The sequence below is a fragment of the Onychomys torridus genome, chromosome 4, assembly GCF_903995425.1.
Source record: "Onychomys torridus chromosome 4, mOncTor1.1, whole genome shotgun sequence".
Classification (NCBI taxonomy): Eukaryota; Metazoa; Chordata; class Mammalia; order Rodentia; family Cricetidae; genus Onychomys; species Onychomys torridus.
In genome coordinates this window covers 54,031,369-54,243,933 of record NC_050446.1, presented here as the reverse complement: position 1 = coordinate 54,243,933, position 212,565 = coordinate 54,031,369, and the positions used below count along the sequence as shown (strand labels likewise).

The 212,565-nt window shown below is 40.6% G+C and overlaps 2 protein-coding genes across 2 annotated transcripts in view; both read left to right on the top strand.

Moving 5' to 3' along the window:
• Nucleotides 1-12,117: 12,117 nt before the first annotated feature.
• Ccdc141 (coiled-coil domain containing 141) lies at nucleotides 12,118-172,328 on the top strand. The gene is given in 25 exon segments (XM_036185814.1): nucleotides 12,118-12,377; nucleotides 14,101-14,223; nucleotides 48,284-48,475; nucleotides 52,194-52,302; nucleotides 56,328-56,581; nucleotides 71,697-71,813; nucleotides 93,854-94,048; nucleotides 108,212-108,384; nucleotides 121,335-121,476; nucleotides 122,930-123,049; nucleotides 126,743-126,934; nucleotides 131,949-132,128; nucleotides 136,018-136,197; nucleotides 136,830-136,955; nucleotides 139,236-139,424; nucleotides 140,390-140,569; nucleotides 142,353-142,376; nucleotides 142,378-142,503; nucleotides 151,094-151,234; nucleotides 152,295-152,489; nucleotides 154,703-154,886; nucleotides 158,824-158,936; nucleotides 162,388-162,504; nucleotides 167,179-168,023; nucleotides 170,485-172,328. Coding segments are annotated over 25 exon segments (4,587 nt in total). The 5' UTR covers nucleotides 12,118-12,275; the 3' UTR covers nucleotides 170,753-172,328.
• A 28,628-nt stretch (nucleotides 172,329-200,956) lies between these two features.
• The window catches only part of Ttn (titin), a 269,525-nt gene continuing 257,916 nt past the window's right edge, over nucleotides 200,957-212,565 (top strand). Inside the window, 8 exon segments of the mRNA XM_036184883.1 lie at nucleotides 200,957-201,047; nucleotides 203,112-203,315; nucleotides 205,382-205,669; nucleotides 206,100-206,185; nucleotides 206,279-206,520; nucleotides 210,601-210,931; nucleotides 211,468-211,620; nucleotides 212,239-212,376. Of these exon segments, the coding sequence (XP_036040776.1) occupies nucleotides 200,957-201,047; nucleotides 203,112-203,315; nucleotides 205,382-205,669; nucleotides 206,100-206,185; nucleotides 206,279-206,520; nucleotides 210,601-210,931; nucleotides 211,468-211,620; nucleotides 212,239-212,376 (1,533 nt within the window).

Below are 212,565 nucleotides of genomic sequence, written 5' to 3'. Positions count from 1 at the left end.
AGGTGTGTCATCAGAGGTAGATAGCGCTTAGATTTCTTCTCTTCCCACAGGATTGGTGGGGGAGGGGGGGGGTTGAGCACAGGGCTTGGTGTGTTCTAGACAACTACTATGACACTGATCTCCAGCCACAGAAATCAACTTTTTTATCTACCAAAATCATGTTGCTGCCATGAATTATTGATTTCAAAAATTTGGAAATTTGCCAGTGAAGTGCCTTTGAATTATAGTTCAAGATGTAAGCAAAATACAGCATGCAGAGAATTTATATTAATAGTTATTTTCATCTTAAGTTAATTACAGTGTTCAAATCTCTAGATTTCCTATTAAAGTCTCGATATATCCATAAAGTTGTTTTAAACCCCTGAATGTTAAGAGCTCTTGCCTGTGGTCTATGTCCACAATAAAGAGAGAAAATGTGTGTAGTTCAGTATCAACCTTTGATATTTCTGTCTGCCTTATCTTCAGAGAAGTCTTAGACCTACCAGTTCTACCAGTTATCCACACACACAAACAATTGCACACATGGATGTATTAGTTACTTTTCTATTGCAGTGATAAGACACCATGACCAATGCAACTTAATGGAAGAAAGAGTTTATTTTACAGTTTCAGGAGATTAGAGTTCACAATGGCAGAGGCCCGGGTGACCAAGCATCAGCTGAGGGCTGACATCTTTAACTATAAGGGGAGACAGGCAGCACACTGGAAATGGTACCAGTACAGAAAGTAAAAACTTTCCACAACCCATCAATTCAAGGAACATCCAGTTAATATTCTGTGCATTTATTTCCTTTGTGTTTTGCATAACACATGTACATAACAGATCTGCACATAACACATATATACCACCACCCAGCTTCACCCCTGCCTTTTCACTATGATTATCTTCACACCTCACATTTCCCTTTATGAACATTTTTTCCCCCTGTGCAAGCCAATGCTAACATTTGATAATGCATAGGGACCACTATTTATGAAACTTGGTTTTATTCCCATTCCTTCTTAGCAGGGTTCTAAGCTATGCCACAGTGAACAATGGACATCACTTACCATTTTGACAGCATGTAACTAGACATTTCTTGTTCTGACTGACTGGTCCCAAATAACTGACTCAGAGGCTGAATATGAATTGTAAATCCTTGGCCAATAGCTCAAGCTTGTTGCTAGCTAACTCTTACACTTAAATTAACCCATATTTCTATTAATCTATGTGTTGCCACGTGGCTTGTGGCTTTACCTGGCCTCTAGCATGTCTTGCTTCCTGGGCAGCTCACTGGCATCCCCTCTGACTCCGCCTTCCTTCCCATCATTCTCAGTTTGGCTTTCCCACCTAACTTCCACCCCAGCAACTGGCCTGTCAGCTTTTTATTAACCAATGAGAGTAATACATATTCATAGTGTAGAAAAGGATTGTTCCTCAGCAACAGCATCTTTTAAGGGTTCTGAAGGTAGAAACACTGACTCAGAATTTTCTATATTCTTAGGCATGTGGCATGCCAGATTGCTCTCAAGCAGGTTGGGCAAGTTCATGCTCCCTTCAACAGCTAGAGCACCCAGCATGGCTTTTTTTTTTTTTTCTTCAGCACAGAAGATTGTTTCTTTTAAGCCTTTGCAAATCTTAGAGAAGAACAGTTGAGTTCACATTTTCACTGAAAATAGTGTAATGGTTAGCAGTAGCCACTAGCTATTCCTCATTGGTGAACTAACTACCCTTTTTCTATACTTCCCTTTTGGAGCCCTCGTGTTTTTATTTGTTTGAAAAATCTTTTTTATAAAAGTAATAATTCCTATTTATAACATGCATTTCCCCCAGTTTGTTTAGTCTGTGAAGGGACACTAGCCCATTTAAACATATGGCTCTGGCCAGCCTTGCCCTTCTGCCCCATTCCCTCTGCCTTGCTTTAAAAAAAAAAGTTAGGTTACACGTCTAAAGCTAGCCACCAAGGTCTATGGTCTATTTCCTTATTTGGTCGCTTCTTCCGCCTGAGACAGACTACCGAAGTCCAGCAATCAGAAGCCCCTTTTGGCTCACCAAATTAAAATTAACCCAATTAAAATTAAAATTAGTCCAATTAAATTAACCACCTCATCCTAACATGGATTTCTCCCTTTACCTTTATAAACCACCATGCCTATCTCCTCTCTATCCAGAAGCAGTTCTTTGTCCCTCTGGGATAAATACTCCTGCCCCCTCCCCCTGGTCCTTTCCCGTTCTCCCCCATCCCCTGTCTCCTTACCACTGCATCCCAGTCCATTCTAACACAGGCCTCGCCTTCTCCTGAAAATGACACCCACAGGTCATTCGCTGCTGTTTTCTGCCTGAGCCAGAAAGCAGCCGCTTTAATTTTTCTTTCCAGCTTAGTGAAGAATCTCTCTGTGAAAACAGGTGTTTGGGTGTGGTTTGTGCCTAACCTGGGATCTGGGAGGAAGCCCCACTCTTCCGGGGTCTCCTTAAGTCTGTCTTTGTGAAGTTTCCTGACAGCATTCACATGTCTTGGGACCTCTGTTCACTAACTACCTTGGATTTTTTGCATGGCGTTGATGCTTAGAAAATCCTTGAGCCTGAGTTTTGTTCCTCTCGTGTAGTTTCCACTTCTCCATCTCTTACCGCCACAAACATTTCTGGTCGATTGTATGAGGTGGTGATAGATGATAGATTTTTCTTTCCCAAATACCGTATGCTCCGAACATCACATACTGAATAGTTTATCCCTTGCATTAATTGCTGGCAGTCCCTGAAATGCTGTCGAATTTGTAAGTCCCGTGGTTTACATTCCATCTGTTGACCACTTTGTTACCCCTGTTCCCTTACCACGTGGCTCTCCAGTATGGTTTAAAGCCAACAGCAAAAAGGTAAGGTTTTGTTTGTTTGCTTGCTTGCTTGGTTTTGTTTCTGTTTTTAGTTTTTGGTAGCATTGCACAAAAATAGCACTTTATTTCTGAGAAAACAAAGCAAAACAACAACAACAAAAAACTGTTCTTATTTTGGTTATATAAGCAAAGAAGGAAATGCTCCATAGGTGAATACAGACACTGGCCAATCTGTGGGAATGGAGAATTGTGCTTAGATCCAGCTAAGAGAAAGGAGGGAGGGGAAGCCGTGGTTGTTGAGTGGATTACCCACAGTTCCCAGCACACACAAAGATCGATCTGGAGAAGGCTACAGGATGCAAAGGAACCCGCTAAAGCTGGAGGGGAAGAAATGCAGAGATGACCGAATCGTTCCGAGGAGGCGATAATGACAGCTAACCCACAGTACATTCTCAGGTGTGCAGCACATTTGCTTGTAGAGGGCAAAGTACGTGGGAATCAAACCCACAGGATCAACAATGCACAGAAAGAAAAGAACGCTTGTATCAGTGACAGAAGAAACAGAGAGCCAGGCTCTGCACAGGCACACCATAGCCACTTGTCCATTGTGGTTGGATCAGAAGAAAGAATTCTCAAGTTCGCCTAGATGTTTCTGGAAGTGACAGTATTTTTTTAAAAATTTTTTCAGTTTAATAAATTTCTTATAGCTCTGCACTTATTCAAAATAAGAGTTGCTTCAGACAATACGACACAAAATGAAACACACTTTGGGTTTCCATGATACAGAGCCTTTGGGGAAGACTCCTGCTCCTGTCTGGTTGATGGGTTAAACCTTAGGTGCCTTATAGTTGCAGACAACTATTTAATGTATCTGGGTCAACATCTTCAGTGAAGGAGAGCAACAAGAAATGTTTTCCTGGTAACTCAAGGAGGTAACTAGCTGTAAGGTGTTTAGTGGGTAGCTGGTTCATGGCCCTACATTAATATTTCCTTATGAGAAATGTTTTCTGGACATAAAATCTCTGAGAGTAGAGACCGTTGTTTTCCTTTTTAAAGTTTACTGGCATCTTAGGTCAGTGATCTATGTCACAAATACTCAGGAAGTACTGAAGTTTCGTTTTCTAAGGAAAATGGACTTTTGCATAAACTTTAAAATGCCATTACATTTTTGTTACATTTTGAGGATTGCTGATTCCACCCTGTTTAGAAGGCTTTTCCTTGAGGAATAACAAGTCTGATGTGGAAGGTTGAGAGTGGAGAAGGCCCACAGGTTTGCTTTGGTGAGTCCATTCCAACTGGGAAGCTCTGCCTCTGTCCAGGATCCTCCAATGCAGCTTTACCTTGGGACACATGAGCCAACACACCAGGCTGTAAGACAGCCCTGCTGTGAGATCAGGTGTTTTAGCTAGTGAGGGTCAGGAGTGACAGGCCTGAGGGGCAGGCAGGTGTGTCCTGATGGAAGGGACAGGAGGGGACACAATTCCACCATGCAATTTCCCATGAACTGGTTCTATCATATTCTACAAACTTGATCATCTAAATCTAGTTATGAGATGGAATTCTAAATAAAATGCATTACTGTTACTATCCTGGAATATACATTTTTCAATCAAGAGCTTTTAATTCTCTGATTTCCAAGTTTTATTTCCAAACAAAAAAATAATGGTTTGAATTCATACTTGTCAGTAATGGGCCATTGCCTAAGCTCATGATTCTCCCCTGCCTTCCCAAGGGTCAGAAGGAAAGCATTAAGACAACCATACACATAGTCCGATTTACCAGCCTGACCTGCTCAGGTCTAACGTTAGTCTGCAGACACCGATGGGGAGGGCTGTTACTTCATGACCGACTCTGCCCTTGTTTTACCTTCCTGTGATCTGCCTAGCACATCTGTCTGGGTTTGTGAGTGACTAAGGACAATAGCCAATCTACCCTCATAGACGGGACATTTGTCCAGCAGGCTCCAGGGTGATTTAAAGATGAAAGAGAGGCTGTGACAATGCTCTGAGCAGTTCTATTGTCCTTAGTGTCCTCTGCCCCCTATCTGATGGGTCCACTGAGGTCAGGGTGGAGGTCTGTGCTGCTGCTTTGGGTTTCTGTTACTTTATTCCTTTCCAATCTTTCTTTCCAGTCTCTCTCTCTCTCTCTCTCTCTCTCTCTCTCTCTTTCTTTTTTGTTTAAATAGGATCCTACTTTGTAACCCATTCTGGCCTGAAACTCACTATTGTGGAGAGTTTGTAGGCAGCCAGCGAAGATGTGGGTGGGAAAGAGAACATTCCCATGTTGTCGTCGCAGCTGGACTATCAAGAGAGACAACACCCTGCCTTGCAGCAGGGATGCCACCTGCCTTCCTGGGCCAAGGACCATCTAGGCTGAGGGGGGTGAAGTGATGGGAGAGGGGAAGAGGGAACTGAGCAAGGAAAGGGGGAAATTAAAGGAGGGGAGAGTCCTGGACCCCATAAAAGACCAGCCCATAGTCCACCAGTCATCTACTTTCCCCACGGGGAGATTTCTACCTCAGTAAATGCCCCTGTTCACTTTTTCTGAGTCTTTACTTTTTGTCCGGGGGTGTTCAACTCTTTGTTAGCCTCTGTGAAGGACGTGGACACCTGTGCAGCCAGCCCATGCCAATGATGCTCCCATTACACTGTGTAGCTCGGGGTGGCCTTGAACTAGAAGTGATCTTCAAGCCAGCCGCCTCAGAGCTGAGCTACAGGCACAGGCTGCAATGCACACCTGCTTTTGTCTCCTTATAAGATTTCATCACTGGGAGTACTCTGACACAGAAGGCTCCCACCCCCATTGTTCAACAATGGAGAGTGACCCATCCACAGACAACACCATTTTTGATCTCACAGTTTGGAGAGAATTTACTCTGAAACTGAAGTAAGAAATTTCAAGGGAAGCGACTGGGCTCCTGGCTCACTTGCTTGGTGAACTTGGATGAGCCCCATAACTTTTCTTGCTTCAGTTTTCCATCTCATGACAGCAGAAGCCTAGAGAGTGCAGGGGTGTTGAGAGGCTCTGCTGCATTAAAACTCAGCGCTGCTGCACGGATCTCCAGGGCTGTGGGAGCCAGGGTGCTGACAAAGGGGAAGAAAGCCTTTGCGCACAGTGGGTGGGGCCCTCTGCTCTCCCTGATATCTGCTCTCCCTGGGAGCTCAAACACAACTTTGGCAGGAGCAGAATCTCACCTCACACAGACTGACTTTGCTTTTGAAGTCCTGCCTTTGGTGAGGGTGGGGTTTGAGATCGGAAGCCGGTTTGCACCGGGTGGCGTTGTGTCAGGTGGGGTGCGGTGCAGATGACCTGCTACTTTTGTTTCCATTTTGGATTTCCAGCTTTCTGGGAGCTTCTCTCATCTTGTTTCCTGTTTTTCTTAAAAGCACTGCATATAAATATCTTTTTTCCTGCAGGTGTCAGTAAGTTCTTTATCCTTCCGGACAGTCTCCGCCTTTCATGTGGATTCTGGGACACCCACCCCTCTCCAGCAGTGAAGTAACAAAAGATTCCCATAGTTGGGAGTTCTGTGTGAACTGGAGCGAGGCATATTTACTGGGAATAAAGGCATGCATCTTTAAAAAAAAAAAAAAAGCAGTTGTTTTTTTAACTAGTTACATTTAAAAACAAATCTGCAGTCGTTGGAGCTGTAGAGATGGCTCAGGGGTTAAGAGCACTCCCTGCTCTTCCAGAGGACCCCAGTTGTGTTCCCAGCATCCAGGTCAGAGGACTCACAACCTTCTGTAACTCCAGCTCCTGGGAATCTGACCTTTTTTGCTGACTTCTGTAAGCATCAACACCCCCTCCTACACACACACACACACACACACACACACACACACACACACACACACACACACACGATTAAGAGATGAATTTAAAGGAAATGTATGGTAGATCTCATTAAAACAGCTTTGTCATTAAACTTAGACCAGTAACCTATCAGTGAGTCGGGAAGCCGCCTTGTATAACGGAGAAAGCCCAGGGTGATAAAAACAAGTCTCAACCATGTTTAACAGTTTACACAGACACCAGTCTTCTTCATTATGTCTTAATGTTTCTTAATAAAACCGCTTATTTTAAAACTTTTTCTATTTAACCTCTTATTTCTTTCTTGGAGTCCATGGGTAACAGCAATGCCTTTTGGGGCATCTGAGTTTCATGCCATTGGGCTTTGAATTAGGTCATTAGTCTTCCCTTGGCAAAAAGTACAGAGGTGACAGCTTACTCAGAGTGTCCCTGCTGGCATCCCCAGAATGACTGTGGCCCTTGAGACCTCCCTGGGGAGTACTTTGAGATGGAAAATCTCAGCCTCAACTGGAGTTTAACAGCTGTAAGGAAAAATAAAAGAAACACTGCTTTCCAAAACCAAGTTCAGCAATTCACCCACCAGGGCTCTTGTTTTTTATTTAAATCGCCATCTTCTGGAGACCTCCACACATTTCCTCATAGGAAGAGGAATCAGAGGGAACTCAGCTATGCTGGATGCTGAGGATGCAGAGCAGGGCAGGTGGGAAGTGACATCCCCTTAAAGGTCTAGAGCCCAAGTTTGTGCAGGGGAAGCTTTGGGGTGATTTTTGAATACTTTTTTTTTCTTCCTGGATTGATGCGTTGTAAATGTTTCTCTTGTTAGGAAAGGATTTTGCTCACATCAACAAGATCCTTAAGGTTTTTTGTTCATTTTTAACATTGCTCACTTTTGAACTTTTCTCCATTATGTTGATGCTTGAGAGACTTTTCGAGAACTGTACATGTGTATGCGTGTGATATTGGAGTTGTGAGCTGCACTGTGCACACCAATCGGGGAAATTCTTGTTCCACCTGGGTCTCCTCACCAACTGAAGCTTTCTTTAAACTTGGCCAAGCTTTATTTTGCTTTCCTTGTCACTTATAGATGGGAAAGTCATTGGATATAAAAATAGCTTGTCTTTAATTATCCTTCCTGATCTCATGTCATTCAACATATTTAGTTGTAAGGAAATGAATTAAGTTCAAATCACAGAGAGAATGAAATTGTCATTAGAAGCCCTTATCTTTTTGGATACCTCTTTCTTTTCAGTATGGCTTAGGTGTTCAAAAAGAAGCCTTCCAACACCATCTTGGGTGGCCTGTTATGCACCCGGTGGTGTGGTGGCCATCCGACCTCCCTCTTTCGTGCCTTAATCCGACAGTCTCCTTTCCATGGAGTTTCTATCGCAACAGTAAATCAAAGTAATGCATTCTTTGGATGAGAGCCCTGCGATAGTTTCCCATCTCAGAATCAAACCCAAAGCATCACTAGTGTCTTGCCAGTAGGGTTAGCACATAATTTATCATCCAAAGGGACTCTTTTGATCATGAAAGCGGCCTGCAGAGTAATTATGGAAGAACAGGTGTACACCGGGGTCATCCCAGCAAGCCAGGACCCAGTGGTTTTCACAGAGGGCCTGTGAGAACCAGCCAGCCTCTTCTCATGTTCCGGCTCCTTCTCTGTCCTCACTTAGCTCAGCAACCTATTGGAGGCTTTGAGAATAAAGGCATGCCCCAGCTGCCTAGAATATTCTTTCCCTGAGATAGCTGCATGCCTTGTTCTTTTTCTTTAAGCCAAGTCTCTACTCAGCTCTCACCTATGAGACCTTGACTGACCCTCATAAAAAACGGTACCCCCTTTCCCTGTCTACTCTTTCTTCCCCCGTCTGTGTGTTCCTTTGTAGTTCTCCTTAAATGATGTTGCTCTGTCTGTCTGTCCTCTATCTGTCCGTCCCTCCATCTGTCATCTAGCTAGTCTGTTTGCATGTTTGGCATATAATTGGTTATGTCTCCACCCCCCACCAGAGGGCAAACTCCATCTTGGATTAATCTTGTCCTGCTTTTGCTATGTGCTTAATATCTAGAATAGTGTTTGCTACTAATAGACATGTATTGGGTTCTCCATGTTGAATGAAGACATGAATGAGCACATGTATGGACGAAGTTGCCAATGAGGAGGCTATAAATGGCAGGACCATCATAGACCCATTCTGGATTATTTATATTTGGTCTATGAAATTTGTCTTGGTAAAGTCAAAAGCCAACAATAGTACCAAGCCAAACTCCTGGAAATGCATGTGGAAGAAAAAAGGGTCACTCTTTCTGTGTGGTGTGTGTGTGTGTGTGTGTGTGTGTGTGTGTGTGTGTGCAGGAAAGGAGAGTTTACACACTTTGTGTGTGTGCGCTGGAAAGAAGGGTTTGCACTCTGTGTGTGTGTGTGCAGGAAAGAAGGAGGGTTTGCACTGTGTGTGTGTGTGTGTGTGTGTGTGTGTGTGTGTGCAGGAAAGAAGGAGGGTTTGCACTGTGTGTGTGTGTGTGTGTGTGTGTGTGTGTGTGTGTGTGCAGGAAAGAAGGAGGGTTTGCACAGCACCCCCATAGATAGAGCTGAAACAACCGCACAGGAAGCTTTTCAAATGCCAGCTCCCTCTATTTCTTTAAGAGCCTGCCATTTGAAACTCTATCAAATTCAGCCATAGCTTTATGATTCCCTGTAGAGGACATTTCGCTGAAATTCAGTTTATATAAAAACAGCCATTTCCCAGAGGGGTGAACAGAGAAGGTGCAGTAACTTCTGCTAGGCCGCCTATAAACTTCAAAGGCAGGAGAATGCCTGTGAGGTTCTCCTTTGGTTTTGGCTTTTTTTGTTTGTTTGTTTGTTTTTTCTGGTGAAGATGGGAAGTATAAATAAACTGTAACTCAAAGGCTTTTACCACTTTAATATGAATAAAACCCACCTGAGTGTAGTGTAGCAATTTCTTTAGCCCAGTGTATTTCTTACTAACTATTCTCCAAATATGTGCTGGAGTTAATGGCAGGCTATTAACTAAGCATTATTCTAGATGAAAACTACAGCAAGCTTTTGCAGAAAGCAGACGTTGACGGTATGGTCTGAGAATGTGGTTTCTATGGAGAGGACTACTAAGTTTCTGCAGGGATGGGGTGGAGAGAAAGCAAAAAGGAAAAACAAAATTGATTCAAGTCTTTTGCAAGATTTTGTTTATTTGTTTTTATTTGTCTGTCTGTTTTTCCAAGATAGGGTTTCTCTGTGTAGCCCTAGCCATCCTGGAACTTGTTCTGTAGACCAAGCTGGCCTCCAACTCAGAGCTCCACCTGCCTCTGCCTCTGGAATGCTGGGATTAAAGGTGTGTGCCACCATTGCCTAGCTCTTTTGCAAGTTTTAAAGCCAAGGATTTGAGTGAAAATTAGTAATGCATGCATGCATGCAATTCAACTTAATGTTCATGTCCACCAAAGCAAGAGGACTTTTTTTTTTTCCATGTTGGACCTGGACTTGTTCCATCTAATTAAGAGAAAGGTCATCCACACACAAAGTATGTTGCTGAGTAGCTGGATTAATCTTTTAACAAAGTCCTATTTCTAATTCCCCTTGCCCTTAAACCTTGGATTTAACTAGCCTTTTGGCCGTGTCCTCTTCTTTCCAGCTCTCCCTGCTTTCTGTCTAACTGACTGCCATTTTCCAAAGTCCTGTGCTTTCCTCTGTACCCCTGACACAGTCTGTCATCCTAAGTGAAGCTTTGTGAGCGGAGCAGCTAATTTAGCCTGTGGTCCTTGGAGCCTGTGGCCCCAAATTCCCTTCCACTCTTGAGAGCCTTTATGCAACTTGTGAGCCGTGCAGTCTCCAGCCCCGGGGTTAACTTAGGGTGAAAGCATGCTGTTTGCAAGCACGTTGATGTTTGCCCTTCTGGTTCCAGCAAGATGGATAAGGACTTAAGCAATACCCACTGTGCACTTAGTTTTGGACGTGGGCATTCTGGATCTTGGTTAGAGCTGAAAGCTGGTTGCAATTGAATTGTTTTGGTTTATACAGACCAATTACATACTGGTTCAGTGGAAGAAACTCTCTTTAATATTCCAAAGTGGATTTTATTTTTTCTCCACAAGCTCCTCAGCCCTGTCATGAAAGGAAACCACTGTGAATATGTCCCACACTGTTAAGGATCTTCCATCTGCCGTCCAGAGCTTGCTCCTGCTGCTCTGTTCATGGTGTCAGCGGAAGCTTGGTCAGTCTAGGAAATGGGAGCTTGGTATGCTTCCCATTTCCTCAGAACCCCAGGCAGATGCTGACAGCAGAAGCCCAGGGTCAAGGGCATAGAGTTTACAGAGCAGCCATGGCATGCTCTCGGAACGAGCAGTGGTCCCCCGTATATGTGTGTGCACAGTCCCACACATTTCAGCTCAAGAATATTTTCATAAACCTTAGCAAAAGAAAGCAATGGCGCTTACTCAGACCTCTGAGCATCAGCCGGGTGTCTAACATGCTTTACACAGAGCTGAGGGGGTTTCCACAGGCAGAGGCTTCCTTTGGCTCTGTCCTCCATTCTGCCTTTCATCCCAGAGATCTCCAGTGGGGGCAGCAGCTTTGGAGTTAGTGTCTCTGATGTGTGTGCCTGTGACCTTTGACCTAAACGTCAGTGTTATTTTCAGCTGTTTTTTGACAGGGATCCAACAGCTGCTGCTTAATACCAGAGACAACTTCTGACACAGGCAGAGCTTCTAGCAAAAGGATTAATCTGTGGGTCTGACTCTGATTTGGAGCTGGTTGCTTTTTTTTTTTCTCCAGCTAGAAATGGGGATTAAAAAAAAAAAAAAAAAAAAGTAACAAAGTGTTCACCTTCAAACAAACAAAAATACATCTCTTGCTACAGTTATAAGTAACAACAAAGTACTGAGCTTTCTAACGGCTGTTTGCTAGCTGAGTTGAAAAATGCTGCTCAGAAAACCACCATGAAGAAATCCTGGGAAGATGTGCATTTATTGATAAAATGCTAGGTGAAATGTTTTAAAAATGTTCCTAAGAAGTTCTGAGAAAATGAGACCATTCCTTGGGCTTCATTTGGGAAAGGCCACTAAGTTCTAGAAAAACAGATTAATCTAAAAACATTCTGATCAACTTTGTGAGTGAAGCCTCTGCCCAAACAAAAAAGGTCATTTTGGGGGTAGTTTGGGTAGTTTTCTTTGTATAAAGAAGACTTTAAAAGACTGATGTCCAGGTCAGTGACTTTCTGGTTTCAAAGTCCACGGTTACAACTGTTTAGTTTCAATTGCCAAACTAATTTGGGTTGTCAGGATGTAACTTTTTTTTTTTTCCATTAGCTATCAGACATCAGCTGATAGGCAAGCTCAAAGCTGTCCCCCGAGTTTCAGATAATGGCAAAAATAACAGGCACTTACTGTTACCATACCAGGGGTGTGGCTGGCTTCTCTCTCTCTCTCTCCTCCCCCCCTCTCTCTCCTCCTCCCCCTCCCTCTCGATAAGCTCAATGGGGCTGTCTAATTTTAACTTCCTGTTCTTTCCTTTTGGCCAGATAATCAGTGTGAGCAGAGAGCGTTCCCCGAATGAGTGCCGGTAGCCCTGTGGATGCCTTCTGACATGACCAGCAGACACACATCCCTACCAAGGTTGCCCCAGGTTTAAACCCTCCTTCTAAAGTGCCATGTCCTGCAAAGAAAGTGCCCAAGTGGGTGTTTCCACCACCACCATCAGCTCTGTAGTTGTGCAAGCTGGGAACTCCAAAATCGTGATAGCCGTGATCAAGGTAAGCTCACAGCTTTCTTTTCTCTGTGTGGCTGAGGGGGTGAGGGTCAGGGGGTGGCTCTTTGTGGTGTGCTGAGAGTCCTAAAGGATAATGTACACGTTTACAGGACACAGCACAGAACAGATGATAAATAATAAGTGCTCTTAATCACTTAAATCAGTGACAGAGGACTGCTGAGTTTGAACAAGTTGCCGATTGGCTTTTTGGCTTACAAAGCTCCTACAACTTAAAACAAACTTTGCTATGTACTTTCAGTTTGGTCCTTAAAGGCAAGGCACATGTGACAGAGGTTCTGGAATGTCAGGTGAGGAGTCCGGTGGGCCAGGGCAGTGCCTGTGAGTTTTGAGTGGATGTGATGGATGGAGGCACAGGTCACAGAGGGGCACTGTCTTGATCATGATCGAGAATTAGAAACACTAAAAGCCTCTTGCAAGTACCTCCCAAAACTGGTTTCCACTGGTACGGGCGACACTAAAGACTTCTCCCACTACAGGGTGATGGAGACCCTGCCACAGACTGTGTACCAACTGGCTCTTGAGAAGAGAAAACTGCAACCACTTGGGGCTTACCTGGATGTTTTATGTCTAGCTGTTTGCAAAGATGGCCACACATCTTTGGGTTGTGGAAGACTTCCGTGATTTGTCCCCTTCAATTGAAATCGTGCAAGATCATCTGAAATATAAGCTTGCTCATTAGACGATTTGCCACCTAAAGAAGTCATGTTTAATGAATGCAAACCTAGCCAAAGGGGGGGGGGCAGGGAGCTGGCAACAAGGGCCATTTAATTTAATTGCTGCAATTTTTATAGTCGTATGAAAATTTGTAGGAGGAAAGCAGGACTTGACATTGAGCAATGGAATGCAGGGTTCTGCTCAAGGCCAAGTTCCCAGTGCTCGGAGCCTCCTGAACAAAAATCAGGACCTCAGCGTCTCCCCACCCTCTCCTCTGCAGAGGTGTGTATGGGAGTGCCCAGGCATCGGAGCTGCACCAATGAAAACTGATTGATTGGACATGATATAGTGATGCTTTGGGCAACTGGCAGGTGCCAGCAGGAGGCAAATGTATGACATAAAAAAAAATCAACATCACTTTTCCTCAAACTTAAGGTACTCTTTGAGTAGAGGAGTCACAGAGCTTAGGGAATAACCTACAGGATAGTCAGAGGTACAAAGAATATACAGACTTTAAAACTATGTGGGGAAGTCTTTTTAATCGGATTCTGTTTCTCAGAATGGCCTCTTGTGGTCCTCTCTCCAGCTCCCTTACCTCACTGCCATCTCCAAATGAAACATATTTCAGCCTCTTCAGAGAGCAAAGCCTGTATTGATGGAGAAGAAAGGTTGGGCTTTGGTCTGTAGTGAAGTTCCCATCCCCCCTTTACCTGTGTGAAGCGTCACTCATTGCCAATTGTCCAGAGTTGTTTTGTGAAGGTACAGCTGTGGAAATCTATTCAGTGTCTTAGAGATGGTGAGGAACACATCATCTAATGCACACGTTTCTCACTGGAGAGTTTAAAGAATTCAAACCCACATTCCATGAGAGAATTTGTTCTAAGAATAAATGAATGGGTTTGTATTAGACCTGTTGTGTTTCAACATGTTAGGTGGTCTCTATGAGAGGAGAGAGTGTTCTTACTATAACTGGAAATTAAAATTAAAAAGTGGGGGAAAAAAGGAGAAGGGCGAGAGAGAATAAACATTCATTTCACTCATTTTATTTTTAGTGTGGCAAGTGGGTACAGCTCCAGGTGGCTGAATCACAGCCCAATCTTCTAGAAATTGGGAGCAGTCAAGATGAAACCAAAAAACTGCTTCATGATCATGAGCTTCTCCTGGCCAAGCTTAAGGTAAGAGCCTCAGATGTGAGGCAAAGGCAACCCTACACAGGAGGAGGATGACGCCAATGCTCACCTTCTTCTGGACCCCACTGCTGTGCCTGGCTTTGGCCATTTTATGATGATGCTGAGAGTTAATGGAAAAAGTACTACTGTTGTTATGGGTCAACACCGGCATAGGAAAGAGATGAGACAAGAGCTGGACAAACAGTTCAGTTGGTAAGGTGCTTGCTTTGCAAACACAAGGCCCTAGCTAGGTTACCCCATGGGAAAATGGTCAGGAATGGTAGTCCAGGAAATGGGAGGATCCCCGAAGTTTGCTGACCAGCCATTGAGAGACATTGAGCTACCTGCCAGTGTCTCAAAAGAAGTGGATGGTACTCCTGAGGGTGACACCTGAGTAGTTTTCTGGCCTCCACAAGAACACACAGATAGACCAACGGACAGACACACAGACATGTACAATTAAATAAGAAACAAAGTATATATATATATATATATATATATATATATATATATATATATATATTTTTTTTTTTACTTGCCCTGATGCAATAGAAAATACAGAGGGACAATCTTTTCACTGTGAAGAACTAAGTGATATTTCCCCCAACTGTCTGACTCAGTGAAAACATACTCCCTACCTTTGTATTCCTTGAATTAAGTTCCCAATACACACCAGAGCCAACCTTTCTGTTGCTAATGTGACCTTCTGGTAAGAATAATTTAGAGGAATCATAAAAGCCATCTGATTTTATGCTTAGTATTAAGAGTTCTTAAAACCAATAACATGGTCAATAAAATCAGACCCAACACATTGTAGTTAGTTAAGAATATAAAATTAACACTGATTTGGGATTGCCAAGTAAGGGCAATAATTTGTGAGGTTCAGTGCAAACTGAAAATGTACAGCCCCTTGTTGAAAAAGCTAACATTGTGCTTTTCATTCTCTATGTACTATCTGGCTGCTTTGGTTGGTAGCAGACATGGGTGAGTGTGGCCCCATGCATACAGAGCATGACTCTTAACTCAGGCAGCATACTGTACTAGGAACCAACTCAATGAGAGTGAGAGAGTAGAGAGCAGATGGTGCCCCTCCCCTGGAGGTTGGACTTCACATACCACCGGGTTCCAGATCCCAGCATTTGCTTCATGATCTGTGGGATTCACTTAGGGAACACAAACTGAATAAAGAAACATCCTTAACATTTCCAAGACAATGCCAGGCAGAGTGGTGAAATCCCATGCTGTCCTCCTCTGAATGGGGCAGTAGGATGCAGCTAATTCTCTGCATCATGAGCCTCACACTCAAGCAAGTGGATGTCATCGTTATGATCTAAGAGGCTTGGTGAAGAATCTGAGTCCTGAAATAAATGGTCAGGAGGATGCTCTGTGGTGTTAAACTTAAATAACACTGGCTTCTTCATGTTTCTAGGCCTGAAACACATACTTGGTTTCTAATTCAGAGGCAGGTCTAACCTGCCTCTAATTTATAGACTGTGGGAAAAGTAATTACTTGGGTAAAACTGACTGAGAGGGTGAGGGATGGATGCTGAAGAAGGCAGCCTTTAGATTCTGATATTTACTCCCTTGTTTGACAGCTCGTGGCTCTGGTGTCTGGGATCTGAGTTGTCAATCAAGGTAGTAAGTCCTGGTCATCAGTAAGTCTTGTGTGTGTTGAGAAGAAACACCACCCAAACAAAGCACCATTATAATGTGACAGAACACTGGACCAGGAATCAAAAGACCTTTGTTTAGCTTCAGTTATGTCACAACCTAATGTAACTTGACAAACAATTCAAAGTCTTCCTGTTCAAAAAAAAAAAGCTTCAATATATTCTTAAACCTGCTGCTCTGTGAACCACAGAAACTCAATACTGCTCTCTGCCCATTCCTGAGATTGGCTTCCTCGAGGTCCATGGATCCCGGTCTCCTTCCCATGCACCTGCCAACCATTGTGGGAGTTAATCTGGTCCTAAAACCACATTCCTTTCACAGTTCCCACTAACTGGCCCTGCCTGGTATTTTCCGGCTCACTGGTGAATCACCAGTGGTGGCTCACAGCTGATTGGGCCTCTGGGGCTACTGCTTTCTTCTCTATCTTTGTGAACACGCTGGGAGGTATCCTTCCATAGGTGGAACAATGTGGCCCTCCCCAGTGTGGTGCTTTGCTTCTATATCTGAGTCCACCCTTGAGCTCAGCTGGAGAGGGGGCTTCCATTTAGCAGGCCCAATCTGCTTGCAGGACACTTAGGGCTCTAAATCCTAAATGCCTGGTTCTTGTAAGCCAGACTTCAAGATGTGGATGAGCTACTTAAGTCTTCCGGACATCAGGTTTTTTATCTGCATGATAAGGAGAGAGGAGATCAGAGATTCACATCTCCTGGATTTTATCATTATGTGCCAATGGAATCTGGAGACATTTTCAACCTCTCTGCAAATGGGTCTAAAACATAGGCTCTCAGATAAAAACACATTCTGACTTCACCTATGTTTCTGATCATAGCCTCTGGATAGGTACCTCTCATGCCCTCCCTCAGCCATCGGTCTGCTAGTAACCTAGCCAGCTCAGCCTCCAAGTAGTTTACTTATGAGGTCTGTCTTCCAAATTGTACTGGTATTTAAAATTTTATTTAATGCTTATGAAAAAGAGATGGGGTGGGGAGTTATGAAGGAGTTTGGAGTCTATTTCAGATGTGTCAACTTAAAAATAATGGTAATTGAATTTCTCACATGGATCACAATAATTTGCCACTTAGTATATACACTATCAGGATTGTCACAGTTTAACCTGTGGCAGAAAATTCTTGGTCTCAAGTTGTAACATGAGGCTTTCAAAGGAAAAGGATGTTAGTAGTTCAAGGAGCCAATCATATTTAATATTTAGCGATCATCCTAGTCCTTTCCCAGTGTATAGGACCTTACAGTAGATTCCAATTAGAGAGAAAAATATTTTGGAAGAGGTTCTTGGAGTGTGTAGGAGTCAAGAGTGAAGTACTTTCTGGTTGATTTTAATACTTACCCTCTCTAGTATAAGAGTATATATTTGAAAAATTAGAGTAATAACAGTTACCTTCATGCTTCCAAAGAGAAAATCTGAGAAGACAAATGTAATGCCGTATGGAAGTACCTGCTGCCTTTGATGAAGAAAATGGCATAATTATTATGCTAATGTTGAATATAACAGACTAATGTGAACATTTAATAGAAAAGCTATTTTGTGCCTTCCACTGAAAAGTCTCAAGCACTCATGATGAAGAATAAGGGGAGAATGTTGGGAACACGTGATTTTCCTAAGTGTTTCTAATGCTGGTGATGTCTGCGCCCCTAGGGATTTGATTTGCCTTCAGCTATGTACTTAACATCCCACTGGAGTATCCAGAGAGAAAATCATTCCCTGTTTTCAGTGGTGAAAACGATCGTGTAGAAATAGGTTTAAGTCCCAGAGGCTTCTGGATTCCCACACTGTGCTAACTTGTTTCCAATGAGAAAGAAGGCATCTGGGAAGGAGAAGAGAGGACTTAGCCCAGGTAAAGACCTTCCTGTGGCTGCCATTGACTTTGTGTCCCCAGGTGGGCGCAGGGTGGTTGAGGGCAGACGTGAAGACCGGAGGGACCTTTGGGATGCTGCTTAGGATGTTTCTAGCCTCAGGGTCTGTCTTCTAACTACATCTCTAGTGTCCAAAGGAATTGGGTATGTTAGGGGCATGTGACAAATAGCCTTCACAGAAGAATGACCCTTCAGAGGGATTACAATCCACCAACCGCTTTCCTCTTACTTGACTCTCAGAAGTCTAGTGGTTTCCTGCTGCAGATGAAATCTCTAACCAAGTGTGGCTAATATTTACCCTATTTCTGATCACTGATTTAGAAACAGACATGGTATGGATAGAACATATGAGTAGTAGAACCAAAATCCTTATATTAAAATGTGCCTTAAACAAGGGGTAGTGTGAATGACTGCAATTAAGCTGCAGCATTTGCTCAGAATGCATTTAAAAACATGTTTTATTGCATCAAAATATAAGCAACATAAAGTTTACCATCTTATCCACTTCTATGTACAATTCAGTAGCATTGATTACATACCCACCAACTGGGTAAATTTTTAAAGAAATTAATCATACAAGACAGAAACTCTGTATCTTTTAAGAGGTAATTCCCATTATTATCTCTGCTTCCAATGTAGTCTGTTTCTTCTGTCTATGTATTTGCCTGTTCTAGACAGTATATATAACTGGAATAATATATTTGAGTTTTCATGCCTGGCTTGTTTTCTTATATGATATTTGTTTGTATTTTGTGCAAGAATTTCACTTCTTTTTGAATAATGAACAACAAAGAAAGAATTATAATACAGTGTAATGGTTGCATATCCCTTATCTGAAATGCTTGGACCAGAAATATTCCAGCTTTTCAATTTTTTGGATTTTGGAATATTTGTATATGCACAACGAGATGTCTTGAGCATTGAACCCTCATATGTTTCAGATACACATTATACAAAGAGAATAAAGGTAATTTTGGTGTTTTCATTATGCCTGTATTTTGACTCTAGTCTATGGCATGAGTTCAGGTATGGAATTTTCCATCCATTGTGTTATGGCTGTGCTCAGAAGTTTTAGATTCTGGAGTAGTGTGTGTACTGGTTAGTTTTACTGTTAATTTGACACAAACTAGCGTCATCTGAGAAGACAGAACTTCCATCGGGCAAACACCTCTATCAGGCTGGCCTGTGGGCAAGTCTGTGGGTCATTTTCTTGATTAATGATTGACATGGGAGAGCCTAGCCTGTGTGCAGCGCCATTCCTGGGAAGGTGGTCCTTGGATGAGCAAGGAGCCAGTTGGTAAGCCGTGTTCCTCTGTGGCTTCCCAGTTAGTTCCTGCCTCCAGGCTCCCACCTTGATAACTTGCCATGGCTTCCCTCAACGATGGGCTGTAAACAGTAAGCTGAACCCTTTCCTCCCCAAAACTGCTCATGGTGTTTATCACAGCCACAGAAAGCAAAGTAGGACTCGTGTGTGTGTGTGTGTGTGTGTGTGTGTGTGTGTGTGTGTGTGTGTGCAGTGTGTGTATATACACATGTGCTCTGTGTGCATGTGGAAGCCAGAGGCCCACATCAGGCGTCTTCCTCCATTGCTCTCCGTGTTAGTTTTTGAATAGGGTCTGTCACTGAACCTGGAGCTCATTGATTTGGTTAGGCTGACTGGCCAAGTAGTTCAGGGACCCACTTGTGTCTGCCTCCCAGCACTGGGGTTACAAACATGGGTCACTGTGCCTAGCTTGTACATGGATCCTGGAGCTCTGAACTCTGACCATCATGCTCGTTCAGCAGGCACCTCACCAACTGAGCTCTTTCTTCAACCATAAATTTTGGAGTGCTTTTGATGTCAGACTTTTAGATGAAAGATATTCCACTTGTAAGACATTTGGTCTGGTCTCCTGTCTATGTTGAGTAGTTTCCACCCTGGCCTTTCTAAGTTGTGCTGCAGTCGATGCTGGCACACAAGTATTTGCTTGGACATCTAACTCTAGTTCTTTCTGGTCAACATGTAGCAGCATAATTGCTGGGTTGTATGGCATTTCTGTGCTTAGGTTTTGAAAAAGCACTAAGACATTTCCCCTAGTAGAAAATAATAAGTTTGAACAGTGGTTAGTTTTAAATGTCAACTTGCTACAACTTAGGATCACCTGAGCAGGGAACCTCAACTCAAAGATTGTCTCCATCAGGTTGGCATGTGGGTGTATTTGGCCTTGGTTGCCTTAATCAGTGTGGGTGTAGGAAGACCCACCCTAAATGTGAATGGCATCTCCTAGTAGCAGCCCAGATAAAAAGCCATGGAAGAAAAATATTGTTTGCTTTTTTTCTCAGTTGACTTACCTCTGATTAAATTTATTTACCCAGTGGTTGCTGTTTCTAAATCCTTAGCTAATGCTATGATCAGCTTCCCCAGGACCTGTGCAGTCCCAATATTGTGCCAAAGGCCTGGAGAGTTCCTGGAGAGCTGGTCTTCTTGTCCACTCTGGAATCTTGAAAAACTGGTTCTAACACTGGGAAAGCTTCTAGCCATCTTTCTACTTTCTGTTCTGGCAGAAGTGAGGAGCATGTGTTGCCTGGCTAGTGAGACTGGGAGAGAGGAGTCACTACCATTGGGGGAGAAGAGTTCTGGTGTGGCTGCAAGCTCTCTCCCTCTCTGCTTCTGCTGAGCGGGCCAGATAGCTCCATCTGGTAGGCAGACTGTAATTTCATTCATGACAGCTATGTTCTCAATCTAGTTCTTCTTTTAGGCAGGCACCAAGGTGGGGACCAGATTTTGGAGGTGGGGGAGGAAAGCCAGAACAGTGTGGTTTGTATGGTTCCAGAACTTCTGGCTCCTTTTTACTGTTAGTGAGAGGAAATATCTTGATCCGTACCCAAACTTAATGTCAATTTCTCAATCACTATGAAACATTAAGGGGGGATGGCACATGGACTTGTTTTTTGGTGTGCTGGTCAAGGAATGCATCTGATGAATTTTTCAGTGATCATTTTGAATGAGGTCACTGAGATAAGGTAGGGCAAAGCAGAAGTTCTGGAAGAACTCTTTAGTTTTGATATTGAGAAACTTCTCTACTAAAAAACACCAACAAAAGAAACTTCTCTACTAAAAAACACCAACAAAAGAAACTTCTCTACTAAAAAACACCAACAAAAATTCTCGAAACCATAAAACATTTAAATTTCTGTGTGTTGTCGACAGTATTTTAGTTGGCAGGTCATTTCCTTTCCTAGATATTCAGTTCTAGTGAACAGTACGTGCTACTGAGTGACTCGGGAGGCTAATTTTGAACGATATTCTTTAGAGCTAGGAAATGCCATGGATAATCTGGTAAAATGATTTTCTTATAAGTAGAAGTGAGAGGTTATCTTATCCGTTTGTGCTGTTACAACAAAATATCACAGACAGCAATTTATAAAGCACAGATGTTTGTTTTTCGCAGTTGAAGAGAGCCCAAGTTCTGTTTCCAAGATTGTGCCTTATTGCAGCACCATGCAAAGGACAAGAGTTGTGTCTTCAAGGATAGAGAGGGAAAGGCAAACAGCAGTGCACTGTCTCCCTTTCAAGCTCCCTCACTGGCATTGGCACTGATCCATGTGTACAAAAGAGACCCCATGACCCAGCCTCTTCTAAAAGGGCCCAGTTCTTAATACTGTGGCATGAGGGTTTATGCTTCTAATAGGTGAATTTAAATTTTAGGGAGCACGTTCAAGCCACAGCAAAAATGTTAATTTAGTAGATTCCAGAGAGCCCATGATTTGTTCTTATGAAGCAGAAATTGAAAATGTCCATTATTGATGAACTATTAATGTAAGCTTATTTTTAGGGGTACAAAAATTCTAGATGGAGACAATTGTGTAGTCACAGAGTTGGAAGATTCCTAAGTTGGAAGGTTCAGGAGTAAACATTGGGCTCCTTGGCAAAAGCTGAAGGACCTATGGGAAACATGAGTCACATACCATATGTATTTCTATACTTGCATGTCCTAAGAAATTACATGACACTAACTTCGTAAGAAAGAGAAACATCCTCATTTCTGCAGGGAACAGACCATGTTTGGGTTACAGAAGATACTGACATTCCTTCTAAGAGTTCTGGAAAGATCTAGCACACAGCAAGATTCTGGTAGATTAGAGACACTTTCAGATCCTCCGCCTTCCTCTGATGAAGAATGAGGTCTATGTTCCCTTTCTCCCGAGTACACAGACTTCTACCGTGCTTTGGCAAACATAGATGAAGCTGGATTGTGGTGCGGTCCCCAGCTTCAAGAGACTGGCTGCATTTGTGCTTCATGGTTTAGAACTGTGACAGACACTTAGCATATACTCCACAGGGGAGAAAGTCCAGCAGCATTAGAGGCCCAAATGGAGATGTCTCTGGGCTCCTGAGCAACAGATCTACTGATATCCCAGCTAACAAATAAGCAACTTGCCTGTCATGCAAGGGAGTTACCTTGGGAAGAGACTCTCCAGTCTCAGTTGAGACCCCACCATGCCCGTGTGGAGTCCAGAATGCCTTCCCGATCTCCTTCCATCACTTGTGGTGGTATTGTGTTCCCAACAATATTGTGCACCCTAATAAATTTATCTGGGGTCAGAGAACAGACAGCCACTAGAACAAAGCCAAAAATGGTGGCTAGGAAATGGGTCAGAGCAAGCCATAGCAGAAGTTGGGCGGTGGTGGCGCACGCCTTTAATCCCAGCACTTGGGAGGCAGAGCTAGCCAGATCTCTGAGTTCAAGGCCACTTTAGAAATAGCTAGGCATGGTGACACAGCCTTTAATCCCAGGGAGTGATGAAGAAAGTAGAAAGATATATAAGGTGCGAAAACCAGGCACCAGAGTTAGTTAAGCATTTGGCTTGTTTAGCATTCAGGCTTTGGAGCAGCACAGTTCAGCTGAGATTGATTTGGATGAGGACTCAGAAGCTGCAGTCTGAGGAAACAAGACCAGCTGAGGTACTGGCGAGGTGAGGAAACTGTGGCTTGTTCTGCTTCTCTGATCTTCCAGCGTTCACCCCAATAACTGGCTTCGGGTTTGATTTTATTAATAAGTACCATTAAGTATTCCTGCTACACTCACTGGGCAAAATAAATGACTGCTTCAGGAAACCTGAATTTGAGGTGGCTTGTGGCAGAGCAACAAAGAAGTAGGGCAGAGGGTGCGAGCAGCTGTCACATCTTCTCAGGACAATGAAGGTAGTACTCATGCATGAATATCCACAGGCAGAAGAAAATGAGAACTTTTACGGAGAAAAAATTGAGAAATAGACCTGGGTTTCTTTAAAATGGAAGCTGGTGTAAGTAACAGTGAGGGTAAATGGCACTTCTGAGGTGTGTGTGTGTGTGTGTGTGTGTGTGTGTGTGTGTGTGTGTGTGACTGTGTGACTTATTTCTTGAAGGATGGATAAATGAGCATGCATCCAAAGATAATATCTGTGATGATGCTCAGCTGTGTGGTGTATATCCCACTACAGCTTCTGGATCAGGAGGGGAAGATTTATAATTGTAACTTTATATACAGAGATATGCACAAAATACTGTAGAAGGAAGAAGGATTAATTCTGTCCAGGAAATCACATAATAGTTCATAAAGAAGGTGGTTGGCACTCCTAGGAAGTATGAGTGGCCCAGATACTGCAGACCAATTCAAAGGGCAACTCATGGAGTGAGAAAATATAGATATACATTTGTAGTGTGCATGACAGTTAAAGGTGTGTGTGTGTGCACAGGTGTACTTTGTGTGTCTATGGTGATGTGTGGGCATGTGTGTGCTTTTATGTTTATGGTATATGTGTCTAATTGTTCATTGTGTGAGTGTGGTCACACACAAGCAACAGCATGCATGTGGAGGTCAGAGGAAAATCTTGGGTGTTATTCCTTACCTTCTACCTTATTTGAGACAGACCCCTTGTCATTCATTGCTATGTATGCCAGGGTAGCTGGCTTATGTATGCCAGGGTAGCTGGCTTATGTATGCCAGGGTAGCTGGCTTATGTATGCCAGGGTAGCTGGCCTATGTATGCCAGGGTAGCTGGCCTATGAACTTCAGAGGATTTTCCTGTCTCCTATCCTTGGGTAGGATCTTGGGGCTAAGAGATATGTGCACTACCATACCTGGCTGGCTTCCACGTAGGTCCTGGGATCCCAACTCAAGTTTTTAGGCTTGTCCAACAAATATTTCACCTACTTATCCATGGCCTCAGTCACAGTGAATTTTTTGAGATCATAACCTTACAGCCTCAGACCTATAAAGTACTTACTTAGAAGACGGTCTTTTATGAAAATGTAATCTTCAACCGATGGAAGTAGAACCCATATCTCTTATTGACAGTGACAAAGAGGCTGTTGGTCCATGATTTGGAAGGCAAGATGGGATCTGACAGTTCAGGAAGTGGAAATACATTTATGACACAGAGAGCAGGGGGTAGAACATGACATACCATCTCCACTCTCCATCTTCAATACCCTTGAACATTAGATTACTTGGAGGATAGCAATGCGCCTTTCAAACTCTAACTACTAGCTGACAGATCCTTCTGTTTAGGAAAAGATATCAGTATGCATTCTACTTAATTGAAAATGAGGAAATTCTTTCTTCTGCTTGTTTAAGTTCATTACAATGTATGCCTCATTAGTGTTAGCCCAAATGCATCTTTGCCTTTAAAATGTAATAATGTATAAAGGTACAAAGCTCAAGGTTTCTTTAAAGTGACTTGGCTTTCTCATTCATATGACAAATCTATCTAGCTGTTAGTCATTAGGAGACTAAGGTGAACTTATGAGTTAGCCCTGTCTTCCAAATTACCTATACCTCCCAATCTCTGTACTCCAGCACGGTGGTATGTGGAATTCTGATCTCTTCCCCAAACCTACCTGCTCACTCCTCAGAATTCTTTGCATAAGTTCATTCTATCAGAGGATTACAAACACGTTAGTGGGAACAATGTGGAGGGTGCTTTTTCTAACTTCCTTGGACTTGGAACCAGTAAAAGGCAAGTATGTGTTCTCTCACATCCTCCTTCCCCCCTCCCTGTGACCTTTCCACTTACCAGGGAGACACAGTGGTGAGGAGAGCGTGGCCCAGTGGGAAAAGTAAAACCCTGGCTATTCAGTTGCTGCTGTATGTTTCTGCCACTAACCTAAGCTAGCAAAGTGAGACATCAAGGAAGTGACTCCATAGCTCATATCATACAGATGGTGATCTGATTGTCTCAAAAGAAAGCCAAATGCCCTGTCGGTAGATAAGAACTGAAGAACTGGATACCCCAAATTCAATGTAATAGAATGTATTTTCCCCCCGAGTCAACTCAAAATACATCCTGAGTTTTCCATAATTGAAACTAGAGGAATCTAAACTACCCAAGGCTATTGCTTACTGCTTTCTGAGTGCTTGAGTGTTTTTGGTCCAGTGGTCCCATCAGCTATTAAACTTTTATTAATGTGTTGAAAAGAAAATGCTTTGCTAGAGCATCACACTTCTTAGAGCAGAGATAAATAGGAATATATAATGTAAACTACAAGGTCAGGCCTCATTTGTAATTCAAAGTGTTGGGGAGGCATGTGTAAATTTTAGGGAGTTAAATGCTTATCTAGGAAAGAATAAATATCCTAAATTGATCTAAGCTTAAGAGACTAGAAAAATGAGAGCAAATTAAAACCAAAGCAAGCCAAAGAGAGGAAACTACAAAGAATAGTGATCAATACAATTGAAAACAGAAACACAATTGAAAAATCAACAAGCCAGAAGCCAGCTCTTGGAAAAGGTCAATTAAATTGATGAACCTCTAGCCAGACTAAGAAGGAAGAAGAGAGAAGACAAAAATGACCAATATTAGACATGAAAAGGTCGGTCTTACTGTAAATCTCGAAGCCATTAAATGTATAATGAGAAAGTGCCAAGAACATCTGTATGTACATGAATCCAGCAGCTTCAATGAAATGAACCGAGGCCTTGAAAGCATAAATTACCAAACTTAATCAAAAAGCAAAGTAGAAAGAAACAAGTGAAAGTAATTTAATAATATGCTTAATTTACTCCAATATACACAAAATATTACCATTTAGCAAGTAATCATTATAAAATTACAGTTGAAATATTGCATCAAAGTCCAGTGAGATACTGGAATTTTAACCTACCCCTTGCAAATAGTTGGTGGTTACTGTGTGTCCACTGTGGTAGATTTGGAGAATAAAGGAGTCTGCAGCTGGTGGTTTCTTCAATTGGTTTTCTAGCTCAAGGGGAACTTAATGAACGAGTCAGGGCAGGTAAGTCCTGAAAAGGAAAATAGTGACCAGATAGTTATGTCAAGGAAATGAATAAAAAAAATGGTAGATTATTTCCAATGGTCTATGTTTAGAATTACTTAAGCAGTGTTACTAAATAAGGTCATAGGAGGAATAAAAATGTTTTTCTAATGTAATACTTTTGAGAATATGTATGTGTGTGAATTTGTGCATGGGTTTGCTAACTGTTGAAAATCGATTTTGCATTAAACAGTAATTTCTTCAAAACAGCTGGAGAGATGGGTCAGTGGTTAAGCAGCACTGCTCTCTCAGAGGATGACTTGGGTTTCTAGCACTCACATCAGTGCGGCTAACTCTAGATCCAAGGGATTGAGGGATTGGATGCCTCTCTTGGCACCCACACTCACCTGCATCCCCCCATCACATCTACATACAATTAAAATTTAAAGCAAATAACAATGATAGTCTGAAGACTGTGTGTGACTACAGTTTGAAAAACCAGCAGCAGAAGGCAATGAATGATGTGAATTGTCTGCTTCCAGCTTCTGGAAGCATTACAGCACATTTCATTAATGCTTTTACATGTAATTAATTTGTTGTCTGCTGTTCATTCATGGTTCAGATATTGCTCAGTGGACTTCTCATGGTTATGTTATATAGTGATGATAACATTAGAGACTAAATGCAACTCAGATACTAAAAATAACTGAAAGAATTTCTTAAAATACATTATGCTTAATGATGGTTAACAGATCATTAAAGATTTTGTTACATGAGTGATGAGTATTTAATGCCGAGTAAGGATGCATTTGGAGTGTTTTATATTGCTTAATTCATTTGTAAATATTTCTCATCTGACTGGCTTTCATTCATATCATAGATAATGGTCTAAATTCTGAATAAAAAAAGGAGTAGTACAAATACTGCTGAAAACTGATGTGCCTAGTAAATGGCATGTTCCATTTATTTTTCTTTTCATTTAATATTTTGGGCTTGGGAAAAAAGATGAGCTGTCTGGATATTGCATGTAAAAAATAGGGTAAAGGTTGAAATATTTGGGAAGGTCTCCCAACCTGGCTGGCATTAGCACCACCAGAATGCTTGAGAAGTGGACTGGTCCTCAGATGCAGGCCCCATGCTATGTTCCTGAAGAAAAAATATGCATAGTTACTACTAGAAAGTCAAAAGAAGTAATTCTGGGTTTTCTTTTTCTTCAAAGAAAAAGTGCTTTTTGCATCACTTGAAATTTGGTCCATGGAAGAGTTTGGTGAAGTGTTTAGGAATGGAACATTTTCAATTCTCATATTCCTATCCGATGCAAGTCACTCGTTAGCATAAGCCATTCTTTCCAACAGAGGAGGTTTGGTTCAACCACAGCAAAGCAAGCAAACAGTCTTTAAAAACCTAGCTAATCTTGAAAACAGTATCTTTCCATAATTGCTAGACTATTCCCCAGATTGTCAATCCATTGTGAACCTGTGAGACATCCCATGCGTACATGGCTCATAGTTGGTGAACAGGGTATTATAGATGGGAAACATTTAGTAAAAAGCTCCTCTTTTAAAAGCTGAAGAGGTAATAATGGTTGTTTCCTGTATTCATTCGCTGTGTGCCAATCATCCTGCTCATCTTGCACTGAGTATTAAAACTTAAACCAATCTTATAAGATAGGAAATACTCCCATGTAACAGGAGCCTAAACAGGTTATACCAGACTGTTGCTACCCCAGTTTATGTAAGAGGGTATTACTAATATCTAAAATGTAGAAACTACAAGGTATTATATAAAAAACTGAATGTTACAAAGTACTGAAGGAAGGTTCCATAGGGAAGGCTCCATAGCTCAAGAGTAGAGACTGTATAATAGCATTTGGATATGGAAGGAAGTGAGATGTTAGGGTTGAGATCTCACAAGTGTTAAAAACAATGAAATGTAAAGAAATATTATATTAAATTAGGTGATCCAGACTCAGAAAAGCAAAAGTCGCATGCATCTTGCAAGTGCAGGTCATAACTTTTAATGTTTGTATGTATGTAAATAAGGTAGTGTGAGAGTAGGCATAGATTACTAAACTAGATAGGAGACCATGGAGCAGGGAAGAGGAGGTATTGAAAAGGTGGGAGAGGTCAGAAGGTCACACAGGATATTAAAAACTGAAAGGTTGTTCTAGAGGTGGGAAAGACAGAGGAGGAGGGGCGGGGTGTAAGAACAGCAGAAGAGGAAGAGCGAAAATGGGTTTTGTTTGAAAAAACAGTGAAACCGAATTCTTTGCTAATTTTATGAATATTACATGTACGAGAAAGGTAAAAATTTGGTAAATCCTCTTCTATATTTTAAAATTAAAATTTAATTTGAGTCAAAATAGCATTACAGGTTAGCGGATCAGCAACACTGATCAGCTGCAAGATCAGCAACACTGTTGAAATAAGTATAAGCAAGACATACAAAGCCTCAAAAGAGCCCTGTCAGGAGTATCAAAAGATGAGACTCTATTGGCACAGAGGAGATGTGCCAGAGCCAGAAGACAGTGGACAGTGGGCTACAGATGGGATTTAGTAGTTGTCAAACAGCGGGTAGATTTGACAAAATAGTTTCAGGGCAGTTTGCTTTGTAATTATTTACAGGGTGCACTTGAATGGAAAATTTCTAGACTTAAAGATGTAGATGGGAGCTATTAACATTGGGCTTTACACTGCAGTTCTGAGGGAGATGGCCTCATGGATCAAATTGAAGTCTTTGATAGAGTAGTTAGCATAGTATGTTTGTATAGTAGAAATGGTATTTTTGCTAGTGAATTATAGACAAGATATTTCAGTATCAGTTTATTTTACATAAAGAGCAAGAGAATGATTAAAGAGTATCCCAATCTTAAGCCTGTAGGATAAGAATAAATGATAACCCCACTGACATCATTACACCACTGCTCATTTAAAATCGGAATATCCTGTATGTGTGGTGCACTAGAGATCAGTGCTACCATTTGCTAGGTCTTGGGCATAATCAAATACAAATTGCAAGTGCTTAGTAAAAAAGATGAATGGTAGTAAGCCATTTCCTAATATCTGACTGCTCTATTCACAATAGTGAAAAAACAGAATTAGCCTAGATATCCATCAGTAGATGAATGGATAGCGAAAATGTGGTGCATATACATGATGGAATTTTATTCCACTCTAAAGAAAAATGCAACCATGGAATTTATAGAAAAAAATAGATGGAACTGGAAATTATTATATTGAGGTAACCCAGGCTCAGAAACACAAATGCTACACATTCTTTGTCATGAGTAGATTGATTCTAGTTTCTAATTTGTGTTTGTATGTGTATATGTGTGCATGGGTGCACATGTGCACATATGTATGAATGTGTATGTTGTGGAGGTCAGAGAGGGACCCCAGGGGTCATTCCCACTGTCCTCCTTATTTTGGGAGACTATTTCTCATTGGCCTAGAGCTTCTCCAAGTAGGGTAAGTCCGATGTCCCACAAGACCCAGAGATCTGCCTGTACCGCCCAAGGATTACAACCACACCACCCATATGAGGCTGTTTTATATGGGTTCTGGGGAATCAAACCCAGGTCTTCATGCTTATACAGCAACACCTTACCAGGGGAGCTATCTCCCTTGCCCCAGCTTGCAACTTTTAAAAATATGTTCTTAGTTGTGTGTGAATGAGCATGGGCAGAGGTCTCGAAACTAAGTAGACAACTGTGAGAGGGTAAAGAGAGGTATCAAGGAAGGGAACGAGAAGGCTAGTAGAACACATATGACTTGAAAGTGGAAAGGGAAATGGAGTGGGGGGAGCAGAGATTTGGTTGTATAGGGTCAGCCAGAGCGAAGTGTGTATGAGCATGCACAAGGAAATCCTCCCTCTTCCACAATAAATGTGCAAAAGGAAGACAAGGCCAGAGATGAGACTATGGAAAATCAGAGGCAAAATGTTCAGAGACAGAGAGCTAAAGGATATTCCAAGACAAAAAAAAATGAGATAACATTAGAAACAGCAGTGCACCAGAGGAATCTGGTGTTAGATTTGACAGCCAGAAAATGATTGCTCTCCTGCAACTCTCTAGAACAGTCCTCTCTTCTGCTGTTGACAATGTTCTGCTCTGAGTACCTTTTATAATTGGTCATCTCCCTACAACCCACTCCAGTATGCTTGTTGAGAGACAGACTTGCTTCATGTTGGCTTGATGGTTGGACTGTGAACACAGCTCCACCCCTGAGTCCGAGTCCCATGTTTGGATTATATGTTAAGTAAATGTTTATAGAGCAGATGGACTGAATGAGCACATATCCATTCCATAACTGGACCAAAAAAAACCACACACACACACAAAAATGAATACAGGTAAAGAAATACACTAGAGATGACTGGAGTGGTGTTCACAGACCTGTACTTCTTGAACTCACCAGTCTGAGGGTTTGAAGGATCAATTATTAATGTATAGAACATTCTAGTTCCTAAAACACATGGTGCGACTGATTAATTATTAATGCTATTAGTGTTTCTGATTTGTATCATTATTCTTCTAACTGAGCTGGAGGATGGATTTCCAAGTGAATTATTGATATCCTCATTTTCGAATGCCAAAGCGGCCTCTCTTGTGAAGTCTTTGCTGAGCTCTGGCCTGCTCTTTGCTTGTCTTTTCCCACAGTGCTCCACTGGGGCTTCTCAACACACACTTGGTATATGCAGTGCCTCTCACCCGCATGCTGGGCTCACGTAAGCTTGGGCTGTGTAAGGTGCTGCAAGCCTGGCTCCCACAGTATTTACACCCACACCACCTAGTGCACCTGAAGAATGCCACTTCCTTATCCCACATGGGGTAAGACTGGTTAAAGAAAGGTGTGCTGCAGCTGGCTATAACATTTAACATTGCTTTTAATATTGGTTTGCTCAAATTTTTATACATGTATATATTTCTCATAATACTGCAAGATTTCCTCTGGGGAGGAGACTGGCAAAACAAAGTTATTATCTGGTTACCTTTTGTCTAAATTAGTTGTATGAACTTTGAATTTACCTCATGACTTACGGATGCAGATAACTCAGTGGGCATTTTGATTGTCCTGTGTCAACTGCCTTTTAAACATTAAAATTAAGTTCCAAGGGTGAAGTATATTTAAATGTTTTTAATGTGCCATTTGTTTATCTTCAAAATAGCCATCTGAGGTGAAGTTTGTAAGAGACAGCACCTTAGTGATGGAGCCTGTTAGCTCCTCCTGCCCAGACGTGGGTCCAGTGTTATTGTAGTAGAATATAACCCTTGCGAACTTACCGGTCTCCCAGTATCTCAGCCCATGCCTGTAAGTTTTCACACCCGTTCATAACGTAGGTGTGAGGATTCCAGGAGTAGAAGGACTGAAAGCATTTAAGACCAGGGTCACATACAATGAGTGCTGAATGGTTGCAGCTATCCCTGTCTGTCTTAGACTCTTCTTCTATTCATGTGTGTGTGGTATACATAGTGTGTATGTACGTACATGTACGTCTGCATGTGTGGGGCACACATGTGTGGTACAGGTGCATATAGAGGCCTGAAGCTGATGAACAGAATCAATTGCTGTTCCACCTTGTTCAGTGAGGCCGTCTCTCAGGCAAATCCAGAGCTCACTGATACAGCTGCTCTTGCTAGCTAGCCGGCTTGCTCTAGGGATGCTCTGACTCCACTTCCAGAGGCTGGGGTTACAGATAGGTAACCATGTATAGCTGGCATTAGGAGAACTTCTGGGGATCCAAGCTGAAGTCCTCATGCCTGCTTCAGCAAATTAACCACGGAGTTATCCCCATGTCCCCATCAGTGTTTTTACATTTTTAATTCATCAATTTTTATATGTATGAGTGTTTTGCCTGCATGTATGTATGTATGTACCTTATGTGTGCCTGGTGCCCACAGATGACAAAAGAGGATGTCAGATCCTCTGGGACCGGAGTTATGAGTTACAGATGGTTGTGAGCCATCATTGGGTGCTGGAAATTGAACTCAGAGCCTTTGGAAGTGCAGTCAGTGCTATTAATGTCTGAGCTATCTCTCTAGCTCCTCCCCTATCAGCATTTGAGTCCTCATTTTACAAAAGAGAAAACTAATGCATCTCCAGACCAGTTACTAGACCAGTTCTTATGGTAAGGAAGCACTTGTCCTGGAACCCCAGCCCATTGTGGTTGCCTTTGTGGCCATATGGTGCTGAGATACAAGCCCTTCAATCACTGGCTTGACTGTAAGAACCCACCCCCTGAGGAGGTGTGTAACAGTGACATGAGTTCCTTCTCACCCGATTCAATAGGACCACTCGGTAACATCAACGTCACAGTTATGGGTCTCATATGATTTAGAAGAACCAAGTTGCCATAGCAATGGAATGGCTGTGTTCTTCTAGCAGGCTGGAGCTCATTCTGTCTGCCTACTCTGTGCTTGGTATTGCCAAGGACATGAAAGAAATGTAAGAGACACTCTTGGCTGCCTAAAGTTTATAATGTATAATGCAAAGAGGACAAAATGACCCTGTTAGGCCCAAGGAGCAATTAAGTAACTGCAATCACAACATCAAGGCTCTAGGTGATTAATTAACTCCCTGGGTGATGAATGGTGATAGTGAAGCACCATGGGCAAGTTTGGGGGGAGAAAAGAAGTTAATTTAGCTGGAATGGTTTCATGGAGACTGGTGGCATTTAAGGACAGCTTTGAAACAATGGGGTTGTCGGGGTGAGCATATAAAAGAGAAAAGTTTCTGGGAGGGAAGAAGGCGACACGCAGGTCCGAAGGGGCCTGCTTCCGCTTCGCTGTGTTTCATCCTGAGAACAGATGCTAGCTTATTGCTTATGTTTATTTAGTCTTCTGTTCGGTACAAAAACTTCCTAATGTTCTAGCTTTCATCACGTCTCAGAGAATATGTCATTCTCTTTATTGTTATTTTTGTTTTTGATCAAGCCTGAAGAGTTCAAGTTACCCAGTATAACGCACAATGGCATCCTTGATAAGTCTGCAGGGGTCTGTTGTTTCCAGTCGCACAAAAGAGCACAGAACCAGAGGGAAGGCAGAGAAAGCTAAACAAATCCAAGGGTCCAGAGCGCTCCCTCAGACAACAGAAAACACTATTAAGAATCTCAGCTATACACCTGTAGATGATTTCTCATTACATTATTTACTTCAATTCACAGAGCAGACCTGGGAGAGTCATTTATATGCAAATGCCAGGGCAGGAAAAAAAAAAATTAAGAAAATGCATTTATGGAAAGTAATGGTGGAGAGGTTCGGGGTTCATTTGAAATGTTTCTAAAATACCATCTTTTACTGCACAAAGAAATGTTTCTGAATAACAATTACGATGCAGTAAATTGAGAGGAAAAATACCTGATTTTATTTACATTTAATTACACAAGGTCTAAGCTTTGAAAGATAAAAGTTGCAGCATTGTGATTATAATTGAGTTGTTTGTAGTCCTTTAAGTAGTTCTGGTTTGAAAAATGACATATACAAAAAAAAGTCCTTATTTGTTTTTAAATTCAAATGGACTGGTACAGTCGTACAGTGTTAGAATTTTCCAGGTTTTTGTCTCCCTGTCATTGCTGTGTGGCTGACATTTTCTCCTGACGACAGAACAATCTGATATTTTACTGACTTGGCTTTGGCACAGGAATGCTTGCAAATGAAAGTGTGACCACACATTCTTAATTACCTTCAGGCTGTGGTTAGGCTTTCAGGAAGAAGCTACTGGAGGCTTCCACCCTGGGCTCTCAGAGCAGCAACCCTTTCAAACTGTAAGTGAGACAGCAAAGTCAGACCTTTGTGTCAAGTGCCACAGCGGCAAGGGTCAGTCTTATCAACAGGGTGTGGCATGACCCCGGGAAGCAGCCATGCATAAGAGGTTCTCACAACCAGAATTAAGAGATGGTATGTTATATCTCTTCCACCAGAAAAGTATTTTGAAGTCAGAAAGCTGTCTGCCTACAGCATGCATTCACTCAAAGTCAGGACAGCTTACAAATAAAGGCCTAGCCGGCAGAAAAGGAAAGACACACAAATCCTGTAAAAGGAAGTCTGTGATTTCCAGTGTTTACTCTGTTTGAATATATTTTTATCCCTGTTAATACCAGTGATAATGCTGCATGACTGACTTATGGAAGGCTGAACTGTATTAGGTACTGGGCCGTGCAACTGACAATGTGTAATCTCATTTGAACAATATTATGAGGAAAGGAATCTTAATGCTTGTTTTCTAACTGCAAAAACTTGAGGTTATCTAATGTAAAAAAGTTCGTCAATAGCAGATTTGAGGTGATGGTTGGAGGCGGCTCCTCTGTTTACCTGTTCATGTGTTCCCTGTCCAGGCCCATTCTGAGCCACACAGTCCATCATCAGAGTCATTCTTTTTTGGGTTATCAAGAAAGTGCTCTCTGTTTGCCAATGAGATGAGGAACAAGCAATCCTGTTACATTTACCCTGCTGACCTCCTTTGTTCCATGAGTTTTTAGGGAAAAAAAAATTGGTGCCCCTGGCAGCCCCAACAAGCTAGACTCAGCCACAATCCCCAATATCCAATTTAAAAAATATATATGTAACAACAAAGATCAGAGAAAGGTGGTATATTCAATGTGGCCATATTAGGAAGATGAGCAATTAAAGGGCTCTAATGACCCTCGTGTCTGTCTTCAGGGCACTGGCATAAGATTGAGGTTTGAATGGAGAGTTAGAAGCATACTAAGCAGCCTGGATGGGGGTTTGGTCCTGCCCATGCTTGACTTATCACTGTCAGCCTCTAGTGTCTTCTGAACTCTGTGGACTCCCATTCTTTGACTTTCCTTCCCAGAGCATGAGCTATCTGGGGAACTCTGAATTCTTTGGGGTCTTTTGTTTCAATAATCTGAAACAAAAGTAGAAAACAAAGTGGAAAGGAGAGGCACATGCTTCTCTTTAATATCCCTTCTGTGGCAGGGTGGGTACATCCTGACTCACAATTCCTTCGGTTCGGTTTGTACCAAAGCTGGATCCTTTTTTAAAGTGTGAGGATAGCAATGTGAATATTGAAAGAAACAAAGCCTTCAAACTAAAACCTTCTCTGCAGTAGCATGGTTGGCACTTGTCAGCATGTGGGAAGGATTTGTCGTGAGTACCAGGACTCTTCCTCACCTCCTTGAATCACACCACACATTTGCTTATTTATTCTACAACAGTTCATGCTTTTGCAGCTGCTGTCGAGAAACCCTGAAACCTTGATCTATAAGCAAACATTGCACATAGGCGGGCAGTACCCTGAATTCTTTTCCTAAAGATACTGGTGAGTCATGAAGCCTGAGAACAGATGAAGTAGATACACTTGCTGCCAAGATGGCTTTCCTGAACATTGTCTCATTTGGATACATAATAAGGAGCAATATGGTGTGGAGTCTTGCAAGCGAGGGAACTGAACCTCAGAGAAGTCAGGGGACTTTCTAGCCTCTAGTAATTGATGGAGCTGGGAATCCAACCTAGTTTGTCATTGATCTTTCCTCTATGTTGTGTCCCAGAGCTTCCTGCCCAAACTGGACACAGAGGTCTCATCCTATTTAGACAGAGTTCTTGATCCTATGGAAAGAGAGCCCTGTCCCATCAAAGCCAGCAGTAGAGACTTCTTGTTTTCCAGCATTGGAAGTCTGGCTTAGGATCTTGTATTCTGGTGTGCAGTTCCTTAAGGCCTGGGGTATAATTGACCCAGAGGGGGAACTGCACATGTGTATGACACAGAACTGATACAAAGTTCAACAATTGTATAAATTGTATAAAAGGGATGCTTTGAGATTTTAGCTTTCAAGTTTTTTTGGATGGTTGAGGAGAATGAAAATACAAACTTGCTTTTATGACCTGGAAATGTGGTGTAAGGCACTCTGGATGCTAAGTGATAGAGGAAGAAAGTTGTCATTGCCAATCAATATGAAGCTGTTTTCTCATATTGTTCCTGTTCAAATGATCCTCCCAACATTGTGAAGCAGTCAAGAGCTGTTCTGAGCCTACTTGAATTTTCATTATGATCAATATTGATTGTGGAAATGTAATTGCCTACTATAGGATATTCACTCTACTTTTGATATGAGGCAAGGTATAAATAAGATAGAATGGGAAGAGAATCCATAATGGCTTATAAGTAACTTTGCTTTCCTGTGTACTGCTAAGTGCTTTCTATAGGAAGAGTATGTAAAGTGGAATTGCTTTCAGGAGAAATAGGAATCCTCAGTGCTGACAGTCTATATGTATAACAGTAAGGACTCGACTGGTAGCCATTTAGAACAGGCGCTTCTCTCTCATCACTAATGTTCTGTATATGTGAAGAAAAGGGACATTTACTTTGTAAGACAGGAGATGCTTTGCTTGTTGGCAGTGTAGGCTATGAGCATATTTTATTGACTTCTGGAATCCTTGGCTGATTCATCAGATATTCAGAATATTTATGTAGAAATATTTGGGACATATATTAAATATTTTATTGGGGTTTGTATTAGGCATTTGGCTCAAATGGGACTTCTGTTATATAATGTTGCATTGGCTTGGTGGGCACAATTATCTTCTTGTGTATGTCTGTGTGTGGAGGGAGTGTGTATGATAGACACATGAAAGTTAGTGGGTGCATGCTCCCATGTGTGCACATGTAAAGGCCAGAGAAGGATGTTGGATGTCTTCTCTTGCACTTGGCTTTGTTGCCATGAGACAGGGTCTTTCTACAAATTAGAAGCATGCTCTTTCATAGGTTGACTGGCCAATGAGCTCTGCAGATCCACCTGCCTCCACACAGTCCCCCATGATAGATAGAGTTATAGGCACATGCAGCCTGTATATTGGTCCTGGGAATCAGAACTCAGGTTTTCATGCTTACAGAGCAAGCATGCTTACTCACTACACCATCTCCTCAACCATATTTTTGTTTTAAAGATCTCACTTTTGAGTAATAAGTAACTGAAAACACTGAAATGACCTATCTTCTCAAAATAGGAATTTCAAAACTCTGATTTTACTTTGTCTTGCGGTCTATCACTTGCGGCAGCCTTTTCTTGAAGTTGAAAGATTATACTGTCGGATGAGAAGCACAAAGTGAACAAGACAGACCTCACTTTCACTGAGCGATCCACAGAAAGCATGAGGCAGTCACTCCTGAAGTTTATATGGTGCAAGGCCACATCCAAGAAAGGAGGGTGGAAAGAGACAAAAGCATCCCCAAGAAAGAGGAATTACTCTTGGCTGATGTGGGCAGAGGGCTTCATGGAGGGGTAGAATTGACATTGAGACTGGAAGGAAAACAGGTTTGTAAAGAAACAATAAACACAGAGAATGTTCTAGTTAAAAAAGACCAGCAAAGGCAGTGGCGCCCCAATGCTACATGCAAGAGATTGACAAAAAAAATAATTAAACTTAACTACTTACTGTTCCAAGAATGTTCATTATTCTTTGCTTCCAAAGGTCCTAAACTAATTACTTTCAGCTCCCTTGGTAAAACTAAGGTGATTTCTATAAACAAAACGACAGCCTGTTTCTGTTCCAGGTAGACTGTCCTGTCAGGGTAACATATTCAGGATGCACCATATATATTTGATCTTTTAGTAAATTGCTATTCAGGGCACCATTTAATGCTCCACTGAAAAGAAAGTCTGTAATCTTTTTTTGTGTTCTGTATGGCAGCTCAGGTGGTTCAATGACCATAAAATATGCTTTATTTAAAGCTGACTGTTGCCAAGCCACACTTGAAAAGAAAGAGTGCATTTTTTTGGAGAAGCATGGAATAGCCTTGGTTTTCCATGCTTCTGCAACCTAAAGGCAAAGTAGCTCCTTTTAGCATCTCTTTAAATAACAAGCTTTATGATGTTGGCCAGAATGTCTTTTTCTCTGATCCAATTCCAAGATACTTTCCCTGAGTTTAATAGCCAGCCAAGTGGGAAAGGAAAACTTAAATTAAGCTGGCCTTGACCGAGTCCTGAGGCAACTCATTTTTCATGAGTTGCTTGTCTTAAAAGCACCATAGCTCATTGTCAACACCAAGTCTGCTTACGCTGTAAACCGGACACCCCATTTGTTCTGTGAAACAACCAGCTTAAAAAAAACATATTGCTGCTGCTGTCAATGAATCTGAGTATTTCATTTGGTGGCTACCCTGAGGCTTCTTCAACTTGAGAATGGATTTTCTGTATCTGAGAATATGTTGTGGCTCCTTTTTGAAAGTAAGGACAGAATTTGATTCTTTTTTTCCTTTAGATTTTGAGAACAGACTGGAGTAGATGTTGTCAGTTCAGGCAGTGCCTATGATATTTTGTGTGACCTTTGTGCTACTTTTGTTGACTTAAATGCAACGTCCAAGAAAGAAAGGTTATCTAGTAAAGCACAGATAAGGATTGAGTGTCTGTCTGAGCAGGCCACAGAGGAGATTCCAGAGATGATACCCAGGGTACATAACTCCCGAGGGACAGAGAAGAGGTGACCACGCAGAGAAGATATGCTTGCAAGGGAAATCATAATCAGGAAGTGGAAGTACTTGGCTGTCTCCAGTGTGCTGTGGGGTAATCTGGTTCCTTCACAGGGGGTATCACAGCCAAAAGATGCACCTAGAGTGAGTCGTGTACTTACTAAGAGAGTCAACTATTTTGATACAAATCAAGAAAGTAAGAGCCTGGAGAAGTTCAACTCGTAGGCTATTCATAGGCACCTACCTTAGTCACAGGTAATGATTCAAGAGTTCCGGACAAGTGAGATGGCTCAGCAGGGAAAGGGTTTTTAACTAAGACTAATAACCTGAGTTCAGTTCCTGGGACCCACTTGGTAGAGGAAGAGAAACTTGTCCTTTGGCTTCCATAAATACACCATGGTACACATATGTCCACTCCCACCCCACAATAAATAAATGAGTGCAATACATTTTTAAAGTTCAAAATAAACTAGATAAAACTGAATGATGGATAATTATGTTACAAGTATTTATGCCATATAGCAAATAGAATTCCAAAGAAAAGGCCATGTTTATCAATATAAAATTCTCAAAATCTTCCTTAAGATTATAACAATACATTCTTTCTTGAATTGTGGGCAAAAACCCAGGGAATACATTTTGTAGCTGTTTACCAGGGATGGTGCAGTTATTCAAGCTTCACCACATCTAGCACCTTCTGTATTTGGAAAGATGAGTATCAGGAAATTTGAAATCCCAGTCTACTTGGCATCTTCCCCTCTGTCATGAGGCTCAACCTTTCCTTCCAACTTGAGCCAGAACCCCAACTGTTTCCACTGAATAAAAGTTTACAAACATTGGAGTAAGAAGTCAGCTCATTCTTACCCAGTGATCAAAAGATATCAAGAAATTAAAGTGTCATTTCCCCCACTTGCTGAGTCTCTCTCTCATGGTTAAAAGAGTAACCCTGAGTGAGGAAGTGAGTTAGAATCAGTCAGCCCAATAGTGAGTATGAAATGGTTTTTAGACTCTAGAAGCAGATATGAAAATCAACCATCCTTTACCATTTTTACTCTGAAAAACTTAAGTATATAAAGTCTTCATCTAGACTTACTACTTATTAATATTGCTCCAAATGTTCTTTCTCTTCATCATCTCTCTAAAGTATGAGAGTATTTGTATATACTATTTTTAGAAGAGCAATGTACTATTTAAAAGTAAGTTTCAAACTACAGGAGTATAGGCATTTAAACAAGCCTAATAAGTGTGTATAAGGGTTTTAGTAGAGGTCCTTATAAAATACAGCTGGAAAGAAAGAAAGGATCAGGAAGGAATTGTAACAGATCTTGTTGGCAATAGATCTCTCAGAGGTGAGAGGCAAGCCTGGACCATGCATGAGGATCCCAGGACCTATGCATTGTGGAAGAGATGGGGACAGTGATAAAGATTCTGCATGGTTGCAGTATTGGCATGGGAGAAGGTAGTTGAGGCCATGAAAAAGAAGAGGACAAGGACCCCATAACCAGAGCATAGTAGACCAGGTGTGCCTTGGAAAAACAGGCTCCTTGGCCAGAGCATGGAAGACCAGATGTGCCATGAAAAGGCAGACCCTCCACCAGAGCATGGAAGACCAGGTGTGCCGTGGAAAGGTGGCCCCTCTTTAGCTTATCTTGTGGGTGATGAGGAAGCATTGACAAGTGTCAGGCAAGGGTGAGATCTCAGTGTGTTCTGTCACCAGAACTTTAATGATGACACCATGTAGCATGTTGAAAACAAACATCAAACAAAACAAAAAACTTACAAAGGTGGAAATTCTCGGGCAGCTAGATGTAGTTTGGAGAACGCATGGACTTTCAAATGTCCCAGTATCTTACTTATATTTGCAGTCCTATTTTCTTTCTTTTTTGTAATAGGGACACTTTTTGTTTTGTCTGTTTGCTTGCTTTTTGCATTTTCAGTTGAATAATGCCCATTGCAATTTATACTGTGCCACTTGACACTTCAAGAATTAAAGATAAGAAGACCTTTAAGAGTTCTTCTCCTTTAGAAGTCTGGGTAAAGGTTACTAAGGTTGCATAAGGAAGTTCTAATGTATACACTTTTAATTAACACCTAGTAGTTGTAGATACCCATGGGGCACAGGCAGCACTTTGTATGCACAGTGCGTAGTAATCAGATCAAAGTACCTGATGCTTCAACCACTCCACACTGTTACCATTTCCTTGTGTTAGGTTCATTCAACATCTTGTTTACTGGCTACGTAACACTGTCCCATCATTGTCAAACTTATTGAACTGCAATAGAGGACGTTAGAGGCTACTCCTCCTATCCAGCCCTATTTCCTATCTTCAGAAGAATGGGTGAGTGGATAATGCCTTCAAAACACAGCTGCATGTCAGAGTCAAATGTGGACATTAATCCAGCAGGAATTCCCACTTCTAATCCTCAACATCTGGGGCCTGGGGATCTGTCTTTTCTAGAATCCCTCTCATCGGGGGTGGGTATACCCACCCTGATTTGAGGAATATGGAACTATAGAATCAGAATAGAAAGGACTCAGCAGCAGAGATCTAGATAAAGGACTCAGAAATAGTCAATGTCTAGGGAAACAAAACCAAATGCTATGAAAATCTATTTATCATGTCAGCCTGTGCCATACAAGATGCAATGTCGAAGGTCATTTAGTGCCTTTGGGAAGCTGCAAAATGTGAGGCTCATGTGGGAGGGAGGGCTGTGTGGAGGCTTGACAAGAGAAAGGGAACTGCTTCACCCCAGTGTTAGCAAAGGAGATGGTCAATAGTGAGTGCAGTTGTGTGCTTTGGTTTGGCCAAGCAGTCTAGATATGTCGATTAGTTAAAATCCTAATACAGACAGCATATACCTCTACTTTTTACTCAGACTTCAGCAGCCCTGTTAATGTTAAGCCTTAATTTGAGGATTAGCCATTGTGTGGGAATATCTGCCTAAAGACGATAAAACATATGGCATTAGTCATCTTGTAGCACTATCACACTCAGACTTTATAGTTTATACTAAGGAAATGTAGTCCCTGGTACTCCTTCTCTGTCATGTCTCTCCACTGTGTGATAGTGACCGATAGTCTAAGTGATGACAGGTGCAGGCAATAATTGTAGTTAACCAGATCTGTATTAAACGATGAAGATAGGTACCATCATTTGAGCCTCAACCTGACATTCATTCCATGTTTGCATCCAATGTGTTTGGAAGTCAATGATTTAAAATATTCTCTCTTCTCAGTTGGCAGAAGAAGAGATGGTACAATTTCATGTCCTTAGTTCATATCTCATTAGAGGTGTCGAAGCAAGCTTCTTGTTAGATATTTAAAAATAATTGGGTCTTTTGGTGTTTTTTTTTTTTTTTTCCCTCAAGCATCTTAAAGTATAAGTCTTATGTAGACACTGTGGGTGTGTACTGTTGCTAAGGCTTTGGGTGTTTGACTTCTGGAGAAGCTCTACTCATGGCTAGTAGGATGATCATCGGCCTGTTCTAGACTCACACCATACATTCCATGGCAGGTGAACAGACCATTGCAGATAACCTCAAGAAGAAAAGACTCGGTAGCATTGGATTTTCCTGGGATTATTAAATTATGACTTTCCATTTTATTGTAATTTTTCCTGAATCAAGTATGTTTTCATCTGTGAGCCAATCAACTCATCCCATCTGTAGTTTAACCAGCAAGTTTTGTAAGTTAGGCCAATGCTATCAACTTGTCCTGTAGATGGCAAAGGTATGGGGGTAGCTCCAATTCTCTGTCATGATCTTCACATACTAGAAGGTTTGGATCTATTAACAGGGAAGAGAAGGAATATTTTGTCAAAATAAGAGATGGGGAGCAGGGATGCAGGAGAAAGAGGAAGAGGAGGGGGATGGGCAAGGAGGAGGAGAAGAGAAATAGGGCACACTTTTTATAATGGTTTCATTTTACCAGTAGTGTTTCTGTGTCTAAGGAAGGAAAAACAATCAGTCTTCAATGGAAAAGTAAATTATTGCCTTATAGGCCTTAATAATGAGGGAAAATGCGTTTCTTCAACAGTGGGAACAATGGTTGTTCTCTGGTCTTTCGATAAAGTCGTGGATATCACAGGCTTCTCATTAATAGAACAGCTAACTTTAAACCTTTGTGTGAGATGTTCCACATATAAAGCTATACTTGGCTAGTCCTTGTACCTTGCAAGTGTACTCAGCCAGCAAGTATTCAATATTTCTTAAATTAATGGATCTGTGGCTCTGAATCATAGAATTAGATGAGACTGTAGAAGCTACCCAGTCAATGTTGTGGGTAGATGCTGACATTCTCCCATGATGGTGACTTGTAGAGTGATACATTGAAACACTCTTTGGGCACTTTCATATGAAACTTTGCTTTCCATCAGTATTTTATTCAGTAATGAGATGTCACTGAAAAAAGCCTCATCATATTGATTGTTAGCTTATTTCTTCACCCTCACTCCCTTCCTCTCTCTATGTAAGATGCAAACAACAAATTCCTATCAGTGATATATTAAACAATATTATCTCCATTGAATGAGTTGCCTATGTTGAAGGAGCTTTGTGGAAATTTCCAGACAGGAAGTTGTTAGAGTAGGGAGAGAAAAGAGGGTATGGACATTATTTCAGGTCCAGGCCCAACTTTCTCCAAGGCAGTCTCCAGCTCACAGCCTAAGAGGGAGGCTTCAGGAATCGCTGTCTGGGGTAGCTGATGCCTGGGCTGACTTCTAGCATAGCTTCCTTGTTGAGGTCATAGACACGAGAGTAAGATATTACTATATTCTCTGGAAGGTAGGAAAGTATGGAGTAGTCCAGAGAGTCAGCTTCTACCATGTTAGGGAAGATACACAGACAACACAGGGTGGGGTGGTGAAGCACAGACTCCTCACTTCCTGGATGACAGACCCCTCACTTCCTGGATGACAGACCCCTCACTTCCTGGATGTCAGACCCCCTCATGTCCTGGATGACAGACCCCTCACGTCCTGGATGATTGTCACTTCAGGTGACAGAAGCTCTTTGTAGTGCAATATGTCTTTCCATTGCCCTGTCACTATTTTTGTTATTTTTACGCAGATAAATTACAAGTACAGACCTCTAGACATATCTTAGTTTTGGTTTAACCTGCTCAGCCTTTTATTCCTGAATTGTATATATTCGCCACAATTTTTCCTCATTGAATAATGTTAATTTGTTGCATTAGGATTTTCCTACATTTTTTATAATCACTAGAATTATTGTTCTAAACATGTTCATAAGAACACCTATGAATAAGATTTTATGGAATAGATTAGATCCGTTTACTTTAAAAAAGAAATAACTTTATTATTGTGAACACTCACATTTTAGAATAATCACTATTGGCTAATCATGTATGTGAGAAAAGATTGAAGACACTTTAATGTTTGAATGGACCATTTCTAAAATTCCCAAGTTAGTTTGGCAATTTAAAAACTCTCAACTCAAAGATGTTTTAGGAGCTGAGGGGTTTTTCTCTGTTTACTTAGGTAATTTTTTTTTTTTTTTTTTTACTTAGGAGGACTTTTGAATTGCTTGACAGAAAAGATAAGGTTTGGTTTCAAGAAAATTCAGAAAATCAGTATCCAGATACGTGTGAAAAATAGAAAATTCAGATGGCATCTTCATTCTGACCCAGAAATGTCATGGTTGATTAAAAAAAAAAATACTTGGCAGTGTAGCTGGAATCATAGTGACAGCAATCTGAAATGCCTGTTAATTCAACATCATACTGATGTTTCTACAGATGGACACAGGGAATTCACCTGCCAGCAAAGGGCCAGTCTTCTCTCAAAGCGGTCATTGCTATGCATTGAATGACGGGCTTTTAACCAGACTTATTAGGAAAATTACTGGCATTTAGAAGAACAAGCAAAAGATGACTGCATAAATTGATGAGGCTTTTGTGTCGGCAATAGTGATAGAGTTAGGATAACTACAGCATGCTCCCGCTGTTCACTTTCATTGGTGAGAGTAGCCCTGGACATGCATAAAAAGGAACACATACACGTCACCCTCGTCATCTCTACAGCCTTTGGCCCAAGTGGACTACATGTCCCAAATGCAACACTCTGTTCTCACATAGATCTCCTAAATTAATGGGCCAAATTTAACAATGCTGTTGGATTTGCCATGAAATCAAAATGCGATGATTTAAACTTTGCATGAAACCTTGACATTTGCTACTTTTGTACATTTTAATTTTACATAATAAGTATGTTTACTGTCCATATGAAAATGTTATAGAATTATTTTTATACATGAAATAATCGTTCATCATAGAGAATACATTTATATTTATACATATAGTGATTATTTTATTATAGAGGATTAGTGAAAAATTGAAGAACAAAATTTTTTCCCAAAATACATTTTAGTACATATTTTTTAAAAAAATTGTTGATGTTTGGGCTCACACTCACTTATGGGTATTTATTGTTGGTCCTTCAAATCATAAGTAGCTTTTTGTTACCTATAATGAGTATAGTAGTATTGACTTTGCCCCTGCAAGGATCACAGTATGTCCTCATTCCAGTGGTTTTATAAGTGATTAATAATTAATTGATTATATTAATGAGAAGGTACCCATGAATATAAAAATAATTAAATATACCATCTGGCATTTGTTGACTGTTAATGTCTGTCAGGTGCTATGCTGGGGACTCACGTGGATTACTCATTAGATCATCATAAGTTTATAAAATCAATATTACTGTTGAAGGTTGAGACATGCTGAGAAAAACTGGCTTATAAAGTGTCCAGGGTTCTAAGTGGCAAGGTCAGCTTGTGGACCTCAGTACTGGGTTATGGTGCTGGGAGTCAAACTCAAGGTTTCGTATATGCTCTACCTCTTAGCTAGGCTCCTAACCCCTAACTCTAGCTCTGAGCCATTTGTTTATAGAGTGCCTGCCCAAAAAAGAGGCCTGATATATTATGGCTTTGCATTGTGACCAAAGGAAAAATGGTCTCCATCTCTGGAGGAATAATTAAGTGTGTGTGTTTTGGTTGTTATTGTTGTTGTTGAAAAGAGAATATTTTCATACATGAAAGATATTCATGCCTCAAAATTTTCTTCATGTGGAGTTCTGTCTCCACAGCATAAGAAAATAAGTTCAATATTGAATATTAAAATAGAAATTGGAAATATGAGGGAAATATAGTATTACATGGTAAGGAAAAAGATCTTTATGCTGTTTTCCAAAATGAACAATGCACCAATCAAATTATCTCACCATTTACTTCCTGTCTGTTGTGATTCCTCAGGAAGTATGTCATTCCCCTTGGAGGTTGTGAGATGTATTATTTTTGTGAGGTGCCTGTGGTACTTCCTGGTAGGTTTACTCTGTCCTTTGCTCCAACTTTCTCAGCTTTCTTGCATCCAATTGTAAACCTCACTTTATCTTCCTAGCTCTTCTCTTTTCCCCACAGTCTCTCCCATTTCCTGAGAAGCCTTCTGATTTCCTTATCCATTCAGTTCAACTCTGTGAAGCACCCATCCTCGTACCTCCCGCCAGTGACCACAAGCCTGGAGAGAAGAATGGTTTCTTGTGATGGACCGTGTTCACCAAAGATCATTAGAGCGTCTAATATAATGCCTGTCAATGCTGTTGGTACCTCAGAACACTCATACCTTTATGATACTACTTCTACTTCATTGTTCTAAAACTGTGCTTCCTAGAATCCCTGGGAATCCATAAATGTAGTCTCAGAGAGACTGATGGGTACTTAGGAGAATTTCACTTTTTTGATGCTTATCGTAAAATCTTATAAGCTGATATATTTCAATGCTTCCACTTGCATTTGTGCTTCAGTTTCATGATGGAGCAATGGAACAGTGAATCTTGACTTGTTAGAAAGTGGTTTCTCATACTGAGGGTGCACAGCCTTCAGTCTGAGTTCCCGACGTTTCTGGATTAGAAAACGTCATTCTACAGTATGGAGGTAGGCTGCACCAGCAGGCCAGCTTGATCTTGATCATCACATGCTTTCTGTGACTCTCATGCTGTGGCCCATGATGGGGATTGTATAGCATAAAAAGTCGCTGTCCTGGGAGTTAGTAGGCACTGCAAGTGAATCAAGAGCCAACTGAAATACATTGTCATCGATTGGTGCCAATCCTCTAGAGAACAGCTTAGTGCCTGTACCAAAAGCCGTGCGATGTTGATGCCCACTGAATCTACTCACCATTAAGAATTTATCTTGTGAAAAATGAGAGCAATCCACAGAGCTATAGACAAGGAACAAGTCGTTAGATAGAGTTAAGATTAAATTAACCCAACACCATTTGCAGTAGTTAAAGATGGAAAGCAGATTTGGACTTTAACAATATGAGAATAATAAATAAATCATGGCATTACATGTGATGTGGTATTTGCTACTAAAAAAATACTTTCCTACTGATTTCTGTTAAAGGTCAGAGAGTAACAGTATTGTTTTGTTCTGTTTAAGAGTCACATGGTGGATACGTTAGGCTTTGTAGATGGTATTACCCCATGAGTTGCAATTATCCAAGCTCTGCTTTTGTGACGTGAAAACAGCCGTAGGTATGGAAATGACTGAACATGAGTAAAACTTCATGGGCACTGGACTTTCAGCTACGCATACTTTTAAAAATAATGAAATACATCTTGAAATGTTTTCTTTTAAGAATCATTCTTGGTAGTTTCCTACACGAATTCAATGTATTTTGGCCCTATTGACGTCCAGTTCCCTCCTCCAACCCTCCCCTCCCCCAGCTTCATGTCTTTATTCTTTACTATAACCCACCGAGTCCACTTAGCACTGGCAGAATGTAGCAGTCTTCTCTCAGACTCTAGGTACTAGTATAACACTGTCACGAGTCGAGGAATATCTGTATGTTACTTCTATAACCAAAAGAAACAGTTATATTTTAGCTTGTGGGCCTATCCTTTAATGGATGAGCCATCTTTCCAGCCCAGAAGAAACTGTTAACAACTGTTATATACTTGAAAGTAGTTTTAAAAGGTTAAGGCCCTAAATTCATTCAGGAGAGGCAGTTGAGGGTCAAGGAAGACCCACCACTCCACCGTCTGGACCAATGGGAAAATTTGTTTAGACAAGTGAGCCATGGGCAAAACAAGGAGAGGCGAGTGACTAGAAGGGAGAGAATTCTAGGCTGAGTCATGGATGATTATCTGTAGAGAAGAATATGGCGGAGTAAGCAGAAAGAGGCAAGAATAGAAGTAAAATCCTGTACTGAGGCCTAATTTGCCGACTGATTTTTATCCACAAATCAGTCAGAAAGATTTGCAAGTTGCTGAGTGGTAGGATCCTGCTTTTGAGTTAGAAATATCCACATGGCATTCCCACACAGAAGGGCTTGGGTGATGAAGAGCCGGAGCAGGAGCATGGCAAACAAGGGAGGAAGCCAAGGTGACAGGTGGAAGCAGAGAGAAAGGCTGTGAAGAAGTGGGCTGCGTGACTGGACTGTCTGGGTCTGGGAATTGAAGGGAGCTGGAGAGGAAGAGGCAGGAAATGAAGGTCGTCTTTTATGAAGCTTTCTGGGTAGTCAGGCGAGTGGTAGACATGATGAAGGGGGTATGAGGAGGTGCAGATATTTTGAGTTGGAGGAAGTTGCTGGATGAAGTTTTGGTGAAGATTTTTCAGAAGAATTTAAAAATTGGGGAAAAAAACAAAACTTACAGAGCATGTTTGTAGGTATACAGAAATGTTCACTTGGAAGCAGGAGGAAATACAATTTGTGTTTAGGAATTATACATTGTCTTCTAGCCCTTCCTAGATCACATACAGTTTCAGGTATCTGTGTTTAAAATGGGGTGCTTTGTTTTTACACTGGATGACACACTGACTGTACCTTTTGTTTTCCTGGACTTAGGCCTTGGAAGACCGTGTGTGGGAACTTCTACAGGAAGCAGACAGGACTGTGGAAGCGAACAAGGCTCAAAGTCAGGTGTATGATGCCATGGCCCAGACTCTGGGTGAGGCATGGGCGACCCTGGTCTCCATGCTTGAAAGAAGAAGGGAGCTCCTTGGGCTGACTTCTGAGTTTTTTGAAAGTGCTTTGGAGGTTGGTGTTTCAAGAACATTTGCTTCTCCAAATCAACACAAATAACTATAGCACACTGAAAAAGTTTGACTTTCTAAAACACAGGTTGTACGCATGTTCAAAATGGCAGAATGACTGGGAGATATGCAATACCTTTAGCATTATTTTGGAAAAAATAAAATTAATATTTGAAATATAGATCATCGGTCACTTAAATATAGATAGTTAAGTGGAACTCTCTGTCACTTTGATCTAGTTCCCTTTTTAGAAGATAGTAACGTAGTCATGGAATCTTATTACTCTTACTGTACAGTTATTAGGGAATGCTGATGTGGAGGATTTTATTGGCTAAAAGTCAGAGATTAAAATTTCTCCTGCTTACTTGAAAAATCAATTACAAAGTATTTTGTAGAATGTTTGACTTGTAAACACAGCATTTCATAGAGTATTTTCCTAAGGGATATAGTTGAATTTCTGTAGTTTTAACCTATTAAAATGAGAATAAAGAAAGAAAAAGGCCCTAGACTTCATATTGTTTACTGTTCTCGGTGGCAGTGTGAATCTGGGACCATAGGGCCTAACACAAGGTGGACTAAGGTCTCATACAATGACCAACTTTACCCAGAGCATCAAACAGTTTATACTATGAGGGTCAAGAGTCACCTGAATAAAGTATATAATCACAAGGACAAGCGGCACATGTGTTTCCATAGAGCCATATGAGTAACAGCGGAAGTAAACTCCCTTCTATCTGCTACACCTGGGAGAGCAGGAAGCCATATCCTGGGAACAATTCTGTGTTCTGAAGAAACTGAGGTCACAACACTTGTGTCTTGTTTTCTTGGCATTTTCTCACAAGCACTCAGAAATCTCCTCACACAACTCCGTTCTTGGACTGTGTTTTGACACAGATGAATAGGTACTGAATTTCTTCTGTAATTTTTATTTAGCTTATTTATTTATTTATTTTACATTTTTTGGTCTTTATGGAGGCTTTTTATTTCAAAATGTAAAACCAAAAGATATCAAAAGATGTATATTTTTTTGTAAGCCACTTATTGGAAATTTTACATTTTAACTCCTCTGGGCAGCGGCAGCATGCTCTTGCTGGTGACCAAGTGTTACTACACTGTGATAAAGCACTAGCTTCAAAAACCCTGATGTTCTTAGGGAAATTCAAGAGTTAAATCCGGAACAATGAAGGGGAGAAGATTAGTACCAGAACATAAAACTTGAGGTGGACCATCTCATACACCATGAACTCATTTAGAAGAGGAACAAAGTGATACTGTAGCTTTCAAGATTCACATGTCACAGCTTGACACCAAAGCGCTGCTCATTTATAGACCGTGTCTTGGTGTGGGGCGTTCCTTATAAGACCTCATTTCTTGGAAGAAGAAATAAGACAGCTGAAAGGCACTCACAGAAGCCAAATCACAGCCCTCACTGATTCATCCCATCTTAGTAGAGGGCTATAAAGGTCATTGGCTTTGTAACTCAGCGCTCCTGAGCACAGCAAATGATCTTTTCCTGACATTAGGCTCAATATTTGTTTCTTGGTGTGTTTTAGTGTAAATGCTAGCTAATTTTCTCTGTGATGTGGAAATTACTTCCAGATATTCTAAGGAGTAGAAGGAAATACTAAGCCAAATCAGATCAAGAAGGCACTTTTATCCATACACTTGAGTGAGCTTTTATTGGATCTAGGGAAATGACTAAATAGGTCTATATTAGCCTGCTTCCCATTCCATGAACCACTCACACTAAGTGGAATCAGGGTCCTACATAATCTTCAGACTGCTTCTTTAAGGCAAAGCAATTTTCACCAATGATAAAGATGATGAAATTAATTTTAACACTGTTTAAATTTCCTTTGCCAATTCCACTCTGTACAAACTTCAGAAAGAAGGAGAAAAGCGTAAGTTTTAGACAGAAAAAAATCCACAAGAGTTAATAAATCAAGGAATTTTTAGAACCTCTTTTGTTTACAGTTGAAACAATTTTGAGTAAGAATCTGAAATAGAGATATAAACTATACCATGGCTATAAACTGTCTGCAATGTTCTACTGGAGAACAACAAATAACCTATGGGGTTTTCCTCTTTTGAAGATTCTCTTGGAGTGATATCTTTAAAAATCAGTTCTTAGAACTGAATGAAGGAGAGATGTGAACACTTGTGTATATGTAATCCTCTGTAACTAACCATGCCAGACTTCTTTAGAGTTCTAAGAGATGTTATGATGAGTTGGTTGGTAGTTATTATAGGATAGCATCTGGCTCCTAGGCTTAACTGCCACATGAGGGTCTTCTCAGTCACTGCTGTGATTTGGGAACAATGCAGCTGAGTGACAGTGACCAGTGTCCATTCGCTTGTCCTACAAGATGGCAGAGGCCTTCTGTACTTTTCAGAGGGGACATGCTCACTAGTCGCCTCTCATCATTCCATACCACTTAGAACTGCATTTTCTACAGCTGTTGTCATAATCAAAATGTCAATGGGTTTCATTAAGTATTAGCAATCACCAAATTCAAAGACAATACTTTAGAATAAGCAAAACCGGAAGTCAAGTGCAGTTGGGGGCGGGGCTTCTTTGTCTTTCTCATGGATACTTTGCCTTTATTGTTTTATTCTAAACCAAACCCTAAGGTGAACATTTTACCATGCTCTTTACAAACTATAACCTTCACTGAACCTTGGTGCAAAACCACACCAGCTGTCTGTCACCATGGGGAAGGAAGGACACTGTAATAGAATATTTAACTAGGCTTTGCTCCCTCCTAAAATTTTTGTTCAAGATTATCCCCCTGGGAATTTTTTTCCTGACTTCACATATCTTTTCATCTCAAATTTACTTGAAGGAAAAACTTCAGAAAATGTAATTGATCGCATTGGCTATCATTGGTGTGTCATACACTCTCCCTTGAAATGAAGGAATGCTCCAGTTTTCATGTTGGCTTCGGCCAATCCCATTTTCATTCATACAAATGAGGAACAAATACTATTGACACAATAAGGTTGTATCAGATAAGGTTGCCAATTAAAGCTTAAGAAGCTAAAGCTTGCCTCTGCCCCCTCATCTCTGATCACATTCCCTCTTATAAAATTAGCAAAGTTGGCACATTTACTTTTAGACCCCATCTCTTCTCCCTTTACATGTGTGTCTGAGTATGTTTTCTTCGATGATATTAGACTGTTATTCACAGACATCTATGTTCTATGTCTAAGTTCAAACACACAGGGGAAAAAACAAGACAACATTTAATTAGATTTTCTCTAAGTTTAATTTACTTATGAGTTTATAGATGATTGGTTGACCAATCTTTGGTTGATTTTTGTCAGCAAGTTTTCTGGCTATCCTCTGAGAACGTACCTTAGAGTATTGAGAGGTACTGAGTTTTGGGCTATAGGGAGAATATAATCTGTAAAAGATAATATTGTCTGAAAAGCTTACTAGATATTTAAATATACACAAGATGGTTTATTTTAGCATACATGATATGTTTCTAGTTAGAAAAGAAATAAAAATGGAGGAGAAACCATGGCATTTTATAAATTTAGTACATGTAAATACATGCATACTATCCTAGAGTAGAACATGCTAGCACACAGATGTGTTATATTAAGTCCCCTCATATTGTGTCAGCTAGATCATTAATGCGTGAGAACGAACCATAAATATAATAAAGTATTCCAGTGGTTTTTTATCATTTTCACATCTTTCCCTGTATTTTTTTCAGTTTGCTATCAAAATAGACCAAGCTGAAGCTTTCCTGCAGAAGCCTCATGAGTTTGAGAGCGTCGAGACCTTACAGTCACTACTTCAGCTTCATGACCGCCATGCCAAAGGCAAGAAATGGTTATAGATTCTTGTGAATAACAGTATTGGGAGATTTTTCTGCTCTTATACTTTAGTTTGTTTAAAAAAAAAAAAAAGATAAAGCTTTGCTTTTGGTCACCTTCTCAAAGAAAGCATTAGCTTTAAGTAGCTCTAGAGGAAGGTAGAGGACCTGAGGGGAGTTTAGCTGTAGGTATTGTACATCATCATCCATGAGGACATAGGCTGCCTCTCTCCTGTTCAGCCCTCCATCCCCAGCATCTGCTGTATCCCTCCATCCCCAGCATAGGGTTTACCCCATTCCCAGCATCCAGTTTATCCTCCATCCCTATTGTCCAGCATCTTACAAGCTGTTCAGTACTGTGGACCCTTAAGGTACACTCACTGATTGAATTCAGTAGCGTTTCATCTAAGGGTAGATACATGCAAACCAACCTTGAAACGTCATCTGTGTAGAAGGAAAACACTTCTTCCATCATTACATTGAAAAAGAATGGGAAACTTTTTAGATAAAAGTCCAATAAAACATTACACAGAATATTTTCAGCTCTCTCAGAGTAACTAGTAGCAATGGTTGAGTTGTTAAAGTATAGTTTATATGCCAGAGAATCTTGGGACTAGCCTGACTGGTGTAGGGAAAATAATATAAATAAATGGGGGGGGGGAGTTTCCTTCTTTTTTTGTAATGTATTTTTTAATCTGAACTGGGTCTGAGTAAAATGGCTTCATAGATTTGTCACAAGTTTTGATATTGTCTGTTTTGTTTTATTTTGGTTTTTACAGATAAAGACTCACTCTATGTAGCCTTTGTCACTTTCAAATTGATTTTGATCCTCCAAAAATTTGGTTATGCTAGAAAAGTAGAACATGGATAAAGTAATAAAGTGTATTTTTAAAGACACACACGCACACACACACACTTTCTATTGCTCTCCAAAATCTCTATAAAATAGCTCTTCATTATTAATCACTTGCTACAAGTTTCCCAAAATAAAGTGATTAAGAACAGTCTTTCCTTGGGTTGGGGATTTAGCTCAGTTGTAGAGCACTTGCCTAGCAAGCGCAAGGCCCTGGGTTCAATCCTCAGCTCAAAAAAAAAAAAAAAAAGAACAGTCTTTCCCATGTAAATTTTTATGGCAGCCAACCATGTGTATAGATGTATTTTTTTCCTGATGATTTGTCCATCACACCTGTCACTACGAGATCTAAACTGTAACAGGAGATTCAGTACTAAAGCATCAGCTGGCTGGTCTGACATAGTAGTGGTTATCTAGTGGGTCCCCTGGGGCTCAGCTGAATCACTTAAAATTCCTGATAGGGGCCTGGAAGAGAAAATTGAGTCCTGTGACCATGATGGGTTTTATGATCTCAAGTCAATCTCACCCAGCCAACATGATTATCCCACAGCAACTTTACTCATGGAGTTTTACCCTGTGGAAGTGGGGACTTTCCCATAAATATTTGGAGCTTGAAGAGGAGACAGTGTTTATATTCTTCCTTCTGCTTCTGCTGGCTTCTTCAAATTTAACAGGATCAGTGACACAATAAGCCAACTGACACAGATGTACACTGCTTTTTAAAGGAAGCCTGAGGCTATACTGCTCTGGCATCCAGCTGACAATGGACTCATGCCTTCCTTTTCAGTGTAATCTTTGAGAGTCTACCAAGCCTCCCCTTGGGTTGACAAGATGGATAAAATGCTAGCTGAACACAGGGAGCATACTTTGTCATTGGTGGCATGAATCTTGGGATACTTTTAAGCCTCTCTGTGTGATACTTGAAGGATTGTAGGGGGCAGTGATCAGAAGAACTGGATCCTAATGAATAATGCCCAATGGTGGCTTCAAGAGCTTTGTTTTTATAAAATGGGAGTTATACTAATCAGCCAATTAGTGGGATGTGGTTAAGATGATATGATTTGAAGTGCATGTTAATGGATGAAATTTCTGATTGCTAGTCAAGGGCCTTGTATCTATCATCATCATTAAATTTAAGGGAATAAAATATGAGTTGGTAGTTCTAATAAAATTCTGAGTTGTTGAGCAGTTGAGTGGTACAAAAGTGAATGTCATGATGATAAAATATAGCTGGAAGCTATGATGAAACAGCCCCAATTGTCCCTTTTCTTCTTTAGTATCACCTGTGTGACCGTGTCTCATGGCTTAGGTCAGAATAGAGTGACTGGTTGAGGTTTCTGACTTCCAGAATGTTCCACCAGAGTAGAACGTCTTAGATAGCTGAAGACTAACATAGCTTCAACTGTCTACTCTCCTTTTGATCTAACCTTGGCTTGTTAGTATTTCTCCAGAAAACAGTTTCCTGATTACTTTCCAATCTTCTCTTTTGAAGTTAGTGACATGTAATAACATTTCTGAAACAGTTCCTGGTGAGGAACCCAGGGTCCTGTCTTCATATTGCACTGGGGTTAGTGGCAAGGGCCATTATTAAGCAAATAACCATACACACAGCTGTAATATTATAGCCAAGATAAGAGTTATGAATAAAAGTAATGTTGCACTATGAAAATGTTTAATAGGAGTATTTAGTTCAGTTTATTCTTTAAGTAACTGACAACTGATAGGGCTGAAATGTGAGTAGATAGAGGTTCTAGAGATGAAGAGAGCTGAAGTGAATGACATCCTTAACAGAGGAAGTAGGGGAAAATAGAGATGCAGGAGAAAGTATAGATGTGTGAAGAATTTACAGAGGTAAGATTGTGGCTTTTGGAAAAAGAAGACAGAAATTAGGTCATGTCAGATGTGATAATCTACTTTAAGGAATCTAGCCCTTAATTTTAAGGCAAGGAAGCCTTTGTTGAGAGAGAAAGGGAGAAAAAAATGGGAGGGTGATATAGAGAAGGGAAGAGGGGAATAGGTGGAGGGAGGTAGAAATAGGTAGAGGAATATGGAGAAGAGGGAGAGAAGAGAGAGAAAGTGCTGTATGTGTCTCCTGAGGAGGCGTGGACAGATGCTTGTTCATCTTAGATAGGACACTGATGATAGACTGAAGAAAACATTCCTCCATTCAGCATGGTGAAACAATAAGTCTACTGGGGTTACTTACAGCAGCATGCATGACTCAAGGGGAGCAGCATCTCCTAGGACTCCACCCCAGCATGGGTGATGAAAGTGAGTTCCTGGAGCTCTCTGCAGTTTGCAGGAAGATGTACTGAGAAGACTCTTGCTCGATAATTATTGATAGTTCACGTAATCCTGGGTGGGGAGGAGGTTATGGATCTTAAGACTTTAGAGCTTTTGGATCTTGTAAATTTAGTGAGCTTCCTGGACCTCATAAGTATTTTAGTTTCCTAAGTCTTAGGAACCTTCCTCCTCTCTTCAGGAAGGAGTGTTTCAATTTGGGGAAAATATCACATCCCACAACGTGGAGGAAATACCACATACTACAACGTGAGTTTATAAAGATCTCAGTGGGTCAATGTGAAGAACTGATGAGTGGGTTAGAGGGGATGCTATCAAGAGTGGGTTGCACAAGTCCAGGTACCAACACTTGCATCATGGGATGGAGAAAAGTAGATGGATGCAGGAAGTGGGAAGGGAGTGTAAAATAGACAAGTCACTGAAGGTGAGATAAGGGGAGGCGTGTACCACAGATGATTCCTGGTTCTATTCCTGGCTTGTGGAGGCTGGACATACTCTTAATGGTTTCTCCAACTGATGCTCAAGTGTTGATCTTCAAAGCACTGCTCTCAACTCGTACCTGTCAATACTATTTCCTCCTGGTGATTCTTCAGCTCTTAGAATTTAATTTTGTATATTATCCCTTTCGATAATATACAATACAATCACTACAGAGGTTGTTAACTGGTGATCAATTTGACAGACACATGTGCTTGATCACATGGGATTAAAAAAAAAACCCACCATACAAATCGCAAAGCATTTAAAATGTTTATACATTTAAGTTCTTTTCAATGTAGCTTATCATTAACGTGTTACACATATAAATTATATAAAGAATGAAAATACAGCTATGCAAATGCTCATTACTATATTTTTTCTTTCTAATTTTCTTCTAGAACTCTTAGAAAAATCCCTAGTCCTTTTAAACAAAAGTCAACAACTCACCGACTTCATAGAAAAATTCAAGTGTGATGGATCTAATATGAATTCTGAGCTGATTCAGGGAGCTCAGAGTAGCTGTCTGAAGATTGACAGCCTCCTTGAACTTCTACAAGACAGGAGAAGGCAGTTGGACAAATACTTGCAGAAACAGAGGCAGGAACTGGCTCAGGTTCTACAGTTGTGTTTGTGGGACCAACAAAAAAACCAGGTAACACAAATGGGCGTTGGGTGAAGTCTTGGTCTTGACCAGTTATATGGACTAGTGATGTTCTGGAACAGCATCATGATTGCCATAGTTGAATCTGTTAATGGTTAACCTAAAAGTGTTTTCTCTTAACTATAATCTGGCTTTCCCAAGCAAGCATGCATATGAAAATGAAGATTCCCATCTCCTTATAATATTAACATTATAAGCTTGAAAATTTTACGTTATTTGAAAATAACTGTGTTATATCATTGAATTTGCATTCTCCCTTTTATATCATTACTAAGGGTCTTGTTTTTCCTTTAAATTCTGAAATATGAATTATAGTTTTCTGGGGTGCTGGGAAGATGTGTGGAATTCTGCTACATTGCTACTGATTTCATTTAAAACAGTCTGTAGTGCAAAATAAGGACAGCATTCCTGGAAGAGTGGTCGGGTACCAGTGGGAAAAGGTAGAGCGTTGCCTGGTGTCTGGATGTTCTTGGTTATAGGGGTTTGGGACCTCCTGGGTTTGCAGACTCAGTAGAACTCATTATTCAGATTGTAATCATTTAAGCTAAAAGTGGGGCAGGCCCGAGTCAAATGGTTGGTATAGTTCTGCAACGTTTCTCTTTGCTCCAATCCCATTCTCAACGTATGTGTAAACTAAGGGACAGGAAACTGTATGGAGGCAGCTCTCCTGATCAGGATGCATAGGAGGGGGAATCTTTTCATGTTTCCCATTTCTCTGATGCAAACTGGAAGACAGACAAAGAGCTGGAACTGTGTGTTGGTTCTTATTGCAAGCTGAAAAAGAGAAGATTTAATGTCTAACATTTTGATTTACTTACTGAGTACCTACTATGTGCTGTGCCCTACTACAAGTGTTGCAGATACACACAAGTCAGCATCTCTTTCCTTTGTGAATTTTCTTCTGTTGTATTTCTCAGTCTTTGAACTATTGGTATTTGGTGGTAGGCAATTCTTGCTTTGGAGGAGGGTGCTTGGTACATATTAGGAAGTAGAATCTCTGATGTTTACCACCCTATTTTGAGCAGAATACCCTCAGTTAGGATTTCTAAAATGTCACTAGAATTTGTAAGATGTATCCCAGCATGCAAAATCTTTGTCTCTTGAGAACTACTAGACTGTGTGATGGGCAAGTCATAAAATAAGTGATCAGTGACAAGTGCTATTTAAAACTCCAATGAGACATGAATGTTGGCATGTGTTGCTCTATTAATCAGACACGCCTCTTGCAGGAGGTGGCAATAGATTGAAGGTGCCAGTGTAGACCCCTCCTGTCATATATTCTTCTTGTGTTCTGCTTACCTCCTCCTCCAGGCATCATCCTCTTCTGGCATCTTCTGCCTGGGCTCTGCTGGCTCCCGCCTGCTTCTGATGATGTATCTGCCTGCTCTTCTTTTCCAGGTCCCATCTTTATCCCCATCCCACTTCACATGTGTGTTACTTAAGATGCAGTCATACTGTGCAGTCATCTTTCAGTGATGATGGTGGTGTACCAAGAGGGAATTCATACCCAGATGAGAATCTACTCAAAATTATTGATTAAATGTGTGTTCCTAGGCTCTTTGTCTTCCTATCGCAAGCAGGTCTGTTATATAGTTCATGCTGTTCCATCTCGCTTTCCTCTTCCCATTCTCCATTTATTCTCTCTGGCATCCAGTTCTCTCCTAGTTCTGATTCTGGTTTCATGTTCTCAGAGTGACTGTCTCTTTAAGGGAATGTCTCACTGATCCCTTTCTTTTTAGGTTCAAATTCTGATGCTTCCAAGAACAGACTCAAAACTCTTCTTTTTCTCATGTACAGGGGGTTGTTGCTCACTCAGCTTAACACAGAGACCTGTTCTCTCCAGAGAAAAGGCTCATCTAAGAGGATTTTCCCAAGCACAGAAAAATTGTCCAAATAATGAAAACATAGCCACAGGAGGCTTTGCTTTTATATTTGTGCTGGTAACTTTGCCTTCCTGACCACAAATCTAACCAGCCACTCAAATTCCTGCAGTATAAAAAGAGATCAGAATTCAGAAAATTCTAGATAGCAATATTCTAGCTTATCTACATACTAAAGGAAAATAGAAATATCTTGACTGAGATGTTTGCTGATAGCTAGAGTCAGGTTTTATAGAAGGTTTCTGACTTGATGAATTCTAACTTAATGAAGCCTTTCCCTCCCTCCCTCCCCCTTCTTTCCCTCCCTCCTCCTTCTTTCCCTCCCTCCCCATTCTCTTCCTCCCTTGTTTGAAAGAGTGCTTTAGAAGGCTGCATTTGGAAAGATACCATTCATTTTTAGGGAAGTTTTTAGTTGGTAGGGAAATTGAGCACAAAGTAGAGATTTCCCATGCACCCCACCCTAGCAACTATATTATCAGCATCCTCTGCCCAAAGAGGACTTTAGTTCTGCTGATGTTCTTACATTAAGACATCATTATCATCCAGGGTACTATACTCACTAGGGTCCAGTCTCAGTGTTGTATATTGCATGAATGTGGACAGATGTATAATGGTGGGTCTCTGTCATTATAATTCCATGCAGAATAACTTGACTGCCCCGCAAGTCCTTTGTTCTCTGCTCGTTTATCCCTCCCTCCTCAGCCATGTACACTGATCTATTTTACTTAGTCTTGTTGGAACCATTCATTGTGTAGTTTTTCACACGAACTTACTCAGTAATAAGCAATTAAGTTTCTTCCCTATCTTTGTGTGGCTTGATAGCTCATGTCTGTCTAGGGCTGACTAATATCCCATTGTCTGCCATTACAACTGTTTACCCATCCATTCAGTTGCTAAGAAGCATTTTAGTTGCTTCCAGGTTTTATCAAGTATGAATAAACAGCCATGTGTAGGTTTTAGTGTCAAGCTAGATTTCAGTTCATTTAAATAAGTAACAAGGAGCATGTGTTGGACAGTGTGCTTAGAATATGTTTAACTGTCATCTAAGTTAGCTGTGCATCCCTCAAGCAATGAACAAAATTGCTATGTTCCACATCTCTGCCTGCAGTAGATTCTCTCTGAGTTTTGGATTCTGGCCTTTCCAGTAAGTGTACAGTAGTATTTCATTGTGGGACCTCATCTCTAAACCAAGAATAATACAAACTCAGAGAGTTGTTCTAATAACAGCATGCAATAGCATGCATGAACATATAGTATAATACCCATCCTCTTCAGAGATGATACACACACACACTGCTTTCTCCACTTGGTTAAACTAACACAAATTCCTTCCCCAGGTTTGGTGTTAGTGATGCTACACATGCTGGGACCCCCTGATGGTCCTCATTGTTGGATGCCCTATAGGCATAGTCATTATATATACAGCCATATACATTCATGGGGAAGGTGATGGAGCTTTCATTTGTACTCCCTTCCTAACAGTCCTGAAACAAACTAATATAATTATTGGATAAGAATAAACACTGCTTAAATATACCTCATTGATAAGTAAGATAGTCTTCATCTTAAATACAAAATGTAGACTTGTACTCTGAAAACAGTCCATGGTGCATTTTCTCTTGCTAATGGCAGTACAGCAGCAAGAGCAATTAATAATAATCATTCTTTGTGCTTGCAAGAACACATATCCTAGGGCCAGACTTCTGGATGGGTTGAAATTATGGCTCTATCATTTATCAACTGAGTAACTGAGCAGTTATTTAAATTCTCTGAAGTTCTGTTATCTCTAAAAAGGTGTGTAATAATAGTAATTACTTCAAGTCTTATGACCAAGTGAGTTCTTCAAGGTCAAGTACTTGGGACAGTCCCAGGCACATAGTGACTGCCATATCAGAATAATGCTTTCTGTCATTGGACCTGAGAGGGAGAGAGTAGGCCCAACATATTACCTCCACTACCCAGCTGAGGTAAGGATTGGGCTTGGATTGAAGGCCAAACTTGTTATTTATTTTGGATTCAGTATGGTCAAATAAGCCACCTTTATCATCTTACTAGCCATACTCATTCATGGGCATTCAATTACATGTTTTGTTTTTTTTTTAAGATAGTATTTTCTTAGCTTATTACATAATAATTCTCATTTGTTGGAAGTGTGAGGCCCACTATTCTCTCAGATGATTACTGCCACTTTTGAACTTTTATTCTAGCATGGGTCTAGTCACAGCCATGAATACTTTTTATTAAATATAGAAAAATATAGGCAAAACTAAAGCAGCTCACCTATATATTCTATATTGTAATAATTACTTTTATGACTTTGGCCAAATAATAGACATATCCTTGGGTCAGAAATAGAATAAGAAATAGGATGAATCTATGATATTGGTTGTAATACTATTTAAACAGTGTCTTACTGGTGAGGAGTTAGAGTCTCTTCAGGTTCTCAACACTGTAAACAGTAATTAAGCATGCAGCATTGATATATAAACAACCGAATATTTTCAATCTAACTAGACATTAACATAGTATAATTCTCTTATGAGATTTTCAACTTTCTGGATGTTCTGTTCATAGTTTTGTGGATGATACAGTGATAAAATTGGCTGCACAGACACCAGATTAACAGAGATTGCTAGTGATTTGTGGTAGGATTGTGATATTCCTGTATAGTCCATCTGATAATTCTGGAACATGGTGGACACACTTCATAGGAGGAGAAGTCTTGTCCATTCTGTGCTTGTTTTGTGGAGTCAAAGGACTATGAACAGATACATTAATAAATAGCAGCTCTGTCAGTCCTTCTAACCACTTGAGAAGAAGGGAAATGAGATAAAGAATCCGAATAAAAACTCTGGATAAATACTAACGCGGATGCATCTTCCTCCCCCAAGGATTATTTGAGACAATTGATACTTCTGTAACTCTCAGTGCTTGTGGCCTGATGCTTTTGAAAAGATCAGTTAATCCTCTTTGGGGAAGGAAATGTAATGAGCAGCATGTTAGCAACTAACACTGTGCATTATTTACAGAGAACAGTAAATGAAAACGGAATGTTTCTCTGTCTTATTTGGGATGTGATCATCTGGAAAGCATAGTCACAGAGTGCTCTTCCTTCATCACTGGTTTTCCTACTTAAAGCAATGTGCATGTGTTTCAGACTGACAGATGAGCAAACTGCCCTTACTTTTCAGCCAGAGCAGCATCTTAGTTTGCAGATAATATGCTTCATTAATGAAAATCAGAAGCAGCTTGGAGTATTTTGTGCATAATTAATTATCTTGGCAAGAAGATTTATGAATGTAATTTTTCTCAATTGTTCCAATCAGGCATAAGTGAGGCAAACAAATATATTAAAACTAAGTTATTCATGGCCTTTTTATGCAAGGCAATGTCAAGGACATCTAGGAGGATTAAGACTGAGGCAGGCATCTGCCTTTACTGGCATGGTTTCACCTATGTGTATATGAACATATATGTATACATACCTTTACAGGGAGGGGAGAATAACAGGATTCACCGGGAGGGTTTTATGGTTCATAATTTGAGTAGCGTGTACACCATCATCAAACACTTTATTCCTGCCAACTATATCTAAAATGTCATCAGAGATGACACAAAGAAGTCTAGCTTCCATGGCTGTAGTCTTGTGCCTCTGAGGCATCTGCAAAACTTTAGTGTATATAAACAGATGCTTCTGCTTGTGTATGTATTTTCTGGTACATGCTGCCACTTTCTCATTTACTTTGGAGTCTGAATGAATGACCAGCTTAAATTAATATGAGATAGCATAAGAAGGGTTAAGAAAAATTTTTAAAAATCCTTCTTTAATGGAGCTTTTAAACACTGTCTGCTATAAGACAAAAATGGGTTGGGAGCAGGGGAGGGTTATAATTAGCTTGACGATATTGGAATCTGGGAGTTTGTTCCAACAGCAGACATAAATAACGATCCATATGTAGCTTAAAACTTACCATAGAATTTTATTTTGACACCTTAGCTATGTCTAGAATTCTTTCTCAGGCATGCCAGCAGGAAATGCAGGGTCTCTTAGTGTTTATAGGCAATTCTTGCAATTCTGAAAGTAATAGACATGTTTGCTAATTAGAATGCATGTCAATCATCATTCCTTGCAGTGGCTCTGTGGGGCAAGGGCCACAGCACAGGGAATCTGGTGCAGCAGGCATGGTTACCTCTCCAGCCTTACACACTTAATACCAAGGTTACTGAGCAGTTATTAGCCTCTGTGTCTTACTTTCCTTAGTGTAGAATGAGGCTAATAATGGTAGCCATCTATTCACTTGTTATAAAAATAGTCATACTTATGTAAAATATATAAATGCTTAGAACACAATTTGATATATAAATATTCAGCAAATCTTCAAGTTTCCACTATGTCACTGTGTGTCATTTTTGAGCTGTATTAAGCACTGGCACACACAGCTGCACTTTAGCTAGATCCCAGCTAACTGTCTAAACTGCTGGAGGAGTTAGCCTCTTCCAGTGGGCATGAGAACAGATGTACTGGGTATCCAGCCCAGTGCAAAGTCAACCCATCCTGAAAAGTACTTAAAAATCAATTTCTATTGCTGTGAAGAGACATCATGACCAAGGGAAACTTAGAAAAGAAAGCCTTGAATTGGAGCCTTGCTTACAGTTTCAGAGGGTGGGTCTGTGACCACCGTGGCAGGGATTGTGGCCACAAGCAGGAATAGTGTTGGAGCAGTAGCTGAGAGCTTACATCTGACCCACAGGAACTAGAGGGGGCCTAGGGCTGTTCCTGGCCCTGGCTTTTGAAAACTCAAAGCCTATCCCCAGTGGTAAACCTCCTCCAACAAGATCATACTTCCTAATCCTTCACATACTGTTTCATGTACTGGGAATGAACCTGGTTCTGGACCTGGGTAGTTGTAGAGTTGGTCAACCTGCCAGCTCTCCCACCTTGGCCATGAGGCTGAGCTCTCCAGCATTGCCCTGGCTAGTTCACCCCTTGCAGAGACGAGCAAGGGGCAGGGCCAGTTCTCCTGCTTTCATGTCCTCAGGGTCAGCTCTCCTCTCCCACACCTACACCATCAAGGCCAGCTCTACTGTGCTGCCCAGGCATAGTACAAGAACCACATTCCTGAGTGCTGCAGCTGGTGAGGCAGGGGCAGCTTTCTCACTCTTAGGACCTTAGGGCCAGCTCTCCCACCTGCCATAGGTAGTGAGGGGCAGGAGTATGAGGTCAGGGGGAGGGCATCTCTCTCCTACCCAAGTAGCCATGAGACAGATGAATAATAGGGACAGTTCTCCCATGATCACAACACTGGGGCTAGCTCACCCACACCTCTATCAACAGGGTTGTTTAGCCATTTCTTTAGCTCATTTATACTCATTTATGGTTGACTACATGTTTACTAAATTCATTTTGTCACTATTCTAGATGGCCCATATTCAATCCTGCTGCAAATATTAAATAAAAAATTCCAGAAATAGATAACCCATAAATTTTAAAGAACACTTTTTACAGTATATCAGTAGTTTCATTTAGGGGAGAGGGCATACTTTCAGTGGAGATGTTCTTCTAACAACTAGAAGGGGGTTTGAGCTAAAGCTTCATATGAAATCCACCACGTTGTACAGCTTTGGAGAGGGGATGGTGATGTGAGAGTCAGACTGTGATCTCATTTCTACTCTGTCTCATGTCTCCACATAGCAGTGCAGTTGGCTCAGATGAACAGGTCTGGAAGAGTGTGTCTTAGGGTTACCAGGGCTGTGATGAACCACCATGACTAAAACAACTTAGGGGGAAAGAGATTATTTTGGCTTGCACTTCCACATCACTACTCATGATTGAAGGAAGTCAGAACAGGAACTCAAACAGGACAGGAACTTCAAGGCAGGAGCTGATGCAGAGGCCATGGAGGATTGTGCTTACTGGCTTGCTCCCATGGCTTGCTCAGTGTGCTTTCTTACAGAACCCAAGACGACTAGCCCAGGGATGGCAACACTCACAGTGGACTGGGCCTTCCCCCATCAACTAATTAAGAAAATGCTCTACAGGCTGACATGCAGCCCAATCACGTGGAGACATTTTTTTTTTTTAATTGAGGGTCCCTCCTCTCAGATGATGATAGCTTGTGTCAAGTTGACTTAAACGATCCAGCAGAGTGTTACTAAGCTGCATCTGGAATGCTGTGCCTTAGATACCTTTTGCACTGTGATTAATATTGCATATCACTCTGCCCCCTTTCTTGAATAAAGTGTTCTTTCCATTTCTCAGAATTTCCACACAATGAGCTAGAGGCAATATTGGAAATACAATTTAGGTCTAGAGACTTTTTATTCATTGGAGTAAGCAGCTTCCTGCTATCAAGTAGATGGAGTTAAAGAACCTACTAAAAACAAACAAAATAAAACAAACAAACACACACAATTTGAGGGCAATGTAGAAAAGGAAGGGGCCCTTAGTGTCATTTTTGAGATATAGATGTGAAAAGACATTATATGCTAATATAAACAGAATAATCAAGTAGATGACATTTTAGTTTTAATTTTAGACAATAAGATTATCTGTGAAGCTGCTTATAAATTAACCAGATTTCCTGGTGACAAACAGTCCAGCTGTCTGCAACCTATCAACAGATCCCTAGGATTGATGATCTGGAGATATAATGATAGTTTCCTGTTTACTTCAGTAACTCAAGAAAGGCTTCCAAAATCTGCAAAAGAATGTGACTTTTGTCCTCCTCAAACCTGAAACTAGACCTCCAGATAACAGGTCCAATAATTCTATCAGTCCAAATATGTTTCTAAAGAATAGAAACTCAGTACAAAATTTTAGCAATGTTAGAAGACAACATTGCAACACATCTAGTTTTGAATTTCATAATTGGTTTCATGGTGATTCCACAATCAGGCACAATTGGGAAAAGGCGGTTGAGACTTATCTCGCTCTGCTGCATGGGCAGGTTTTATTTATAGGCAAGGGGGAAAAAGTGACCTGTAGAAAATGCAAGTATCTTCTACAGAGATGTCTGAACTATCACTCATATCTGTCTTATTTGAATGGTTGGCTTCTTCTGGTTGGCTGAAACAAAAGTGGAGGTGAGACTGTTTGCACACATAGTTAGGATCCTCTACATATGGAGAAGCCAGTTGAGGCCACATGACTCATTGTCACAGCAATGATTCTTCAACTCCCAAATCCCGTGGTGCAGAATCAGCACTCTGGCTCTTTCACCTCTTCTAACACACATCACACCTGATGGAGAAGGTGTGTTTCTCTAGCTCTATCACCTCTTCTAACACACATCACACCTGATGGAGAAGGTGTGTTTCTCTAGCTCTATCACCTCTTCTAACACACATCACACCTGATGGAGGAGGTGTGTTTCTCTGGCTCTGTCACTTCTTCTAACACACGTCAGCACCTTATGGGGCAGGTGGATCTCTTTATTCTCATTATTGTCTCATTAAGTACAGAGCACTTTTGACCAAATTGCCTAATACAAGATAAAGACCATTATAGATTTCTCTGCTATAAGCAAAAGAAAGAAAAATCAAAGTAATCATTAAAACTAACAATGATTGCAAACATGACATTTCTGGCAGTTGGATAGGAACTTTCCAAAATGCTTGGGATGAGGAAGATAAAAAGTGATGCACTTTTTATTCTTCATTATTGTTTTTCAAACTTTTTTTTGTCTTAACAGTAACTGGTTCTATGCCAAGAACTTTTCTGTACAAGGAAAAGAAAACCAAAGTAATTTGAAGACATTATTTTTTACATGCATTTCTGTTAAGGTGGTTGGAATTTCTTTTTGCTTGCTCGCCTCTCCTAGAATAGTTTTAAATAAAGGTAAAAATTCAAACCTCATCTCAGTTTGTAGGACAAATTGCAGAGTGGAGAAACGTGGCTCATGGCAGTGTGGTGCAGGGATTCTGGCTTTCACAGCCCTTACCCTGCTTTGCTTCCAGACCTTTTCATCTTTGACCTTCACAACAGAACATTTTCTGCTGCCTGTGTCCTCCACGTTTTAGACTGTGAATTGTTTGCAAAATAGAATTCTTGGTCTGTGCGCTGTCTGTCACCTCTGCCTGCAGCTGTCTCGTCCTCATTGTCTCTGATGGCTTGGCTCACGCTTCTATTGTCTCCTCTAACTGCAGTTTCTGTTGAGGCCCCCTCCCCCATGGTACTTTCATGTTAGAATCAGACCCTATGACCCAAGCCCTGCCTTAACAGGTTTTGTTTTAAGAATGTTCATAAACACAGGCTTCTCCAGAATCCTTTGTTTTGGTAGAAGGATGGCATGGGAAGGAAAGTTAAGTACTGGATCAGAAAGCAGAGTCTGACCATGGTCTTCACTGCTCCCAACTGACTGTGTTCTTTGCTGGCTGCATGAACTTGGGCATATATGCCTTACAGTCTCATGTCTATTTCATCATTTGTTGTCTCGGTGCAGGAAGAGGGTGGACACTGGCTGAGGCAACATTACAAGGTGCATAGAGAAGTGCCTGATGCCTCTGGGAAGCTTACTACCCTCTTCCCTTACTTTCTTCCCTTGTTTCTTTCGGTAGGAGTGCTTGGGAGAATGTTCGGTTAATAAAAGCCCTCCTGTATCTGAGGCTTGCAGACACTCACAGCATTCTTCATCTTCCCTTTCTGTCTGGTCCACTCCTCCATCCTTCAATGCTTACACACCTTCGGTTCCCCGCAGTAAACCACCATACCTGCTCCAATCAAAGAAAGGAATTTTTTTTAAGCCGATGAACATCTCTGCTGCTTCTGCTGTCCCTAAAAAGCCATCTTCCCATGCTTAGCTGATGAGCTCAGCTTTAGCAGAAGGCTCCCCAGATCTTCTTCCTCACCCCCATCTGGAAGTCCCCAAATGTTTGCTGACTGATACTTCACTCCACCCTTCCTGGTTCTGCTATTTAAATTCCCCCTAGTTAAATCTGAGTCAGTCTTCAAATTTAGATTTAACAACTAAAGATATTTCGAATTCCCTTGACTAGCATAGCCAGCCAAAGGAAATATAATGCAATGGATACATATGATTTTAAATATCCCAGTGGCCATTAGAGGAGAAAAAAAAAAAAGAAGGCTTTAAGAAGTCACATAACAAGTGAAAAAAATAATATCTATTATTTAACTCAATGTATCCAAATATAATTTTGATGACAGCGTACACAAAATTCCAAAGAGATATTTGTACTTTTTAAAATACTGAAAGCCCACAATTTCTAATATGCAGTTTATATTCATAGTGATAGTACTTTTCAGGTTAGACTAATCATAGTCCAGCTAGTGTGCTGGTGGTGGCTACTCTATTGGGCAGTGCAAGCCTACTTGGCAGAATTTTTCTGACTCTTCTTTAATTTTCTGGATAATTCTTAATTTTCATCAACATCCCAATTCTTTGTTTCTTCCTTTGTTTCTTCGTTTCTTTCTTTGTTTCTTTGATTCTTTGTTTCTTTGTTTCTTTGTTTCTTTCTTTCTTTGTTTCTTTCTTTGTTTGTTTCTTTCTTTGTTTGTTTGTTTGTTTGTTTGTTTCTTTCTTTCTTTCTTTCTTTCTTTCTTTCTTTCTTTCTTTCTTTCTATTTCTTTCTTCTTGTTGACCTGCTTCTGTCTCTCCTCATCTCCTGATGGCTATCTCAGCCACTGAAAAGATCTGCCCTATGTAGACTCTGATTTAATCCTGCTTCCTCTAAAGACAAAGAAGCCATGATAACCATTGGAGCGATCATAAGTACATCAGTTGAATCAAGCTAGATGGTAAGGACTGAGAAGGGTAAAGAAAAGTTTTCATTTCTCCCTGTATCCTGCTGATTGATACACAGAACCAATTTCCAATGTATTCTCTGAGTGTTTTTTGTTCTCTCTTCCTTCCCTCATGCCTCTTTTGTGGCACTATTCTGCAGAGGTGCCTATTGGCTGGACTCATCACTCAGGCTCTTTGGACAGCAACTGATGCAATTGAAAAGCTTAAAAAGAACCCTCGGAATAGCTGTGCAGCTGTCTGTAGTAACGACTTGTGGGATGTAATGAATGATTGAATAAGTATCAGAGTGTTGTGGTGAATTCTCTTGTGGTTATTTAAAGTGTCTTGTTTTAGCCTGAGAAGGACGCTAAGCCTGTTTTGTATGCATCCCACAGCACAGGTGGTAAAACTAATCCAGGAGGTTGCTCTTCTGTCTGAATGCCTCATGATGAGGTGTGATATGCTAACAATGATCTACTCATTTCAAACATTCATACCAACTTGTTTGTGTTTCTTCCTGAAATGCATCCGGTCAAGGAAAAAAAAAAATGTGTAGATCTAGAGAGTCACGTGTTTTGAAAGGTAGATACATGAATGAAAGTTACTGTCATCACAATTTTCTACCTACAAGGCATTGCTCAGTAGGAAGAGTAGCTTTTGAGGGCTGAAAAAATGTCAGGCAAATCTACAGGATGACATCAGTCAATACCATTTAAAAATCAAAACAAGCTGTTGCAGCGGTGCACAACTTTAATCCCAGTACTTGGGGAGCAGAGGCAGGCAGAAATCTTTAAATTGGAAGCCCACCTGGTCTACATATCAAGCTCCAGGCCAACTAAAGCTATATGGTAAGGTGTCAAAAACAAAACAACAGCAAAAACCCAGAGACCAATCCCTCCTAGCTTTCATCACCTCTGGCGTGTGTTAGGTGACAAGTTTTTGACTCACAAATTAAATAGGATTATCTGAGGCTTCAGGCTTCTCACCTGTTTAGGCAGATCAGTGAACACCTGTTTCCACCCATATTTCAGTCACTCGGCTTCCATATTAGCTGCCCCATGATAAAACATTCTTGAGATGTCTGCCCCCACCCTGACTGTAGCTAGGAATAGAAAACACTCCAGTACGTAACTAAATAACCTCTGAGAGTTATATTCATCAGCTCTTTGAGGAAAACCCTCCAATCACCCCTCTAGTCATATGTCTGTAAGCACTCACTGGTACTGTCACGAGAAATTACTTTATAAAAAAGTCAAATAAATTTTTATTCTTAATTCAGTGCTCTCTGTGTGTCTTTATATGTATACTGTACTTACCATCTGGTTCTAATTGGATACCAGAAAAAAATGGCTTTAAGGAATTGTAAATATGTACCTACATATTTATAATATGTGTACATTTACAATATAGATTTACAGTTCCTTATTGTAGATAGACAGATCATGTGAAATATATATATATCTCACATAGCTTACCAATATTACAAAGAAGGTGTATCTCACATAAAAATAGCTACAGAGTCAATGTGTTTGTTTGCATGGATAAAAGGGCTAAAACTTTGGCAAACTGCAGAAATCCTGTTACCTTCTAACTTATTGTCTATTTTATGCTGGGAAAATGCTGAGTTGGTTCAGACCTTCTCCTCTCAAGATCAGCTTTGCCTCACCAGCTCCCTGGTGGTCCGGGGACCTTATTTTAGGTGAACTTGTACCTCTGCCATTTGTGGAGTGTGAGGGACACTTTAAGTTTGGAACTTCAGACCTAACAGCCTTTTCTTTAGCGTCCTGCTTTGTGGTTTTCTTCCTGTTATGGGAGTTGGAAGAAAGCCCATGGCTGCCGTAGACAAGATAACAGGCTGCAGAAAGACACAGTATGAATCTTGGCTGTGCCCACCATTTTCAACAGGCTGCCAATTTTCATTCTTGAGGTTTGGCAACAACTTCCCCAGACAGCAAGGCTGAAAGGCTGTGGATTGCAGGAGTGTGGTGCGGGTCACAACAGAAGAGCATGGATTTTGGAATCATGTACACTTGGGGCAGACCTCTCCTTTGATGCTTGCCATCTGTCCCTGGATAAACTGCTTCATCTCTCCAAATTCATTTACTTTTTCTCTACATTTGTATGGTTATATTGCTCTTGTTATGGAATTATTGAGAAAAACAAAGATGATGCTCTCAACCCAACTAGCAAAATATCTAGTTTATAGTTCAGCCTCTCAAAAACTAATCATTACAGGATGATTCAGGGGATAATACTATACAGAAGCAGATCATACAAATCTAGCTGTCATCCATTTAATGGATATAAGGGTCCTGTGTTCAGGAGTCTTAAGTCAGAAGTTTCACGTCATGCTGTGGGATGTCTTTCTGATGTTATGAATATGTGTTGCTCTTATTGGTTGATTGATAAAGCTGTTTGTGAGGCAGACTAAGGTGAGGCTGTACATTCCAACTGGAGAGAGAGGAAGTGTCATGTGGGCAACTTACAGATTAATAGAAATGGATTAAGTTATAGAAGGTAGCTATTGAGAAGCCTGAGCTTTATTAGTAATATAAGCCTCTGTGTGTTTACTTGTCCACGTGGCTGTGGGACCAGGTGGGACACAGGAAAACTTCCGACTACAACTTCAAGTTATGGTGTCTCTTAAAAATTGACATTTCTGAAAATGCAACATTTCAGGGACTGAGTTAGTGGTAGAATGCTTGTTTGTTTTATGTGAGACCCTGGGTTTAATATCAGTGCTCACCCAAAGTTTAATTAATTAATGGAAAAATTAAAGCAAGAAAAGTATTTATTGCTGTTTTCAAGTTCCATGATATTCATTGTCTTGATACTACACAGCATGTGGCATGAATCAGCTATAGATGAAACTGAATCATATTCTTATAAATCAGAGGCTTGGGGATAGAAAGTCACTCTATCAAGATAGTGTCTTATCCATGGCAGAGTTGAAATTCAATTCTGTCTAATTCAAGGTCCCTTTTAGTTTAGTTTCTCAATATGGATTTCTACCAGTGACAGTAAACAAGATACTTTGTATCTTCTTTTTTTGTGGTAGGAAATATAATTCCACATATGCTGTTCAAAATCGTTAACTGGGTTGATGTAATTATATTCAGATTCATGTTTATATATAGAAAGAAAGTTATATTTGAAAAGAAAGCAAGATTTATGAACAGCATAGGAATGTACTGTTGCTGCTTTGGAGAAGATTCTGATCATTTTCCTCACTCTTCATAATCCACATCGCTGCTACGTGATCCCTATGCTTTTCTGGGATTGTTTTGTCTTTATTCTCTTAATCATTTGTAGGCTGAAATAAAGAGAACATTAAAAATCTAGATGATATTAACTTCATATATAAATTAGTTTATGTAGAAAGAAATTGAAGTACTTTATTTTGAAGTGTCACAGAATTATTTTTGAGTTCTAGTCCTTTATCCCAACCATCTGAGCACTGGCCCGCCCTTCTCACCTCTCTCCCAGGTTACTTGTTGGTTTCAGAAAACGATCAGAGATCTTCAGGAACAGAGTCTGGGTTCGTCACTTTCCAACAACAAGGAGCTAATCCGTAAGCACGAGGACCTGGGAGTCAGAGCTAAGGTAAGATACATTAAAGTAAGTGGAAAATACAAACAGGGTTTCTCTTGAAATATGCTTGAATCAGCAATTCATGGGGGGTGCAAAGAAAGAACCATTCATTTTGAATAATCCACTGATTTCATAGAAATGATCATTAGAGAATTAGGTAATACCACTGTTTACTGACTTCTAGAGTCAGAATAAGACAGCCTGTTGTTGTTTTGCTCTTGTTGTTCTCTCTCTCTTTCCTTCTCTCTCTCTCTTTCACACACACACACACACACACACACACACACACACACACACAGAGTCATCATAATTACTGTCTACCCAACATTCCTCTGAGTATGAGAAGCTTAATTTAAATGATCACAAAACCCTTAAGAGGGTTGGGGATTTAGCTCAGTGGTAGAGCACTTGCCTAGCAAGCGCAAGGCCCTGGGTTCGATCCTCAGCGCAAAAAAACAAAAACAAAAACAAAACCCAAACCCTTAAGAAGTTGATATTATTATTATTATTATTTTAATAAATTGACTGATACAAAACAAATCAGAGGCTTGGGGATAGAAAGTCACTTCATCAAAGAAGTGTCTTATCCATGGCAGAGTTGAAATTCAATTCTGTCTAATTCAAGGTCCTGGCTCTTTGATGTCATGCTTCACTATATTCCTAAAGAATGGCTCTTTGCTGTTTTGATGGGTTCTGTTTTGCCGTCGTCGGGGCACCGCGTCGTCACCTTGCTGATTTCTGGACTTGGCTTGAGCACTGTTCTCGTGTTCGTGTTCATCACTTCCTCACTTGTTCACATTCCCCTGCTCTGCCAGAAACCCTGGCTCCCAGCCCTGTGGTCGCCTGTAGTGGTCTGTTGAGGACTAAAGCTTATCATGGAGACCGAGTACAGAAAATCCTGTTACTGTACCTGGAGCATCTTGGGTGGTTAGTAGTTACAGGTTAAGTGAAGTCATGAAAGTTGTACAACACTTGCCAGTTGGTAGCTGACAACAAGGAAGCCCAACCAAATACTGATCTGAGAGTTCATAGAGGGCTTGGGGACGATACTGCATTGATTTAAGCTTAAATATTCTAAGGACCACAGCATTCTTGGAAGTGTTACCTTCTTGCTTGTGTTTGAATGCTGTAGTAGATTGTAGGACATCAATATTTAAGTGGTTGTTAAAACATGTTACAAAAGACAGTTGGTCCCACAGTAACTGCTCAGTTTTTAAAATGTCTATTGGTGAAATTATTAAGGCCACTCCACGTAGTTAAAAGGGAGGTTTATTTTGTGGGGTAACTTACAAATGAAGGGGTAGGTTGCAGGGTCTGGCAAAGGTATAGGGTAGTCCGGCGGTGTTCTCTGGAGAACTCTGCTCGGTCCACCTCTAGCGTCCCGCGTCCCGGAACCAAGAGAGCCACCTCCTCCTGCTCCTCGGTCTTCCGCTCCTTCCTCTGCCCCGCCTTGTGGGCGTGATCATTACTGAAGCCTCAATGGGGGTTGGAACTTCCAGGCCAATGCTGGGATGGCTACCCACTACAAATGTCTTTAAAACTTTCAGCTTTAGATGCATGTTATGGCTTTTCATTGAAGTTATACATTAATTTATTCTGTTTATCAAACTTACTTTATTGGTAAGAATGACTCTACCAATATCCTCATACAGTAAGCACCAGGAATGATTCAAATTGCTCAGGATATCTATCTTTAAATACAAAAACAAAAAGCATGCTCACGTAAGTTAGACATACCTGGATTCGGTGACTTTACATGTGAAGTGATTCTGTTTCCTTACAGCTTGAGGATGGTTTGGACTTAAATCTTGGTTAACACATGACCTTGGTTCTAGGAGAAAACTGTGTCTGATGTTGTTTATGGTTCACATTTGAAACTCTGGGGTGTATAAGAAGAAAAGTTCATGAGTGTACTGTGTCAGAAACAGATGAACATGTTTGTGTCTTTCCACAATGTCAGAATTTATTGAATAAGATAAACTGGCAAGCTGCAGCAATTTCAAAGGCAGCAATTTGCCAGATATTCCCACTGTCCTTCGACTAAGATAAATATTCTAATTTAATTACTAACATTAATTTTCAGATCACATCACACTACATGTCAATAGTATATATATGTATATATGAATATATATCATATATACATATACATATATACATATATATATATATACATATATATATACATATATAAATATTTGTTATGGAATGGCTACAAAGGGTTAAATCAGGGGTTTCAAAGAGATTTAAAGAGGCCCAAGAAACCAAAACTAAGAAACTGACAGGGCTATAAGAATCTGTACAGATAAGATTGTGAATCCAGCTGAGCTGGAGAAACTGTTAGCTGAGTTAAGCCACTGCAAGGCCACAGGGTCGAGAGAGAAGCTATAGAGTTGAGTTCAACGTCAGAGCGAAAAGGTCAGGACTGGGTCCAGATGAAGGCATGGCTGGTTGGCTGGCAGGTGAAGATGGGTAAACATAAGGATGGAGAGAAGGAAATTTGAGTAGAGTGTCAACATTAAGACCAAGCCAAGCTGAAGCCCCTGGAGCAGCTGAAAGTTTTGCACTTTGACCAGCTGAGTTTCTAGTTAACCACCATCCACTGCACAAACTGTGCACTGCACTAACCTAGAGGTAGAAAGAAACAAGTTTAGAGGGCAGTTTGATACTCTACCACTTTATAAAGTACTAGTTGTAAATTTACCATTGGTGTTTGTAAGCTCCCCAAACCCTGGACTCTTGGCTAAATTTGCAATACCAGGCATGTGCTTCCTCTTAAAGAGTTGGCCTTAAATCCAATCAGGAAGTGGTTGGATTTAACAATATTCATACAACTATTGCACCTATGGACATATCTTACCACATGGGTCATTATTGCTGTGCTGCAAGCCGCAGGAAAGCATCATGGAATTCAGCTACTATCACAAAAGCTACTACTTGGAAAAGTCAAGGACTCTCCAAAGGTCAAGCCATGACTTAGAAATTCTTGGTGATATTTTAGCTTTTGTATATATATTATCTGGTTCCTACAGTGATTTTCTTGTGTGTTTCCAAGAACTACTAACAGCGTATTTATCTAAAATGCCTATCAAGCATCTAAGGTCATTAGAAACAACACCTGTCTCCCAAGTCAGGCAGATAGCTTTATTTCTTTCTTTTGCAATTTAGAGTGAGACCCTTCTTTCTTATACAACCTTACTAATAGACTGCTAATTTCTTACCTAACCACTTCTTGGAATGTAGACTGAGCAAATAGATCCGCTTTTTGATATACTAACTTGTCATTAGCACTCAGTTGACCTCCTCTTTTACCATTCCCATTTTGGATTGTAAAAGAAAGCCTGGTGGTCATTGCCTGAGAAAAGTTCTTACCTGCTTTTAGGACTCTGTAGAATTCAAGCCTGGTGACCTTGCTCAACCAGGGGCTTGCTATTGCTTGGGTTTATAACTGGATTCCTGGGAAACTTAGGGGGAACATGGAGTACTTAGAGACAGAGAACAGAGGGATAAGGAGGATTTTGACCAGAGAATATGTGTGGACGAGATGGAAGATGAGCAAGAGTCAGATGGGGAAGTCCTAGCTGGGTAAGAATGAGATGAAAAGGACCTAGATGAGGCAGAATTAAGATGAAAGAATTAAGATAGAACTTAGAGGGAGCAGAAGATAAATATAGAGAGATCAGGCAAGAAAGGAGCTAGGCACGAGAACAGAACTGCAGCTGTGTAGAGAGAGAACTGTCACAGAATAATAAAAGTGTGCAGATTAAGGAGTTTTGTGTACATAGATTCATTTCTTTTCATCAAAGATTAATCTGGTTGTAGACTCTTCCCAGACCCTGAGAGGGGACTATTGTGGGGCTGGACACCCATAGTCCCCAATATTGCAGTTCACAGGGCTCACAGCTTGGTAAGACTGTTGTTGACTCCTGCCCACCTTAGCAGCCTGTGTAGCACCTTTCAGTATATCCAACTCTTAAAGTTCTCTCTAGGGTATGTTCTGTTTGAAAGTCCACGGTCTTCTATTCCAGATAGCCATAGACCCCTGACACTACTGTGTTACGTTTCCTGGAGAACCATAATGTCATTCCATCCAAGTCCATCTTGGTGACCAATGAGCTTATTAGAATTGCTTACAGAATCATAGGTGAGGGTTATCTACAGGGGCGTGGGTGACTCTCAGGCAATTTTGTCACTGAAAAGTACACCCCAGAATGGGTGATGACTCCTGAAAGCTTCTTCCTTGGACTCCCAAGCCCAGTCAACCTATTTCCTTCTTACTTCTATTTCCTATTTACTCTTACATGACCAGCCCAATACCCAGCTGGGGAAGAATTTCATGCAGCTGGGGGAGGTTATAGACCAGAGTGGCTAGGATCTCGGGTGAGGGTCTCATGATTGTCTGTTGCCTATGAGTTCTTATCTTATTGGGGCCTCCTTCATGCCATCACAGCCACTCTGGTTTCACATGGCAATGGTGATGACATGGTTGGAGGACTGAGTTCCAGTAGACTCAACCGTCCTGGGGCTCCCAGTTGAAGGGACTACAACTCTCACTAGCTTTTACATGACCCCTAATGCCTTACTCAAATTATTGGTCCTACTGAAAGGAGTATACATAGATCCCCAAAGTATGATACCTAGAGCAATATGAAACTATGAAAACTTTTCTGTATTGAGAGTTTCAGCTTGATGATGCCAGTGCCTGTAGCCAGGAATGAGGCCTTCTAAACACAGGGATGTCAGTGAGCTAACCTTAGAGCAAGTCTGGGCATGGTGTTAGATATGCTATGGTGGGTACACTGTAGCTTTTGCCACTTAAGAGATTTTCCTCAGCCACCTGGATGACCTTCAGTTTTTAAAGATACAGGAAGTATAGGAAAGAGCACCACTGAAGTGGAATTTCCATAGTTCTTTTCCTAATTCTTTCTCCCCCACACTCCTGAGTGGACTATGTTCTGGAGCACTGAAATACATGGAAGATAACTAGCATGATAATATGGGTTATATCTATATACACGAAACACCAAAACCAAAGTACAACAAAAACAGTTTGAAGTTCCTGCTGTATCACTGAGAATATTGGATACACTTTCCTTCTCTGAACCACATTTTCATAGGCATCTGTAAAGAGGAAACTTAGGAATTTCTGGAGAAAGAATTTGTGCAAGCACTTACTTGTAAGTAGTAGTCCCCAAATGTTTACTTTTCCATCCATCAGGTAAACTTTTAGATAGTTTTTATGGTAATTTGGAATGTAATTGGCCTCCAATTAGCCTATAGGGAATGGCACTAATAGGAGGTGTGGCTTTGTTGGAGTGTGTCACTGTGCGGGCAGGCTTTGAGGTCTGTTATGCTTAAGATATACCCAGTGTCTCAGACCACTGCCTGTTGCCCGTGAGATCAAGATGTAGGAACCCTCAGCTCCTTCTCCAGCACCATGTCTGCCTGCATGCTGCCTTGTTTCCTGCCATGATGATAATGGACTAAACCTCTGAACTGTAAGCCAGCCCCAATTAAATGCTTTCCTTTATAAGAGTTGCCATGGTCATGGTATCTCTTCACAGTAATAAAAACCTGAGTAAGACAGTTTTCATCTGTGGGTTTTCAATAATCTTATTCCTTTGAGGAAGGATTCAATTTTTGATATGTCTCAACTAGGAAGCAGCACACTGCATTCTGGACTCACGTTAGTGTGTGCAGCCATGAGGAGAGGCATGGGGATGTCACTTTCAAAGAGAATTGATCAGAAATAAGGCATCAAGTGGTTGTCATTACTGAAACTCATGGAAGTAATCAGGTTCACAGGGAAGGCAGGTGTCTGCTTCCCACAGTGAGACTGACCAGCAGGGAGCTGGATGGTACGGATTGTCAGTCATGCCAGGCTCTTCTAAGTAAATTGCAGAAATGACTCCATTGTTTTTTGCTGGAATACATTCAAATCAAGACATGGAGTAACTTTTGCAGTTCTCAGTTAAGTTTTGAGTGTGTTGAAACAGTTCAGAGTGTTTAAATAGAATCTTGGAATGTGAGTCATTGTTTTAGCTACACCATCTTTACTTAATATGAAAATTATTTTCCTTTCACATATATAACTGATAAAGGAATAGTAAACATGGATTACTTTAAATCATCCCTGGATGGCATCATAAGTCAACTTGATAACCCAAAGCTTAATTGCAACTTTAGAGGACAGAATCAGTTGCCATGTTCATAGAAGAACTGCTTCTGGTATCAACCTGGATTCCTAAAGCTTCACCACTCCCTCTAGTGAATCCCTTTGAAGTTGGTGCTGTGGGGTGGACTGAGGCAAGTGCTTCTCAGTTCTGGCTACTCACTGAGTCCTGAGAAGTATTGAGAAATTACTGACATCTGAATCTCATTCCCAGAGATTCTGTGTTATTTGTGAACATCAGACTTAAAAAGTAAAAATAAAAAAGTGACTCACTGTCAATCTTAAAATGTTGGAGTTTTAAAAAAAAAAAAAAAAAAAGAAAGAAACAGTGCAGTTTCTTCTAAAACCTGAAATCTCTCAGGTGCTGCAGAGGTGGCTCAGTGGTTAAGAACATTTAACATGGATCAGGGTCCAGGTGCCAGCATCTACTTGGCAGCTTATAATTGTTGGTAATTCTAGTTCCAGGTGATCAAATGTCATCTTCTTACTTCCATAGATATAACACTCATGTGATGAATTTACATACATGAAGGCAAAACACCTATATACATAAAATAAAAATAAAACCTTAAACAATCAATCAAACAAACAAACAAACAAAAAACAACCTTGAAAGATCTGGCATCCTCTGGTTCACCATTCCACAAAGACTTGGCTAGAGGCTTGTTTTGTTGTTATTGTTGTTTTGTTTAGTTTAGAAAGGGCATGTACACTCTAAGAAATTCCCACAAAATGCACCATTCTCCTTTAGCAATTGACCCACCTCTTCCCCCTGTTCATATTTCATACCTTCTCCTACTAAGTGGAGAGCCAGTGGGCAGTGAGCTGCCCTTCAAACAAAAGAACCTTCTCTGCAGTTGAGATGACATTGCAAACAATCTACAGGACAGCAGATGAAAAATGGGGCTGAAGAAAATGCTTCTGGTGACTTTTTGACCTTAGAGGTGGGTCATAGTCTCTTTAGACTATGGAGGTTATTAATCTGCATCTTCCAGGGAGACTTACAGCCATGCTATGCCACTGGCCCTCTCAGCTCCCCCATCAAACCTAAAGCCAGAGCCTGTGTTTTATAATTCCCCTGTGAAAACTTGTTTGCATGCTAAAATTTACAAGGAACTTAGAAATTTCAGTCATGCATGCCCATGCTCTCTGGCTTTTACTAATGAGAGAATAATGGTTATAAAGCCCTTCATTAACCATGGTCTTTACAGTTCTGAGAAGCCAACTGAAAGTAGTGTATAGATACATTACCTCCCATGTTTGGATATAGCAGTATTCACATCTACCAGCTTCAAGACCCAAACCATCTTCTGAGTCATCATCTAATCTGATTTTCCAAGCCATTGAAAATATTTTCCACTTGTGGCTGACTTCACAAACCGGATTTGTGGTCTTGGCCCCAGGTTCCTATAAATAATATTATTAGAATATCTTGTGAAAAGCACCAGTGCTGTGGTCCCACAGAAACTTTATTCAAAGGAAAAAGTCAATGTTGAAGCTTTCTAGTATGAGAAAAGGAAGTAAAGTAGAATTTCCTGCAGGTTTATTTGAATAATTTGCTTGCATAATTATCACCTATACAGTCAGTGTAAGTGACTCTTTAAAATCTGTTTCTCATTCTATCTTTCTAATTGAACAATACAGTTTTATTTTGTCAGAAAATACATAAAACTAATCATTGAAAATTAACACCACACAAAATACGTGGATATGTATATTTCTTCCTATTAGAAATAAGTATAAGACATAAAGATAAAATTGAGCACGTCTGCTTATTTCCGGTACCATCCCAGACATTTAAAAAAAAAAAACTGGACCTGAATTTCATTCTTTTTGTAAAAAAGGGGACAGCAATTACAGCCTACTTATTCAGTTGTTTTAAGGATTAAATGTGTTCATATACAATCATGCTTGTTAAATGTGTTCATATACAACCGTGCTTAGCAAAACGCTTGTCATATAGATACTTAATGACAGTAAAATAAATAAAAGGATTATATAATTTATCCTTAGTGACATTTAGTAAGTTTACAATGTTATGTATCACAGAAAATTTCCATGGCCCCCAAAGGATACATCCGTCACATTAAGCACTCAATATGACCCCCTTTTCCACTCGCAACCAACTACTGATTTGCTTTCTGTCTCTGTGGATTTGCTTATTTTGTATGTATTGCATAAAAGAACTCCCAGGTCTTTTCTCACCATGGCACTTCATTCTTTTTATGGCTGAGAAATATTTTATGGTATGGATATACTACACTGTTTCATCCATACATCCTGGTTACTTCTGCCATTTGTCTGCCACAGAAACATTCATGTAGATGATTTTGTGTGAGCATCTATTTTCAGTTCCTTTGGACACACACATACACACACACACAAACACACTAACACACACATATACACACATACACACATACACACACACACACACACACACACACACACACACACACACAGATAGAGTCACGATGTGACATGCTGCTTCTGTTTAACTCAATGGGGGAATCACTTCAATGTCTTCCTTCTACACCATTGTATGCTCAACAGGTCCAGTTTCTCAGTGCCCACTCCAACACCTGCCATTTCCCATTTTGTTTCGTTTTGTACCCTCCTGAGTGTGTGAGAAGTGCTGACTGATTGGGAATTCTTACATTTCCTTAGCAACCAGTGACTTTGTAGCCCTTTCACGTACTAATTGTCCATTGTGTACCATTTCTTTGAAGAAATGTTCCTTCAACCCCTTTATCCATAGCATCTGTCCATGAACAAAGACTTATGATTTTGATAAAGTCTGGCTTATTTTAAATGCTCTTGCTTCTATGCTCTTGCTTCTATGCTCTTGCTATGTCTGCTAAGCCCAAGGTCACAAAGATGCATCCCTGTGTTCCCTTTTAAGAATGCTGTAGCTTTAGCTTTTCTGTTTAGGTGTTTATTCTATTTGGTGTAGATTTCTGTGTGTGGTGTGAAGCAAGGGATTAACTTCTTATCTTCTCACATGGCTTTCCAGAGTCCCTGCAGTTGAGGAATTGGATAAAACCATTTTCCAGATTAAATGAGTTTGGTGCCTCTCTCACAGACCACAGATGTTTGGGCTTACTTCTGGAGTCTCATTCCTATTCCACTTCTCAGTATGTCTGTTACTTTGTGCCACACTATTTTAATTTAAAAGAAAAACTTTGAAATTTGGAAGTGTAAGTTCTCTTTCTTTGTTCCTGTTTCAAGCCACCACCACCCTTGGTCATTTTAGGTATTTAGATTGCCCTGCAATTTCATGTGAATATTAGGATTAGCCTTTCTTTAGATAAAGTCCTGAAGATCCTGGCAAGAATTGCTTCGTATCTCTAGATATTTGGAGGACTGTTACTGTCTTAATCTTTTTCCTTTTAAAACTTTTATGTTATGTGTATGGGTGCGTGCCTGCATGTATGTCTATGTAGCACATGCTGGAACTTGAGTTACAGATGGTTGTTAATTGCCATATGAGTGCTAGGAATCAAACCCAGGTCCTCTGGAAGAGTAGCCAGTGCTCTTAACCACCAAGTCATCTCTCCAGCTTCAGTATTGCCATCTTAACAATATTAAATATTAAATTTTTTGGTTCACACTCATAGAATATCTTTCCATTTATTAAGGCTTTTTCTGGATTTCTTCTCCCCTTTCAGCAGTGATTAATAATTTTCAGTGTACTAGTCTTGTACTTTTTCTCATTAAATTTATTCCCATTTTATTCTTTCTTATAATACAGTAAATGAAATTGTCTTCTAATTCCCTATTCACATTGGTCATTGCTAGTCTATAGAAACAGTGAATTTGGGGGCGGCAGTGTATTAATTCTGAAAGACTATGAGTATTCCATTGGATTTTCTACATGTAGGATCATATCACACACAAACCTCCTTCATTGTTTGTTTCTTATTCATGTTGTAGTAGTTTGAATGTAACTGGCCCCCAAAATCTCTTAGGAGGTGTGGCTTTGTTGAAGTGAGTATGGTCTTCTTGGAGTATGTCACTATGGCGGTGGACTTTGAGGTTTTCTATGCTCAGGATATCACCCAGTGTCTCAGTTGAGTTCCTGTTGCCTGCAAGATGTAGGACTCTCAGATAGTACTCCAGCACCACATCTACAAGCATGCCACCATGCTCCCTGCTGTGATGATAATGGACTGAACCTCTGAAACTGTAAGCAAGCTACCTCAATTAAATGTTTCCTTTATAAGAGTTGCTGTGGTCATGGTATCTCTTCACAGCAATAAAAACCCTAACTAAGATAACTGGTGTGTGTGTGTGTGTGTGTGTGTGTGTGTGTGTGTGTGTGTGTGTGTGTGAGAGAGAGAGAGAGAGAGAAAGAGAGAGAGAGAGAGAGAGAGAGAGAGAGAGAGAGAGAGAGAGAGATTATTTTTGCAGAGAGCTGTAGACCAGGGATTCTCAAACTACAGCAGGATTTGATATATCAGGCTTAGGATGTGGTCCCAGCAGTGTCTTCATTTGTAGCAAACTCCTATGTAATGCAGCTGATGTTGGTCTTTGAACCACACTTTGGAGGTCAAAGATATAAAGAAAAAAGAAAGTAAAAAACCAACCAACCAACAAACAAATAAACAAAACCAACAACAACCAACCAACCAAGCAAACAGTGTAATCAAAGACAATGTAAATTGTAGAATCCCAAAGACAGCATAAATTGTAGTCATGGTTAGAACCTAGGTTTAAATTTGTATCTGTCTATGTAACAAGAGCCTCAATGGTCTCTCTCTATATATCAATTTTTAAGGAGTTCTATGTGGAAAACAGACTCATTGATTCAAGATAAGGTATATCCAGTTTCAGAGTCCTTGGAAAGCTAGGGATGGATCACACATTGCTTCACAACGCCTGATCCTGTTTTCACCACCCAAGAGACTGAGAGACCCCCTTTCTCTTCCCTTTTAATCCGTCACATAAGCAGATAAGAAGCATCCCCTCTTTACCAGGCCAGATAGCCCAAGGTCATGGGTGGAGCGAATCCCCACTACATGTCTGTCCATCCATCCATCCATCTATCCATCCATCCATCTTAGATTGATAGATATGTGTATGAATGTTTGCCTGAATGTATGTCTGTGCCCCTTGTGTGCAGTTGATGCCTGCAAAGGTCAGAAGAGTGCCTTAGATGCCCCAGAATCTGAGTTACAGATGGTTATGAGCTACATGTGAGTGGTGGGAACTAAACCCAGGTCCTCTACAAGAGCAAGTGCTCTTAGCTTCCAAGCCATCTCCCCAGCCATGACAATATAAATCTAAATAGATCTCTAGTGTCTGAGAGTGTGGACATGATTGCCCATGCTTAGGACTTGATTTCCTTTGGCTGCTTGTCCCCTCCTCCATCTTGGACCCATTAAGCAGGTTATTGAAGATCAGAAGATAAGCATGTGAAATGTCTGATTGTTCCTTTAAAAATGTATGGGTGAGGAGTGGGAATGAACTGGAAGGAGTTGGAGGAAGGGAGAAGCATGATCGGAATATATTTTGTGAATGAAAGTGTAAGATTATCCTCCATAAGTATCACTGAATGGAATGTTCAGTATGAAGGAACTACTTGTATATTTCTTTGATGCTTCAGGAGGTGTGAGGCAATATCCAGAGTTCAAATAACCAGTTTTCAGGTTATCCAAATATTTTATTACTATTTCCCAAGCACTGGAATGTTTTCTCATTCCTGCATAGATTAATTTACACAGAGAAACTCACAGTTACACTTCGTAGTCTTTTGTTATTCCCTGACTCCCTTCAGTGAAGATATGCTACAACACAGCCCTTCCTTAAATCAGTCCACATCATAGTTGATGATTGTCAAGAAAAGTCTGTGAAATGGAGTGGAATTGGCTTCTTTTGTACTGCTTCATCTAGATCAGAAATCAAATCTGAAATGTCTCAAGGCAAAAATTAGCCCCCTTCTCCCAAAATTAGGACACCTGCATCCCCACATCTCAATTCCTCTGTCTTCATTTTAGTGAATAATTCGTTTTACTTGCCTGATTTTTAAATGAACTTCCCAATTATAAGCAGATGTCATTTTTCACAGGACATAAATTAGAAACAATTCCATCACTAACAGTCACAAATCTGTATAAATAGTATTGAGTTTGCCAATGAGCCTTGGGAAAATCCATAAAACAATGAAATTTTTTTTTATAAACCAGTAACCCAATTCTTGCCTCTTACTTAGGGCTAGTTTCAAACTCAGCAAGCCATATCCTTTTAATTTCCAAGGGAAATTTGCATCTTAAAACAATATGTCTGTTTTAGAAGGAGCTAAGTTCCACAAAACCAGAATATTGTGGTCTGTAATTGCTCAGTTGGAAGCACCTGCTGCCAGTGTGTTCTGGAACCCTCCACTCATCCTGTTTAAATGCCTAGAAGAAGATTTGATTGCTTTTGTTTGGAGTTGTGGTTTTCCCTTCTTCCCCCTGGTTCTTTATCATTGGTCAGTTCTGAAATGGAGATTCCCCCTAAGCATGGCTTCTTGCAATTCCTCTTTTAATGATGCATAATCAGATGGTAACAGTGATGGAGTCCCAAACCACTAGGGCCTTCCTGTGCTACTGCAACATTCAGGCAGTGATTACTCAGTTCCTGAACTGAAGTTTCCTTCATCTACTATGTTCTCAGATTCCATGTTCTTCTTTCATGGCCTCCCCTGAGTGGCTGGCTCACAAACTCCATCCCATTCTTTTTTTGAACCACTAAGCCTGGGCCACAGGGGCTGTTCTATATCAATTCAGTCACCCTGTCTCTATGCTGCCTTCTCATTCTGGAATATTCTGAAACAATTGGCATAACTGTTTTAATTGGAGACATTAAAATATGTTTTATTTATAGCAGCCTTGAAAATTCCTTTGGTTAGCATCTGTTAATTCCCCATTTCATCTTATATTCATTTATTATTATTATTTTGTGCATTGGTGTTTGCCTGTATGTGTGCCTGTGTACCACATGTGTGCTTGGTGCCTTATGGAGGCCGGAAGAAGGTGTTGTATACACTGGGATTGGAATCACCGACAGCTATGAAGTGCCACGTGGGTGTTGGAAATCAAACTCGGGTCCCCTGGAAGAACAGCCAGTGCCCTTAACTGCTGAGCAGTCTCTCTAATCTCCACTCTTCATTCTTAACCCCTCTCTATTTCTTAGTCATTTTCACTTCTTACCACTTGGAGTCCTCATTTGCCTTGACCACTCCCACCTTGCTTTTAAGCCTTGTCTTAGACATCTCTGCCCACAGGAAATGCTGGTGAAAGTATTGCTCTGGGTCAGCTGCATTTATCTTATGATCAAGATCCCCTATTACCCCTGCCCCTGGCACCCCATCTTGCCTTGATTTGTTGCTCTGACCAGGGCTGTGTCTTCCACAAGCACCGCCCCCCTGCCTTCCACCCAGTCCCACCTCCAAGGCCAGGGTTATGTCTTCCACAAGCACCACCCCATGCCTTCTACCCAGTCCCACTTCCATGCTCCCCAGTTAGAAGTCTGCTCTTGATTAAAGTCGCATGAGAGAGCATCTCAGATTCTCCAAACCAGAAGGGATGGGCACTTTATATGAAGCATTTGCTTAGCTCCTACTTGAGCTCACAAGGATTCCTTTGATATTAGTAAGCTATCCTTAAGCAATGCGGAAGAATGCTTTTTAGATGGTTCCCCATTCAGTGTGAGAGTTATAAAACACCCACCCCGGTGTCATTTGCTGCTACTTCAGATTATTGAGCATAGAGTAAGAGTGTTGTAGTTCAGTAACAAGCTGCATCAGATCCTACAGAAAGGGAGATACATGGAAGAAATTCTAGTGTTGAGTACATTTTGTTTGAAAATAGAGGATGTCTTCCATACCATTAGAGGCAAGAATTTGCTCCTATAATGAACATAAGAGTATATAAATCTTCTCTATATAGCTATAAAAGTTTTACAGGAAAAGTTTAAAATAACTATATAGGTATTTTGAAAAGTTTAGGAAAGAAAAACATAAAAAAAAGGTTTTTATTTTTCATTTTCCCGTTAAGTCCATGAGTTCTTTGTCTGAGACAATGGCATGAAGAACGAATAAAATAGAACACAGTGTGAGAGTTCTTCACAAATCAGGATGATGGTCAACAATGCTTCAGAGAGATTCAAACCCATGATGGATTGCCCTACAAGTCACTCGCCAAGTATGAAGACAAGGATTTTACTTGACATTGTATCTTCTATAGACCATTTCAAATCTTACTGGATTTATAAAATAGAATTTAAATTTTAGGTTTGCAAGTTGTCAAGGCAGTAGCATAATTTTTCAGAGACCAGTATGTTGAGTTTTAATGGTAAAACTACTGTGATTATATAATCCAACCTCCATTTATTGGAATGATTATAACATGTTCTAGACCACTTGTTACCTGTTTATTAGTACCTTATGAATACTCTACATTGATAGTCCTAACATTTGGTGGGCTAGAAGTATTATTGATTCTCTCTGGCTTCAATAAAATGTTCAGCTTTGGAGCTGGAGAGCTGGCTCAGAGGTTAAGAGCACCGACTGCTCTTCCAGAGGTCGTGAGTTCAATTCCCAGCAACCACATGGTGGCTCACAACCATCCATAATGAGATCTGGCACCCTCTTCTGGTCTGCCAGTGTACATGCACACAGAACACTGTATACATAATAAATAAATAAATCTTTTAAAACAAATGTTCAGCTTTAAAAAAAATTCCCACCCTGCCAATAAAAATTATGATTCAGTGGATATGAAGGAAACCTAAAAATGTGTTCTTAAAACTTTCTCAGGAGATCTTAATGCATTTACATCCATTGTTCTAATTTTTATCTGATGATCATTGTATGTAAACTACAAACAGAAACCTTCCTTCTATTAATTTAACCTATTTCATGCAGGAGAATTTCTATCTGAGGTTGAAACCTCATAATTTTCCCTATAGTTGATTCAATACAAGCCCAGTACATGCCCTCAATACATGGCCAGTAGATCCTCTAACAAACACTAAGCCATTGCAGGGCATGAGTACATCTACTTCACTAGCCAATATGTTGATCTGATTATAGATAAACTGTGTTCTATAAAAAGGTTTTGGCCAGTCAAGCTTTTATTAATTTTGATTTAAAAAAGAAACACCAGTCTGAATAAAGTAATAATCAACTAGGAAAAAAAAGTTTGTGGGGGGGGTGGGGCAAGAAATCTAAAGAATACAGCCAAGATGTAAGAAGAAAGAACAGTGGTTCTCAGAAAACATGTATCTTAGGAAAATACTTGTGGTGATATTTTGTTTGTGCTCTAACAAATAAAGCTTGCCTGGAGATCAGAAAGCAGAGCTAACCACTCGTTAACCAGAGAGGCCAGGAAGGGGTGGCATATACCTTTAACCCCAGCACTTGGGAGGAGGAAGCAAAAAGATCAAGAGTTCAAGGCCATCCTGGGCTACATAAGATTGATCCAGTCTAAAAGAGAAACAGAGCCAGGCAGTGGAGGCAGATGCCTTTGATCCCAGCACTAGGGAGGTGGAAACAGGAAGTGATATGGCTGGGCAGAGAGAAGAATATAAAGCAGGAGGAGACAGGAGCTCACCCTTTTCAGGCTGAGGAGTTGGCTGTGGCTAGTTCCTTTACTTCTCTGATCTTTTAGCATTTACCCCACTATCTGGCTCAGGGTTTTTATTATTAAGACCAATTGGGATTTGTGCTATAAATACCCCCTCCAATTTCCCACCTAATTAAAATCTTACTTGAAACTAAGGAAGAGCAAGCAGATTTACTTGTACTCTAATCGTTATTGGGGAGACGTGTTTATCATGCATTTTATTGTTTTTATAGTTTGCTTTCAAACACTATTGGGCCACACAGCAGCCATTTGCTTCAGTGGCAGCCATAGCACCTGCTCGGCACTGCCCAACTCAGTGGCCACACACTGGAAAGAACAAAAGAACCCACAGACTTCAAGCCAGCGTTTGGGGATTACTTCTTATTTGTTTTTCTTGCAATATGAGAAAGCAACCTAACCCATATTTAGAAATTAATTTGGGGATATCTGTCATTTCTGTCATAGCCTATCAGTCCCGATCTCAGCAGGGTTATTTATGAATAATTAGGCTAATAAACCAAATCTGGGGAGTACTTCAAATCATGAAGTACAGCTGAGGAGTCATTGAATTAACACAAGCTGCTACAGAAACAGTAGTACCACCAAGTGGTGGTGCCAGCATTGATTTTCTGGGGAAGTAGAATTCAAATGAAAAGTTTAGCCTACAGCTACTTAAAAAGTTAAGAATAAAAAGCATTTTTGCAGGCCCACCTCCTGCTCATTTCCAGAATTCTCTATTGGAAGGCTAAATTGCACATTTCTTTCATCCATTGGTGAGACTTCTGTATGCAGTCTGTGCCTTTGTAGGAATGCACCACAGGAGGGCATAGTGCACATGGCCCATGGGCAGTGCACTCTGCACACTTGGACTGTGTAAGGGAGCCCCTTTTCTCTGGGATGACCCTACAATGGCACAGGTCAGCCTGGAAATGCCTGAAAGGGCACATAGTGATGGGAACCTGTAGAACAGTTCACGGTCCAACCTGACATAATCAGAATGTGTGCTTTCTGCCCGCTTGCTGCCATTCTTCCAAAGCGTAAACATTTCTTTCAAAAACACGTCTGCTCAGAGCAGACTTTCAAATGTTCTCTGATTAAAATTGCCAGGTTTGTTTGTACCATCTGCTAATGCAATCACATAAAATTCTGATTTTCTGTCAATGAGTTAATTCTCCTGGTGCTGAAGGAAATGTGATCACAGACTTGAGACTGAGCAAGAAATGGTCTGCATGCATTGAGATGGTCTTGGAATCAGCCATGCTTTGGGAACAGTACAGGAACTCAATGTGGGCTTCTGCCCCATCTGGTTTCATCAGTGAGTTTCTTCATTCTCCTACACATTTATTCTCTGCTGCATTTTGTCCGTCTCCCATCACTTCAAAATTACATTGTGAAATCAAGCCTAGAATGACAATGTATCATAAGGTATTGAATTATTACATTCTCTCCTCTGTGGGGATGTTTTGTGTGAAGAAAAGCTTATTAAACATACCGCAATTGTTAATTTCTTTTGCTTTTCGAATTGGACTAGTGAACGTATTTTACTTTTGGAACCCACTTAATGGCAATCCATAACTTCATTTGAAGATCTAGCCTAAGACTGTAACCAAAACAAAAGAAAGGAAAAAATCTTTCCCCTTTCTTGTCTAGCCACACTAATCCTCTTTAAAGTACCCTTTCCATCAAGGGAACATAGAGGAGCTCAATTTCTATAGCAAATGGAATACCGAGTGGTACAGTTTAAAAGGGTTACTACTGTGAGTGAAAAATGAAAATAATGGAATGACCCAGAGAGACACCCTGAGCCCAGGAGTCCACACTGCCACTCGACTTTATTGGGTCAGGGATATATGCATGCACCTCTGTCTAATTGGAAAGCCAGGGAGATGGCAGACCTTGGCTTCTGCTGGTGGGGACACACACTGGAAATGTTTTATTGCAAAGTGACTGAAACCCCATAAGAAGTTTAACACTTAAGAGACAGCAGGGATGGTTTAGAGAAAAAGAACTAAGATTCTCTCCATTGGGTTCCCCCAGCCCTGACAAGGTTGGCAACTTCATTTTTTAAAAAGTGTGATGAGTTCAGATGACCGCTGAAAGTTTCATCTTCAATTTATATATATATAAAACAGTTAAAGTGTCCCTTTAGAAAGATGCCCCGGGAAATACATCATCGCAATGGTATAGAAATGCATCAGGAACTGCCTGCAGATTGCCCAAAGAAAACAGAGCCAATTTTCTGAGAAGACTGAATAGAAATAGTGAATGCACCCAGCTTCGTTTAATGCCCACAGAGTTCGTGTGAGACTGTAATTAAGAATGGAAAGAGGCAAGAGGCTGAACCCGGCTCTTTGTGGTTTCTTCAGAAGGTCGAGGCCCGATCTTTCTATCAGGATTCAAAATTGCAAGTGACAGTGGGGTTTCCACACACTCGGCTCTGTGCCAGAACATTCTCTCTTGTGTGGTTTTGAAAATTCACCCTAAAGGAAGACTTATGACTATTTTGAAAGAACAGGCATCCCTCTCCTTATTTATAGAGAAGAGCTTTATTCTTTCATTCAATTGGTAAAACAAAATTAAACCCGAGTTTGGGCAGTAGTTTTTTAATTTTATCTATATCTCTATTATATCTCTAATGATATAGATACAGCATTTGTTTTGCAGTAGTGAGGCTTCTGATTTGAAATCAGAAAACCCTAGGGTAGTGTAAGGCATTTATCATCACAGAGGCCTGATCAGGGCCCTATGGAGGTTTAAACATAGTGGTGCTCTCTCTCAGCTAATAAGGTAAATCCTCCTGCTATTGGTGAAAAAGTGTTGTATCATCTGCCATGGAGATCTGGGGCTGGGCTGGTGGAAAGACCCTGCACTTAGATTTTGACTCCTTTTCTTGCTAGTGCTGAGAGATTAGCAAGGGCACACTTCCTCTGAGTGCTAGTGACCCTGTGGTTAAACTGTGGATGACTGCTTGGGTCTTAGAGGGCTGGGTCAAGATGACATGAGCTGATACAGGAAGAACACTTGCACAGGGCTGCCATACACAATGGAGAAGCAGTGCTCACCCTTTGTTGGCAGTTAGTATGGCATCCTAAAGCTTCAAGCCATCAAGCAGAATATACCATGGCTATGAACCATTTCTCTGTATTCTGATTTTATCTGCATTTTCCTTACACACAACATACTAAGCAATTCCCAGATTTTGCATTTATTAAGGGTCCTTCCTCATGAATGAATGCAGAAGTTTCTAACCAATGCCAATTTAAAAAAAGACCACTTGTTTTATTCTGCATCTTCATGCATTAAGCATTTCTTCACATGAGTTCAAGACTAATTGTCCCACAGGTCTTAATGGATTATAAAAATAAAGGCACAAAATCTTGAGATGGATCTAGTGGGTAGTTAAATGTACAAAGAAAGAAGGAGGCTAAAGAGGTGGTTCGGTGGCTAAAGTCCATTTCATACAGGTGTCAGGGCTGGAGTTTGGATCCTTGGAATTGCACATAAATGGCCTGTAATTCCAACCTTAGTTGCAGACAGAAGACCTGGGAGCAGACTAGTTAGCAACAGCCATATCAGTGAGCTCTGGGTTTGATTGAGAGATCCTACCTCAGTGAATAAAGTAGAAAGGTTATTGAGGATGATTCTTGAACAACCATAGGCTTCCACATACACTGACAGATATGTGACCACATATGAGCATCCATACATGCCAAAAGATACCAATGCATACACATTGCACAGCACATCACACATGCAAACATAAAAGAAATGGAAAGAAATAAGGAAAAAGAAACAAGGAATCAGGAAGAGTTAGGTAGCAGGCAAACCAGCAGGCAATTCAGGGCCTCCAAGAAGGTCTTGGCACATACCAGCCTAGCAGAGATTTGAGAATTCCTGGGACACAAAACCCTGTTCCCTTTAACACTGAGGATCACACTACCCAATAACATTTTGGGAACATCCCGTTACTCTTAACTCAGAACTGGGAAAAAGAAATACTTGTACATGAAGATCAAATATTAGGAAATCATGATAGAACTGAGAGAAGAGTGTAGGGTTGATACTCAGTGAGGGCTGGTGCATTTGCTGGGGACTGTGCCACTCCAAGAACATTGTTCTTTCCCAACAGGTCTTTGCTGGTTTTGAAGTGGGAGGGATATTTACCATGCTTTAGAGAAGAATGCCATGAAATGTATTTGTTCTGTCCAAGTGGGGACACAAAGATCTTTTAAAAAGTGAGTGATCTTGAGACTGCATGTGGCACAAAGCCCGTGCCTCTGAGCACAGCTTTTCTCGTCAGTGAGAAATGTGGAGAGTTTGGAATCTGTATCCTCAGTTCCCCGAAAGGTAGCCTGTTACAGAGACCCAGGAGCTAGCCTCAGAGGTCCTTCTTATGGGCTATGTCGGCATTTGTAACATACTTTCCCGAGTCTATAAAAACATTAGAAAAAAACACACCCAAATCGCACCAAAGGCTCCTCCCATTCTTCCTCCACCCCCATTCTAACCCCCCAACCTACCTTGCTTGTTTTCATATCCCTCGATCAAAGCAGTTTTCACTAGAACAGATACTGGGACAGGATCCATGGGTATTACAAAAGAGTATGTACCATTTCTACCTTCAAGACCCACTCCTTGTCACGGAAAGCACTACCATATTGTGTATTCATATTGAATATATTTCATAATGTAATAGAGGATAGTTGTGTGGGATAACAATTTACTTATTGCTAAAGAATGAAGCTACATTTTATTCTTTCTTTGAAGTTCCCAACTGTACCATGTATGTAGTATTCGGTGTGTCTTATAAAATGAATGGAAACATTAATGGCATGTGACCCTAAAATCAGACTTATTTTATACAACATAATATAACCAATGGAATTTAGTAACAGGATATTTTGCATAGCAGACAAGCCAGGACAGAGTCAGGCTGAGATGTTCAAGTCTGACGTTGAATTTTCTGAGCTTCATGAACTGCCCTGTGCTTTACTCATTGTCACTGAGATGGCATCAGAAAACACACTAATGGCTGGGCGGTGGTGGCGCACGCCTTTAATCCCAGCACTCGGGAGGCAGAGGCAGGGGGATCTCTGTGAGTTCGAGTCCAGCCTGGTCTACAGAGTGAGATCCAGGACAGGCTCCAAAACTACACAGAGAAACCCTGTCTCAAAAACAACAACAACACCAAAAAAAAAAAAAAAATACACACTGATAAGTCAACCATCTTAGAAGCAATTATTGCTTTATGAAGACCAATTTGGCATCACTCAAGAAACTTGAATTTACTCAAGAAATTACCATAAATACTGGTTTATTCCAACTCATAGTTTCTACTCTACTGGTTGTGTTTTTAACCCTCATGCCACATAAAGTAGAAAGTTAGGGTTTTTGTTTTTTTTTTTTCTGATATACTTATGTCATTTTATCATTAAGTGTGAAGCATTAGTAGATGAAACTAGAGTCAAGAAGAAAACACTGCCTTCTGACAGGTATTTATCTTATGATGAGTAATGAATCTCAATCTCTCCTTGTCTTGGCTAACACAAAACAATAGCTGTAGACATGTGATTCTCTTCCTTTGTTGTATATACTCACTCCATTGACAAGGAGACTGAATTGTGGGAGGGATACTTTTATTTACACTTTGATGAATACAAATAGAAGAAAACGACTTAGGGATGCTGAGCTTGTTTAGGGGTAGAGGTAGCAGTGAAGGATGGGATCTGCATTTAGGGTGCTGATCAGTCACTCTGCCATTTCCCCTCTCATGTTCTCCTCTGCTGGAGCCTGTCCTCTGTATCCTTTTCTATTGTAACTACACATTGGTACTCAAACTCACAATGTAGCATTTGCTTCTACACTATTTATTAGATTTTATGGACTGGAAAATATAGTGACAGATTTCTCATACATGTCCCCTGAATCTTATGAGGGATTAACAAAGTGGGTGTCTTAGTTCTTGTTGCTGTAACTTGACAGGAAGGCTGGTAAACAATAACAATGTATTTCTCATGATTCTGGAGGTCAGGAAGGGACAAGGGTTTCGTTGTGAAGAGGGTTCCCTCCTGGGATGCAGAATAACTTTCTCTCCGGCAGCAGGAGAGGTGGAAATCCTATTTACAGAGGCTCCACCCTCCGACCTAACTTCCCAAGGCTCCACCTCCTAAAACCATCACAAGGATTCCATGTCAACGTTTATATTTGGGGAGGGAGGACAAACATTCAATTGTGACAGTGTCTGTGCAATCACTAAAGAGGATGTTCTCTTGCAGGAATGGAATTCAACCATAGAGAAGCTGAAGAGCCAGGCGCTGGAGATCCTACTGTCCAAGGACTTCACAGAAAAAGAACACCTCCAGCTCTCTAACCAGAAACTGAGTCGACTGCAAGAAGAGTTTGGTCGACTCATGGTGGAAAGAAAAGCCTGGTTGACAATGGCACATGACTTTTTTAACAGGGCTAAGAAGGTCAGTGTGAGGTCAAGATGATAATCTTTGGTACTGGGGCTGACCAATAAGAGACCCATTATGTCGACTGCTCAGGGCACATCATAGAAGGCTAAATTCTGTGTAGAATAGCAAACTGATAGAAGAGTTTTAAAATCACAGTCTTATTGTGGCTATTGGTTGTTTTTCAAAGCTAAGAGATTATGTTTTGATGTGTACAGAGTTAGTTTTTAAAGTAACTCCAAAGCCAGGTTTTGTGGCACATACTTTTAATCCTATACTCAGGAGGCTATGAGTTTGAGGCCAAGCCTGGTCTGCATGTTCCTGGCCAGTTATAGAGTGAGACCCTGTCTCAAAAACAAACAAACAAACAACCCAAAGAAATAAACAACAACAGAAATAACTTTTAAAAAGTTCCTCTTTAGAGCTGCCATTGGTCTGTTTGTGGGAGACACTATTCTCCATATTAAAATGTTTCTCCCAGAGATGAGGAAATACAAAATACTTCAGGTCAAAAAGAAACCTTAACAGTGTTACCAAAACACCTTTTGTTGTTTGTTTTAAAGAGTAGTTCAGGGTGGTAGCCTCCAGGTCCCAATGTAGCTAAGGGTGGCCTTGATCGGAACTTTCCTTGTCTGCCTCCCACTAGCTGAAGTTTGGGGCATGCATTACCACACCCAGTTTGTATAGTACTGGGGATTTGTGCATGCTAAGTATATCCCTGGCCCATTTTTGTTCTTTTAAAACAGTTTCTTTAGTTTATTAGGTAGAAATACATAGATATTATAAGTCTTCTGTGCATATGAAGTCCTAAGGTCAGAAACTGCCTCAAATCAGCCATTCTGCCTTGGTATTACATTTTTAAGTAAGACAAGGGAGAGCCTTGCTACAGACCTTCAGTGGGTCTTCTTGTGTAGGAGAAGGGTGCCACTACTCCTGGGCAAATGCCTTCACTGTTGTAGCAGATGGTCATGGGGTGGTAATGTTTGACTCCTCAGTAACAAGTCCTTAGGTCAGAGGGTGGCGCCTCTAGAATAGGATTTCCACCTCACCTTCTGCTACATGAGAACACAAGAAGTCAATCTACATCCCAGGAAAGAGCCTTCATCACAACAGAACCCTTGTCCCCTCCTGATTTCAGCCTTCCATCCTCTGGAACCATGAGCAATGCATCGCTATTGTTTATACACAGAGATGATGTTCCATGTGCATGGATATGATCTGAAACGTTTTTGACCTTTGCCACAGTAACATAGACCTCCAGACCTCTGCACTGGAATCATTTAAATAGTTAAATTTCAGCAATTTAAAGATAAATATGAGGCAAAAAGCATAGGGTGAGGGAAGCTATACACACTGGGCTCTAAAAATCACAATACTGGAGCTCTGAGTACAGTGAGCTCCATGGTTACTTAATTGTGAAATTCTTTACTTACAAAAATCTTTTGAAAAGATGAGAGGTAGAATTTGAAAACAGAGAGGACAGAATTACAGTAAACCTATTAAACAAGTACTCTTGGTTAATTATGGGATTTTGGGGGTGTCTCACAGTTTTAATGCCAGACACAGATACAGCATATAGCTGGAGATAGTGAACTGAGTAGATGTTAATTGCTAGCTATTTTTTCTCTTCAGCTGCCCAGTTTTGAAGTAAGAGGTTGTAAAATGTCCATCACAGCTTTAGTCTACAGAGTGAGTGAGCTGTTTTCAAGTTGACTGTTACTGCTGCTCACGAAAAGAGTAATAGAATGTGTTTCTATAAAACAATGCTTCTGATAGAAGCCGCATAGCTCATAGCCTTGCAAAATGTAGACAATGCTCGCTCTCTCTCTCTCCTTCCCTCCCTTCCTCCTCCCCACTCTCTCTCATTCTCTCATTATTTTGGTCTCTCGACATTCATTATTTGATACCTTGCCTTGGCTGTTTGTCATCTGACTTCATTTTCAGGCCCTGAGAGAAATTGTAAAAGTTAAAGAAGATGAATTGGTGAAGGAGAGGAGGAGGGAGCTAGGAAGGAGGAAGGGGAGGGAAAAGACAGAAGAGTGGATACTCTCTGAATCTCACACAGTAATGCAAGTCTGGTCTAGAGAAGAGAACCCAAAAAAGTAGATTCCTGGATTCTCCATCTCATCCCGCAGCATGCTAAATAGTCAAAGTGTAAAGATGGCTGGCATTTACCTGTGCTCTAACTTGGGCCAGTGGTTCTCAGGAAAGTTTAGAGTTCTTTCTTCTTAAGGAAAATATTTCCAAATTAAAAAGAAATAGCTCAATGTGAAAGATGACGGATATGGGAATTGGGACAGAACCAGATGCCAGAGTTTGTAGATTGGAAGGTTAATCATGCATCCGCATGCATTGTTCTGTGTTAGTAAGGTAAAATAAATTATGAAGTTATATAGAGAGCAAATCTATGTAAGATAAGAATCAAACTCTACTTATGACTTATAAGTGACATTTTTTGATTCATATTTTGGATTCTGCAAATTAAAAAAAATCTTACCATTTTACCTATTTTGACAGAAAACTCATAAATAAATCTCCAAGTCTTTAAAATAATTTTCTGCCTGGTGGTACTGGTGCACATCTTTAATCCTAACACTTGGGAGGCAGAAGCAGGTGGATCTCTAAGAGTTCAAGGCTACCATGGTCTACAAATCGAGTTCCAGGACAGACAATACTGTTATACAAAAAAAAAACACCTTGTCTCAAAAACCTAAAATAATAATAATAATTTTCTAGGCTAGAATTTCTGTGTATACTAGTAAGTAGGGTAGCTTTTAATTTACATTGTTTATCTCAGAAGCTGTTTTCTCTTTGAAAATTCCCTGTGATGTGTCTGGAGGATGTCTCCTTGTTGTGAGTATTTGTGCTTGTAGATGAAACACTCCCAAACACTGAGGACTCTTGAGAGTTTACCTGACTTTCAAGCTCCCATGCTGTCTGTTCATAGACACTGACAGAAGACACATGGTTTCTGGGTCAGTGCCAAATGATGACCCAGCAAAGCAGTAGCTGGGGGACAGCATGCAAATGAGCTCAGCGTGTCCCAATTCCAACATGGGTGATGGAGGTCAGCATGGGCACATGTCTGCCCCATGATTAGGAGTGAATAAAGGGACTCTCAACCCAAGGAATCTACTGACTGATAGAAAGCAGCAAGTCTACTCTTTGTCTCAGGGTTGACATCACCTCAAATGGGAAGATTGCTAGCTGCAGAACCCATAGCTAGTGGCTCTGTTCCTGCTGTGTGTGTGTGTGGGGGGGGGGAGACAAGGAAATCCCTGCCTAAAGATAGCCCTTCCCACAGATACCAATTCTGCTTCTGATGTGAGAATTATTATCCTAGCAAACAAACTCATTGCCTGAAATTCCTCATGTTCTGCCGAGTGCCAACGAGCAGAACATGCTGGTGCTGTGGAAAATGAGACACTGGGATGGTGTGAATGTCAGCTTACTGTAGGGGGTTTAAAACATGCTCTTTGAGGGGCTGAAGAGATGGCTCAAAGGGTATGAGCACTTGCCTCACAAATGTAAGGACCTGGGTTCAGATCCCAGGATCCTCATAAAATGCTGGATATAGTCCTGTGCATGCCTGGAACTATGCATTGTGGAGGGCAGAGACAGTAGGATCATGGGAGCTTGGTGGCTGACAGCTTAGCTCTAGGTTCCTTGAGAAACTTTATCTCAGAGAATGAGGCAGAGAGTGATAGCAGGAAACCCGACATCCTCTTCTGGCCCCTACACACATGTGCCCATATACCACCACCACCGCCATCACCCTACCACCACACATACCACCACCACAACTACCACCACCCTAATACACACACACACACACACACACACCACCACCACCACCACCACCACCACCACCACCACCACCACCACCATCATCACCATTACCATAACCACCACCACCACCACCACCATTCCAAAAAGTATTTTTCAACTTTGTATAAGCAGAAAGAAATAAATGTAAAGTTTCTCTACAGAATAGACAATGTTTTTATGTCATATATAATACTCAGACTTCTTCCTCATGTTTATTGTTATATCCTCTCTACCAGTTCTAGATTGAGCAAATGCATTCATTCATTGAAGTCGCTGAATAAGCAGTACAGGAAATCCATGGCAGTCACTGCCTTCATCTTTAGGTAGTCACTTATTCAGCAAATATTTATTGAGCAACTTCTATGCAACAGGCACGATTCTAAATCCAGAGGATACAATATAGAGCAAAATGTGCAGAAAATCTGTCAGAATGGTTTCCGAATTTTGAGATCCAAGAAGCTGTAAAAATTACCTAACTGTCCACAAAGAGAAAAATTCCCCTAATGCCTTCCCCTCATGGCTCTGGGAACCCAACTGATACCTTGTAATAAGCCTAGAAGTTGGAGAAAATTACTCAAAATGTCTGAATCTGTTTCTCAAGCAGAGAAACATGTGAGCAGTGTATTGTTCTTGAGAGATGGCTGTTTGAACCTAGACTTAGCAGCAGGTGGCAATGTTGAGACTTGGGCCTTAGGGAATGTTCCTATATTTAGGGAATGGTCCTAAACCAGCCTCTAAACCCCATGCAAAGTTTGAACCATGAAGAATTGACGCACTTCCTTTTTCGGAGTGTCCTACTGCATTTGGTGAACCTATTTGTTAAATCATTCAGCCATTTATTAACTGGTAATATTGGTGGTTTATAGTGAGTAATAGTTGACTGGAGAAGGGTGCTCCCCAATAGTGTTCTGAATTGTACTCTCATTACTTGAAACACGAGTATAACACCTGTTACAGAACATACCTTGATCCCTCTAAGTTTTCATCCTTTGAAATTGTTTGTTATCATGTGGGTTATATTTTCAGCATTTCATGGAAAATTGTTAGTCTCTATAGACCATCCAAGATGTAGTTATGGTTATTTGGGGATTGGGATTGAATGAAGCAGGGATGAATATCCAGTGTGTTAAAATCAGAATAGCGTAAGCTTTTATTTATGCAACAGTCATGACTGAACCCAAATCTGTCAAGTATGGCCCTAAGGTTGTCAAGTTTCATGCTCCTACCTTCTGTTCCCAGGCACATAATTTCTTTGAGGGAAGCAAGCAGAAAAGCCTAAAGCCAAGTCCATTTTGTGAACACGGTCTGACCTTCAGATGGTCAATATGAATGCCAAGGTGAACTAAATTTGAGGCATTCACAAAACACCTAAGTACTCATGTCAAGCATAGTGCCATGGTCTCCATTGTTTCCGCCATCACTATTGCAAATGGCGTGTCTTTTAGAAGGTGTGGTTGCTTTTCAAAACACAAGACAGCAATGCCTGGAGCCACATTTCTGTTTGACACAAAACAAAATGATTAAGCATGGCATTTTCTATATGTTTTCCTCATTTTACAATTTAAAAATAAATATATTTTAAGCACATTGGTGGAAAACAATTACAATGACCTAATTATTGAACAGATTGAAAGAGGAAACATGCCCAGATAGAAAACCTAAAAAATATTATTGAGAAGGATTTTCTTAAAATGATGTAAATGAAATCTGGAAATTAAACTAATTGTTGGAAAAATTTTTACAAGTTACTTTTAGTTGTACAATCTTTGAGCACTATGCCTCAGAGTCCTCCTTTAAAAAGATTTAAGTAAGTGTATGTGAATGTCTGTGCACGAGTGCAGGTGTCCATGGAGGCCAGAAAGGGCAGTAAGACCCCTTGGAGCTGGAGTTACAAGTGCTTGTGAGTTACCTGCCATGAGTGCCTGGGAGCCAAACTCTGGTCCTCTCTTAAGAGCACAGGCTCTTAACTGCCAGTCCATTTCTTTATTCTCTTGGACTCCTCTTTTTAAAAGTCACTTCTTTTCTCTTAGAAATAACTGGAACACTGGCTTTCCCACTGAGCTTCTTACACCCTGATAGCATGTTGTGTTCCTACTGTGTCAGATAGGTACTTGAGTAAAGCCAGTGGCAGGTGTGGTCTTGGGCATCCAGACCCTTGTGGGTGGTTTATAAGACAGAGCAATGTACTGTAGGGTAGGCATGATGGGTTAAGGCCAGCACAGGGGGGAGCACCGAGCAGAGTCTGACCAGGGGGAATGTGTCAAGTAAGGTGACCGCTAAGTGATGTTGGGAAGGTAACACAAAGGGAAGGTGTATAGTTGGGCTGTGCTCAGGAAATCTAGGCTGTCACTGCCTGAGGAATGTGGTAGAAGATAAGAATGGCAAAAGCAATAGAGGCAGCAAGGGGCTCAGTGAGGACGCTGTACTCAGGAGTGTGTGTGTGTGTGTGTGTGTGTGTGTGTGTGTGTGTGTGTGTGTGTGCACATATATATTTACAATATATAGTGGTTACTATATATATGTAGTTGTTGCTATTGTTTGTAGTTAGAAGTTTTCTCTGGTCCTGCCCGGCCCTTTGGTCAGGACGAATCTCTCCCACCCATGTCCTGCAGCTGCTTCATAATAATTACCAACTTCATGGCCTATAGCAGGCTTCTTGCTATCTAGTTCTTATATTTTAATTTAACCCATTTCTATTAATCTATGTTTTGCCAAAGTTCCGTGGCTTACCAGTCTGCTGACATGTTGTTCCTTCGGCGGCAGCTGGTGTCTCTCTGCCTCTCCTTTCTCTTCCTCCCGTCTCTCTTGGATTTTCCTTCCTAGCTCCATTCTGCCCTGCAATAGGCCAATGCAGCTTTATTTATCAACCAATCAGAGAAACACATATTCACAGCATATAAAAAGACATCCCTCAGCAATTGTTTATCATTTACTATATAATATATAAGAAATGATTAAGAACTTGAAAAGATTATAAGTCAAATCTCACCACAAAAATTGACATCTTCAGTTCATCTATCTTCCTTCTGTCCTTCTGATAGAATGATGATGCTGGTGTTTAGAACCCTTTACTTTAAAGCTCAGGGGTCGATCGGCTTGTTTAAACCTCAGCAAATATTCAATGAAGGTGGCCGAACTATTAATACAGAAATAATAAATAGATGATGGAAAATAAGGGATGTCTTCAACATCCTTCATCATAAGTGCCCAAACCCACCTCAGCCTTAAACATCTGGTAGTCAAGATATTCAGTTTTGAGGTTGTATAGCTCAATAGTAGCGTGTTTGCCTGGTGTCTGTAAGGTCTGGGTTCTGCCTCCAGTACTGCAAATAGAAAAGGAGCTATTTGATTTTACTCCTACTCACTAGTAAGTGGTTTCCGGTAAATTCGTCAGTGGACCCTTAAGTCATAATTGTATTCATTGGGTGTCTGTCCTTCCATGTGTACCTCTACACATATCTCTTTTGGCAGCAAACGAATTCAGCCTTGTGGTATAGTTGTTTCTTGGCAAATTTATTTCTCTTTGCCTAATTAAAATTCCCTGAGGCTAAAAAAAATATGTCTGTCTCACTTTGTATTTACCCAGACACTTAGAATACTGCCTTCTAGTTAATCATTTGAATCACTGAGAACATGAAATACAAACTATAGAACTCCTGGTCTGTTGGAAATGAGGACCCTCTGAACATAGCATCTTTCCTCTTCCATGAACCAACCATAGATACTTGCAAGACATCTTCAAGACTAGACCTATTGATTGTTGATATTTTCTCATAGGAGAAGAGAAGAGTCCCTGGCCCCTCACCTGAGGTTCCAGCCACTGATTCTTGTACCCCTCTTTATAATTTGTCTGTAAATGCACACAGCCTCATAGACTAAAGTGGAGTTAGTGGATATATTGTGTGCAGCAAGTTAAGCACAAGGAAAAGACTATCTTTGAAGCTGTGCAAAGGTTATCATCTATGCTGAGGTGGGACTTTCCATTGATATGTCTTCTTTGTGGTCACCCCTGATCCTGTAAAGAAATCCCTAGCCCGTGTCCTATAAATAAGCCCAACCAACTCATTGGTCGTCCATGTTGGACTTTGGGAGAATTCTACTTTAGTCTGTCCTATATCATGTAAGTGGACATTTGCTTCTATCTCCCCAGGGAAATATCATACAATAAAGAAAACTGTATTGTGCTGTTCATAACAGATTATATTGATCAAAAGTATTTAGGATAAGCTCAGTTTGAAAGGGGAAATCTTACCACAAAACCCAAGGAAAACAAATTCCCGGTACAATTTCTGTGTCATGCTTGAGAAGCTAGGTAGGGTTAAATAGAAGAGACTATCATATGTATTGTTCTTGCAAAGTCTCCAGGCAGCATTGACCGTTCTTATTATTCCTGAGGTATTTCTTACTGTCCAAGAGAGAGGGTGTCTTAATCATCTTTGTATGCCACCTAGTGTTTAAAATTTTTGTTGTATGAACGATTAAACAGCTGGTTATACAGCACATCAGTTTAGTTTTGAACTTGAGTTTTCTCTTCAAAAATAAGTCTAGAAATCCCCATTTAGTCCCAAGAATATCTTTCCATAATTTTTTAGGGTTGATAATAAATTATATAGGTTTTAAGGGTATAGTTGGAGCATAAAACAGACTGGAGGACCTTAAGGAAAAATTTAGAAATATTTGTTAGCATGATTGCTATAATAACATAGTGGATCTTGGAGCCAGGCTGGGCATGAACCTGGCATTTATTGAATTTATTTATTAAATGTATGGCCTGGACATTTACTAAATTTCCCCCATACCCAGCATCTTTATTTGTAAAATAGAAATCCTAATTTTGTGTCCTTACAGGATCACCAGGCCATCTAAGGAAGGTGTTTCAGGGCTAGCACACAGCATAGCTAAGTGCTGCTGAGAGCTAGCCATTGTTCTTTCAATCCATATGCATTTCATATTGCTTCAGCCACTCTAATGTGGCAAATCTTATGTCCAGCACATAGCTGAGTCTATGGTTTGTAGGTGTCACTGGATATTTCTTAAAGGGATGAAAGTAGAAATGATTCATATATGATTTCTCATATGAATAGTACAAAGATCATCCTAAAAACATCACTTACGTCAATTAAGATAAAAGAAAAAATGGTGAATGGACCTGAGGAATTTAATGTTCTGCTTAATGAGTCTCATTTCATTTATGAGGTGGATTTGCCTCAGGGAGACTAAGATGTTAGTATGTAAGCTTCCTTATTATTAACATGCTGCTGATACTGGCATTCAATCCGAAGCTTCCTTTCCAGTATTTTTCAACTTGTGAGGAAAACCTGCTGAGCAACAAATAGCTCTAAATACAGCTTATTAGTCCCACTCCTCTGCCCTGCACCTGGAAGGGATCGGGCAGAGGTGGGGGGCGAGCAAACCAACTTTGAGAAGCAAGGAAGAGATGGGGAAGGTGAGGGGCCTGGGGAAGAGGACCTGAAATTCATCTTCCTCCAGCTCCTGGTCTTCATAGCTTCACAAGCTGGAGCAATTTCGGCCATGTCTCGAACAGCAAATCAGTTCTCTGGCCTGAGCCACTGTAGTTGTCTTCAGTGATGCTTGGGATACGAAGGTAAGGACATGAGTCCTTGTATAAGCAACCCAGAGGGACCCTGACCCTCCAAAGGTGACGGGATCAGAGGTTCTGGTCTGAAACTGTTTTGAGTTTTGTGTCCTTGGCCATTTTTCAGGGCAGGGTGTCATTCTGTTGTTATCTAATATTGACTCTTTCCAAATGTATTAGTCAAAAATCTAACACTGTTATTTATCCAACATCTTTGTGAACCAGCATGGCAGCAAAATTATGCTGGATGACTCATGCTTTTTAAATCATGAGTCTTTTAGATATACAAAAAAGAATAAAACACACCGTTCTCTGATACCATCTGTTTGATTTGGTGCAGTTGACCTTGGATCTGTACTCAACAAAGGGAACAGGAAAGGATTTTTTTGGGTTTTTTTTTTTTGTATTCTTTTTTTTTTTTCTTATTTTTATTGGCCCCTTTAAGAACAAAAGCCAAGCAGTTCCTTAATCTTTTCCATATTAGGGCTCCAAGGAGCTGACCTGTCTTCTCCCTGTGTGGGAGAGATTGAGTAGTACCATGTGAGATGGTTCCGATGAGCTAGGACCCAGCAGGAGAAAATACTGTCCTTGTACTTTTATCTTTTCCTCCCAGTCTAGTCATAAAAACTTGATTCGCTCTGGACATATAAGGATGGAAGACTCAGGGGGCTGTGAAAAGAAAAGCCAAGAGGGAGGAGACTTTAATTCCAATAGTCTGTGTGGGGCTCATGGCGTTCTTCCTGTCAGAAAGAACTTCCACGATGTAACTGCAGCAAAGAGATCCAGTGTATCAAGTTCCCTATGGATAGGGACATAGAAAAGGAGTCTTTTCTATTCGGGATGAGTGAAATTTGAGCGAAGGATGATGCTTAGATCATCCCTGGAACTGGCACACAGATTCTGCTTCAAATTCTACATGGGAATGAGAGAAGGGGAATTCACATGTAATTCAGCCAGTCACAGAGAATATCATTTTGACAGACAAATTCTTTTAAAGCCCAAAGACTGAGTTTTCTTTGTGCCTGCAGAACTATCCCCCTATTTCTGCTTAAACCTGAGTGGGCTGGTTGGTTGTTGTCAACTTGGAACAAACTAGACTCATCTGGAAAGAGGGAGCCTTTGTGGAAGAACTGCCTCCGTCAAAGTAACCTGTAGACATGTCTGTGCTATTTTCTTGGTTAGTGGTTGTTGTGGAGGACCAAGGCCACTGTGGGTTGTGCCATCCCAGCACAGGTGATCCAGGGTTCTGTAACAAGGCAAGCCAATAGCTATGTCCTTCCATGGTCTCCCTGCCTTGGGCTCCTGCTCCAGCTTCCCTCAATGATGGACTTGAATCTCTAAGTGTCATAAAGATTTTTCTCCGGAGTTTGCTTTTGGTCTTGGTATTTTACTGTGACAACAGAAAGCAATCTTGCACCTTAAATAATGAACTCCTTTATGCTATCTGGCTCACCTTACTCACAGGTGATCTGTGTGAGTGTGTGTCATGCTAATGAAGGAAGGAAAACTGTCATCTCCTTCATATTGTCATAGTTTGATCATTTGCTGTAGTTTGTATGGGAAATCATGAAGTGTATCCCTAACATTTGATCTCTTGGAGAAAAGAGTATGGAAGAACATTTGGTTCCCCTGATTCCATGTCAATGAGTTACCTTTGCCACATGACTCTTACTTCTAGTGCGTGTTTGGACCTCCACTCCATCTTCATTCTTTTTAGGAAGTCATACCTTTGTTAGAGCATCATGACGAGGGGACAGTGACATTGCCCATGCATCTGTAACAGCGTTGCAGTGTTAGCTTCTAACCCCTATGAAAATGAGGCCATGGCTGAGGTCTGAGAGAGGCCGCTCCTGGGGTAGGGTCACAGAAGAAATCCCCATGGGATGAAAGGCAGGCAACAGGTGGCTGTGCCCTTCTTAGAGACTTTTTAAAGATGTATTTGAGGTGTCGTCAAGATTTATAGTAGCAGCTAACAACGCCTGAGTACTTCCTGCACATCCTCCCTCATTTTTAGTTCCTTTAATTCTCAATGCAGCAATGAGTTTATTGTTAAAACAGAATGGAAGCTGGGTGGTGGTGGCATACGCCTTTAATCCCAGCACTTGGGAGGCAGAGGCAGGCAGATCTTTGTGAGTTCGAAGTCAGCCTGGTCTACAGAGCGAGATCCAGGAAAGGCACAAAGCTACACGGAGAAACTCTGTCTTGAAAAACAAAACAAAACTAAACAACAACAACAAAAAAACAAAAAAATAAAACAAAACAAAAAAGGAGTGAGGTTTGTAAGCAAGGAATAGTACCTTGAATTCTCCATCCTTTGTCTATTCTTAGAAGGATATTAAGGCTGTTTTTTTTTTTTCTTTTCTTTTTTCTTTAAGGAAGAAAGTAGATTCTCACATTTACACGTAGATTTCTCTTTATTTGGTGGAGCTTGGAGTTCATCAATCCAAAGTATAAATATAACATGCAACAATTCACCAACTTTAAACTTGAAGTGGGATTTAAGGGAATCCAAGATAATTTTAGCGATGCCAGAAGTTTGCTTTAGGCATTGACTTTATTTCTTACCCTCAATTAACTAGAGCCTCTATTTTCATCCTAAATAAGAAACCCCAAACTTAAAATTAAAAGTGAGATCCCAGAAATGGTGCTTGTTCCTTGGTGGTGCTTCAATGAGCTCTAGAAAAGACCCAGAGAGTTGTAAAAACCATCTTTGCTAGCATCAGCATATTGCTGCACTTTGCTTTGTTTCCAACTGCAAGAGAAACGTGGTCAAGTAAGAAAGGGTTCTTGGTATCCAAGTTTCTTTCAAAGGCTTCAGTGGCTAGAGAAAGCAAACCTGGAAGGCCTTGGTGTGATGGTATGAGGCCATTGGAGGGAGAAGAGAATCTCAACATAGAAGAGCACTTGAGAGATTGCTGTAGATTCCAATTCTGTCCAGGTTGAATTTGATTGTTCATGTTCCTTCCCTAAGACAATAAGCTGAACTCAGGGGCCCATGTTCCATACATCTCAAGTCCACTGCTGAAGCCTTCAAACTGTCTTCCATGAGAACGTACTCAGCAACACGTCTCTGCCTCCCTGCGGTCTCCACTAGTCCACCTGCTCTTGTCTCTGATAGTCTGGGATTCTCCTTGACAGTCTTCTGTGGGGAATTTTGACTCATTCTCATGGGACCCTGCCAATCTCAGTGGCTTCCTACTTGGCAATCCAGAAAGGCTAGACTTCAAGGCTTTGGCAGGACTAATTGGTGTTCCATGGCACCGTGTTCCTTTGGGGATAGAACTTCTCTTAGGAGTGGTGTTGGAACATTCTGCAGGGTGGTTCCCCCAATAGCACCAAAGGGAAGAATTCTCTTGATGATCAGCTTTTCTTTGCCTCAGTCTACTCATCCTCCCTCTAGGCCAAAGGTCAGAAATGGGCTGTCAGGAGACCTATAAAGATTATACTCTACTTTATCTCTCTTAAAAATTACAATCCTCCTTTATTATCCTTGTTATCTTATATATTTTCATTCTATTTTTATTACTTCTAGATTGTTTGCATAGTGTGCTGGGGGTGGGGGCAAGTGATATATGAACATGAATACAAGTGTCTGTAGAATCCAGAAGAGGATGGAGTTGCAGCAGGTTGTAAACCACCCAATGTGGATTCTGGGAATGAAACTTAGGTCTTCTGTAAGAACAGTATGCACTCCTAACTGCTAAAACATCCCTCCAGCCCAATGCTTCTGTATCTTAATGTCATCAAAGCCTCAGTAGCCAATGAACAGCTCTTTTATATTCCATGTTAATTTTGTAAACTTCATCTACTGTGTTGGACAGTTCTGCCAATGGAGATAGAAAATGAAGGAGTTTAAAAATCTTATTTTAAGACAATACCTTGCACAGAGGTAGCTGGAGAGATGGCTTGGTTAGGAGCATTGGCTGCTCTTGAAGAGGACTGGGATTCAGTTCCTAGCACCCTTATGGCACCTATCTGTACAACCAGTTCAAGGGAGCCCCACATCCTCTTCTAGCGCCCACAGGCACCAGGTGTGCAAGTAGTATACAGATGTGCATGCAAGCACACACATAAAGAAAAAAAATAGATAACGCCTTGATTTGAAAGGTCTATTCTTTTTCCTGTATAATCTTTTTTAGTATATCAGAAACTATGACTTTGCTCTCAGCCTTTGCACTGTTCCCGAATTGAATAATAATCACCTCTTGTGGTCATATGGATACCTTGGATGGAATGGACCAAGGTCATATTTTAAAAGGCAAGGGAGGAAACCAGAGTGGTGCTTTCCTGAGTGTCTCCTGAGTACTTCAGGTTCAATGTATAGCTCATTAGGAAGTTTCCCTTTACGATTTATTACGGAGATATTTGGGTCATGAAAGTCTACTACATTTTTAATAGCTCATCCATTATGTGTGTATGGTATAAAATACACAAAATCTCAGTCTGACTCTCCGAATTTCATGCTAGTGTCTATCTGTGTCATACAGGTATCTTCTCAATGTAAGTTATTTCAGGACTTTTATGGTATTAATGTTTATTTATGTTGAACTAAGCTGTAAGTTTCCCTAAGTGGGGACTGCACAGCTGCTTTCTAGAACTAAAACATTTTCTGTTGTTGTGTTCAAACTACTAAGTTCAATGGTCTGCTTTAATTTCCGGTGTTTCGTGTACACATTGATGTAGAGTTTTAAATTAGAAAAGCAGAAAATGAAAGTATGGTTTTTTTTTTTTTTTTTTTTTTTTTTTTTTTTTGGCAGGCATTTGATGTACTTGGAAAAGTCGAAGCTTACCTTAAGCTCCTTAAATCAGAGGGTTTAAGCCTGCCTGTCTTGGCAGCGAGGCATGAGGAATTACACACAGAAATTAAAGACTCCGCTGCCGATGTTCTGCAAAAGGGACAGACCTTAATCAGCCAAGTAGACTCCTGCAGGTGAGTAAACTCTGCTTTATCCCCAGTGTAACAAGGTTTTTCACAGTTTCCCAACCTGGTAAAAAATAAGTTGCACAGGGTCCGTCATCCCCTGCTTCTGATGTTTGGCTGCATTATGATGCGGCTTAAAAGGTTCTATTGAATTACGCTCTGCAGTGATTCTGAACACAACATTGCTGGCTCTGAAGTGAAGCCACTGGTCAGAGCATAAGGACTTAAAGATGCTAAAGCTTTGTCCCTGTGTTTGGGGGGGGAGGCGGTGCACAAAACAGGGAGGAGCTTTGCTGGTCAAGCTTTCCCCGTCCTGCTTCTCCTGTCTCCCTCAGTTTATGAGCCTCTCTATTGTCCCATTTTCGCTTTCTAGAAACAAAACAAAACAAAACACTACCAGAATTCTCCCTTCCTTTTTACCTGGCGATTTCACTGAACAAAACCACAAATAAAAGGTAACTATTAATAACAAAAGCTCACATTTAGTGAGAGCCTGTTGTGTGCCGGGCACTGTGCCAAGGGCTTTAGGGACATTATCTCATTAATCCACCCAGTGACTCTATGAAACACATACAAAGAATGTTTGCCTTCCCCAGACAAGGTAACTGTGATACAGAGAGCTCAAGTGACTGGCAAGTGGGATCACAGAGCTGGTCTGGGACAGAGGTAGCTTTTGAATCCAAGTGCACAGGTTCCTGTTGCCATGCTCTTGAGCAATATGCCAGGATCATTTCCAGGAGCATGTTCAGTGAGTGCATCGGGGTGAGCTGAGAAGTGGCTGGGCATGAGAGGGGAAGGGGGCAATGGGAAAGAGGAGAATGCATGTGGGAAGTGTGGGGATTTGAAGACTCGGGGGATGGCAGCTTCTGGAGCAGATATCAGCCATGAAGATAGCATTTACATTTAATCGGCAACACTTTTGTTTTTAAAAAGAAAGAGATGAAATAGATTTGCTCAAGGAGGTTAAACCCCAGTTCTCATTTTCTGTAGCTGTAATTTCCTTGAAACTCACAAACACAATTTGAGGAACAAAGTAGGTGAGATGTGGTAAACATGGTTTAATTTCCTTTTAGCCCTGTTTCGCTCTTTTGGATATGTTTTAAAGTACGCCCATGGCTGCCTAGGCATGGGAAATTTTCTTTCCAGAAAACAGGCTGAACTGGACAGAGAGAGACATTTGATTGAGGCATTTAGATGGTTGCCATGGGACCATGCAAAACTGAGATTAGATATAATCCAAGGTCTCCCAGAAAGAGCCAAAAACTGGATGCCACAACAAGGACAAACACTTCTCCTCTGTGGAACAACTACCAACAACAACTGGAACTGCTTAGTCTCTTGACTTAGGTGTTGAGCCAGATGCCAGATAAGGCTCTTTTCCACTAGACTAGAGGGCCCCGGGCACACCCCGTGTGGGCCCATGTGCCTACAGCAGCTGCTTCCTCCCTTTGCCTCCTGATCCACATCTACTCTTTGCAAATGTCTTGAGCTGTGCAAAAGACTGTCTATAAGACACAGAGATACTTGTTGGGTGTTGGACCTTGTCAGATGATGACTGGAGTAAGTGGTGAGGCCTGGCGTCATCATTGGGTCTCACAGCCTTGGCCAATGTTATTTTCCTGGTCAGGCTAACTGCTTGTGTTCTTCTGTCTGGCCACAGGGAGGTTCCCCATGTGTGGACAAATGAGAATGCAACCAAAGACCCCCTCCTTTGAGGTCTGGTTTAGGTTGTTCCTTCCTACCTGGTGCTCTATCCCACAGATCCTGGGTGTTGGCTTTTCTGAAGTCTGGCCCCTGACTTCTTAAGTCAGCTGGTGCCATTACAACCCTTGTGTTCCTGCTTCCCTTCTCCTGGTCACACCTTTGTCTTCTCATGGTCACCTAAAGCCCAACAGGAAGTTCAGCTCCTGCTTCTCACCCAGAAACTGAGCTGTTTTGGTTCAGTTTGATGCTTCACTTGTAGAATCAGAAAGGTGGTCAGAAGTTTTTACTCGTAAACTTTATCCTGTTGGCTCCAGTCTGAAGTACTTTAATTGTGGTACCTAAAGCTTTGATTGATGCGCTTTGATTTAATCTTCCTTCTCCCCCTCCTCGTCTCTCTTCCCCTCCACTTCCATTTTGGCTCATCCTTTCTGTACGGCTTGCATATTCATTTACTCATCCAGTCCAATTCTTTTGTCTCCATTGCTCTTTCTACTCTTGATTTTTATACTTACCCCATTTTCCAAAAAGGAGTTTATTATTTTGTCTTTTCAGGAGGCAGTTGGGGTCATAATAGAAAAAGGCAGTAATTAGAACCACGGCAATAAAATTAAACTGACAGCTAACTAACTAGATTTTTAAAACAATAGAGTATGTTTCTGTTAGCATCGCAAAAGTATAAGCTTGCTTCATAATAGTACCAAGATATTTGCTTGCCCCAAGATTTCATAATTTTACAAATCAGTGTCACTTCTATTTTCAAGGGGAACTGAAAGTAAAGGGAAATTGGTTCTTGGTGAGGAATATTTTTGATTTCAGAAAGTAGATGCAAAATAGAAATCCATTAAAAACCAAATTATAAGCACATTAGAATCTCACTTGCAAACTAGAGGACAAAGTGACTGCTGACCTCCATCCCACACATTCTATCGATCTTGGTTCCCTCTCTTCACCCGGTCCACCTTCAGGTACCCAAGTTTCCATCAAAGGAAAGAGTAGACGTTTTCCAAGAGGGAACTTGCCCACCACAACCACTCTGCAGTGAAGGCAGAGTCTGGAATGTTGGCAAGGCCGACAGACACTTGAACATGTCCAAGTGTCTATATGGAGTATCACAGCAGCTTCCTGGACCATGAGATGTCAGCTGTGCCACCACATCACAAAACACCATGGTTCCTGTTAGCAGACATTCCAAAACGTCATGGATCAGAAACTTAAGACTCAAGGCAGTCAAGGAACTTTGACTGTGTGCGTTGAGAGGGCTGGTATAGTGCTGTGACTTCTGAGCCCAACTCTCTGGTTCTGTGTCCTTCTCCATAAAATGGAAATTCCCATTTAATATTTGTAATTAAATAGTACAGCACCATTCCTTGCACATAGAAAATACCCACTACATAATTATTGTAGGTTTAAAAATCTGTACAAAGAGCCACATGACTGTTTCAGATGATTGCAGCAGGACTCTCCAACTAGTGGTGCTCATTTCAATTAATCAGGAAGGTCATGGTTGAATTGGAGGAGATAAGTATTTCTCTTCTGATAACAAAGGCAGGATTTAGAATTGAAATATTAACAGGTAGGACTTTCAGAGGCCCTATTATTTAACTTTTTTACTGTTAATAATAGAAAAAAAAAACACCCAAACTCAGAAGTTTACATTTGAATGAAATGAGGATATGACCGTCCAAGGTATGGTTGAGGCGAAAGTTTTTAATTGAAGATTTGAGGGAATCTTACAGGGGCATCTGTAAGAGTCCAGATCAGGAAAGTAGTAGACTGAACATGATCAGTATTCTGAACTGGGTCATGAGAGGAGAGAGAAGGAGGAGAGCGAGAGAGGAAGCAAAGGAGATGGAGACGGGGGCAAGAGTACACGTGGCTGAAATGGTGGGTCATCTAGGACTCAGAAGCTGGGGGAAGGGAGGCCCAGGAGCTGGAAGGGTAGAGAGCAGCTGAGAGCAGCTGAGAGGAGCCATGGGTGCTGAGTGAGCCTGGAGGCCAGCATGTACTCTAGTACACTAACAGATACCTCTGTTGGCCATTAGTCCTGAGTTTCTTTTGGACCTGGCAATATTTATCTGAAATAAAGCATTCTGGGTAAACTGAGACATTTGTCATTGTTCTTCTGTAAAAAATGAGGAACAGGTCCATACTGTTTTTTCATCCTGAAATCAAATAGGTTTAAACTCCAAACAGCCTCACAGAATGAATAGTAGTAATGGTCACATTTCCTTGCTTCTTCTAAATCTAACCTACAGTCTAATGATAATTCTGATCATTGAGTGGCTTTTATCTCTTCAGATGGTAACATCTGTCACATGAGCAAGGCACATTGTATTATGATATTTTCATGCATTTCTTTTCACACAGTTATGATACAAGTTACCTATAATAGAATGTGATAAATAGCCAAATTTAGACTCACAGCCAGACCAAAAGTAGTTGGCTTCTGGTCCCCTTCATCTCCTCCTAGGCTTTAATTGACATCATTCTTAACTAAAGGTGGCCTGCCACCACACACTATTTGGTATTAAGCCACAGGAAGCTTGGGTGTTTGGAAGTGCTTGGTCTGAAGTTTAAGCGACAGTGATGTCTAAAAGCAAAGGATCTCTGTCTCTTTGTCTAAGTGCAGCTCCAACTTCAGAGCTCAAAACATAAAGCACACAGCGGGACCAGGCTACCTTCTGAAAAATTCATTTGCCTTTCCTCCTTGTTAAAATTTTATTTAGGAGTTATATGTGAGCTTCTATTAGCTCAGTTTCTATCCCTGCTTGAGAGATGGTACCATTTTTTTGTTCTATCTTATTGTGGTTAAACATATTAGTTGCATCTTAGCTGAATATTTTGCATCTGTGTAACTTTATTATCTGCTCCAATCCAGTGCATGTGACTTCCTTCCTATAAATCCTTCATTCTTTGTATTTTCCAGAATGGGAGGAAAGTAAGAATTAATCAGGATTATGCTTATTCTTCCCACAGTTTTCATGTCCATTGGCTACCACTGCCTCAGTTGGTACTACAGATTTTAATGAACTTCAGGCAGAATTTATCCCTTTCATTCACTTGTTCATTCCTGAACTATGTTCAGTGTTTTGTTAAGCAGGTGATCTAATGTCATGCTGTTTGTGTTCTGGTAGGAAGAGCCACACAACAAATCAGTCTCTAAGTGAGATGTCCCTTTGTAGCAGGAGATACTGTGTGGAATGTGATACTACAGAGGGACTGTGTGGCAGGGACTGTTTTAGGCTCTGGGGTCAAGGGAGGACTGGCTAAGAAGAGCTCCCATGATTCCCTAGGAGGTAAGTGGCCCCAACAAAGACCAACAGTATCAGAAAGGGTAGTGTGGCTAAGGGAGAGGTAGACAGAGGAGGAGAGTTGAGTGGAACAATGTTGACAGGTTCTGGTAACCGTAAAGAACACTGTCCTTTACATAGTACCTGATGGATTTAATGATCACCCTCCAGGGTGTGCACTGACCCATCATTACCCCTGTTTTGCAGAATAGGACCCAGGCACAGAGACGTTCACATCTTGCTGTAGAATGTGTCCCACAGCAGGAGGAGGCAGAGGACCAGCTTGCTTGTCTGAAATGTTCCATTTGATTGCTAGCTATTGGTCTTTCTCCTCTTTTGATTCAACTTGCATTGATGGCAAGGAGCCTGGTTGCCTCACTGTCCCAGACTCTCTTTTATTCTAGTATGTTCTAGAGGAATTTCATCTCTCTCGCTTGCTTCAAGCCAGGCTTCACCTTTTCTGTAGGTTTCTTTGGATTTGTTTAAAACATTGTTGAACATACGGAAAATAGCTATGACTTCAAGGCCAGACAAAGATCCATAAACCTGTCTCGGAATTGCAAACACCTGTTGGCATCCAGTCAAGAAGATGCGTATGAAGTGTATGTGTTTTAGTAAACAGGAACCCTTGGGGAGGAGGCCTTTGTACACAGTACCAGAGAAGACAGACATACTTCTGAACAGAGACCAGAGTGGGCTGAGTGGAGGAGTAAAAGTGGGAAGAACCAGGGAAGAGTTTATCTTCAGGCCAAGATTCCCAGAGTGACCAGCTATCGTGTAGTACTGTGTGTCCCTTTGCATTTATCGCATCTGCCCCTTTGTTCCTGTCTCACCCTGCTGCTCTGATTATACCTGTCCTTTCACCTGTGTCTGTATCACTGCGGTCACAGGATGACAAGCCACCTGGGGAAACCCTCAGTGTCCTTTCTTGACATTTACATAGTAGGTAGCTTGAACTATTCAGGAGCAGGTCTGACATTAGAGAAAAGCCACATCATAGTAAAAATGTATTGTTCTAACCTTAAACAGAAAACAAAGGCAGTGCCTGCCCTCCAAGAAAATAGGGACTGTTTTCTTTTGCCTAACAGATGTTTGTGATTGAGTTCTGTAACAGTTCCATCGAACACTTCAGAATTTAAGAACAACTTATTTGGGGCTGGATGTGGTGGCGCATGCCTTTAATCCCAGCACTTAGGAGGCAGAGGCAGGTGGATCTCTCTGAGTTCGAGGCCAGCCTGGTCTACAGAGCAAGTTCCAGGATAGCCAGGACTACACTGAGAAACCCTCAAACAAACAAACAAACAAAGTAACTTGTTTTAATGGAGTTTGATGGTAGATTTAGGTGGTAAATGTCAGATACTAAAATTTGGGAAATTACAAAATTGAGTTATTAGGACAGTTTGAACTTAGCTGATTTTCAACTATACCTATGTCTATAATAAGCTGTTCATTTTAGATGTTGAGTAAATGGCATGTTTGCAGTCTCAACCTGTTAACACTTAATAAATACTGTTAAGGCTTATGGCTTTTTTTTTTTCATTCTGAAACTCTTAGTACAGAGTATATTACAAAGCTTAGACTGCCTTAAAGGAGTATCTATTAATTTATTTTTTAATAAAATATCCATGTTAGTCACTCTAAGGAGTTGAGGAGTTCTCTCAGCTTAGGGGATTTTGGAAGAAGAGATGGAGAAGGGGATGTGAGTAGGCACACTTAGGAATGAGGTGCTCAGCACAGTGCTGGTCAGAATAATGCCAACCCAAAGGTAACCCCAGTAATTACCTTAAGTAGAAAAGCATTTGGCCAGTGTTGGAACAAATATGTCAGAGAACATTTTCAACCCATATGAAAATGAATTTTGTGAAGACTTTGTAATGATACATCCTCTCCAAACATTCTACTCCTCCTTCCTTGGACCACTACCACTGCCTATCAAGCTCATGACCTCCTTTATAATTATTGTTGATATATGCATACACATGCATATAGACAGACATTCATACAAACAACCTACTGACTCCATTCAGTGTTATTCATATGTACATATATTTGGGGATATCCACTTGAGATTGGATTACCTATGAGAGGGCTTACCCCTGAAGAAAACATAGTCTCCTTCTCTCCATAGCCACTGATTGCACAGAGCTCCTTATCTAGGGGCGGGGGTTTGCATGTTACAGGATCTCCTGGTCTTTCATTTTGAGGATTGGTCCCTTTACCTGTCTTGGCTTCAGGTGTGTTTATTTTCAGGTGACTTCATTTGAGCTGGAGTGCATTTCTCTGTTGATGGCTGAGGGTCTTAGCCTTTCTTTGCCTTGCTCCTTTGGAAAATGGCCACACTCTTAACAGGTGTGATGGGATTCGTTCTTTGGCTATTTGGTTACTTTGTGCTCTCTTGGAGGATTTGTGGCTCTCAGAAGTATAACCAGGAAGCTAGCAGATGGTTTGGTGAAATTCCTGACTCTCCTACTCTGTCTGGCTCTATGGCCCTGTAGCTGTTGGATGCAGTATTTCTCAACCTTTTGCAAATAGAAATAATATCATCTCCATGTCTGAGTTCATGTAGAATCCCAGCTATGGCATTCTTTTCATGACATACATATGTTGGTCCCTATGGTCTTAGAGGAATGAATTTTTATCCATCTGGACCAGAACTCAGGAGTCTTGTGACTCCAGCCTCATTTACTGTTTACTTTCTTACTTTCTATGTATTTATCACTACTTACCTACAAAATATTTGTGTTTATTGTATGTTTTGTAGAGAAAAAGTATCAAAATATATAACAAATGAGCAAAAATATGTAGAAACATGCTTTTCACATTTGCAGTGCAAACAGCACGTTTTCAAAGCAGGGATGAAAAACAGACACAGTGCTTGTCTTCCCCCAAATGAAGATAGTCACAAACAAGAAAGGATGCTGCTCAGGTCTCAGGAAAGGGAGCAGCAAGCTAGATAGGAGACCCTCCCCACCCCATCATTTGCCATAAATGGAAGGAAAATTCCGGTCAGCTGATCCTGTCTGCTGAGACAGAGTAAGCCGTCAAGTGCTCACCATCTGGTTCAGCTCCTAATCCAGATGGGCTGCCAATAGTAATTTATGAAAGGGTTGAAAGCAACTTGCCATGCTCCGGCATGAATCATTAGAATGCATTAACTCCCCTCCCCCAGTCTCCACTTGCGACAGATGCAAAGACAGGATGGCTGCTTCCCTACAGTAAACAAAGCAGTCTATTCTGGAAGCAGAAGTCAATATGTCTTTCCTTTCTGAAACAAACAAACAAAACAAACAAACAAAAAACCCAAGCATTTATTCCCACTTCCCCTTGATTGACTTAATGAGTAAAGGCTAAAATGCCCCCATGATGAAGCTTCTAACAAATGTCTGAAGAAGCCTTCTCAATCTGACATACCTGAGCATCTGTGATATTGGAACGCCAAAGTCAACCTCAGGAATAATCTGATGTGCCTCATGTTCACACTGCTGACAGGCGCCAACAAATCCATTTTCACAGAGAAAACCCAAAGGTCAATCAATCTTTCCAATGCGATCCCGGGCCACAGATCATTAGCCAGTTGGTCATCCCTCCCCCTTGTCCATCTGCTGCACGGGGCGGTGTGCTTTAGAGTGGGCATGGAGTAACCGAGCACCACGGTTTGCTTCAGTCAGGTTTCTTTTAGTCACCATCAGCTCTTGTCACACCATTAGCTGAACACGATGGTAATGGAATAGCACTTGTTCCTTGTGAATGACAAAATTCTTTTCATTTATTTTCAAGTCATGTGAGAACGGCTAGCAGACTGGGGAATCATAGTTTTCCTTTGATCAAGCCAATTACTATTAAGGCACTGGAAAACATTGCCAGTGTGCATGCTCTCCATGTTTTAAAGGACTGAAAATAAGAATCAACATGGAAGGTTCTAAATGAAAATGATGGCATCTGGGCTGGTTGTAATCTACTGATCAGGGTCTCATTAAGGAAGCCTAAAAGGGGGAGGTATAGCCTTAGGATTAGGAATGGGGTAGATACTATTATTATATTCCTACAGGGGATGAGAAATGGAAGAGATTAGCACCCAGTCAGAGGGAGGTGGCCTCTTGAGGACAGAGAGAGAAGGAGAAGGGGATAGGCTTGGGTAAGCAGGGCAGCTCACTACTTCTCCAGCCAAGGACTGAGTCTACACTATGGACAGGAGCGGGACAGAGAGGGCAATAATTCTCAGCAGATCAAGGTGACTCAGATTGTCCTCATACAACTTTATTAGGGAGGGAAGTGTCTATTGAATCAAACTTTCCATGTTAAAATTGCTTGAACTCAACTGTAAGTGCCAACACACACCAGGAAAGAAACTAGGCATTTTAGACAGCCTACAATGTCTGCAAGTGGCCAGAAGTGCAGTCATTTATTCACAGGCTATGGGATGCTATTACTGTGACATTTGAAGAATTCTGATTTCAGAATATCTTGTTTTTTCCTTTTTGAAGTTTTTGTATCCTTTGACAACGTCATATATTTTATATTGAATTTTGGTCATTTTTGCCATCATTCCCCTCTTTCATCTTCCTTCCCCTCTGGCTAACCCCCCCCCCCCCCGCCACCATCCATCATACTTGGATTGTTTTTCATGTTACTCACATGTTATAATTATGGCTGCTTACATGAGCATTATTAGTAGGGAGTAATTTACCAGAACATGGGCCACGTATCAGAAGCTATACCACTGAAGAAAATGACAATGCCTTCCCCAGAACCCTGCAAATATGCATAATCCCTCAGTGAGAGGGGAGGCCTCATACACCCTCTAAGCCTTTCATGATGGCCGAATCTTATGTAGGTTTTATGCAGGTAATCACAACTACATGGAGGGAGTTTGTGAGTGCTACAGCCCTGTCAGGCCCTGAAGACACTGTTTTACAATTTCCCCTCTCCATCCTCTGGCTCTTATGTTCCTTCTGTTCCATTTATGTTCTTTGAGTTTTAGGGAGGGTGACATCCCATTTAGGGTCAGTCACTCCACAGTCACCTAATCTTTGTCCTTGGACCACTTAGGAGTCTTTACATTAACTCCTGTCCACTGCAAAGGGAAAATGATGCTCTGGATGAGAGCAGCACTGATCTGTAAATATAAACCTAAGTGTTTAGAAGGCAGCTGTGTCCAGTTAGCAAAATAACAGTTGGGTTTTGCTTCTGAGTTTGATCCCACGCATCCCATAAACCAACTGTGGTGGTCTGGGCCTATAATCCCAACACTCAGGAGATAGAGGCTAGAGGATCAAGAGTTCAAGGTCCCCAGGCTGCATAGAAAAATTGAGGCCAGGCTCAGATAGCTGAAACTCTGTCTCAAACTTTTTTTTTTTTTTAATGCATTAATCTTCTGTTATTAAAAGACTGTGCTCAAGGCTACAAGGATTATAGGAGAAAGTATGTCACCAGCTCTTCTCCTTAAAGAATTTACAGAGTAAGAGATACAGTACCTGATAAGAAACCGATGACCACAAAATGAGAATCTCATAGGTAATTAAAAAACAGAGTCAGAAACAGACAGATCTTATTTTGTTGGTTATGGTTCATCAAAATTAAAATTATGGTTTTGCAAAACGTGATATTTTTATGGAAGCAATGCTTGATTTGGTTTTGTTTTCTTGTTTTGTATTCTCTGTGCTGGAAGGACCTTCAGGGTATACAATTTGAACAAGATAGTATGTCCCTCTAGTGACCATTTTTCAGACTACATGCAGACAAGGCTTTTAGCTAGAGAAAGCAACCAATTTCAAAGGAAGCTTGCCAACCAGTCAGTCTATTTGTATGCAAGTCAGCAGAAGTCAACAGAAGAAAGTCAGGGCAAACACTATGCCATGTGTTACACACTCAGAAAAAGTGCAAGAAGATAGTTAAAAAAAAGAATTGACTACAAGATCAGATATCCAGGTTCAAATGTTCAAATATTGTTTCTGACATCCTGTGACTAGACAAATTATTGAAAAAAAGTTAAAACAAGGTGAAGAGCAATTGAGGAAGACACTCAATGTTGACCTCTAACCTCCACATGCTTGTAAACTCAAACACACCATGCAACATACAAAAAAACCACAAACACAAATACACACACACACACACACACACACACACACACACACATACACACACAGCTGGTTGGGAACCAAAGAGCAGTGTGAATAGTATCCTTCTTTGCTGGACTTGTTTACTGATGACTGCTGTACCCCAGGGAGTAGCCTATTCAAAATTTGTGGGAAAAAAAATGTCTAACTGTAATGGATGTAGGGTGCATGTTGGGGTTGAAGGTGAGGAGCCACATGGTGACCCAGAAGAGGAAGTCAGGAGCCTTCATCTTGGTTGAGACAGTTCTTTTTCAAATTCTAGTTTGCATTTCTAAATTTTACCAATAACCTGCAAACTGCCGGAGCTTTTTCTGCCATTTCTTACTCTCTCCTGTCTCTGTGTCTACCTCTTCCTTTCATTAGCCTTCCCTCTGTGCTTTTCCATAGCACTACACAATTCACCTGATCTTTCCCACTCTGGATTTCAATATGCTATTGAAAACTTGAAACATGTTGCTCATAGGACAACTGGACTTTCAAGACCTTCTTAGCATATTACCCCTTAGCCTAAATCTTAGTCAAAATAAAGCCAGGATACATCTTTTTCAGAATGTGTGGATTTCTGTCAGTAAGAATTATTCCTAAAAATCTCCTGATGTGTTTATTTTCTTCACTAATTATGAGTATTTATATATAAAACTAATTGTTCTAAATGTTTCTGGGACATTACCAGGAACAATATTTTGCATAGTGGCTTCATATTCTATTTCACAGTTATGCTCGTCAGGGACCCTTGATGTACCTGTAAGACACATCCAACTGTGCCTCACTTCAGAAGCATCCTTATAATCATTCTAGTGATATTACTGTACTCCTAGGTCATTTCTGATCTTGTCCTTCTTTTATTACTAATTTAATTTATTTTTACTGATTCATAAATTAATTATTGATGTTAAATTCCTGAAATCTGTACCTAGCTCCAAGATCTAAAAAAAAAAAAACAACAACCAAGCAAACAAACACAAAAATACTCCCAGACTCCCTTTCCCCCAAAACCCTCTCAGGATAATTAAAGAGTTATCATGCTAACCTTTGCTAGAACTTGAAGGAAAATGAATGGGTAAGATTGTAGGTAAGGCACTGTGCTAGGGACAGACTGAACAATTCAGAAGTGTTCGCTCTGTCTATAGTAGTCTTTCATTGTGAACATGCTTATTTTGGAAATGGTGAGGAAGCCTGTAACAGATGGGAGCAATTGAGTCCAACTCAAAGCTGGTTTGAAAGGCATGCCATTTTGTGAGCCCTCCTGTCACCTTCCTTTCATAGGTCAACACAAGTGAGAAAAATGATAATGTGAGGCATCAAATATGGATGAGCATATTTGATACCTAATTGCTAGTGATAACTAGGTTTTTATCTCGTGAATATAGCCTTGGGCATTCATAACCACTGAGAACAAAATATATAAATATTTTACCCTATTGGGTTAGCAAATGCTCTGTTAATTGGCTGATTCACATTCCTATTCAAAGAGCATCTTGAAATAAATGAAGCTTTTAAATGATACCCCCAGGAAAACTTGGTAAACATTCTGTGCCATTTACCATAAGATTCTCCAAGTATCTTACAGAAATATTAAAAAGCAAACCTTTAGAAGAGATTAAACCTGTCGCAGAAGCCATAATTCATCCTTCCCTTGGGACTAACTGACTTAAAACAAGGGAACATACTCTGGCTTTGCTGCCTGCTACCCTGAAATGATAACTACTTAACTTCTGTTATCCTGAAGCAGTAGCGGGGACCAACTCCTACTGCATGTCAAAGAGCATATCTGCTTTCAAATGTTCTCTTGTCAGGGCTTCCATGTCAAGGTCAAGTGAACTAACAGCTGGCTTGTTTCATTCAGCTCTCGGGTGGCAGGTATCCATGAGATGATGGAATGTATTCAGAAACGAGTGGATCATCTTAGTGAACAGTGTACAGCGCACAAGGAATTGGCTCTTAAGAAACAGCAATTAGCAGCATCTGTGGAAGACTACCTAAGGAAGGTATTTCATAAAATAAAATGTAAACCTTTTATTTGGTGCTCATGGATGATGTCCAGCTGTCATCTGTGAGCACAGTGGGAGGGTGGGATGTCTCCTTAGACTTCCTCTATATTACACGTTAGGTCCTATAATTAGATACATGGTTTTAATTCACTGTTGTTCATCAGCCACCCCTGCCCCAGGTTGCCAATAATAAATGTCTAATGTAATCTGCCACCCCAGTCATGAATGTATATATGCAAAGTTACATACACTCTACAGTTGTGTTAGCCACATCAGACATGCGTTGGAAGGAGGGTCCTTGGTTTGCATGACTCTAGGTACAGTCCCATGCTAGTTGTCATTATCATGGCACAATTGAACAGGAGGACCTCAGACAGACAAATAGTTACCAATAATTGTGGGTTCTGTGTTTCTGGGAAAAAGCTATCATTATTATACTAATTAGACAAAACCAAAGCAAGAGACACAGTTATCCACATAAGAGCATTCATAGGAAAATCCTCTCAGCAGAGTGATACAGTAACTTTCCATGGAAACATTTGATTTCCCATCCACTGGTGACACAATGGTTGTGAATCTTGCTATAGAGGCTGGGTCTCATATGTTCAATGATCTTTTCATTTGGTGCAACAAACTCATATACATGACTTCCCCGTTTGTTATTGATCCAGTAGCTTGGGAAAGTGAACCTGTCCTATTGGCTAGGTCCAGGGAGAGTTTGAGCACAGAGGCAGCTGTGGTGTTTCATCCCCTATAGCTCAAGAGTCTATATTCAGAAATGGCAGAAATCACAGCAGGAATTTAAACAAGTGTTGCTTTCTTACCTTACTAGCTGTGGAGAGAGTGCATTCTACAGAAAGCAAAGAGAGGAAGCAAATCACTTGAGTGGAATGAAGCCCTTCCAGGGTCACCTTAGCCTTTAGTTCTTGTGAGCCAAAGATCAAATCACAATTCCCTCTGTTCAACAGCGAAATGATTCAAGTAGGTCCCACTTTCCCAATAATCTGGACAAGGTGTTTCCCAGAGCTCTTCAGCCTTAAATCCAGCAGCCCAATAGGGTATTCTAACACCTCTACTCAGAATGCCTATGCAGATGTGCTAGCAAAATGCTCTCATTCAACCTATAGATGAATTCATCTCTGCCAGTTTGTTGGCAAGTGCATTATCATCCTTTGTAGGTAATACAGAAAAGCTCTTCAAAGATATATATGGATGATAGTTTGTAGTCATTGCTGTTAATAAAAGAATGTATTCTCATATATTACTAGTATGGCATCATATGAAGATGAGCATTATCAAAATATGAAATTCTTCAATATTTAAAGCTATTTAGATCAAAATTGATACACATTTAAAATACAATGATAATGTATGAAATATTTCCTGATATGTACACTCCCATACATAAGTATATATTATTAAAACTACAATATATCCTCTGTTCCTCAAGGTGGAAATGTCCATTCAGGAAATCAGGCCAGTTCTTTCAAACTCATTGGACATCGGTTCCAGCCCTTCCAAGTCAGAGAAGATTTTGAATAAATATCTGGAATTAGATATGCAAGCCAAGGTAAATAAGAGTTATTGCTGGGATCATAATGCAATAATTATTTAAAAATAATTTCCAGTGTTCTAGAACTAATCCCAGCTCCCTTGAGAGCCACAATTCTAAGTTAATGCACAACAGAGAATGGCATAAAAACTCACACAGTATTATGTGCATCTAATTTTTTTGTTTCGTTTTGTTTTTCAAGACAGGGTTTCTCTGTGTAATAGTCCTGCCTGTCCTGGAACTAGCTTTGTAGACCAGGCTGGCCTCGAACTCACTGAGATCCTCCTGCTGGGATTAAAGACGTGCACCGCCACCGCCCAGCTAATGGTGTGTATTTTTGTGTCCATTTATTAGTGCATTTATACTCATTGCAACTGTGGTTTCACGTCCCTTGCTGGTATCTGTTCTTTGCCTGAGAGGTGCTAGCCACTCTCTCTAGGTGCCAGACCAGGCAGGGAAAGCACTTCTCTAAGACTATTTGTGATTTTCTGCAAGAACAAGTCACATGATACCCAGAAACGACACACATCACTGTACTCTTCAAGGAAGCAAATCAAAACCACATCCTTAGCCAGGAATTGGTGGCATACGCCTTTAATCCCAGCACTTGGGAGGCAGAGGCAGGTGAATGTCTGTGAGTTCGAGGCCAGCCTAGTCTACAAAGCAAGTTCCAGGAAAAGCACAAAGCTACACAGAGAAACCCTGTCTCGAAATACCAAAAACAAAACAACAACAACAACAAAAATCACATCCTTGCCTCACCCTCCATGTTCAGACACTGAGTGCGCCCCCCCCCCCCCCCCCCCCGCCACAACTGGCAGCATCTCAGGCTCTGCTCTACCCTGTTGTTGAAGTTTGGATTCAGTGATTCCGCTAGAGCAGCTGTTTTCAACCATCTTGATGCTGCAAACCCTTAATACGGCTCCTCACGTTGTGGTGACCCCCAACCACAGAATTATTTTTGTTGCTATTTCAACAGTAATTTTGTTACTGTTATGAATTGTAATGTAGACCTCTGATATGCAGGACATCTGACATATCTGACATATGATATGAAAGGGTCAAAACCCACAGGCTGCCCCATAGAATTGAGAAAAGTGAATGCCTTGTCCTTGCTCAGCAGCATCAGCAAGAACAGCCCCGTTTTTCCAGGTTTGCACAGAAGACCCTCCCTCTAACCAGCACCCTCACTGCAGACAGGCATGTTTCCCTCCCTCTCCTTTCTGAATGGGACTTAGAACAAGACCAACAACAGATCTTCATTTTAAATGCTTAAGCCATGTCTGGAGGCATCCTCCTTTTTAGAAGCATGAAGAGAACCCAGGGGGAGAAACCCCATGTTCCTTTTTATCCTGCAGTCTGTTGTCACAGAGCAGGGCTGGCAAATTGCAATTCTGTCCAGTCAGTGGGGTTCCTGGAAAGCATATAAACATACCTAGGGAAGGTATCGTTTGTGCCACAAATGAGAACAGGAAAATTTCTTTTTAATCCTGCTCAATTCCTCGCTTATTCTCGGGAAAATCTGCAGGGCTCTTTCTGAGGCTCTTAGTCATGCATCCCCTAATGACGGGGAGACATTCTGGGAAACAAACATGGTTGGGCCATTGTGTGTGAACATCACGGTGTGCACTTGCACAGGCTTGGGCAGAGCAGGTCAGTCGCTAGACATGGTTCCTTGATGCAGCAGAGAAACATAAACACCGTATTTGAAGCTGCTGCCAGAATGAGCAGGCATACTCTTTTACAGTACATTTTTCATACGTCTAGAAAAATACTCTAACAGTAAAAACATAGTGTAGTAAATATACGAACCAGTAATGTAGTTAGCCAGCAAGCATTATGTGTGGCACATAATTATACGTGCTGCACTTTTATGTGACTGGCAGTAATAAGTTTGTTTATACACCCTCAGAATAGACATGCAAGTAGTGTATTGAGAGGGGTCAGAGAGACCAGTTCTCCCCGAGGGCAATTAGCTAGGAGTTAAGCACTGTTACATACTATTAAGAATGCTAATGTTACGACAGGTCTTTATTGTAAGCACCTTTTAATGTTTACTTCCCCCTCAGATAAGCTAAGCTATTGGGGGCCAGGCCAGCTGAAGTCTTTGATTGACAGCTGTCAGACTCTCCTTTGTGTTCTACCACCTTGAATGGGGGAGCTATCAGCTGAACAACTCCTCTGTTGGCTACTGGCTAAGCTGTCACAGTGGAATCTTGGCTGCTCTAGGCACTTCATGACTATCTTAAAGAAACTAGATTCAGCTACAAGGAACACAGCAATCAGGACTGTGGCTAAGGCCACAGACTTCTGCTCTGGACCAGTGGTCTCAAGCTGTGGGTTATGACCCCCTGGGGGTGACACAACCCTTTCCCAGGAGTCATGTATCTGACATTCTGCATAATGCATATTTATATCATGCATTATGGTTCATAACAGTAGCAAAATTATTGTCATGAAGTAGCAATGAAAACAATTTCATGGTTGGGGGTCAGTGTAACATGAGGAACTGTATTAAAGGGTTGCAGTATCCAGAAGGTTGAGACCCACTGCTCTAGACATGGCTGCTTCAGCTATACCATCACCAGAAAAACCTCTCTTGAGCTGCGCTCCCAATGGCCCTACCCAGAGCTTCCCAGAAGGATTCTTTATCTACCCCCCACCACTCCACCCAGCCTCCCCGTGGTGGTTCTGAGCCCAGGTAACAGCAGTTCTCACTAAGGTCTAGGAAGAGGAAGAGTACCTCCCCTAGTGAGTCAGCGGAAAGCTTGTGAGGCTGTACCTATAGGAGGCTTGTGATTGGTCCTTATAGAAACTTGTGTTTGGTGGAACAGAAAGCACACATATCCAGGCTGTCACTGGTGGAGTCAAAGTCCAAGCACTAACATGCCATGCCTCTTTCTTTCTGTGCCAGCAGGCTGCTCGATGCCATTGTGAGCTCAGTCTGGGTTTCTCTCCTTCATGATATCCACCTCCCCCCATACCCTGTGCTGCAACAGTAGGCCATCAGAAACTCCTCTCCTGAGTGATCTTAGTTTACTTGTGGTCTCTATCATGGATAGAACAGGCTTGGCTAATTGTCCAATGAGCAGGTAAGACCACCGGGGCTTCTAGCATTGGTGGCAGCAGCAGCAGCAGCAGCACAGAAGTGGTAGAATTGAGGAGCTGAGGGCCTGATGTCTGAGCCCAAGTTGTAATAAACCAGCTACAAGTTCCACAGCAACACACGTGGCAGAATCTTAGGGTGGCTAAGAAAATTGGAAACTCCTGAGAACCCCAGAGGCAGGGCAGGGCTAGAGGCTGGAGCTGAGAGTTCTAACACTGTAAGCCAGGCAGGCCTGCTAGAAGAGTTCAGGAGCTTCTCCAGGGGCTGTGTAACCTAGAGTCCCAGCACAACACAGCTCAGGAACTGTAAACTGGCTACTCGGTCTTGATTCTCTAAGCCCCAGAGCAATATGCCTCCTCCTTAAGCACTAGAGGCCTTCAGCTTTTGATAGAGTCAAAAAAGGATTGGAGGTGGTTTGCAGTTCCAAGTGCCCTTTTTTTCCTTCCTATTTGGAATTCTGCAAGTTATACCTTTCTTTGATTGAGGAAATTCTCAGTACAAGTTCAATTAATAACCGTAATAGATGGATGTGCTGAAGGGTAATGGAATGTGAGTGTTCCCGATTCCCCTGTCAGCTCCTGACCCTGTGTGCTTTGATTTCATAGGAGGTAGCACACATATTAGAAGCAGCCGCAAAAATCATGACAGAGAAAAATGAACTTGAACTCAACGAAGTGACATTGCTTTCTTTTACAATGAAATGGCTAGAAGAAGAATTAAACACACTTGGTCGAAGGATCAGCTACAGGTCACAAGTCCTGCAAACTTATGTGGCATTTCAAAAGTCATCAGAAGAGGTATGGTGTAATGCTGACCTGCTCCAGCAAGATGCCCTCTGTCCATCTTTCTGCTTTCTGTGGGTATAGAAATTCCACCCAAGGGGAGAGTTTGTGTCTCTGCCAATGCCTGTATTTACTTATATATCCTTTATTCTTCAAGGCACTATGCAAAACGCCAAAGAGTAAGTAATTTTACCAAGAATGATATAACTAGATATGTATAAATAATGTGTTATAACATGTTTTGAACATCTTTGTAGATACTTATAATATCTAAAATAAAGTTTAAAATTATTATGAAAATACTCATCATTTAGATCATAGATCCCTTTGAATACTGAGTAGTGGAGTAATGTGGTTGTTTTCTTAAGAAGTATTTTATTATTATTATTAATTGTGTGTATATATGAGTGTGGGATTTGTGTGGTTGTGAGTGCAGTGCCCACAGAGGCAAGACAAAGCTATCAGATTCCCTGAATCTAGAGTTACAGGAGATTGTGAACTACTTGATGTAGGTGATAGACACCAAACTTAGATCCTCTGTAACATGTAATATGCTCTTGACTGCTGAGCCGTCTCTTCAGCACCAAGCTATGGTTCATCTAAAATAAACAGAACAGGAAGATACAGGAAATTGATTCATTCTTGAACCTATCTTGTTTGATGCCTGGATTCCTTTAATGTTGCCACCAAGCTTCTGGAGCTTTGTTTTGACATGCTTATAGTAATCTCTGATATTCCTTTGAGTACACTAAGATTACACCTCTCATTGGAAAGTCTCTTGAGGGTGGCATCAGTCATAGGAAAGTCTAGAGTTGCTCCTCGCTTAATTCTGGCTCCAGGGAACCTTGTGTGAATGCTGATAACTCTTCTGTGAAGGGTTCCAGGCACTGTGTTAATGGGAGCATGGTCTATTTAGGAGTATAGTTGTCTAAAGTTAGGTAGCACAGTTGGCCTCTGTTTTCTCACTTCTGCCTTCCCAATGACCTCATCTTCTCTTCCTCCCACTGTCCTGACAGTACACCATCCTAACCCAATCTGAAGCCTTGGTGTTAGAGCAGCCACAAAGCAATGCTCGTTCTCTGCATCATCGTGGCCCAAACTGCACCTCCTTAGCATCCTGTTAAGTATCTCCTCCTTTGTCCCATTCTGGCATTTGGGTCTGAGATCCTCTGTAGAGATGGAACCTCTGCTCTATAACAACATGTCCTAAAAACCCCACGTGTCCTTCAGCTTTCCCACTTTCAATCTCCTTTCCTGTCTGATAGAGCTTTCCATGCTAATCCTGGCACTGCTCGCATCTGTCGCTTACCTATACTGCTGGCCAGAGCCTTTTTTTTTTTTTTTTTTTTAATCATTAATCAGCTCTTGGCTACTCATTCCCATTCTTCTCTCGAAACCAACTTCCTCCTCTCTCCCCTATTTGAATGCTGCCAACTCCTAACACTTGGTCAGTCCAACACTCTTCTCAGTTTCTTTGTGCAAGCTTCCAGGCAGTCCTCCAGAAAAGCAGACAATTCTGCGGACTGGTGTGGTTACCAATTTATGGGTTGCTTTCTCTGCTGGGCACCCCATATGCTCCCTAGTTTGCTTATATTGCTTAGGGAGTCTCAGTCTCTATCCTCAAGTCCCAGCTGATGTCTTTGGAATTCAAACACTATGGGAAACGAGACGGTTGAGGCTCACTCTTGGGACTTCCTTATTTTGGAGGAGGACATATTGACGTATTCACCCATTCCCAGGGCTCCAGTAGTGATACAGCCCTGCCTCGCCCTGATCAGTAACAGTCTCTCCCTTGGCAGCCTATCTTCTTTGAAATCTAGCTCTCAAACCTGCCTTTCTCATGCTTCTTTCCATGCTTGGTCTACACTTACAGTCTTGTTCTCACCAAATCTGCCCCTCTAGCTTTTCCCTTCTCTTCAGTGTAAATTCTTAGAATGGGAAGATGGCATTCCTCTACCTGCTCATCCTCCATAGACTTCACCCCACTGCGATTCACTTCACTCCCCTGTCAGCTCTGCCATGTGTCAGCTCTTCTTGGAAAATCTTTTATGAGACACCTACTATGAGAAACTGAAATGCGGTATTTTCAGTCCTCATTCTGCTCGAGTTTAACTCAACTGCCTACTTTCGTTTCCTTTAGTGTTTGTGAAAATTATTGAGGTATATTTCAACATAAAATCGACTCTGTTTCAATACAGTGATGTTTAGTGTATTTATTGAACTGTACAACCATTGAAGCATGCCAGTTTCAGTATTGTCCCAACTCTTTATAAAGAGCCTTAGTAAATGTTTCAGTCGGTCCTAATCCATTTCTCAATGAGCACTTACTTTGTGTCAGGCCCCATGCTTTAATTCCTGATTTCGTTGTGGTCCTTGTTTCTGTGTCTTAGTTACCCAGTATTATCATCATTTTACCAGTGAAGCAAACTGAGGCTTGGAGAAGTTAGGCGTACCTGGTCAGGCAGCTAATAAACATCACAGCTTCCATCACCCTTGCCATTCCTGTTTCAAAGGCCACACTTCCTTATGTCTACTGAGAAGACCTCAGAGATTTCCGCATACCTCTTTCTCCCAACTTGCTCTGGTGTTTGCCTAGTCCAAGCCTTCATCACTTGACTGCTATTGGCTGCATCAAACTGAGAATGTGTCAAGATCCTGTTGGCTACAGTGAAACAGTAGCAAGGTGAAACTTCCTGCCCAGCCTTATCCCAGCACAAGCATCTGCCTGGACTCCTCGCCAGTCAGCGGAACTGTATGCATTCCATGCACACTGACAGCATGCATTTCCCCTGATGCAGCCCCATGCTTCCCCTCACAGGCTTTTACACCAGTTCCTTCCTTCCACCTGCAACCTCCTCCCTTCCCTCTTTATCCTAGAAAGAAAGGGGCAGACCAAATGTCACCTGCTGGGATGTTTTTCTGAACTTAATCCACGCAGAGCTGTTGTCCCCTTCTGATCCCTATAATGTACTATGTGTGTGCACAAACATATCTTTGTTCTTACAATTTGTGTATTGGCCTTTTCCTCACAGAACTAACTTTACTCTCCAAGGAAATAAATGATTCTTAGTAGGGTATCTTAGAATCCTCCATGGACATGACAGCCTTTTGTGTGGTTCACTAGGGGTAAATAAAAGAAAGTTAAGGAAAAGATGGTATATACTTAGGAAACAGTCATCAGCAGGGCAAGAAGAATATGGAAATCAGGAAAGCACCTCTGACCCTGAGCTAGTGCTGGCTGTCCTGAATTCATGTCAACTAAGAAAGATCTTAAAACCTTCCAAGTATAGTGACTATTGCCTGAAATTTCATACTGTGTTTCCATGGCTTTTGTAACTTACAAGTTCCCCAGTCTTGTCTTATTTGTCATTAAATATTATTCAAAAGGCATACAAATTAGTTCCAAATGCTTTCTACTAATTCTGTATCACCCCATGACTTGTTAATCTATAGTTACACATTTGATTGTATATTAACTCTGTTCAGTAATTTAAAATAATTGAGTACTGCTAACATTGGTTATCAAATGCTAAAATGTAGTTCTAGGGAGGCAAAGTAGTATGTCTTAATAAGATGAGCTTGTGAAGGTATTTAATAATAATGTTCCCACAAAAAAGTTTGTCTTTATTTGTACCCTTTCGTTTTGGTTCACCATGATTAAAAATAAATTGTATGGTGGAGTGCTCAGTCACAAATATGTATATACTTCACCCACCCCCTCCCAATGCATGAAGGGTGAGGAGAGATTGTAAGAGACAGGGGTCAGGGAGACCTGCAGGAGAACAGTGTCCTTTGGACATGACAGGACCACTGTACTGGTGAACTCATGGTACTTTGTAGAATCAAGCCAGTCAGTGCTCTAGCATGGAGGGGTGGGGAGGAGGACTCAGGAGCTCCTACCTCTAACTGAGGAGCTATTGATAGGTGATGGCTACTGGGGTGGGGGGAGTCTGTTTTCTTTTTATTGATTACTGTATTGTATTGATTGCACATGTATGTGCATGGCTCCTGTGCTAGCATGTATTCCCGTGTATCTCCTGTATGCTGGGTATCTATGGAGGTCAGAGAGGGCATAAGATCCTCTGTAACTGGAGCCACAGATGGTTGAGAGCCGCCTTATGAGTGCTGGGAATTGGACCTGAGTCTTGTGGAAGAGCAGCCATTGTTCTTAACCACTGAGCCATCCCCATAGCCCTGGGTCAGTTTTCCTTAAGCAGGTAGCTGGTAGGTTGACCATGTTCCAGTGCATCCCAATGCCCATGAGTACATATGGGTAGCACTAATTGGACTCAGTAGATTATATTTATAAAACAATGATGAGGAAAAGAGTTGGGAGGGGAGATGGGGTCAGATCTGGGAAAATTAGAGAAGTTGGTGGTGAATGTGATCAAAGCAGATTGTATTAGATTCTAAAATATTATTAAAACATTACATTAAAAATAAATGAATCATAATATTATAATATGATGAATACTAATTGTCTTTTTGCTGCATTACTTTTTTTCCTGATTTGCATTCCTTGATTTTTATTTGTGCTTTTTTATCATCAAACTCAGTTTTTTTTTAATTGGTTTTTCGAGACAGGGTTTCTCTGTGTAGATTTGCGCCTTTCCTGGAACTCACTTGGTAGCCCAGGCTGGCCTCGAACTCACAGAGATCCGCCTGGCTCTGCCTCCCGAGTGCTGGGATTAAAGGCTTCTGCAAACTCAGTTTTAAACAGAGCAGCCACCTGATCTCTGTTATAAATTATTCTAATTGTAAAATGTACATAAAAATAATCTGGGGTACAATAATTATTTCTGATTGGCAATAAATTTATCAACTCACTTTGCTACCTAGCATCAGTCCTGTCTATCAGTTATGAAAGCAGTTTTTCATGTTTTTCAGTAACTGGAAAATAGTCAGTAGTTATTGAAAGAACACTGAAAAATGTAGTTTCAGTTCAATTTTATACAGGCTTCATGTGGAATCTGTATTATTTTTATTTAAAAGGTTTCTTAACTCTCATCTGCCTCCTCCTTGCTTTTAGGTGGAGGAGCAGCTTCAGAGATTAAAGGAATTTTATCAGATCAAAACCCCTCAGAGAGAGGAAGAAGATGCTGAAGTCAAGCACCACTCCGACTCTGCTGAGAGGCGATGGCAGCTGTTTTTAAAGAAGAGCTTTTTGACCCAAGACTTAGGGCTTGAGTTCCTTAACTTAATAAGTATGGTGAGAATAACATTAAGTGAGCCAATGCCTTTTTAGATATTATCCTCAAAGTCAAAATCAGACATTCAAAAGTTCAACTTGTCCATTAACCAGCAGTGTTGGCAGAGGGCAGTCTTTTTAACTTCACTCAAGCTAGACTAGTTCTGAAGCCTGAACATTTATAAGCCTTGTGGTCGCAGAGCCCTTGTATCACAAGAAAGCTATTTCAGCTCTTCTGATTCAAATGTTGTTATGTAGTGTCCTTAGAAGACTAGCCCAAAGTTTTGAGTTGTTGACAGCAAGGTCAACAAAGACCAAAGACAATAATGGTGATAAATCTTTGTTCTAAAGAATTTCTTCTCATTTTAACAGATCCTTTTTCAACTATAATTCTTAGTTAGCTTACAAAGTAGCAGGTTTCTAAAGGTTCATTTTATTTGCTTGAAGCTACTTGCAACCCTCTGTTCTCACTACTTCCCCATCCCGGCTTCCATCACTGCACTTTCAGTATTCCCTCCCTCTGTGTTCACATTGCATGGGTTCGGTTATCTCCCCCTTGACACCTCCTCTGCTCCAAATTCTTGGAGAGCAAAGCTCCATGGCATTTAGAGTTACAGCCAACGCCTGGTTTTCCTGAGTTAAATAAGCAAACTCTTCTAGGACCTTTATGTCTACTGTTGTCTACAGACTTCTCACAGCATTGTTAGTTCACTTCTCCTTCAGAACCTCATGGATTTTCCCAATGAAACCAGCTCATTTTATTGTTGGAAAAGTACTAGCTGTTAAAAAGAGTGTTTTTGTTTAAATGTTAAACAAGTCCATCTTCATATCTAGTTCTGAGCCTCTGTAGCTACACAGGCACAAAATGATGTGTAGGTAATTTCTCCTATATATGAAATTCTTTCCAACATTGAAAGCAGTGGCTATGTAAACATGAGTCTCTTCTACAGCTACCCATTTACAAATTTATCATTTAGGATGTAGTTTAATTTCTTCCTCCAGGCTGATCTGCTTTGCCAAGATTTTCTACTTGCTAAACCCATTCATGATACAAAATCAGAAGCTGAACTACAATCAACCAGGCATTTTTCTTACAGTTGAGACATGAGGGGCAAACCCTTTAAGCAATAACCTCTCCTTGCTGTTCTGTTACTAGACTAGTGATCCAGTGCACATGACCTTCTTATCCTAGATTCAGTCTAGTCAGGGCTCTCTCTATCAGCTGTTCGGCTTTTTCATGAAAATTATAGGCCTGTATATTTCTTGCCTAATTCCATTTGGCCTTAGCCTATGATTCATCCTGTTAAACTAATTTGGGTCTATTAACTGTTTCTCTTGGGTTTCATTCTGTAGATTTATCAAGCCAATCTTTTATAGCTGTAATTACTTCTTTAGCAAAAATGTCTAAAAGGAAGATTGACATCCCAGCTCCTGAACTAAGCTATTTACTAATAGTTAAAAAAAAAAATTAATGCTTTCAATATGTCCTACTCTAATCAACACTGTGCACACGCACACACACACACACACACACACACACACACACACACACACACATACACCCACACCTTCATAATGGGAAACTTCCTCAAATAAGGTGCCCAAAGGGCTTACTCTCCTGTACCCTCTATGGCACTTAGCTATGGTTTGGCAAAACTCCTCTGAGTCCTAGTGATTGAGGCATTTTTCTCAAATACTCCAGTGCTCTGTAAGCAAGATCTAACCCCTCTTACAGTCAATGTGAAACTTACCAAACTGTAGAGTGAATGGCTCCCATTTGAGAATCAGGCCATTTTCCTTTCTCTAATAGTCTAGACCTTGTTTCTAGAGATGTTTAAGAATGACTGACATTTGCCATTTTCTTGAGAGGTGGGCTATGAATCTGGAGACAGAAATCACTTGCCAGAATCGGATTTGAATGCCCTCATTGGTTTGACCTACAATCATCTTTGTTTTTCAACTTTTGTTGTTTGAAGAACATTAGTGATCAGCCTGTGTAGGACCAAAACATTCATCAAATGCTTATAAATTAGATACTACTCTCGTTAAACATCAGAAAGATATTGTCAAGCAATTTACCTATGTTCCTATATTATACAGATGGTCTAATATACAAATACTAAGTTATTTTTCATTTGAAACATTGACTCAGTCTGTTTTTTTTTTACCTTTTATATATTTGCTTGTCTTAGTATATCTCCTTTCATCTCTAATTTATATTTTTAATTTATATTACAAAGGAATTAAGTTATTTGCAAATTGTGTATTTTTGTGCAGTCCTTTAATTGCTGGATTTTAGAAATCCTTTCAATTCTGGAAATTTCAGGTGGTTTTAAAATGAGATATAATTGTTGAGGTTTTTCTTTCACATTCACACTTTCTTGGACCATACTAACCTAGGGTGTTTAGAGGGTGTCACAGCTCTGTTACCTCTGTTACCTGCATCTAGGGGTGTTTCTGATGTGGAGTTTTTCCTCTTCCTTTTGAGCTTCAGTCCTGTCTTTTATCCTGGTTGGTGAATCCTTAGCAAGTGTCAAGTGTCACTCCTGTATGAGAAATCAGATAGTGTTGTCTTCTTGTGGAATGGGTTGCAACAAGAAATGGGTCCAAACTCATATCTTGAATCTCTGTACAAATTAGCAAGCTATTATGAAGTCCCAACAAATTGATCCTGGAAATAACCCATATCTTCCCACCACTTCTTGATAGAGTTATATATCTTCACTGCATCATTGTTAATCTTTTCAATAGTCAAGTGATAAGTTCTTTATTGATAAAATGTTCAGTCGACATAAAAACTAACTTTCTGATGTATCGACATTCTGATAGGTGAAATTGCTGATGAGGATGATTTTCTTCTTCCTAGCTGTACATCATTAGTCTCCTCAGTGCAGATTTTTAATGTGTCATGGTGAGGGGCTTGGTTGATCATAGACATATGGAAGCTGCCTTTTTCTGTCGAGTTGAGTGTGTTTCTGTGATTGATATTTTTGAAGCTTAAAATTCATTTTTTTTCCATTGAAAATTTGTCTGAATCAGACTAATTGACTTTGGCCAGAATTCTGGCAGATGAACATGCCAACTTATTAATGTACAGTGGTGAAGACTGAGAATTCTGTCAAGTATTAGCCTTCTTGCTACCAGGCATCCAAAAAGCAGCTCAGAGGGCAGTGCATGAGGAATGAATATGCATGTAAAACAACTGGATAATTTAATGCCTTTTTTAGAGTGCATTACCACACAATTTTCTATGTGCTATACTGAAGTAAAATGAGGACACTGTTTACCAAGTAGACTAAAGGCAAATTACTGTTCTCCTGGAATGGACAAAACACTAACTCTACCAAATACAGAATCACTTCTTATATCTTGCTGGCTAACCCTCAACAAGTCTTACGACAGCTTGCCTTTTCCAGACCTTACTCAGACCACTGTACCCTTATGACTGTAGTTGCCATCAATAAAATACAATTCCCAGCCAATATTACATTGAAGAATATTTTATACTTTAATAGCTTCTTAACAAAGTGTAAAAGATACCCTAATTTCAATTATACTATATATAAAAATATAGTATAGAGTTATTCCCACTATAGTTGTCTAATGTCTTTAACGACTTATTAAATTTTATAAATCATGATTACAGAACGTATCATTTTATTATTAGATTCCTCCATCCCAAAACCACTAAAATACTACTGAGGTCTTTAAAGATCCTCCACCTGATGTCCAAGCAGAGACTATAGGTCTAAACACATGACTGTGCCTCTGCACATGAGCTCAGGCGTATCTGTCTAAATTATATCCTGCTTTGGTGTGATGAAGTACTTGCCACCTAAAATAGCTGAATGCAAAAGAAAAATGTATCTCATAGGAAAGAAAGCTATTACATGGATTATTAATTCAACAGGCAAGAGAGAATGAGATATTAAATGTTAAAAATGAAATGCACATTGTGAAGAACATCATGGAAAAGCAAACGACTGGAAGAGAAGAACTCAGCCATCTTCAAATGGCATGGTACCTCCAAGCCACAGAAGGCAAGCCTGTGAGACAGAAGTGGGAAGCATTCAAAGAGAAGCTTAAAAAGGTAAGGAGATGGGCTGGTCAGTGGCTCGGTGGTAGGCTGACTACCTGGCATACATAAAGCTCTAGATTTGAACCCTAGCACCCAAACAAACAAACAAAAAGGAATGTAGAATGTTACCTTTCAAAGACTCAGTTCTGATAACATGCAATGTGACAGAGTCTCAAAGCCAAGTGAAATGATCCAACACAAAAAGACATTGTGTGGTTCTGCTTATTTGCAAGCCTGCAGCCAAATTCACAGAGACAAAGATCAGGATGGATGCTATCTGGGGATGCAAGAGGGGAAGAGGGAATGGGGAGTTGTTTAAAAGGTTCAGAGCTCCTGTTCATGGGGATGAAAGCAGTCTGTAGGAGGATGGTGTGACAGTTGCATAGTATACGTATGTCTTGGTGACACTTCATTATACACTTAGAAATGGTGAAAACTGTGCCTTTTGTTATATGTTACCATGGATAAATAAGTAAATAAAAATAAATAAAGTCACAGGAAATTAAGGACCTTATGTGACCTCACTAGTGAGGGTCAGTGTTTGTAGGAATTGAAAAGCTTAATGGCACAGCATGTCACCACTGAAGTAACCCCGTGTGCCTAATTATCAGAAACACATTCATAATTGTCAATGCCTGTTTCAGACTACTCACAATGTAAAACTTCTTCATGAAGTTCTTCTGCCCATCTCTGCACTGGACCTTGGAGGGAGCCTCCAGACTATGTCAGATCTGCAAAGAAGATGGAATGCCATGAAGCCTCAGCTTCAGGTGAAGATGGGAATGCATGGGTTCGGGTGAATGAAAAAAATCTCTCCAAACATCCCAGTTCCAGTTTGTCTTATACACTTCCTTTTTCTTTAACAAAAAGTACCCTTTTGGTCTAAAAATCCCTTGTAACAACACATTTTCTTGTGGTGATATATTGTGTACCCTAATAAACTTGCCTGAGGATCAGAGAAGCAAAAACAGCCAGCCACGAGTTCTTATCTCTACAAAATCCTCAGCCTAAAAGAGAGTGAGTTCCTATTTCCTCATGCCTTTTATACCTTTATCTGCCCAGACATCACTTTTGGGAATTAAAGGCGTGTATACTTCCCAGTACTGGGATTAAAGGTGTGTGCTACCACTGCCTGGCTCTGTTTGCAGTGTGGCCTTGAACTCACAGAGATCCAGACAGGTCTCTGCCTCCCCAGTGATAGATAGGATTAAGGGTGTGTACCACCACTGTCTGACCTCTATAATATCTAATCTAGTGGCTGCCTCTGTTCTCTGATCCTCAGGCAAGTTCATTAGGGTACACAACACATCACCACATTTTCTTACTGTTCTCATACTGAATCCTGAATATATTTTCATCTTACATGAATTTAACTTATATTTCTAATTAATTTTTTAGTGCATTTATCATAAAGTCACTATTTTCTTAGGGAGTGTTTTTAAATTAAGGCATCTTAGAACAAAATCGACAAACCTCTGACCTAGAAGCTCTATCATCATTGGTACCCAAATCACTGAGCTGTCACTGTTCCTACACCCCAGCATCCCACCCAGCTCCTACCTCATTTGCTTTCTGATAATTCTTTTTCTGTAGGCTCCATTCACTCTGCTAGGAAGCCTTCTGGATGTGGCAGATAAAACCATGGGTCAGTCTCAGGCCTTTGCCTCCGTATCTTCTACTCCATATCTTCCACTCCATATCCCTGTCACTCCTGGACACAACTGCCAAGGCTGGCTAACTGGCAGAGTTCCCTACGTGGTCTAGGTTATTTACTTATTTATTCATTCATTCATTATTTATTTTTTTCAGACAGGGTCTTATGTGGCCCAGGCTGACTTCAAACTTGCTATATAGCCAAGGGTGACCTTGAACTCTTGATCTTTTTGTCTCTACCTTCTAAGTTATGACTCACAAACACACACTATTGGATTTGGGTGTTTTGTTAAAAGACTAAGATGCATCCATTTGTTACTTCTTAACATGTATTGGCTTTAAGGGATTCCAGAGTTAAATGTTTGGAGATTCCTTTGGAAAATATCTAGTTGTTCTGTTAAAACAAAACATGTATGAGATCTAATCACTACCCTCTATATACATATACATACACACACATATATACATAGATAACATCACTATCCACAGTAAACTCTTCTGTTCAAACTCTCATTAATTATTACTAGCCCAGTTTGCCATATCCTGTGTGGTGTACATCCACATCTTTTGGTGCATGTTTGTATGGATGGATGAGTTTTTAACTGAGAGCCATGGCTAAGATTATTTAGCTCTGTCATCATGCTATGCAGCATCTATTTGGGGTCCATATACTTGATATGAACTTGACAATCTTATTCAAGTCAGTCTTCTGAAAATTATCTCCTTAGCCTACAGCATTTCCTTTACTTTTTCCTTTGATATGAGATCTGCTCCTAGGATAGCAGTAAAATTCTCTCTAAGTAATCTGCCTTCTGCAAGCTCTCCTCTGGGGTCTGGATTCCTATATGGGATGTCTGAGCAGTGCTGACTAAAAGGGAAAAGCAGTTTATCCCTTTTCCCTGTGGTGGCTATTTGTGGATTATGGCCTGACTGCTTTGAAGTGGTGTATCTTGTATTCTGTTCAGCTGGTAGTCCATTCTGATCATTCCTTCATCACAGAGCACAAGTAATTCCCTGGATGTATTTTTATACTTATCTTCTTGGTGTCCTTATCATACCACACAATCCTACTCTATATTAAATTCCAGAAAAACTATGTTTACTTAGCTGGAGCCCAATACATTTGGTATATCATAGACACACATGGCTTTCTATTTTTCCATCTATCTTTGAAACACCCGCTCTCCCTGCCCTGTGGCTTATAAAGTTCTGAGAAGATAAGAACTGATCAATGTGTCTCGATAGCTCCATCATTAAGCACAGAATCTGGATTTTGAGAAGGCTCATAAGTACCTGTTAACAAATGAGAGAATGACTCATTATTTAGATGATCAGATTCTTCACTGTAAGATAAAAACTCAAAGCTGCACCTCTTGCCTTGCTTTCGTGCTTTTTAGCAACTGCATGACGAGGTTCAGCATATCATGAAAGAATGGGAAGTGTTAAGTGATCAGGGAGCCCCTTTGAAGGAGAAGTCTGAACATCTGAAGGACCTTATTCATCTCCATGAGAGGCAGAGAGAGCGAATCCAGGATTACGAGGAAATTCTATACAAGACAATCCAGTTCCACCAAGTCAAGGAGGAAGTAAGTCTTACTCTGGTTGTATGAAGGTTGCAGGATTTTATGAGATTAAATTAAAATGTTGTTATTATGCAATAAATGAAAACCAAATTGCTTGTCTTGGTCTAAGAGGATTGTCCACCCCGATGGTTAATTTATCTCCCACTGCACCTCTCTCCTGCCTCATGCTCCAGCCAGGCTGTACTCTTCCTTGTCCTTTGAATACAGCTCTTACATTCCTACTTCTAAGCCTTGACTGTCAACTTGATGTTTCCTGGCAATTCCTCCTCTTCTCTTTGTTAGAATAAACCTCCTGCAACCTTCCAGCAACCTGTCCCTTCCCTGCAGTGATTCTCTATTCTGAATTCCCACAAACATTTAGCACCTGCATGACGAGGTTATTGACTGCTATTTTTTTATTTTTTAATGAAACTAGATTTTATTTTCCCAACTCAAGCATTAGCTCTTGGGAGGCAGGGTGCTCAAAACTAAGTTCTTTCTTTCCGTTTCTTTTTTCATCTTAAGAGCCTGTCAGCATGGAGTGCTCAATAAATACCATTTATTGGTTATTTCCTGGTGATTCACAACCATCTATAATGCCAGGTCAAACACTCCAGTGCCTTCTTCTGGCATCTGAGTAACTGTATGCCTTTGGTACACAGACCTGTGTGCGGGCAAAAATACTCACACATATAAATAGGAAAATCTAATTTTTAAAACAGCTTTTGAGTTTACTTAAATCATAGACCAAGATCTTGCTAAGATTTGAGGTTAGGTTATGGGCTCATAATATATATTTCCTTCTTTCAAAGAACTGAAAATGTTAACTGATCAAAGTAATCCTATTGGATTCATAGTACTGCGGTGTGTATCTGTATCCATAGGACTAATGATTCTGGATGGGCTGGGAGTCTTTCATAAGTGAGTAAAGCATTGTGGAAAACAGACTTTGGAAAAAGCAGGTTAAGTGCTAATGTTCTGAATTCCAGCTGATGCATTTCATCAAATCAAGAGAACCGGAGCTTCTAGCGCAGACCATGGAACTGGGAGGATCTAAGGAAGTCCAGATGCAACTGGGCCATTCTCAGGAAAGGCGGGCACATGTAGAGCATCTCCATCAGCTGGCCCTTTCCCTAGGGGTGGACATCATTTCTTCCTTACAACAGTCTGTAAGCATCTTGGTATATCACCTCTCCACTATGAAAGAAGCAGGCAGATTGTTTAGCATATGTTAAATTTGAATTGATGCTTTTGGGTATGGTGTTGGCTCTTGAACCCAGAACCTCATACATACTAACCAACTACATCATTATTAAGCCATCCTCTAGCCCCAGTATGTTAAATTAAAAAAAAACATTAAATCATTGGGGTGCTTATTAATTCTAAGTTTCTACTATTGTTCACAAACAAATAAAATCTAAGGAGAAAATCTGATCATAAAAACCTTCTTTAATACATACTGTTCTCATGTTAATTTAAAATAGAGCCATGGTCTCAAATGGTCAGTAGGTTTCTGCATTTGAAATGTATCTAATGCAACCAAGAACCTAAACTTTTTACTTTAATTTGAAGTAAGTTAAACTGTAAAAGCTGATGTTCAATGTCATTGTTGAAAATTTCTCAATATGGTTAGAAACTACTCGGGCATGTGATTCTACCTTAGAAATTGTAAGTTTAGAGAAATCTAAATCTGGATCAAGTGTTTCTGATGAAAATTTAGCTCCAACCAAGAAAAATTCAAGCTGTGATATGCACATTAGACTTCAAAGATGTGTGATCAAAACCTTAATACTTTTATATTAGATATATATTACAAATGATAATATTTGAACACATGTGATTAACTAAACTATGCTATGAAGGTTAATTTTATTTATTTCTTCTTTGCTTTTCAATGAGACTATTGGAAGTTGTTCAACTATTCCATAGCTCATACTGCATTTCTACTAGACAATGGTGCTTCAGTATTACAGATCCAGAGGATTCCTGGGTCCTAGTGTCTTGCCAGACCAGCAGCCCCATTGTAGAGAGGAAGAAGCTGCAGTCCAGAGACAGTGGCCAGTCATCCATAACAGCCCAGAGTGAGGATCCCAGGCCCTCTGCTTCTGACCTGGGTTCTGGCTGTTGTAGCTGCTTTATGCCACTGATCAGGTTCAAGAGAGGAGCCCAAGACAACAGGATATATTTCCTGGCCCAAAGTTCCTAACTAATGCACTGGACTCCAGTGCTTTAAATATTCTCCAAATCCATACTTGGAGGGAGGAAAGGCTATGTTGACTTCATTATTAATAAAAAACACAGGTCCAGTTTCATTTTAAAGTTCATATAGGATACCCACCAGGCTATATGTGATATGGCGAGCCTAGCGTCTATTTTTTTAGGTTAAAAGGCAGAATAGAAGAATTTGTTGCTCTTAATAGAATCCACTTTTGCCAGTGTCAACATTTTCTAAGGGGTTTTATTACATTTGTAAATTTATTTTTAAAAGTGAAAGGGAAGTAGGATCTCAGATTGCACAAATAACATAAATTGTTCCCTAACCCTCTCTAGCCTTGCTGCCAGCATCCCCTCTGCGCGAGCTAGCGATTGGAGCACTTGCATAATGAACCTGAGGTTAAACTCAAGTTGACGAGAAAATTTCAGCACCCAGGCAGAATGTTTCTAATGCATATTTTATGCTTTTTGAAGTAAAAATTAGACCTTACCATGAATGGCGTCTCTGAGGAGTTGGGAATGATGATGAAATTCAAGAATGGAAATGTCTATTCCATAATGTTGAGTTTCTGGCTTCTTTCTAAAATAATTAGATTCAAATATGTTTAGGGTAAAATAAATTAGGACCCTATATCTCTTCTAAAGCTATGTGTGTGCATCTTAATGCAGGCAAATGGTATGTTGTCATGTGGCCGTTTCACAGCTGCTTTTTGTTATTTTCACATCCGTCATTTCCAGAATTGCTCCCATCTTTCTACAAAGAAACCTACAGCGGCAGCTTGAGGTCCTTGAATTGGATAGTGGGATCTGGATTCTCAATGCCAAAGAACACGAACAGGTCCTGTCCTGCAGCTTGGAGTACTGCACCACAAGAGATGAGATCAATGAGGTGGGGCTTTGAAAAAGGACACGCTGAGCCCAAAGCATGTGTCCCAGTGTCTATGCATGTGCATGCATGCTTGCACACTGCACACTGACATACACACACACACACACACACACACGCACACGCACACGCACACGCACATGCACACGCACACGCACACACACACATACATACACACACAGAGAGACAGAGACAGACAGAGACACAGAGACACACAGAGAATCAGAACACTTTTTTCTTACCCATGTCCTTTCAGTCTTACAGTAGCCTTGGGATGCCTGAAGTTTGAATAAACTTCAAGCTCCCAAATATGTTGAAGTCAAGATGCTGTCAATGTCTGGAAAACCCTTGAATACAAGACTGAAGGCTTTTGGTCTTGGTTGATGTTTTCCTTTTGGTGTGTGTGTGTGTGTGTGTGTGTGTGTGTGTGTGTGTTTGTGTTTCATCCTGCTTGAGTGGACACAGCATTTTCATGGCATAGAAGAAAAGGTGGCAGTGCCCTGTGGTCTTGGTTGATGTTTTCCTTTTGGTGTGTGTGTGTGTGTGTGTGTGTGTGTGTGTGTGTGTGTGTGTGTGTGTTTGTGTTTCATCCTTTCATGGCATAGAAGAAAAGGTGGCAGTGCCCTGTGTGGCAGCCTGCTTACATACTATTTAAGTAGCATTGACTCAGAGTGAAGAAGGTGCTGAGGGCATGGAGCAGGCTCTTTGCTTCAGAGACCACAGATTATTTTCCCAAAGTCAAGTGTCTTGCCTCCTATTGATGTGAACAGGTGGCTTTTTTTTTTTTTTTCAAAATAACTCTCAGAGAAAAGAAAAGAGAGAAGGGGTCTTCTACACCCCTACATCCCCACTGACACAATTTCTCCTTAACCCCATCAACTGTTCTCAGCCCTGACATGTATTCGGCCCCTCCTGCATTTCCAGCCTCCGCCTCCAGTTAAGCTTTTCATTCCTGTGATGTGTGCTGATTGTCTAGTGCTGAGCATAACTGTCTTCCACCCATGGGCTTGTTCTCGGGGAAACACATCAAGGCAGTGATGTTTCCACATCTGTCTCCATTGGGAGTCAAATCTTTGAGTCCACTAGGAACATGGCCAAGGGAAAAGGCAGCTAACTAACTTTCTTGAACTTCTACTTTATGCCCACTCTGCATAACCTGGGTCTACCAGGTATCAAGAATCATTAGCTCACAGGTTAAAGGATGGGTAATTAAGCTTTAATGGTGGTCTGTGCTGAAGTACCCACCCTTCCTGCAGGTCACAGGCAGGTGCAAGAGGGAGCAGGCTGGAAAAAAGAGGAGAGGAGATCGAGAGTAGCTGTTGGGATCCAGCCCAACAGGAGGGGGCAGGGAGAAGCAGCTGACATGGCTTTCTCTTCAGCAGTATGCTCCAACACTGTATGCTTTCTCTTCTTGGTCTGGTTCACATTCTGGTGAATTCCTATTGTAGTCTGCCCGCAACACAGAGGCAGCCTTTGCTGCTTCCGTGTGCTATAGTCGACACTTCTGCTAGGTCTGTTTGCTCTTGCTCAAGAATCAACCCGACCTTTTTGTTCTCCCAGGCTATGAAAGACTTGTGGCCATTTTTAAAAATGACCTTTCTGTAAAATTTGTCTTCTTTTCCTCTTCCCTGCCTCTCTCATCTTCCTCCTCTTCATTTTTTCCCTTCCTTGCTTTGTCCAAACATCCCTCCCTACAGAGATAGAGCAACTCTGCACCCACAGAGAACACACAGGGAGCAGGCTAAGTGTGTTCCCAGCCCCACCTGGCTAGGTTTCCATGTCCCCGAAGAGCTGTGGCATTTGTGAAGCTGGGTTCCCCTGCCCAGCCCCCTCCAGCAGTTCTATTTATAGAGACAGCCTCATGAACTTACACTGGGAGACAGCCCAGATGACAGAGGACCCTTCCAGTCACAGTAGGGATGCTCCATGATGGTACCTCCTTGGGAATGAGCAAGCAGATGCATATGATACAAATGGCTTTGATGCAGGAATCAGGGATCACTTGAACGCAGTCTTCACTGCTAAGAGAAGTAGAGTCTCCACTTGCCTCTACTTCTAATCTAATTCATCTTCAGGCTCTATTTTCACACTCAAAAGACCTTTGAAATTCTTAGGTCTTTTCTACTTTTTTCTTCCTGTTTTTGATTTTGGTTTTGTGGAGACATGACAGGCATGTGGAAGTGCAGCATCCACATTCTGGATTTTACAGTCACAAAATTAGTGGGGAAATAATTAGAAAGAACGTTTTCGATGCCCCTTAGTAAAATAAAATGTAGATACGTTGTATTCTACTTTGAACTGTGACTGTAGGAGGAAACTCAGCTGATGTTTCCATGGTGGCAACCTTTGGCGCCTAGAGGTATAATTTGTTTAGACACATGTATCTAGAGTACTATATAAAATGAAGTCAGGCAAGGTGGCACATGCCTGTTTTCCCAGCACTTGGGAGGTAACAGCAGGGAGAGCAGGAGTTCAAGGTCAGTCTTGGTTACAGAGCAAGTTCGAGGTCAGTGTAAGCTACATAAGACCCCATCTCAAAACAAACAACAAAAATTGAAAATCAGTGTGTTAAGTATAAACAAATGAATAACATTTTGCCAAGGGAACTAGACCATACTTAACATTTGATTTTTAAAGTTGATCACAAAACACACTGTTTTGGTCCAGTATGATCAAAGTAGTGTACGAAGGTTCACAGACATGGAGTTGTAATAGACTTTGGTGAATATCTGGCTTAATGTCTTCATTTTTTTCATATGACTCATCTTCACAGTGCTCTAAGACTACCTAGCTTCTGTCTGAAGTCTTTTGGGGTCAACTTTGGCCAAGATTCATCTGGACGTGAATGTGTTTGGTGTGTGCTTAGACAGAATGAACCAGTCACTCAGTAGAGTCCCATTCAACTGCTTTATTCCTGTCTTTTCATGCATCTGTGACAGGATGTAGGAATGCTTGGTCACATTTGATTTGTTCCTCTTGACTTTGCTGAAACTAACTTAGTGCTCTTTGCTCAGGTCTTTAAAGAAGGACTTTGTACCTTCAGGCAAATGGATTGAAGTTTCTCTAAATGTGATTTTTTTTTTTTTTTTTTTTTTTTTTTGGTTTTTCGAGACAGGGTTTCTCTGTGTAGCTTTGGCTCCTTTCCTGGAACTCACTTGGTAGCCCAGGCTGGCCTCAAACTCACAGAGATCCGCCTGCCTCTGCCTCCCAAGTGCTGGGATTAAAGGCATGCACCACCACTGCCCGGCTTAAATGTGATATTTTTTTAAAAATAGGATGTGGCATTCTTTAAAGACATGTAACAGTGTCTTTTGTGTTTCATTATCTTTGCATATTTTTATGCATAGTAAACTTTTGAAAAACTTGTTTTCTTCACATTTACCCATGAGAAGCACAACTGTCAAGGTGCCAGATTTTAGGGCATTTTTCTTCCCCATTTCATGCAAGAAGACATTTGTGTGCATAGCTACTCAATAGCACTTGGCATTTTCTTGCCTGGCCATGTGAATATATCATTAACACACTAAGCATTCTAAAAACTTCCACAGCCACATTACATTGCCGAGGAACATCACTTGTTTATAGCTACACTTAGAGAGGTAGTGTGTTAGTAGGAAACACATTTTCTTCTTGCAAGCTGACAAAAAAAAAATCACCCTTATATTTACATGATGATAGTGGGAATTTATAACGTAAGGGCTCATATTTTGTGTCACAAACAATTACTTTTCTGGGAAGAATAGTGATGACAGAATCAGGCTGGTATCCATTTTCTCAAAATAAGTTTTCCACAAAAGAAGCTACCAGACAATTATGTTACCTTACCCTGGAAAGTCTCCTCTAGGATAGCAACATCTTTCCTGTCAGAGGTGAAGAAGGAAAGGATTTAGCATATACATTCCATATATGCCGGGCATGAATCCCTCAAATTCTGTCGTCAGTTTGAATGGATTTGTCATCTGAGAGCCGGCCATACAAACTGATAAGAAGCAATAGCTTATAATTGAGGAACAGTGCTTTATAAACACACACACACACAGTAAGATGGAAACCACCTACCATTGTGTGGCACTTTGCCCTGATAGAATGAGCATAGGTAGCCATCATGGCAGGGAGGAGCAGAGAAACATTTGCCCAGAGAACAGATGACCCTGTGGGGCACCACTGCAGAAAAAATAACACAGTATTCATTTCTCAGATTTGCAACCCAAACTTGTTCTTAGAAAAAATACTAAACTATCTTCATCCAACAAATATGTTCAGTGTGGCTACCATGGGCCAGGCTGTAACACTGCAAATGTCCACAGATAACTTAAGAGTCTGGAGACAATGAAAATCCACATAGCCATAGCCATCTGCCTAACAGGCCCCGACCCAACTGCATTTGGGTGGCCTGTATAAGTGGACAGGAAAAATTATAATTTGTTCAGAAAATGTTCATCCTGAAGGTTCAAAAATTTACATTGTAGCATTTGATATCTGTAAAAATACCGATAGGATCTTCTGGAGAATATGGACAGCTCACATTTAAAATTATAGTTAGCATACCCCCAAATAGGACAAGTAAGATGTATAAAATTCATTATGAAGATGCTGCACATTCAGGATAATGTTCACTGTTGCTGCTGCCTGCAGTTTGGAACAGGTCTCTGTGTTCCAAGTTGTCTCACTTCCTGTTGCTATGTGCTTGAAGCTGAGAAAGGTGTGCTGTGGTTACCAAATGGGAGAAGGCCAAAAAGACTTCTCCAGAAATCTGTCCAGCACTGAGACCCAACACCCTCCATTAATATTTGCAGCAAAATCAGGATTAGATTTTGAATCTTTGGATGTCTTCATTTCAAATTCAAGCATCTCTGGGAGGTGGTACATTACAGCCTTCCATTATGGAAAATGAGCCTCAGAAGGCTCTCTCATCTGGAATGGGTGAACAGAGGCTAGGAAATGGACCTTGTGAAGTGGATGCTAGAGAATAAAAAACGGACTGCTCATTTTGGGTTTTGGGGGTTAGCCAGAAGTATGCCATAGTTCTAATGCAAGATTTTCTTTGCCAATCCACTGTCTTTGTTTTAAATAGCCCATGTCCCTCACACCAGTTGGCCTTGCCAGCACCAGACTTCCACATAATACATTCCTGTGAAAGCTGCCTCAACCGGTTTAATCAAGACTAAGAATAGCAAGCTACCCTGGCTTGTCAGGAGGCTCTTCTGTCTCCATAGACATTCTCTCATTCCTAGCTCTGAAAGGAGGCTTGTCATTCACGGGGGAAATTATAAAGAGGACAATTTTTGTAGTTTCAAAAAAAAAAAAAGAGAGAGAGACTAGTTTTTAAATTTTAGTTTTTTTTTTTTCTAATTATATCCATGTAAATTTAGTCCACTTATCCCATGTACCCTTGGGAGCTGAGTATGTACAAAGAGAGAAGAATCAAATTACTCACAGGAAAAAAAAATCCTAACATACTTAATACATAAATTTTACTACTGTGAATTATGGCATTTAAAGATGTCTAATGACTAAACTATTTCTGTCCCCATGCTGCTGGAGTGTGTGGCTGCTTATATGCTCAAGCTGGGCAGTTGTCTTAACCACCTCACCACCCCCCATTGCTGATAAGCTCACTAAATTTAGAAACAGCTGTGTGGACAATGATACACCAGGCCAGTAACCATAGCACTATGTTCCTTTAAAATTATGATGCCAAGTTATGTGGGGATTAGATTAAGTTTTCATATTGGAATGTGCAGGTTAGCAAAATGAGGTGTAGCTGGATTTGTTAGTGCTAGATGTATGTAGTTCATCCATTCTCCCTTCTACTTACGTGTGCAGTAGTCATGGATTTACCTTAAGAAAGGTCCAAGAGTTTTGATTTGGACTGAGATTTCCAATGTGACTAAAGAGTGCCAGCAACTCTGTGGAGAGAGCTTGTGTGTCAGAATGAAGCTATCATGTTTCACAGACCCATGGCGTCAATAACATTCTTTGGCCTTCTAAATCATCTTCTGTGGAAATGCATGCGTGCTGGTACAGAAATGAAGTCGTTCTCACCAGGTATAAATCTGGTATTTCTTATTCCAAAGTAAACCAGAAAGCTCATGGTATAGAATGAAAATATTGGGGCTCTGTCTTTCTATGTTCCTCAGACAGCCTTCAAGGAAATGTTACACCTTCCTGTTTGAAGAAGCAAATGAGACCCTTTGGCTAGCAATTTGATGGTAGAATCTCTCTTCCTTCCTCTAGACTGAGTACCATGTTTCAGTAGCTAGAGAAAGGAAGAAAATTGTGTTTTCCAGTGCACAACTGCTCATGACTGTGTACCTTTATTCATTCTGTAGTGTTTATTTTATGATTTTATCTTATTTAATTGCATTTTTGTGTGTGTCTGATGTGCATGTGAGTGCATGTGAGTGCAGTGAGTACAGGTGCTGGCATATGACGTTGTATGTGTGGCAAAAAACAACCTTGGATGTCAGGCAACTCCTTCTAGCTTGTTTGAAATGGAGTTTCTGTGGTTGTCTTTGCAGCTGTGTATGTCAGGCTAACTGACCTGGCCCGTGAGCTTCTGGGTCTTCTGTCTCTGCCTCCCATCTTACCTTTAAAAGCACTGAGATCACAGACGCATGCTGCCATGCTTGGTTTTACATGGTTTCTAGAGGATCTAAACTCAGGTTCTCACACTTGTCTAGTAAGCACTTAACCCACTGAGCCATTTCCCCAACCATTTTTTGGTCAACTCTGGATGGTCCTTGAGTTTGTGATCCTCCTCCTTCAGCATTCTGAGTACTGGGATTGTAGGCATGCACTCTCATACCTTGAATATGGTTGTTAATCGTGGTAAACTGTTGTGACATTGCTCTGATCATCTTAACCACTTTACGTGCTACTCAGTGGTATTCAGTACATACACCTTAGAGTACAACCAGCATACTTCCATCAGCACACGTTTGTAATCATCTCAAGCAGAATATCTAGACAGTTAACTTGTCGTGAAAGGAGGTTTTAAACAATGATCTCTGGCTGCCTCAGATAGGGTATTTTATTAATTTATAGTTGCAAATTGCAATTTAGGGATATAAAAAGAGCCTATCTCAGTTTTCTATAAATAACTCAGGATATAGTTTCTTTATATTTCCAGTTTCATATAATATACCTCATTTATCCCTTCCTGCTAGAATTAACACATGTACATTAAAATATCAAGTGTCACAGAATGTAAATATTTAATGGCTATTTCATAAATATACAAGCTTAATGGGATATTTTAAATATTTTGTGGTCTCCTGATATAGAAGTCGTTTTCCAAATCTGAAGTTACAGCTCTTTCCACTCTTTCTGGACATTGTTGGTTTATCTGTTAAAGTGGTTTTATGGTTTCTGTTCTTGGTTTTGTCTATAGCTTAAAACTAATATAGAGCAATATCATTTTCTATGTAAAAATCAATACTGGTTGAGTATAAGTATGTTCTATGCAAAAAATGCATAAGTATAATAATTTCTGTATAATCAGATCTGCCAGAGACTTGTAGAGTTTCAAGAAGAGTTAATGGTGAAGTCAATGTTTTATTTCCACAATATGGAAAACTTAGAGTGAACATTTTGAGAAAGCATACATTTTTTAGGGCAGATGTATTTTTCTGTATTATAAATCTGAGATGTAACATGTGCATGGCTTTTATATATCTCAGGTTATTTGTTTGCTATCATTAAAAGGAATTTTAATGTATTTCGAACTTTCCTTTCCATCACTCGGATTTATCAACCGTGACATGATTCCTTCTTGCCGTAAAAGCTCCCATATAACCTTAGGTTTTATGTTTTCTTTGTGCTTCCCTTTGCTGATAATATGAAGTGAGAGTTGCCTAGAAGTACACTTAGTCCTCATGAATATGTAGAAGCAACAGAAAGGACAATGTTTAAAAGTACCAGGTTGCTTAGAATCTTAGTGCACTGTAAAGATGAGCTGTTTGTAAGACATCATAATATGCCCTGTCTATACAAAAGTCAGCATTGCCCTTGGTGGCAATGACTTTTTTTTTTATTTATTTGTTTGTCTTTTCAAAGTTAATGTCCTACATCCAAGAAGTAAAACTCATCTAAAATTTGATCATGGAAATAACTTTAGCTAGGAAAATACAACTCCTTTCTCACTAAATCTCATATACTGTACTAGCTATTTAAAAGTCAAGCTCTCATTGACCTCTTCATGAACAGCCCCTTGGAACCTTAATAACTTTTATACATAATGACTGTGACAGAGTACCAGGATACAGAGAGATCTGGAACAATACTAACTAGCATGCAGAAAATGGAATGAGTGTCAAATTTTACACCAAATAAATACAAATAAGACAATTGGAGTTAGCAAAAGTTTATGTTCAAGATGTTAGATACTTTCTTGTTTGGCAACAAATGGGATAGTCTGTGACTGTACTGAGTTTAAAATCATACATCAGAAAGTAGTTTTGACTGAAAGTATTCTGAATACAGTTTTAAGATGATGACTATTTAAAAGTATTTAGATAGTCTTATTCATAACAATGAGTATTGTCTTTCTAGTTGTAAAGAAATTATGATTTTATTTTTTATTAAACTATAGCTCAAAGAGTCATTCAAAGATATAAAAAAGAAATTCAACAATCTGAAGTTTAATTACTCCAAGAAAAATGAAAAATCTCGAAACCTAAAGACTCTTCAATATCAAATCCAACAAGTTGATATGTATGCTGAAAAAATTCAGGTAATAAAAAAGTAGCATATGCGTGTGCATGCACACACGTGTGTGTGGTGGGTTACTACAACTAGTGCAAAATCATTACAGTCCACACATACTTCTTTTTTACAGAAATAAATAGTATTTGATTTATCTAATTTCCCCTTTAAAAACAATAACTTTATTCTCTATAACCCAGAGTTGGTTTTCCTGAAAATGTTTTAGTTATTTGTTTGGTATACAGTAATGTGATGCTGCTGATTTTAAGTGGCCTAACTTACAGGAAAGATTTCATAGAATATTTATGGCATCATTCTACCCAGAAAACAATTTCAGTCATCTGAAATCAAGCTCACTTTCATTTTGTGAGCTTTCTGGCTTATTCACTTTTTTAAATTTCAAATAAATTCTAATTGACACATGAAAACAGAAGAATTATGTGTATGTTTGGGGTACCATGTTATATTTCAGTGCGTGCAAATGTTGCATATTATTTAAACCAGGCTGGAAAGCATCTGTAAAAATACTCACAGTTTATTCTAAAATCTTTTGAGACCCTTGCACTTGGCTGTCACCATCACCATCATCAATACATCACCAGCACGTGTGGTTGCCATGTTCAACAGTACACCGAGCTTCTGGCCCCATCAACTGTAACCTAGTACCAACGATGCATGTTGAGATGCATGTGCTGTGTTTCTGCCAAATACACCAGGCTCATGCGTTTCCATGCTTCCCCAGCACATGTCCACACATATGGACATGCGGCCTGCAGGCCCCCTCTGCCTTTTTCCCTTCTCATCCTCACACATGTCCAGAATGTCCACCATAGATTCTGGATCTCCTGATAATTATAAATAATTTATATTACTTCTAGGTTTTCTGTTTATTTACAAATACTGATTGAATAAGATACCTTGGAGAAAACCTATTCTTTCCAAAATACCTTTCCAGTGATTATAATTTTAAGATATCAGGATGGTGGAAGCAACAAGTTTCTCCAAGCTATTCTGTTTTGTTACTGGCATCATAAGGAAGAGTATGATTTCCTTTTAAAAACCTTTACCAACCCCCTAACCCCCGACAGGCTTTAAGGAAGAAAATGGAAAAAGTTAACAATAAAACTTCTGATGCGTTCTCAAGTTATCCAAGTAATAAAGTTAACATCCTTTTGGAAGCCATGGAAGATTTGCAAAAGCATGTGAATGACTTTGACAAAGTTGTGACAGATTACAAGATGAATTTGGACCTGACTGAACACCTCCAAGAAGTAATAGAAGAGGTATTTTATTTTCTTCTTCTTCTTCTTGTAATTATATTCTTACTGTAATGTTACTTCAAAATATATTTTGTCCTGAGCATAGTGGAGAACTCTTTAATCCCAGTAGTTGGGAGCAGAAGCGGGAGATTGCTAGTTCAAGTACAGGTTAGGCTTCATAGTAAGACACTATCTCAAAAAAAAAACCAACCTACTTCTTTAAAAATATTTATTTTTGTAGGAGGAAATGGGGGTGGGTGGGTAGGGGAAGGCTGGAGGGGTGGGAGGAGGGAAGGGGGGATCTGTGTTGGTTTGTAAAATGAATAAAAAGTTTCTTAAAAATTAAACAAAACAAAAAAGTAATAAAAATTATTTTTTAATCTTTATTTTATTTTATGTATATGGATGTTTTGTACGCATGTATGTCTCTGCACCATGTATATGCAGTGCCCATGGAGACCAGAAGGAAGCGTCGGATCCTTCTGGGACTGAAGTTATAGACAGTTCTGAGCTATCATATGGGTCCTGGGGATCGAACTCAGATCCTTTGGAAAGGCAACCACAGCTCTTTAGCACTGAGCCATCTCTCCAATACTGTATTAGTGACTGCTGCTGTGAAGGCCCTGGTCACACATCTCTTTATTATTGCTTTTAGGGTAATTCCTAAAGTTGGACTGCCAAGTCAAAGGGAATGAATGCCAGCCACAGGAATTTTGTTTTTCTGTGTTGTCTAGCTGCTCTTTAGAAAGCTTTGGTTAATTTACTTCTCCCAATACCATGAGAGTCTCCATTTGTTTGTAACCTTGACTCAAACTGTTTGACCACTGCTGGAAATCTGTGTCAGTACTCAAGCAGTATATTTATTTCATAACACTTGAAAATATTTCAGAATAACTTGATACTGGGATATCTCTGGTTCCTCATTACTGGTTGTAACCTTGGTTACTGCCAAGGGAATAGCAGTAGTCCACCTAAAATACATGAAGTTTGACAAGGTCAAACCATTGCCTCATATTTTAGATCAGAGAAACCACGCCTGAGGGTTTCGAGCATTCTTTGTTGTCTGTTATTCTTAAATACAAACTGTCTTTCTGTCCTGCAAGTGTTTAGACTTAATGCCACATTATGATTATTCTTTGATATATGATGTACAATACAGGTTTACTGAAGCTTCTTGGCACTTACTTAAAACTAGCTTGTCACAGAGTTCTGTTTTGCTATTTTTTTACCCAGCACAAATGCCTCTGGCCTGGGACAGACATTTTGCCTGCCTCCACAGTTACTATTTTCAGTGAAAAATTTCCTCATACCTCCACTGTGCTCCAAAATAATGACTAGTTCTATTTCACAAAGATAGAATCTTTTCTTTGGATGATATTTCCTTGATCCATGCTCTAAATTTCCTTTTTAAGGGAAAATTTATCATTAGAATATTACTAATAAAAAGTTTTACTTATGGATTATTATCAGTCTTTGTTAACTATATGGGTTTTGAGCATTATTTATCCAATATTTGCATTCCTTTTAGTATCCAATTGCTTTTGCTGCTTGCTCTTAAAAGTATACAACATAGTCTTAAAAATTGTTTTAGACAAATCTAAGAAGGCAGGAGAATCAAAGTTATTTCAATAGTTTTGCTTTCTAATTGTATTTGTATAGATTTCTTTAATTAGAAAGAATTTAAAATATATGCCTTAGGTGTCTCAGTTAAGGTTTCTATTACTGTGAAGAGACACCATGACCACAGTGACTCTTATGAGAGAAAACATTTAATTGTTGTGGCTCACTTACAGTTTCAGAGGTTCAATCCATTATCATCATGGTGAGATATAGCAACATGCAGGCAGACATGGTGCTGGAGAGGTAGCTGAGAGTCCTACAACTTGCATGCAACAGGAAGTAGTCTCTGCGTCACACTGAGGGAAGCTTGGGCAAAAGAGACCTGAAAGCCTACACCCACACTGACACACTGCCTCCAACAAGGCCACACACACTTCAACATAGCCAAACCTCCTAATTGTGCTGCTCCCTTTTGGGGTCATTGTTTTTTCAAACCGCCATATTGGGTATCTAAATGAAAAAGTATATGACTATGCGCTTATATTTCCTCTAATATGACTTGTCCAGACAGCCTTAAACTTTCCAAATTTGAGGAAATCAAAATCTGAACTGATCAATATGAAGGACTTCCAAAGGACACATCTCTTTAATCTGTGGTTTCTTCCATTTTCCTATAGTGTAACTTCTGGTATGAAGACGCAAGTGCCACAGTGGTAAGAGTTGGAAAGTATTCCATGGAGTGCCAGACAAGGGAAGCTGTGGAAATTCTCCACAAGCAGTTCAACAAGTTTATCACTCCTTCAGTGCCTCAGCAAGAAGAAAGGATTCGGGAGGTCATTGACCTTGCTCAGCGCCTATACGGTGAGTTCTTGTGTGACAGGAATGGCCACTGAACAAGTCTATACTGAACCCAATGCAGCAGGAAGAAGATCCTGCTATCCCCACCTATTCCGAGAGAAGTCTCAAGATCCGTGCCACATCCAGCAAAAGTAAACAGTGAGGAGTAAAGGGTAGAATTTCCCCAGCAGGAGATGAAGCCTGGGTTTTAACTCCTTCTCTGTTCACTTCGTATCCCATCCTTTCCATTTTTCTCCAGGGCCACACTCTATAGACAAATGTGTAATGTCCATTAGAGTGACTCCTTGTACATGAGAAGATTCAGTGCTAGCTGGCACAGAGCTTACCCTAAAGGTTATCAGCCTCATGTTTCCATGAAAGTTTGATTTGAGGATTTGCGCAATGGCTGGCAAACTCTCCCTCATCTTCTTGCCTGTCCCAACAAATGGGAGAACTCTGTCACCTCATGGATGCTTTGCTCTCCTCCATGGTGAGGCAAAAGTGGAAGAGGCCAAGCAAGGACTTCTTCATAAAAGAAGCCCCCCCTGGGGGGGGGCAATGCTTGAGGGCCCTGAGAGAGCGGTTCCATGAACTCTCTGATGTGACTCCTGTGAGACGAAGGAGATCCACAGTGACCAGGCAAAGGCATCCTAGAGGAAGACACTAGTGGGTGCTTCAGAAAACAGCCCAAAGCTGCTCCAGGCAGACATTCAGTCTACCTCACCCCTACTCCCAGATAGACACAAAATGCTTAGCAACATGGAGTGCACTGACTGCCTAATAAGAAATCCTTGAGAACAAATTGTTTATTATTTTTCAAAGGAAAATAGTAGAAATCACAAAAACACTAAAATCTCAGCTGGAAAGCCCATGAAAGAAATGGATGTCTCTCTCTTGCCATTGTTTCCATGCAACCATGCTAAAAAGGAAGTCTTCAGGGCATCTCTAGTGCTGTGGATGTCTGTCTCTATTTTACTTTCCATTGATAGTATAGATACTTCTTTGTTTTATGTGCTTGTGGGTGAGAGGAGAATATAACATGCTGTTTTGCGGTGCCCGTTCAATGCCAAGACATGATAAGTACTCACAGACCCCCAAAAAATCACATTCTTCTACAACCTGGCAAAACTCTGGGTCTGCCTTGTTGAATGATCTGTCTCATATTATTAGCTGATCTTTGCATTAGTTAGTCATTTGGATTATTCTATTAGAGTATAATCTCCGTGAGAGATGAAATCTCACCTCTTAACTCAGAGCATCATAGCACGTATTGAGGGCTCAAAAGCTCTTGCAGGAATAAAGGAATAATTGATTATTATGATAAAAAACAAGAATTCTTATGAGTTTCCACATATTTAGTATGGAACTTACACACCTTTTAAAATATTTTATCTATTTTGTGTCTGTGTGTGTATGATATGTGTGTGTTTGCAGACTACACAGGCCGCAGCACACATTTACAGGCCAGAGGTCAAATGGCAGAATCAGGTCTCTGCTTCCACCAAGTGGGTTCTGGGAACCAAACTCAGGTTGGCATGCTTGGTAGTAAACATCTTAACTCACTGGGACATCTCACCAGACCAAGAGACTATCCATCCTTTAGATTGTATCGCACATTTACTTCAGGAATATGAAGTAAACCTTTGCAGAGGAATATAAGCATTACTGATCCCCAAACTTGTAAATTTTATGTTTATTTGGGGGCAGAGGGATAGAGGCCACAGTGAACATGTAGAGGTCAAAGGACAGCCTGTGGGAGTCAGTTATCCCCCTCCACCACGCAGACCTCAATGTTCTAACTCAGGCTGCTGGGTTTGAAAGAGCAGAAAGCGCCTCTACCTGCTCAATCAGCTGGCCAGTCAGAATCTAAACTTTTAATGCAAATAAATGTATTCCAAAAACTAGTCAGGAGCTGGCCGAAGGGTTTATGGAAAAACAAAGTCTAGACACATGGCTTAGGCCTAAAGGTCACTGCATAGTGAATGCTTGTCTTTTGTGGTGTGTAACTTTTATCTTCTGTGACTGGTGTTAGGGGTTGAATTTGGGGCCTGTCATAGTTAGTTTTTGTCAATTTGACACAAACCTAAACATATTTGGCAAGAGGGAATCTCAGTAGTAATTGCCTCCATTAGATTGTCCTGTAAGCATGTCTATGGGGGCATTTTATTCATTTCCAGCCAAGCTTACCTTGAGTAGGTGAGCCTGAGTTGTGTGAGAAAGGTAACTGAAACTGAGCAAGTCAGCCTGTCAACAACATTCCTCCATGGTCTCTGATTTATTTCCTGCCGCCAAATTCCGCCTTGGCTTCTCTTAATGATGGGTTGTAAACTATAAGCTGAAACGAACCCTTACTCCTGAGGATGCTCTTGGTCAGTATTTTATCACAAGAGCAGATGAAGAACACTAGGATATGGCCTCACATGCAGTAAGCGTGCACTCGGCCCCTGGGCTACATCCGTAGCCCAGAATGAGTATCCTCTTTTAAGACATGTGTGTTTCCAGCTGTTGCTGGTTTTCAGGGTGGATTTGGTGGGGGAGGGGTGTGCCTGTTATGTTGATTGAGTTCTTCTGGATTCTAACCTCTCATCAGATGTAAACCAGAGGCAAATATGTGATCTCATTCTGTAAAGGGCCTCTGCACTTTGGTCCACTCTCTTCTCTGCAGAGGCCCTTTAGTCTGACACACTCTCGTCTCTCCACGTTTGTGTTTGTTTCCTGGACTTTCAGAGTCTCACCTGAAAATCCTCACTCACATCCACATTCCTTGTTCTTTCTTCTACTTGTTTTAAAATTCTGGGTCTTGAATTGTTTCTTTAATCTATTTCAAATTGATTTTTCTAACTCATAAACTGGGAAGAGATGGTGGTCAAAGCCTATTCTTCTATGTTAGATATATAATTTTTTTATGTGGGAATTTTTGGCGTGGAATTATGAGCTCAGCTTGGCCAGGAATGAAAATACGTTGGAGAATTAAAATCACACACATTTGGGGCAGGCAGGTTCAAACCAGATAATGGTGGGCCTTAAATGCCATCCTGAGAAATGTATATTCTCTAAGCAGGAAGAATTTCTGAATGTCCTGTAGAGGAAACCCTGATTAGTACTGAGTCTTAAGAATATTAATATAGGAACATTATCTAGGTTCCATAAAAGTGACAATGAATGGTACAGCAAATGCAATCTTCACTTTAAAACTCCTGGACTAGTGAGTTTTCTGTCATTGTTACTATGTACCTGGCTCAGGGCTTCTGAGGCATCATTCCATACATAGCTTGTTCCACTTCTCTGGGCTTAGGTTGAGTAGAATATTATGGAAAGAACATAAAGTGGAGAAGGCTGCTCACCTCACCACAGCAAAAAACAGACAGACAGAGAAGAGTCTGAGGACAAGATATTTCTCCAAAGACATATCCCCCAAGCAACCCATTTCCTCTAATCATGCCCACTTTACACAGGATCCACTACCTCCCAATAGTCAATTCAATTTTTAACTCATCAACAAACTAATCCATTGGTTAAGTCATTGGTCTCATAATCCTTCCCAGAAGTCTCAACTCTGAACATAGCACTGAGGACCAAGCCTTCAACATGTAAGGCTTACATCAATATTTCCAGAGCAAACAACAACCTGGCATGGTGGTGCACACCTATAATCCCAGCACTTAGGGACTAGAAGTTATGTAGTGAGTCTAAGGTCACTTTGGGCTACATGAGACTACATCCCAACCCTTTGTTCCTCCCAATCCCCCAACCTTGTATCCAAATATATCTAAACTGTAACACTTTGCTTTTAAAAAAAATACTTGCATCCATTGATTTCTCTGTTCATGGGTGTTTGCTAGGAACTTACTATCCATCAGCACTTACAAAAGACACTTGGGAGATGAATTAGCATCCAGTTCTTTCTATTTTCCTGTTAAGAATTCCCTTTAAATATAAGTTTATCTTTGCTCCTTCCCAGGTTTGGAAGAAGGACAGAAATATGCTGAGAAGATTGTCACAAGACATAAGGAGATTCTTGAATCTATTACTGAATTATGTGGGTCTCTTGTGGAGCTTAAAGAAAAACTGAAGGTAATTTCTTCTTTCTAGAATATGTATTATTATCAAGTGGTATAAATAAAAATGTGTTAATCAAATGTCTTCTGGTGTGGAGATGTTCTAATACAAATTCTCAAGAGTCATAACATGCACATTTGTTCTCAGTGTTCTAACATAATTATCTGAGAGTTTGTGATAATTAATCCTGTTTCTTTCCCATCACTGCAGAGAAAAATGTTGCTGGGAATGAGGGCTAAATACAATTAAGGTGTCTCGTTTACATTTCCATGGATCATATCCTAGAGGATAAATGTGTGCCATTAAAACCAAAGCAACATTTGTATTAAGGAATCTTATGTTTATATTCATAAGTAATAATGTATGGTTTTTCTTCCTCCATATTATGGCACCAAAGAAAGTAACACTACTATTAGGTATTATAGTCATTGAACATTTAGCATTATGGAAGTATTAAGCTAACCATTATAACCTTCATGGAATTAAAATGAAATGATAGGTAAAAACAGGGTAAATGCTTATGATGGCTAAGGTAGACAAAAGCCAACTCAAGGAAAAATATGTTGTCATACTCAAGAATGTTTTGGATGATGCTGTTTCTACAACTTAATGAAGGGGGTGCTTTAGGATAATAGCTATATCTCTAAGAGCACAGGCTCTAGATTGGAACTCAGTTGCAGCAGAATGCTTTTGGGTTACAAATTGGGTAAATGGTTTAATCTCCATGTGACTAAATTTTCTAACCTCCTAAATGGATGCCATAGTGGTCTGGAGGCTTGACTGTGAAGATACCCAATGTGTTAATTGCTGCTGCTGTCCATGCCTATTAGTGAACTTGCTGTTCAAGTAGAATTATATCTACTTCATGGCAAATATTTTTATAATTTTCCATGTCATAAATTTTAATTTTAACTCAATTTAGACAATCTGGGGGAATTTTAATTCAGTAGTTATACAACCAAGTTGCCTCTCTTCTTTTAAACATTTAGATTTCTCAACTTCTTTCTGTCATTTTACATCACACTACAGTGAACATCCGTGTGCTTGGGTTTTTCATTCTTTTGTAATATTTTGTATTATTTACACATAAATTCTTCAAATAAGATTTGAAAAAATGAATAAAAAGTACTAATGTTTCGAATATATAAGCCAATTAACCTTTTATAATTATTTTACAACTGTGAAGCCACTAGTAAGGTCTGAATGAGCCATATATCTTACATCATCTTGGTTAGCATCCACCTCTACTGCACTCCCTGGGGGCCTGCTTCTTCTGTTACTTACTTGTAGAGACTGACAAATCCCTTTCTCTGACCCTTCTTGCCATCATCTACAGCGCCTTCTTTCATATTGTGCATCTTCTGCTTACTGAAATCTTGTCTTTCCAGATAATATTCCCCCATGTTTCATTCCTTGGCTCTGTTCTTCTGGGACGAGCAGAGTGCTTCCGTAGCCTGCCTCCGCGTTCTCATTCTCTGTGCCTTAGAGACTTCCTTCAGCTAGGACTTTCCTCTCTTGCATTTTCAGTCTGTTGTTCAGATTCTTTTTTATCCTACTTATGCGTCTCTTGATTCTATATTGGCTTTGATTTCCCTTCCTAAGTATGGCTGTGCTCATGTCCTTTCATATTCAAAACCCTTTGCTCTGAGCCCTGTCCATGGCTTTGAGACCTGTCACCCTCTAAACTGCTGTGCTTCTGAATACATTGCAGGTTCCTGTCTCACACTCCTTAGTGTTTCTACTTCTAGACCTTTACTTCAAACACATGACCCTTTATTTATCAAAATCCTATCAACACCCAAGTTTAAATAGAAACCTTCCTTTCTCCCCACAAATCTTCCTTATTCCTCCCTTGCTACTCCCCCATAACACTTGGGATCTTCCTTACCCACCCTGGTCTGTCCAGCTGCTAGGTGGAACTTGCTAAATACTATAAACCTGGTGGCATTTAAGCAACAGAAATTTGTTTTTCACAGTTCCAGAGGTTTGTAAATATGAAATCAAGACAATGGTGGTTTGATATCTAGGGAAATCCTACATCTCATAGTCACCTCATTCCAAACTTAGGAGGTTTGAGGGCAAAGGATCTCTCAGGTCTCTTTCACAAGTTCACTAATACATTCCGAGGACTCTACTCCTCTTACATGGGAGCTATTAAAAAGAGGATCCAAAACTCCTGCAAAGGTGAGACTAGTGATAAAACCTGATTCTATTTGTATAGCAATTTGATACTTTAAAAAGAATTGCATACATATCATTTCCAGTGATTTCCAAGTAACCTTGAGATGGAGAAAAGACCTCCCTGTTGTTTGTTTTTGGTTTGGGTGTTTTGTTTGTTTGTTTGTTTGTTTGTTTGATCAAAAGAGTCTCACTATATAACCCTTGACTGCCTTGGAACTCACAACGTAGATTAAACTGACCTTAAACTCCCTGAGATCCAAGTGTCTCTGCCTCCCCGAAAGTGCTGAGATTAACAGTATACACCACTATGGGTGGTGTTTTCCTTGTTCCAGAAGGGAAGACTTGGGTCTTCAGAGGGTAGAGGTGCTGTCCCTGAGTCTCCACAGTCACTAGTAATGGACCTGGAATTTGAAGTTCTAGCTAATTTAGCATCTAGAATTCTTTCCACAGCAGCTGCCATTGTGGTTTAGATTTCAAGTGTGTGTTAGTGCCAAGTGGCTCAACCAGTAATACAAACCGGTTTCATTTTAGAGTTAAGATTCAAAGCTGAATTTCCCCAGTAAGTTCTCTCCAAATTCTCCGAGCAAGTGTAATGTGCACTTTGGGGAGTCTGTTTGTTTCCGTGACCATCTAATACCACAATCCATGTGCAACAATCTTCTATGAGAATATAAACAACAATTTAAAGCTATGTGTTCTGTCACTTGGGGCACCCATGCCTCCATTTCTCATCACAAAATCTTAGCCCTCAAGCCAAGTTTGCAAAGCCCCACTACCTCTGTGACTGAAGCTGAGCCCCATAAAATGCAAGAACAAGTAACAGTCACAGGGGACAGCCTATGTTCCCAACTGTTCTATTTCCTGCCTCTTTTCAACAGTTTCCCAGTTTGCTTGTGTGGATTCTCTGGCTCTCCTACTTCATTCTCCTCCAGAGACCTCATCATTTCTTCCTCACTGATGCTCTTTGGTCGGTCTCCTCATGGCTAAAGCTGTCCTACATAGTCACTTCCATCTCCAGAGGATGTTCTTGCAGGAGCATGCTATTGTAACAGTCGCTTCATTCTCTATGGGGCCTTTGAACAGTTGCTTTTACTGGCAATGAGCTTTACTAAAGGGGAGAGGCAAGATGAGAGCTGGGAGCTTGGAGAGAGAACATTGGTCTCCCGTGGAATGCATTTACTGAAAGGTTGCTATTATCTTATGGTGTTTTTCCAAGGGGTTTAGAATATGGGATTATTTCTTCAACTTTCCTGGCTCAAGCTCTCACTCAACCTGCTTTGTACAGCAGGGAGATGTTCCAAAGATGAATCCAAAGTTGGAAGCTTTTTATGACAATTGCATTGACCTCCTAAAAGAGCCGGTGAGGAACGAGCAGACACCATTCAGTGAAGAAAGGAATGAGGTAAGGTAGTGAAAGCATTGAGCTTCAGCTATGTGTTACTTTTTCTTTGAGATTTGTTATTGTTCATTTAAAAAAATGAATCTACCCTGTCTCACCCATCAAATCAAGTCTTCCAATATGAACTCAGTGTGAGTGTCCTCATCCCTCCTGTGCTATCTTGGTCATTCTGTTTCTTTCTGTGTCCCCTCCACTGAATCCTGGAGCCCTCGCTTTTCACAGAAACATGAGAATTCCAGCAAACACCATCATGTGAGCCTAGGCTAGTCCTACTCTCCCATCTCTTGATACCATCCCCATTATCCTTTTACAGTCAACCTTATTTCATCTTATTTCCTTGTTGTAGTATTACCAAAGTGGGAGATTTTTTAAATTGTTTTATACCACCCATTAGGAAATATTAATACATAACACTAGGTGCCATCTTTTTCCCATAGACTAACTCTGCATGATATTTCTAGGCATCTGTACTAAGACACTGAATCCAGTTGAAATATAAATACTATTTAGACAAGTGGTTCAACCTTTCCTCATACACGTGTAAATTAAAGCAGGTAACAAGGACTACAGATACTCACGAATACGAATCTATCATGCTTTCAAAAGTCTTGGTAAGTTGCCCCATTCTTCTGGGCCTTCCATGCAAATGTGTGCTTCATTTCCAGCGGCTGAATTATAATTAGTGCTCGACTTTTGACTTTGTCAACTTGTTTGCTTCTTATTTGACTCTCCTGGAAGAACAGCAGGCTGAACATGATTCTCAACCACCCCAAATTAACAAAATATACTTCTATGATAAAAGAATCACACACACACACACACACACACACACACACACACACACACACACACCCGCATAGACATACTTGCACTATTTGTTAGTTATTTCATGAACCAAGATTGATATTCTTCCAGTGATTTTTTTCTAGATTCTCTGTGGGTCTTTTTTCCCACATGTTAAATCTATGTCAGAGTCTGATTCCAACCATCAGCTCCTACTCAGCACTAAATCCCATTAAGCAAGCTACTTTTTGAGTGGTACAACTTGGAGCCACTTATACCTGAGTCCTCTATAAGTATAAAGAAAGTTGTCTAGCCTTAGTCATCTTGCTGGTCTTCATTCTCCCATAAAATGGTCTTTGGTTATTCTTAGCCAAGTCAGGGTTTCCCACCTGCAGCTCTATTGACCCAGAGGATGAACTTCTTTCTATGAGGGGGAGTGTGGGTCTCATGTATTGTAAAATAGGAACAGCATCCCTTGCTACTTTCTAGCAGATGCTTATAGCACTGCTGACTGCTCCAGGTGGACTAGAACAAAAATGTCTGTGGGCATGACCAATGTCCCAGTGGAGAGCAGAATCATTCCTTGAACATGTGCAAGGACAACTGGTTGAAATAATGAAGAATAGTTTTAAATATACCACAATTTAAAATATATGGTTTTAGCCAGGTGTAGTGGCACATGCCTCTAATCCCAGCACTTGGGAGGCAGAGGCAGGAGGATATCTGTGAGTTCAAGACCAGTCTGTTCTATAAAAGTTCCAGGATAGGCTCCAAAGCTACACAGAGAAACCCTGTCTCAGAAAAAAAGTTATGATTTTAACCATTTTTGATCTGGCATAATAAAATTATTATTTTTAAATTATGCATATTTTCCTACACTATGTGTTAAACACATTTAATAAAAGCTCAAAAACAAAAATCATTGCTGTTAAAGCAACCACACTCATCATTTATAGTATACCTAGTAAAAGGGTTTTATCTTGCCTTTATCTATTCTAATTAGAAGAAACCAATGTCTTTGAATAAAACATGTACAAGTTATTTTTATTGACAAGTAACTTTTATTTTTAAATAAATTAAAAGACACGCTAACTAGATCTTATGTCATTTAGAATGCAAGTAAAGGTCTACAATTATTGCTTTCAGGAATTCCCATTGACATCATTTCCTACCCAGTCTGCTGCAGTTGATACAGACAGAATAATGCAAGGGCAGCGATAATCTTCATTTCCATTTTCAAGTAGCTCAGTCATTGTCTCTACTATTTACATAAGGTCAGATGTAATGACTCTCCACAACCTTCAGTGGGAAGATAACAGGAAGCCCCAAGTAGAAACCTGGAATCACTGTATTCAGTCCTGATACCCTTCAGCACTGAATCTTCCTCAGAAAATTATTTCAGTTGGAAAAAAACCCCCAATGAATGATTATAAGAAGATATTTATCACAAGAACTTTCTTCTAGAGATAGTAAAGTTCTTCTCATTTATCTGACCTCCAGATGTGGCAGATGGCATTAGACGATCCCATCCATGCAATGCATGCAACACTACTAACAGATCAATGCTGCCATTTTATCCCCAGGCTGGGCGCTGAAGCTAAATCCATAGCAATATCTGAACACTCCTAAGGTCAAATGGCAGCACAGAGTATTAAAAGACTTGCCTAAAGTCATGGGACTATTCTGTAGATGATGAGGGCTTTGGACGCCAGCATTTAGAGGTATAGAATTTAGTGCTAGGAGGGATTGAACAATCATGTTACAACTGAGGAGACTGAGGCAAAGAAACATTAAATGTATTTCCCTCCTCTAGTACCAGAAACAGGCAGGCAGCCTACAATTGAGGAAGACACCCAGTGTGGATATCTGACCTCCACACACATAAAATGAATTAGTTAAATTCAATTTGAATTTCAGAAAATACCTCTTCTACAAGACCCAGAGGCTTTCCAAGGAAGTGGATCATAAACATGAGCTGTTTGTAGTGATGCCATGGGTGCCCATGCTGGATCTTTCCTCTTTTGTCTACCCTGCTGTTTTTATGAGGATTAATAAACAACAGAATGAAAATGCCTCTCTTCCAGACAGTTCAGTGGAGTACTCTTATAGGCGGGGAGGACAGTCACAGACAGGTTCTTCCCATCAGATCATGAAGCAAGTGTTAGGCATTGTAGAGACAGATGCCTTTGAAAACTCAGAAGAGCAAAGTGTTCTCTTTCCTTTTCTGCTCTCTTCCTTTCCCAGGTCAGGCCAAGTGTCCGAAGATCTCTTGTCACCTCTTATCTGACCATAAGCCTTGCACAGGTCTTCCTTCCAAATGCCCTTCATACAGAAAGCCCCATGCCTAACATCTTTATTTACTCCCCACTAATCCCACCAAATCTTATTTTCCTAAAGTAAAACACCTACCACAGGGATATTTTGGAATGCAAAGTGTATTCCTTTAAATGTGCAATGTGCACTTCTTTCTATGCAGCGTACTCTAAGGATCGATTCTACTCACTTAGGTCAACGGGTCTACAATATGATTATATTCCTGTCCAGAACTGGCCCTACCCACAGGCAATGATTATAAATCCGCATGATTGTGCCAAGCTATGTAAATTAAAGTTCAGCAGGCATGCCAGACATAGGAACTAGGGTATTGGTGTAGAATTTTAAAAAAATGTCAGTTTGTCATTAGATGTATAAATGGCCAGAGATCTTTAGAGGAAGCATATACATAGAAGATTAAAAAACTAAGAGCAGGGAGCTGGGGAAATGCTTCAGTCAGTAAAGTCTCTGCCACACAATCAGGAGGACCCAGTTCAGATTCTTAACCATGTAAAAAGCTGAGTACTACTAGTATGTCCCTGTTATATCAGCTCCGAGGAGATGGAGGATCACTAAGCCTTGTTGGCCAGCTAGTCTGGAATTGGTGAGCTGCAAGTACAAATATAATAATAATAATAATAATAATAATAATAATAATAATAATAATAATGACAATTGAGGAAGAAACCCATTGTGGACATCTGACCTTCATATATATGTTCATACAAGTGAATATATATATATATAACCTAGATAGCAAAACAAACAAAAACAAATAAACAAATAGCTGATTACATCTGTTCAGATGTGGGAAAAGAGAATTAGCAACAAAACAAAGAGCAGTGAAAGGTATAAGAGAAACAAACTTAGAGCAGAGTTCTATTTTGTACATCTGAGCAGGATTTCCCAGCTGTTTTTTCCAGAAATCATCCGAATAATGCAAGTGTCTCAGAGAAATCATGATTTCATGCTGAGAAAATTAGAAAAGATAGTAGGCACCTGTGAATGCTTAGATACCTTTTTCATAAGTGAAAACTACATAGATTTAGGAAACCATACCTCAGTGAGGTTTAAAAGCAGTGGTTGTCACGTTTTAGAATGCTTTGAAAATCGCCTGCCCATTTCCACGGTGATCACAAAGGCAGCAGGGCCAAGAGCCAGATGGACATGCTCAGGAAAGACTATTTACATAAAACATACCTTATTGGGCTCGCTGAGCTGATTCCTCTCTGGGTAAGTCTTGGCTGGCAAAATTGTAGGCATAACTGACTGTGCTTTCAGGAGATCATTTCTTTGATAAACACACCTGTAGTATTGCCCTTAATATAACTGAAAAGAGACAGGAACTGAGTATGGATTTGGTCAGGAAAGAATTTTACCTGTGTCTGTTAAGATATCTCACTTCACTCGAGGGCGTGGGAATGGGACTATTCCCAAACAGACATTTGGAGTTTAGGAACTCTTGTGCCATCTTAAGGCTTAACGAACCATATGTTTATCTTGTACTGGGCATCGCTGTAATGGGAAACTGGGAAAAGATGTGTGCCCACCTAATGTAACGTTGGCTTTCTTCTTTTAAAGGGGCAGATACAAGGAGAAGATACCTTGACCATCAATGGAACACGGAAAGATGGGCTTCCTGTGGACTTGAGGCAGTCCTCACCTGACAAAGAGGGCAGTGCCCCAGGTCTGATCTTGCTGGAAGACATGTTGTCTGGGGAGGAGTCTGAGTGTATCTCATCTGATGACATCTCCTTGCCTCCACTCCCAACTAGCCCCGAGTCCCCTCTGGCACCATCCGACATGGAGGTGGAAGAACTTGCCAGCTCTTCAACCCTCGTGCTCCACATTGGTGGCTGCAGGACACACACAGGGACTGGTGTTCTAGGGGAGGCCCAGGAATCTGTTCTCCCACCACCCGTTGCTTTTGCTGATGGGTGCCATAATAAGAAAGACACATTTACAAGTCACTTTCAGAGGCCCTACCCCCAACTCAAAGCTGAATCCTCATTAACCTCCAAAGGATCAGTAGAGATGAGTACCAAATTACACATCGATGTGAAATGTCCAACAAGCATGCCCCATGAAGTGCACGACAGAGCTTTGCAGCAAGACTCCCAGGCTCAGGAGAGCTCGCTAGAAACCCAGGAGAAAGTGCATGCTGATTCTAATGTCACTAAAACCCAAGACAGGCTGCATGATTCCCCTGATGTATCCCCTGGCCTCAGCTCTCAGTCAGACACCAGCAGGAGGCAAGCAGGTCCCCAAGGAGACAGGAAAAACTCATCTGCAGAGAACAGCGTGGTCAGCCTAGCTGGCCAGGCGCCTCATTTCTCAAGGCTGCTGTCCAACATAACTGTCATGGAAGGTTCCCCGGTGACTTTGGAAGTTGAAGTAACAGGATTCCCAGAGCCTACACTGACATGGTGGGTAGCCTATAATGACAAACCATAGACAGAAATAATGGCTGCTGAGAGTATCTTGTAATGTGTGGACTAACCTAAGGTTTAGGGCTGGCTGACTAATCCTCTTGACACTCAACTCTGCATGATTTGATCTCACATCATACCTCAACTGTCACTTAACCAAAAGCCCTTTAATACCCTTGGTGGGGGGAAAGTAACCAGGTGAAATAATGATTTAACAGCCTCCAGGAAGCACAGAAGTTGATTCTGTTTGGTTTTCTTTCCATTTAACATTCCTCATTTCTAATAATCGAGTCCTGAAATGCTGACCCTATTGTCTGTTTCTACATGGCATTTTCTTGGTTTAACACCCTCCAGGCAATTAAAATGCCTGATAAATTGAAGGTTTTTTTTCCTTTACTTCCTTCATTCATTTCATCTTTCCAACAGAACCACAGGTGCCCACCTTTGTGATATTTGTTTTGCTAAGGTTCCTTTTTATAAATATCTTTAGTATGAAAGGTGAGCTGCTTCTTTTATAGTTACTCCAGTGGCTGATAATAAAGTCATTGTTTGAAAAGTGATGTAATAATTGAGCTGTGAACTTGGTAAAAACAAAATGTAAAGTCAAGGTTCTAAAGCACTTGCCTTGAATAACAAGGCAGTTCCAGCATTTCCTGTGGGGGTTACTTTTAAACCTTCACAAAATTTTCATCCTCCAACAGGTTCATTTGAGAACAAACTAACAAGCAATGGTAAGTTTATAATTTAGGGCTCTCACTTCTGTACAGATGCCAAGCAGGAGTCACAGCTGCTGCTAAGACCTGCAGATAGGGTGAAGCAGGCTGGATATGTGGGTACCAGTTCATACTCTAGGTAAACAGTGAGTTTATAATAGGCTAAGATAAGTGTATTGTATTTTATTTCTCAGCCATTTTTAGTAAAAGTTGTTTTATTTTTGCATGTCCCATTGATGGTATTTGACTTGTGACCCAGCTATTTAAAGAATTTAGGAGAAAACTTGGACACTCAAATAGTAAGAGAATCTGCACACAGATGTAAGTGCAGAAATTAGCACTTTTTTGTTTTGTTATTTTTACAATTGCATGTTTTTTACACATCAAAACTTTTGTATTTATGGATTCCACAGATATTTATTTCATAATTAAATATTAGACCCCAAAGATAGATGCCGTCTGAGGTGTTTCTTATTTTTTCTCCATACAAACAAGCAGCTCTATTAGGGTTTAGTACATATGGCTGAAGAGTTGGGGCAACATATGTATTATTGCAAAAGGTAAAGCTATTTTTCCCATCAGGTTTAGAGGAGGTTTGCCCAGTGAACACCTGACAGGCTATCAGAGAGCTATGCATTCCCAGGACACTCTGAGATGCAGAAGTATCTCTTAGGCAGTGTGGACAAAAACTGACTTCAGAGCTGACCCAAGCATGAGGACTCGATCTCATAGTAAAAGCTGGGTACAGTGAAGAGCACCTGTGATCTCAGTCCTGGGGTGGTGGAGACAGGAGCTGAATCCCTGAGCTCTTGTGGGGAGACCCTGACCTAGGCGATAAAATACAGCCTGGTAAAGGAAGACATCTGATGTGAGCATGTGAGCTCCACACACAGGTGTCACATGCATAGAAAATTGACATGGGTTTCTCATTGATCCCTATATGGAAGAAAGTGTTTATAAAGACATAGATGTGGAATGTAAGAAATAAATTATTTGTTGTCTAAAATGACCCAGGTAAGTGTTCATGTTCAGAGAGGAATTTTAGAAATAGGTCATTTAGAGTCAAGAAGTAATGTCATAAATGCCTTTTATGAGAAGTCATTGCCTTGTAATGAACTTAATTCACACACACACACACACACACACACACACACACACACACACACACACACATCTCCTTTCAGTGGGTGTGGGGTAGAGTCCCTTCATTCACATTGGGCATGTGTCCTGCTGGGAGGCTCTGCTGTATGAACACCAAGCAGATGAGCCTCATTTCTGTACAGATGCCAAGCAGGAGTCACAGCTGCTGCTAAGAGCTGCAGATAGGGTGAAGCAGGCTGGATATGTGGGTACCAGTTCACACTCTAGGTAACTGTTGCCACAAGCAAATGGTGACCCAGTATGACCAGATGGTCTGCTGTGCTGTACTGTGTGTGTGTGTGTGTGTGTGTGTGTGTGTGTGTGTGTGTGTGTGGTTTTAAAGAATAAGTGGATTATGAATTTTCAACTATGATATTCTGTTAAATGCTGTCATAGAACTTTTAAAAATACAATCTGAGTCAATCAACGTGATTTTCTGGCTACAGGGAAATAAACAGTCTCAGTGGCATCTACTGTAGCTAGGTAATTCCTGCTAATAGTAGAGACTACTGCAGTGGGGCTGGGCCTGGCTGCAATAAGTAAGAGAACTTGGAAATGACGGAGTCAAGAAGTGATCCTGACTTAAAACTGACTCTCTACCTTAGGTTCAAGAAGGGCCAGAAATTGTGCACAGATGGACACTTACAGGTTTTGCACAAGGACACAAAGCATTCGGTGTTCATTCCAAAGGTATGTGAGGCAGACGCTGGCCTCTATGTGGCTCAAGCCCAAAACTCTAGTGGCACCCTGTCTTCCAAAGCCACCCTCCATGTGACAGGTAACCACGGGCCACCAATCACAAGAATAAACTGGATTGTGCTGTGTGTCGTCTACGTCAGTGTATCACTAGTATACTGGCTGCTTGCACAGTAGTGAGGTATTGTCGTCAATGGACATTGTCACGAGGCTAAAGGACATTGTGGTTGTTTATTTTCTCACATATCACACAAAGCACCCCTCACCAATTTATCTCTACTCTGGCCACCTCGTTTGTTTGACTAATATCACTGCTAGGTGGAATAATTGCTTTTCCTCTACTGTTTAATGTATTTGGGGAACATGGGAAATTATGTGCAGTGTATAATAATGTATTTTGTACTCTGGAAAGAGAAATATATAATATGCTGATTCCTTGTTTAGAGGCATGTGAGTGCTCACATCAGCGTAGAGATGTCATCTACTTTTCAAATCCAAATGTTTGATAATTTATTTTTAACTGTGTTCATAAATATCTCTTGGAGGGCATTACATCAAACCGATGTTGTGATTTTCAATATTATCTCTCCTGTTACTGTGCTTTTCACGTCTTGATTTTGTTTACTGAAACATTCTCTACATTCAACATACTCTACATTCCTGAGTCTGAGAAAGTCAGCATCAATAGCCATCCCTTGTGTCCATCTCTTGGGCTTGACATTGGAGGACCGACAGGCCATCAACTTTAAAATGGAATTTCAACCTTTCTATTGGCTCTGTATGCCATACGTCAAGATGGAAGGCAGGCTACAGGAGGGGACCAGTGTTCTTGTTCTTCCTCTGCTGTGTGTTGGTCATTGAGTGCATAACTGTAGACGGGTCCTCCTGCCTCTGATGTTGCTGCTGTTGCTGAACACTTGGGTAGCCAATTGCAAGGTATCTCAATGCCTCACTTTCCCATCTGGAAAGGGGGTCTCATCTACCTCTTGACAACTGGGATTTTAGTTCATGTCCTGTGGTGATCTGGCCAATGGAAAAGTGCTCAATGAAAACTCATTTTAATACTTGGTGTGGTTTGCCATCTTGCAGCTCCTTGCCCATTAATTCCCTTTCAGATGCTGATCTTTTGGAATATTAAATGAAAAGAGCGCTGTTAATATGTAATTCCCTACTACTCCCTTGGGGGAGGGTGAGATTGATGTTCTATGAATTAGAGTTTAAATTCCTTTCTAACTTCTTATATCTACATCCTTTTCAAATACTTGATGTTAACCTGAGGAGGAGATCATTAGGATGTTTTAGGGGATTCTGGGTAAGACAGAAGAAGATTAATTCAGCCTTCTTGTGCAATTATCACTGTAATGGTAAAGAATGTTATTCTAAATAATGCATTTCTAAAGACCGTATAACCTTTTTTGCTTCCTTTGAAAAATAAGAGAGGCATTTGTTTTTATATTTTAAACTTTGTCTTGTTAAGGTAAAATCTTAGGTTGAAAGAGTAATTTATTTCAGATTTTTGATGAAGGGGAAAAGTTAATTATGTTGATAGAAGACTGTCTACAAATAATCAAAATATTTAAATGTAATATAATCAATGTGGTATTAAAAAGCTACTGAATGTTGTGGAAGATGAGAAATGTCTAGTTAAGTAAAAAGTTGGCTTATTTGTGTGTGTGTGTGTGTGTCACATATTCAGTTTAATTAAAAAAATAAAGTTGTGTTTTCTTTCAAGTTTTGACAGAAAGCTATTAAAATCTTATATATACACAGCATCCTGGGGATATCCATCTTTTCATTCTTATCACTTCGTCCAATTTAAAGACTTTTCATATCTCACCTAGCTGCTATGGTCTATGTGGAAGCTAAACAATAAAAGCTATCCATGCCCAAGGGAGGCCAGCAAGGGACAAATTTCATCCTGTCACACTTTCTAGAGCTTATTCATTTGATGAGGTCTCTCTTCCAATGTCACCACCCTGGTTGTATTTGTGTTGGAAGATTGCCAGAGCATAGGAAGCATAAGCTCACTTTACCTGTTTCCCTTCAGGTAATCCCCTTCCTTCAGGGAGCCAAGTGATACAGACATTCATCATGATGTATGACCCAATAAGGCATGTAAAGTCCCAAGACGCACATTTGTGTGTGTGTATAAATTGAGTCTATATATTGGAGAAAAATACTATGTGGATAGTTAAGATATAGTTCAGATAGCTTTGTATCTACCTCATCCATCTAAAGTATGAGTGGACTATTCATGCAGCAGTGAAGAATTATGAGCTAGCTGTGGGTTATTCTTCTAACTCTGCTTTAATTTGAAGAACCTCAGTATGAGTCTCCTTTCTGATGGACTCTGTCTTTATTGAAGAGGTCCCTGTATGAAGGTGTGTATTGAAATGTCAGGCTTAAATTTAGCCACTGATAAATTGCCTATCTTCCAGTAAATAGCCTCCCACCCTTACTTAGGCAAGCATGCCTAAATAACTCTTTGGGTCATCACAAAAAAACAGATGGACTTGTTGAAAAGAGGAGTTTAGCAGAAGAGAAAGAGGGTGACAGAGAGGACATGAAAATAACTAAAATTCATTGTATACATGTGTGAAACTCAAAGAATTAAAATGGGAAACATGAGAAAATTCAAGTGAGGCTTGAATTACTTTTAATATAAATATATAGTTTATATATATATATATACTTGTAGAAAATATTCTAGACAGTTTGTAATATAAAAATATTTTCAAGAAGATTAAAATGTAAAGGAAGAGTAAAAATTATATGTATATGCTTAACACTTCAAAGGAATTCAGAGACATGAGATTTGAGTTGCTGATAAGGAAAAAAATCACTGTTTACAGCTCTGATATTTTAATTAAAAGATGTATCAACATTGGGTGATAGCTTTACACACTTCATTCCCAAATCAGTTTACTATAGGAGTCCTTAATTGGAGTTTTTGGAGACTTCGCAACATGTAAAGCTTTGAAGATCATAACTTCAGGTAGATTGCTATCTGATTTCCCTCATGGCATATGCAGGTCTGTCACTACTTAGCTTAACATCTCAACCTTTATTCTATCCACTGTCTTCTCTTTGCTACCAGCTTGTTACTCTACTGCAATCTTCTTTTCCTAGGCCCCACTGGCTGGAATTCCTTTCTTATATTCTCCCCTGTCTTCCTATGGCTTCATTATTGCCTACCCCCTTCTCTGAGACACTAGGAAGCCTTCTGACCCACCCAGGCAGTGTAGATATTCCTGCCCTGTGCAATGTCAGCACCTGGCCTGCATCACTCATCTTGATAAACAGTATGAGAACCACTCATCTTGAGCCTCTCAATAGACTAAGGTCCCTATCAGAAGGATGCATGACAGACCTGTTCATTATATCCCCTATGACACACTCATGCTTAATAAGGATATTCTGATAAAAGGTTGTCAGAAATAAACAAAAATAAACCCAGCTTGATTTTTCTTAAATCTTTTGAGAGATGTGGTGGTGGGGTGTAAAGAAAGAAAGATTGTTATTCTACTTTATGGATAGATCCCATGAGATCCAGGCTGTAGCTGAGTCTTCCAGAAACAATCCTTCTTAATCTATGAGAATTCTACAGGAATTCTATAACCTGGAAACTTGATCCTGGTTGAAAATTTAAACACAGAAATAGAAGATGGCTTCTGGGGTCAAAACAACAGTAAACAGAGGATAAGATTCCTGTGATCATTTCCTTTTCCTTGGTGAATGTGGTGGTGGGGATCAAACCCAGGCCCCTTTCAGGATAGACAAGTACTCAACCACTGAGCTGCATCCCCAAACCCCTCAACATTTTTAAAGCAGATACAGTAAAGGATTAATCACCACCGAGTCTACATGAGGAGATGGGTAGGACTTGGATTTGCAATGGCTGAATCCAAATAGCCCAAGTTAGGATGTATAGCTTTCTTTTGAATCCTCCATAAATGGTCAATGTGGCAAGTGTGGTAAGTGTTCAGTAATCTCACCATGAACAGGTCTTATTTGAAGTCAGTAGTTCATACATACTCATAAATATAAAAGCAACAAGAGCTAAAAACCATAGAGTGTTTGAATTCCAAACAAAGGAAGGCAAGAATACTAGAAATTGTCCCACTTTAAATTTCTCTTTATTGATGGAAATTCTTTACTAAAATGATCCTCTGGGGATTTTTTTGACATTCCTGTTGTCCATCGGGGTTTCAAGTGTGGCCATGAAATAAGTTACTTGGAACAAAATTAAACCTCTCCTTACAGGATGCTGTGATGTTGCTCATGTCACCAACACACCAAAGCACGATGGGCTGTTTTCCATTTATAATGAGCAGAACATTGAGCTGCATCAGAAATGGCGAAGATTTGCATTCACTAAATGAAACAGTGTCCCACTTAAAGCAATAACAAATCGTTTTCTCTGCTCTCATGGCAGGAGATGAGATTTGACTGTTGCCTGCTGTGCATGAATTCACCCTGAACCTAAAAAGCACTGAGGCACCGATTTGCCCTTTTTCTACACTGTTCTTGCATGTGCCAGAGTTTCTACGGCATCACAAAGAACCTGAGCATCAGTGATGGATGCTGGATGTTTGGCACACTTCCCAATGTAGTCTTTGAGACAGTTATGAAGTCTGGAGTTCGATCTGCCAATTAGATTGGCTGGCCAGCAGGTTCAAGGGCCAGTCTAACTGCTGAACTGAAATTCAGGTTTCTTGACCCTATCTTAAAAAATAAGGGGTTAGGGATTTAACTCAGTGGTAGGGTGCTTGCCTAGCAAGTGCAAGGCCCTGGGTTCGATCCTCAGCTCCAAAAAATAAATAAGGAAGACTTCCAACCCCACATACCTTTGGTCTTTTGACCTTTGCCCCCTATATATGCACACACAAAATAACATCAACAATAACAACACACACAGAGATAGACAGATGAGAGATAACAAGGAGATCTACATAGGGTCCTGTGACAGCAGAGGCTGAACTAGAGAGTTTTCTCTGCTATAGTTCACGAGTCCCTCGAGACTGCAAGGAGCAGAGGCAAACAGAAGAGTTCTTCTCTAGAGATATAGACAGAGCATGGGCCTGCTAATTTGTACTTTGTTCTTCTGAATCTTTTCCCTTCAAAACTATAGAATAAAGTTGTTGTTTTAAGCTATGTGGCTTATGATATTTTGTTACAGTAACCTCAGGATTTGGGTCAGGAGTATAGGTCATCTCGGTCATTTCAATTGGTAAACAACCTTCTTTTTGGTGATCCTTACCCTAAGTGAACCATGGTGCCAGGAGTTCTGGGCAAGGAAAAGAAACTTTCTGACACAGACTTACCACTTGCCTGTTGTGTGTGCAAGCACAAGAATGGGACAGAGCCAGCAGTACATAGTCAAAGTGAGAGATTGCTCCTCTGGTAGAAGGAGCAAAGGAGCATTGTGGTTAGAAAAGTAATCAAAATAGGACTGTGTAGTGCACTCCAGTGTAAAGGAGGAGCAGAGGAGAGGTTAAGAAATAACACTAATAGCAACCATAATATATACAGCCTAGCCCAAACATTGCCTACTTGCTTTATTGACACATAAAACCATCCATCCAGTCACTGCAGAATATACACTGTTGCTCTACTCTCATGGATCATATGCCAAAACAGACTACATTCTTGTCTGTAAGTTACATTTAAATAAATTTTAAAATATAATTAAATGAACCATTGCTAGAGGGGAAAAATAGTGGTTAGCAGGAAATTTGTAATACTAAATGTACATGCTAGGAAAGAGACTATCCAAAAAAATTTTTTTTGACTGAAGGAACTATAGAAAGATGAGCTGTTTGGTCCTATTGTTAGAAATATGTATATTACAGTGTATGATCAATGACACTGAAAATAAGATCAATGAACTCAAAGATTTTTCTTAAAGATCAATAAAAACAAAGGCATCTCTAGCCAAGTGTAGTGTTTACTTTTCTTGCTGCTTTAACAAAATACCTAACAAGAGCAACTAAAGGAAGGAAGAGTTTGTGCTCAGTTTGAAGACGTACTCCATCATGGTGGGGAGAAAGGGCTCAGGAGAGTGAGGGAGCTAGCTGGTCATGCATAGAGGAAGCATAGAGATGTATGTGTCACTCACTCTCTCCTTTGTGTCCTGTTTCCCCACCCATGGAAGAGTGTCACCTACATTCCAGGTGGCCCTTCACCCTGCTGTGGGATGTCTTTCTGTATGCTGTGAATATATGTTTCTCTGATTGGTTGTTAAATAAAGCCGTTTGGTCTATGGCAAGGCAGCTTAGAGGCAGGTAGGAAATCCAGGGGAGAGTCAGGAAGAAGAAAGGCAGAGGTAAAGGAAATGCCATCATGCTATCCAGGGAGCAGCATGTAATGGTGCACAGGTAAAGCCACAGAACATGTAGCAACATATAGATTAATAGAAATGGGCTGAGTTTAGTTATAAGAGCTAGCTAGCAAGAAGCTTGAGCCATAGGCCCTGGCCATGCAGTTGTAATTGAGATAAGCCTCTGTGTGTTTATTTGGGTCTGAGCAGCTGTGGGATGGAACAAGACACAGAAAAACTTCCAGCTACATCACTCCTCAGTTTATCTTCTCTGAAAATGTCCCCACAGACACATCCAAATATGTGTCCTTGGCATTTCTAAACCAGTTCATGTTAACATCAACCATGTTACAAAGCTCCTAATATCAGAGATGAATCACCACTGTAGATCCATGGGAGAGAATAAGAGAAACTGTCAGCAACTGGATGACTGTGGACTGGTAACTAAGACAAAAGAGATCAGCTCCTTGATTGACAGAAACTGCTGCCTCTACCCCAGACAGAAACAGATGGCCTACCAGCCTTGTAGCTATTACAGAAATTAAATCAGTAATCTATCATAAAGCACAAGGACCATATAATTTTACTGATAAGGTGGCCAAACACTTAGGGGAAAATAATATTAATTAGCCATAACCTTTTCTAGGAAAGAGAAGTGGAATTCTTCTTAAGTCATTCCATGAGCTCAGAACTACCCTAATAGTAAAACCAGATAAAGTTTGCATACACAAAAGGAAGATTGCATACCAACATCTATACACAAATCAAATCCAATAATGCATACAAGCAATTATACACTCAAGAAATAGTTTTTTCTAGAGATACAACACATTCAAATTCAAAACTCAATGACTTTACTTTAACCACAGGAAGGAAAAAGAAGGAAATATCATATAATGCTAATTAATGGATAAATAACATTTGACAAAATACTCTCCAGGATCATGACCATTTTCTTAAAACTCTCAAAAACCTAGCAATAGAGAAAACTTCTTCACAGAGAACATCTCTAGAAGGCCTTTCTGTTTAGGGGCAAAGGCCTGGATACTTGCCCCAAAGTCTGAGAACAAAGCAAAATATCCCTTCTCATTGCTATCACTAGTGAATCTAACCCAAACAGAAGTTGTAGAGATTGGGAAAGAAGTGAAATAACTTTATTTGTAGATATCATGGTTTCCTCTGTAGAAGAAAGGTCTAAAGAACCTACCAAAACACTCTTGTACCTAGTGAGGACATCCAGGTCAGGGAAAGCAGAAGGCCCACAGCAAGAGCATCCATTAGACATCCAGGAGCTAGGGGCTATCTATAAACGAACCACAGTGAACAAGGCATCTTTAGAGCCCGTAGCAAAGGCAGGCAACATGGATCTTCACTTTTCACTACAAACATTACAGAAAATCTAAATCAGGTTGTAGCATTCTACACTTGCTTTTCCTCTCAGTTGCCTGTGATCTGTGTGTGGGGTTCAGGGGACGTAAACTAGTTACAGGAGCAGAGTTCATCAGAGCAAGGGGATGCTTGATATGGAATAAGAATCAAATTTGGTCATTTTTGTCAGCCATTGTCACTATCAAAAGAACCAAGGGGAAATTTTAGAAAAACTAGAAATCCTGGTTAGGGCTTCCCATTGGGTGTGAAATTACAGTCAGAGTATTGTAGACATCAGCTTTCCCCAACAATTAATAATCATAGCAGAAGAAAAGCCCCTTGGACTCAGAAGTCACTTCACAGAGGGGACAATGTGTCAGTTTCTAAGCTGCAGCAGGGAGTGAATGACTGTAGCTCTGCAGGTAAGTACTTTCCTGACAGAGACAATAGGAACATGCTGCTAGTATATTTTTAAGCTTTCTTATTAGAAACCCATGTTAAAATACACCACCCATTTTATTACACTTCATAGAGTCATATCTTGGCCTGTTAAGACCACAAATGACTACTTTGGCACTTATAGTTAAGTAAAAACTTTTCAATGGAGCTAATTATTTTGCATTATCTAAATGTTAACTATGAGTAATTTCTTCTTTTCTAATACACACGTCCTTGAAGGTAATTTTGGTTTGCATTATATGTCATTTTTCTAAAGAAAGACAGCAGTGTTCTTTGTCATTTAAAGGACAATTCATCGATGAAGCACAAAAGTCAAGGGTTCACCTGGGGTTTTCAAAGGTTTTGTCTACATAACTAAACACACAGCTGAGCACTGTGAAGCCCCACCCAGGACTTAAAAACAAGTCCTTATAACATGTGAGCAAATCCATAGCAATACATTGCATACTTACACAAACGCTGCTTTGATACTACAATTAAAAATGGATCATGAGGAACCAGGCACTGTGACACATACCACTAATCCCAGCACATAGGAGCATATAGAGGCAGGAGGATCCCAAGTTTGAAACCAGCCTGAACTACACAGTGAGTTTGAGGCTAGGCTGACTTACATGTTAAGATCCTATCTCAAATATAAGAAGGAAGGAAGGAAAGAAGGAAGGAAGGAAGGGAGAAAGGTAGGAAAAGAAAGGAAGGAAGGGAAAAAGAAAGGAAAGAAGGAAAAAAGAAAGGGAGGAAGGAAGAAGGAAGGAAGTCAGGAAGGAAAGATTCAGGACTGAGGGAGTAGCTGAATGGTAGAGCCTTTGCCTAGGGGAACCAAGGCCCTGGGTTCATTCTCAGGGAAATGGAAAGAAAGAAAGGAAAACAAAGAAACAGGGTGGTGGGGATGGAGGGAGAGAGGAGGAGGAGAAGGAGTTAGAGAAAAAAAAACTGTCTCACAAGAGAACATCAAAATTAGAAAGTCTGCATGGTCTCTTTAAATACCAGGCGTTGTTCTGATTGGCTGAAGTTAGGCAGCAGGTGTGCTTGGCTGCACCAGTGCCATGGCTGTGTTTGCTTTCCTTTCATTTGCAGAGCTTAGGCTGGAATTCAGTGTGAGGCACATGCTCACCACGAGGTTTCATCTCTGCAAGAAAAACATTTGGATCAAGAATGTTGGATATTGGTGGAGCAATCTGTCTCTGTTTCTACTCTCTATTTGTCTGTCTGTCTGCCTGCGTGTGTGTGTGTGTGTGTGTGTGTGTGTGTGTGTGTGTGTGTGTGTGTTTTAGTAGGAGTTCTTGTCTACATAAATTAGTAACTAAAAAAATGCCAAGTGAGTATGATGCAATCAGATCCAAAGGCACATTGTTCTGATGGCTCCTGTGCCATGAGCAACTGAGAGCCAACAGTTAAGGAAGAATGAGTCTTGGAAGATTATTTACATTTTCTATGCTACAGATAAAATACTCAATACACTCTAGTGTTTAAAACAAATGTTTGAAAACCAGCATGTTTCAAACAAGATCTCCAGACAGCTGTTGGAATGGGGAAACACTTAAGATATGTGCACACATGCATCAACTCTAAATATAAGTCCATTTAAATTCCTCATAGACAGTTATTCAAAAGGGATTATTTATGAATAGAGCATAAAGGCTAGTTACTTTTATTTTAACACAATAACGACATCATAAATCTTGCTTGAGAAACAGTTGCTAGGTTTTTTAGTTCATTGTCAATTGTGTTTGATTTGCCTTAAGTACTGAATAAAAATTTTTTCCAGGTCACTTCTTACAGTTGTTAATGCATATATAGTCTCTGTGGGAACAATTTTTTTTAGCATTCATCTCCTATTTATTGCTAATGGTGTTTATGTAGATAATGAAACATGTATCTATTAAATGTCTAGAAATAATACTTATTCACCTGATTTTTAGCTTTACTGGGAGTTCTTGTGACAGGGCCCCCAGTCCTTAGCACAACTGACTCCATGATGGAAGTACCATTCAGGCCATATAACTCAGCACATACACAGCACCACCTGCTAAAATGAAAACAAAGACCTAGTCCATCAAAATCAATTGTTCTAGAAAAGTCTTTAAATGTACTAACTTTGCTTTTTGGCTTTTGTACTTCTGCTTCTGGCTTACTTATTGATGACTGAAGTATGTCACCCCAGGATATACTCTTTTTGGAGGGGATCTTAAAAGTTCACCCTAAGAAAGGCTCTGTGTTACACTGGGATCCCAAAACACCAATGTTGTCACTTGCCAACTAATAAAGACTTTCTATTGGCTTAAACCCACATCAGAGCTGCATTCTTTAAAATTTAACATTAGTTTCCTATAAGGATAATAACTCTAGTGTGTTGACCTTATTCAACATTTTGCAGATAGGAGATCTTTATTCTTTTTTGAAAGGTTTTTCTTACATTTATTTATTGTGTGGAGGCCAGAGGACAACTTGTGGGTATCACTTCTCTTCTCCCATCATGTGGGTCCTGGAGACTCAACTGATCTTCTCAGACTTGAAGACAAGTGTCTTTACCCAGTGAGCCACCTTTCCAATACAGGAGATGTTCATTCTTACATGAAAATTGACTCACAGATGTTCTTTAAAATGTAATTGCTAGGGTGAGAACAAGGATTTATGACTGGAATTCTAGCACTCAGGAGATTGAGACAAGAGGATTGCCACATGTTTGAGCCTGGCTTAGGCTACATGGCAGGATGCCATCTCAATAAACAAAAATAAAGCAAAACAAACACAATTGCTCCAGTTCAACAGGAAGCATCATCATGGGGAATGATCTTTGCTCCTACTAAAGATGCTTTGTAGGAGAGTAGACATCGGGCAAAGCAAGTAAAGACAACTTTCTTCCTCTTCCTCCTCCTCCTCCTTCTTCAAGACAAGGTTTCTCTGAATAGCCCTGGTTGTCCCAGAACTCACACTGTAGACCAGGCTGGCCTTGAACTCACTGAGATCTGCCTGCCTCTGCCTCCTGAGTACTGGGACTAAAAGTGTGCACCCCCACCTCCTGGCATGAGGACAGCCTCTAACGGCTTCTTTAATACAATGGTGTTATTGACAGCCTGTAACTTTGAATGATATAATTAGGATATAATACCTAAGAATGAATTAAAATTTATCCTTATGTAAATCAGTACAAGTCTTGCCATTCTCTAGAGGCAGGTCACCCTAGCTGAACAGTCTCTTTCTGTGTAATGGCCAGTTATGAAAATGCAAAGTGGCGTAATGAAACACAGAACATAAAACATAAAAACCATGTTAACATGTAGGTTCATGGTAGACTTCGTGTATTGAGAGCTATCCAAGACTGAGGCCCTGGACATGTAGCCACCAATATGTCTACCTACCCAGGACCTTCAAGAAAAGTTCAGTTTCAGGCAATTAAAATAAAAAAAATATAGCTTTTATTATATTGCAATGGAATCTGATTGTTACTCTTCTCTTTTGGAATGCTCTCTTCAAGATGGTTCATGTAAACTAATGCTATTTAAAATTTTTCTTTTGCTTCACTTTGACCTACTTTTCATCTCTTTTTCAAGAAAAAAACTGTTAAGTCACTGTTTAAAATGAGACATTATCATCCCTAGAACAATGACAAAGAGAACATAGCTCATAAGTTCCTTCCAAATTAAACTTCAGACCTGTGTCCAACACAGATGTTGTTTATATTGTTACGTTTTCATAGGAAGAGATAACCTGCTTAATTAAAGACACAGATCTAAAACGGGAACGTGCTTTTGTAAACTGCAGGTTCCGGTTGTTGGAGCCACAGCATTGCTTCAAGTGAAGAGTCCAGATTCTAGTCTGAGTGCCACAACCCTCCCCACTCATTCTCCACCAGTGTGGCCAAAGCAAAGGAAGTGAGAAGCAGGATCCTGGTGACACTGGACAGGGCCAAGAGAGCAGGGTAAAAATAGCACTGCCAGCTCCCAGAAGCACCAGCTCTCAAAGTGAGCCAGAGGGCAGAGCAGCAGCTTCAGCTTCCAACAGAAACAGCCTCATCATCCCAGTCGGCTGGCCAGATGTAGTACATGGAGCAGAGTAAATGGCGACTTCCTGCTGACTATGCGTCAGATGGCCACAGAGAGCTCTCATTTGTGGTGGTTAATCACACGGATGTTTCATAAATACATGCAATCGATATACTATTCTTATATCCACTAAGATGGTAGAATGCTTTCCTAAAGATTGGACCTGTGTATACAAGGACTAAGGAAAAAAAAAAAAAAAAAAAAAAAAAAAAAAATATATATATATATATATATATATATATATAATTACTAAATAAAAGCTATTTAGCACATGGTTTTTTTTTATGATGAGGATGCCTATAATAATTTACTAAAGTTATTTAAAGATGAGAAAAATGTGGTATAGCCTTTTAAGCCATGATTTCTCATTGTTGATATATGGGGCTACAGAATTCACTGTGCAAGCTGTTCTGTGCAGTGTAGGATAAGGATCAGCAGCACCCAGGGGCTCTACACATCAAACAGTTTTGTTGCCCCTCTTTCCTCAGTTGTAACAATGCAAAATAGTTTCACTTAGGGTCATCTTTTGAGAAAACAATTGGAAGGATACATGCCAGCATAGGTTTGGTCAGGACCAACAACCACTATTTGTTCATCAAAATTTAGAGAGTAAAATCTGTCCCTGTGTCCTTCACAAAGCAATCTCACTTTTCTCTATCTCTTCCTCTTGCTCCTCCTCCTTTTCCTCTTCCTCTTTTCTTGATCCTCTTCCCTGGTCTCTTTTTCCTGCTGCTATTATATATAGCTTCAGTTTATTTGAACAAATTTGTTGGGAAAGCTAAAATTCCTGACATTCCCGAAGCAAAACTGTGATGATTACAGTTGAAACCATTAAGCAAAGTTAATAAAATTCAACAGTTTGAAATGTGCATCCTCTAGGATTTCTCAGGGGGAAATGTGGAAAGTGTCATTTTTTTGACAAATGGACCACTAATGTTCTAAATGCCATCTCATTCACGTCCATCTGTATGGTCTCATGGTCTCCAGAAACACAAGGCTCTCCCTGACAGAGAGCAATCATTTGACAGCTTAAGAACTTATTGGGGCCTTTGTTCTTTGTTATGTGAGGAGCAGAATTGCATATAGTGACAATATTTAGGAGTCTTGACAGGAAGTCATTTTCACAAATTTTGCTTTTGTCTCACAAATTTTGTTTTGTTTTGTTTTCACAAATTTGGCTTTTGATTTTTTTTTTTTTAGTCACATCACTAGATATTATTATTAGTAAAATTCTAGAGAATTTTACTCCCTTGGAAAGTGTGGACTTGTCACCCCCAGGAAAAGAGCTCATGCCACTCCAAACAGTGGCTGAAGACCAGGGCCACCATGGCTGGGCTCAAAGATGACTTCCAAGAGGAAGTAAAGTGTGTCATGCAGCTTGCCTTTGTTTTCAGAAGAATATATTGCCCAGTTGTAGCTAGAGTTTTCTCTCCAGGTCCTGCCAAGCCCCAGCAGTCCAACAGCCCACTTATAAAATAATCACACAGAGATTTATATTACTTATAAACTGTATGGCTATGGCAGGCTACTTGTTAGCTGTTCTTATATCTTAGATTAACACATTTCTATTAGTCTAGAAGCTGCCATGTGGCTCGTGGCTTACCGGTATCTTAACATGTTGCTTGTCATGGCAATGGCGGCTGGCAGTGTCTCTCTGCCTCTGCCTTCCACCTCCCAGAATTCTCCTCTCTCCTTGTCCCGCCTATACTTCCTGCCTGGCTACTGGCCAATCAATGTTTTATTTATTAACCAATCAGAGCAACACATTTAACAAACAGAATATCCCACAGTACCCAGTTTTACGGTTCTTTGTGCGTACTTTCCCCAGTTAAGAATCAGCACTTTGGAGATGATTCATTGGTGAGATTACACATGATGGCCGCTGAAATACAATGTGAGGACTCCTGGCCCAGGGAGCGTTGACATTTTGAGAGTAAGAAAGAAGAGTTGGCAAACAAGCTTCATCTATTTCTTCTTCAAGCCATGTTCTCAGGCACACAACTGCCGCATAAACAGACTGCTCAGTCACAAGGTAGTATGTATTTTTCTCTACGAAAGAAAAAAGTGGCACATTTCAGACCAGAATTTTTCCCTCAAAAGCCAACAGTCCTAACAAAAGTATTAAGGCAAGAACAGATTGCCCACTAAGTGAAAGAATGGGGACCAAAACTCTCTTGAAGAGGCAGTTTCTAAGTATTTATCTTGGCATATGGAACTACCCATAGTCCATATAAGTATTGTATACCTTCTAGACTTTTATTTTACTATCATGTATCAATTACCCAAAACATAGGATCTTACTGTGGCATTTCTACACATGCATGTAACATATTTTGGTCATGTTCACACCACATTATCTTTATTTTATGGCCTTTGTCTTTTACAGATAGCATTCCAAATTTGATAATTATATCAGATGTTGTATGTGTTTATGTGTGTACACCTGTGTATATGTGGGGGCAGAGATCAACACTGAGAATATTCATCAACCACTCCCCATCTTATTTTATGAGACAGGGTCTCCCACTGAATCTGGAACTCACTAGTTCTGCTAGACTGGCTGGCCCCAGGGTCTTCCCTTCTCTGCTTCCCCTTTGCTGAGTTGTGTACCACTGTACATGTTTTTATTTTATTTGGTTTTAGTTTTAACTAGGTGCTAGGCATCAAACTAGGTCTTCCTCTGGTGTAGCAAGCATGTTACTGACTGATCCATCTCTTTGACACCAACATTAACATTTTTAATGCACAAATAACATTTATGAATAATCCCAAATCCCATTTCTGATTTCTCGGCCACAGATTTTAACCTAATCCTACGAGGCTAGTGCATAAAACCATTCATTTACCCAGAGAGCCACATCAAAAGTTATTGTTTTGATTTTATTTATCCATTCTTTTCTCATGGTGACATGCACGCTAATTATCCTAAGAAACTTACCTATTTTGGTTAAAAAAAAAAAAAAGTTCAGAATGGGCCCAGTGAAAATGGCTAAGATCCAGAGCAATGACAAAGCCAAGTGTCAAGGGTGTGGCCCCACAGGAACCCTTATTTATTATGACAATGAAAAAATGGTACAATGTGCAAGACCATTTGGCAATTTTTAAAGATTAAATGTTATTTACCATTTGATCTAGCACTAGCAATCCAAGGTATTTATCTAAATGAATAGAAAACCTTTACTCCACATGGACAAATACTAATTGCAGCTTTATTCATAATCATTCAAAAGTTGAAGTTACCAAGACGTCCTTCAGTGAATAGGTGAGTGTTGTGGAAAATTAATTTAAGATGTGTTACATTCGTTTATGCTGCAGAATGTTTGTTTAATGATGCAAAGATGTATTGCATTATTTTATGTTATATTTGTTTAACTCTGTAAAGCTGTGTTACTTTGTCTGTCTAGAACACCTGATTGGTCTAATAAAGAGCTGAATGGCCATATAGCAAGGCAGGAGAGAGGGATAGCTGGGGCTGGTGGACAGAGAGAATAAGTAGGAGGAGAAATTTAGGCTTGAGAGAGAAGAGAGGGAGGGGCAAGGAAAAGAGAAGGAGAGGACACCAGGGGCCAGCCACCCAGCCACCCAGCCACCCAGCCAGCCACGTAGTAAGAAAGAAAGAAAGATATATAGAATAAAGAAAGGTAAAAAGCCTAGAGACAAAACATAGAAGAAGAAAAACAGGATAATTTAATTAAGTTAGGAAAATTGGCTAGAAACGAGCCAAGCTAAGGCCAGGCATTCATAAGTAAGGATAAGTCTCTGTGTGTATTTATTTGGGAGCTGGGTAGTGAGCTCCCAAAGAGAAAAAAAAAGGCAAAAAAACTACAGGTGGAGCTGTGTTACATCCATACCTTGGAATATTCAACAGTAAATATAAATGAACTGCCAAGCCACAGAAATACATAAAATAATTTTAAATGAATGTTGCTAAAGTTAAAAAAAAATGCTCATTTGAAAAGCCTGTATACCACATGATTCCAACTGCAGTATAGTCTGGTGGAGACAATAAAAATATGAATGCTTGCCAGGGATTTGGGGGCAACAAAGGAGAAGTGTGTAAGTAGAGTGGAGAAGAATGTTAGGGCAGTGAGATTGTTATGTATGAAACTGTAACGGTGGCTACATGTCACCACATGCATTTGCCACAAGCCAAAGGATATATATAAAAAAGAATGTTGGAAATACAGACTTTGGGCTTTAGTTGATAATGTATCAGTTTTAGTCCATCCATTGTGACAAATGCACCACATTAAATGTAGTTCACTGGTGTTAATAGTAGGAGAAACTGTGGAGGGGCTATTGTGGTTTGAATAAGAATGGCCCCCAATCGGCTCTTAGATTTGAATGCTAGGTCATTAGGGTGTGAGCTGCATGACAGGGATTAGGAACTGTGGCTTTCTTGGAGTAGGTATGGCCTTGTTGAAGGAGTGTGTCACTAGGGGTGGGCTTTAGGGTTTCAAATGCTCAAGCCAGGCCCAGTGTCTCTCTCTTACTTGCTTCCGGCCAATCCAGATGTAGAACTCTCAGTTCCTTCTCCAACATGCCTGTGTGTTGCCATGCTTCCTGCCATGATGACAATGGACCCAACCTCTGAGCTGTAAGCCAGCCCCAGTTAAATGTTTTCCTTGTAAGAGTTGCTGTGGTCAAGGCATCTCTTTGCAGCAATAGAATGCTCACTAAAACAGGGCCCAGAGGGGCTAAAGCCCAGTGATTTCTGCTCACCTGATACCTATAAACCTAAACTTGATCTACAAAGGTGAAGAGTCATCTTTTTTAAGTGACTCTGAGAACAAAACAGCAACAAGTCTTTGAAGTGGTAAAAAAATGGTGATCACACTTTGGTTATTAGGCATAAAATAGAGTAGTTAATGTTTTAAAGAGCACTTAGAACATTCTTTCTTGACTTTCTATTCTGGCCTCAATGCCATTCTGTCTCACTGAGGAGACTTTAACAAGCTGTCTCCCATACAAGAACAACTGTCATATTTTATACAGCACCCCTATTTGCTTTATTTCAAATTCTGGAGCTATCTCAGGGTAACTCCATGACCGATGGCTACCACCCCATTGACTCTCAGTGTGAGACATTATGGAAGCAGCCTTGGTTCGGTTGTGTCTCGCTCAGTCTCAAGAGCCCAATTCCAGCGCCGGTTGGAATCCTCGGTATGTCTGTGGAAGCACCATTCTTCAAGCATCTCTCTCTATCACACGTTCTAGTGAGTCTCTGCCGTTCTCACCTTCAACGTGGAATGTGAGCTAAACAAGGAAAGCAAACACCACCCTACTCACCACAGTGAAAACGCGGCCTGATCACGTCTCTGTGAGGAACCAGGTGATGTGTCCATTCCAAGCCCTGGAAAATCCTCCAGCCTCTGCTCTCTGTGCTCTCTGATCGCCATGAAGGACTCTCCAGTCTTCTACCCCACGTCACCTAGTGGGAGATGCTCCAGTTGACATTAGCAGCAACACAGTCCAGCCTGGTTTGGGACTCATTTCTGAACTGTGTGCTCTCCCGCTGCCGTCTGAGATTTCAATCACATACTCTGGATTCTTTCATGCTCAGCACTTCAGCTGAATTTCCCAACATCTCAGTTTTGTCCACATCAGAAGTTATCTTTCCTCAAGCTGCCCTTTCTCCTTAGCTCAGAAATAAGTGCCAACAGCACCCCAGTTAATTAAGCCTAGACTCAGTCTCACATCCATTGCCCTTATATTGGCCACTTTCGTCCATAAAATAGCAGTCTCACACACACACACACACACACACACACACACACACACACACACACACACGCACACATGCACGCATGCACGCACGTACACATATATACACTGTGTTTGTTAAATACTTTTTATTAAGTATATTTTATATTTCCCTTTACGTTTAAATTTTATAACTGATTTTGGACACGTCATAAACTTTTTCTTTAGTAGTAAAAGTAAGCCATGCTCACAAGACAAATTCAGACATTTGTATATGACATGAAAATCAGGTTTTCACCACAGTCCAAAACAGATTCTGTTGCTTTCTTATTGGAGACTGCAGCCCGGTAGGAGAATAAGATAGTAATGAGATCAGCAAAACCAACAATAGGCAAATGAAAATCCAAATAAGTAACTGAGGTGATAGAAAATACACAACATGGCAGCATTCTGCATTTGTCACATACTATCATGGCCTTCTTTTCTAGGGCAAAACATGGGTCTAACACAGTGGTTCTTAGCCTCTGGGTCACAACCCTTGTGGGGGTGAAATGACCCTTTCATAGGGGTTGTGTATCAGATATCCTGCATTACAGTATCAGATATCTACATTACAATTCATAACAGTGTAAAAATTACAGTTATGAAATAGCAGCAAAAATAATTCTATGGTTAGGGGTCACCACAACATGAGGAACTGTGTTAAGGGGTCACAGCATGGAAGGTTGAGAACCACTGGCTAATATGTTAACTCCTATTGCTAGGTAATAGTCACAGCATGATGACACCGTAAGTCATTCTGTCACTTTCCTTCTCCTTAACAGTTAAGCTGTCAAATGTCTTCCACTTCAAGCAACTTTAAAATAAATATATTTATGCCATTACCGTCACACTATGAGGCAGTCAGCCATTTACTAACATATGCACTATTATATAAATACTTCCAAGTCTTTAGTTTGGGGGTATATTGCATCATCCAAAAATCAATTACTCAAGGAGTCCAAGGTTTTTCTCTGTGGCAGCTGAATGTTGGGAGTTACTTAAGAAAGCTTCATCTACCTGTAAGGATCCACAGTATTTTCTTATATATTAGTGTAATATTTAATATTCCCTTTCTACTTTAGAGGTTTATTCCACATTGAGATAGTTCTTTCTTCTGAAAAAAATATCCAGTTGCACAGGCCTGTCATCCCAGCTACCTGGGAGGCTGAGGCAGGAGGATTTTTAGTTCAAGGTCTACCTGAAAAACTTAATATGATCCTATCTCAAAATTAAAAAAAGAAATGATAGGATGGGACGGTGGTTTAGCTGTAGATTGTTTGAAAGGTCCTAAGTTTGGTCCCCAGCACATGCACCCCAAAGCAGCCAGCTGTGCTAGCATTTCTGTAAACTAAGTCATCTGATGTTGACTCACTCCTCAGATGGTCTTGAATCAACCTCTAGAACACATCTGCTGTTTTTTCTATTAGTGTGTAAGTACCATGTGGTTTGATTGACATAGTTTTATGGTAAGTTGTAATTTGTAGCAAGTCAAGTTCCTTTCAACCGTCACTTATTTTTTAAGAGATTCCTAATATGGTAGTTTGAATGTGATTGGCCCCCACAAGCGCTTAGGGAGTGGCACTATTAGGAGGTGTGGCTTTGTTGGAGGAAGTGTGTCACTGTGGAGGTGGGCTGTGAGGTCTCATATATGCTCAAGCTATGCCCAGGGAGACATTCCACTTTCCTGCTGCCTTCTGATCAAGATGTAGCCAGTACCATGGCTGCCTGCATGTCACCATGCTCCCCTCCATGATCATAATGGACTGAACCTCTGGCCAATAAGCCACCACCTCAATTAAATGTTTTCCTTTATGAGAGTTGTAGTGGTCATGGTGTCTCTTCACAGCAACAGAACACTGACTAAGACACCTAATATCTTGTGTTAGTGTATAAAACTCTCCATTGGTAGACTTCTGGGTTGTTTCCCATTTAAATTTCCTGTAACAAATTCCCTGAACATGTTTTTCATCATGTGATTTTCTATGGCAAAAAGAGAAAAGAAAAACTAAGGGTCTGGGAGATGGTTTAGTGCATAGAGTTCTTCAACAAGCATGAGACCCAGAGTTTGAGCCCCACTACCCACACCAAAAGCAGGGTTAAGCTGTACATACTTATAATTCCAGCATTAGAAAAGTGGAGCCAAGAAGATCCCCGGGGCTCAGTGGCCAGAAAGCCTAAGCTTTGCAGAAAGTCCCAGGTCCAGATGAGAGCCCTGTCTCAGATACGAGTATGGAAAGCCATCCTGAGAAACAAACCAGAGGTTGATGTCTGCCCTTACACACACAGAGACACACATGCTCACGCATGCATACATGCACACATACAAAGAAAAGCTAAGCTTACCTAGCACTTGCTCCTGCATGCACTGTATCATGATACAATTTATGTTCGTGCTTCCTCAAAACTAACCGCTATAACGCTCTAGTGATAGTCACAGGATCTCAAAGCCATAACTGTCAGGGATCTATGATGTCAACGACTTGTCCACTATGGATTCATTTTTAATGAATTAATTTAATTAATTAATATTGATTAACTATTCAAATATTTCACCCTAGATCCTTAAAGATCAGTTACTTAAACTAATCCCTTCAATTTCTTTATCTAGCAGTAATTCCTGTTCATGCTGCCAAACATCCCCTAAAGTCTCTCATATGAAAGTCTTAGAAACTGGTCACGTTGGTTGGTATGTACCTATAATCTCAGCATTTGGGAGACAGAACAAGAGGACTTCAAGTTTGAGACCAACCTGAGCTAAAAGCAAGACCCTGTCTCAGATAAACAAGTCTTAGAGAAATAGCCACAAAGCGATTGCTTTGTCCCTAACATCAAGGACAGAGCATGACTTCTTCTTCAAAGATCTTTTGCCTCATAGATTCCCTGAAGTAATGTGTAGCTGGTAACAGTCTGTTACAGCTGATTCCAATCTTCAAGGGCAGACTTACCCTTCATGTGACTTTCTCTGGGGTGCCTGCCTCTTTCACCAAAGTGAAATAAAAGAAAGTCGCTGCTGGGTGTCAGAGGACTATGCTAATACCGTTATTCTAAAATTCAAACTGGAACTGAATTTACTTACAAAACCCCACAAAACATTTTGTAATGAATGTTGCTTGTTGTCAAAGCCTGTGAGAAAATTTGGAGGCTTTAGTGTTATAGGTACATGAACTTTGGTAAAATGTTGAAGGTCATGTCAATCACATCTCACTCAACTAACTGTGCAGAATACCAGGATGCCATTTAGAATACAGACTCAGCATTCAGCTTTAATTCCTACAAATGAGGCCCTAAGAGAGGTGATAGTCTACTAATGACCATTTGTACATACTAGATCCTTGCTCTGGATCAAGAGGAAGGCCCACTACTTCTATCCCTAACTTCTTCAACATGGCTTTTATCTCATTAACCATCAGTTAGTCATATTTAGGAAGTTATTGGGTGGGTATTCTTGAGTTTAATAAAAAATAAAAAATCTAACAATAATATCAATATTATCTATTAAGTCACTGAATCTGACATAGGCATGTTGCAGACCTCAAGGCCCCCTTTATAAAGTAGTACATTTTATGTAAATTTTAAATTCATTTTTGGACAAAGCAAGCTTTCCTGGGAGACTTGTATATTGTATTCTGTTGAAAATTAAAAAGTTTTTTTTTTCAACTTCTTCAACTGCTCATCAATCAGTCAGATCAACTCTAGCAAAAACTGGTGACCTTCTTGAATGTAACTGTGCTGTTTGTTTTTGCCAGCGTGACACAGACTAGAGTTACCTGAGAAGAGGGAAGCCCATCGAGAAACTGCTTCATTAGATTGGCCTGTGAGCATGTTGGCAGGGTGTTTTCTTGATTAGTGATTAATTGTGGGAGGGCCCAACTTGCCCTGGGCAGGTGGTCCTGGGTTGTGTTTGAAAGTAGGCTGAGCTAGCCATGAGGAGCAAGCCAGCAAGCAGAGTTCCTCCAGGGTCTTGGCTTCAGTTCCAGCCATGAGCTCCTGCCCGGGCTTCCTTGGATGATGGACTTGTGACCTGTGAGCAAACAAATCTGTTCTTCCCTCAAGTTGCTTTTTGTTGGTGTTTGATACCAGCGTCAGAAAGCAAACTGGAAGAATAATTATTTTATGTTGTTTCTTGGTGTGGTTTTGCTTTTCTATTTTTATTTATCTTTTTTTTTAAATAAAACACCCCAGTTCTGTTGTTGCCTGAGATGCAAACACCCAACCCCAGCTCTGCTCCGTGAGTTCTGCTATATTTTACCCTGACACACTCTCCCATATCTCTGAACTCCTGACCAATTAGCAGCTGCTCTCAAGCATTGGGCTTTTTTTTTTTTTTTTTAAATCTGATTGCATTGTTACACAGCTCTCACTTTCTTAACTAATATCTAGGTGAAGGAACTCAGGTCTTTAGAATCTAGTTCTTGGCACATGGAAGACACTAAGGATTCACTTGTTTAAAAAAAAAAAAGGAATTTAATGTTAAAAATGCATGCTATAAAATGATCAGCCCTGAAACTATAAACATACAAGTGTGGTGATATTGTGTTCTCCAAAATATTGTGCACCCTAATAAAATTATCTGGGGTCAGAGAACAGAACAGCCACTAAATATAGAGGCCAGAAAATAGTGGCACACACACGCCTTTAATCCTAGCATTCCAGAGGCAGAGATCCGCCTGGATCTCTGAGTTCAAGGCCACACTGGGAACAGCTAGGCATGGTGACTCACGCCCGTAATCCCAGGAACTGGTGGCAGAAAGCAGAAAGATATTTAAGGTGTGAGGATGAGGAACTAGATGCTGGTTAAGCTTTTAGACTTTTGAGCAGCAGTTCAGCTGGGATCCATTTGGATGAGGACTCAGAGGCTTCCAGTCTAAGGAAACAGGATCAGCTGAGGAACTGGCGAGGTGAGGAAGCTGTGGCTTGTTCAGCTTCTCTGATCTTCCAGCATTCACCCCAATAACTGGCCTGAGGTTTGAGTTTATTAATAAGACCTGTTAAGATTCATGCTACATATAAGTAACATTTTATAGACTGAGCAGGTTGTATGTACACATATTTACAAGCACACGTACACACAAACACACACACATGCACGCACACACGCACACCACCACCACCACCACCAACAACAACAACTAAAGAAAAAGAGGCTGTGAATTTGAAGATGGCAAGAGAGGGATGCATGGGGGGGGTACATGAAGGGAGAGAAGGGGAGGGGAAATAATCTCTCAAATAAAATAAAAATGCACACCACCAATAGTGAAGGAAATGGAAAGAATATTCCAGAAACTGAAACAGTCACCTAGCAATGAAGGGAACTTGGTTCAAATGAAGAGACAGGGGTAGAGCTGGTCAGAGTCAGGGCAGAGAGCACGTGTGCTGCAAAGCCTAGCTGAACACAGCTGTAGGGAGTTTCAAAGACTGCAGGATAACGAGGGGCCCTGGGATCCCAAGCTTCAGAGGCCTAGCTAGAAACAAAGCAGTTTCTGGAACCAAAGACACTGGGAAAGATGGAAAATGGTCACAAGTAGACAAAGGTTTTGATTAATGCAGGGTTGAGGGGTTGGGGACTATGGGTCTTGAAAGACTTAGGGGAGAGAGAGTAAATATGATCAAAATGTATGAAATTCTCAAAGAATCAGTGTTTGAAATGTTTAAAAAAAAAAAAAAAAAAAAAAAAAACAGGCCAGGGATCAGTACTCTAAGTGGACTCCTTACAGCACTTCCCATTGGTGGAGCAGAGAGCTCACTGGGGCGGGGTGCCAATGGAATCCTGGAGAAGTCTTCTCAGCAAGGGCTCCCTTAAGAATGCTGTAATGATGACTAAGCAAGGAGATACATGAGAGGGATACATGATACGTCAACAGGAATTTGGAAAAGATGGACTGAAACACAGAGGTCAAAACACCTTTTTTTTTTTTTTGGTTTTTCTCGAGACAGGGTTTCTCTGTAGCTTTGGAGCTTGTCCTGGACTGGCTCTGTAGACCAGGCTGGCCTCGAACTCACAGAGATCCACTTGCCTCTGCCTCCTGAGTGCTGGGATTACAGGCGTGCACCACCACCGCCCAGGCAGAACACATTTTATGTCTTGAAAATACACATATAATCGGCAGGATTTCACAGGAACATAAACCACCATGTGAGGTTTAAACAGACTTTAGATATTTCTAAGCTTCCCTCTGTTTTCAGACACAATGGCACTGCTTTCGTTTTATATTCTCTTGGTTTTGGAAGATCCTCTCCTTAGTTAAAGAAACATGTGAAAAGGAACCCACTCTAAATGCAGCAGACTGGTTTGTACGTCTGCCTTTGGAGGCATTTGATAAACCCATTATTTTCATTTTTGCAGGTGTGTCAAACCAAAAGTACTTTTCACCTGAGGAAGACACTGTTTTTGGTCCTCAACCCTTAATCCCAGGTGCTGTGTTTACAGTTGTCCCTAAACAAAATGAAACCCAGTCACCTCCCTTCATCAAGAGGAAGTCTTGCTATCTGATGGCAATGTTAGCTTCAGTGTCTACTGACAGTTCATTGGACCTGACCTTGTCTGTGGCTTCCTGTTTCAGGTCTACAGAAACCTAGTCAATTTCTTCCTGAAGATTCTGGTATTGCTTGGACTTTGCTTTAATCCAAATTTAAATGTCATGTCACCTTCTGAGGCCCTTTGGGGAAGGACATGCTGTGTTACTATGAGGTGACTTTTGAGTTCTCAGAACATTATTAGAACACACACTCTGCTAGATTTGATCAGATGGTTAGATACTGATCAAATCAGTGCTGGGAAGCCCCAGAGATATCTGTCTTGTGTTGTGCTCAACAGCAACCAACTCTCCAAATACCCATCGTGGGTCGGGTTCCCACTGTCCTGGCTCTGTCATGTCCATTTTGTCATTTTATCTTCCTGGCAGCTCTTTGAAATGGATATTATAATCCACAGCTCACAACAGGCAAATCGGAGACCCAAAGACTGCAAGCAGGGAGCCTAGAGCCCACTGAGGGTGGAAGGAAGCAGGACTCCCTCTGCCCGGGTCTGAAGCCTGAAGCCGGTGCTGTTGAGAAGCTGAAGAGATGAACTTCCTGATTTTTGGTAAAAGTGTCAAATATGTGTAAAAGAATCTTTTTGTTTTTAATAGGACATTCGCTATGTGTATGACCAATAGCACGGGGTGAAGAGGGATAGAAATGGATTCCTTTAGTCTTGCTGTTAAAGAGACAGTCTTCACTTCAGTTTTAAGCAATGATTTCTTGCCTCCCTTCTTCCCCATGTACTTTGTCTTTGTTAACTAAGGAATGCACACATGAGCACAAGCTGCTGGACACAGCCCCTTTTCCCTGAGCACCCCCTGAACTTGCTTTGTTCTACTTCCTTGTGGAAAAGGAGCGCTGAGTCCATGTTTCCACCTTGGAACAGTGTAAGAGTGGAAAGGACCATACAGATGCCGGATGATAGTTACTACCAGGCTTACTAAAATACAAACCTCTGCAAAGGAGAGAGTTCTGCATCCTAGGAATTGCTGTAATCCCAAGCCCCTGTAGCAACATGTATATTATAGCAAAGTATAAGAGGCATTAATTTTGTTTCTTTCCCTTGGAAATTGCTCTTGTATGAAGCATTAAAACTGGACCCCCTTCTCAAAGAGCTTTCAGGAAGTGGTAACTTCAGTAAATGGGTCTACATAATACAAAGTCTGAAAGTAGAGGTGGAGAGTGAGTGACTGTTGGAGTTTTGCATGCTCTCTAACCTCCCTCTCAATCACAGGATAGTAGCAGTCCATCCAGGTTCTGTAGGAGGCTGTCTTCTCTATGTGTGCACCCATCTTCTAGCATAAGGCCAGGCATAAAATCACCTCCCAGTTGATATTTGTTGAGCCAGTGAAAAGTGACAGGATGTAAATCAAAATTATTTAAATAGTGTTCAGGATTGAACATGTGCTTACTAAATATTTATTAAATTACATTGAATATGATGCTCAAAGGGAGAATCATGCCACACATTCCAAAACTAAGTAGGCTTTATATTTGAATTAGCAGCTGTTTGGGATTATCTGTGTGACTCCCCAGTCAGGATGCTAAATGGAGATCTTACTGCATCAGCAAACTCCTCAGACTGAGAAATGGCTCACTTCCAGTAGGCTGGCATGCTACCTTCCAACTATGCCATGCTTAATGGAAAAGCTAACGCTTACTGTGGTGTTTCAATCTGATACTACTTAGAAATCAGACCCCTTGACTCTTTCTGTAGCTGTGTGTGAGTGTTCACTAATTACCCTTTCCATCCTATTCTCTTCCTTTCCTTGTCTACAAACATAAGTAATCAAAGGCAAGCATCTCAACAATACTGAAAGGTCTAGGAAGTTGAAGGACAGTGAACAGACAGGCTGCTTAGGAGAAGACATGTGACTTTATGTTTGCAATATATGATGTGTTGTCATGGTTTATCTGCTCCTTGAATTGTGTTGGACTCAACAGAATACAAACTCCAGGATCCTATTCAGTTGTTAGCTAGAGTTTCCATAAGAACTACAATGGCTTGACTTTGCCCCAATAAACATGACACGGCACGGACATAGTCCACATTAGAAACAACCTATAGATACACATGTATACTATGTATACATGCATACATACATACATACACACACACACACACACACACACACACACACACAGAGAGAGAGAGAGAGAGAGAGAGAGAGAGAGAGAGAGAGGAGAGAAAAAGAGAGAGAAACAAATATATGCACAAATGAATTTTAATTAACAAATTATTGAGTACCCTAAACAAAAAGTTCATCTATTTTCCACTATGACTGACAGGATTCCCCACAATAGGAGTCTCTGGCTGGGAGTCATTTTCAAAGTACACAACATGAAACTGGCCATTTGAGAAGAATGTGGTGAAACCAAGTCTTAGGAGACACAGTCTGGTGGGGGTTGGGGCATGGCTGCTCCAGTACAGACAGAACCACTTAGGTAAAGGAAACAGTTGTTTCAATAAGGACATGGTGGTGTCAGCTTGCTGATAAAGCTGCACTGAACCAGTTGCTGGTAAATTGAAGCTGTTAAATGTTAATGAACGATCACTGTATAAGTAACCAGGAGAGAGAAAATGCTCAAGAAGTAAAAGTCTATTGCAAGGGCCAATTCATCTCACAACAGGGAACATTTTTATTACAAACATAAGACAACTTAACATTTAAATTTTTAGTCTATTTTATTGATAAAAAGTGTCCAACAAGTCAATTTTCTCCGCTCTAAGCAGGATTTTACAACTGCTTTGGTAGAGCCACAGTAAAGGCTTTTTGATATGATCTTTTGTGTTTGAACTACTTCTTGCTTGAAATTAAATTCACTCCCAAAATAGCAAGTGTATCATCCCCTAACCACTTCCCATTAGTGACAGCATGCTGCAGAGATTAGCGGTGCAGCCTTGATTTGCCAAGTCAAAGAACCTCGTAGATAGTTCAAACTCAGACTTCACCACTCCGAAAGGGTGGTGGTGCATGGGTATGTGTGCCGGCAGACAAAAATGAACTCTAACAGAAAGGAAGGAATTGCCCTATACAGACTAAATCAAAGCCTTATGCAGACTTTGCTTTGGGGTTTTATTTCCTGCCAGGCTGTAACACACTCAGCTCACTGACATTGGTGTGACTATGCTATAGAACAGACAGTAGAAATGAGTTCTCTTCAAACGCCAAGTTTATAGCAACTGAGTCTTTAGAGAAGATGAAACTTATGTGTGATATAAATTTCTTCATCAGCTGTAGTGATTGACAGGTCCATTTGGTTGGGTTTAGAGGGCAGGGAACAGAAGTGGTGCCTGACTCACAGGGCGCAGGGCTCAAGTTCGGGATTGTTCTAAACATATGAATGTCCACAAGTTCTTTCTATTGTCACATTCTGGTTTCAGATCCACGTGGGTGAATTTTTCACATTTGCAACCAACACTCTTCTCAGAGTCTCAGTGAGGTCATTTCTCAAATGCAATTCTATTTCCTTGGTAAAGCCTCTTCTGAGACACTAAATTTAGCGCTGCCAATCAGAGGAACAGGTGGTATGTGATACTCCCAAATCAGTCCTCCCCCATCATGCCTTCCTCAGAGAGCCAATCCCAGAGCTAGGCACTAAGGATGTGGGGCTGTCAGCAGATGTGGGGAATATAAGGAGCAGCCAGCCCCTGGCTCGGGAGCAGTCGTGCATTCCCACCTCGCCTCGGGTGTAGGGATTGCATAGAAAAGCAAAACTACACAGTCCTGACTGTGTGGTTTTGTTTTGAAGGTTAGAGGCTCACTGATTCATGTCGGAGATGGTTGGAAAAACCAACCCTACATAGGACGTCGTTTCGGAAGCAACCTTGGGCTTAGTCCCACCCTTTTTAGGCACTCTTGAGCAATCAGGTGAGTGAGAATCAGCATGTTTGAACCCTAGAGCTGTTTCTGATTGGTTTCCAGTTGCCAATGTGAGCGACGAATGCCTGGTGTTGAGGGTTTTGCTCTCGCTGACCTACAGTGTGAATCTGCATTTTAAATTTGGTTTTGATATGTACGTTTTCTTAAAAAAAAAAAAAAAAAAAATTCAAGTGCTTAAACCTAACCAGCGTAGTCAACAATTCAGATTTTAACATGTGCTTGATATCCTAGAACTCAGGGTCTGAAATGGGGGCAGAAATGTTTGCTTCCTTAGTAAATGCGACTGTTGGGAATGTACAAGGTTATGTGACTCTGTGATAAAGCGAGGCTGACCAAGAATAGCTCTGAGAAAACCCATGTGGCATCAGCTGCACCCAATGACTTTTTAAGGGAATCAACTGCTGAGGTATCTGTAGCAGGGTGACAGTGGCAGACACTTGTCTGCTGTCCATCAAGCTGAGGGCTTATTTTGGGAACATGACATTTCAGATGCATGCCTTCAGCCCTAGGCCTCTGAAGAGCAAGTGCTCAAAGAAACAAAATTCCTCTTCTTAGACAATAAGAGTATCAGACCCATTTAGGCCACTTAAGGCCAACATTTTATAAACTTTCAATGAAGCTATAGAATTGTTTTTTCAAAAGATTCCAAATCCCATTATGCATTTTAATTCAACCTACATCCAATTATATGGTATGAGATAAATATTAAAAAGGATAAGAAATAAAAGACTTTTCATTTCAAAATACACTTTGATTTTCCACCTTCCTGGGATTAGATTACAAACTGTAAATGCTTGTTATTAGATAAATGCATAATTATGCATTGTTTATCTTAGGAGAGAGCTATTTTTAGAAGATGCACTGGTTTGCAGGCAGGAAAAATTAGGCATAAAATGTGTTCATCCTGAAGATAATGTGCTGGAAGCAAGAGTTCCTCAGAAATGATGCCTGAAACCTTTTGGAAGCTATCTGGATTTTTCCGGGGTGTGAATTTTGTCTCGGAAAGCTTTACTTACAGGAAAGTAGACCACCAGTAGTGAGATATTTGGCCTGTAACATCAAAGTAAAAAATATTTATGAAAAGTAATAATGAGGCAATAGACAATTCAGAAATCACCTTTTAATGCCAGAACAGTAGTCTGGTCAAGGTGAATAATTAGGTATTTATGCATAAGAAAATTTCTCACATAATCTCCAAAAATGATAGACGAATACTTTCTTCCACTTACAAAAGGACTTAACTGCAAATTTTACACTCATTTCTTTGTTGACTATTTCACATAATAAAGCACAGGTCTTTTATTCCAATGAACATTCCCCAGCAGCCTTCCATTATTCAGTTTGCACACTCCTCTGGGTTAACTCAAGTCAGCATTTTTATTTCAGATCTATAATGAATTTTGGCCTATTAAATAATTTTTCCCCAGACGATTACTTCAGCAACATTAATTGTGCCATTACATACAATGCACAGAAATGCTCGGACATTAAAAACCTGCTATATTGTTGAAAAATAAAAAAAGCCTATGGGTATGAAAATACTTGCCAAGACTTTTCCAGTTATTGAAAGGCTTGCAGAGCACAGATTTTTTTCATTTGGCTTGTGATTTTGAGTAACGGGACAGAGCCTAAAGCCAAGTTATCTTTTGAAACATCGGCACAGTGGTGAGAACTGCTGGGGAAATAGACTGTTTTCATGTCTTGTCTCTCACACGCTGTGTTGATGCGAAGGTTCATTGCAGTTGGGTTTTTCCCTTCCACTTTTCTCCCAACCCGATTTTCCATTTGCGGTAGGACTGAATGTTCCTGCTTTGACCACTAGGGGGTGTTCATTGCTCAGCTTGGCTCCCTCCCACCAACCCCAATGCCCCATCCCTTTAAAGGTCAACAGCATAAGCTTCCTGTGGCTCTAGGGCCATATAGCCTAGGGAAAGCCATTTGGAGAAATACGTGTCTTTGTCTCTACCAAGTAGCTGCTGAGGAACCCTGAGGAGCCCCATTTTCACTGGTCTTTCTTTTGCTTTTCAGAGTGCCTAAAAAGATGAGTACTCAAGCACCGACGTTTACGCAGCCGTTACAAAGCGTTGTGGTACTGGAGGGTAGTACCGCAACCTTTGAGGCTCACGTTAGTGGTAAGCCCATATGTACACTTTGTACCACCTGCCTCCTCCAGTACACTAACTTTTCTTTTTGTAGGCCTTGAAACCAAGTTTAAACTTTGCATTTACTGTGTCAAATTGGCGCCACACCATAGAAAGGTCATTCTAAGGGCATACCGTTCACAGGATGCTGACAATATAATGACTGGAAAATGTTTTATTCATATTTATAATTCCACAAAGCAAAAATAATTAGCATTAGATTAAAATTTGCTGTCAGAATCTAGCAACTAAGTAGGACCAAATTTGGTCATTCTATATTTGGGTTCAGCTGCAGAGCCAACATGACAGACAAGAACCCTTGTGCTGTGGAGTTCAGTGACAGAGCTTCTGGGCAGGTAGTCTGCGCCTCAATTCATTGTTTTATATAGAAAAACAAAACATTTCATCCAAGTTTCCATAGGTGCATGCACAGTGACTACTCAGATAATTATTTTACTAGGTTCTTCATCTTTATTAAATTATTTTAGTAAATTAAAAGACCTTCCTTTTGCGATTAATAGCAAGGCATAATACTGTCTGCCCTATCAGTTTTTATATTCAAAGGGTACAAACATTTTCCCTAGGATTTTATTTAAAAGGAATTTCACCCAGTTCTTTTTTGCCTCTTCATCTCTTGGTTTAGGGGTGATTCTAAGACTGTACATGATTTGCAGCAAGTAAGGGAGAGCTGTCTATAACCTGTATTGTAAATCAGTTCAAAGTGATTTAATCAATCTGTCCCTTTCTAGAATGATGTAACTGGTCAGGTAAGACTACATTATTAAATGAAAACTATGACTAGTTCATCATTCAATGCATCCCTGTGGTGAATTCATTTTTTCTCTTTGGTTTTTTTTTTATGGTTGTTTGTTTTTGTTTTGTTTTGTTTTTTTATGTATGGCTTGCAATAAATATATAAACTGAAGTTGCCTTTTCCTTTCCTTTTTTGTATTATATATGAGTCTTACATAACTGTCTAACACTTTGCAAAAATATCATAACATCACTCATTTGCTATTGATGGAACTCAATTCAATTCTCCTTTTGAATGATGAACTCTCAAATACCTAACTTATTTTTCTTCAAATCCTCTGTAACTTCTAAACTGAGCAGAACACACATGAAGTCTGTGGGGATTTGCCTCTTTGTGCAGTAGTGGGATCTGGCATCTTCATAGCTTCACATTCCTTCTAATTATGTGCCTTTAAGTTCTTAGAAATACGTCTCAGACCATGTTTGACACCCACAAATTAGTCTAATAAACTCTTCGCTCTCCTATAATGGGAGGTTGGCTCATGTAAGGACAACACAGTGAACACTCTATTATCATCAAGGAGCACAGTCACAAGCATTTATATCTGATGCAAAGTAAACATTCCCTGAAGTAGCCTTCCAACCTCTGAACACACTAGACTTTAATAAAACATGAAACCAGTGGCTTTCCTCTTCCTGCTCCAACCTGACATGCTGTTCTGGAAGATTGGGTTTGGCTCTGGAGTTAGTATGAGGAACAGCCTGTCCAAGTGAGGGCATTTTTGCTACAGTCACATTTGCAAGGACATTCTGGACAGTGTCCCCAAAACCGTAGAGGGAGGCAAGCATGGAGCTGCAAGATGGCTATGCTGCCCCTGGTCCTCATGTTTTCAGAGATGACAATGGTCACTTTTTGAAGCTTTTGCAGCTCTCTGTGCTTCAGAACCCCTCTTGACATTTTAATAATGTCTATTAACTTACACCAGATGGAGCCCTGACTACAGGGTGGACAATGAAAGTGCTACCCTCTTTGTGCCACTGATGGCTGAGAGATCTTGGAGAAATGATGATGCTTCAATCATCTCAGACTCCAACTCCATAAAATAAATATCAGCTGCCAGGCCTTCCTAGTGCTCTGCAATTGTACATTTCCATCATGTGACTGTCACACTGCTGCTATCACTGAATGGGGTCCCACTCCGGCTATCTTTGACAGGCTAGTGCAAAGCCTTGCAGTTCTGGGAAAGGACAGAGCACTAGACAGTGTCTACTCCAACATAAATATGACTGCTTGCCTTCCAGGTTCCCCAGTTCCTGAGGTGAGCTGGTTTCGGGATGGCCAGGTGATTTCAACTTCCACTCTGCCCGGCGTGCAGATCTCTTTTAGCGATGGCCGCGCTAGATTGATGATCCCTGCCGTGACTAAAGCCAACAGTGGACGATACTCCCTGAGAGCCACCAATGGATCTGGACAAGCAACCAGTACTGCTGAGCTTCTTGTGACAGGTAGGGACCAGCCTGTCCTCAGCCAGGACAGCGGGAGTCCAGATAGAGCTATGCCCACTAGTGAGGCACTTCCCAAGCTGGAGAAGGATCTGTAGGATGAATGTACTTGATTGTGTGGGTTATGCAATTTAGTCCTCTTTGAGGATGAATTATAAAGCAGATGAGAGGCATTGTCTCTGAACCTATTACACACTCCAAGTATATTGAAGAAACACTAAAAATCATGTCCCTCAGCAGGTAGATGAGAGTTTAGAACCTTATCAATAGGGATAGGAATAGGGAATATTCCAGAAATCGCTGAGAATTTCCACTTGAACAAGCATTGCCATAATTCTGATGAAGGTGGTCCATAAGTTGACATTGAAAATACTGTACAGTAAACCTACTCAGAAAAGGGCAAATGCTTATTATTCAATTATATGACATCACATTCCCATAAAGTCATTTCCAAGGGCCTTGGTAGATTTTGTCTGTCCTTCAGTACTTAATATGATAAAGAAACAAGAAGAACAAGAGTTACTCTGTTTATTATATCCCAATGTCTTGTATGAACTCCCATTATGTGTTTGCTCCTGATGTCTAATTCCATGGTCACAAATGACCTATATAGAAAGCACAGCAGATTGCTCGGGGGGGGGGGGGGCTCTAATGTGCACTCAGAAAAGTCAGAACTGGAAAGAATATGGTAATTTAGAAACACATCAGTTCACCCCTACATTCTATCCTGGATGCCGGAATGCATGTAGTCACACCCTTCCGTGGGGGAGTACTGGAGGTTAATGGTAGTTGGAGGAAAAGGCATCACTTTCTCCAGTGGTGTAGACACTGGCAAGATGTATAACCTCCCACCCAGGCTTGGGCCAGAAACCCTAATTAAATTCAGTGGGCCCCTCACAAACAGAAGACATGTAAGTGGGAGGGGTTTGTTGGGAAGAAGACCTGTAGTGGAGAGGGAGGAGATGGGAGAAGGGAATAAGAGATTAAAAAGTACTAAGATTCATTGTAAAATGTGTGAGATTGACAAACAACTAAAAAAAAAGATTAAAGAGGAAATTTTTCTTTTAATATCATTTAACCAAGAAAGACTTCTTTATTTCTATAGCACAGTTAACATGAAAGCCTGCCACTGTTGGGGCTAAATTTTAAAAGCAAGTAAATATTTTGGTCCTTTTAATATCGATCTTGTAGGATAAATTTTTAAAATTAAATTAAACTTCAATGATTTAGTAAGTCATGGGTGCACTCATTTTTACCAAACACTGGAATTCACATCAGTGCAATTTCAGAAGTATACAAAACTACCTTAGCATGTTAGCAAAAGTCAGGATTCAAGCATTGAAGTGCCAGAAAGTTCTAGAACAGTGCAGCAACATCTAGACTTTTGGGTCAAATATTAAGTGCTAGAGAGATAGCTTATTGGCTAAGAGGCTTACTGCTCTTACACCAGGGCATGGCTCCTAGTACCCACATGCTGGTTCATAACTACCTGTAACTCCAGTTCTAGGGTATCTGACAGCCTCTTCTGGCCTGTGTGGGCACTTGCACACATATGGTACACATAGCCTCATTCACATGCACATATACATGAATTAAAAAATTTTTAAAAACTAAATATAGGGGCTGGAGAGATGGCTCAGTGGTTAAGAGCACTGGCTCTTCTTCCAGAGGTCCTGAGTTCAATCCCAGCAACCACATGGTGGCTCACAACCATCTGTAATGAGATCTGGCGCCCTCTTCTGGCCTGCAGGTATATATGCAGACAGAATATTATATACATAATAAGTAAATCTTAAAAACAAAACAAAACAAACCCCCCAAACCTAAATGTAGTAGCCTAGAACTGCTAAGGACAGCAAAGCAGTTATGATTAAATACAAGCAGGGCAGCCTTGCTCCTGCTGCATTCTAGCTATAACTCGCTTGGGGGAGCTGGGGTTCAAGGACAGTCAAGGACGCTGGATTGGTGAGTCAACCCCAGCTTTGGGACTTAGAGCTATGGCTGTTTAAAAATACCTTGTTGGGAGTACCGTGACTCCTGGGCCTGATTTTCGTCTCTGTCCGTGGCAGCGGAGACAGCACCACCCAACTTCGCTCAGCGGCTGCAGAGCATGACTGTGAGACAAGGGAGCCAAGTGAGGCTCCAAGTAAGAGTGACTGGAATCCCTACACCTGTGGTGAAGTTCTACCGGGACGGAGCCGAAATCCAGAGCTCCCTTGATTTCCAAATTTCTCAAGAAGGCGACCTCTACAGCTTACTGATTGTGGAAGCATATCCTGAAGACTCCGGGACCTATTCCGTAAACGCTACCAACAGCGTTGGAAGAGCTACTTCCACCGCAGAATTGCTGGTTCAAGGTGAGGGACAGAGGCTAAGAAGGGGGACGGGGCAGGGCTAGGATGGGAGCCTGTGGGGCCAGAAATCCACCTGGCTCCCTGCAAGGGTCCGAGCAGGAGCTCAGATCAAAGCTGCCCTGTTACCCCCAGCAGAAGGTCTCTGGGGTTCTAGGCAAGAGTTCAGTGTAGAAGCCCACGGCCGTCATTTACCCAGAATGAGAAACAGAGCACATAGCAATTAAGTGATGTACATCTGCATGTTGTTGGTAAACAAATGGGATATTTAAATAAGTAATCTAAGGAAAGTACTTTCTAATACATGTTTTCTATTTTTAAATCTAACTTATATTCACATGAAAGCCACAGCTTGCTACAGTTCCCTCCTATCACACATGGGAAATTGTGCTAAGAATCATGGTTTTCCCTCCTAAAAATCTTTGCATTTCCACAGGTGAAGACGTAGTACCTGCTAAAAAGACGAAGACAATCGTTTCGACTGCTCAGATTTCAGAAACAAGACAAACCCGGATTGAAAAGGTAATTTTCCTCTAAAACAGCCCCCAGGCTGTACGGGTTGTTGCTTCCCTGGCTTTTCTCACTCACCATGACCACTGTTTTCCTCATTTTCAGAAAATTGAAGCCCACTTTGATGCCAGATCAATTGCAACAGTTGAGATGGTCATAGATGGTGCCAGTGGACAGCTGCCGCATAAAACACCTCCCAGGATACCCCCTAAACCAAAGCCAAGGTCTCCAACGCCACCTTCCATTGCTGCCAAGACACAGCTGGCCCGACAGCAGTCCCCATCACCAATAAGACACTCCCCGTCGCCAGTCAGACACGTGCGGGCACCGACCCCATCTCCAGTCAGGTAAACCTTCTCTCAGGAGACTGTGTTACTCATGTATTTAAATTATTATGATGATTATGATGATGATGATGATGATGATGATGCAACCAGAAGAGCAGCATATGAAAAAGTAGACCAAGTCCTGGAATGTAGTCTTTACCATCCTTGCCTTCTGTGGGTTAATTGAAGACATCCACAAACACAGGTTCTGAATTCTTATTTTCAGTCTATTCAAACAAATACACACTTTTGGAGGCAAAATATAACAAGGAGAGGTAAGAATTGTGCCGAACTTAGAGTTAAATCTATCCAAAGCCAATCACCCAGACTATTGGCTTACAGTTTGATTTACATGGAACTAGTTATAAGAATCACTACAATATAGGGTTTACCACCTTGGTGTCAAACTCTTCATATGTTATCTCATTAAATATTCATGACCCTGAAGAAACATGATTCCCAATAGTTAAGAAGTTAAGAGGCTTTCCCAAGGTCTTCGTTGTGCCCTCTGTAAAATAAAGGGCCTCACAGCCAGAATGATTTGAAGTGTTTTGTAAGAATCAATGAACTCGTTAGTCGAAGGTGTCCCTTGAAAACAGAAAATTGTTATTCAGATGCTCATACTCTCAAATAATAAGCAAAACCTTCTAAATATTTTCTGTATGTTTGCTATTTTATCTAAAAAGTAAAGTGGATTTCTACTCTTAGCTAAAATGTAGGGATTTTATGAGGCAAGCCTATATCATCAGTGTTCAGAAATTATACAATCAAACACAAATTACCCACAGCATCTGAAACTGCAAGTTAGTCTATAATGAGGCTTTTAATATGATGAGCTGAAAATGCTACAAAATTTGAGTACACACACACACACACACACACACACACACACACAAAGTGTATTTTAATCAATTCAAATGAAGTAAAAAAAAAAAAATCCACAAGATCAAGCCCTTGTTAAGAAAACTAAAGTGGAATAATGAGATAGTTGACCTAAAAAATATCCAAATTCACTGTAAAGTTACTACTATCAAAATAACAGGGTGGGTCTAAGGTACAGCCTCGTGGAAGACTGCTTGTTTGGCACGTGTTTGATCCCCAGCAGCAGAAAAGGAGGCATGACTAGAACACCACATCCAGGACACAGACTAGCGGATACCGAAATAGATTGACATATACAGGGAATTCGTTTTTTTAAATCAAGGTGAAGGGTATTTTACTTCGCAAATAAGACTGTTCTAACTAGCTTCCTAACTGTCTGTTAGGAAGAAAGCAAATCTAGGCTTCTACCTCATATCATTTACAAAATAAGTGGCATTTTGAATACAATGTTAAATTAAAATATTAAAGGGAAGCCTGCAAGATGGTTTGGTACACAAAGGGACTCACCACCCACCTGGGCCACCTGAGTTCAATCCTGGGGACCACATTGGCAGACAGATATTGATATTGATATTGAACTCCAGAAGCTGCCTTTTAACCACCACTATGGCATGCTTGTACCCACCCCTGACACACACATAAATGCATACGCACACATGCACACAAATAAATAAATAAGCATGTGCTAAAAGTTAAAGGCTAGGAGAAATGTTTATGGGGAGAGCTTTTAAAAATAGGTTTTCATACCCATAATAAAAATTAAAACATCCTTATGGCAAAAAGGCATGATCATTGTTATATTAAATAGTACAATTATGTGAGAAAAAAAAATGACATGCTCCTTTCTAAAGATGCTCAGTGTTGCTGCTGGTAAGTATCATAAAGAGTACTAACTGGCTCCATTATGAACCATGCCAGTCTAGAACACAGTCAGCTAGGGTTACACTAAAAAAGACCTTGGAGAGCATCAAAACACAGGCAGCTGTAGAGGGGAAGTTATGAGGGACTTACAAGAAAGAACAGGAAATACAGAGAATGCAAACTACCAGATACATTTAAGAGCTCCACCAATTTACTTCTAAAGGAAGAGAAATCATGCAGACCAAATTTAAAAATGTAGGGAAGGTGTGACTTTCCAATAAACATATTATAACATGGTAAGTATCTTCTAAGTTTTATTTTGGCCACTTAAAAGTAATTGAAGCTGTTTCACCAGAACTAACAGGAAATCTTACAAAAAAGCTCAGTTAAAAAAGATATCCATCATTTTTTTTTAATGAGTTTAATCTCAGCTGTCTACAGGTTTGCGTACCATGAAATCACTCACAACACAGGCCAAATGTAATCTCTGAGAGATAACAGCCTTCTTCTATTTTAAATTCAAGCCTGAGGGTCATTTAGAATTACAGACATTTCCTGACTCCCCCCCCAGAACACAGTGGCCATCTTAGCCTTCTGAGAGTTTATAAGTAGGGATCTAGTTAGTTAGTCTGCAAAATTTGCTTTAAAATAATTACAAAATACAAATGCCAGCTTGTGAAGAAAATAATGGTTATCCCAGATAGACTCCTTCCTAAAATGTCCCATGGCTTAATTTTGATTTTTGTTGTAGATAAAGCAAATGCATTTTACTGGATGAGGTGCATTGTAGCTAGCTGTGAACAAGTGATTTTTTTTTTTTTTATTCTAAGTGCAGAAATAAGCACTTTCCGGTAATGGCTCAAATTACATTGATTTTCGCAGTTATGGGCTTACCTGAAGCCTGCTGTTAATCACTCGCGTCATGTTAATCATGTCTCAAACTCTTTTTGAATTAAACCCTCTGTGCTAGGAACAGCAAGAACAAAGCAAGCCCAGACTAGGAAGCTCCTGCGCTTTGCTTTCCTTCAGTTGGTATGGCCCCCACACCATTCTAGCCCAGTCTTTAGTATACTTCCAAGGTGATTTCTTTTCATCATAGATCCATACTTGTTAGACCTCCCTACAGCTTGATTACAATTCTTTTCTAAAATACAAATTGCTTTTTCTCATATGCACAACCTTTTACAAGAAAATAATTAAATGTTTCTTCATGAGATGGGTTGATGTAATATTCTGCAAAGTTATTCTGTATTTTAGAGAAAATATCCCTGGACCTTCAGCTTAATTGGGAGAATTGTTTTATATATGATTGATGTAAACTAAATATCTTATGCATGTGCCAGGATACATTTATAATCATGGCCCTTGAGCAGAATTTATGAAGCTATACTGCCACCAAGAGGTAAATCCCAATTAATTGGTAATTCATTTTGGAAAAAAAATTATCTTCACATAGTTGCTCTGTACCTAGATTGCTGGTCATAACAAGCTGGCATTTTGTGCTATCACTGTTAGTATTTAATGCACATCCCCTTTGATAGATAATAATTTCACTTCAGATATATACAATAAAAGCGAGCAGTGATAACTATTTTGGAAGAAGATAATATATCAATTTAATAAAAAGGTTTCTAAAGTAGCTGATTGACAAGATAAATTTAATATTACGTAAAGGAAGCTCTCAGTGTGACAATAAGAAGGTGAGGATGGAAATAAACTCAGAGAATTAAAAAAAGTTACCCACAAACACTTTTGGCTAGAACAGCAATCCCTCGCTGCCTAGCACAGCCAATTTCTAAAACGACTGTGCCAGGCTCAGCAAGACAGCTTCTACCTGGCGTGGGAATCACAAGACATTGATGTGGTTGAGACTGCGGGAGATAAGGGAAGAAAGGGACAAAGAGGGGGAGGGCGGGGGGGGGGGGGGGACGTGGCTTGTTTAGCCAAGAGCAGCTCAAATATTCAGTTACCAAAACCATATAATACCGGTCATACATTCTCCCGTCCCCAGCTGGAGCTGGGCACACACTGTCCTTTCTGTGGCAGTGGTTTAAGGAAGCTCTGTTTACTGCCTTGTTTTTCTTTTTCTTTTTTTCCTAATGTCAGAAGGTGAGACGGGGCACACAGATATTTAGCTTAGACTTTAGTCTGATTCCCTTCTGGGGTTACAGCAGATAAGCATGGGGCTTATTGAGATTTAAAACAAATTACTTTTCCAGTGCAGTATGTACCCTCCAAGACAGGCTGAGGAGGCACACATTTAACACCCTGCGAGAGGTTCATCCCGTCCTCCAAATGCCGTCATGTCTGCTGGGGTGCCTTGTGCCAGTGCTCTGACCTCTGCCATTCGGTTTCCAGGTCCGTGTCCCCGGCAGGGAGGATCTCCACTTCCCCGATCAGATCTGTGAGGTCGCCACTGCTCATCCACAAGACTCAGACAACCATGGCGGCCACAGGCCCCGAGGTGCCTCCCCCTTGGAAGCAAGAGGGCTATGTGGCCTCCTCCACTGAGGCGGAGATGAGAGAGACCACAATGACAAGCTCTACCCAGATCAGAAGAGAAGAGCGGTGGGAAGGGAGATACGGCATCCAGGAGCACGTGACCATCAGTGGCGCGGCAGGCGCTGCTGCCAGTGTGTCGGCCAGCTCTTCGGTCACAGCTGGGGCTGTTGCTACAGGGGCTAAAGAGGTACGGTCAGAACTCTCTGCTTTCCCGACTTCACCTCCTGGTTCCTCTGACCCGATTCCGTGCACGGAGCAGTCCGGATAGGCTAGAGAGGAGATGCCTAGGACCCTGAAACTATAACCAATATGGAAGATCAAGTTTGGTTGCCATGCTTTACAAAGACATCTTTAATTGAGCCAAAGACTAATCTCTGAGGTTTGCATAAAGTAGGGATTTTAATGATGCAGACTTCATCTTTCTGGGCAGTAATGGGCAATTATATATGATTCTCCTGGTAGTTTGGTTTTCAAGAGTTTTCTTCCAGGTGTGTCATTTTAAAACAGCAGTTCTCAACCTGCGGGCCTTGCGACTCCTTTGGCAAACCTCTATCTCCAAAATTATTTAGGTTACGATTCACAAAGCAGCAAAATTACAGCTATGAAGTAGCAATGACAATAATTTTAGGGTCGCGTGGGTCTCCACAACATGAGGAACCGCGGCACCAGGAAGGCTGAGAACCAATGTTTTAAAAGCATTGTGCTTGTTGATTGACAACACAGGTGAAGCAAGAGACAGACAAGAGCGCAGCTGTTGCGACCGTTGTTGCTGCTGTTGATATGGCCAGAGTGAGAGAACCAGTTATCAGTGCTGTAGAGCAAACTGCTCAGAGGACAACCACGACTGCTGTGCGCGTCCAACCTGCTCAAGAACAGGTACGCACGGGGCCGCCAGGGGGGGCTCGAGCGCATCCCACTCCATTATGCTTTCAGTAATTGGACATTCAAATCCCTTGGTGAACCAAATCCTGCTGAAGGCAGCAGGCCGCCCGGCATGGCCCAGGCTTTCAGAGCTTCCAGAGGAAAAGGTGGCTGGAAATATCAAATGTGTTTAAGCTGTAAATATCACAGGATCAGAGCGGGTCAGAAGAAATACCTGGGCTATGTGAGGCAAGCGAAAGTTAACTACTGTTTTCAAGACATCCAGGGACTGCTGGAGGCATGAGCAAAAGGCGTGTCAAAGGCTGGGATCAGTTCCCACCTAAGCTAGGCGTGGAAACTACTACTTCAGGGCAGACATAGATATTCCAAGCTTCCCTCGAAAGACCCTGGCTTTTTCTTTCCTCAAAACAAATGTGACATTTGATTCACAGCTGGAAAAGAATGTAAATACAGGGTCACGTCCCGCCTCATATTGTGTTATAGTCTAAAAGCTCTCTTGCTTTCCTCCCTGCCCTGCGGGGTTGATGGTTACACCGTAGTCCTGATGGATTAGCAGAAGCTTCTGAGTGATGTGTACTGAGATGTTTCCTGTCTTTCTTGCATGAAAACCAGGTGAGAAAAGAGGCAGAAAAGACTGCAGTGACCAAGGTTGTAGTGGCCGCTGATCAAGCCAAGGAACAAGAATTGAAATTAAGAACCCGAGAAGTGGTCACAGCCACGAGAGAGCAGACGCACATAACTCAGGAGCAGGTGAAGATGAGCTTTGACTTTGCGATGCACTGTTGTATCAAGACAGACAATAGAACTTGCACTGTGAAACAAGTTAATTCCAAGGCTAAGTGTCTAGTTTCCCATAAATAACATCCTAGGGTAATATATGTCTACACCTGAGCACTTGGTACCAACATCCCTTAGAGTCATTGAGTATTCATATTGGAA